Genomic DNA, 258,749 nt, shown 5'->3' on the forward strand with positions numbered 1-258,749 from the left:
GTAAGCTGAGGACAAAGCAGAAGTTGACACCCTGCAACCTCCACCTCCCTCCCCGCCCCGGGATGTATGCAACATTCCTCAGGCACCCCTGGCTGCCCTAAAGCTAAGGAAAGGAAAAAACAGTTAACTAACAGAGATCACAGTCCTGCAAGACCTGAGCCTCCCTCAGTTTACACATGTCCTAGTGATTTACAAGGAAGAAGCTTTCTTATCAATAACCTAACTTCCAGAGACCCATAATTCAGTTTCCTGGAGTCCTAACATTACCATCCCCTCCATAAAATTGAGGGAAGCTGAGGCAGAAGGAAATGTAAATAAAATGGAATTTCTAAACCTGCAGCCCATTGATAAGGACACGTGATAGGAGGAAAGTACTGTAAACAACATTAACTGGACAATGGCAAGGCCTCCAGTATCCTGCGAGTCTTCTTTGGCATACGAAAGTGCTTTCTCAGCCTCCCTTTTTCCTTACCTCCCCCAACCCCATAGTATATAATCAGCCACCCCTCACAACCCGGGGCAGCAGCTCTTTCTGCCCACGGGTCCTGTCCTCGTGCTTTAATAAACCACCATTTTGCACGAAAGACACTTCAAGAATTCTTTCTTGGTCGTCGGCTCCGGACTCCACCCCACTGAACCTCAGGGATATCCCACAACCTCATCACTGAGGATCTAAGGAAATAATGAGCATGAAAGTACTTACCAATGGTAAAGCACTACACCGTGTGAGTGCGATCGGGCATCCTGAAACTTCATTAAATTTTGTTCCTCCTTCCTTTTTCCTTTCTTCGGGGCACAATAAAGACATTGACCCATTAATTTTGGACAAGAATAAAGAATATGACTTACGGTTTCCAGAATGATGGAAAGTTGCAAGTTAAGATGAAATGATCACTCTCTTCATTCAATCACAATGAGAGCTGTGAAACACTTATTAGAACTAATGACCTAAGTTACTTTACATAATTCATCTAGGAAACTCAATTTGTCAAGAAACAGCAGATGGTTTTTTGAAATTCAAATGGAACCTGGATGGAGGGACTGGGGTCAATGTTAAATGGATCGCCATTTTAAGGAGCAAATTAATGTTAATGTCATGAAAGTGGAGTGCAAAGAAAAGATTTTAAGAATTAGATGTTAATCAATCGGATTTTTGAGAAAGAATGCTGTTCCTAAAATTGATTCAAAAATATTTTCCAAATACAAATTCAAGTGCTTAAAAATATTACCCAAGGAGGGCGCCTGGGTAGCGCAGTCGTTAAGCGTCTGCCTTTGGCTCAGGGCGTGATACCGGCCTTATGGGATTGAGCCCCACATCAGGCTCCTCCGCTGGAAGCCTGCTTCTTCCTCTCCCACTCCCCCTTCTTGTGTTCCCTCTCTCACTGGCTGTCTCTCTGTCAAATAAATAAATAAAAATCTTTAAAAAATAAAAAAATAAAAAAAATATTACCCAAGGTATCAACAGAAAAAATCGTGTGTATACATGTGTATATGCATATATTCTTTCCTGTTCTTTGAAATCAGAGCTATGAGACAGAGCTTCTATCGTCAGTTATTCTTGGAATTTAGTGAAAAAAGAAAAGAATTTGGAATCAGTCACTAGGTTACTTCCTTCCCTACTTAGGAGCTATTTTCTTCTCCCTAAAAAGGGAGGCCTTCCTGTCTGCTCCGCCTAACTGGCAAAGTGTTGTCAAGGACCGGGCGCTGTGTGGAAGGACAGGTACAGTGGCCGCTGTTAGGACGACCAGAGTAGCGGCGGGGGGAGCAGCGCAGTTGAAAACCCCCCAGCCCTTCTGCGGTGAAAGACACCTTGGCGAGGAGAAGGGCAGTTCTCTTTACCCCAAGTTTATTTCACTTTTGATACCATTTCAAACGTGGGGAAGAGGGACGAGGGCCAGGGGGGTTTAAGAAAGTTGGATGCAGGGAGCTCAGCCAAGTAGAGCTCGCGACTCTTGACCTCTGGGGTTGTGAGTTCGAGCTGCACCTTCGGTGTAGAGATCACTTAAAAATGGAATCTTAAAAGAAAAGAAACTTGGATGCAGACCCTCTGCCCTCTGCACCCCCCCTTTTCCTTCCTTCATTCAACAAATACTTCTCCGACCCCTGTTGGGTGCCCGACCCTGGGCTAGTGAGAGCCACGAAGAGGAAAGCACCGAATGCGGTCTCAGGGAGGACTCCGTCTAGGGAGCACACACCGGAGGCGGAACTGCGGGGCGGCGAGCACCCGGGAGCCCCTCTCCCACCCCCCAGCAAAGGCCGCTCCCGGGCGGCTGCCTAGCCCATCCCCCCGCACCCCTCCCGGGCGGCGGCGAGTTCCGGCCGCGTCCCCATGGCAACCAGTGGCGGCGCGGCTGGCCGGCAGCTGGCCGGGAGGGAGAGGCCCTAACGGTCTCGGCGGCCGCGCGGCGGGCAGGCCCGGTGGCGGGAGCGCGGCGGCGGGCGGCGGGGCCCCTCGGGGCGGGCCGGGCGGGGGGTGACCCTGGCGTTCCTGCTCCGGGGGCCTCAGACCTCTCGGGAGAGCGCGGCGCAGCGCAGGTAACCCGCCCCGGCCTCCGCGCCCAGGTCTCGACCCCCGGTCCTCCACCTCGCCCCTCCGACGGGCCTGCCCAGGGCGGGGGGCCGGGGACCCCTACAGGCCGGCCGCTGCGCGGGGGGCTGGACGTGAACCGTGCGCGGTCCGGCGGGGGCGCGCGCCGGCGGGGAGAGCCCGGGGTGTCCGCGGGGTAGCGCAGAGCCCAGAGCCGGGTCTCCCCGGGGGAGCAGGTGTGGGTTCTAGCTGTGTGGCCTTGGGCAAGTCACCTAGCTTGGCTGTGCCTCCGTTTCCCTGACGTTAAAGTGAGTGCTTGGAAGAACCTGCAAATCCGTTTATTCATTTGTCCCTTCCAGTCAAGTTTTCGTTCCCCATCCCTGGGCTTCTCACCTCGCTGCTCCACACGCAATCCCAGAGCCTCTCTTTAATTCCTTTAATTTGGAAGTGACGTGAGCCCGGGCGTCTTCCTCTTCGTTCTACCATCTTGAATGCTATTTAATTGACTTTAATTCAGTGATTCAGAGGAGTTAAAGTTCTTTTCAATACTTTGTCCACCCATTTATCCTCATATATATTTTTTTAAATTAAAACTTTGTTGCTGGGGAAAACTTTCTTTTTCTTCTTTTCCTTTTCTTTCTTTCTTTCTTTCTTTCTTTCTTTCTTTCTTCCTTTTTTTTTTTTTTTTTAAATTTAAGCAAGTAGTAACATCCAGGTAAGCAGGTGTCCACAAAGCCATTGAGAAATTTTAAGATTTATATTTTTAGGCAACTCTTAGCCTGTTTGTCCTAAATCTCACAGTGTATTCATTCTGACAAAACCCAGAAAAGGCCAAAGAGAGAATTTACTTAAACAAAAGGCAAACTGTTAAGGAACAAGAAAGGAAAGTTTGAGAACATTTAACTGTAACTCCTCTACAATAGGAATTCTGTTTTACTCATCTCTTGTGATGAGCACTTTGCAAAGGACCTGGCACCAAGCTGTTCTTCAGAAAATAGTAAATGAATGCTCATTTCAGCCAATACAATAGCCAGTATCATAAATACAGGGCGGGGGGGGGGATTAAAAAGCCCAAATTTCTACATTTTGTAGAATCAAGAGCTACTCCACTTGGAGAAGCGCACACTACATGGTTTGCCGATAGAAGAATCTTCTTGTTTTATAGGTTAATAAAGTAAGCGTTTTAGTAATTTAGATCATTTTCTTCCCTAATAGATTAAAAATCAAGAAACAAATCAGATGCAGCAGTTTCTTGACATGGAGAACCAAGCCCAGAATACGATGGGGTAAGTGTTGATTGAAAATTTTCTGTTTAATAAGTGGGTCCTTAACTGTCCCCCAAACTCCCAGACGATACATGAATTTTGAAATTGCGTATTAATAGAAGGATGTACCAATTACTTTTGGCGAGGTGGATGGAGGGAAATTCAAGTGATTCTAATTAAGAACCTATAGTGTGAATCTTTCCAATTTTGAGTACGGGTCCGTACTCGAAAATCGCCATTTTCCAACTTGTAGTGAGTTTTTCTGGTGTTTCGGATGATGGGTGCCCACACAGGCCAGTGTGATCTAGGGTTCCCAGTTTGCCCCTTTCTTGCTGCACTGAGTGTCCCAGGCTTCCCTCCACACTTGCCCTTAAGGCTGAACTCAACACTTAAAACATAGCCTCAGGACGGATTCGACTCTAAACTACAGAGAACAAACTGATGGCCACCCGAGGGCAGAGGGTGGCGGGGTGGGTGAAACAGGTGTTGGGGAGTAAAGAGTGCACTTATCATGCTGAGCGCCCCGAATTGTAAAGAATTGTTAATTCCTTGTATTATACACCTAAAACTGATAAAACACTGTCTGTTACCTTCCTGGAATTAAAATTTAAAAACTTAATAAAATTTAGAAAAAAAGATTTGGCTCCTCAAACAACAGTAAGAACCGGGTATTTCACCAAAAGTCTCATGAAGAGATAAGGAATAGAATTTGTACAGCATCCCCCATTGTAAAAAATTAAATTCCCTTTCACGAATACCTGTCCCCGCCCCTCCTGTACCACCAGCACCACAGAGATTTCTCTTCCTGTTGTTTCATTTGTCTGCTGGCCACTGGCTCACCCCAAAGCTGGCGGGAGGGGGGGTATGCGAGGGGCGGAACATGGGAGGGACGGGGGTAGGAGTGCTTCTCTTGTGCCTAATCTTGACTGTGACTGACTTGCACTCCTCAAACCACTCCAGGTGTCTCCCTTTCAGTCATTCTGCTCAGACCTTGACTTTGACATCAGGCTAAAGGAAAGCTCCCCAGGTCTGGATAAGAATAATGGTAGGGGAAGAAAGGGATAAAGAAAGGGGGGGTAATCAGAAGGGGGAATGAAGCATGAGAGACTATGGACTCTGAGAAACAAACTGAGGGCTTCAGAGGGGAGGGGGGTGGGGGAATGGGATAGGCTGGTGATGGGTAGTAAGGAGGGCACGTATTGCATGGTGCAGTGGGTGTTATACGCAACTAATGAATCATCGAACTTTACATCGGAAACCAGGGATGTACTGTATGGTGACTAACATAATATAATAAAAAAACATTAAAAAAAAAAAAGAAGAATGGTCAGTTTTGTAAATCTTGCTGCGTATTCCTCCTTACAACAGCCCAGTTAGGTCTTGTTCTCATTGGACAACTAAGAGAATCGAGTGTACTAGTTATAGTCTAAGGTCTTGTAATAAGGAGACCCCAAAACACAGAGGTTTAAGCAAGATTGAAGTTTATTTCTGTTTCATGGACAAGTTTTGGGATAAGCAGCCCAGGACTAGGAGGGCAGCTCTGCCATCCTCACTGCATGATTTTTTATGTCTGGACCCAAAGTGACAGCTTCAGCTTCCAGCACTGGGCTGCTGCCAGAGGGAAGGGGGAGGGGCAAGAGGAGAGGAGATTTGGGTTCTTTTTGGAATGTACCCTAGAAATAGCAGGCCTCACTTCTAGCCATTTCCCATGGGCCAGACCTTCGTCCCGGAGCTACAGCTAACTAGCTGCAAGAGAGGTCAGGACATGTGGTCTCTAACGGAGCAGCTAGATAGCCAGCTAAAGCCTAGGAGATAAAGGAAGAAGAGTGGATATTGGCAGACAGCAGCCTCTGCCACATTTCTGAGCTGAGAAAGGTAGGAAAAAAGAGAAATAAAGCAGCAACTTGCCCCAGAATGTATAACTGGTTAGTGGGAAGGTGGGATTTGAATTCAGCTACGTGTGGCTCTAATCCCTGCATGCTTTGTTTCACTGGAAATGGGTGCCAGTGAGACGTGGGAGCAGCCTGCCTCGTGTCTGTAGCAGAGCCAGGTTAGGATTCGGGATTGAACAGGTGGTAGGTCCCTGATGTGATGACACTGAGGGCTAAGAGGCAGATTGAAGGTCTCGAACCTAAGGTATGGTACTAGATACCACTTCACTCCTGCAGATCTGAGGCCACGGAGACTGCTATTTGTCTTCATTCATTCTTTTGGGGGAAAAGTATAGAATATTGAATGCATAGCAAGCATAACACTAAGCCTCTTGGTTTATACAAAGATTAAGAAACAGACCTTAGAACTTGGAATTTAGTAGGGAGTCATAGAGTTTGTTTGGCTACAATGTAACCACAAGCCTGAAGTGAATGAGAATCACTAGACGTTTCCATGAGGAACTACCCTACTCATCCCAGCAGACATGGGACCAAACATTGACTACCATGGTCTACAAAACATGGAGAGCCAGGTTGGCTTTGCTTCTGTCCTGCACGCTATTGAGTGTAAAACTCTAGGTCATGAAGACAATAAAACCTCATCAGGAACGTGTTACAGAGTTTATCAAACCATGTCACCTACAAACACAGTAATATTTTGTGGCACAACTTCATCTAACAGAGATTTATCTAGAGTCTCCTATAAGCCATTGATTAGTTTCAGCACCAGGAAGAGAAGAGCGAACAAAACAGAGGCCACTCCTCCAAGGGTTAGTGGGAGATACTAACATGTTTCATATGGGCATATGAAGAAAAACAAAGCAGGCTGAGGATGGGAGGATGAATGGGGTGATCAAACAAGAGCTCCTGGTAACGCGGCGTTGGAGCAGAGATTATATTGGGCAAAGAGAGTTCCAGACATAGGAACAGAAAGTGTGAAGGGGTAAGGAGGGAGCTTTTGCACAGAACATTCGTTGGGTGAATCATTATTCTCTAACACCTGGGTTATCGCAGGGTTTGATTTTAATTTTAAATCCGTAATTTTCCCCAATTATAGGTGTTTGTGTTTGTGCTATAATAATCAACCTAAATTCCTTCTAATCAAAACAGCCGTATCTTGAGTTTGTCCTTTTCATTTGTTTCTAGAGTGTGTGCCCAGAACATAAATAATTACAGAATGAACAAACGGTCTCTTTGTATTGGCCTGATAAAGAGAACCGTGTCTAGATTTTGCTTTGTTTCTGTTTCCTTCTTAATTTCTACTCTTACTAGCTTGTTACTATTTATTTTACTTATCTTGTTCCCCTGTTTTTTGAGTTGAAAAATCTGGTTCAGTTATTTTTTTTGATTTCTGAGTTTTATGATTTAAGTAATAAAAGCATTTAAAGCTCAGGCTTCTCCTGAGCACAGCTCTGCTGTGGGCCATAGTATTAGTGTTTCCACTCTCATTTCCTAAATAGTCTGGTATTTCAACTTTGATTTCCTCTGCGACTAATTTGAGATATTTAAGGCATGTAACTTCTGGGGGAGGATGTTAATTATATTTTTATTATTATTACTTTCTAATCTCGCTACCACCATGGTCATCGACTATGGCCTATCCGATATTTCAGTTTCATTAGGAGTGTTCTTATAATCTATTGCATGATCAGCCGTTAGAAATGTCCTTTGGGCATTTGAAGATGCATGTATATTCTGTAGTGGTTGAGTAAAAAGGTTAAAAAAGTTAATACGTGGGTCATCAGACTTCTTACTTATTATGTTTAAATTACTTTTTTCAATTGTTTCATTGTTACCTTACTTTTTGTGTATTTGATCTGTCAAATTTTAAGAAAGATCTTTACCGTAATTGTGATTTTGTCCAATTCTTATATTTGAAACAGTTTTGGTCTTAACAGATTTCAGTGTTCTGTTGCTTAATGCATTGAGGTTCACGGACGTTGTATCTTCTTGGTATATTCTATGATTTAGCTTTGTAAAAGATCTCACAAGTATAGGTTAATGTGTTTTTTTGTTGTTGGAATTCGACTTTGTCTGATATTCATATTGCCATTTCTGCTTTCTTTTTAGTTTACTTTAATCTGTAACGTCCTTGGTCAACCCCTTTGTAACGGAAGAAACTCTGTCTTTCCCTTTCTGTGTAGGGAGAAACCCGTTCTTCTCTCCTATGTCTTTCTTCCCTCTGTGCCTTTATCTTCACAGAGAACACTTCACTTCTGATGCTTCTGGCCATCAAATGTGTGGAGGTTTCTCCCCACCAAGCAATTGTCTGGGACACCAGCTGGGTGCCCTAAAATTTAACGCAAGTCTGACACCGCCTGCGTGGAGATGGCATGCGGTCACACGGGTGAAGGGCTCAGCCCCGCAAGACTGCTCCTCCTGCCACTTTTGATTCCGGGAGCAAGCCCGGGTTGCTGCCTGTGCTTCAGACCGCTGTCGATGGGGGGTTCCAGTGCCCCCCCACCTAATTTGCTAGAACGGCACAGAGAACTCAGGGAAACGCGCTTCCCAGGACAAAGGATGAAGGATACAGATGACCCGCCAGGTGAAAGAGAGGCACAGGGCCAGCGGTGTGGCAAGAGCTGCTTGGCTTCCAGGCCTTTGCCGGGTGGGCCAGCCTCCCAGCACTTCCTGTCTCACCAACCCAGAAGCTCTCCAGACCCCGTGCTTTGGGGATTTTTATGGTGGCTCCGTCGTGTAGGCATAATGGACCATTAACTCCATTTGCAGCCCTTCTCCCTTCTCAAGAGCACGGAAGGTGGGGCTGAAAATCCCAAGTTTCCAGTCATGGCTTGTTCTTTGCAGTGACCAGCCCTCATGCAGGAGCCCACCCAGAACTGCCTCATTAGAACAAAAGGCACTCCCATCACCCGGGAAATTACAGAGGTTTCGGGAGCCCTGTGCTAGGAACCAGGCTCAAAGACCAAATGTTGGGGCCAAAGATGCTCCTGGTGCTCTTCTCACTTAGGAAATGGCAAGGATATTAGCAGCTCTGTGCCAGGAATCGGGGGGCAGAGACCAATGTATATTTTCTATTATCTCACACTCTTCTTTTGAAATTTTTTTTTTAAAGATTTTATTTCTTTATTCGACAGAGACAGAGACAGCCAGCGAGAGAGGGAACACAAGCAGGGGGAGTGGGAGAGGAAGAAGCAGGCTCATAGCGGAGGAGCCTGATGTGGGGCTCGATCCCATAACGCCGGGATCACGCCCTGAGCCGAAGGAAGACGCTCAACCGCTGTGCCACCCAGGCGCCCCCTTGAAATTTTTTATATCATATTTGTGTCTCTTGTAAAGAGCATATGGTGAGATTTAAAAATATACTTCAATTGGAGAGTCTTTGCCATTAAAAAGAGGATTTATTTATTTATTTATTTATTTATCTATTTATGCTAACATTTGACCCATTTTGATTTCCCCAAATTTGCTAGTCTGATCTAATTTTCTTTTTCCTCATTTTCCCTTAGAAGTTTTACATCCTATTTTATAAGCTGTCAGTGAACATTTTTTAAAAGATTTTATTTATTTATTTGAGAGAGAGACAGAGAGAGAGAGCACAAGCAGGGGAGGGGCAAAGGGAGGAGGAGAAGCACACCTTGCTGAGCAGGGAGCCTGATGCAGGGCTCAATCCTGGGACTCCGGGTTCATGACCTGAGCCGAAGGCAGCCACTTAACAGGCTAAGCCACCCAGGCATCTCTCAATGAACATTTTTTACAAACATTTTAAATTTGGGTTTCTCTTTTGGCATCCTGAATTTTAACTGTGTCTTTTGACTTCCCTCAACCTTTTCCCTCTATTAAGACTTAACCTTTGGTAGCACTTGTGCTTTCCCATTCCCTTATCTCACCTCCAAGAAATAATCTGGATTTCTAATTCCTGGTCACTATTAATTCATAGTATTAATTATTACATATAAGATAATGTTAATTATTATTGTATTCTTCTATTATTTTACAGTCCTTTCTTAACAGCTGTAAGTTCGCATTGCTCATTACTATTGTTTGTATGCAAAATCTTCCCTGTTCTTAATTTAAAAAAAAATCTTCATTTTAATTTGAGTGAAGTACTTCTTAGACCTTTCCATAAAAATGAACATGGGTGAGGGGTGCCTGGGTGGCTCAGTCACTTAAGCATCCGACTCTTGGCTTCAGTTCAGGTCATGATCTCAGGGTTGTAGGATTGAGCCCCAAGTCAGGTTCCGAGGTCAGCAGGGAGTCTGGTTGAGATTCTCTCTCCCTCTCCGTCTTCCCCTCCCCCTGTGCATGCATACTCTTTCCCTCTCTTTCTCTCTCTCAAATAAATAAATAAATAAATCTTGTTTTTCAAAAAGGACATCCTAACTTGGTACATGTGCAAATGTCTTATTTATATTCTCGCACAGGAACTCTGTGACATTACTCTCATTGTCTTGAAGCATTGGGTGCTGCAGAGGGAAAGTCTAATGCCAGTGTTGTTCTCTCTCTTTCAGGTTTGTTCTTCCCTCCTTTCCTCCTTTTTCTGCGTGTGTGTGTGTGTGTGTGTGTGTGTGAAGGTTTGTAGGATTTCTTTTGGAAATTTACAAATTTGGAATTTACAGATTTACCAGGATAACTTTCTAGGTATGGATTCTTTCGCAGTAATCCCTCACAGAATTTGGTGAGCACTTTTACACTAAAAGATTCAGATCTCTTCAACTCAGTGACATTTTCTTCTAATTTTTTTGGTTAATGATTCTCCGCTCTCTTGTTTCATTCTCATCTCCTAGAAGGATCCTATCTTTTTCCTTTCCCTCGTAATTTCCATTGTTGTTCTTTGCTTTATGTCCTGGAGGAATTTCTGGAGTTCTCTGACTTTTATTTCAGCACTGATTATGATGTTTTTACTGTCTCTCCTGGGCTCTTTAGTACTGGCAACCAAACCAGAACCATGTGATCAGGACCTGAGCCAAGGTCAGACAGTTAACACACTGAGGCACCCCAACGGTCATTTCTAAATAAGAATTTAATAGGAAAAAAATGCTTTGAGCAATCCTAAGGTCAACGAAATACATATATAGAGTCCCAAAAGTGAATGAATTCCGGAGTGTTTCTTTTAAAAAATGTTTTTTTCCTTGTATAAGTGGATTCCCCTATAATGGCTTACTTCTTTAAAATATCTTTTCTAACTGAAAAAGAACATTTATCCGAATCTTTCTTTACTGGGTTACACATGTATATAGTTTAAAAAGTCATTTGGTTCCTTATCGCTGTTGTTAAAAAACAAGAGTCTCCTGTTCCCTCCCCAGTTTTCCATTCCCCAGAGGCAATTCTTTCGGCGGATTCTTTTGATATTTATCTCCATATCTCTATATAACATGCTTATCTTGCTACTTCTTGATTTTTCAGTTTTAGGTACTATCTGTTGATTGCCCTCTGCCACCTCATTCCCACCACACACAGTTCCACACACACATACACACAGTCCTACACATACACGTACACAGTCCTACACATACACGTACACAGTCCCACATATACACAGTCACACAGCCACACACACAGCCACACATACACATATGCACAGTCCTACACATATACATACACAGTCACATACATACACATATACATAGTCCCACACATACACATACACACAGTCACACACATACACATCCAGTCACACACATACACAGTCACACACATACACATATACACAGTCACACACATATACACAGTCACACACATACACATATACATAGTCCCACACATACACATACACACAGTCACACACATACACATCCAGTCACACACATACACAGTCACACACATACACATATACACAGTCACACACATATACACAGTCACACACATACACATATACATAGTTACACACATACGCATACACACAGTCACACACATACACACAGTTCCACACATACACAGTCCCACACATACACAGTCACACACATACACAGTCCCACACATACATAGTCACACAATCACACATTCACACACATATACACAGTCACATACACACAGTCACATACATACACACACATACACATATGCAGTCCCACACATACACAGTCACACAATCACACACACAGCCACACACACTTACACACAGCCACACACATACACATACACATAGTCACACACATACACACAGTTCCACACATATAGTCTCACACACACACACACACACACACATGCACAGTCATACTTCCCATTCTTCCATCCTCCCAATACACCATAATTCTGATTGCATCAACATTCTGTTTGCCTCGTTATGACTTGAGAAATGCTCCTCACCTCCAAGCCATGTAGCATGCTGTGATGACTCTTCCTTTCCTATAAAACATTTTGTTTTCTCCTGGGGTTAAGCACTCTAGTATCTTAACTATAATTTTTTAAAGTTTTCTTCTTCATAATTTCCTTCCAAAAATGTCTTTCTGTTTGTATTTGACCTAGTTGTGGAAACTGCTTTCGTCAAACGCCCGCGATCCCTGGCTGCTCATGCCTGTGTAGGAGGGCAGAGTCAAAGCCAACAGGAAAGAGGTCCTCAATGACAGGGGGCTTCACTGCGTCTCATCAGCCTCGTCTTGCTCAGTCTCTGTCTCAGGCTGGTCAGATTCTAGAGAACACTTTTCTAAATTCTCCTGCTTAGAAGGCATAAATTGGGCCACCAGCGCTTACCCTCTACCTCGTTGGGTTGCTTCTTGGCTTTCTCTACCAGCTACTATTATCCATTTCCTTGTAGATTAAAAATATCCCTTTGCTTTATCTTAGTAGGATTTGGGAAGGAAAAATGTGTATGTTCATCCATCTTCAACCAAAAATCTCATTTTTCTCTACTAAATCATTTACGCTACTTTTGATTCTGTGACTTACATCTTAGTCATTGATCTCGTTCATAGAATCTTACCAAATCCTTCCTAAAAATCTGCTGCATGATCTGCCAATTTTTTTTAATCTGCCATGAAAGTCATATTTTCAAAGAACCAAGGCAGATGGATAATAAAGCATAAGTTCTCACATCTAATTCAGAAAAACCCTTTAAAGCAGTACTCTATGTGTGCGTCTTTCTTAACCTTTTAAGTGTTCTTTCCCCTGAGATGTATTAATTCATAATCACAACTTCACTTCCCAGTTTCTTAGTTTAATAGTTTTAATTTGTAAAACACTCTAATATAAGTCAATATATTGGCAGTTTAATAAATTGTAGTAAAGTATTCTCTTTTTTTAAAGATTTTACTTATTTATTTGAGGGAGAGAGAGAGAGAGAGCACAAGCAGTGGAAGAGGGAGAGAGAGAAGCAGGCTCCCTGCTGAGCAGGGAGCCTGATGTGAGACTCGATCTTAGGACCCTGGGATCATGACCTGAGCCAAAGGCAGCTGCTTAACTGACTGAGCCACCCAGGTGTCCCTAAACTGTAGTGATGTATTCTTTTTGCACATTGAAAATTCTTTTTTTTTTAATTTGGTTGATTATCTTGCTTTCTGAATGGCCCAGTCTACACCCCTATTATTCTCCCTCCATTCTTTATTCCCACCCACACATACTCCTTTCCAGAGTAATCAGATCTGATAAGTTGTAGTTCCTAGTTTCTCTGAAGAAGAAACAAAGTGAAATAGACCTGGGGTAAAATCCTGATATTTTACTTTTAAAATATTTTAAAAATCCTGACATTTTACATTGCAGGTAGATCCTGAAATGTTAGCATGGTGCTCAGGGATTGTAGGAATTCACAGAGTGATTTTGAAAGGGAGGAAGAAACTAAGAAGGGAGGGAGCGGGGGAGAGAGGAAAGGAGGGTGGGAGAGAGTGGGGAAGGAAGAAAAGGAAGGGAAAGATTCCTTTGAGAAACTAATTAAGCTGCTACTGAGTTTAGGCAAAGATTAAAAATGCCACCGTGTAGGATATATTTGCACATACTTTTTACAGGACAACAGTTATGCGAGGTTAATTGCAGTAGTTACAAGTTACAAGTGATATGTGTCAACCCAGGCGTGTACATCATGGGCGAGGCACACTGGCTGTGTAAAATGGGAAGTCACTGGAGGGCTTCGAGCAAAGCAGTGACCTTCTCTGACAGCGTTTTGAAAGGCTTACTCCAGTTTGTTCTGTGGAGAATAGACCACAGCAAGGCAAGGGCAGGAGGGCGAGACAAGCTGAGCCGTTGCAGTAATTCAGGTGGAAGATGACAGTGGTTTGGATCAGGTGGGTAGAAGTAGAAATAGTCACAAATAGGTACATTTTGACAGAGGTGCTGACAATATTTAGAGATCGTGGATTGCATATGTGGTGTGCAAGGAGATGGGCAAAGGATGACCCAAAAGCTCTTCCCCCACCATTTGGGAGGATAAGACTGTCATTTATTAAAATCAGGAAGGCTAGAGAAAATGCAAGCTTGGTTTGAGATGCCTGTCACGCATCCAGCTGAAGACGTCAAATAACTAGGTGTGTGTACAAGTCTCCACGTAGCTTCCTGCTCCCCACCCTCAGGGCGGGGCTTTTTTGTTTGTGGTCACCTTATGGCTGCAAGATGGCTAACCGCCTCAACCATTACATCTGCCTTCCAGAACGGGAGCAGAGGAAGGGCAATGGCTAAACAAAGAGCACATGCCAGCATTTTATTTTGGCTTTGGCTTCTTCGAGAAGCCAAAGCCCTGAAACAAGGATTTGATGCAAAGTGGTTTATTTGGGAGATGAAAACTGTGGTATATTTGTTTCCTCTGACTGCCATATAACAAACTTGGTGGCTTAAACAACCAAAATTGGTTCCCTCACAGTTCTGGAGTCCAGAAGTCCAAAATCACTGCGTCAGCATCAAGGTAGCTGGAGGGCTACATTCCCTCCGGAGGCTCTGGGGAAGAATCTGTTCCTTGCCTCTTCCAGCCTCCGGTGGCTGCCGGCATTTCTTGGCTTCTGGCCACATCTCTCTGACCTTTCAAGCCAGCATCTTCACGTCTCTCTCTGGTTCACCTCCATATCCCTTCTCCTGTGTGTGTCACATCTCCCCCTGCCTCTTTCTTAGGGCACACCCAGATAATCTAGGATAATCTCCCCATCTCAAGATCATTAACTTAACCAAAAACCTTTCTTCTAAATAAAGTAGCATTTATTTATTTATTCTATAGATTCAGATGTGGTATCTTTGGGGGCCGTGTTTCATCCTACCACCTATGGGAATAGGGAAGTGAAATAAGACACGGCAAGTTATGAAACCAGCTATCACTGAGGGTGACATTAGGCTTTCAATGGGGAGACTCTGGAACCCAGTCTAGAGCACAGCCCTCAGAGTTATCCATCCAAGGAGCAGGTATTTACACACCAGTAAATGATAGTCACTGGTTGAAGATTGCTCCTGGGAGGGCTTCAATTTCCTGTTACTCCTGGCCTATCACGCAGGTGGCAAAGAGGACCCCAGTGGCAAAAGGAGGGACTCGGGCAAAGAAATGCAGGTTTTGTCCCCAAGTGGTAAGTGTGAGGGATGTGTAGGCACCAAGGACAACTGCTCTAGCTCTCTTTTAAATAGCTTCATGGCTCTTTGCTACCTCTCACAGGCCAGATTTTGTTGCATGGCCATGCCTAGCTGCAGGGGAGACTGGCCAGCGTAGTCGTGTTTTTAACTAGACACATTTCCACCCTGAGTAACACTGGAGATCTGTTATGGAAGAAAGGAAGGGTGGATGTTGGGTAGACACCTAGCCGAGTGGGAGATAAGAATGGAATCAGACAAGTGATAAGGATGACTCAGACCAAGGTTTTATCACCCGATAGGGTGAGAAGTGATCAGAATTTAGGATATAATGGAGGCAGTGCCAGTAGACCTGGTGTTCTGGGGTTTGAGGAAACACAATCTCAGATCGTGAGAGTTGTTGTTTTGTTTTGTTTTAAGATTTTATTTATTTATTTATTTGACAGAAAGAGAGAACAGCAGGGGGACCAGCAGACAGAGGGAGAGGGAGAAGGAGGCTCACCTGTCAGGGAGCCCAATGTGGGGCTCGATCCCAGGACTCTGAGCCGAAGGCAGATGCCCAATGACTGAGCCACTCAGGCGCCCCAGATCATGAGGGTTTTAATCTTAAGCAACTGTAGCAGTGTTGCCAATTAAAGAGATAGGGTGGACTGGAGTGGGAGCAGGTCCGTGGTGCAGGGAGTCAAGTACTGTTTTGAATATGAAAAGTTTCAGATGCCTGTAGACATCCTGTTGGAATGTTGATGTAGAATCGTTGTTGGATATAGAAGTCTGGAGCTCAGAACTCAGGCTGCAGAGAGAGATTTGGAAGTTACAAGAACAAGTGGGCATTAGAGGGTTCATTTCCAACATCCAGGAAACAGTGTATTTTCTATTTTCTTAATATTGGAAAAACAGATTTTATCAATTTTTTTAAGATTTTATTTATTTATGTGACAGAGAGACAGCCAGCGAGAGAGGGAACACAGTAGGGGAGTGGGAGAGGAAGAAGCAGGCTCCCAGCGGAGGAGCCTGATGTGGGACTCGATCCCGGAACGCCGGGACCAAGGCAGATGCTTAACAACTGCGCTACCCAGGCACCCCAGATTTTATCAATGTTTACCTAATTCTTTGCTTTTAGGATCCAGTGAAATAGCTGGCTCTAGTTTTAAATAGAAAAAGGTTAAATGGCTATCCTCATTTGTACTAACACTGCAGTCTTTCATCAAATACACCTTCTAGCAAGAGGGGATTTTAATTGTCCTAGAGATTGGCTTATAGAATCCAAGCTAGTGCATATGTAGTTTATTATTAATTATACCATGGATCTCTGTATGAATATGAAATAATATTTCAGATATGCAAGTTTATGAGGATACTGAAGTTACTTTTATTTCTAGATAATTATAAAAATCACCTGAAGAAAGAGGGTTGGTGTTCGCTAATATTTCAACTGTCTTACATCATTCAATCCGTGAACCAGGGTGTTACTCAGAAGAGGAATAGTCATTATAGAAAAAATTTTAAGAAAAGGTTTATCTGTAATATAGGTATTTGAAAGATCTTCCATTCTTTTTAGAACAAAAAAATGTGAGATTTTAAATTTGTATGTACCTAGAGTTCTGATAAAACGTTGATAGAGACTTGGAAGCTATCACACGGCATTTTATTTCTATAAATGTCATTCTTTGATGATTTTGATGAAGGCTCTGGAATAAGGCCTTGATAAGTGCATGTAAGCACGCTTTTTGGGAATGGTGGGATTTATACTCTTCCACATCCCAACATTGAGCTTATTACAGATGAGGGAGCAGAATGGACTGAGTGTGAGCCACCATCTCAAATATGCAGTAAAAACAGGCACCGTAATGCTGCTAAGTCAGCACACATTAACTATGACAGAAAATAGCATTTTTTTGGACAATGGGAAAAGTGCTTGAGAAAAGCTATTTTGAGCTATAATTTGGTAACTAATTTTGAACGAGGGCAACTGTGAAATTATGACCGAGGAATCATAAAGTAGTAAGCCTTTCACTTTACTGTCTTGGGGGGACCAGTCAACTACGGAGCAGGCTGACATCACAGACATGTCTATGAAAGTGGGTTCGGGGCACCTGGGGTCTCTCCCATTTAGTTCTGGGGTGTAGTACAGTATTTGATATACAGAATAGGGTCTATGAGCCACCACAGAAAAGTTAAATTATATTGGTATAGCTAAATATATAGTACTATAACTAAGACAAATCATGTGTTGCTACATTTTAGAATGAGTTTCATTAAGATATTTTGGAAGAGTTAAGACCTAATATGATGGCTCATATTGCCCATTGACATTCTGGAAACTCGTTTTCTTAGTCTTCCGTGTTGCATGACATAGTCTCCTCTTTCTCTTCAGCCTGTGCTTTCCTTTCTCAATCCCTCCACTTCCTCCAGGATGACTTCTGTATTTGTTTTTCAAATCCCCTCTTCTCTCGTTTAAGATCAAGATTCATTTCATTCTGACATCTCTTATGTCCCCAAATGAACCCACTTTGTTTTTTACAGACCTGTTTCTCCATTTCTGTTTTCCAGATTGATGATGGGTTGGCTGCCCCTACATCCCACCTGGCCCAGAACAGTCACTGCTTTATACCTTTGTCCTGGCATAATTATCATTAGTGCCCCTTCCACTTCCAAAATTGTCCTGGTTTGGATAATTTATCACATGTTTACCATAGCCATCTGTCTGATGAAGGTCTGCCTTTGTATGAACTAGCACGTAAGCCCATATATGAAAGGACTTTGGAGGGACTACATGCTCATGTACTTTACTCCAGCTCTTTTTACTCTGAATGACTCTCCACTTTCCATTCTCCTGTTCCCCCAACACATCGGCCACCATTACCTCCATTTATATCATCAGCTTTCTATTTTGCTCTCTTCATATATTTTGACTCTAGGTTCCTCAGATTGGTACATCACCCTGCAAGTCTCAGTGTGCCCCCTTCCTTCTGGTTTGAGACCTCTCTCCTGACCCCACGATCCTTCTCTTGGGAATTGTTCCCGGGGATAAACCCAGTAATCAGGGCCAGGGTTTGTATGTCATAAGTAGTGTATCAGACACAATCCACCCAGTCCCTAAATCTGGAAGACTCAGAGGACTTTTTTCTTTTTTAGTGCCTCAATCAACTTTCTAAAATTGGAAAAATAAGACCTACTTCACGGGTCTGACATTTTGGAAACTCGTTTTCTTAGTTTTCCATGTTGCATGACATAGTCCATAAGGATCCGTAAGAGGAAGAGCAGGAAAGTAATTAGCATAGTGTTAGTCAGCGTTTGACTAAAAGGAGAAATGAAAATATGAATAATGTTAGTGCCCAGCTCTGTGAAGAAGGCTAAACTAAGCCTTTTGTATTTCATTTTGAAGTTCAATAGATTTAGGAGCAAATACTGATGCTGTGGAGACCAACTGCTCTTAATTATCTCTGAAAAACTGAAGAAGGGAAGATATACTAGATTAGAAAATTGAATTTCAAAAAGAAATATTAAATTTGACAGAAGGCTGAGTTGGATGTAAATCTGAGTTTGACTAAGTCTTCAGGAAGACTCTGGAAGGGATTATGGGTGGTTTGTGAGCATCCGAGGCGGAAGCAGTGGCCCCAGGACTCAGCATAGGCACATACGGGATCAGCCTGGGCTCACGGGGCTCATATGCGGGTGCATCAGGGAACGTACAGATAGAATCTTACTTGGGCTTTGCCATAATATTTTACAGGGCTTATCATGACATTTTTATGGGCAGAAAAAAAGAGAAAAGATTGTAAATTTAATTAAGTGGATTAGAAATGGATTATAAGACAAGAAATAATCACCAGATCATTGTCACTCTGAAGGGCTTGGTAGTGGAATGCCTTAGAGCTCTGTCCTCCGTCCTGTCTTGCGTGACATTTTACAGTCACTTGTAGTAAAAAAACATATTTCTCTATGAAACAAGTAATGCTTATCAGATCTGCAGCTGACACAAAACTGTGAGGTATAGTGAATGTATTTTCTGACAGAAACAGGATCCCCAAACATAAGCTCCTTGAGGAAGGCTTCTGTGGTAACCCGTCCTGTCCAAGTTTGTACTCAGAACCCTTCCTTTCGAGTCCCCGAAGAGCTGCACTTATTCGTCAGTCTCACATTGTCCCTGTCTTGAGAGCGTCTATGCGCAGCTCATGTGTCTCTGTCTTCACAGTTCCTCACACAGCGGGCAGCAGTCGCTGAGTCAATGTTTGCTTCAGTAAAGAACCAGTGATGACAACACACGTTGAGAGGCTGAAACTATCACTCTGAAATTTAATAAGGATAAATATAAAGCTCTGTCCTCAGAGCACCTCCCCCCGCCCCCGCAAGATGAAACAAGCACAAGATAGTGGTTTTTTTTGTAGCACACGTGAGAAAGGTGTTTGGACAAGAATAAACTCACCTTGAAATGGTATCCTATCACTGCTTTGCCTTTCTCCTTCCCAGATTCGAAGCTAAGGTGATTTTCATCTGCTTGAATAAAAATACATGGCACCTAAAACCAAGGATGTGAGAGTCCCTGTCTAAACTGATTAGACCGTAGCTGAGGTATTCTGTCAAAGTTCTGAGTGGTACATTTCAAGGAGGAAATCAACACAGGAACTTGTTCAGCGGAGAGCCACCAGGATTAGAAAGGGTCTGAAAATCTTACCATAGTCATTCACTTTTTCATTCATTCAACAAATGGTATATTAAGCGTCTAGTATTTTCCAGGCAGTATACTAGATAGTGAGTGGTGGAGAAAAAAGAAATCTCCACGGGCAATTGGAGGAAATAAAGATACTTGTGGAAATAAACAAAGACTATCCAAATGAGAACAAACGAAGCCTATTTCTTCAAAGCTTGCTGTAGCAAGGGAGTCAGCAACCATCACTTATATTCGGCAGAGACAGGCCAGGTGGGAAAGCTTTACAGTAAACAAGAGACGACTTCGGGTATGTTCTCATTGGATGGAGGCTGCTACAGGGAAGCCGAGGCAGGATTAGTGGAAGCGGGGCATCCGATGGGATTAGTTTGGGGAGCGTAATTGCTTTCTCCAGTTGGTCCTGAGTTGGAAGTGGGGGCAGAAATTAAGGAAGCTGTCAATCATTGACCGAATCCTGACCATTCTAGGACTCTTGCTATAGATGTTGTGGGTAAGAGTCTGTTATGTTCTGGCCATTGGCTGTTCAAATATTCAGTATCTACTATTGAACACTGAGAAAACTTGAAAGAATCTGGAGGTATTGACAACTGCATTTGACATATTGGTAACTGTATTCAAGTACTTGAAGGTCTATCATGTTGAAAAGGCATTTGTTCTGCATGGTCCCAGTGGATCAAATTAGAACCAGTGGGTGCAAAATCTCTTCAAAATAAGAAAGAACTTTTTAAAACTCATCGCTATCTGGATACAGTGTCAGACAGCAGTTACCTGGTAAAGGAGAAATTCAGACCTAGGCTGCGTGACCTCTTGGCAGTGATATTGTCAAACAGTTCAAGCCTTGGCACGCACCAGAATCCCTTGATAGCTTTGTTAGCGATGCAGAATGGCCTCTGTTGCAGACCTGCTGAATCTGATCTGTGGGGTATCATGCACGATTGTCTTACGAAACATTGCGAAAGACGTGCAAACACTGGATGGGTAGTTGGGCAAGGTGACTTGTAGAAGTGCTTCCACCCTGAGTCTAATATCCTAATATTTTCACGGCATTGTCACAACCAGGAAAGAAACCATTCGCTCATTTATTTAACGATATTGATTGAGTAGCTTCTGTTTTGTCGCACTCTACTTTCGGCCTATATTTTAGTTCCATTAGCATGGTGTGTTCCTACATGCCGAGGAGATACTGATGAAAAGAGCTCATTTGTTCATTTTTCAAAAATTTATTGAGCATCTGCTATGTGCTGGAGCACTGTGCTGAGCTCCAGTGAGATGGTGATGAAAAGGACCAATATAATCCTTTTTCTTTCAGAACTTATAATAGCAGGGAAAAACAGAGTATATTTATAGTAAAGGTGATACATGTTGTTATGAAAAGAAAATGGTGTGAAAATGATTCTTTTTGTTCTGCTGTTGTTCCCCACATCATAACTCCAATTAAAATTCGATCAACTTATTTATAGAGAAATTAGTACTTCCTTTCCTCAGGTTTGCTTTAGGTTTTACATAAAAATGGAGAACCTTTGGGCCTTAATCCAGGAATGCTGGAAGACTTCAGAGTGGCACTTTGCACTTAAAAGCTCTCTGATGTCGAAACTGGTGAGTCTGCTGGTGAATGAACCGATCAAAGGGGCATCCTTCGTTCAGGTTGACCGGGCATTTTAGAAAGTGATTCTGGAAATTCTGAGTTCTTTGGGTTCTGATACCTCTTCCTAACCCTATTGTGATGGAGCTAATTTAGGCTATATTTTTCAAGCGAGTTCTTATTCAAAACATCATGTCCTTCGCTGTGTGGTACACGGAAGGGAGCTAAAGATGGGAAGCAGCTGCTTACGATCTAGATCCGGCTCTTCCACTAGTTACTGTGTGACCTTGACCTCTCTGGGCCTGAGGGTTTTCAGAATGCTAAATGATCCTTAATCACGTCCAAAATTCTGATTTGGTGAGAGGAAATGGAGAAGATATCATTTCTTGCCTGCTTTTCCCTCCTGCCTTCCTCCCACCCACACAAATATATTAGAAGCCCCGTCACCACCACTGAATGGATACTGAAATAACTCACTTTCTAATTTGGACATGTGTGTGTTCCTTAGGCTGAAATCTGAGGCTTCAACATCTGCCTGCATATCCAGTCTGCATAACTGGACTTATTCCAGGCCCCTGTGGAATGTGTCAGCTTCTTTGAAGGAGAACCCTGCCCCGGGAGCACCCAGCAATCTGTCCTCACAACTCGCACCTCTATAAATCTAGCTATTACCAAGGGTTTTGTTTCACATATAAATAGACCCTTTGAGACCCACGATATTGGCCCTTATCCAAATAATAGTATCCCCATTATTTAAAGACTTACATTACTCTGCCCACCTGCCTGAACAGATTCCTTCCAAAGGGATACGAGCCAGATCACGCCAAGTTCCCCTCCTGAAGGAGGAGTCCTGTCGCCCAATTAGTACCCTTGAATCAGGTCCTCCGTAGCCTGGGGTTGCTCTTCTATCCCTGACAGGCAGAGTTGAAGTCCCAGTCTGCCCGCCATCAAACTTATTCAAGCTATGACAGACATCGTTACAGGTATATTACAGGGAAGAACATTGAACCATTTTTCATATTTTGAATTTTCCATAGAATCAGCCCACTCTGAAATTGTTATTTTATTTAATTTTTTTGAGCTAACTTCCTTCATTGCCACCTTGTTTCTGACATAATCTGCACATGTGTTTCTATTTTAGGACTTCCTTGTTTAAGTCAAAACTTTTGGCTCTGGGGGACCCATGCACTACCACTACACTAAGGAAAGAATAGAAGCAGTGGCTTTATCAATGTGTTACATTATATTATGACAGCAACTATACTTTAGAAAATGTCATTTAAAAAAAATAATGTATATTTACTGTTTACTCTGAAATTAGCTTTTAGTTTTAGTTTAAAATTTAACCTCTGGCTTTCAGACTTCTTCCTATTTAAGTAATTGAACAATTTGAGGAAATGATGATCACCCTATTCAGAGCAATGGAATCATTTTTCTTGTCCTCATATTTCACTGTTTTAAAATGTGTTTCACTTTTCGACCATTGCCAGAGCTTCTCCTTGTGAGGCCGAACTTCAGGAATTAATGGAACAAATTGACATCATGGTAAGCAACAAAAAATTGGATTGGGAAAGGAAAATGCGGGCTTTGGAGACACGATTAGATCTTCGGGATCAAGAGTTGGCAAATGCACAAACTTGTTTGGATCAGAAAGGCCAAGAGGTACTGAATATATGTGTTAATTGTTAATTCCTCAGACAGTTATAAATAATATTTATTCCATCCGAATATGTGTTTCATTACATACACTTTCTATCAGGCATCAGCGGTAGTCTTTATTGCTGGGAATTCTGTCGTAGCGTGCTAAGCGTGTTCTATCGAGTGAGTGACGATCGGAGCATCAGCCCATAAAAATCTGCTGGTGCGGACAAACACAGCGTGCCAATGCCATCTAGCAAAGTAAACGGACATTCAGTGTAGATGTGAATAAATACCGTTTGCAAGCAGAGATGTCAGTGCTTTTGCAGCTGTAGAAACAGAGTCGTTGTCCAAACTGTGTCTTTGAAAATGGCTGAGTTCAAGCACCTCTTCGAATCTACTAGAGAGTATTTCCTGAAAGAAGTGACATGCCAAGACGTGAACACGGGACAAGGGAGGAAAGAGTTTGGGGAAGGGAGTGTGTGTCTATATGTGGGCACCCTCTTTCGAGGAGCGCCCCCAGCCCCTGCAGGTCTGCTTCTAGCACGTAGGTGACTTTCGAATGTATGAGCGCTCTCAGGCCTCCAGAGGAGCTCAGGGAAACCATGTACTTGACCTAATGCGGGCTCTTGTGTCTGTGAATTTTTCTTTTGGGCGAGGCCTAAGAGGAGTATTTGCTTTAATCATATACGGAACCATCAGCAGTCAGCTTGCTCATCAGCCATCTCTCCACATTTGTTGGCCCTCCAATAGAACTTGGCTTTTGACACGGTTAACTGAGTTATTTGGTTATTGGTCTCTGGCTTCCCTTCATAGTGGAGGCAGGTCATGAGACCTGGAACACGCAAGGGGCCATTTTCTTGCTTCCATATCTGTGATGACCCGGCTGTATACAGCCCCGCTTTTTCAGCAGACAAATTCTGCAAGCCGAACCCTTGAGAACTCCTCTCAGACATCATTCTTTTCATTTTAAAATGTTCTTCTAAAAATGTAGCCGTGACTCCGCGGTTCCGTCGCAGCAGAGAGCCCACTGCAGGCAGTGGGGTCCCCGATAAAGCCTGGGCCGGGTCCGCAGAGCCTCTGCTGAGTAATGATGACACAGCCTCCTGAAAAGATAATGCAAAGTAAATTCTAAACCTTAATTTAAAATGTGATGGTGACACGATCTTTTGTCAAACATCCATACTGCCCTGTCCTAATGTGTACCCAGTGGAATAGCACCAGCAATGTGGGGTTTTGTGACTTTAATTATTAATAGCTATTTTAAGAACACCAGTACAAATATTTATTCTCGTTTGGGGACAGCAGTTTTATTTAAATCATGTTCCTCCTTTGCACATTTTCTGCTTTTGTCAGGCAAAATTTAAGGAAAATCAAAATTAAGTTTTATTCTGGCTGCAGGTGGGGTTACTCAGACAGAAGTTGGACAGTCTGGAGAAATGTAACTTAGCGATGACGCAAAATTATGAAGGACAACTGCAAACCCTAAAAGCTCAAGTAAGGAAACTTATTGTAATTTAATCTCGTTTGATGATTAAACACATTTTGATATATGTTTGCACATATAAAATTCTATCAAATTTATATAAGTTGTATTAATTTTATTAAAATGGATTATTTTTAATACAAGTAAAGTTCTTATATTTTAACAACAGATTATATGTTTGGCCCTGTCTTTCATTGTTTTATTAGATTGTTTCTTTTAATAGACTGTCAGTTCTTTATCCCTTTAACTGTTAGCATAGTGCAAGACTATTACCTTTCTATTTATCAAGTGACTTGTTGATTAATTACATGATAATAATTAGCTACGTGAACAACAATTATAACTTTGCTATTATGAAATAGATAATTGAAAGGACAAAACTGGTAATAACTTTGATACTGGTAGAGCTATTTCATAAACGGTAGGTCTTCCTACCGTACCCAGTGGAATAGCGCCCCCAATGTGGGGTTTTGTGACTTTAATTATTAATAGCTGTTTTAAGAACAGCAGTACAAATATTTATTCTCGTTTGGGGACAGCAGTTTTATTTAAATCATGCTCCTCCTTTGCACATTTTCTGCTTTTGTCAGGCAAAATTTAAGGAAAATCAAAATTAAGTTTTATTCTGGCTGCAGGTGGGGTTACTCAGACAGAAGTTGGACAGTCTGGAGAACTGTAACTTAGCGATGACGCAAAATTATGAAGGACAACTGCAGTAGGGATAATGATTTCTTTCTTATTTATTCCTCTACCTCCTCGCTGGGCTGGCACAAATAATACATAGGGCAATCATCATCTGTGCATCTCAGATCTAGCGGATGCTATGTCTTTGCTCAACTTAATAAATGAATTAATGGGAAATACAGTTTGATTATGAACTTTTTGAAGTGCAAAGATTTCATAAGTGATAATACAATTAAATGAGCCTAAAGTAATTAATTCTTTCTTAAGTGCCTTCTTAGGGAGGTCATCAGCCATTAAACTAAGTATAATCTTACAAGACTAGCTAGCTCTTAAATTTAGACATTTTGCCTGCAATTCAAATAGCTGCCACTGGATGGTAGCTCGAATTATGAAACTAAATGGTTTTTCCTAAGACTCGAAGCATTTAACGCTTAAATCAATCAGCCTTGTTTTCTCTGTAATGATAAAGCTCTAAAACGGCAACATATATGTTAAGTCACTATATCCTTCAGTATAAATAGCGACACCACGATCTGGAGTAAGTTTGAAAAAATACAGAAATGGAGATACAAGTGAAGCACCGTCTCAAAATTACATTCAATTAGTTCCGTCCCTGCTCACCAGATCTTTAATCTCTGGGTTTTCTTCACGTCTGTTGTTACAAAGTTGTGAGACTTGTTTACATGTGCTGAGCAGGCACGTAATGTATGAATCCCTGACGTGCGATGCTTTGCAGCTCTATTTCATTACTTGGCTGCTGGCTAACCAACGAATATCCTCACGGCAATTTCACAGAAGTGTGTTCCGTGGAATGCTAATATTGAGAGTTAGGAAATGCTGTTTACTTCTTCTCTGTTCCTGGATGTTCACGGTGCATATTAGCATATTACAGGCTGTGACAAGTCCTGCTTTAAACAAATCCATTTAACCTTTTTAATCCATCATTTTTCAAAATGTATTTGACCATGGAACTCTCTTTATTTTTGAAGCTGAAACCTGCTGAGATGTAGTGCAGTGTCACAGTGTAAACACCGTAAACAGGTGTTGCATAGAATACACTTTGGAAACGCTACATTGTTCTTGAGAGAGCAGCCATCTGCCTCCACTGCCGTTTTCTGCTGCTCTTCTCTTCTCCTGTTAAAAGAAAGGAAGGAAGAGCGTTAGGGAAGGAGAACGGAAGAGAAGGAAAGAGGGAAGGACGGAAAGAGACAGAACTGGTTTGCATAATAGCTTGTAATATGTCATTCTTCTAACCGGAAAATGCTGTCTTGGGGCAAACATGCTTTGGTTGCTGCTAGCTCGCTCTACTGATTCCTTCTTTGAAATTCCTGATTTATTTACAATTTCATTTTCCTAAAATATCTTAAGGATACACTTTACCACACTCTTCCTTGAATAACTCAACTCCGTCGGAACTTTCTCATAGAAATTGCTTCCTTTTTAAAATGAGAGTATTTTCTTTTCCTTCTAACGATTATGAAACTATGATTAAATTGTGTATATATTTGAGATTTTTCACTTCTGGGAAGATGGGGTAGATGCATTTAGATCCTGCTAATTAAAACTAGAAAGGCTGGACATTATTTCTAAAATGATATATGAAGACTCTGAAAAGTGGAGGGAAGAGACAGGAGAACTAAGACCTTGGTACCCAAGGAACGACATAGTGGTGAGTTCCCTGGGATTTCTTTTTGCCTCTTATATCCCAGTCTGGGTAATGAAGAAGCTGACAACCCAGACACTCCAAAGGGCACAAACAAACAAACAAAAAGAATCCCAAGGAATGCCTGCTTTCTGCGGCCAAAAGACCCAGAAAAAGATAGCCTAGCAAGATTACACACTTTTAGGTAACTGCTCTGCTCCAGCCAAACACTACAGAAAGAGACTTCAGCCCCAATCCTCCCCCCTCCCAGCCTCTCTCTCGCCAGCCTGTAATGAGGTAGTCCATAATCTCCAGCCTGGGTGGTGTTGGAGAAGACTTAAGTGGAGAGCCAGGACTTTCGTGACCACTAAGTGTTATTAACAAGACCCTTCCCAGCCCATGGCGTTCGTGGAGGCCACGTGGAGAGCCTGGACTAGTATGCCCATTTGGTGGTGATGAAGCAATTCCCCTCCTCTCTGAATGGTATCAAGGGAAGCCTAATGAGGAGTCAGGACATTTACCACCTCTCAGTGGTAATGAGGCCACTGGCCCTCACTACACTTTCACTAAAGGACATGTGAGAAGCAGTAACAAGGCATCTATACGCCTCCAGTCAAGGTGGTGTCGGTGAAGACTAGTGGGGATCCTGAACTCCCATTCCTACTCAGCAGTGATAAGGATCGCCTCCCTCAGGTTACCAACTGAGGCCAAGAGCTGAACTCCCACTGCCCCTGGCAGTGATGAAACAGTGTCCCACTTTCCTTGCTAGAATGCTGTCAGAAAAGGATGGCTGAAACACAATCCCTAAAGAAAACCTAGTGTCTCATAGCACAATACCCAAAATGTCCAAGTGTCAATAAAAAATCACTCATCACACCAGGAACCAGGAGGATCTCAACTTGAATGAGAAAAGACAACCAAGAGATGCCAACACTGAGTGAATACAGATGCTAGAATTATCTGACAAGGATTTTAAAGCAGCTGTTATAAAAATGCTTCAGTGAGCAATTACAAACATACCTGAAACAAATGAAGGCTTTAGCAAAGAAATAAAACTATAACCAGTTAGAACAACCAGTTAGAAATTTTATCTCTGGAAAATACAATAACCAAACTAAAAAAATTCAGTGGATGGGCTCAAAAGTAAAATGAAATTAGAAATTTGTGTCATCAGAGTCCCAAAAGGGAGAGGAGAGTGGGACTGAAAAAGTATTCAGAGAAGTAATGGCCGAAAAGCGTCAAAACTTGGTAAAAGATATAAACCTACCAATCCAAGAATCTGGGTGAAATTCACACAAGATAAATACAAAGAAACTAACACCAAGACACATCATAGGCAAAGTTCTAGAAACCAAAAGACACAGAAAAAAATCTTGGAAACAGCAAGAGAGAAATAACACCTTACCTACAGGGAAAAATCGATTCAGATAACAGATTCTCATCAGAAACCAGGAAGGCCAGAGGATATGGAACATTTTTCAGTTGCTGAAAGAACATAAATGTCAACCCAATATTCTATGCCTAGAAAAAATATCGTTAGGATTGAAGGGGAAATCAAGTCCTTCTCAAATGAAGGATAACTAAGAGAATTTGTCACCCGTAAACCTACCTTCAAAGAATGGCTAAAGAAAGTTCCTTTAGCAGAAGGGAAATGACAAAGAAAGAATCTTAAGACATCAGGAAGGAAGAAAAAACAACGCAAAGAGTTTTTTAAGAAGGGTAAATGTAATACTTTACTTCTCTTTGAGTTTTCTAAATCGTTTGACAGCTAAAGCAAAAATTATAACAATAGTCAGTGAGGTTCTTAGTGTATGTTGAGGAAATACGACAAAAATATTATAAATGGGTCAGGACAAAGGGACATAAAAAGCATTTCACTTGAACTAGTAAAGTGTTGATACCAGTAGACCGTAATGAGTTATGTATATATAATGTAATGCCTAGAGCACCAAGTGAGAAAGCTATTCAAATAGATACACGCAAAAACACTATAGATAAGCCAAAATAGAATTCTAAATAATGCTCAAAAAACCCTGAAGAAGACAGAAAAGTTAAAATAGAGAAACCAGAAACTGGAGAACAGAAAACAACAAGAGTAAGGCTTAAGCTCTAATATATCAATAATTACATTAAATGGGAATTGTTTAAATACATCAGGTGAAAGATGGAGATTGACAGAGTAAATTAAGAAAATATGACCTAACAATATGTTCTGTTCCAGAAACTCACTTCAGACATAACTATATAAGTAAGTTGAAATAAAAAGGCAGGAAAAAATACCAAGCAAATATTAATTGAAAGAAGGCAAAAGTGGTGCCAAGATAATTCAGTGGAGAAAGAACAGTCTTTTCAACAAACAGTAAAGGGACAACTGAATATCCGCATGTAAAAGAATTAAGTCAGCCCTAAACCGTAGATAAAAATTAACTCAAAATGGATTAAAGACCTAAATGTAAAAACTTAATCTATAAAACTCTTAGAAAAAAACCCCACAGGAGTAGATGTTCATGACTTTGGATTAGGCAATGGTTTCTTAGGTTTGGCACCAAAAGCACAAGAAAAATCAGATGAATTTAACTTCACCAAAATTGAAAAACCTCTGTGCATCAAAGGATACAAGAGAGTGAAGAGACAACTCACAAAGTGGGAGAAAATATTTACAAATCATATATCTGATAAAAGACTAGTATCCAGAATTTTAAAAATTAACTCATACTAGTCAATAATAAGTAAATGCTCTATGAACTTTAATGACCTAAGTGAACTTTAAAATGGGCAAAGATATGAATAGACATTTTTCCAGAGAAGGTATACAAGTGTCTAATAAGCATATGAAAAAGAATGTTCAACATCAGGAGTCATTAAGGAAATGCAAACAAAATCATGAGATACCCATTCACACGGACCAGAATGGACTATAGCAAGTGTCAGTGAGGATATGGAGAAATTAGAACCCTATACATTCTCAGTAATACTGGGAAATGGTACACTTTGGAAAACAGTTCAGCAGTGCCTCAAAGAGTTAAACTCAGAGTTTCCATATGATCCAGCAATTCCACTCCTAGTTATGTACCCAGGAGAAATAAATATATGTATCCACACGGAAACTTGTACACAAGTGTTCATAGCAGCATTATTTGTAATATACAAAAAGTAGAAAGAACCCAAATGTCCATCAATTGGTGAATGGTTAAATAAAATGTGGCATATCCATGCAACAGAATACTATTCAGCCATGAAAAAGAAGGCAGTATTCATCCATGCTACAACGTAGATGAACCTTGAAAGTGTTAAGTAAAAGAAGGCAGACACAAAAGACCACAAATGTCTGATTCCACTAATATGAAATGATCAGAATAGGCAAATCCATAGAGACAGAAGCTAGATTAGTAGTTTCCAGGGACTGGAGGCAGGAGCAAATGTATAATCATTCTAATATTCTGGGGTTTCTTTTGCAGGTAATGAAAATATCCTGAAATTAGGTAATATGATGGTTGCACAACTTTGTGAATATACTAAAACCAAAGACTTTTATATTTTTAAAGGTGATTTTTATGGGAGGTGAATTATATCTCAATTTTAAAAGTGGTATGAGAAAAAGAAAGCAAGTGTGACATATTAATATCAGAAAAAGTAGACATGACGATTCATAGCTCAATTTGTGGTAGCCAAAAATTGGAAATAACCAAAATGTCCCAATATATGAATGGTCAAGCAAACTGTGGTTCCATCCATACCATGGAATAATACTGAGCAATAAAAAAGAATGAACTATTGATACACACATGCATCTTCAGGGCATTACGCTGACTGAAAACAAGCCAATCTCAAAATGTCACATACTATTTTATTCCATTTTATAACATTCTTAAATGACAAAATTATAGGGCTAGAAACAAAATAGTTGATTGCCAGGGGTTAGGGGTGGGAGATGAGAAGTATGAGCGTCACTACAAAGGCAGGGAGGTCTTTGTGCTGTTGGAATGGTTCTGTATCTTGATCGTGGTTGTGGTCACACAAATCTACACATGTGATAAGATGGCATAAAGCTATGCACGTAGATCCTGCCAATGTTGATTTCCTGGGCTTAATATTATACCATATAACTATATTGTGTAATTATTTCAAAATTCAAAATAAAATCAAAAAACTTTTGTCAAGTAGTTATCTAGAAATTTCTTCACAGATGTTGATGGACCATGCTGCTTTTAATCTATTATTTGAAGGTATAACAAGAAACAGAAAAAATAGTACAGAGTCTAAGTTAAAAGAATTATTGGTAAGAAAACGGTTGTATCAATTTGATACTTAAATTTATTAAACTTACATCAACATGAATAGTTCATGTTGTTTGTATCTTCTAAATTCAGTATTCTGTTTTCTTGTATAAAATATAGACTTGTTATTTTATAGAAGGAGTTACTGAAATTAAAATTGTCAACACAAGATGGCACTAAATAAAAGAAAAAAAAACTTGGTTTTTAAAACGTGAGCTTTGCTACATATGGTTAAAACAAAGCTAAACAAAACATTTATCGAGTGAATCATTTAACTGTGCAGTTAATGATGTCCCAAATTTACATGAAAACCGAATGGTGTTCAGCTTCAATAACTTAGTTTTAATAACGGGTCCTGTCATCACTCATCAGAACATTTAAGCATTACCGCATTTTCCAATCATGACTTAAATTCTCAAAGAGGTGCCCAAGGAGAGAACTCTCGTGAATTCAAGTCAGAAGCACCAGGCACAGTGAGCCGTTAGCATTCTCTCTTACTTCCAGTTTTCCAAACTGACGAATAGCTTTGAGAAACTGCGACTACACCAGATGAAACAAAGTAAAGTTCGGCGGAAGGAGTTACCACACCTCAAAGAAGAAATACCCTTTGAACTGAGCAACTTGAACCAGAAATTAGAGGTGAGCCGTATGTACTTTCTTAGTTTCTTTCATGCGTGGTGAGGATTGATTGCTGCTGCTGCTGCTGCGGGCTGGCCGTCTCCGCCGTGCACCGTGGCACGCACGGCTGTGCTAGCAAACACCATTACACATCAGCTTCTCATTCAGTGTATTTTCTTAGTGCACCTTCCCTTTGGGCACTTAGTGAATTAAAACATCACTTTGATTTATGCATCTTTTATACAGATCAGCATTTTTGGAAAGCCAAAAAAAAAAAAAAAAAGAGTTCAAAGAAACTGCAGATGTTGAGTGAAATTGAAGGACATCCCTGGGGTCAGTTAAATTGAATATCTAATAAATCTTTTAATGGCTATTTAACTATTAGGTACTTAAATCCCAATGAAGCCTCATAACAGTTTTTGGAACAGGGCTTGGAGTTTCAGGGTTTTTTTCTTAAAGAGGTAGTGCCTCTCCAAGATAGCCACCATATATTACCCAGAGCTTCTGAGATATCCGTCCCTAAAAAGACTTACTATTCACAGATGCACTTATTTTTATCCCCTAACTTCCCAACCTTAGAAAAAACAAACCGGCTATTTTTCGGTGCTCTTGAGCATTCCTGCTAGAGGTCATGTAACAGCAGGTAGATTCCACTACAAATTCCTGTTCTCTATCCTGAGCCCAGTTTCTAGGGCTTCCATTATTGTTTGTTAATTGACCTCAAGTTAGCCCTCTCCAGTTTCTTAATTCTCAAGCCCTAAACCCCAGCATGCCCCCAACCATCACCAGCCTGTGATTTCCCTTTCTTCTCCTTTGCTGACAGATAATGGTTGGCCTCTCCCAGTCACCCAGGTAGATAGCTGAGAATCTTTGATCTGTTCCTTTCTCTTACTCCCCATATTCCAGTTCAGGTTTGCCCCTTTCCCTGGTCTGCCCCTTATCTCCTTGCTCCTATCTAATTGTCGTTGCCCTGTTTGATTTTCATCATTTTACTCTTCAACTCATAGTCATTCTCAAACTTTCCCTCCAAAATATCTTTAAAAGAAGAAAGAAAAATCTAAGATCACAGCCCTAAAGCCAGCCTGTTGCAAGAACTTTGCTGGAAGGCTTGGGTTTTAGCTTTTGAATTCCTGTGAATTTTACATTCTACTGAATAATATACGGTTTTTTAAAAGATACAAAATGACTACTGCTAAGTAAAATTGAGTCTACAGGAAAATGCCCTACGTGTAACCACCTGGCTTTCATAGTGGTGTGATCAGACCGGCTTCAGAAATATCCTGGTCTCACAGAAGATGCCCAAAGATGTGCACTGTAATACATATGCTTTCACCGAAAATGCAGAGATCAAGTCACTGATTAGCCTTTTGACTGACTTCTCATGGGGTTTTATGGGACAACCACAGTCATATAAATTGTACAGACAAAAAAAGAAGTCCTGAAATTATTAAGTTCTTAGTGTAAACACTTTTACATTTAGGAAACAAAATATTTACATAAAATAGTTTTCATGAATTTATAGATGAAATTAGTAGCAAAATATGAGCTGGGGCACCTGGGTGGTTCAGTCGATTAAGCGTCTGACTCGATTTCGGCTCAGGTCATGATGTCAGGGTCTTGAGATCGAGCCCCATGTCAGGCTTCATGGTGCTTGAGATTCTCTCTCTCTTCTCTCCCCCTGCCCAACCCTCCCCCACTCATGCTCTCTCTCTCTGTCTCTCAAAAAAAAAAAAAAAAAAAAATATATATATATATATATATATAACCTGATAGGTTTGTACTTACATAAAAATCTGTAAGCACACTGTATAGATAGTTTAATCTGTATAATTATGGAAACACTTCATGTACCTGTTTTTACTTAGAGCCATCTGAAAAATTAATGCGTAAGAGATGGGCTGTCCCGCTTTTAGTCTGTATCTAAGCATGTTTTTCCTTCGGGACAAATGTTTATTCACTGGTCTAGTAATAGAGAAATGGGAGATAGCATGTTGATGTGGAAGAACATGACAGTTTATCATTTAAAACACTTCCTGACTGACTCATTTATTTGCCTTGTGACCTATAGGCAAGTTGTTAGCCTCACAGAGATTTCATTTTTTCACCAATAAATTGGATTCAAATAACTTATCAGAGACATTGTGGTTATGGGAGAAAAAAATACACATAAGTATATATTTAGATGCACACTGAAGCATTTAGGGGTGAGAATAAATGAGGTCTGGAAGTTGCCTTAAAATAGTCCAACAGGAAAAGGGCAGAGAGGTGGAATAGAGATGGTTAGGTTGATGGTGGTCAAACTGGGTGAAGGGTACATGGGAGTGGTTTTACGTCTCTACTTTTATGTAACTGTGAAATGTTCACACTAAAAAGTTAAGTCGTCTTACAGGTGGAGGTTTGTAGAGTCCCTGACATAGAACCATCACTGAAGGAATGTTAGTTTAATATTTAATATTTAGTAAAAGGGTTAAAAAACATATGTATAATAATGGACTTCCCCTAGAAACTCTAATCTTAATGATCCTGACCCACTCTCAACCTTGAAAACGCAGAAAAGCTTTTCTAGCCATAGAAAACATACTCTGGAGGTTTAGGCAAGTCTACAGACCCCATGGAACCTGGGGTGGGACACCCCAGTTTCTACAAAAATCCTCATAAAGCTCTCTAGGTTTCTGTATGGTCCCATAATTACTGGATATATTGTGCTGGTTTGAAACCAGTCTTGAAATCAATACATCTCTAAGATCAAGAAAGCCAAGACTGTTATACACACCTGCTGATATCTGTGACCCATATTTCTAACCTGCTTAGCCTCCTGCTTGACCTCATTTCTACCTGTTGTAGAATTTGTGAAGAACTGAGGTTAATGCCCCTGCATCCTCTTAAAGCATGTCGGGAAATATTTATTTTCAAGATTGAGATGTTGGGTGGGTGTTGCTAAATATTAGTATTATCTGAAAGATATGAGCCGTGTAATTCAACCTTGCCCACGTTGTGACTTCTGACTCCAAAGACTCCCTCCAAAATTAAAAGTAAACAGGAATTTTTAAAATCGGCACTGTACTGATTTGAAATATAAGCAATTTTGTACAAGAGCCTAGTTTTGAAAATTTATCACTATTATTGAAGACTCTGTTTTTGTGTACCTAATTTTAAATTGTTGAATGTCAGAATCAAAGTCAATAACTTTAAATGAGCTGTTTCCATTTATCTTAATAAATACGGTCTCTTTATCATAAGGTATTATCATATACTTAAAAGGGGCCTATCCATATTTTTCCAACCTTATGACCACCACTCAATTTCAGGTCATCTTTAATTACTGTAAGAGCCTCCCAATTTATAGCCTTCCTTGACTGATTGATTCCCAAAGCCATATCCTTTCCTTGTGTTAAGTTGTGAACATTCATGTTCTACAAATATACTGCTTTGAACAAAAACTTGTAGGACTGAGTATGTTGTATCAAGTTCATGCCATCACTTCTTCCCCAGGATAGCTCTGGTGGTATGAGTAAAACGGGCCTGAGATGTTGTTCTGTTCCCCAGAATGAGTTGATTTTGGCTTTACCTTGGACAGTAGCTCTGAAAGGTACAAGGGGACAGTCACCAAATCAGTCCAAGCCCCATCCCATGAAAACAAACAAACAAAGCTAAGGATACAGGTTTGATGACAAGAATCAGAAACTGTATCTAGCAATAAATCCAAGATGAGTAATTTAATATTTATTTTGTTTTCCAAATGGGGAAAGAATGGCTGTAGGTGTTTAGAATGAAAAGTACAAATGAAAGAAGGCTTATTCATTGTGCTTTTAAGTGAATAATTTTCTTCAATTTATGTTTGTCCCTCCACTTTTTTAAAAGGAATTTAGAGCGAAGTCAAGAGAGTGGGACAAGCAAGAGATACTATATCAGACTCATCTGGTTTCTTTAGATGCTCAACAAAAATTATTATCTGAGAAGTGTAATCAATTTCAGGTACATTACCTAATACTATCCTTTAACTTAGAAAAAAATACAGGTTAACTATTACTATTTTTGTAATCAATCTTATTACAGATTGCAATGCCAATCAAAGGAAAATAGAGTAGATCTAACACCGGGTAAAGTCGCAAGTGCAGGAAAATTTGTAATGGTCAATTTAGTCTACATGTCTCAAATGATGGTACTTTTAAAAGTGATCATTGTTATTATATCATTAAATAACATATGTTTTTGCATGCCTATGGGCAAGTCGCTTAGAAAGTCTGAGATTGCTTGATTCCTGACCTCCAGAACTTTACAGCTTAGAGGCAGAGATAACACATGTACATATTTACAGATAATTAATGGCAAGTGGATGGGAAATCCTTTTAATGCTCAGAGGAGTAAGGGGAAAAATTGGGGCTGAGATAGTGAGCAAATATCCTGCAGCGGGGGTAGGCCTAGGGCTGGACCTTGAAGAATGGATGTATTTTGAGAATGTATTTTGGGTGGTGGAAGTAACAGGAGCAAAATCGCTGAAGCAAGAAAGCAAAAGGCAAATTCTGGGTATAGAAAAGGGGCCAATTGGCTGCGAGTCCTTGTGGAAGGTGAGGAGGGGTAGGAGATGGTAAGCCTGGTGAACTGAATACGGAGTATAATAAGCCTCAAAGTCTTGACCAAGGAATTTGGAATTTTTCTTAAAGCCAGTGAGAAACTATGGTTTTTATTTGGTTTTGTTTCTTTTTTTTTCATTCTTTACGTTACTTGAATTACATAAATTATATATGTTCTCTGAATTTAACAATACAAAATAATCCAATGTGAAATTAATAACTTCATCTTCTCCATTCTTATCAATTTAATACAAACACTTAATAATAGGTGTTTTTCTTTCCATATTTTTTCTTTTGTTTGTACAAACATGTAAAATATGTATTTGGGGGAAGTTATATATTTTTCCTTTTTAAAATTTTGCTACTCTACTTAATAATTATCCTTCCTCCTGAATACTCTTTCAAGTCATTACTTAGTTCTACATAATATTTAATAGAATTTGGTTTCTAGTACCATATTTATCATAGTATATAGTAGCTATACCGTAATTCTTTCGATCATTTCCTTACCGATGAACTTTCAGGTTGTGTCTAGTTTTTTTGCTATCATAATACTGTAATAAATGTCCTTGTACATACATCTTTAAATGCTAGTATTTTTCTTTTGTTAGATTAAAAATCCCACAAATAATTCTTGAGCCAAAGGGTATTGTCTATTCAAATTTTTAAAATAAATACTAGCATATTACTTCCCAAAAGATTATAGTAATTTCCATTATGAGCATTCTGTGGGGGTACTCGTACTTTCACCAACATGGAATGTTATCAGTCTTTTGATTTTCCCAACGTGGACTGGGAGCAGAATGGCGTGATTTGTTTTGCGTTCCTCTCACTACTTGTAAGCTTGAGCATCTCTTCATGTCCTTCGTAGTCATTTCCGTTTCCTTTTCTGTGAATTGCCTATTTATAAATCTTGCCAATTTTTCTTTTGTGTTGTTTCTCTTTTTCTTATGAATGTGTAGAAGTTTTTGTACACTAAGAATAATTAACCCCTGTTATATGTGTTGACAACTCTTTCCTACAATCCAACTGTCTTTGTTTCATTTTGTTCATTTTGTTTATTTTTCATCATGTAGACCTTTTCAACTATTGTGTAATTGTACCCACAATTTTCCTCTTCTGAACATTTTTTCTGGCTTAGTAAGACTTCCCCACTCCAAGCCCCCTCCCCTACTCTACATCTTTGCTCTGAGGTTCTACAAATATATTTTCTCTTTACCTCGTCGGAAATTTAGGTTTTAGAAAAAAAAACACAAGACTGAATTACCAAGAGCGAAGCTCCATTATAAGCATATTGAAAGATGTTTTTCCCAAGTCTTTTCTCTCATTCTTGAATGTTATTTATGGAAGCGTAAATACGATATTTTGTTTCATCAACACAGTCTTAATTTTTCTCAGAAACAGGCACAAAGTTACCAAACTCAACTCAGCGGTAAAAAACAGTGCATAGAAGACAGCAGCTCGGAAGATCCTCGGTTGACATGTGACCCGGATCACAGTTGCGAAACCAGTGAAAGAGATGAGTTCATTATTGAAAAACTGAAGTCGGCTGTGAGTGAAATAGCGTTAAGCAGGAATAAGTTACAGGATGAAAATCAGAAGCTCCTGCAAGAACTGAAGATGTACCAAAGACAGTGCCAGGTGATTATTTATGTTACAGCTGACACTGCCCACGAGTTGTAGAATTCGTGGCTGAACAGGTATATGGATTAGAAGGCTAATTTTCTATTCCATGTGTAAATTCAGATCCTGTCTCCTCTCAGTAAGTAACTCTCACTTGATGAGTAAATTCGGTAATCCCATAGCTGCTTCACCCAGCAGCGTGGACGTGTGTTCTGCAGCAGTGGAGAATGACGCCTTACGGCACAGAACAGCGTTCACTTACGCACCCCTGTGCCTAACACCATGGCCCTCTGGCCACAGGCCGCCCTGTGTCCCCACAATTCTCTCTGACCCTGTGCCTCCTTGACTTGCAGGAATCCTGGGTTGAGGACAATCTAATTACCTCAATGAGAGGCATGGAGGTCACTCCCTAGGATTTATCACTGTTCACTTTACCATAATCTTTTACCAAGTAGCCTGAGTTTGGAGGTTTTTTGTTTGTTTGTTTTTAGGTCATCTCTACATAGGCAGATGCGATTGTTGGTTTTTCTAAGCATTAATTCTCTTTTTAACCCAACAGTCTTGTCTGTCCCTTCCTCTCTCCCTCCCTTCCTTCCTTCCTCCCTCTCTCCCTCTCTTTTCCTTTTCTTTCTTCCTTTCTTTCCTTGTCTACTTCTGCATCACTTAGAAGGTAATACGGCATCATCAAAATTGGTCATTACCAATTTCTTTACTAAATATATATTTCTTATTCATGGATATTCCAGTTACTTGACACATTCTATAGTTTTATCCCCCATTTTAGTCTTATCTCCCACCTACAAGCATTCAGCCTTTTTCCACCAACTCAAACATGTCAGCTGGCCCATTCTTAGTCCCACTCTATTCCTTCCTCATGCTAAGATATACTTTGGAGGTCACCGTCGAGCAGACTGCCACTTCTCTAAGATATTTCTCCACTTAAACTCCCAGGGTCATTTTTTAGTCTTGGGCCAACTCCTCATTCCCCCATCTGCCACATTATAAGTGGGATTAGTTCTTTTATTTCTTTCTCTGCCAGCATCAACGCCTCCATGTTCCTCTTTCTCCGTGTCTGTAGAGGGACCGAACACAAGGCTCCCATCTTCTCCTGTTCCATGGCATTTCTAAGAGAAGGACAGTTCCTCCATCCCCCAATCCAGCTTTGTGTGGGGAGGGGAGTGTTATTCTAATACAAATCGGAATATAGATGTAAACAAACAAAGCAAGCTAAACCACAAATCCTAAACACTGAACAAGCCACAAATTGTCTAGAAATAGGGAAGGTACTGATGGTATTTTCTCCAGCTTTGCTATAATATAAATAAGACTAGGGGCGCCTGGGTGGCACAGCGGTTAAGCGTCTGCCTTCGCCTCAGGGCGTGATCCCGGCATTCTGGGATCGAGCCCCACATCAGGCTCCTCCGCTATGAGCCTGCTTCTTTCTCTCCCACTCCCCCTGCTTGTGTTCCCTCTCTCGCTGGCTGTCTCTATCTCTGTCAAATAAATAAATAAATAATCTTAAAAAAAAAAAAAAAAAAAGACTAGCCCTTATTCTTCTACTCGGGAGGTTGTCCGGGTGGCCTCCCGTGTTCAGTGTGCCTGTCAGTTCACCCGGTCCCATCTGAACTGGGTCTGCAGGACCTCTGCTTTGGAGGGTGTTTTCTCTCAGGGGCTTCCTTCTCCAACTCCCTGGGCCTGGGACAACTGGTCATGCCTCTGGCTTTTATTTCAAGACACTCTGCAGCTGTCTTTGTACTGCTGGAGTCTGCACCAGGATCACAACCAATAAGTAAGGACAGTATATTTGTGGGTCGTTCCTGAATATTCTTTGCTGGGCTTTAGGTCATCCGGCACAAACTGAGGAGTCAGTCCTCTTTGTCCCTTTTCGAGGTCTTTTTGTGTCTGGTCCCCAGAATCTATTTTCTGTTCTGTTCTCTTTAGTTTGCCCTAAACCTGTTTCATGAGTGAGCCCAGTTATGAAGTCTGCTTGCATGCTTCAGTGGGTTCTGCTTCTTTACTCACGCCAGTTCCTCTTAATCTCCCCGAGAGAATTTTGTTTGGACCTCTTACGGCATCCAAGAACATCCTCTTTTATAGGCTGAGGTTCAGCTTTTGGTTCTTCGGCTCACTTGTAAGATAGAAATGGCTATGCTCTTACCCTGTATTCTAGAAAAAGCCTCTGTTCCCCTATCTTGGCAGCATGACTAACTTTCTCTGTAATGCTTTCCTTGAACAACTTCACCTTTTTCATTCTCAGAACTTTATCTTTTATATTTTTCCAGGAAGGAAGTTGGAGAATCTGGTTAAAAGAAAGATTGTTGCAAATAGAGCAAGAATGTACGCTGAGAAACATTAATACATTAACATTCCCAGTTCAGTTTATAATCTCTTCCCTCGCTCCAAGTGAATGCCGTAAACGAATACTTCTCACACTGACATTCCTATTGACAAGAAGAGAGAAAGTGCAACCAGAGTCTGAACGTGTAGCCGGAAGTTAGAGGCCTCGGACCACCTGATGGCCAAGGCCTCCCTGTCCTTTAGCAATATCATTTAATTGATTTACCCTCTTGACCCAAGTTCAACAGGATATGACTCATCCTCCCGCCCAAGATCTCTACAGACTTCTAAGGGCTTACATGCACGCACTCCTGAGAACTTTCCATAGCTTGTCTGGGCTAAGGAAAGTCCCTGTTATCCACTTTGACTTTTCCTGATATATATGTATATTAACTTACGTAATAATTTACTAATGTTCCTGAGTATATACTAACAAAATAAAAACCCAGCTACTCATAGAAGTCAATTGTGAAATAATCTAATTAATATTTATACCGAAGGTTATAAAATAACAGTATTAGTAGCCCCTAATTGTTACAACTCTCCTTTAAATCGGTGATTCTCTAGTGGAGTGATTTTGCTCCCCAAGTGACACCTAGTGATGCTTGAATACATATGTGGTTGTCACAGCAGGGGAGAGGGATGCTACTGGCATCTAGTGCATAGAGGCCAGATATTCTATTACACATCCTATAACGCACAAGACAAACCCCACAATGAAGAATTATCTGGACCAAAGTATAAATAGTGCTGAGGTTGCAAAGCCTTGCTTTAAATTTTGAAATATGATTTTTCTCATGTTCTTCACCATTCTTTACTCTTATTTTATATTTTCCATAGTTAATGATACATTTTAATACGACCATTATTTATTTATTTATTTTTATTTATATACCAATTTCTATGAGAAAATTTGCCAAAGTTATTTTTATAGATTTTTGTTAACTTAAAAAATTTAAATATCCTTGGATCTAGGAACATTATTAAGTTTAAACTAAGAATCTCCATTTTATATTTTACAAAAGAATCGCATGTATTAAAAACAAACCAAATTATTCTGGAGTATGCTTAACCCATAAAAATATGTTAAAGCTTTAATGAAAAGATCTTTGAGAAGTCATTTGGTTCAAAAACTTCAAGGTAGCTAACAGGTCAGATTTCTATGCCCCAGAAAACACCACTTGTTTTTGATGCATTTAGAAGACAAATGCTGGAAATAATGCTTTTATTTGGCCTTTTCCCTGTTTTATTTCCAAATTTGACCTATGTTTCATTCTCTTGCTTTAAAGCAAATACAAAATAAGAAGATATCAATTATTTACTATTTGGTAGCTGATTTGAAGGTTTAAAAACCAGTGCTCTCAAACCATTAGGCGAATTTCTAACTAAACAGATGGGTCTTAAACTTGTTTTACAAAATTTATATTTTACCAAATGGGAATAATTAGAGGTAAATAATCACGTAACCAGTGCATATATTTAGAAAGAAGTTGCTTTTCTCTTTTTGCAAACCTGTCATGTGACAGTGTCCCACATCTCGCACATGAATTTAAGAAGACAACCATTTCAATTTGAATTACTGTCACTTACCGTATATAAAATTCCCTTTAGTTTACAACACACTTTAATGCCAGATGTATCTGAATTTTCACGTGAATCACATCTTCTCACTTGTCTTTCCACAACTTTGAAATGTGTCAGTATACATATTAATTCCATTGCATATATTTATTTACTATGTTGTACTACACTCACGTTTTAAAAATGTGCAGCATTTCCCACTGGAGATTGGTGACAAAAAGAAATTGTTCTGCATTTTTCTAATATCCGTGCCCCCCAAAACGGACCTTTTTGTTTGCTTGTTAATGTGTCATTAAGGTACTGGAGCCACGCTGTGCAGTAGAAATATAATCCAAGCCACAAATATAATTTAAATTTATTTAATTATTATAAATAATTTATAATTTAAATTTAAATTTTTCTAGTAACCACATTCACAGAAGTCATAAGACAAGAGTGCAATTAATAGATAATAGTAATATATTTTATTCAACCCAACATATATCTAAAGTGTTGTCATTTTGACATATAATCAATGTAAAAAGTTATTAACAAGGTATTTTCCATTTCTTTTCAGACTAAGTCTTCAAAATCTGGTGTGTATTTACGCTTAAAACATATCTCAATTTGGAAGCCAAGTAGTCACTGGAAATACTTGATCTGTGTTTAGATGTCGAAAAATTTACAATTAAAAAAAGTAGATTTACAGGGGCTCCTGGTTGGCTCAGTCGGTAGGGATGCAACTCTTGATCTTTGGGCTGTGAGTTCGTGCCGCACGTTGGGGTCGAGTTTACTTAAAAAAACCAAAAGTGGATTTGCATACCTAAGTCGTTCCAAACAAACATGAGGGTGTTCTAGTCACTGAATCAAGTACCAAAGAGTCATTTTCCTAAATATTTGCATCCACAGTGACAAATAATTAATTTGACTTTTATGCAAAAGCATGCCAATTTTCAAACTACCTCTAAGTTAAATAAGTTCACTAATTCTGTGTCAACTCAGTATTATTACCATTGAATTCAAAAGGATATTGCATAAGTCAAAAAACAACTCTCAATTTACCTGTATCAGCAAAGTTTCTTTTTTCGTACATTTATAGTCAATTTACATAATTCTGTCAATTATCGTTAAAATCTTTTGCATATTCATTCATGTTAGAAAAATGTGTCAAATCATTATTTTTGATTTGTATCATCTACTTGCTAATCTATTGTTTCACATTTCTTTTGTTTATTTTGAAATTTTAGCCTCATCTGAAAAATCCCCACGTTTGAAACAGGAAATTTATCCAAACATCTTTTCCCAAACAAGTTTATTAAATCATCTATTGGAATATATTTTTACTCTTATTTCCAAGTCAGTCAGGAGCTTTTGGGGCGACGAGGTCCTTCCCCAAACCCAGGTCTCTAGGTCTCCCGGAAAATAATATAAATTTAAAGCTTTGGGGGAAAAAAAGAAAAAAAAAGTTTCTCTGAGAACTCATATGGCCTATACTGTCTGCATGATTATATTTCTAGGCTCTGTGGATTCGGGGGTAGAATTAATGAAAAAGAAAACATCGCCCAAAGTTTGTACATGAAATTCTATAGCATAGCAGTATTACTCATAATGGCCAAAAAGAAGAAATATCAAATGTCCATTAACTGATGAACTAATAAACAAAAATGTGGTATATTCATATGATTAAATATTATCCATCACCAAAAAGGAATAAAATATTGATACATGCTGTAGCACGGGTGAACCCTGGAAGCATTATGCTGAGTGAAAGAAGCCAGTTGCAAAGGGCACATATTGTATGACTTCCTTAGTGTGAAATGTCCGGAATAGACAGTTCCACAGAAATAGAACATATGTTCGTGGTTGCCAGGGACTAGGGGGAGGGAAAAGGGAAGTGACTACTAGCGGGCATTGGGTTTATTTTGGTTGAAAATGTTCTGGAATTAGTGGTGATGCCTGCAGAACTTCATGAGCATACTAAAATCCGCTGAATTATGTACTTTAAATGGGCAAATTTTATGGTATGTGGATTGTATGTGAATAAATCTGTTATTGATATATACAAGGAGTTATTGAACAAATGATTTTTAAAGATGTCTGTAGTGTTTTCTACAGCCCTTATTAGCAGAGGAGGCTCCTGCCCTCATAACACCCCACCCTGTCTTTACCAACAAGCTACAGGTCTGTTTCACTAATTTTGCGTGAAACAAATTATTTTTGCATTTTGAATGTTCCAACTGGACTAGTAGACAAAAGACCTGGATTTTTCTTTTCTAAAATCTGTCGCTTGTAAGCTCTGTGACTTTGGACCAAGTCTGGCCCTCAAATTTCCTCATCTACTTAAAGTGGCAATGGATTTGATGACCTGGGTCAGGTACACTTAATAAATATTAGTTTCTCCATATAAGTGAGTAGAAGAAACCTGATGATTTGAAAGGACTCTGCCATAACCTGTCTCCCAGAGAACAGCCAAGTGCTGCTGGAGAAAATCACTCAACAGGTCATGGTCACAAATCTCAAATGAGCACTCAACACTGCCAAGAATCCTCTTCTGTTACTCCGATCGGCTAATTCTCCCATTCCCACTGCAGGCCATTTCAAACCTTCTCCACTCTTAAAAATCACTCCCTTGGGCACACCTGGGTGACTCAGTCAATTAAGTGTCTGCCTTCAGCTCAGGTCATGATCCCAGGGTCCTGCCCGCAATAGGCTCCCACTCAGTGGGGAGGCTGCTTCTCCCTCCGCCCCTCCCCTCCGATCGTGCTCATGCTCTCTTTCTCTCTCTCTCTCTCTTTCAAATAAATAACTAAAATCTTAAAAAAAAAAAAAAATCACTCCCATGCCCGCGCTTCCCCTTCTCCTTCTAGTGACATCTTTTTACTTCACAAGGAAAATAGAAGCCAACAGAGAGCCACTGTCTTATGTCTCCATATCCAGATGCATTTACTTGTCTACATCCCATCTTCCTTCCTTTTTTCCTTTTGCTTTAGGCAGTTCTTCCACTTGGGCTTTGGGATCCACTCCACCCACCTTCCCAGGAACCGACCATTACCCTTCCCAACAGCTTTTAAACTTGCTCAAGCCTCTTATCAACAAAATAAAAGACTGGATTCACAGGATTGCTGGTGTTTCTAGTTCCAGATATAGTAGGGCTATTACTGGGCAGTCGTGGAGCCATAGACCATGGTTTGCAACTCACTGTGCCGGCCAGCTTTGAAATTAGATGCTTCTTGGCTATTGTCTTTAAATTGGGAATTATTGGACTTAATCCAAATTTTACACATTAATATTTCATTCATACTTTTATGATTCTCTCAAATTCATGTACAGTGGGACCGGATCTGTGTGATGAATGATTACTCCTTATCACTAGACTGTAAGCACACTGAGAACAGAGTCTATGTCTGTATCTTCAGTGTTGAGTACCTAATAAGGACTCAGCAAATATTTGTTGAGTAAATGAATGAAGGAATGAAATCCTGTAAGACAGAGCCAACCAAGGGCTTGACACCAGTTCATTTGGAATTAGGCTGATTCACAGATGTTAAATATTTTTAAATATATTATAAGCATGATATCCAAATGTGAGCATTGAACCTATTTGATGTTTTTATGTAGGCCATGGAAGCAGGACTCTCAGAGGTGAAAAGTGAGTTACAGTCACGTGATGATCTCTTGAGAATTATAGAAATGGAACGATTGCAGCTGCACAGAGAATTATTAAAAATAGGAGAGTGCCAAAATACTCAAGAAAGTAAGAAAAGGTATATTCTTTACATTCAGGAGTGAATATCTTAAGAGTTTTATATTTAAAACTAGAATTTAAAGTCTATTTGTTTTGTATTAACATGCTGTTAATTATTGGATAGTATTTGGTATTAAAAATAAAATCCGTGATTATTTCATCCTCAAAATGAATGTATTTACTTACCTAGAAAATTGTATCATATTCTGATTTATGGACACATGTATCGCAGTGAGTCAGATATTTTCTTAGAACTTCTTTTTTTTAGGATATTGTAAAAACAGTAGTATAGAGCTGATATTTAGTTGTATATATTGATAAATAAGACTTATTCCATACTTTCAAATGCTTTTATTTTGATTGCCTGTAAACCTATTATTAACTTTTTCACTTGTAAATATTTTATTTCTCTTGGTCTCCACACTCACTGCCTTGTCAGTTCCATTAAGGGTTTTGTTAGAACAGATTTTTTTCCTCTTTTAAAATCAGACAGATATCTTGTATTCCAGAACCACAAAGGAAATGGGACTGCTAAGGATTATGAAATATTTATACTTGTGAGTAGAAAGTCTGACTGTTCGAACCATTCACTGGAGTTCTAATTCTCACTGGAACTTGAATCTTTCTCAAATCTGAAGGCCAGTGATAGGATTTTAAAAACTGACTAACCAAATGGTAAGGGATGTTTTGTTGAAAGACCATTACCTGGTTTTAAAGGCAATGATTATTTCTTTAAAGTTGCGGGACCTGCTCGAAATTTTTTGAGCTCTACACTTACAACAAATGGCAAATTAAGCTTCCTAAAAATGACCTATTGTATGTCTCACCAAGGACAGTAGAATGCCTATTAGCCAGTCAGCATTATAGAGTGCTCCATATGCAAGCTATAGATCATCGTCACTGATAATAAATCTATCGGGAAAATAACATGCGCAAGGCACTGTTCCAGTGTGGGGAGTTGGTGAGAAATGTCCTTGTACAAAGAATGTATATGCCAAAAAACATCAGAGATTTCCTAGATGCACAAACTTTTCACCCCTTGTGTAGCTGTGGTTTTGTGGCCGAGCACTGTAGGTACTTCTTGTGGAGCTGTCTCACAAGGCCAGTGCTGAATTCCAGACCTTGCTGACTTTCCTTCGGGACGACTTCACCTAAAATCTCGCAGTTATTCACACGTTTGGCCAACACAATTCTTTCGTTATGCCTAATGCCATTCTCCATTTAAGTTGGTATTTATTTTGGTCTCCAAACTGCAGCTTTTTTATTGGGAGGGTATTCCTCAGTTCTAGTATTCTGAGGTCTGATGGCAAGATAGATATTTATCTTTTCACAGCTTCCATTGTATTTCAGACTTTGGGCCTCGTCTTCTTAGCCTTCATCTCTCCCATTGAAAGTTTCTCATCCTTTTGGTTTGTTCTCATATGAAGGTGATTCTAGCCTCTTTATTGCTTTGGTTTCTTTCCTCTGGACTCTGTTTCTTCTTTATGGTTGTATTAAGGTGAAGCAAACCAGGCTTCTAAGTACAGACGCACAGTAGTTTTATACAAGTAGCATAGTAATGTTTTTATTCATTTTCAGAACCTTTCTCAATAATGCCGAGATTTTGTTTGCTTTTCCTTTTTCTTTAGCTACAGAAGCACCTTGGGCTGATATGTTCTGAGAGTTATTAAAAATAATCCCAACACTTTTCCTACATGACAAATGATAATTCCTTTATAGATTATTATTAGCATGTTATATTAGCATGAAAATTGTTTTCTTCTTGGAACTTGTCCACATTTGACGTTTGACATTTGTTCCAGTCGTCGCTAAGTGAAATTTATAAGACCATCATGAGGTTGGTTTTTTTCCCCCCCAATCAGTTCAGCATTCCACTCCTTGAAATTGCTTAGGAAGAATTGAAAAATAGGATATGTCATTTTTCACCCCTTCCAAATAATAGCAAATAAGAAAGATTTAAGATTGATTCTGAAATAATGTTGGAGGAGAATATTGGATAAAATGGTCACAATATATTACTGAGTAGGAAACAAATGACTGAAAAATAATGTGTGTGGTACATTCTAATTGTATGGGAAATACATATATATTTATACACATGTACATAGAAAAAAAGACAAATAATATACACAAAAATGCCAATAATGCTTTTAACCAGATGATAACATCCTAGCAGTATGTACACTGATATACTCTGTTTCCTACAGTTAACACATATATGGATAATCAGAAGAAAGACAATCCAGTCTAGATACAAGTACCTCAGGGATATCACTTATACCTTTTAAAAGAGCCCTTTATTTTCAATATTTACATCAGTTATTTCTCTAACATTGCTCAGATTTTGTTTTGTGTGGTTTAAGTTTGTGATTTACGAAACCTTTTCAAAAGTTCTTTGGAAATCTGAACTTGTACTCATTTACAGGTGGGCACATTCCTCAAAATTAGTCAAGCAGTAGAAGCCAGTCCGTGCCTGGCTATCTTAAGTTTCTGTTTTAATGATTTTTCATTTACCAACTTCCCTGATCTGGAAGTGAATCTGCTGGTGGTACTTCTCCAAACTTCCTGGAGAAATTGTACTTTCTATATTAGTTTCTGCTTTCCCCCTCTGGTATCCATATGTGCTCCATTTTATAAATTAAGCAGCCAAAGAACAGATGTATTTGAGCTTTCTCTGGGTAGACTGTCGGGTTTAGTCATTTTGGGTCCCTTTTATGGGGTAGTTGCTCCCCTCAGACTTCTCCTGACATCGTTCCTTTCCACGGTGTACAAGCAAGTTAGATGTGTTTCCTTTTTTTAAGGGGTTCCCCAGCTATTTTATTATAGGAAACAGTCTTCTTATATAAAAATCTTATCTACGTATGCAAACCCAGTATTCTGCCAATTTTCAAGGTATAATTGAAATTCCATATTAATTGCCACCTTTTCTTTTTTTCACTCAAACCATTTGCACTCAGTTAAATATGTAAATACTTACAGGATCTGAATGTATTAGAATTTGCAATCTGGAGCTAGAAATTTTTCCAATAAACTAATAATCAATCTCTGCAGCCTACAATAGTCTAAATTAACAACATAATCCTGACAATTTACCAAGTGAAGTTTAATTTTTATTCACATTTAATTTGTAGACTTGAGTCACCTTATTCACCTTCTACTAAAGAACCAGAAAGAAAAAGGAAAGAGCTGTTTTCAGTGACCCTAGATCAACCAAATCATGAAAAAGAATTGAACAAGGTATGGAAAAGAATGGGCTTCATTCTTCCAGGCAGATCTGAAGTCTCTGAACACAAAGGGGGGAAAGTCCTTCCTTCTCATTCCCTTCTTATTCCTTCTCTATTTTCCCCTAAGATAATAGCCTAGCAGGCTGCTCATTCCGACATTCTTCTGCATGATGCTATAAAAAACACAAACCCAAGGTCCTCATTGTGCCACGGGGAGACCGTGGCTCCGTGACAGGTAGCTTATAGCGAGCCGACTCGGGCCTCCAACCGTCTGGTAGGTACCCAAGCCCAGGGAAGCTACCTGTGCACGTCGTTCAGGCTTCTCATTTCTAGGATGGGGATGGGATCCTTAGCCCCTGTGTCATACAACTGTGATGGGGCTTAAGGGGATACTAATAACCCTGCTGCCTAGATAGCACTCCCCATGGGCCAGGAGGGGCTCTGAGGGCCTAACAAATCTCAGCTCATTGATTCCTCACAACCTCTTTATAAGGTAGGTACTAATATGTTCTTCTTTTATATTTGAGAACACTGAAGCACAGAGAAGTTAGGTAGGTTCCCCCAATATTACACAGCTACCAGGCTGTAAGGGTCAGATTCAGATCCAGGCAGTCTGAGTCCAGAGCCCATACTCTTCCCTTAAGTTAAAATCCACTTTAAAATTGCATGTAAAGTGCTTAGAACAGGGCCTGCCTAGCTCAGAGGACACACCCAGTGAGGGAAGGCTGCTATTGTTACGGTTACACCCCCTTTTGTCACTGAGCAACTAACCCATGCCAAGCAATCTGCCAGGAGCTAGGGATAACGGGACGAATAAGGCCTGGGCACCGTCCTCGAAGACCTTGTGGTTCTCAGCTCTCTACAGAAAGTGTATTCTCTTCTCCCTCTAACAGAATCCAGTCGGGGCTTCCTTTCCATGAGCTTGTCGTGGCTCCTACCCACATCTCTGGTCTTTAGGCTTGAGGACCACACCTACACATTCCATGCTATATGCTCTAAACAATTGTTCAAAGTAGGGGTAACCTGGGCATGACTTCGAATCATCATCTGTCCCAGCACAGCGCCTGACATACAAAAGTGAAAATAAGTATTTAGAGAAGGAATGAATGAATCTCAGGGCTAAGGTCTCCTCTGATTGTATAGGTTCATAAATTCAGTTACCGTTTGCATAAATTCAACATACATTTATTGAGCATCTAGTAGGACTACAGCTATTCTGCTTGTTTCTCTCGGAATGATGCAAAAGACAAACTGCCTCCCGCAGAGCTGCCTATCAGGTGCTATTCAGTGTAGAAAAGGCGTTATGGATTAATGATCATTTTCCTTTTATGTTTCGCATAATCCCATGAAACTGATTTCACTGCTATTTAAACATACAACTTTAAAAAACAGTTTCTTTGCTGGTATCCCCAGTGAAGGCATTATGATAAAGAGGTTGATTAAAGCCACCTAAAGGATAGTTACACCATCCTTAACTTCATCGACTCAATAACGCTTTGAATAATAAGGAATCTACTGACATGGCACAGTTTCAGTATGGAAGGAGAGAAGACGAGGCACAAATTCTCTGCATAGGCTCTTGGAGACCTCTGGACACTGCACTGCTGTGCAGAGAAGGTAACAAATGAATTGTGTATAAATAGCTATAGCTCCCAGGAAGTGTTTGTGGAGAGCATTTTCATTCTCTTGTAATAAAAGCAACAAGAGCCATGCATTATGAATCTTGCAAGTGTTTTATTTCTTTCTCTTTTTTCAGTGTAGAACTATTTTTGTCATGTACTTCGTGACAAAATTGACATTTTTAATAAAGCCAAAAGTCATTTAGAGCTCGGTAAATTAATCTCATTTAGAGGGAAGCTTCACAGTAGAGCATGTTGTTTTAATATCTAAATGCTCTGAAAATAATAGAAACAGTTTACTCCTTTTTCATCATAGTATATTCATTTTTTTTTTTTTTTTTACATTTTGAAAGTTCCATTTTAAAAGAACATGCTAACAACACAACAGGGATGCAATCAGCAAAATCCAAACCGGGATAAGCCCCCGAAGAACCCCGTTGTTTCATCAAATGTATTGTAAAGAAAAAATAATTGGCGAGAGAAGAGTGGAGATGAAAGGAGACGTGTAACACTGTCCTCAGGGGAAGGGTGTCTGTACTCCTCTCTCCTGTCCCCTCTTTTGCTCTTAGGAGCTAGATAACATAGGCCCAGTCCATTCCCTTCCCTGGGAGGCTTCTTTTTTTTTTTTTCTCTCTCTCTCTCATCTGTCCAATGATGGGGTTAGGGTTGGACCATGAGACTCCTAAGGTCATGTCCAACTCTGAAATTCTTTTTTTTTTTTTTTAAGGGGCAGGGGTAGAGACAGGGAGAGAGGGAGAGAGAATCTTAAGCAGGCTTCACACCCAGTGCAGAGCCCAACACGGGGCTCGATCTCACAACCCTGAGATCATGACCTGAGCCAAAATCGAGAGTCAGTTACTTAAGTAACTGAGCCACCCACGAGCCCCACCAACTCTGAAATTCTAAAAATGTTAATAATAGGAATAGAATCACATGTGGGCTTGGTGGTATAGAGCTGAGGACAGATCAGGTTTTCCTTCTGGACGTGCACCCTTTCCATGTTAGGCCATCCCATGCTAGCTTCTTCCACTGCGTGAACCACCTTCCAGGGTTCCGCTCCTAGGGTTACATAGCACGGTGGGTAAGGTCTTGGAATCAGACTGCCTGTCACCAGGAATGTGACTGTGAAAAGTTATGTGCTTAACTTCTCATTCCACAAAACGGAACTGTTGCAGGGGTTAAATGAGACGATGTGTGTAGACTACTTAGAACACACATGAGAGGCTTTACAAAGATATGAAGCAGTCCCTATATTTAGATCACAATTCAAATAAAAAACGTTCATCACAGTCCTAATACATTCTTAAATTCGAATACTTCCTGGATATTTGATGATAATTGTTAATATTTTTAAGATATTATATTGGTATTCTGGCTATGTTTAAAAAAGAGAAAGAGAGTGCCCTTATTCTTTTACAGATAGATCCTGAAATCTTTAAAGATGAAATGAAAAAAAAATCAATTTTAGAAGTAAGTGCCCTGAGGAAATTCATATAAATCTCTATGTGGATGGGCTCCGTTAAACTCTCCAGCTTATTTCTCACAACAAGCCGAGTCCTGGCCCCCAGACTCGCCTTGCTTCACTGGGCATGCGCTCTCTCACCCCCGAAGCTTCCCTGCACTCTTTGCCCGGAGCCCTTCTCCACCCCTGCCTTCCATCTGGCTTCCATTCGTCCTTCAGTATTTTTCTGATGTCCCCTCTTCTGGGAAGCCCATCCCAACATCCCCAGGCTGGGTTAAGCACCCCTCCACCACATACCACTGACGTGGATTGCTCCTCTGTGTTGTAACTGCTGATTTTTGTTTCCTCCAATGGACTATGATTTTCTTGAGATTGGTGACTATGTACTTTATCTCCAAATCTCAAGAATTAGAGACAGTGAATGATTTCTAGAAAGGTGGTAAGGGGCTGGACCAAGACAGTAGTAGTAGAAATGGAGAGCAGAGGAGAGATTTGGGAGAAGTTGAAGTACAGGGACAGAATTTGCTGCCCGAGCATTTGGTAGAAGGTTGGGGAGGAGCCCAAGGTGATCCAGAGGTTACTGACAGGGAAGGCCTACCAACTATGGTTAAGAACAAGAGACCCCACAGGCTTAAGGGAGGAGGTGATGCATTTTCATAGACACATTAAGTTTGAAATTCATTATAACGTGATTCTGAAAAACATGGTGTTTAGTCACAAACAGTACACACAATTTAGTCAAAAAGGCACTGAATTTAAAGCTAGGAGTCCTAGGTTCTAGTCCCAGGTCTGCCAGTTAACATCTTTATGACCATGAGTAAGTCACTTAACCTTTCTAGGCCAATATTTTCTCCCTAAAAACATGCTTGGTCCTTCTGCCTCTGGGTCGTGGGTCCAAGGCTCTTCCCCCACGCATTCTGCGGTGGTCGGTTGATGGGTATAAAGTTAAGTTCTAGAACAGTGTTTATAGTTGACAGCAAGGAGTTATGCACTTAAAATTTTAAGAGGGTAGATCCCATGTTAAGTGTTCTTACCACACACACACACAATTTAAAGCAAACAAGGAACATAAGGCAACTTTTGGAGGTAATGGGTATGACTATTATTTTGATTGTGATGATAGTAACGAGAGTGTATGTCCAAATTCACCAAATTGCATATGATAATTACGTGCAGTTTTTGTATACTAATTATATCTCAGTTATGCTGGGAGGTAAGTGCTTGATAATATTTTCTTCACCTTCCTGTCAAAGTAGTTATCAAAGTAGCATCAGTAGTAAGTGACAATTTGCATACAACAGAAAATAGAAGTGAGAAATGGAATTTTGAATTTGAAAGGAAAAAGGTAAATGAGTCATTTATTGTGAGTATCTGTTTTTAATTCCGCATTGATGGGAAAAGGAGGGTAAAGTGGGGCCTCCACTTTAAGCCTGCCAAAGGTTTAAGATAGGACGGGAACGAACACGGCTAACAAAAGCTTTAAGCTGCTTGATAAATAAAAAGATTTGTTAATATTTGCCTAAATGTCTCTGCTGCAGATAAGAAGCCAACTCTATCAGGAGGAAGAGTACCATGGCTCTGAGCAGGAAAGAATGAGGAACGAAATCTCTGACCTAACAGAAGAGCTTCATCAGAAGGAGATCACTATAGCAACTATCATGAAGAAAGCTGCCCTTCTGGAAAGACAGTTAAAAATGGAGTTGGAAATAAAAGAAAAAATGTTAGCAAAACAACAGGTACGTAAGCGGGCAGGACAGCCCCTGTGCTGGTCACTGTCTCGCCCAGTGCAGACCGTGGTTTTCCTCGGTGACCACCAAAGCCCTGCATTTCTCGGTATCGTGTCTGAGACCAGCATCACAGAAGTGCTTGGTGGACCCACATAAAACCTTTGCAAAATAACGCAAAGTGTCATCAAGAGAGAATCAGGGCAAAAGTGACGTCACAAGATAATTCCATCGAATCTCATCCTCACGTTTCCTTGTGACCCATATTTTGATCACCTCGCACAGAAGGTTCTAGTCAAAGATTTCTTCCTGAATTTGGTTCCTGTAGTTCCATTAATATTTTTGTCTTTAAAAAAGAAAAAGCCTCTGTTCCAGCTTTTTGTGGAAATGTCTCACCCCCATTTTATGTATTTATTTTGGGGTTTTATTTTTTTTAAAGATTTTATTTATTTATTTGAGAGTGAGAGAGAGTCTGAGAATGGGGTGAGGAGCAGAAGGAGAGACAGGCTCCCTGCTGAGCAGGGAGCCCAACGTGGGGCTTGATCCCAGGACCCTGGAATCATGACCTGAGCTGAAGGCAGACACTTAACCAACTGAGCCACCCGGGCACCCCATATCTTGGGGTTTTAAAAATGGATGTTAAAACATGAAAATGAGTCTATAGTAATGCACAGCCGCAAGTAACTTCAAAGTCCTCCCTCCCTTCCTTTCTTTCTATTTCTTTTGACATTCCTTCAATCCCTTACTCATCATCAAATTGGTGACTGTTATTAAAAGCATAGGGTTTATCTGCCTTTTTTTTTTACCCCAAATTGAGAGGCTTTGAGAGCACCATTCAGTAACTTTCTAGGCATTTGAGGGTCCCTTCACCAATAGGATGGCTATTTCAATCCTGTGTATTATAAAAACGAGAGTCGCCCTTTGTCTGATTATAAACCTTAAACTGGGATTCCTTTGTACAACACGCAGGAACACAGCACAGACGGGGCAATAGCGTTGGGTGTACCTGTATAGGAAAGGATACTGAGAGGTGTTAACAGTGACCTGGGTGGCTGGATTATGGATGATTCTCATTTTCATCTTATACTTTTCTATGTTTTTAGGTTTTGGTTCAGGAGAATATGTTTTGTAACCTATGAAAGTAAATCACTTGAAGGGAAGTGTTTCATATAGAAATGAGGCTTATGTGAATAAAAGAAGTACCATCAAGTAGAAGAAATCAGGGAAAAATAAATACATGAGACAAAATGACATAATCACCAAAAAAAAAAAAAAAAGGGTAGTTTGGCAGAAATATTGGAAAGAACAAAATTAAACAGGAAAGGCATATTTGCACATTGTAAGCATTAATTAGGTAGTGAAGAATTCCATGGGCAGTGTTATTGAAGCATGTTTTTAAATCGTGATTTTTCTGGTGCTAATTTGCATACAGTAGAAAATAGAAGTGAGAAATGGAATTTTGGAATTGGAAAGAAAAAAGTAAATGAGTCATTATTGTTGGTATGTGTTGTTAATTTAGCACTGATCAGGAAAGGAGGGTAAAGTGAGGCTGCCAAGGAGAGACGTGAACGCAGGTACTGATTTAGGATGACCATGCGTGAGCAGTGTTTCTCCTCACTACACGTAGAAAACATTTAGGTTAATAAAATTAGTTGTATTACGATTGTGAGCTTTTGTTATGTATTTTACACTCACTTTTACCTACTGATCCGCTTCAGGTCTCAGATATGAGATACAAAGCTGTCCGAACGGAAAACACACACCTGAAAGGAATGATGGGAGATTTAGACCCCGGTCGGTGCACGGTAAGGACGCTGAAATCGTTCACTAGATCGAACCGAGAGGTTACGTAGCTGGTCAGGATTTACCCAGACCTTATTTACTAAGCATTTCCTATGTGTCGGACACGCGGGGGTTGGGCGGCAAATTATCTTGCACTGGGATTGACTTTACTTTTATCCTCAGGCGAGAACATTTGAATTTTGAGTTTTCTCCTTTGTTCTTTTCTTGGATTGGGCTAAATTCTGATCATTTCCTCAGACATGCTACTCGCTTGCGTTTGCTCCTGCCGTTCTCCCTGAACCCCCGTCCTACGTGGGCTGACTCGCGTGTCAGCCTCACCCTTGATGAGGCCGCCCCTGAGACTCCCGTCAGAGTGCAGCGTTCCAGCCACACTCGGTGTGCACTTCGGGCTTGCTTGTTTGCTGGCCTGTCGCTTCCCCACCGGATGGTGCGCAGGGACCACGCTGTATTCCTGTCTGTAGCGCCAGCACCTCGCAATGTCAGGGGTATAGTAGGTGTTCACTGAATGCTGGTTGACCAAAAGGAAGGACGGATAAATGAATGACTGAGGATTGACCTTGTGGTTTGAACCCGTGGGTCTATAGACTAACACAGGCTTAAACAGGCTCTGCGCCTTTCGTTTCCATTGCTCAACAGAGCCGTCGAAGGTTGGTTTTTTAAATAGGGGAACTTTTATTTATCGAACTAAAATGCCATAGTTACTTGTTTAGCATTTATTTGCTCGGAGAGAAAATTCTGAAATAAAAGAATTTTCCTGCCATTGAGAGAATGGAGAGGGTAAAGGATGAGCTCGGTGGGCCGGCTCGGTTTCCTCGGCTCCGCCGCGAGGACGTTGGAGGAGGGGCTCGCCGTGATACTGATTCCTGCGGGAGCAGGTACTTGTTGCCTTAATGGTAAGTATTCCAGCGTCAGAGACTTAGAAGCGTTCTGCGAGCATTCTGCCTTCTTCGGCCCTGGTGACAGATTCTGCGATCGGAGGACAGATGGATAGAAAGGAAAGTATATGTGGTGTCCCTGTTACATAAAATCTGCGTGACATTTAGGACTTTCATTTCTAAACGCTTGACACACAAAATTAAATTGGGTCCTGCCCCCGTGAGTATCTTTTTTTCTCCCTCTCACAAAATGCTTTTTGTGTTATTTTTCTTTTTATTCAAACTAAATGTTTTTCGGTGTGAATTCTGCGTCATCACAGCCCACACTGAGCCTGCTTCACTCTGGCTTGTATAGGCATTTGGCTTTCTTCATCGATTTGTGTTTTTTCCCCCAAGAAATAAAACACATAAAGATATGTAAAGAAGAAGCTAATTATCCCAGCGCTCTCGCGAATCCGAGTTTGGACTCCAGAGATATCCAGTGCTAAGAAACCAGTGTGGAGCATTCTATAACTTCTTTCTCGCTCGTGCCCACATAGAGCGGGGATGAGCTGAGCGTCCCTTTACAGAAATAAGTGTATAATAAGTACATCATTCTCAACTGCTTTTTAACTATATATCATGGACATCTTTAGAAGACAGGACGAAAGCATCTTGTTTTCCGTAACTTCTTAGGAAAATCAATATATACTCTTGTAGAATATATATAATTTTTAATAAACTGAATCACAACTTACATAGTAGTGATTTTTGTGCAGTCTCTTTTCCGTTGCTTCTCCCCTTCTCCTTTGCTCTGTTTCTCTACCCACCTCATACCCCACCCACCAGATAACAAGGTTAACTCTTCAATATGTATCATTTTGTACTTTTTCATATCTATGAATTCACCTGTATGTCTGTGTGTGTGTGTGTGTGTGTGAGAGAGAGAGAGAGAGAGAGTATATATACGTATAGATATGTAGTCATATACCTACTTTGGGGTTTTAACTTTTTTTAAAAATTAGATTACATTATACACAATTTTCTGTGTCTTGTTTTTGTTCACTCAGCAATATCCTTTGCCAGTCCTTACAAATCAACTGGTTTAGGCCTATTTCATTTTGTATAATGGCTTAATAATATTCCATGATGTGAATGTATCAACTGTTTTTCAGAATCAATTCATTTGTAATTAAATCAACTCTTTCTAGATTTTTGCACAAGTAAACAATATCGTAAAAAACATCCTCATACATATATCTTGGAACAGCTTCCTAAGAATGGACTTGCTGGGGGTGCGTGGGTGGCTCAGTCGGTTAAGCATCCAACCTTTGATTTCAGCTCAGGTCATGATCTCCGGGTCTTGAGATGGAGCCCCGAGATGGTTTCTGTGCCGGGTGTGAAGCCTGCTTGAGACTCTCTTTCTCCCTCTGCCCCTCACACTTTCTCTGGTTTTCTTAAAAAAAAAAAAAAAAAACAAAAAAAAACGGAATTGTTGAATGAAAGCATATGCATTTTTTTAAGATTTATTTATTTGAGAGAGAGCGCACACAGGCAGGAGGCACAGAGCGAGAGAGAATCTGAAGCAGACTCCACACTGAGTGTGAAGCCCATTGTGGGGCTTGATCCCACGACCCTGAGATCACAACTGAGCCAAAACCGAGAATTGGATGCTTAACCGACGGCACCACCCAGGTGCCCCTGTATGTTTTAATTTTAAAACACTTGTTGTCAAATCTTATTTCTCCCGTCTCTGTATGTGCACACCTTTTCTTTTTCTGCTTAGCAGCAAGAGGTTTTATTGCTCTTTTAAGTTTTTGTCAGTCTGATGGGTACAAAGTGATTTCTCAGTAGTACTTTAATTTCTATTTCCCTGGCTACAGTAAGTATAGTTTTGTATATTTATCGGCAGTGTACTATGAATTGTAGTCTTTATTCATTTTTCTGTTGGCATGTCTTTTTCTTGTCAATTTATAACAGCAGTTTCCGAAATTTATTGTCTATAATTTTATTTATTCTTTTTTACCATACAAAAAGTTTTAAACTTCTATTTGTTGGGGCACCTGGCTGGCTCACTTGTTTAAATGTCTGTCTTCGGCTCCGGTCATGATCTCGGGGTCCTGGGATCGAGCCCCGCATCGGGCTACCTGCTCAGTGGGGTTCCTGTTTCTTCCTCTGCCTCTCCCTGCTATTCCCCCTGCTTGTGCTCTCTCTCTCTCTCTGTCAAATAAATAAAACTTTAAAAAAAAACATCTTTTGTCAGATACATGTATCTTTTTGTTTGCAGCTTCTGAATTTTCTTCCTGGAATAACAAGGTTTTTCCAACTTCTAGACAGAATACATGGTTTGTTAGAGTGTCTTCAATGATTTTTATATTTTTTCATCTAAGTCTTAAATCCATTTGAATTATAATTTTACATATGATATAAAACTAGAACCCAATTTAAATTTTTATATGAAGGTTAAGTTAAATTTTTCCAGTTTCTCCAAATAATTTCCTGTTGGGTTTTATTTGGAATCAAAATAAGTTTACATATTACTTTGAAAGAATTGACACTTTTGGGATGCCTGGTGACTCATTTGGTTAAGCGTCTGCCTTTGGCTCAGGTCATGATCCCAGGGTCCTGGGATCAAGTTCTGCATGGCGCTCCTTGCTTAGTGGGGAGCCTGCTTCTCCCTCTGCCTGCTGCTCCCCCTGCTTGCACTTGCTGTGTCTCTCTCTCTCTCTGACAAATAAATAAAATTTTTAAAAAAAGAATTGACACTTTTATGATAATAAATTTTCTCATCCAAGAATATGACATGGCTTTCCATTTCTTCATATCTCAGTTTATGTCTTTAATAAGATCTTACAATTTTCTTTGTATGGGTTCTGTGCCTTCCTTTTAAAATTTATGCTCAGGTGTTTTATAATTCTTGTCACTGTTATTAGTGAAATATTTTCCTTTTTCCATATAAGAACTTATTGCTAATATAGTAAAAAACCAAATTATCTTTTAATTCTAGTAGGCATTTTACTAGGGGTCCTTAGGGGTTTTTGAGATATACAATCATTTTAACAAAAATAGATAGTTTCAACTCTTTTTTTTCTACTGTTCATATCAGTTATTTTTTGTCATATTGCATTTGCTAAAACCAGGAGAATATGAAATAATAATAGTGATTGCTGACAAACTGTCTTATTTCTGATTTTAGATGAAATTGTTTTAGAGTTTTACTGTTTAGAATAATTTGTTCTAGGGTTATGGTCTTATATCTTTTTATTCCTAGTTTACTTAAAGTTTTTAAGATTTGCTGCTGCCTTTATCAAATACCTTTTCAGCATATATGATGTCATGTGGGTTTTGTCTGTTGATCTGTTGATGTATAATAGACTGTGGTTGACAGATTTCCTGATACTGACCCATCTTTGAATTTTGGGAATAAACTTTCTTGGTCATTGTATTCATTTGCTTGGGCTGCCATAGCAAAGTACCACAGACACGGTGACTTAAAACACGAGAAACTTATTATCATACAGTTCTGGAAGTAGAAGTCCAAAATCAGGTGTCAACAGGGCCGTGCTCCCTCTGAAACCTGTAGATGATGGTTCTTCCTCACCTCTTGATAGCTTCTCGTGATTTGCCGGCAATTTTTGGCAATCCTTGGCTTATAGGCGCGTCAGTCCCGTCTTCTGTCTTCGCAAGGCATCATCCTCCTCGTATCTCTGTCTTCACAGGGCCTTTGTCCGTTTCTCCATATCGTCTTCCTTCCACGCGCGTCTGTCTCTGTGTCCAGTTCCCCTCTCTGTAGAATGCCTGTCATATTGGATTAGGGCCCACCTCACTTGATCGCCTGCATAAAGATCCTTTTCCCAAATAAGGCCACATCTTGAGGTACTAGGAGTTAGGACTTCAACCAATCTTTTTTTTTGATGGGGGGACAAAATTCAACCCCAAACAGTCCTACTTTAAAAATTTTGTATTCCTGGATTCTATGTGACAATATTTTCAATACTTTCTAAGTAATTTCTAAATAAAATATTTTCTCCCCTTCCATAGGTTGCCTCTTCACTCTCTTGATGGTTTCCTTTGTCGTGCAGAAGCTTTTAGTTTGACGTAGTCCCACTTGTCCATTTTTGCTTTTGTTGCCTGTGCTTTTGGTGTCATATACAACAAATCATTGCCAGAACCAATATCAAGTATCTCTTTCCCCTCTTGTTTTCTTCTAGTTTCACAGTTTCAGGTCTGATATTTAAGTCTTAATCCATTTCAAGTTAATTTTTTTGTGAGTGGTATAAGATAGAGGTCCAGTGTCATTCTTTCACCTGTGACTAGCCAGTTTTCCCAACATTTATTGAAGAGACTATCCTTTCCCCACTGTGTGTTCTTGGTGCTTTTATTAATGATTAGTTGACCATACTGTGAAGGTTTATTTCCAGGCTCTCTATTCTATTCTCTATCTATTGCATGCCATAATCACCACAGAATGCTTTCATTCATTCATTCATTCATTCATTCATTCATTCTGTAAATATTTATTGAATGTCTCTGGCAGTATGTGAGTATTGTGAATAAGTCAGACAAGATCCTTGAATTCATGAAACTGAATATTAGTAGAAGGAGACCATATATTACCAGATATAGACAGTTACCTGGATAATTACACTAGAGAGTGACAGGAAAGCTCAGAATACGGGGGCTCTGATAGGGGTTACCTAACCCTGTCTTAGGAGCAATAAAAGGCATCTGGGGAGCAGTCAGCCAGGTGGATTGGTGGGAAAGAATCATGGTGAGAGAATAGAATGTACAAAGACCGGGGCGCCTGGGTGGCACAGCGGTTAAGCGTCTGCCTTCGGCTCAGGGCGTGATCCTGGCGTTATAGGATTGAGCCCCACATCAGGCTCTTCCGCTATGAGCCTGCTTCTTCCTCTCCCACTCCCCCTGCTTGTGTTCCCTCTCTCGCTGGCTGTCTCTATCTCTGTCGAATAAATAAATAAAATCTTTAAAAAAAAAAAAAGAATGTACAAAGACCAGAGATGAGAGAGAGTCAGGGAAACTGGGAGAACTGTGTGACAACAAAGAGATGCTACTCATTGGGTGTTTATCACAGACATACCTTACAATCTGCTGAACCCTTTACATACATCAGTGTCTATATCCTAATACAAGTATATGGAGTATATGGTGGTTGGGTATGATGATCTCATTTCACAGAAAAAAGAATGAAATCTTTAAGTTTTTAAGTAACTTGCCCAAGGTCACATAGGTTGTAAGTTGGTTTGAATAACTCCAAATGCATGATACTAACTGTTGTAATATCCTGTGGTTCTCTCTGTTTCTTCTGTTTTATTTACTGGCTCCTCCCTCACCCTACTGTTCCTGCCTCTACTCGTTCCCCAAATGTTGCTGTTGGCTCTGGCGACACTGCTTTCTCTTAAAAGATAGATCCATCAACCACCCGGGTTACCTCCACTGAATTACCCGATGGCTTCGAAGCTCTCCACTTTTCATACCGTGAATGCTTTTCTAACATAACCTTTCCTTGTGTTGTTCTTCCTTTCAAGAGCATGTGCTCAGTTTCCAATAGGAAGTCAGAACTCTTCATATTCCGGGGCTTCCTTAACTGGCTCCCCCACTTTGTTTCCCTTTAGTGACCTACACAAATCCTCTGCTAGAGCTGGGCCTGTCAGCCTCATCTGTGTATGTGATGGTCCTTTCTCATGCTCTTTCTCGCTTCCAGGCCTTCACACATGCTTTCCTTCTAGCTAAAAGTCCCCTTTTCCTACTTCATGTAGCTATGCCCTATTAATGTTTCAGGTAACTCAGCATAAATTTACATGCTATACAAATCTTCTTTGATTTTCCTCTGCTCTGCTAAGTGTCCCTCCTTGAAACCATCATAACATCCTTAACATCTATCATAGCACAATGTTAAAATTGCCTATTTCCTGTCGGCTACCCACCCCCTTACCAGTAGGCTCATTGAGGGCAGTTATGGTCCTAATTTACCATTGTACCCAAGCACTTAGTACAGTGCCCGAATGCAGGAGGCAGCAAAAAATTATTTTGTTAGATAAATGAATAAACAAATGAATGAGTGAGTGAGTGAATGAATCCATTATACGCTTTCCTTTACTTTACCAAAGTAAAGACGTAGTTTTACTTTACTAAGTTCTACCAGTCCCTTCAGACATAGATTAAATTATATCTCCATGAATTCATCTTCAGTTACTCTAGACTCCATTTACTTCCTTCTTGGACTTTCTTTAGCAGTTACAACAATGTAGCATCAAGTTTTTGTCTTCTTTTATTTTTTTAATTGTTTAGTGTATGTATGTCTTGTCTCTTCAGTCATAGACTCCTTGAGGGAAGAAGTGGACTATATTTTATACTTCTTCATACAGGGTTTGGTATAGGGTAGGGCTCGAAGAATACTTGTGGCTCTATGGGTCTCACCTGTAGTGCAAGAGGCATGAATTAGTTTTCATGGAAATTATTGCTCACGACATTAAAGAGATTGCCAGAGCCTTGTTTTATCTCACCTCCTGCATGATCTCAGTCCAGTAGTTTTGCCACTCACTGATTCAGAAAACATTTGAGTTCGTACTTGGTATGACATAATTTAATACATAATTATACTTTATATGATACACTAATTTTTCATACACGTTAATTTTGTCTACTCAGTTTTATTGTATTTTCCACGACGGCAGGGTCACTTTTTCATACTGGATCCCCTCTGTAGCACTTAGTACGCACAAACACACACACACATACACACACACGGTACGTATTTGTTTAAGGATTGGGTAATTGGATATGATACAATGAAATGCCACTGATGAATGGCCCTCAATGTGATGCCTTATTAAAATAATATTTAATCATATACACTTTATGTAGGATTGTAATTCATATAGAAAGTTGACTGTATAATTGCTCTCTTTGTGTGTGTGTGTGTGTGTGTGTGTGTGAAGATTTGGAATTAAGTTTGACAATTGAAATAGTCAAGCCATTCCTCAAAGAGAAAGATCTCAAGTGTCTATTGAATTAAAAAAAGAGCAAATAGAATTTTTTGTTAAGAGTATGCAATCTATTATGTCACTTCTTTAGCACTCATTAGTTTTAAGATTTCACATTAAAGACAACTCTTATCTGTTGTGTTAAAAATCCCTAATGAGATAGTTAATTCTTTCTGAAATAATTGGAATAGATAAATAAACATGGAATTAAAGAACTGGCACTGAAATTTTACCTCAGGCAATAAGAAACAAAATATTTACATCATTATTTTTAGGTTTTCTAAAATATGTAGTATTTGGATACTATTCAAACAATAGTTATTTGTTTTTCCTTTCTAGACAAGTGAAACTACTGATATTAAGGTAGGTCCTTTCAAAATCACTAGAACTTTGTGAATTTTCTGCCTGTCTCACTGTGAAGCACCCTGCTTATTCACACTTAGGGAAAGAAAGTTTAAAAAAGGCCCTCCCCCAGCGCAGGAGTCAGAGTCGGTCCTGCCCTCAGCTCTTAGCCGCTGCGTGCTCGGAGCTATGGCGGCTCCCATTTCCCTCTGCGAATCCACTGATGGGACTAACCACCCGGTATGTAAGTTCTCCTCAGGTCTCCTAAAATCCTTAAAATAGCAACCAAAGTAGCTCTGAAAAAGATGTTTTCCTTGGATTTGTGCAAGAACGATTACACAGAGAAAAGTGTGAGGGGTTGACCTTTATTCTCCTCCTGGGTAGCTAATGAAAAATCAAGTTTATCAAGATCGTTTTTTGTGATTCCATATTTATTTAGACCCATAAGTATATTTAGTAAATTTTCCTTCATTTAAGAAAGGTGTCATAAAATCAGATTTAATCAGAACTCAGAATTTATGATAATTTTTAACTGATTTGCCCTTCACTGTCCATAAAGTTTGCCAAATAAAATAATAGCCTAGAAAATTAGTACCCTCGTGGTTAGAAGTATCTAATCCATCCATTTACATATTATAAATGAATATACTAACCATAAAACATGATTAAAGCCTGTCCTTCTGTAGGAATACTTTGTTAGCCTATTATTGTTGAATATACATGAATTTAAAAGAAAAAGTGAACATATAAAATACTATTATTCAGACACTTCAGTAACTCAACTGGTCTCATGCTAGCATGTCAAAGCACGTAGGCACTAGGAGGTTTTGCCATTTCAAGAATGAAGCAATGGGTTAAAACTACAAACCCCTAAAATTTGAGGGGAAAATTTTGGAATAACAGGCCTATAAAATAAGCCATCAGAAACACAGAGGTAGAATTTAATCAGTGCCTATTTTCACATGATAACCATTTAGTAGAGGATTATTTCCTGAAATTATTAGAAAAGTATTTAAAAGAAACATGAAATGAGAGAACCCCAAAATGCTGTTGTCAAGGAAAATAGGCTATGCTTTTAAATATAAATCATGTAAATACATCACCTGTGTAATTTTTTCAGGTCATACTCACAACACTTATTTAATTATGGTGCATTTAGAAAATTATGGAGTCTTTAAAAAAATTATTACTATCATTCTTAATTACTTTAAACCAACACTGGGCCAAAAAGAATCACATGAAATCTAATTTTATAGAAAAGGCTTAAATAAAGTTATAACTGAGCAGCAGACCATCAAGAATTATTTATTTAATGAATAGATTTTTTTTTAGGAGTAAAATTTTCCATCTCTTCCATGACCTTTCTTGACCAGATCCGCTCAAATGAGTATTTTCCTTATGAAGGGCAAAATTTTATAAGACCCTCTCCTTCATATTTATTGCAAATCTGCTCTCATTTTAGAATAAACAATCCTTTGTCTTGTAAAGCATAGTACAGATCACTCTTTTATCTGCACTGGTGTATCTGGAACGTGAAGACATACTTAAAGGCAAGGGACCACCAAGCAGAGAAATACCGTCAAAGGTCCTTCTTTTCCAAAGGACACCATGGTCAATAGCTGTATAAACACATAACCCTTTCTGTATTGTTTTGGGGGAATTTGCCCTCCTGGAGAATTTTCTTCCATTCTAACGATTCATGAGCTTCTATAGCATGTTAGGCAGTAAACAGGAAATGTAAGCAGACTTGGCTTTTGAAGCAAAAAATAAAAGAAATAGGTAAACGTTTTTAATACCTAGTATGTATACATTTATACCCTTAGCTGTCAATCCTAATACTAATATGATAGTATATGAATAATTTAAAATGTGCAGTTCTGTCAAAAAAATTGTAATGACTTTATGGGGTGCTTAGTCCGTGAAATGTCTTCCATGTCAAAGCCTTACGTGTAGAAACTTCAAAATAAAAGTTTTAAGCCATTTTCATCTATAGTCTTATGGGCTTTTCACCAAAGAAGTTTGTAGCTTCAAAAATTGTATCCATGTTATGCTTCTTGTGCTACAATATTACCCTCTGACAACATTAGAAGCATTGTTGAATCAGCAACCACACCACTCACGGATACCTAAATCACAGGACTAGCCAGGACTACTTAGACTCAGAGCATTTTCACAAGTTTTCTCGTGAGAATATAACCTGTTTTTTAAAACTTTGTGAGAAGAAAAGTTTAGACTCTCCCTAAGAAACTTCTTACAGCATTTAATTCAAAAAGCATCGGAAATCTTGGCGTTGCTCTAAACGGCTCATTTTGTGATTTAAACATGTTTCGCATTCTGTTCTTAAGACACATTAAAAATTGGGCGGCGCGTACCAGCTAGTAACACTTCATCATGAAACCACAGCTCCTCAGAACTGTGGTACCGCCGCCATCTCAGCTGTTAGATCTTTGCTTTAAAATGGTCCAGAAGCAGACTCTAGTCTATATGGATTTTGTATATAATTTGTTGCATCACCCAACTGTGGGGAATCAATATGTGATTTTTCTATAATGGCATGTGTTATTGTCGTCAGAAAAAAAGTCTTTCAAAACTGAAATGTATGTGAATTCTGGTTCCATTATTAACACCAGAAGACATACCCTATAGACGTGAAAACTCTTAAATGCAGCCAATCTGTCCCAGACACAGAGAATGCTAATGCGTACATACGTGAGCATGGACACCAGTGTATGAACTGCTTTTCTCACGATGTGTTCAGTGGCAGCTGTCGCTGAGTATCTGTGTTGTGAGGAGGTGAGAGCAGGAAGGGGCTTTAGGAGGCACACAGGAGGAGAGCCGTATCTTTGGACTCCAATGGAAGTCCCCTTCCAACAGACATGTCTAAATGCACAGAAAATATGCGTCACTTATAAGGAACAGTTTTTTCAGTGATTTTTTTTTTATTCTCTAGAGTATGGACTTCACTAACAGGGAACATTCAAGGCATACATCTATTAACAAGCTGGAATATGAGAATGAAAGGCTCCGAAATGATCTTGCAAAACTTCGTGCCAGCGGCAAATCAGCATGGGCTAACCAAAATACCTATGAGGAAATGGGACGGTACACCTATCAAAACCAAATAAAAATGGAAAAACATGAAGATAGGTAAGTTAACTCCCTTATATAAGGTATCAAATGTATGAACATCTAATAGAAATTTATTTTGAAACAATTCAAAATAGAATTTTATAAACTTGCGCTTCAGTTGTTTAAATTTTATTTTACAGCGATAATGCGTAGTATAGACCTGTTGTTTTATATGAAATTCTGTGCTGTCGATAGCTTTCAAAATCTAACAGGGAAGTGGTAGTGTTATAGTGAATTTCCGTCACTTCAGACCCTTCTTAGACACTGATGTGGCAACAAAATATACAAGCAAATATCTTATTTTTTAATGTCCTAAGAAAAACTAGATTTTCATATGTTACATATGTTCAAACAAAATAGAAATATAGGACAATGTCACTTCCGACTTAAATTCAAAATAGATACTTTATTTTTTTATTTTTGTAAAAGATTTTATTTATTTATTTGACAGAGAGAGACACAGCGAGAGAGGGAACACAAGCAGGGAGAGTGGGAGAGGGAGAAGCAGGCTTCCCGCTGAGCAGGGAGCCCGATGCGGGGCTCGATCCCAGAACACCGGGATCATGACCTGAGCCGAAGGCAGACGCTTAACAACTGAGCCACCCAGGCGCCCCCAAAATATATACTTTATACCAACCTTCCAGCAGTGGGAACAAACCAGTGGTCGCTTCCTAGGGAAAGTATTGGACGGTGGGTAGGAGGTTTCCTCTGAGTAAAGAGAAGCGTGTGGAGAATTAATATCTGCTATCCACATGATCCCCTTTTAAAGTGTCTTAGTTCAAAATTTAAGTAAATATGTCAACCATAAAATTAGACTAATTTATTCAACTTTAATAAAATATTTAAGGCATCAGAACTGTCACTGGAGACTTTTCACTCTTTTCCCAGACTTAAATTCTCAGAAAAATCAACACCTTTCTTTTCTAGCAGGACAGCTCTGAGTCATTAATATGTTAATGCACATTGTGAAGGTCAAGAAGGGGTGTGGTGTGCAACACTCCCCCAACTTACTGAATATCAGATTTATTCACATTTCGTAGTGCCACAAAATGGTGAATTGATAGGACCCAACTTCAATACAATTTTGCCCAAGAACTCATTATGCTTAGTAGGAAAACCATACATACTGTTTTCATATAACATAATATTTACAACCTTGGGAAATTTACGGAACCTTTGTGATCCTCAATTTCTCATCTGATAAATAGGGATAATAATTACAAGTTTTTTTGTGAGAAATGAGAGAACACATAGTTCCATGTAAAACACATATTTCCATAAATGTTAGCCATTCTTATGGATATTATCATTACTAACAAAATCGCTATCACTGATAATAATATGAATACTTCCTCAACACTTCACAGTGCCTAAAATGTCGGTGTTGATGGCCAAATGGCTGAATCTGACATTTCCTCAAAGGTAGTCCTGTGCAGGAGGGCTGATGCCAGGCTCATCTTTGTAACAGAGCATGCCCAGTTCTACAGGTGGATGAATCCGTAAATCCATGGGACATAGCAAAAAATACGTCTGTTCAACATTCTTGTGGATGTCGCGTGTGTCTCTCCTACTGGTGTCACCTCAGCCCCGTCCGTGTTAGAGGATATGTCCTAATCCCACGCAAGAAACAAACATTCAAAGTGCTAAGTTATTAACCTTTCTTCACGTAGTTCAGGAAGGTACTGAGGGCAGACTGGCTGTTACCCTAAAAAATCCACTGATGGTAGGATGCTGGCCCGGAGGGGGGTGGGGTGCCGGTGCGGAGGCGGGGGTGCGGATGGAACCGGTCACTGAAGCATAACCATGGGCCAATTCTCCGGTGAATGTGCCATGTATGCTGGCCAGTAGAACCGAAAGTCTGTCCAAAAGGGATCCCGTTTTGATTGTGGCCTAGAAAATATTTTTTCTAATATAGGATAAACCCTTCCTACAGCGCTTCCCTACTCTACGGATTTATTTCTCCGTGGGTCAAATCACGAGCCCGTGTGTACGGTTTTTTCATTGTCAAGAGAAAACGAGGCCCCTAAAGATATGATCAGGGTCTTTCTGTGTATGTTAGTCAGGACGAGCCCCCATTAGGTGCAGACCGCTGTTCCCTATTCTTGCTGGTTGGGAGTAACTCTGAAAGGCTTAGATGAGGGTACCAGGAGTTGTTATTTAAAAGGCAGTTACTCCGCCTTTTATTATTTTTAAAATGTAATTTTATTGTTTGGATTGCCCCCTTTTTTCTTTGTTGGACGGCACAGAATGTGTTAAAAGCACCTAACAAAAACAAGACAGTAGGGGACACAGAAAGCAACACAAGAGGCAAAACGCTCAGCAGGAGATTATCTTAATAAGCAGTTTGGACGACTATTCCTGCGGCAGAGCCTTGTGTCCTGCCGGTCTCATCTGTTGCAAGTTTCATTAAATTTGTTTTAATGCCTTGTCTGATTTCAGTGTTCTCCAGTGACCTGATTTTTAAAAGAAACCGCATTTCAAATGTTCTGAATAAATTATTACCATGTAGAACCCGCTATGGGGAAAGCGTTGTTGAGTTGCAAGGACAGCGAGCTCCGCAGTGGAGAGCTGTAAAGTACATGTCTATTAATTTTAGCAAGTGAAAAATGAAATGTTCCTTCTCTCCCTCACAGCACAGCTCAGTGAAGCCAAATTGTAAAAGCTGTATGTATTTGTTAGGCATAAAAATCATCGGAAAATACTGAGTCGTATTTACATAGCAGTAGCTAATGCGGTGAGGTCTCATTAAACTATTTTAGAAAGGAGAAAGCTTTTAGGTGAAAGTATATGAAGATAGTGTTCCACAAAATTTTTTTTAAAGGTTTTATTTATTTATTTGTCAGAGAGAGAGAAAGCACACACGCACGGAGAGCTGCAGGCAGAGGGAAGAGCAGACTCTCCACTGAGTAGGGAGCCCGATGTGGGACTCGATCCCAGGACCCTAGAACCAGGACTTGAGCCCAAGGCAGACACTTAACTGACTGAGCCACCCAGGTGTCCCCACAAAATTCTTAAGTCTAATTTTTAGCCGCTTCCTCCTTTTAGATGAGGAAGATTCACATAATACATTTTTATTTTTAAATTTTATTTGATTTCAATTAATTAACATATAGTGTATTACTAGTTTCAGAGGCAGAGTTCAGGGATTCATCAGTTGCCTACAACATCCAGGGCTCATTACCTCCCGTGCCCTCCCCAATGCCCATCACTCAGTTACCCCATCCCACACCCACCTCCCCTCCTGCAACCCTCGGTTTGTTTCCTATGGTTAAGAGTCTCTTACGGTTTGTCTCCCTCTCTGATTTCATCTTATTTTATTTTTTCCCTGCCTTCCCCTGTGATCCTCTATTTTGTTTCTTAAATTTCACATATGAGTGAAATCTTATGATAACTGTCTTTCTCTGATTGACTTATTTCGCATAATACATTTTTAAATAATCTTTTATCTACTCGGAAGTAACCCAGTTGTTGTTTTTCATTCCTATTAGAAGTAGTAAGAAGCTCTTCATGCTCATCCACTTAAAATGCAAAGCATTTCAGGATATTCCAACAGATTTCCTTTCCGATAAGAAAGTTATTCAGCACTTAAAAAAATTATGAATAAGATGTAATTGAACTTGGTGAGGATGTATTGAATATTTTAAAAGTTTTTAAAAGTTAGAGTTTTGAAGTTTAAGGATAATTTACAAGCTGATTTGGAATAGTGCTATCAAGTAATTAATGTATGACTAATTTTAATGACAACTCAATTTTGTAATAAATGGGATTTCATCTCTATATATGGTACATACTTAAAAGTCAATGTATGGTTTTAAAGGTTACATGATGTACTAGACAGACTTTAGTGATCATAAATATTAATCACTTAAATTGCTTCAAATCTAGTTAATAAATAAAAATTCTAATCCTAAGAAAACCACAAAGTTGGTAGGTTTGTCATAACTACTCTCACAGAATCCCTCGTCAAGGAACGAATAGTCGTCGAGAAGCAAAAAAAGTAAGTTGAGAAAATTTTGTACCAAGGTGTTACTGAATAAGGAGCAAAACACAGCAGGCTGAACGGTTGTGGGCCAGGCAATAATGAGTAGTTCACAGAACGGGGCGCATGACGGAGGGATAGAAGGGAGGCTGGAAGCAGGCAAATTAGCACTTGGGAAGGGCTCCTGTTCCATGCTGAGGACTTTATCCTGTAGCCCGGGGAGAATTAAGAGGGCCAAGAGTGGAGGTACCGTGAGACATCTCTGAAAACTGCAGACAATTGACTCCACAGTCTCAAGTGGGCAGAGTTCTGCCCCCAACGACAACTGGGTCCTGCCCGCCTGGCCGAAGTAGCCAGAGGCCCTGACTTAGGGCCTGTGGAAAAGCCAACTGAAAAGACCAGCTTGCGAGAGGGAAATAAAAACCTTCGGAAATTACTTTTAAGAGAGCTTTTAAATTGATAGTCTGAGCATTTTTTTGCAAGGTGGTTTCATGAAGTATTTGAGTAGCTGCATTCTAGGAGAAGAACTTTGCAGATATAAAGCCTATTTAAAGCAAAAGCATTCTACTCCATAATGTAGTCTTTCTTTTCAATCTCTACGTTTTATGGATCTTACAGTAAAAAGCATGTTCAGATATAAGTTTTAGGAATTAACACTGTAAAACTGTATGGATACATCCAAAACAAAATGGATAATTGAGATAATTCTGTAGAAAATTTTGGACAAATAATACTTTCCCTGAAATCTTTGTATAATTGAGATTACAAAGAGATATATATTTCTTGAGTCCCTTCTATAATTATCTTATTTTTTCCCACTGTGCTTTGAAGTATAGATGGTAGCTTCACTCAAATTAAAAGGTGCAGCTGAAGACTCTGCAGATGTATTCTGCAATTGTTATAATTCTATCTGAAACGTGGGACGTTCCAGCTTAACGTGCACATCATAAACCATGTTATTTCAGTTTAATTGGCTGTTCTGTTTCCATGGTAATTATGGTTTGGGAGAATGGATTTAAAAAAAGATATATTTTAAGATAAGTAAGAATGGAAAACATGTTGTGTTTGTTTTTATGTCCTAATTTACAGATGTCTCACTTAACTTCTATTGTTATTTGTATGCATCACTTTGAAAATGTTTACATAATAGGAAACAAGTCTGTATAGATAGTCTTTGGGTAAGAACAGAGAACAATAATGTGAATTTTTTTGGAACTGCGTGAAATTAAAATATGAAGGCTTTGAAAATGGTAAATCAATACCTGTGGAGAATTTGAATAATCAGTAAAAATGAATAAATAATTTCAAGTTGAAGGGATTCTTGTGTTTTCATGGGCTTTGATGATTTTGATTGAATTTCAACCTCAATTTCACGAATTAATGTTCAGAAAGACATTTATTTAGTCCCAAATAGCTCATACTGTTAGGACGTTTTTATGTAAAATTTTGCGGGAAATTGGTTCAGTTTTTTGTTTTGTTATTCATTTGTTTAGTCAGCATACCAAAATTTAAAATCTCACTGCTATTTTATTCAGTCTCATCTTCTACCTTATATTTTAGCACAAATAACCAAGTCTGTACGGTAGCTTTCATCCCAATTGTGGAGTTCAATTCACCCAACAACCCATTTTTTATCAATAAAAAAATTAAAGTCACAGAAAGATATAGTTTCCTGTTCAAGGTCAAGGTCACACAACTCCTAAGTGTGGAAGAGTTTAGGAGATGATATAAATTGCAAAAATGTTACAAATTATTCTCTTTTTTAAAAAAAGATTTTATTTATTTATTTCAGAGAGAGAGAGAGAGTAAATGCATGAGCAGGGGGGAGGGACAGAGCGAGAAGCAGACTCCCTGCTGAGCAGGGAGACCGATGCGGGCCTTGACACCAGGACCCTGGGATCATGACCTGAGCTGAAGGCAGATGCTTAACTGACTGAGCCACCCAGGCGCCCCAAAAAGTTACAAATTATTAAGCCCTATAGGAATTAGAATTCTTGTACAAGGGCTTGTTCTAGCATAAAAAAAAAAAAAAGAAGCATAATTCTGTTAAGAAAACCAACGACGTTAAGTGAAATCGAGAGTACAAAAAGAGAATTATTAGAATTGTCAAGGGCAGCAGTGTGAGCTGTTTCGAGATTCTTCCCAAACTAGTATCATGTTATTTAATTAAATGGCACTGAGACCCGAAAGTAAAACACAGAAAGCGATACAATATAGGCAGTAAGAATAGAAGAATATTTTTAACAATTACCAAGTTTCCTGTTCATTATGAATCGTTAGAAATGACTCATCTGGAAGATGATTTTCAAAGAGATACCAAACCTTTTGTCACGCCTCCCCCCTTGGCCTGTTAGACATCAGAGAAGTTTAAACCCTTAGCTACATGAACGAACAGTATTGTTGGGAGCAGCAAACGAGGACCATGCTTCTCTTCTAGACTCAGCCAAGATCGTGAGCCAAACAGAAGCGTGACGCCACCACTGCCACCTTTGCCGTTTCAAACCAAAGAAATGACAAGTCCCCTGGTTAGTGACGACGAAATGTTCCCACTGGTGAGTTGCTGGTTGTTGGTTAATCTTTCCCTTTAAGGAGTGATTACTCTTACACTGGTACTTATATACTGATGTATACATAGTTGTTAAAAAAAAAAAAAGTTGCTCCTTGGCTAGGACTCCAAGGTGAGTCTGCGAGTCACTTGGCCATGCTTTTCCATAGAAGGAAAAGAGATCCATAATGTTGCATGAAGTGTTTCAATCTATAGTTATTCACCTCCAGTGCAGGCCAGAATTACTGGTGATGCTTTTTAAAAATGCAGGGGCTTAGGACTCATCTCTAGACACTCCATGAACCCTCTATGACCTGCATATTTTAAAGAGCTACAAGTGCTCTTTTATGCCTGTTTAAAAAAAGAATCTTTTTCTTGGCTCTAATATACATACCGAAATATGCACAAATCACAGTTGGACACCTTGATGAATTATCACAAAGGGAACATCAGTGTAACTACCACACAGGTAAGGAACAGAACACTGGTAGCACTCCAGAAGCACCTCTCGCATCCCCTTCCAGTCAGTCCTTCGACTTGCTCCCAAGGTAACCACTATCCTGACTTTGAATGTCATGAATTAGTTGTGGCCATTTGTAAATTTTATGTAAGTGGTTTCATACTCTATGTGTTCTTTGTGTCTGGCTTCTTTTGCTCAACATTTTTTCTGAGATTCATCATCCACATTGTCTTATATGGTTGTAGTTGATCCATTTCTGTTTCTCTATAACATTTGTTATTACAGTGTTTTCCATTGTATATAAATGCTACATAGATTGATACTACAATTTATCCATTTTACTGTTGGCAGGCATTTGAGTTATTCCTGCTTGGGAATAATTACAAACAATACTGTTAAAAACATTCTCGTATGTGTCTTCTGGTGCACGTGTGTACACATTTCCATTGGGTATATTCCCAAGAGTGGAACTGCTAGGTCATGGGATACGCATACGGGCAGGTCTAGGAGGCAATGCCAAACTGTTTTCCTAACTGTTTGAGCCAGTTAATACCACAATATATAGTATATGAGTGTTCTTCTTGTTATGTATTCTCTCCAACACTTGGTATTATCGGTCTTTTTAATTTTAGCTTTCCCGGTCAGTGTGTAGTAACTTTCTGTTGTGGTCTTAGTTATGTGTCTGGTAAATAATGAAGCTGAGCTCATTTTCATGTATTTATTGGCCATTTTGATATTCTCCTTTGTAAAGTGTCTGTTCAGTTTCCTTGCCTAACTTTCTATTGGACTGACTTAATTCTCATCGATTTGTAGGAGTTCTTTATATATTCTGAATATAAGCCCTTTGTTGATCATCTATATTGCAAATATCTTCTCCTAGTCTTACTTGCCTCTTCACTTAATAGTATCTTTTGGTAACCATGAGTTCCTAATTTTAATACATTCCAACTTATGAATCTTTTCCTCTATGGTTAACATTTTTGGTATCCTATCTAAAACGTGGCCTGTCCCAAAGTTATAAAAATATTATCCTATGTTATCTTCTAGAACTTTTGGCTCTTTACCTTTCATGTTTATATCTCCACCGGGAATCAATTTTTGCATATGGTGCAAGGTAGTATTCTCAACACTTTTCCCATGAAAATACTCAGTTGAATTTGCACATGTGTTCCAGTCCTATAGATTCTATTGAATTTTCTATATTCAGAATCAAAATAATGACAGTTTGTTTTCTACTTTCATATCTTTATAATTTTTTTTCTTTTTTTTTTATTGTACTAAGGCCTCCAGTAAATGTTGAGTGGCAGAAATGGTGTAGGCAGTATCCTTCTCTCATTCTCAATTGCAAAGAAAGCTTTCAATATTCCACCATTGTGTGGGATATTTACTATAGATATTTTGTAGATTCCTTTAAAAAGATTAAGGAAATTCTTTTTATTCCTAGACTGCTAACTTTGTTCATGAATTAATATGGAATTTTATCAAATGCTTTTACTGCTTCTTTTGAAATGACCAAAAGAAAAGAAAAGAAATGACCATATAATTTTTCTCTTTTCTTGGTTAATGTGATTTTTTTCTTGTTGACCCAACTTTGAATTCTTGGAATAAATTCCACTTGATAACTGCATTTGGTCTCTTCATATTGGCTTAGGATTTTTACTTTGTGTTCACTAGAGAAATTAGCCTGTAATGTTCCTTTGCTGTCCTTGTCAAGCTTTGGTATCAGATTACGCTGACCTCATAAAACAGGTGGGAAGGGTTTTTAATTTCATAGTCTTCTGTTTCTTCATTTTCTTTGATTCTGCGTTGGTTTCTATGCATAAAAGAGCCACCTCTCCCCGTCTTAAGAAAGTGGTCTCATGTAGGTTAATTTCAGTCTTATATTTCTCAGTTCTTGAATTTTCATTTGACTCTTTTTTACATTTTTCAGTTCTGGGCTGAAATTTTCTGCCTTATGATTTAATTTCTTGAACATAATAATCACAGGGTTTCTTAAGGTAGATATACCTCAGAAAGTAAGTAGTATTACTCTTACAGTTGCTTTCACCTGTATTCAAAGTACGACGTAATTTTTCAGTACCTCTCCATGATATACTAATATTGGATACAAATTGTAAAGAATGACAACAACAGAAAATGTTTTAACTGGATGGGATATCCCATGAGTACTTTTCTGCTTTTCTGGAATCTAACACCTTCTTTTGTTAGAGACTGGAAGTAAGATTTAAGCTCTTGTGGAAGGAGAAGACTTAAAACGATTAACTTTTGAAGCGTTAGAGATCTCTAAAGCCTTGAAATGCTCTTTTGTTTTCATCTCCACGTAAAATGCCAGAATTATTTGAACAGAGTAAAATTTCATACCAATAAAGTAACTGAAATAAACTTCCTTATTTAAGCTCTGGGAACCGCTAAGGGGATTTAGCAAATTCTGTATCAACAAAATTTGGATCTTGAAGGACTCCAAAGTAAGCATATACTCCAATGAAACCAAACATGATGAATTGCTAAATGCCATATGGTTCTAATGTCAGATGATTTTAGCATTTTAGCACCATTAGTCTCTGCTCACATACAGGTGCCCGAGCAACCAACCCACAGTAGCTCCTCCCTCTTTATTCCCTGAGCCCTCATCCTGGGGTCCGTTTTGTTCATAGCACTTCACCATGAGACATTTCACGTCTGCTTGTGTGTTTGCCTCCCTCCTCTAGAATTTAAGCTCCATGAAAGCAGGAACTTTCTCTCTTTGTTTACTGTTGTAACCCCAGCACTGAGTGTGTCGCACTCGTACGCACATGAAAAGCATACGAGAGTAACTGTCGTATTAACTTAATAAACACTGGGCTTCCTTCTATCTTTAAAAGTCTGCGTTACTCCTTTGAGGAAGTTCATAGCTCCAGAGTTGCCAGGAAAGAAAATTCTCTACTGTTTTCGGTCTGGGCATGGGGAAGTTCATCTGTGATGTTCCCTGAAAGACATGGCCCAGTCCACTGTTCTGGGTCCAGTGGCTTCCCTCCATTTCTGCATTTTAACTTCTACATCCGTGCTGTTCCTTCCAAGACCACCAGCAACCTTCTAGTTGTTAACTAAATATGGCTTTAAGAACTCGTCTTCCTTAATCATTTTTTCTTGAAACTCATGTCCTCTGGCTTCTGTAACCCTATTCTCCACTGACTTTCCTGCTGCCTTTGTGGTTATTTTTTCCCAGTCTGCTTCCAAGCAGTCTTTCTCCTATACCTGCCCCTTAAATATTAATGTTCATCATTCAGTCATAAAATAAACATGTATTATAAGGACCCAGTGTATGGCAGGTTCTGTTCTAAACACATCTTTGATGAGACAGACAAGTCTACAGTTTGGTGAAAGAGAAGAACTCCTTCCGCAGATGGATGAACAGATGAACAAATAGTGTTACAGACACACGATGGAATACTATTCAGCCATAAAAAGGAGCGAAGTAGTGATATATGCTACAGTGTGGTGGATGAACCCCCAAAACACTAGGCTAAGTGAAAGCAATTTGCCACAAAAGGTCATATATTTTATGATTCCACCTATATGAAGTGCTGAGAATAGGTAGATCATAGAAACCGGATGTAGACTGGTGGTTACTAAGGGCAGCGCGGGGAGCAGGGAGTGGGGATCAGTGGCTTCATAGGTTCAGTTTCCTTACAGGATGATGAAACTGTTTTGGAACCAGATAGAGGTGGTGGTTGCATAACATCGTGAATGTACTAAATGCCACTGAATGGTTCATTAAAAATATTTCTTTTGATGTGCATTTTACCTCAAAAAAGGGTGGGGACAATTAATAACTGGAAAAAAATGAAAATATAAAAAATATCAAGCTGTATGACGAAAAGAAAAGCCGGTGATGTGATAGGAAGTGATGGGAGTGTGAGGTATTACTTTCAGTTGAGTGGCCTGGAAAATAGGAGGGGACACTAAGTTGAGACCTAAATTACTCAAAAAAAAAAAAAAAAAGAAAGAAAAGAAAAATGATTCAAAGATCTGGAGGAAGGGTGCTTCTGGCAGAGGGAACCCCTGGTGCAAATCTGTAAAGCAGTCATCACTCAAGCCGGAAGTTAGGAAGTCATCCGTCTGCGATCAGGTTTCCTAAAATCCGAGATGGAGAGTCTTACGAAAGTGAGTTATCAAAGGTAGTATTCTCGGCAGAAGGAGGGCCAGGGAAGCAGCCTAGGGGAGGGGAGAAAAGCTAAACAAGGCTGAGATCTCAATAGAGACTAGCTTGGCCTGGTCTCACCAGGAGCTTGGAGCACGAATTGCACAGCAGAGTCGGTTCCCCTGGAGACAAGAAGTCTGGCGACTTGGGCCCCGTGTCAATCAGTCCTTGCCTCTGAGAGGAGAGCGAATGGGCTGAGGGGGATACTGCAACTTCTCAGATGAGGCAGGGGACTGCAGCCCAGCTGAGGGCACGTCTCCAGAGAACCAACACCCACAGCAGCTGGAGGATAGACGCACCAGCCCGGTGAAGGGAACCCCCGTAGGGCACCAACGGCATCTGCTACAGTCCACCTCTTGCACCACTCAGACCCACGTTCTCTTCCTGTTGTTCATTCCATTCAGGGCTATCTTCTCCAAGCTTCTGGCTGGCCACAATTTCTGGGAAAGCTAATAAGAGGAGGGTTAGTGCGACAAACTACAGGCCTTGATGCTGTAACTGGTCTCAAGGACCTGACTGAGAGTCATCGTGTCTTCACCCTTTCTAGGCTCCCACGCCCTTGCCAGCATGTGGTTTGCCATTTACAGTTGAAACTGGCATGAGAATATTAAAAGCAACCTCAGTGGCTCACCTGCATATCGACACATTCCTCACCGCCTCCGTTATGTAGCAGTGGTCTTTGTGATGTCAGGGTGGTACCTCTTTTCTGAGCCTCTGATCTGTTGGCACAAGGAGCGCAAGGTGCCGGCCAATGCTTTAAGCTTAGTGAGACTCTTATAGGTCCCTTGGTGGAGACATTTCCCTCTCTGAGACTCAGGACCTGCACATCAGCAGAGCCTCAAGACACAAAGACAGAAGGTACAAGTTCTCCAAGTGGGTCAACAGAAATGATAGAGTGGAGCCCTTCCTCCATCCTCCCTTTTGTTCCCGGATTCGTGTATTCTGCCTGGTGGGAACACAGTAGCATACAGTAGCCGTTGGTTTAAAGTCTATACCATATCCTGAAGAACAGTACCCGGCCTCGTAGGATAAAATTCCCCAGCCGATGCCCCCCTCTGCCTTCAAGCGGCCTGTCAGCCTAGCATCCTCTAGGTAGTGCTGTAGGCAGGAAGACCCCTGAGGGCCACGGTCACGCCCCCTGCCCTACTCTTCTGCTGTACGCTGGGTTCCTTCACTATGACTCAGGATCCCACATCAGTAAATCAGCCTCTCTGGGGGCTCTCAGGTAGTGGTCAAGGCCAAGCCCCTTCAGGCAGGAAAGACAAACCCATAGAATACATGTCAGTGCTGGTAAGGATAAAACATTGCCCTTTCCAAGGAGTGAGGGACCTGGTGTCAACTCACTGCACCAGGACGCTGGTCAGTCTCCTCGAGGGGTGGCGCCATGTCAGGAACTCCTGTCTCAAGCAGATCAGATACTCAACGGCAACAGTTAGCTAACCGAGCCTTGGTGAAAGGGAGGCCGTGCCGTTGGGCCCAGCCATAATTCCACTGGAGTGGCCAAGGACAGAGCTAGATCCGGTCCTCCTATCCACTTGTTCGGTGCTCGGCCTCAGCCAGGCCTCAGGAGCATTACAGGAACTGTTTCGTGAATAGTATACAGTTTTCTGCTACAGACGGCCTGGCCTTGCTCCAGAAGCTTAAGGACCTTCAATGCAACCTGCCTAGTAAACTTGCCAGAGGCCACACGGGGCAATTTTTTTCTATCAGAGATTCTTCTAGAATGGGCTCTGCTAAGTCACTTGGCATAAATTAGGACTTCACAGGTCACAAGCGGTTCCATGAGCAAGCACTTCCATCTTAGCACGAAGTGTGTAACTGGGCGCTAACCACCGAGGCTTTGTCAGCTCCAACTGGGCAGACGAGCTACATGCCAGCATTAGGGTCTTCCCCATGGGGAAGCCGCTCGTACCCCACATACATCATGCTGCCAGCCCTCCTCACCTGGCCGACTCCAGACAGCAATTAGCTCCCTTTTTCAGGCAATCCTTAATTTTTTTTTTTCCTGTATAAGTTTTCTTTGCCCACGTCACCTATAATCTTCACTTTAGCTTTTTGAAGTTGTCTATTTTCAGATGAATACCCTTGGTTTTACAAATCAGTTGAGTATGTTTTAAGTAAGTTCCATGGTAATTTTTTTGTCTCTACTTTTGCAGTTGGAGATGGTAATATTCATTTCTAGAGCTTTCGAATATAATGGTGCTGTGATGTTTTTGTTCCTTGAGGATTTCACGAGCAGTCACTGTATTACAACCGCAGAGAGAGTTCAGCCTGGATTATTTCATTAAGAGTTGCGCCGTCTGACCATGCCAGGGATGATGCATGCCTGGAAACAGGAAGGTTTAGAAGGCTTTGTGTTCCCCATCTAACACTTCTTTCTCTCTTTAGTCTCCCCCAGATATAGTCTTCCCAGCCTCTCTGGCTGCACAGCATTTCCTTCTGGAGGAAGAGAAGCGAGCGAAAGAATTTGAGAAACTTCTCAATACACATATTGATGAACTGCAAAGACATACAGAATTTACTCTTAATAAATACACCAAGCTAAAACAAAATAGACACATATGAGCTTTTAAACTCTTTTGTTTCCCCCACCCTGAGAAAAAGAGCTCTGGCAAAATATTTACAAAGCTGAATAATGAAACTGAGAAATTTTGTTCTGTTTTCTTAAGTAAATCATTTCTGTGAGGCAGCTAGAAAATAGTAAGTATTTTGTTCGATAAAGCTGTTTGTATTTCCGCATTTACATAATAAATTGTTTGGCTACAGAGTTACGATAAAATAAACATGACTACTCCAAAAGAGATTTGTTTCCCGGTCTAAGGAATATTGTGGAATCACATATGGGGTTTCCCCCACTTGAATCATGTACACTGAAACCCATTTCCTCTGTAACAACACAAAACGAGGGAAAGGGAATGCCGCGTTCCAAATACCAGCGCCTCGAGTGCGGCTCAGTTCTAGGTTTGAAAACTCCAGGATTTTTTAAAAATGAAAGACATTATTTTGAACTATGTCAACATCCTAAAATTTCTTTTAGAAAAAGAAAAGTACAGCTTTACTGGTTCTGCATTCATCCTTGTAATGTCTCTGTTTTAACACAAGAAGACATGGAACGTGCTTTTTACACACTTAACATATGTGCGCCAATCAGAGATTAATGCTGTCCTGTCAGTACTAATGACTTCACGGACACGAACAAGATCAAGAAGATATAAGACATTACTGTTGTGACAATCTTCTCTGTAATACCTCTGTTTTTAATACAATAAAGGAATACGAAATTCTGTGGACTGAAAACATAAATGCCAAACCTGTATACAACAGTAATAGCATGGTAGTGGACAATAAAATTCAAGTTACAAACATATAAGCATGATAATCCCTTCTTCTTTCTCTAAAAATGACATTTATATAAAGCTTACGAAAAATCCCTCTATACTCAAGGTAAGTCCTACAGCTTTTATAGTTTTCTTTTTCCCTTTGAAAAGACTGAATCTCAACATACTGAAAGATGAAGTCAAGATGTCTTTAGATAACAAAGTGTCATTGTCATGTGAAAAATGCAGAACCCTGTTCCATTTAAGTGATGGGACCGTTAGATTTGTACACCTCTTGATATTTGCAGAAAGCCTTCACATAGGAATATCCATTTCAACTCAAAGCAAGCCTGTGAAGCCAGCAAGGCTAGAATCCTTGTTCCTGGGAATCCAGCTGTTAAGAAACTTCTAGAATCTGGGTAATCAAGAGAGTCAGAGATGCCTCCTGGCTTCTAATTACTGGCTCCAGCTCTTAACTACTTCCCAGGATCACCTTTGGAAGCAACAGACGGTGAACAAGGCTTATCCGCAGAAGCCCTGTTTCATGACAAGACATCCGAGGGGTACAAAGCCTTCAGTGTACCCCAAAAAAACTCTATATGAGGAAAATAACAAAAGTTACGATGCTTTAAAATTATTTAGTAATTTCTAGGCTGGACACAAAATATTTTTCAGTGTTATCTTTAGAAGATGGGAGGAACAAGTTATGTGTTAGGGAAAGGGCATTCCACAAACAATTCTGAAAGCTTTGTATCTGTCATGCAAATGCGAACAATGCAAAAACTTAAATACACATATCTTTCTAATCCCCTAAATCCGAATGCCGCTTCATTCTCTTCAGGGTGGAGACACGATTACAAATTGCGTGCTGAAATAAAGATCTAGCTACAGTGTTCTTAGAACTTAGCAGAGTCAAGAGAGCGTGAACTTGGAGCACGTCCAGGACTCACAGAGAACTGGCTCTTCGGGATTATTATTTCAAGTCCCTAAGCAAACTTCTTTTAAATCACTGGTTCAGCATTGCACTTAATAGCGACTTTCTTAAAACAGTAGTTTCCAGTATTTTTTGCTTAACAGCAGGATTCATTGTTCAAAAGGAATCAAATTCTAAAGCCCAACGTAGATAGAACCAAGATAAAAAGCAAGCCAGGGCTCTGTTTGCATGCTGAGAGGAGGGAAGGAGCGAGGCCCCCCTGCTGCTTACGCTCTCTCGCCCTTGGCCTCTCCCACCCTCCAGACACCAGAGGATTCCCTGGAGCAGGAGCTTCAGACGGGGTGGGAGGGTGGGAGGACAGGCAGATGCGGTCTGTATTACCTCAGCTCACAGTACATTTTCCTCCAGAAACCGTGTCATGGATAACGGTTATGGCCTCCTCCATTCTACAGAAGCCATTTTAGCCCATGATTTAGCTACAGCGTGATGGGAGGAGAAGGAAAGAAACAGGAGAAAGACCCCTGAGGCCATCTAACACTGAAAGTTGGCTCAAAAAGAAGTGTGACTTGAGTCTCAAGTTTTGCCTCATAACGGCTTACATATACACTTTTAGTTCTCAGTTACTCAGGAGCATATTAACTGGTCTGGGAATTCAGCAAATTTGGGGGAGGGAGGATGGGCTGCTGGAAAATCAGAGGTAACCCCCAAATTTCAGATAAGGCAATAGACAACTCTTGATTATCTGTCAACAGAGCTGCTCTGGCTAAGTGGAGCTTGGAGTTGCCCTCGAATCAGCATCCCCAGATGCAGCCCCACCCAGGCCCTGACTGTCTCCTTCCACTATGGGAGAGCAACCAGAGCCAACCATCTTCGAGGCTGCCCCATTAGAGAGGCCTGCCCTGGTGGTGAGTTTGTCTAGCTCCCTGCTGTGCCTCAACCACGGTTAACCTGACCCAAGCAATCTAGAATAAATTGTAGTTTCAACAGTGAGGTGGGGTTATCTCCATCCCATTATGTCCACTAATATCAATTTCCTCTTTATGTGCCTCCTGTCCCTCCAAAAGATCCTAAAAGAGAGGAGTTTTCTTAGGCTTTCCTGCTTCCCCTGTGCTTCTAGCTCAGGTCCTAGTCATGGGAGGTGTTTGGTAAGTAGTGACTGATGGGCGGATTGAATCCAGACATGGCGGATACCGTCAGCAAAGGCAATGAATAGAACGAATCCAAGGCAGTTTATGGATCCATGACAAAACACAAGATGTATGAAATCATCAGCTGCAGAAGAGTCCTATGACTATAAGTCTGTGGATGTGAGGGGGACATTCACTCCTACTTGACCTCACATAGGACCATCTGAATACATATTCCTTTTATGCTTTAACTGATATCTAATAGGACTCTGATACAGAACATTAGCTGTACTGCTTAATGGTCAGAGCAAATGAAACCCTGAGAATCCCAGGACTTGAGCAATATGGCAGAAAGTGCAGGAGGGAATTGGGCCCAAGGACTTAAAGCTCAGTTAGCAACTGAAACTCTGCCCAATCCTTCCAACCCTGTAGTCTAGAGTGTCACCAGGAGCTAAACTCTAAAGGACAAAATATTTAAACTGATAGAAGGTTCTTCCCTCCTACAATGAGGCTGCGCTGTGGTCCAGGGAGAACAATGAATGGACCTATGGGCCTACTGAGTCCTGACTGAGGGAAAACCCTGGGGGAAGGTTTTCATGACCTCCAAGGAACTCTCAGGGCAGAAACGAGGCCAAAATATCAGCATGAGCCACAGAAGTCAGCCAGGCAGCCACACACACACACACACACACACACACACACAGAATGTATATATTCTGGACTCTTAGTTCTGTTCCATTGATCTATATGTCTATCCTTAGGCCCATACTATATAGTCTTAATTATTGTGGCTTTGTAGTAAGTGTTGATATTGAAAAGTGCAAATCCCCCAACTTACAAGATTTTTTTTAAAGATTTTATTTATTTGGGAGAGAGAGAGGGAGAGAAAGAGAGAGAGAGAGAGAGCATGAGGAGGGGGAAGGGCAGAGGGAGAGGGAGAAACAGACTCCCCACTGAGCAGGGAGCCCAATGTGGGGCTCGATCCCAGGACCCTGAAACCATGACCTGAGCTGAAGGCAAATGCTTAACCAACTGAGCCACCGAGGCTCCCTTACAAGGTTGTTTTGGGCCCTTTGTATTTCCACATAAGTTTTAGGATTAGTTTGTCAGCTTCCTGGTTTTTCCAAAAATTAGGCTGCTGGGATTTTGATAGGGGTTAAAATGGCAATTCTCTCCAGATTGATCTACACTGAATCTCAGTTTGGTGAGAATTACCATCTTCATAAGAGAGTTGCTGCCTTAGGAGCCCCAGGATGATGTTCGTAGGGAAGCCCTCTTGGGAAGGCACCCAAGGTGATGCTGCACTTAACAGTCTAAACGGAGTGCCTTCCTCCCTCGCCTGACGGGGGGGGGGGGATAAAATGCCCTAGGACCTAAGTGGTTGGAAGAGAACCACACTTGTTTTGACACTGACAGTTGATAACTGATCATCAAGACCTCTGCCGGGTCACAAGAGCCTGACGTGTGACTTCCTCAACACTGTTCACTCACACAGAAATCAATGGAAGAACCCATCAGAGATAAAATTTATTTGGCTCTGTGTGCTTCACACAAAATAAAGAATTAAGTCTTTCATTTATTTCATCAATATGTCCTTTGTGATGGGGGTGCCTGTGTACCTCAGCTGGTTAAGCAGACAACTCTTGATTTTGGCTCAGGTCATGATCTCAAGGTCCTTAGGCTCTGCGCTTGGCAGTGAATCTGCTTGAGGATTCTTTCCCTCCCTTTGCCCCTCCCCCCACTCATGTTTTCTCTCTCTCTCTCTCTCTCTCTCTGTCAAATAAATAAATAAATCTTTTAAAAGATATGGTGAACTCCTTAAAAAATTATTATGTCAGATGAGGGCAAAGGGCCGATGCTAAGACGATGCTATGTTGCACCGAGGTGCACAAGAGACGCGTCTTCATCAGAGAAGTTTACACATTAAATCGATAAAACATAAAAGAACTGAGCTACCATTCTCCCCATCCGGTAGGATCTCTTTTGGGTTTTTGTTTGTTTGTTTCTAAAAACAAGAGCAGTACGGCTTTGAAATTCTTCATTTCCATCAGCTTGGGGGAGAATCTTCCGAAGTCAGTACTGTTAGAGCTCAAACTATTTCCAATCCAAACATATCTCTTGGCCGAGATAAATTATCAGATGAGTCATTCCAAACGATTTTGTTGGATAAAATTATGAGTAATCAAACTAAAACAGCTCTTTGGCTTCAAATACAAAGTTTGCTACATACAAAGTTTAATTTGTAACCAAAGGCTTTTATATTAACAAGAGTTGAGCCCAAAACTTTCGGGAATGTATACATACGTGTGTGTATGTGTGTGTATATATGTATGCAGTGTATACACACACACACACACACACACACACACACACACGAAGCTCTGAAAATAATCATCAAGAATAATAAGATGGGAGAAAACTTTTGGAAGCAAATATGTTTATGACATAGGTTGTGATGATGGGTTCATGGACATGTACTTATCTTCAAATCCATCAAGTTATATACATTAAATATGTACAGCACTTTGCATGTCAATCATATCTCAACACAGTAGTTCGAAAAAACAAACACGAGTCAAGAACATCTCAGAGCTTGGGAAACATCCATACAGTTATGTCACTATTTTTAATATTAAAAATATGAGTACTTAAGAAAATATAGGATTTAATGGCCAAATGTAATTGCTTCATTTTGGAAAATATGCGTTTATTTCATTGAAGATATTATGCTAGATGGATAAGGCACCCAAAATTTTGAGTCTGTCGTCTAAGCCACCCAGTTTATACATAGTACTTTGCTGTATGACCTCTAGCAAACTAATACACTCATATATCCCAAACTTGGAGTCGAGAAAGCAGACAATCTTGAAATGGCAAGGGACACTAAAAAGCTCCAGCAACGCCTGCTCTCTCTAAATAAAAGGGGCAGCCTAGCAAGGCAGAAAACTTTTACACAATAATCACCCTAATTCAGCCAAACACCTCAGAAAAGACTGTGGCCACACTCTCACCTCCCCCCCAAGCAAATGTAGACAGAGAGCCTAAATTTCCACCCTGGCCCCAAACCCCCTATCAGAGTGTCCAAGAAGGCTGAGGAGGGTGGCAGAACTTTCACTCCTGCCAGCAGGTGTGAGGCACCCCCCGCAGCTGTATCAGTGGACTCTACGTGGGGACCCCCAGGAAGCACTACAAGGCAAGCCCACTCCTCTCCAGTAGGGTGATGGCAGTGGAGGACATGGAGACAGGATACTCACCATGGCTCAGTGGTAATGAGGCCACCCACCCCCAACAGTGTCACTGGAGCCCATGTAAGAGGCAGTAATGAGGCTCCCTTGCCCCTCCCAACCAGGGTAGTACCAGCAAAAGACTATCGGGGAACAGGACTCCCACCCTACTCAGGAGCGATGAGGAAGCCCTCTCCCTGGGTATTAACAGAGGCTGAGTCAACACCTGGACTTCCACTACCATTTGGCAATAATGATGCTATACCCTATTGCCCTGCTCAAAAGTTGTTTGAACAGACCTATGAAAACATAGCATTTAAATAACATCCAGAGTCTCACAATATAGTGCCCCAATATACAAGTTTCCATCAAAACTCACATATATCAAGAAACAGAAAGACCTCAACTTGAATGAGAAAATACAATCAATAGAGGACAACAGCAAGATGACACAGATGTTAGAGTTATCTGGAAAGATTTAAAGTAGCTGTTATAAAATGACTCAGTAAACAATTAGAAACATGCTTGGAAAAGTGAAAATATAGGAAATTTCAGCAAAGAAATGGAAGATATAAAGTGAAACCAAATGGAGGTCTTAGAATTGAGAAATACATTATCAAATAAAAACTCGGTGGATGGGCTCTAAAGTAGAATGGAGGAGACAGAGAAAACAATCAATGAACAATAGAAATCACCCAATCTGAACAACAGAAAGAGAACAGAATGGGAAAAATAGCAACAGAAAAAAATCTCAGAAATGTGTAAAACTATAAAAAAAGGACCTAACAACTGTATCACTAGAGTCTTGAAAGAAGAAGAAAGGGCAGGGCTAAACAAGTACTCATAGAAATAACGCCTGAAAACTCCCCCCAAAGCTAAGCAAACACCAAACAGGATAACCCAAGGAAATCCACATTATGACATAGTACAGTCGAACTTCCAAAAACTAAAAACAGAAAAATCTTGGAAGCAGCAAGAAAGAAACAACACCATATCTCTAAAGAGAAAACAATTTTAATTAAACCAAATTTCTAATCAGAAAACATTAAGACCAGAAGTAAATGACCTAATATTTTCAAGTGCTGAAAGAAAGAACCATTAACCGAGAATATGATACCAAGTGAAAATATCCTTCAGGAATGAGGAGGAAGTTAAGACATTCTCAGGTGAAGGAAAACTAAGAGAATTGGTCACCATTAGATCTACCCTAAAAGAATTAAGGAAGTCCTATAAACTAACTAACTAACTGGATGGATGGATGGATGGATGGATGGATGGACGGATGGACAGATGGATGGATGGATGAATGACACCACCAAGCAGAATACACATTCCCCTGCAGTGCCCTCAGAACATAAGCCAAGGTATTCCACAACACGAGGCATCAAACAAACCTCAACAAATTTAAAAGAAACAAAATAATAGCATATTCTACCACCACAATAGCATCAAACTAGATATTAATAACAGAAAGAAACTAGAAAATAAAAAATAGGAAAAGAAAGAACTAAAAATCAATAACGTGAAAATCCAAACAGTTGAAAACTAAACAACATTCTAAATAATCAATGGGTCAATAGGGAAGTCTCAAGGGAAATTTAAAAAGACACTGAACTGAATGGAAATGAAGTGTAACATAAAATTTGTGAGAAACAGCTAAAGCAATGGCAAGAGGGAACTTTATGGACTAAAAGAACACATTAGAAAAGAGAAAAAGTCTCAAATCAATCATCTAAGCTCCTCTCTCAAGCATCGAGAACAAAAAGAACAAAATAAATCCAAAGGAGGCAGAAGGAAGGAAATAAAAATGATAAGAACATAAATCAATAAAACTGAAAGCAGAAAAATAATAGAGAAAATCAGGGAAACAAAGAGCTGATTCTTTTCCAAAAACATCAATAAAACTGACAAATCTCTAGCAAGACTGACAAAGGAAAAAAGGGAAGAAGACACAAATTACTAATATCAGGAATGAAACAGGGGACATTACTGAGACTCTGCAGAAATCAAAAGGATAATAAGAGAATGCTGTGAACAACACTATTATGAATGCTGTGAATACAAATAGTTACGTGACAACTTAGCTGAAATTAGTTGAAAAACACAATGACCACAACCTACCCAATATTAAATAGATCACTTGAATAACCTTAAAACTATTGAGGAAACCGAACTCATAATTTTAAAACTATCAAAAAAGAAATCTCCAGGCCCATATGTTTTCGCCAGAAAATTCTAATAGATGTTTGAATAAGAATCAACACAAATTCTACACAATCTTTACCAGAAAATAGAAGACTTCCCAATTTATTTCATAAGCTAACATTACCATGATCCCAAAACTAGACAAAGACAGTACCAAAAAAGTGCAGACCAGTTTCCCTCACGAATACAGATGTAAAAATCCTTAACAAAAGATTAGCAAATAGAATTCAGTAATATATAAAAGGAACTATACACCATGATTAAATGAGATTTATTTCAGGGATTCAAGACTGTTTCAATATTCAAAAATCAATCAATGTAATCTGCCTAAAGACATACAAAGACTAAAGAAGAAAAATCGTATCTTCATATCAACTAATGAAGAAAAAATATTGACAAAATTAAATACCATTTCATGATTTAAAAAACTCAGAAAAATAGTAATAGCAAGAAACTTTCTCAACTTGATAAATAACATTTACCAAAAAACCGAAGGATAATATTTTGCTTAAAGGTGAAAGAATGCTCAGGACTGCAGCAAGTATGTCCATTCTCACCACTTCCACGAACACAGTGCTGGAAGTTCTAGCCAGTGTGATAAGTGAAGAAAAGAAGAAAAGGTACTCAGATCAGAAATGAAGAAATAAAACGTTCCCTATTGTCCGATGACATGATTGTCTGTAGAAAGTCCCAAGAAATCTACAAAAGAAGTCGTAGAAGTAAGAGGTGAGGTCAGCAAGCTTGCAGGACACAACAGAAACACAGAAATCAATTGTATTTCTACATACCAGCAATGAATACATGGACATTGAAATTAAAAATATAATATCATTTACGATCATTCAAATAAATGAAAGTAGGTGTAAATCTAACAAAATAAGTGCAGGACTTGTATACTGGAACAATGAGAAAGAAGTGAAAGAAGATTTAAATAAATGAGAGTTATAATGACGGACTGGAAGAGTCATAGGAAAGATCTCAGTTTTCTCAAAATCAACATATAGGTTTACACAATTCCTATCAAAACTTCTGCAAGATGTTTTTGGTAGACATAGACAAGATTATTCTAAAATTTATATGGAAAGGCAAAGGAACTAAAATAATTAAAGCAAATTGAAAAAGAATAAAGAAGATTCAGTCTACCCAGTTTGAAGCCTAAATATATAGGGAAAGTAAGCCAGACATGTTAAGTCTCATACTTTATACAAAAATCAACTTTTTTTTAGTAACGAACAAATTATAAAATTATACAAAAATGGATGATGGACTTAAATGTAAAACTATAAAATTTTTAGGACAAATATATAGGAGAAAAGCTATGGGACCTATGAGAGTTCTTACACATGAAGGAAAAGCACAATCCATAAAAGGAAAAATTGATAAATCAGAAGGTATCAAAATTAAAAACATTCACTCTGCTAAAGGCCCTATTAAGGGGAAAAAAAAAAAAAAAAAGCTGGAGCGCCTAGGTGGCTCAGTGGGTAAAGCGACGGACTCTTGATTTGGGCTCATGTAATGATATCAGGGTCATGAGATCGAGCCCCACTTCGGGTTCAGCCCTTAGCGGGAGTCTGCTTCTCTCTCTCTCTTTCCTTCTGCCCCTCCCCCTGCTCACACTCTCACCCTCTAAATAAAATAAATAAATATTTAAAGAAAAAGGGGAAAAAGCTACTGGGACAAAATATTTGCAAACCACATATCTGAACAAAAACTAGCATCTAGAATGTAGGAAAAGTTCTCCAAACTCAACAGCAAAAAATCCAATTAGAATATGCGTAAAAGACATGAAGACACATTTCACTGAAGAGAATATACAGACTGCAAATAGGCACATAAAAAGATGTTCAACATTATTGGCCATTAGGGAAATGCAAATTAAAACCACAGTAAGATATCACTCCACATCTATCAGAATAGCTAAAAATTAAAAAATAGTGACAACACGCCATGCTGGCAGGAACACAGAGAAACTGGATCACACTGCTGGTCGGAATGTAAAGTGGTACCGCTACTTTGGAAAACAGTTTGGCAGCCACCATATGATGTAGCAATTGCGCTCCTTGGCATTTCTCCCAGAGCAGTGAAGACTTATGTTCACACACACGCAAACCTAGCCATGAATGTTCATAGCAGCTTTATTCATAATAGCCCCAAACTGGCAACAACACAGATGTCCTTCCACCGGTGAGTGATTACAAAAATAAGAACGCAACAAAGTTCAGGGAGAGACGTGGCCGCAGCAGCAGGATCAGGGAGATGCGGCGTCACTGGCCGCGAAGATAGAGAAAGGGGACCACAGAGCCCAGGAACTCAGGCAGCTTCTAGAAGCTGTGAAAGATTTTCAAAGCAAAAATAGAGTTGGAATCTTGGCAGCACTGGACAGAGAGAAAAGGAAATTATCAACGGGTCTTGGCAGGACTGGGCAGAGAGAAAAGACAATTGCTGATGCAGAGCCCGTCTTCAACAAACCATCCTGGAGCTGGAGTGGGCACTGCACTCCCGAGACCCTCTCTTGACAAGGACTTCGGGACGGCGCTCAGCAGCCGCCTACTACTGCCCCGCAAAGGGCGCCTTTGTAGCACGCACACCCACATTTGTCTGGGTACCTCTTGTCTCGAGAGTGCGGTTGGGGGAAGCTTCTTCTTCCCGTTCTCCCTCACCTTGACCCGGAAGGGACAAAATATTTTACTGAAAGTGACTTTGTCATGTCAAATGCTAAAGCTCCTATCATTCAGTGCGGTACACACTGTGATGTTCAGAATTTTGGTGAACTTTGTATTTTGTGCTTCTTTAAAAGAAGGGTACGTGTATGTGAAAGAGAGAGAGAGAGAGCACACGCAGGGGGAGGGACACAGGGAGAGGAAGAAGCAGACTGAGCAGGGAGCCCACCGTGGGGCTTGATCCCAGGACCCCAGGATGATGACCTGAGCCAAAGGCAGACACTTAACCGACTGAGCCACCCAGGTGCCCCTATAACTTTTTTCGTTAACACAGTTTGATTTTTAACTCTAAATGAGACTGAATTGGATGGTCACATAAATTCACCCTAAAGCCTCCCACTAGTTGGACTCAGTATATCACGTCCACAATAGACTTTCAAGAACCATTGATAGTACTCAGCTTTAAAAAATGAGTGTGCTTTTTCAAAATGTGAATTAATAGGCTTAAATAAGTTACATTCATATTTGCTGTTTATAGAATTGATATCAGTGTAGCTTTTGAGTTTATAGCCAACATATCATCCTGAAATATTCTTTTTTTTTTTTAAGATTTTATTCATTTATTTGACAGAGAGAGAGCACAAGCAGGGGGGAGCAGCAGGCAGAGGGAGAGGGAGAAGCAGGCTCCACACTGAGCAGGGAGCCCACTGTGGGGCTTGATTCCAGGATCCCGGGATCATGACCTGAGCCAAAGGCAGATGCTTAACCGACTGAGCCACCCAGGTGCCCCCTGAAATATTCTTTAACTTATAACTAGTTCTCCTAGCCTCAATTCTAGAAGAAAATCTGAGATAAGACTAAGTTATCAACCAATCTTAAACATCTTCTACAAACCTATGCCACTATAAATAATGTGACTAAATGCTATTAAAAATAATTCTTTTTTTTATTATTATAAAAAAATAAAAACAATTCTAAAAAAACGAGATACATCCAAACCATGGGATAACAGTCAGCAATAAAAAAAAAAAAAAAAAAAAAAAAAAAAAAAACAACTGATTCATACAAAACCTAGAGGACTGTCCAGGGAATTAAGCTGAGCAAAAAAAGCCAATCCCCAATAGTTACATTTTGTTATATAGCAAAACCTTCTTGAAATGACAAAATGACAAAACCAGACTAGCGGTTGCTGTGGGACAATGAGGCAGCCGGGGTAGAAGGGAAGTGGGTGTGGCTATAAGCGGGGCCCCTGAGCACCCTGGTGAGGACCTGTACCTTGACTGTGCCAACGTCAATATGCCGGTTGTCCCAGGATACCGCACTATAGGTTTGAAAAAGTTAATGTTGGGGGAACTAGGTAAAGTGTACACAGGATCTCTCTGTATTCCTTCTTACAACTGCATTCGAATCTACAATTATCTCACAATAGAAAGTCTAATTTAAAAAAAAAGTAGCTATTCTTAGCTCTCCATCTGTTCAAAAACAGATGGCAGGCTGGATTTGACCCACAGGCTGTAGTGGTTTATTGAGTTTAATGCAAACACCAAGAAACACTATATGTTCATTTAATGGTGTTTTAGATGCTAAAACTTTAGAGATCTAAGCACAATCAGAGGTCTTAAAATGTGTTTTCAGTCGTTAGTTCTTATAACTACTGTAGTGGTTTTCTAGAGGGAGGTGTCCATTCCCACTCCTAACTTGAAAGGGATACAAACAGTGGGTGTATAACCTCCTCTGGATTTGCTCTTCAAAAGCCTCTGTTCTTGCTTTCCTCTCAGCATCATGAGCTCAGGTCTGCTAAACCAGTTACCACGCGTCCATTTGCTTTCCATCTTCCCAGATGTCGTTCCTCTTACTCCACTCCCTTTCTCTTCCTCCTAGGAATTCCACTTCCTTCATCGTTTAACCATCGGGAGGGAGCATGTGCTCAGCTCACCATCATTAACCAGAGGTCTTTATTCAGGAATCATAGTGTCAGCCAACGCATCAGGGACTCATGCGGTTGTAAGGGTTTAGCATGACATCTGGGCTTGGCATCGTTCTTACCCAGCGAAGAACTGGGATGGGGGCGTATGTCCCAACCTGCGGTTACTCCATGCACACAGACTCAAATCATCACACTGGATGTAGCTGATTCTTACCATCACTGCAGGTGGTTAGACTAGGAGGCAGAGGGTCATATCTCAAGCCGAACTTGGAGGAAGTACAGTAAGATATCCTTATTTGGATGTGGGATTTTCCTCAAAATCCTTTTTCTCCTGCTTTTTGTTTTGTTAACACCAACATTTGGGGCCCATCTTCTCCAGCTGCAGCCTGGAGTCCGAATCTTAGATACTTACTCAAAATCTATGAGGGTGCTGTCGGAAGAGATAGGAGATTGAACCAGTAACCTCCATAGAGCTTTCTAGAAATATGTACATTTATAGCTTGATGGAAATGTCCTCTGAGTTCCAGGTAGCAAATTTATATGTCAGCAATAAGCTAAATGCCAGCCTGGGGAGATGCTCCTCTGGGGGAGAGCTTCAGAGGGGGGCAAACTGACCGTGAGGGGCAAGAACGGCTAAGAACAGAGATCCTGGGGGCTGTTTGGGGGTGGCTTGGCCTCTGTTGTGGGCCTATCAGGATGATATGCATCCTGCCTCGGGCCATGCCACCCACTGAAATAAGGGACAAATTAGGATATGCTAACACTAGTAGTACATTTCCTCAAGGTCACAGCTCACCTTGGATGTTTGCGTGAGGGGATCAGGAACTGCGAAGGACTACTTGTGTTATCTATTCTGCCTGACATTCTGCAGAGGGGACGCATTATCGAGGTATGCATTTATATATAAAGCAAAGATTTAGAGCACGGTTTTTAAGTCGTGGACAACCGAGAGGTGAGATGGCACTCTAGTATTATTTAAACAGAAATACCTTCGTTTATAAAGTTGCACTCCCCACCCCCCCACCCCCGACTTGCTGGCCATTTGTATTTTTCTTTTGTGAACAAAGTATTCTTTCACTTCTTTGAAAATATTTACGGGTCACCTCTGTTGGTTCCTGAGAAAATAGGGTTAGCAAGACAAGTTCCTTTCCCATTTCGTTGAGCTCATGATTTAGAGGAAGGAGTCAAGCATTAAATAAGCAATAAGTAACACAATTTTTGTAAATGTTTCTGAAACTTATAAAAAGCCAAGAATTTGATATATGAGAGTCAGGGTTATTTTATTATGTGCGGGTCTTCTAAACCTTTATGTTTTATTCACTTGCTCTGTCGTGGGCTGAAAATGGTGAACAAAAGTCTCCACTTACTAGGATGTTTCTGTCTGTCACCCCTTGTACTTCCTGTAATTTCTGTTAAGAAAAACTTGATCATTTTACCTGGTGCAGCCACTGTGGAAGACGGTATGGAGGCTCCTCAAAAAGTTAAAAATACAACTACCCTACGACCCAGCAATTGCTCTAGGTATTTATCCAAAGGATACAAAAATACTGATTCAAAGGGGTACATGCACCCCAATATTTATAGCAGCATTATCAACAATAGCCAAACTATGGAAAGAGCCCAAATGTCCATCAGCTGATGAATGGATAAAGAAGAGGTGGTATGCATACACACACACACACACACACACACACACACTGGAATATTACTCGGCCATCATAAAGAATTTGTAAGGACATGATGGAACTAGAGGGTATTATGCTAAGCGAAATAAGTCAGTCAGGAAAGAACAAATACCATATGATTTCACTCATATATGGAGTTTAAGAAACAAAACAGATACACATAGAAGAAGGGAAAAGAGAGAGGGAGGCAAACCATGAGACTGTTAATGATGGAGAACAAATTGAGGGTTCAGGAGGGAGGTGGGTGGGGGATGGGCTAGATGGGGGATGGGTATTAAGGAGAGTACTTATTGTGATGAGCACTGGAGATGTATGTAAGTGATGAATCAATGAATTCTAGACCTGAAACTAATATTACACTGTATGCTAACTGTAATTTAAAAACTTAAAATATATACACATATATATTGAAATTGTTATAAAAAAGAAAAACTCAATTATTTTGTACATATTCATAATTTTTAGGTCTCCATCTTGAATTATATACTCTATCATTCTTAACTCTTCTATGCTGTTTGCTCCCATTCAACTGTAACAGTGAGGTTGTGAATACTGATTTCTTCTAGTTTCCCAGACAATTTCATGTTCTCATGTTTCTCAATACAAATATTTAAGGCTATAAATTCTCCTCCCAGCTCTGTGAGCCGTACTGTCATTTTCGGCATGTATCACTGATCTACTTTTTGCCCATCCTTTTACTTTCAGTGGTCTCAAATCACTTTAAAGTGTATCTTTTTTAGATGACGTATACTCGGGTTTCCTTTATAATCCTATTTGAGACATTTTCTTTAAATAAGTATATCCAGCCACTTATATTTACAGAGACAGCTCTTTGGTTTTGTTTCTGTCAGCATATTTTACACTTTTTTATTTCCATAGATGCTTTAAAATAATTTCCAATAGGTGACTTATTTCCTTTACTCATGTACGTGTTCTGATCATTTTAAAGGTTTTCGTCTTAAGTGGTTACCTTTATTTATTAATCTCCTATTCATTACTGTCTAATGACACTGATACCACATAAAAACAATGACAGGTCGCCTGGGTGGCTCAGTTGGTTAAGCGCCCACTCTTGATTTGAGCTCAGGTCATGATCTCAGGGTCATGCGATCGAGCCCCGCATCAGGCTCCATGAGGTGTGTGGAGCCTGCTTAAGATTCTCTCTCTCTCCCTCCCCTCTTGCCTGCTCACACTTCTTTCTCAAAATAAATAAATAAATAAATAAAAACTATGACAAAATAACAGTATGCTTTTACTTCTTCATGCTCCCTCTTCCACTAAATTTTTGAGCTGATTATATTTTTTCTACTTATTCTTTCAGTACTTACCCTTATACTTTAAATTATAAACTTTAAATAATTTTTACTCCTAATAATGAGAGCAGGAAATCAGAATACGTTTGCCACTTCTTATCTTCTCCTCCTACCTCCAACTTCTGTTACGGTGCTTTTGTACCCGTAACTCTCAAACTCCATTCTTCTTTGTCTCATACCAAATTCTTTAGTTCCTCCATTTATCTCCTGATTGTTTGGACTTTATCCTCTTGTGGCTTCTTCACAAAATGCTTATGAGAGATGTATTCCTTAATTGTCCCACGTTTGCGTGCATTACATTCACAGAGAAGTGGTAGTTTGATTGATATATCCCCTTACTGGAATGGACACTCGTCAGGAAGATGTGTCTGTTTCATTCGTTGGTGTATTTCAATGCCCAGAACAGTGCCTGGCGCCTAGTTGCACTATAAATATTTGTTAAATGAATACACAAAGGAAAAACACAAAAATGGTCCTGGGTAGGCTTTTTCCTCCTGAGAATTTTGTCAACATCAATCTTCTAGTGCTAAATGCAAAAGAGGAGACACCTGAGGCCTGACTTCTACCTCTGTAACAATTTATTTTTGGTTCTCAGCAATTTGACCTTGAGGTGCCTAGGTATGGTTTTGTGTGTGTGTGTTTATCTTGCTTGGAATTGTTGAACTTCTTGAATCTGTGGGTTTATATTTTTCATCAAATTTAAAATATTTTAAGCCAATTTTTATTAATGTTCCATGTGTGCTCTTAAAAAATATTCATTCTCTGTTGAGTGGAAAGAACTGTATTTATCTACTAGGTCAAGTTAATTTTATCATTCAAATCTTCTATCTTTGCTCTTTGCAGCTGATTTATCCATTTCTGAAAGGTATCTCTTAAAATCTCCAACTAAAACTGTTGAACTATTCCTAGTGTGTCCATGGTCACTTGCTTTATCTATTTTGAAGCTATATTGTTAGCAACATACATATCTATGATTATAACGTCATCATTTATTATTATGTTACTAGTGTATGTCATTCCTTTGCCCCTTATGGCAGGCTTATTTTATAATTGTTTTGCTAATGTTAAAATTATTGCCATGGCCAGTCTGAGAGGGTGTGAGACAGGTAATTTCAATGTTTATAGAAAATCTGGGTGGATGAATGGATGGGAAGAACTTCAGCTGAGCCAGTAATGCAGTTAGAGGAAGAGGTAATTGAAGGTGGAAGGGCTTGCAAAAGGAGTCCACAATGGGCCTTATGCATTTACTCCAGTCCACGTGAGTTGATGACTTGTGAGTCAGGCCTAATCCCAAAAGGCTTAATATGCATTCTCAAAGAATGGAGGCGATCAGCGTGTGGGTAGCTGTGCTTTGTTTCAACTGGAAAAGGAATATTCACAGGTGGGGACAGGTGTCCTTCCTAGGAAGGTTCAAAGACCTATAGCCTTCATACAACAATGGGGAAGTCAACAACAAGGGAAGGAGAGAGATCCTTACCCATGGCAATAGGGAGCATCCCAGTGCTCACTCTGGTCTACTTTCCTTAAATTATTATTCAACAGCTTAAGGGATTAAAAGCTTTTTGAAAAGACTGGCTCCTTTCCAAAGAACTGGCAAGCAGGGAGATAATACAGATGACCCAATCGAAATACACTGAAGTTGGAGACACGGTCCTTGTAGAATGAGAAAATACTCAGAATAGAAGAGGACAGACTGGCTACTAAACTGCACAAAGCCCCATAAGAAAAATTAGGCCTCATAGAGCAGGGGAGGCGAATCCTACGTGCTCAAGTGCTCTTCCTTGATCTTGGAAGCCTGGGGGAAAGTGGGACAAGAATCCAGAAGTTGTGCAAACCCTCACCCAATTTGAGTACAGATACCCTGAAAGGGTCAAAAGGAAACTACTCATGTATTTCCTTGATCTTCAGATTCTGCACCTCACTTTTCATGCTTACCCAAGTCTGTGGTAAGTACTGTAGAGAACACAGAATTAGAGACGGCTTCTGGCCGGGGGGGGGGGAGGGGGGGATTGCATTCAAAGTAAGACAGAAATCTTCAGGTGGACTGACCATGTGGGGCATTCTCAATAGAGCTATAAAGGACCACACACACACACACACACACACACACACACACACACAAATACATACACGCACAGGTAATATGAGGGTAGACTTCCAAAAAGAAATCTAAGAGCCACAGTTTCAAGAGATCTCCTTCTTTTTCTACCTCCAACAGGTAAACAATGATGTGAGATCCTCTGGGGGGAAGAGGGAAGGATGATCGTCCCTTCAATCTTCCTAACAACCCTGAGGCAGGCGTCCCCATCTCCAACGACTACACACTTCCTACTTCCTCATGAAGGGTGCACGGAGGAAAGGTGGGCGTAGGCTGCTCTGTTTTGAACTGTCAGGCAAGGAATGAAAGCTGGTAGCTTCAGAACCAGGAGAAACACAAATACAACTCGGCATCGTGATTTTTTAAAACACATCAAGTGACACCTTTTAAACCAATGACAATGGTTTCTATTCCTGTTTCTAACCCAATTCCTCTTTGGGAATTTGTTCTTCAAGAAACGTTAGGCTGGGTAATGAGGGCTCTGAGAACCAAGAGCCCAGATTCTGTTGCACAACCCCAGCATGACTGTCTGTGAAACTCCTAATAAATCATTCAGTTTTGCCTTGAAGCTGCTGAATAACTTGGAATAACGCGAAAGCTGGTGTCTCAAATCATTACCAGGGCACCCACGTGGGAGTACTATTTACCCTGGGAATCGTTAAATTCCGCCCGCCGTAAATTGGCATCTCCTCACGGCCAGGGGGTGGTTCACATCAAAGTTGTGTTAACTTTTAAAAGTCCATTTTCAGCCTGCTTTCACCAAGGCTGTCTGGTAATTGCCTTCTCTGGAAAACCCAGATCAAATCCACGAGGCCCCCCGACGCACAACAAAGAGGAAAACAGTGAGTGAAATAAGAGCCAGGAACACCTAAAGGATCTGTTACACAGCGGATGGTGTTGTGTGGGCCCGGCAAGGAGAGCCTTGGGAGGCAGGCCTTGATGTATGGTTCTGTGAGGTCTGATGAGGAGGAAGGGAATGGCCACTTCCTGAGCACCTAGAACGTTCCAGGCGCGATGGCATGCCCTTTTCCTGTTTATCCTCCCAACATCCTCCACGTAGTAAGACGAACCTAACTTGACCGATGTGGGTCAACTGCAGCTTAGGTTATGGGACCTGACTGAGGTCATCTGGCTAGAAAGTGGCTGAGTTATGAGTTCCCAGAGCTCATGCTCTTCTCACACCATACCCCAAATGTCCTCGGCAAGAATGCTAAAATGTCTTAATAAGGAACCCATGAAAGAGATGTTTCTCCTGGATTGCTACAGGGTTGAGGGTCCTAGCCCAGCAAGCAGCAGATGAGAGATTGAGCGGCTGTTAGACACCCAGTGGACAAGGCTGAACTCGTGGTCTGTTTGTCTAAAGATGGCGTCTGAGGCTGTTCAAGACAACTGTTACCAGTAAGGGCTGTTCACACGTACCTGGGCAGGATAGGTTTCTTTCGACGGGGAGAATGGAGAGAAGGAAATTCGTATTTATTAAGAGGTAATGGATCTTGATGACAAACAGCTTGGATGCTGGAGCCAGCCTGTCTGGGCCTAAATCTCAGGCACTGGCTTGCGGCAAAACGACCCAACGTGTGTGTGCACGTGACGTGAGGGTGGCCGGGGGCGGGGGCGGCAGAGACGGAGGGCAGGAGTGGCCACGTGCTGGCTCGCTGAAACTGCCCTATCGCTCCATGAGGTATACTGTAGTATTCTATTTCTGCATATTTTGAAATTGCCCGTAACAAAAGCATAAAAATAAAAATAAACACACCTGGGCTTCTCCACTTACTTGTTGTCAGACACTGACAAGTTTCTAGGCCTGCCTCAGTTTACTCATCTGTAAGACTGAGTACTAACAGTACCTACCTCCTAGGGCTGTGTGAGAAATACATGAGGTAATACGTGTAAAATGCTGAGCTACCGTTACTATTTACAGAGTAACCACTCTGTCCCAGGAGCCGGACCTGGCTTTACAAATTTACTGTTTCAACTGATTCCTCCCATCAACCCTATGAAGCAAGATAACCTCCACTTGCACATGAGGAAGTGGACAGAGGGGTTCTGGCAGCAAAACCTGCGTAAAGACCCAGGTTTGCTCCATAAGCCTTGTTTTCTACTAGATGGCCCACTTCCAAGAAGTGACTTGACCAGTTATTTACAGACAGGGAAACTGAGATTTGGTGGGCCTCCACTATTCTGAGCGTAGGCTGGGAACTAAACACAGACCAGGCGATCGCACGACACATGGCCCAGGCTCTTTCTAGTGGAGGGGATGGGCTGTCCTTGCACCAGCCTCAACACGCACTCTCAGGGCAGGAGCGGGCACAACTCTGCATTTCAGTGGCTCTGCGGCCAGTGTGAAGAACAGGGATGTCTCCTCTTTGCTCTGCACCTGAGCGAGCAGGTCCCTGAGGCCGTGGCCTTCAGTCTTTCCCAGACCACAAGCACCGGGGCTTGAAAGAGAAACAAACAGGGGAGAGAAAAATAGAAACCTAAGAAACACTATAGGCTAGCAGACTCTGCATTTGATAAATATTTTAGTAAATCTCTCCCCAGGGCCACAGGCACCTGAGTGGGCCCAAGGCTGCACAGCGTCTCCCTCTGAGACCAGCCCTCACAGAGGGGCCTGCAGAGCTCTGTCGGCCCCCCTGAGGCCCAGGAACGCGGGGCATCTGCTGGGGTCCTTCCTTTCAACAGCTGCTTCGTCTTCCTGAGGAACTCGCTCCAAGAGGCCCCAAATCCCTAGTAAGCGCCTGAGCCATCAGTGAGCGAGTCATGCAGCCACCGTGATTAGAAAAGCACTTCTCTCCCCACAAACCTCTCTGTAATCAGCAATGGCGGGCGGCGGACCGACACCCTCACCACAGTCATCAGGAATCTGACTTCCAAAAAGGGGTCACTCCATCGGGGAACCAGGGCCAGGCTAACAATGCCCTCAGAATACAATGCAGAACTTTTCTAGCAGGGCCAATTTGCATCAAAAACTCAGCTGGACTGCAAACAATTTGCATCCTTTCAGCGGGAACAGAACCGAGTCTGACCTTTCCCTCCAGGACCACTTTCCTATTGCTGTTTCTAACTGGTGTAAAAAGCACTTGCAGTCATACTCCAATTAGAACTCTTCCTTCGCTCAAACAGACCAATTAATGCACCCTGTCTGCCCCCTCTCAAGAGTCTCTCAATCTTCAGCTGATCCAGACAAAAAGCACAAGCCATCCTGGAAGTGATTCAAGCAGGGAACGGAGGGGAGGTGGAGAAGGTGGGGGAGGGGGGACAGAAGAGGGACACCGCCTCCTGGAGAGGGTGCCCCGCAGACACACAGCACCTCCCTGCGCTTCCCTCAGGGCAAGGCCACCTCCTGGCAAAGCAAGATAAACATCCAGTTTAAGGCTATTATCTCCTTTATTCAAAAAATAAATATTTCACTTTTGAGTCGACATATTTCAAAACACATTAAGCACAGAGAAGAAATACAGTCCCTTTGGAAATCGTGAACACATGTAGGCAAAGAGTCATGTTCTAAACAATGGGGATGGGGCGAGCACTGATTCCAAGCGATTCATGACCCATTCCTCCGCTCACCAGGTGGGGCGACATATCGATTTCAGGAGCGAGAAAGAAACACACACACACACGCTGCTTTGAAGTCTGGAAGGCACATGAAGTGGACCATAAGGTGTATGGCACATTCACTGATAAAACGTTCCCTATTCCCTCCCAGGGAAATTGGAGAAACTTTAATCAAGTCAAAGACCAGAGAAGACAGGGTGCTCCAGCTTAGAGCTCAGCATCAGGAAAATCTCTGAATACGAAAGCCATTTCTCTTTTGCTTTCCCCCTCCCGGGCCTCGGCTCCCCACGCTCACTCGGTGATGGTGGGGCGCGTGGCCACGTACACGAACACCACGATCAGGAGCACGACCACGGCCAGCGTGGGCAGCACCACTGTGGTGATCTGCTGCCGGGCCTCCTGCATGGCCTGCTTCCGCTCCTTCTTGTCCTTGGACGTCTCCTTCTTGGGCTTGCCTTTGAGCTGCCGCATCTTCCCCGGGAGATGCTGGAGGGCGCGTCCGGAGAGGGTTTGGAAGGAAGGGCCACACTCCTCTGGTCAAGGCGCCGAACCTCCTGGGGAGAGAACGATGATTAAAAATGAACAGAAGGAAAGGGAAAAGAAACTACAAAGTGAAAGGCAACTGCTATCCTGCAGCTCAGAAGACAAGGGGGCAACAATAGGGCTCATGGGACAGACGTCAGCCCCTCTACGTAGGGGTGTGGGGGTGAGCTGGATGTACCCTGGGGACCCGGGCCCGTCAGTGAATGGGGAGTGGGTTTCTGGCCTGTTCACTTAGGGCCTCTATGCACGTGTGACATGGAAAGCCTGGAAAGCACGTGATCGCCACTGAGGAGAGGGGGCACATCGCTCCTAGCTGAGGCTCCCCCTCCCCAGCCAAGTTTTAGGGGCGAGCTTCAGGCCACCTGCGGACTCCACGCACATGACGCCATCCTGTCCAAGCCCCGGGCCTCATCGCAGGCCAGCGCAGCCTCCCTGCAGCTGGAGAGGGCCCAGACGCACGGGCTTCTCCATCTGGGCACTGGTCCACCCGTCCATCACACCTTCCTGAGCACCTACTGTGTGCCGGGCACTGCTCGAGGGGCTGAGGACTCCATCCCACCCTCACGGCACCCACAGTCCGGGGGTGCCCCAGGGGTTGCAGCCAGAGTGGATATCCGGGTCAGACAGACAACAGAGACCAGCTGAGCCTGCGGTCCTGCTGCTCACTCGTAGTAGGATTCTCATATATTCTGTGCCCCGAGGAGGTGCTCAGGTGGCAAAGCCGTGCTGTCAAGGGCCTGGGAACAAACTGCAAACCCACCGACAACTTTAGAGCAACAACTCCTGACAAGTCGGATTCTTTGCTTTAAGCAACAGCAATCCTTTGGCTGATTATGAGATTGCGAAGGTGTCTGGCACCTCTCAGAGTCCCCAGAAAAGCCGTAGGGGAGGACCAGGCTCAGGAAATGAGCAGGACAAGGGAGCCGGTGCGGCCCTAACCAGAGGCCAACTCAGACCACGTCACCACTCGGACACTGCCACTGGAGCAGGAGGTGCTGAGGTCACCGCCACTGTCCTGGAGACTAGGTGTCACTGCTGTCACCGTCCAGGATGGACTGTCGGCGCCCGGCTTCTCTGCGCCGCCAGCTCCCGTGTGCGTCAGACTTGCCAAGCCAAGGCCTAGTGTGCCCCCAGCCCAGCCTGGGGTCTCTAGAGTAGGTGGAGTGGTTTCTAAACACGGCCGTGAGGTGGAGGCTGGGTACTGGACAGAAAGACATCTGTCCATCGTGGTATCCTGGGACAAGTGTGGAGTTAAATGCTCTCGGGGGGTAGCACCTGCTAATACTCCTCCGACAAAGAGACTTTTGTAACACGATCTTGTGTGTGCAGTTCGGTCCCAGGGCAGTGGGTGGCCTGTCACCACGCTGACGAGGAAGACGGCATTTACACCTAAGTGACCATGTTTAATGGCAGAATCTGGAACGTGGATTCTGAGACAGAAGAGACCTAACTGTTGGCAGAGGAATCCTCATCGACCACTCCTCTCATCGCATATGGACCCTGGGATTTTTGTCTGATTACCCACGTCAGGCAGAGTTTCTTAGGGTGCAAGATGACTCATTTTCGTGCATTGGGATGGCATAAGGCCTACCAAAAGCAAATATTAAAGTTCAGGGCAGCCCTATTTTGGCAAGTGTACAATTTCCATTAGGCTTTTAAAAATACTCACTAGTACTCTCTTAACACCTGACAGGTGTAGGAATCCCTGGCTTTACCAGTTCTCCTTTTCCAGTCTTCCCCAGAACATTCAGATGGACCTGGCATCACACCAGGACGTACCACTGACTGGCTGAACAGGTATAGGCGAGTCCCTCAGCCTCACTGGGCCTCACTGTCATAGCTCAACAACCAGAGCAGCTTCTGTCACAGAGGCTGACCGTGAGGGTCGGAAAAGGCACACGTCCACCGTGCTCCGGCCACCCACAGGGGCGCAGGCAGGCCGCGGAGCCAGGCAGAGCCGGCTCCTCTCCCCACAGCTCACCTGCCTGCCGCCCTGGGCGGCCTCACTGAACTTCTCTAGGTCCCGGCTACCCCCGGGAGGGGCTAAGGATGGCGGTGTAGCCCTCACAGGACCGTGGTGAGGACAAGACGAGAGCCTGTAACACGGCGTGTGGCGTGGAGAAGGCACGCTATGCCTGTGAGCTGATGCTACTGGGACTCACCCCGACAGCCTGTAAGTCGGATGTGACAGGCCTAACATCCCCATCTGAGACGTGCGGAGACCAAGGAGCAAGAGAAAAAATGTCCTGCCACTGGTCACCCAGTTTGTAAACAGCTTCCTCAGGGGCTTCTAAGACAGCAGTGGGCAGCATCCCCTGTCAGCTACGAAACCGCAGTCCCTCCCTGCCTGACACGGCCTCACAAAATTGTTTAAAAAGGGACAAGCCATTAGCAGCCCTCTGGTTTGCAGCTATTCCCCTGTGGAGTTAATGGCCTGTCTGGTCTGTGAGAACTGGAGGACCCGCTGGTGCGGCTCACAGGACCCCTCTCGGGACCGGCCGTGGGCAGGCAGCTCCGGGAGCCCAGAGTTAACAAGGGCCCCGGCTGCTCTGCTTAGCAGCGCAGACCCTGCCTTGGTCCCGCTCCTTTAGCGGCTGTCTGCACCCTCCCACGTTAGCATTCAAAGGCAGCGGCCTCAGCTGACCAGCTCTTGACAGCTGTGAGATGCATTCAGAAGTTCCTGGAGACTTAGAAAAAAAGCCTCAAATTGCTGGGGACAGTACAGGTCTGGTCAGGATTTTAAGGACAAACACGTGGGTCTGAATTCTGGGCTCTCCGTTAGGCTACAGCGGGCAGCCTTCCTGCTTTCACTCACCTATGCTGTGGGCCTCAAACCACAGCCCACGCTCTCCCTGGGGCCCAAGAATCGGGGAAAACATCTCTGTGATGACACCGGAGGAGAGGGAAGGGGGCCAGCAGGGATAAAAGTGGGGTAGAACAGCAGAAGTGGGAGGAACTGGGAGGAGAGTGGCCGATGGACCTGGAGGGGGCAGCAGAGGCCAGGTCATCAGGGCGGGGGGTGGAGGGGGTGCTCATGGGCCATGGTAGGAGCCATGTTCTTATCCCAAGAGCAGCAGGAGGCCCTGAAGGGTTTCACGCAGGGAGGTGTGGGCTTTAAAAAGCTCCGTCTGGCTGACTGTGAACAGCAGGGCCTGGGGGAATGAAAAGGGGGGCTCTTGGAGCCGGCCAGGGTGGGAGGGCGATGGTTCCGCCTGGGAGAGGGAGTGGTGACAGGGAGGAGGGTGGAGTCGGGGCATACTTTGGGGGCGCGAGTGACAGGCCCTACCTACAGATTGGACGTGGCCTGAGAGGGAAAGGGGGGGAAATCACAGGTGAACCTACAGTTTGGAGACTGAGCAACTGGCTGGCTGGTGATCCTGCCTCACGAGCTGAGGGAGAAGGGGCAGGGGAAGGGGTGGATTCGAGAAAGCAGTAAGTGCTCTGTTCACACCTATCCATGCGCGAGGGTGCCTGTTGGACATCACCATGGAAATAGCAAGGAGGCGGCTGGAGAACTGAGTCAGCAGCTCGGTCTGGGCTGCAGACCTGTACTGGGAAGTCACCAGCTGTTGGGACAAGGTGAGCTCACTAAAGGCAAGGTAGACGGAGAAAAGGCCCAGCCTGGGCCCCCGGAGCACTGGACAGCCAGAGGGCAGGTAGGGGACGAGCAAGCCAAGAAGCCTGGGAACAGGAGGCAAGTGAAGGGGGGAAACAGAATAGAAAGTTCTGGGGGCCACGAGAGCCAAGAGGGGCCCTGCTTCAAAACACTCCCGAGAGCTGAAGTGAAGACAGAGAAGCCTCTGCTGCCTGTGGCAACATGAAGATGGGACACGAGTGCCTTCACAGGAGCGGGAGGGGAGGGTTCAGTCTGGAGCAAGCATCGTCCACAAACAGTTGCTCATCTGAGGAGAGAGAAGCCTGCGCCGGAATATGCAAATGAACACTCTGCTTCCTTCACTGACAAAGTTTTGCCAGGAAAAAGTCGGCGGGACCAAATCAGGCGTGGTGCACAGCTGCTGATCTCTGGCGTAAGCTCCCGAATCCTGGCCGCCTCGGGATAACTGGGTCCCCCGCCGCACCCTGACCAGCACGAGCCCGGACGAGGGGCCCGGGGCGCAGGAACTGGAGGGCTCCGGCCGGACGGGAGGAAGGCAGGTGCTGAACACGCGGGCAGCACCTGTGCGGGCGAGCTGAGGGCACAGAAGGACCGCTCTGCCCTTGACGGACGCGAAGGCGCAACTTCGAATCCAACGGGAGGCGGGCAGGGAAGACGGGGACGGGAGGAGGCAGGTCGGCGCTGTGTGGGAGGAATAGGAGGCCTGGACTTCCGCCGTGAAACAGGAGAGGGCTCGGCGTGGAGTCTGAGGAGCAGCGAGGTAGGCTTGAGGAAAGAGCGGGCATGAAGTACCCGTCCTGTCGGGTGGGAAAGCAAGCTTCGCAGGGAAGCCATCAGCCCTTCTGGCTAAAGTTCGTAGAGGCTTCACATCCAGGCCCTGCCTCCGTCTGGGCCATCTGAGGCCCAGCTCGCCACACGCTCCGGCCTCCGCTCCCTGGACCAGCGAGGCGGCCTGCGGGGCGAGGGCTGGCTCAGCCAGGCTCAGCCAGGACCTCTGAAATGGTGGCTTGCCTCAGAAAACTGAGCCGGATCAATGAGCCTCTGTTTCAGAAATCTGTGCTAAGGAACATTAAGGGACACTGACGTTGGACAATCACACAGAGGTAGCCACCTGGGGAGCCATCGGAGTCCCTGTGCAGAGACACCAGGGAAAGCCGGGTGGGGGAGAGCAGACGGGGGATGAGGGCACTGCTCTCCTGTCCTTCTGGTGGAGTCCCTGCGCAGCCCGGCGTACAGGGCCCTGGGCCTGCCAGCACACGGACATGTTTCTAGCTTCTGGTGGTCGATACCTCTTTTACCCTGAGCTGGCTCCCCGGGATCTCTAGCTTCCGGTGAAAAGACCCCTGGCTACGGAACTGCTCCAGTTTCAGCCAGGATGCACCCAAAGCCCTGCCTCTGTCACAGAATCAGAGGGGGCAGAGTTCAAAGTCAATCCCGTGTCTGTGTGACTCCGAAGCCGGAACGGTCGCCGCCCACCCGTGCCTCACCGCCCCCATCTCCCTGACCCGTTCCCCACTTCGGGGCCACATCACTGCTTACCAGCCCCTCACAGAGAGGAAATGGAAGACGAAGCTCACGCCGTGCGGTCTGGCTTCTTCCCAGCAAGCTGCGCAGGCAGGAAGGAGAAGCCACCAGCACCGTTCCAGCCTTACAACTGTGACTGCCACCTGGTCCCCCCGCCGCCTCCAGCTCCCCTAACCCGGGAAACGGAAGACTTCACAAACACTTGAGTCCCACCCGATTCTAATGAAACTCCACCTGCTCTGCCCCCTCCCCCACCAGTGCCCGTCCATGGCAACTGGTCAGCACTGCAACATTCCAACTGGTGCCCAGCGTGTGTGGGCAGGAGGCAGGGAGGCAGACAGCAAGGCGTGGAGACACAGCCTTTTGTACAGAATCGTTTCGAGTTTATGATTTTTCTCTGATCTAGCCTTCCAGTGTTTTATGTATGTACACATATGTACACATACATATACTTGTGTAGATACGTGCTTATGAAGTTCTTAATTGGTATTTTTCCAGGTTAGAGCTCATAATGTACATCCAGTGTTGAACCCTAATAGAGAAACCGCCAGGAGCAGAGGTAAGAACCAGGGGAAACCAGGTCTGAGCCTCAGCTCGGCCACGTCCAGTCACACAGCCGTGGGCAAGGTACTGAACCTCTCGTGCCCTGACTTTCCTCCTCTGTAAAACGGGGTAAGGAAACCTGCTTTGTAGAAGTGTGGAAAAAATTAGGAAGGATGTATTATCTGAAGTACCCGTACATTAACGGGTGGTGCTGGATGCTCAGTAAAGGGCGGAGATAACCTGCTCTCCAGGGAGGTCCGTCCCGGGGGAAACGCACACAAAGGGAGGAACCACCAGGGAATTCTGTGGGCTGTTTTTGTTTCTGTACCGTATAACCTGTGCATGATGGAATAGCCCAGTTTTTTCTCTCTTGCCTGCTGAAACTACCAGTCACCAATCTGGGGGTGGGCAGGTGGGTTCAAGGGTCTGATGGGAGAAGGCTGGCTCGGGTCGAGGGAAGATTCAAGATTACACAGAACACCGCCAAGTCTCATATTCCAGAACTGCTAACCCTTCATTGCTCAAGGTAGCAGGCGGTCACCACGAGCCCTGCATGGCTCCAGTATTAGAAATGCAGTTGTGGTCCAAATGGGGCTGTACACGGGTGTAAAATACACACCAGACTTTGACGACTTAGTACCAAAAGAAATAATGTAGAATGTGTCATTTAAATTTTTATGCTGATCCATGTTGAAATGAGACTTTAATAATATATCAAAATATAGTATTTCAATAATGAATTCTCATTCATGTTGAAATGACAATACTATTAATTTCACCTGTTTTCCATTTACTGTTTTAGTGTGGCTACTAGGAAAACCGTATCTCCATGAGTGGCTCACATCACACTGTTCCTGGATTGTGCTGTGCCCGCCCCATACAATCAGGAGCACCACGGTCTGCGCTCTGAGGAGCTCCCACCCTTTGCCCGCATACCTCCGTGCCCCTGCCAACACAGCCCCTCTGCAGGAGGCCCTCTCCCCCTGCACTGTCGCCTGCCTGGTGCGCTCGCTGTCATCCTTGGTCAGCCCCTGTGTGCAACCAGCAGCAGCCTCCCTGGACTGAAGGCTCCCTCCTCGGCGCTGTCTAAGCACTTGGTTTACGCCCCTCCTGCAGCAGTGACCAGGGGCCAGGAACCAGCGGGGGCTCTGATGTCCCCACTGCGCTGTATCTTGCTAGTAAAAATATTCCCCTTGGTTGGCATGGTGCCTCTCACATAACAGGTGCTCAGCAAACACCTGCTGGATTAAATATCACAGCTCCAACAGTCTAACAAGTGGTTCATCTTCCATACTAACCACAGAGTTAGAGCAGAAAATTCTACAGTGCGGTAGAAAACGTTATAGTAGAAAAGAATAAAGTAGCTAGCTGCCACTTCTAAATGCTCAGTTCATTCTTAACACAGTCTTCAAGATTGGTATTCTTTACCCCCATCTTACACGAGACACTGAGCTTCAGGAGAGCATGGTGACTTGCCCAAGACCAAATACTATCAGGGAACCAGCGCAGTCTCAACCCCAGTGTAAAATCCATAAATAAGCACTCGTTAAGTATTTAAGGAATGAATAGAATGAGGATTTGAACTCAGACCTCATTCCAAAGCCCACGCATCCTCTTGGTGTGACCCCACGACATCTCCCAGGGACCCCACAACGAAGACCAGCAGCTATGACTTCCTGAAGACTCTGTCCGGCTACCACACTAGAGCTGTCTACAAACACACAGAGCTCACGTGGGCTGTAATCCCATCCTGCAGACGAGGGAGGTGGGGCTTCAAGAAGGCCCTGGTAGCAAGTCAGCCGTGCAGCTGGATTCACCTAGCTCTAGCTGGCTCAAGAACTGGGCTCCTCCTACTCCACCCAGCCGCCCCCGGTTGGCCGACAGGCCCCAGAAGCACAGGGGCAGATGGGAGGCAGACTCAAAAGTCCACACCTGTTCCTGCCCATCTGCTCTGGAGGCCGAGGACTCAGGGAGGGTGTGCGAGAGGGAGCGCAGGCCCTCTGGGCTTGTCTCACTTGGCAGCAGATAAAGCCTGTTTCCTACAGCCAGAATTGTCCTAATTCCCGAAAAGCCTCACCGCATGCCCGCCCTAGGCTGGGACGCGGACCTGGGTTCAAGGATGCACCATATCCTGCCAGAATTTTCCCCGTGGGCCAGGCTGCTTGATGTCCCCGTCTTCACTGCTGTTTTCACCTGATGTCACAGGCTGCTGGAGGGATGCCCGCCGACGACAGTGCGACCTGGCTCAGTGACAGTGTTAAGCAGCTGCAAACTCTGTCTACAGCGCCCCTACATCCCCGCACAATCAAGGCGAGTACGGAAGCCAGGCCCCGGCGGTGGCTCCCCACGGGAGACCGCTCCCCTGGAAGACCGCCCGCCTAGTTTCCCTGCTGGGCATCTTTTCTCAGGTGCCACGGCTCTCCTGTCTTTGGAAAAGGCAGTTTTAGGTGCTCATGAAGAAAATGGTTGCATTTTTCTCCTCCTTGAAAACCAAGCATCCCAACGAATGAACAACACGTCTGAAGGGTGTATGGGGGGGGGGGATGTCTACCACCCCTTCTCACAGCTGCGTCATTACCCTAACAGGAAGCACTAGAAGGGCTGAACTGCTTCGTGCCCCGCGCTAGGAGACTGGGGAAGCTGCCCTGGGTTCAGGGAAACATAAATTGCGTGCTTGAGAGCAGCGGCTCTGTGGTTCATCGAGTGTGCCTGCCTCATTTTATGTCCCTGGTATTTAGCCATAATGGGCCTGTGATCACTTCACTCCAGTCTGCCGCAGAGAGTGGGGGCAGGGGGTGGGCAGGCTGCCAGGAGAATTGTGCAAGATAGGACTCCTGACACCCGCTAAGCACCTGCTGATAACATAAGCGCCTTCCCCGGGAGCACAGACATGAACCCACAGTGACAGCCACAGGCACATGGGCTCCAGCTGCCCCCCACTGGCCCCCCAGCTGCTGACGGGCCACAGAGGCTGGGGGAGCTTTCCACCTGATGGCCAGCAGGGGGCGGGGGTCAGAGCTACTGACAGACAGAAGTCAGCGGACACACACACACACACACGCACACGCACGGAGTTCTCTCACCAAGGGCAGAAGGAAGAAGAAAGTAGGTAATTTGGTGGAGGCAGTACCGGCTGCTCCTGAATAAAAACCCAAGAAGGCGAAAGAGCCTTCGGGAGGTTGCTGAATAACAGACATGAAAAGCTATGGTTCTCGCTAAATTAGCTAAGCACCATTCCTCTGGCACACTGGGGTTTACATGTGCCTGCCTGCGCGTTACCCTTTTCATCCCCGCGGTAACTGTGCACGTTACATGTTTTGGTCCTTATTGAACAAGAAGGCGGAGCACACGGAGCAGTTAAACTCATGTCAAGGTTTCCATCCTTGTCCTGGCACTTTTAGGGTCTGTGGCCCTGGGCAAATAACTCTCAGCTTCCAATTCTTCTATCTAGAAACTAGAGATAAAAGTACCTGTCATTCAAATATGTTTTAAGGACCTACTGTGTGTCAGGGGATAGAATGAGGATACAGCTATGAACGAGACAGGCAGAATGCTGCCTCTGGGTAGTTTTTGAGGACACGGAGAGACAGGCAACCAAGAGATGAACAGAATTGTGTCAGATGATGCGATGTGTTGTAGAGAACAGAAAGGGGAGGGGTGGTACAGAGGCGGCACATCGAGAGTAACCATCAAGGAAGGCTTCCTGAGAAAGTGACTTTGGACCAGAGACTCTAGGAAGTGAGGAAGTGACCTGTGCACATTCTTCGGAAGACCTTCCAGACAGGGCAGAGCATGTGCAAAGGCCCGAGGGCAGCCCCCACCCCAGAGGCAGCGCAGCGGCCGGCACAGCTAGGGAGGACAGAAGGGAGCACACAGAGGTGAGGCCAGAGAGGGCAAGGGTGAGATGGGGGCCACTGGAGGGCTCGGCCTGTATTTAAAAAGAGCACCAAGGGGCGCCTGGGTGGCACAGCGGTTAAAAAGAGCACCGTTGGACAACTGGCTGCAGGGGGTCAGGGCTGAGGCAAGGACGCTGGTGAAGATGCGTGGAAGATGGACATCATTCAGGTGAGACGCGGTGGCATGGTCCAGGGAAGGGGCAGATGTGGTGAAAAGTGGTCAGATCCTGAGTGCACTTTGAAGGCAGAGCCAGCACGATTTACCAGCAGACCAGAACTGGAGTGTGAAAAGAGAAAACGGACTAAGGCCTGAGTATGGGGAAGAACAGAGGGGCCGTTTAGGCGTGTGGGGAAGAGGCCAGGCAGGCTGAGTGGGGGTGTGGGAAGCTGGGACGCATCGAGGCGGAGACTCTAGCAGAGCCAAAGAGCAGGCAGCAGGAGGCAGGAGCCTGGTCGGGGGTGCGAGCGGGCTGGAGGCTGGAACGTGGGGCTGTTGGTGCTGAAAGCCACGAGGCTGGTGAGTGAGGGCAGACAGGGATGGAGCCCTGGGGCGATGTAATCCTTAGATCCGGGAGGACAGAAGAGGAACCAGCAAGACAGACTGAAAACGAGTGAAAGGAGGAAGACCAGGAAGAGTAAGGTGTCCCGGGAGGCAAGCGCAGAAAGGGCTTTAAGATTTGGTCACAAGCAGGTTTTGGGGGAGAGGTGAGGAGGGGGCAGTGTTATGAGTAGGTCCCAGAGAGGAAGGGGGTAGGGGGGATGGAGACCACCAGTAGGCAACTCTTCTCAGGGAAGGGCTCGGAGGCCGAGTGTCTGCACTGCAATCCCAGCCCTGGGACCTCGGGCAAGGTGCTCAATTTTCCCAGGCCTCCAATTTCTCATCTGAGAAATGGGGATAAAAATCATACCTAATGAACTGATGAGAATAAGGTCTGGTACGTACTTACATACTACAGACGGGTAGCAGCAGCATCCTTAGATTATAAAAAGAGGGTCAGAATGAGGGGCTATGAGGACAAGAGTTTTGCTCTGTGTGTTAGGTAGTTAAGGCAGTTTCAGAATGTTTATATCATAGGGGGAAGTGCACCAGGACAAGGAAAGAAAAAGAACTGATGAAGCACCCCTGGGGGAACACAGAAGGTTCTGGGCCACCAGCAGGTTGGCCCTGCACCAGGGCCACCAGTGCGGTGCTGGGAGCAGGCCTAAGTTCTCATGCGACCGCCACTGGCTGTGCATGAACAGGGAAGAAGGCCATCAGCTTAGGACGCAGGAAGGAGGAGGAGCTGTCAGACATCTGAAGAGCCAGAAACCACGAAATAGTTGTCCCAAGGGGCACAGATGCAGCTGAGGACTATCGTGTGACCGCAGCAGCATGCGGCGCACCTGCAGCCACAGGTCACAGATCTTGAAGTGAGGAGAGTCAGAGGGCGCCAACGGAGCAGGTGCAGGTGTGGGGGACCAGGGGTGGAGGACGTTAGACTAAACCAGGCTGGGGGTCTTGTCAGGCCAGTGTGACCAAGTGAGAGAAGGACGTGAAGACTGCATGGGATTACCAAAGCAAGGCACTTGGCATAGGCCCTGGCACCCCAAACACCACAATTGCTCAAGGGGCTTACATGCCCTGCCCGGGGCGTCCTCCTCCTACCACGACCGCCTCCCCTCTGCCCCGAACACACACAGAGCTCAGGTCCTGAAAGCCCTGCTGATGCTCCACTCTGCTCCATCTTCGGAGCCGTGTCCCTCTTCTCGGTTCAAGTTACAGTCACGTTTCCAAGGACAACATGTGACAAGAGGAGACCTCGCCTGCTGGACTCTGGGAGAGCGGAGACGCCCATGTGCATGCAGGTCGGTCCCCGCATGCTCCTCCCAAGAACCAGTGACAGAGGAGGCTCTTCCAGCCTAGAGGAAATAGTGCCCTTCCAGGACCTGCCCTGCGACCAGGCGAAGCTCTCGAGGTGCTCAACCAGCAGCTCTTCCCGCCGCACACGAGGAGGACAGAGAGGAAGCAGGGCCTTTGATGGATCTTGTTATTTAACTGTGGACAGCCTACTGTCCTCCTTTAATGAGGAGTCAGAGAGAAATTCACAGCGACCAGCAACTTGGTTTCAAACCAGTTGACCTGAAACAAATCCAACCACAGAAAGGACAAAAAAAAACAACTCAAGAGAAAAGAAGTAATTTGAAATTCCTGCAGGAGGGTTGAGACAATGGCTTTTGAGATGCACAGAAAGCCACGGAGTGCACACCACACAGCCCGAGACCAAAGTTCTATAAGGGAATACGGCAGCTTACGACTGACGAGCAACGATCTGGTTCCACGTCTTTAGAAAAATGCCCACTGCGATCCACTCACTTCCCAATCAGTTCATCGGCTGTGACCCACAGCCGATGAACACTGGACTGAGAAGACCTCCCCGCAGTGAGGGCCGCTAAAAGGTTAAATCACGTTTCCCAAGGGAGTTGTGCCAGCATGGGGTCCAGAGGTCCCTCTGTCACAGAGAACCGAAGCTGCCGGCGGAACATTCCTGGTCAGCTGTGCTCTGGCCGGCAGAACCTGAACGGCTGGCAGAAGACTCCTACTTTTGGAGGAGGGAGCTCTCTATCTCTGGGGGAAACCAAGAGACGAATGGCTGGGACTCAGAAATCAGATGGAAGAGATGGACCCGGGTTCCGCTAGGACGAGTCTTCTCCACCTCGATGAGTCACAGGCTGCTGGGGAATGAAAGGGAAGCAGCGAGCCCTGTCTGTGCAAGCGCCCGGAAAGGCTGCTGCTCCTCCGAGGCTGTCACTCCCTCAGTGGCAGCTCCAAACCCGTAGGTTCCCCCACTTCATCTGCTACTCGATTAGGTGCCGGAAGACAGCAGGTATTAAAGGAAGCATCGCTAATTCAGCACTTTGTTAATGACAGCTCCACTCTGTGACAGCTCAAGACTAAAGCAAGGTTGGGGGGAAATTCAGGAACACATGCAGGCCAGCCAGTTGTATGCACTGGTGTTTTGCTGTTGTCTTTTTTTTTTTTTTTTTTTTAAGACAGTGCTTTGCTAACTTGTCCATCTCAAATATGGCAGATGTGAGTGAACATTCGTCCCTGGAGGCCAGGTCTGGGGCAGAGCCACTGCAATAATAAGATTTCATTTGTCTCCTCTTTTATCTAAAATGTCAGCAATCGTCTATCACGTTGGCCCCACAATGTGCATGGCACCGTGATAAAAGCCTGCTGTGGCTGTCACTGAATGCTGACTGTGTCCCCATGCGGGAGGCTCTACTGTGTCACAGGCTTCCAGCTGAGAGGCAAGAACTGAGGTCTGGGGCAGTTATGTCCCTTGCCCTGGACCCCAAAGCAAGTAAGTGGTGGGACAGATTCAAACCCAGATGGTCTGGTTCCAGAGCCCTGCTCTTACCCACTAAGCGATGTTGAATTCTACTCCAACACATATCCATATTGGTTTCAATATCCTTTTTCTTTCTTTCAAGATCTATATACTTATTTTGGGCGGGGGGAAGGGGCAGAGGGAGAGAATATCCAAGCAGACTGCCACTGAGCACAGAGCCTGACGCGTGGCTTGATCTCATGACCCATGAAATCAGAACCTGAGCAAAAACCAAGAGTCGGACACTTAACCGACTGAGCCACTCAGGCACCCGTCAATATTCTTTAAGTGTTATTTTCCCCACATCTTTGGGTAAAATGTGACCCCAAGGAAGATGCCCCACAGGCCCCCCAGGGCTCTGCCCGCATGCTGGCATGCTCTGGAGCACCCCAGGAATACAGCACCACAACCTGCTAAAACCCATCCGCTGTCCTCTCGCTCCTACGGCCAGGCGTGAGCTAACCGACGGACCTCGGCGCGCTGCGGTCTTCATGTTCCGGTAGACAGGAGCCTCATCAACAACCAAGATATCAGGAGCACTGGTTGTTGATGGCATCTATAAAATGAAAAACTCATCTCTAAGCTAAATTACAGCAAGTTAATTACAGAGCCTGGCTGATGGCAGACACACGGAGAGAGAGTGAGGTACTGACTGAATTTTCAAGTGCAAACAGCAACCACAACCACATGCGCCCAAGACTGCCCGTCTGCGCCTTCCTCAAGGAAAGAAAACCGGGGGCCCGCCCCATCAAGAGTCGGCACCCCTGCAGAGCGGTGGGGTGCTGGGGACGGGCTAATCACACGCAGAGTCACCCCCCCACCAATTCTCATTCGCACACTTACTAAGCACCCACCACAGGCCGGGCACCGGCTACACATGGTGAGTGTGCAGCCCGGCCACCGATCCCCCAATACAAGGCCACCTGCACGTGCCGGGCACGGTCTTGGCAGTGTGGGTGGAGCGAGGAGCAAAACGAAGCCCCTGCTCTGACAGAAGCACGTTCTAGTGGCGGGAGACGGACAGGAGCCAAAGACACGGTGTGTCAGGGAGTGAAGTGCTGTGCAGAAGACAAAGCGGCACAAGGTGACAGAGTCGGGACATGCTATAACTCGGGGAGCACTACAAGGGACCGCGTCTGAGCAGACAGCAGGGGCCTGGAGGGAAAGTGCAGCCCGCACAACAAGGGAGGAGGGGGCTGGGCAGGGAACCGGGAGGGCGGAGGCCTGGCGGCAGGAGCCTACCTGGAAGGTGTGCGGACCGGCCCCACGGGAGCACGCCCCTGATGTCCTGATGTCCGCAAGTGAAAGCAAGGGCGGAGGGGTGAGAAGATCAATCCAGGAAGGACTCTACACACCCACCGGGAATGTCTCAAAGCCTATTATTTGTGCACCACTGCAGGCCTTGATTGCTGCTGCCCAAATTCAAATACTCTGCAAAAGGCAGCCCATACACTAAGCAGCTATCAAATATTTACACAGCGGCTGTCAGGTTCTCTGGAGTCTCTAGGAGAGTCAATCTGGGGGAAGGGGAGGGAGAATGACCCCATCGGACAGCAGCCTTGGGCTGCCGAAGTTGTTTGTCACTAACAAAGTGCTAAATATTTGATCTTTAGTTTAAATGCCACCTTTTCCTGCTGAACCTGAAGCTGTTTTGCCAGACTGAGCCGTCTGAGGATGGTCTGGGCCAAGGCCACAGGACTAGAAGGCTTCCGAGTGCTAAGATGTGGCTGACTGATTTTGCCAGTGGCCTGTCTGCGGGCCCCTCGAGGTTCCCCTGGCCGGCAAAGTGCCTGCCTCCACCTCCTGCTTCCTCAGTCTCTAGACAGAAGGATCTCACTTAATCCAAGCTCTGATCTTAGTCTGGCTACAGAGCCTTCAAGGGGTCCCCAGGGCCAACCAAACACAGTGCAGATTCGGCCTGGCCTTCTAGGCCCTGAGCGCTGAGCCCAACCCCATCCCCAAGGTCACATGGAGGGGTCACCCTCCTGTGCCTCTGAACGTAGAGGCAGAACAGGCCAACACATGCCGGCCCCAGGGCTCTTCATCTTGGCCTGCTTTACACACTCTTGCCACTGAGAAAACATCCCCAATCCCAAGTCAAAATCAGTTACCCTTTTGCCTACTCTTATGCCTTTAAAATGGCCCTTCTTTTGACCACTATCTCACACCATACACAAAAATAAACTCCAAATGGATGAAAGACCTCGATGTGAGACAGGAATCCATCAAAATTCTAGAGGAGAACATAGGCAACAACCTCTACGACATCAGCCAAAGCAACCTTTTTCATGACACATCCCCAAAGGCAAGAGAAACAAAAGATAAAATGAATTTATGGGACTTCATCAAGATTAAAAGTTTCTGCACATCCAAGGAAACAGTCAGAAAAACTAAGAGGCAGCCCACGGAATGGGAGAATATATTTGCAAATGACACTACAGATAAAGGACTGGTATCCAAGGTCTACAAAGAACTTCTCAAACTCAATACACGAGAAACAAATCAACAAATCAAAAAATGGGCAGAAGATATGAACACTTTTCCAATGAAGACATACAAATGGCTAACAGACACATGAAAAAATGTTCAAAATCATTAGCCATCAAGGAAATTCAAATCAAAACCACACTGAGATACCACCTTACGCCAGTTAGAATGGCAAAAATAGACAAGGCAAGAAACAACAATTGTTGGAGAGGATGTGGAGAAAGGGGATCCCTCCTACATTGTTGGTGGGAATGCAAGTTGGTACAGCCACTCTGGAAAACAGTGTGGAGGTCCCTTAAAAAGTTAAAAATTGAGCTACCCTATGATCCAGCCATTGCACTACTGGGTATTTACCCCAAAGATACAGACGTAGTGAAGAGAAGGGCCATATGCACCCCAATGTTCATAGCAGCAATGTCCACAATAGCTAAATTGTGGAAGGAGCCGAGATGCCCTTCAACAGATGACTGGATTAAGAAGTTGTGGTCCATATATACAATGGAATATTACTCAGCTATCAGAAAGAACGAGTTCTCAACATTTGCTACAACATGGACAGCACTGGAGGAGATAATGCTAAGTGAAATAAGTCAAGCAGAGAAAGACAACTATCATATGATTTCTCTCATCTATGGAACATAAGAACTAGGAAGATCAGTAGGGGAAGAAAGGGATAAAGAAAGGGGGGGTAATCAGAAGGGGGAATGAAACATGAGAGACTATGGACTATGAGAAACAAACTGAGGACTTCAGAGGGGAGGGGGGTGGGGGAATGGGATAGACCGGTGATGGGTAGTAAGGAGGGCACGTATTGCATGGTGCACTGGGTGTTATACACAACTAATGAATCATCGAGCCTTACATCGGAAACTGGGGATGTACTGTATGGTGACTAACATAATATAATAAAAAATCATTTAAAAAAAAAATAATAAATAAATAAATAAAATGGCCCTTCTTGGGGCGCCTGGGTGGCGCAGTCGGCTGAGCATCCGACTCTGGGTTTCGGCTCAGGTCTGATTGCAGGGTCATGAGATCAAGCCCCGTGTGGGGCTCCATGCTCAGTGCAGAGTTTGCTTGAGACTCTCTCTCCCTCTGCCCCTCCTTGCATGCATATGCCCGCCCTCTCTCTCTCACTGAAATAAATAAATCTTCAATCAATCAATCAATTAATTAATTTAAAAAATGGCCCTTCTTTCGCTCTGCCTCTTCAAAGGGTTAATCGTTCTCTGCCTACTTCCCCTTCTCCCAGCAGGGATTCAATAAGTATTTGCTAAATGATGGAAGCCTATTCCTCTTACTCATGGTGCCCCGGCCAGAGGTTTGAGGTTTCCCTGGACACGTCACCTCTCCCCTATTCCTATATCACATTCTTCCTTGAGTATTACCAGTTCCTCATGCTAGACATCTGTCAAACATCTGTCCCCTTCTCTGTCCGCACTACCACCAGGTCAGGCCCTCATCTTTGCCTCCTACCCTGTGTTTCCCTGCCTGACATTTCTAAATCCTTCCAATCACTGCCTGAGGCAGCCGGCAAAGGACGCGACAACTTGCCCATCGCCACATGCGGGAGATGTGTGCATCTTCTTTAGCAAAGGCATATGGAGGACTCATTTATGTATTTTTAAGATTTAATTTATTTATTTGAGAGAGAGAGAGAAAGAGCATGTGTAGGGGGAGGGAGGAGGGGCAGAGGGAGAAGGAGACACCCCGCTGAGCAGGGAGCCCGATGCGGGGCTTGATCCCAGGACCCCGAGATCATGACCTGAGCCAAAGGCAGAAGCTTAACGGACTGAGCCACCCAGGTGCCCCTGGAGGAATCATTTAAACCTCATATAGGTTTTAAAGTCTAGTTGTTGGAAACTCTTGAGCCAAAACACATTCCTGGTATAAATATGCATTATTTTATATGTTAAGGTTAACCACCAAACAAATCATGCTAAACTAACAGTGAGAAAGCCCAGCTAACAGTAATTGATAATTCAACATCTAGATTCTGAGCAATTACAAATGATCACTAATTCAGGATGGTTCTGATACAGCACGGTTATAGTGCCATTTCCAACATCTACAGGAAATCCAATGGCCTGTAGGTCTGTGCTTCATAGGAGCCTGAAACATACCACTTCCAAGCATGGTAAGGCAGCCAGACCCCAAAGGAACAGGAAATGGAGTTATTCATAAACTCCTGCAGGGCAGTAATTTAACACCAGCCACATTTCAGTAACTTCTAAAAATGTCTTTGTGATTCCTGGTAGAGAGCCTATGGATATACCTTAAACTTGGAAGTCTGTGGCATTTTGAGTCTCATGCCCACGAAACCTGATAAAAGGCCTTGTGTGTCTGAGTTGGGTCAATGCCACTGAGAAGAAACCTTGAAAGTAGAGGCCAAGCCTACAGAATCCCTACTGCAAAAGACAAATCTGACCCAGGAACCCCCAGCGTAGAATCCCACGAGAGTATTCTGCATGATCGGGCCCCCAGCCCACTGGTCAGTGCTCAGGTCACGGCTCCCCCTGCAGCAGCCACAACCACCCCCATACAGTTCTCGGGGTGTGCCACGCCCTTGCTGGCCTCTGGGGCCTCCGTCCATGAGGCTGTCTGAAATGCTCTTTTCCGCCAGTCACTCCTCCTGCTTGGCAAACTCCTCCTTCACGGCCCATCTCATGGGTCACACACCCTTGAAAGCATTTCAAGACTTTCTAGGCACCAAGGTGGGTAAGGGGCTCATCTCTGTGCTCCTTCGGCACTTCATAACGCCACAGTGCGTATCAGGATCACCTCGCCTGCTACCCTTACAATCTTTGTAACTCATCAGACTGAACCACCAAACTGGTATCATAAAAAGTTACAAATTCAAGATCACAGAAACCAAAACCACAGGTGGAATTTCAGGACTCCCATTAATTACCTTGAATGGAAGGCCCGAGGACAACGGAGAGTGTCACTCGGCCGAGACACATTTCCCTGTTGAAGTGTTTGTGTGTGCACGGGGCCACAAACACACAAAAGTAAAGGTTACGGTTAAGGTAAGGAATACGAGTGGGCTTCAGGGTAGGAGAAACGGGTTTAAAAAGGAAAGCTGCGTGCTAATATTTAGTGTGTTTCTTTTTTTCCCCTGTAGAATGTCAGTCTTGTCTTGTACTGACCTGGAACTAAGTTTCAGTCATGATTTCTGGAGCTAAAGGCTGCTCACCTTCTTACACTGAAATATGTGGAAGGGAGGCTACTTGGAGAACAGCAGGGGTATTAACGTTTTAGCAGATTACATGTTGGTTAAATGCTTATTAAAGTTCCAAACCAAATAGTGGTCCACCTCTGTGTTCTAAGAGTTGATTTCTGGGGTTTGGAGGAACAAATCCCCTCCTATTCCATTTTCCAGAATACGACATCCATTCTAAGTACACATTTCCCAGGCTGACGGTTATTTTATTGCCCTTGGAAAATCAAAAGGATTGCAGCCTGCCAAGGAAGTCAAGAGTGAAAGGTTAAAGTGTCTCCCCAGCCACTTGAACATGACGTCAACAGTGCTGTGAGACCTCTAGCCGGGCCTGGCGCCCAGGCCATGTGGTCCTCTCCATGGGCCATGTTGGGCATATGGGATTCATCCAAGTGCAGGAAGAGGTCATGGACAGGTGTGAGTAAAGAGTGAAATGATACGACGAGCGTTTTAAAGGTCACCCTGAGTCCAAGGTGATGAGCAGAATGGAGGGGAAGTGGAACCAGGGCAAGCAGTTCAAAAGCCTCTGCAGGAACCCAGGCAGCTACTGGTGTCATTGGACCTGAGGGGTGGACATGGGAGGGCTGCAGATGAATTCAAGATCTACTTCAAGAGCATCGCAAGGACTTGGGGATCTGGAGGGAGAGAAAGGTGAGTGTTATCAGCCAACTCCCCAGTTTCTGGCTTGAAAAAGTGCATTAACGGCTGTGCACCCTAAAGAGATGGAGGGAAGGAAGGTGTGCAAAGGGACTGTGGTAGAAAGAGACCAAGAGATAAAAATTGGACCCAGTGAGTCTGAAGTACCTGCGAGACATTCAAGTTTGCTAGCTGCTATAACAGGTGTAAAATGCCTTACAAAGCACAGAGAAGTCACGTGGAATGACAAACGCCTGGGTCTTTTCACTGATGACCTTTCCCACCTTCCTTCCGGGGTACCTGGCTGTCCTGCCACTGTGCCAGCTCAAGGTGGGGGGCATCACATAAGGAGCTTATGGGGCCAAACTCTCGGCCGGCCACGTGCAGGCTGCTTCTATGATGACCCTCAGTAGTGATGCAGATACCAGCTTTGGGGCCAAGAAAGCAGTCACATTAGCAGTAAAATGATATTTGCATCATGCCACAATGGGAAGTATGTAGCCCCATATTTTCTTCAGTTACAGGCATCATAATAGGTTTGCTGATTTCTCGATATTGGTGTTTTCAAGGAGTCCCAGCAGAAGGGCCTTCGTGCCTAGTCCTGTGCCCTGACGATTTGACAACTGGGAGCACCAGCCTGCATGGGGGAGTCTGAGCTGGACTCTCTCCTAGGGAAATGCTCATCTAAGGTGGCATCAAATGCAGAGGAAGGTCTCTCTCCCTCAACAGAAGACCAGAGAAGACAGCCTATTTTAGGAAAACAATGACTCACCAAAATCACATCCTGCTCTTAAGTTAATACGCCTCCTTCTGGACTAGAACCTGCTTTCCTACCGTGGTGGGTCTATTTCCAATTTCCCATCTAAGGACAAATCAAAATGTCATTTAAAAATCTGCTTTCTAATTAAAATTTGAGCCATTTTTTAAAAATCACATTTAACCACACAATTCCACATGGCAATAAAGCACTGTGCTCTGCCACCTTGATTAATAGAAGATTTGCAATTATTTAAAGGAGAAGGGAGAGAAAAACTATCATTAGAAACAGCTAGATTAAACCCTTGTTAGTGTCTTTCAGTTTACTCATAGAGTAAGACAGTGCGGTATTAATGTAAACTAATTAAATTTCCCGAATTTAAATAAGCCCTAACAAAAAGAAAACTTATAAGATTGACTGGAAGGTCCTGGAAGGAAGATAACTACTTTTTCAAGAAAGCTGGGGTGGGGGGATAACACCAGGGTCAGGCTGCATGCCCCCCTTTTTTAAAAGGTTTTATTTATTCATTTGACAGAGAGAGAGAGCACAAGCAGGGGGAGCGGCAGGCAGAGGGAGAAGGAGGCTCCCCGCTGAGCAGGGAGCCCAATTCAGGGCTCGAACCCAGGACACTGAGATCGCGACCTGAGCAAAAGGCAGACACTTAACCGACAGAGCCACCCAAGCCCCCCAGGCTGCATCTCTTAACAGAAGGTCAAGGGTCTTCTCTTTGGAGGGAACACAGAGTCCCAGGTTTTGTGATGGCAGCAGTGGCTTCCAAGGGGAATGACCAAGACGGTGCAGGGGAGGGAAAGCTGAACTCCATTCTTGCTGGTGACATGACCTCATGTAAGACATCTGACTGCTCTGAGTCTGACTGCTAGGATTGGCAGAAGAACACAAGCTGGTAATGTGGGCAGAAGCATCCTGTAAATGTGGACGAAATGCAAAGGTAAGAGACACCTACTGGTTACTGGGAGGTAGGAAAGGTTAGGGCAAGGATTCTCAGTGGATGGTGACCAACGAAACTGGGAGGATCAATAAGAAACTTCTGTGGGGTATTTAGCAGTACAGTACACAGTCTGAGAAAAGGAAGCTGAGCACTCATACATTTAAAGCAAAAAGATTTGGAGCAGGGAAGTGGGTGAAGACGCAGCTGTCTGTTGAATGGAGCAGCTCAGAAGATCATGCAGACAATGGAGGAGGGGGTCTGCCGTCCAGCAGACAGGAGGGGCCACACCACAGAGTGACCAAAACCCCACCTCCTGCAACCCCATTCAACACCAGCCATGGGGAGGCCATGCTCCCAGTCACTGCTGCTCTGACTTGCCTGTCACCTCCCTTCCCTTTCAGTTACTGGATTATTGCTCTTAACATGGGGCCATACTGCCCATAAAAAATAAGTCAGATAGAAAAGCCTTCCTATTAGCTTCATTTCACCAACAGCCCAAATACAAAGGACATCTAGAGATCAACAATTTCTGATGAATGCTCGAAGAACAGAATCAATTTAAGAATGATAGTACAGGGTGGAGTGGTAGAGGGACAAAGTGAATCCATACAGGAGCCAACTGTCTAGTGGGGAAGGCTGATGCTCTGTTCATCCAATACATGTTTATGGAGCAGCCAGGCACATTCAGATACGCCCTTGAGGAGCATATTACAGAAAGCATGCAAACAGGCAACTACAATCAAGTGTGGAAATACCAGGCTGGTGGTGGGGGAAGGTTCACGGAGAAGGAGCCTTGGCAGAAGAGCGGCCAGGGGAGGGGCACAAACAATCATGTCAAGCTCATTACGACACATGTCAGTGAGAAGGAGATAGTATTATGGGGGTTCCAAAGCAGGAAAAGTCACTATTGGCCAGGAGGGAATAAAAAGGCTGGATTCCCAGGACGCCTGGGTGGCTCAGTCGGTGAAGCATCTGACTCCTGATTTTGGTTGAGGTCATGGTCTTGAGTGAGAGATGGGTGAGGCTAGGTAAGGAGAGATAGGTAGGGGGCTACGTGACCAGGCTCATAGAAATCCCAGATGTGGAGAAATGTTATAGACAAGATATTAACCAGAGAGAAGGGAACATTAACAAATCTGCCTTGTTTATTCTAAATATAGACGAGATATCTTCCTAATATTTACAAATCCACCTTGTTTCTCTTAAACGTTCCAGACAAAATAATTACCAAGTTCCCCGGTCAGTTTTCTATAAAAGACCCACCATAAAAGCCTCAGTGGCAACCCATTTGGGACCCCTCTCACTCTAAAGAGCTCCTTTCCTTTCCTTTCTGTTCTCACCTTCACTTAATCAACTTTCACTTCACTTCACCGTTTTGCCCTCGAGATTCATTTTTCGATTCTGTGAGACAAGAACCCTGCAACAGTCTGAGGGTCATAAGATGGAGCTGAGCTCTGGGTCTAGCTCCGCACTCAGCGGGGAGTCTACCTAGGTTCTCCCTCATCCTACCTCTGCCCCCCACCCTCGTGCTCTCACCCCTTGCGCTCTCTCTCTCTAAATAAACAAATTAAATCTTAAAATAAATAAATAAATAAAAGGCTTGATTTCCAGGGAAGTAACAACTGATAAAGACCTTCAGGGATCAACAGGAACCTGGCTAGGCAGAAAGGAGGGGGAAAGAGTACACACAGGGCTGGGCATGTCTGAGGAATGCTGGGAACGGTAACCTCACCCCAAACTGGCTTCTCTTATCAGAGAATTTTATTTTTTTTATTTTTATTTTTTTATTTTTTTTAAGGATTTTATTTATTTATTCGACAGAGATAGAGACAGCCAGCGAGAGAGGGAACACAAGCAGGGGGAGTGGGAGAGGAAGAAGCAGGCTCATAGCAGAGGAGCCTGATGTGGGGCTCGATCCCATAATGCTGGGATCACGCCCTGAGCCGAAGGCAGACGCTTAACCGCTGTGCCACCCAGGCGCCCCTATCAGAGAATTTTAGTAGGTACAAATGTACTTCCATTTACCTCTTCTTCAACTTCAAGAACTGCAGTTTTAGTACTTCCAGCAAACTGATTTCCAGTAAAGGAGACTTGAGTTATTCCTGTTGAGAAATCAGAAAAAGAGGTGTAATAGGTTATGGGGAAACGCCCCTCCACAGACCCCATTTTGGGGGACACTCCCGCAGTCCATGCTGAGAGGGCAGTTCCATGGCTTCCCTCCCCAAACTGATTAGCTTGGAGATGGATAATGCCTCCCTCCCAACCTCCCTCATTTGAGGATGAAGACGTGCAAACTTAGGCAAGCAGCGGTGGGCCCTCATTCAGAGAAAGACACACACACATCCAGGAGGTGAGCAGGACCGGGCACTGTGCATGCAGCCCCTGAATTAAGGGGCCTTCCCGCTCCAGTTCCCAGTAGGCTGGTCAAGCTTTGCTCCCTGCGTTCCTGAGATTCCTACCACAAACCCTCTGCTAAGTAGGCTGGCCCGAGAGCATTGCGGTTTCTTGTAACCCAGAATCACTGACTTAAGAATACGAGATCCAGGGCTGGGACTAGAAAAAGAGCAGAAGTAGAGGGTGAAGAAAGAGAGGCTTCTGGACCAAAGCTTTGGGAAAAATAAAAGAAGATGGGAGAAGGTGACCTGGGGCCTCTTAACGACTGTCCCACAATAGCTGAGAGGGAAGGATGGGAGGCATGTATGAGACCCAGAGAGTAGATCCAACAGGTAATTCCTAAAATCCCAGCAGTATGAAACATTAAGATGGAGGCCCAGATATTGGGAAAAAGGGGCTCTTCATATGGGCATTATCCATAACAAAATGAAGCAAATAGAATTTCATGAAAATACAAAGATAGGAGACTCTGAAAAGTACCCATAGCAAACAAGGAGTAATTAACTATATAATGCCCATCTCTAGTAAAATAAGAAGTATAATAATTTGAAGACTGATTTACTGTGGGTTTTTTTTTTTTTTTTTTTTTTGTCTAAAACAATAAACGTTTCGTTCATTCATGGTTTGGTGGGTCAACAATTAGTGCTGGTCTCAGCCAGGTTGTTTTTCTCATTTCTTGCCTGGTTGATATATGTAGCTACAGTCATCTGGTGGCTCAACTGGGCTGGGTGGTAGACCAGATGACTTAGCTCACATACTAGTGACTGGTATAGGCTGTTTGTGTTGCTTTTATGGTCTATTTTAGTAAATGCATGCTTTTTTCCCCCCCTGAGAGCTTCAAAGATATATGCCTACAATCCTCTTGCTGTATTTTTCCATTGGTTCTTGAGTTGGTCAACCATGAACTCGCCCACTGTAGGGGTTCACAAAACTAACCTCTTCTAGCCCCCCTACCAGGGAGTGATGATCTTGGTGAAGTTCAGAGATAAAGGTGTGTAAAAGGGAGGAGTGAGAGGCAGGGATGGAAAGGGGAAGGTTCTTCAGGGGCCCCCAATGCTGAGTTAAGTTAGATGGACTTTATTCCAGCAGTGTAAGAGTCAAGATGATTGTTATTTAATCCCATATTCTCTGAGAGATAATTACCGCTCAGAAAATATAGAAAGTTAAAATTGGGCTGCAGAGGGAAAATATGACCCAAACACAGAGACTGAAGCAGTCAGCTGGAGATGAAGTCAAGAGCAAGCCAGGACCTTCACCCCTGACAGGATTCCTTGCTGCTGCTGTTGGCTATCAGCACCAAAGGCTTTCCAAGATTCCCCTGGCTTCTGGGTCTTCTAAGCAGCCCAGGTGCACCAGGGGCTTTCACTCAGCAGGTCATGGAATAGCTCCAGGGACACCAGCTGACCTGCAGGACAGGCTGAAGGGCAGCGCTCCAGTCTGCTCACCCCAGGCCTGGCCCCCAGGAGGCTGGTACCTCCCGTCTCTCCACTCTGAGCAGCAAAGGCACCTATGTTCTCATCTCAGTCCTCCGCTTCCTCCCTGGGCCTCGGTCCCCTCATCCATTAAACAAGGGAGGGAGACTAGACCATGGTACTCAAAGGTGGTCATCCATCCAACTCTTCGCTGCTGGTTCACGACAAGATAAGCGCAGAAATTCAGAGAAGCTGAGAAGCTGTTATAGCATATAACACTGCCACATAGCCCAGCACGTGATCGGCGGAACTGTCTTGTTAAACGAAGCACATGTGAGTTTCTTGTAGCTGCCATAACAAATTATCACAAGCTAGGTGGCACAAAACAACACAAATCTATTCTCTCACAGTTCTTGGGTCCAGAAGCCTGAAATCAAAGTACAGGCAAGGGCCACGATCCCTGCAGAGGCTCTGGAGAATGTGCGCCCTGCCTTCTCCAGCTACCCGCACTCCCTGGCTTGTGGCCACATCTCTCCTCCACTTCACTGCCTTCTCTGTGTGTGTGACATCTCCCTCTTCCTCTCTCTTACAAGGACACTTGTGATGGCACTGAAGGCCCACCTGGATAATCCAAGATGATCTCATCTCAAAATCCTTAATCACATCTAAAAGACCTTTCTCTAAGTAAGGTAACATTATTGGGACACATCTTTGGGGCGACCACTTAGCCCACGATAACTAAGATGGATAGTGCCCAATTTGTGTGTGACCAGTTGTACCTGGTATGCACTGTACATCCATGTCACAGCACCACTGGGGGAGAAAGGACCACCACCCTGTCTTTCACTCAGCTAGGACCCCTGCTCTTCCTCTGCAGCCCTGGAGCCTGGGTTGGACAAGATCAGATTGCATTGGGCACCCCCCAGGAAAGAAAAGGTAACAGGTGGTAGGGAGGTGAGACTGAGCCCCGCATAGGGCTCTGGGCTCAGTGCGGAGTCTGCTTAAGACCCCCTGCTCTTCCCCCCCGCACGTGCGCATGCTCTTCCCCCCCGCACGTGCGCGTCCTCTCTCAAATAAATAAATCTTAAACAAAACAAAACTTAAAAAAAAAGATAAGAATCTTAAGATGAAGAGATATCCTTGATTATCTGGGTGGACCCTAGAGGCCTCACCTGTGTCCTCATAAGAGAGGCAGAGATTACACACACACACACACACACACACACACACACACACACACACACACAGTGTGCACGTGCTAGTGAAAACAGAGGCAGATATGGGAGAGATGAGGCCATAGGCCAAGGAATGCCAGCAGCCACCGGAAACTGGGTGGGACAAGGAATGGCTTCTCCCTAGAGCCTCCAGAGGAAGCATAGCCCTGCCTATACCTTGGTTGGAACTTCCGGCTCCAGAACGTGAGAGAATCAGTTTCTGTTGTTTGAAGACTCCCATGTGTGGAAATTTGTTACAGTGGCCACGGAAACTAACATAAGCTCCTATGCTGCACTGTTCTCCGTGCAAGAGAGAATATTCTTATGTGAAATAGGAAACATAGAAATCGAAATTTATACACAATGATCTTAATTATGCGTACAAAAATGCATGCAAATACAACAAAATGGTTTGTAGTGATTATCTCTGAGTACTAGAATTATGGGTAATTTTCAGCATTATGCCTTTTGATATTTTTCCAAGTTTCTACAATTAGTGTGAATTACTTTTACAAAGGGAAGAAAATTATTTTTTTAAAAATTAGCAACTCATGATATTCCCGCAACTCTAACTCAATCACAAAAATTAGAAATCAAGAGGGCCCAAACTCCCTGAGAATAAGATTTCTTAATTCAGTCTCAGAGCAACACCTGAAAAATCAGGACTCCAGATGCATGCCGTTCTCAAAGTGACTCCACTCAACCCTCGGCCTCTCTAAAGCCTATTAGTTTCCAGACTCTGGCAGGAACATGATGTGGCTGAAAAAGTTTCAGGCTTTGAAACAAAAGGATAATTGGAGCTGGTAAATGTTTTCCTGTCTGTCTCTCCTTAGGAGGGGGTGCGGGGAGAGGGGCAAAGGGAGATTTCTGCGCATTCCCAGAGCTCATCCAGCCCGAAGTGGTGTGGGCCACATGCCAAGAACCAAAAGCACTGGTTAATAAACATGTAAATGTTTGATTTCTCTGTAGGTGACTTCACAGAATGAAACATCAAATTAAACACTAGGTTAATCTTCTTACCCAAGTCCTGACTCCAAGGCTATTCTGATACAAAACCCTCCCACTGTCATCTGTGCAGGCAGCCAGAAGCCCAAAGACCAACTTTACCATATCGACAGCACGTCCTTTGATGAAATATACTCATGTAAAGAGCGTATTAACATTTCCTCCCCATGTATGGGCGCTACCGGATCAAAATAGAAGGTAGGGTGAGTTGTGTGTGTTGTTTTGAGTGGAACAGAAGGGAAGATCACCGGTGCCCTCTAGAATGCTCCAGGTCAGAGCAGTGCGGTGTGAAAAGCACGTTATTAGGTTTTATTCAGCTGACCCCGGACAGTGCAGCGAGTTCAGGTACTGGGCTGATGAAACCACAGTGTGGAGTTAGTCCGTCAGCCTCAGATTTTTCAGAGCACACTTTTATTCATTCTTTGCTCAATCAATATAGACACACACCTACTACGTGTGAGGCACTGAGTGGGGGTTGGCTCACATCTGAAAGATCTCATCTCTGACACACCACCCTCTCAGATGAAACGACTGGGCAAAGAGCCCACATCTTAATGATCTTCATCAGTTGTTTGGATCACAGGGATACAGGCAGTGGCAGTGTTTCGAGGAATACCTAAACAGACAGGCAGAGCCTTGAAAATGGGAAAAACAGAAAGCGAATGATTTAGCACTGTGGACCTTCCTACATACCACTGACATAATACTTGTAACTTCGGGTGATCGGTTGATGCATACTTGAATCTCCCACCTGACCATCTACTCTATACAAATGGTTTATTAGCATTTTCTCCAAATCTTTTTTTTTTTTTTTTTTTTTTTGCTTGCATTATATCCCTAAATCTACTAGTGTCCAAGCTTAGGAGGGACGCATAAAATATCTGAGCTATAAATCCATGCAAGAATGAATGGAGGTAATGTTTCCATATCTGTAAAAGTGGAAAAGCCAGGCTACACAATTATTTCCCAGTGGAAATCCCAAGAAACCTAATTCTATGAGGTATGCCAAGAAAAGGAGGTTCCCATGCCATTCAACTTGGGAAATACCACATTCTATAGCCTCCCATCCCCCTTCAAGATTCACAATGCACATTATACAGCGAAGGATCTGAGAAATCCTTCCATTCGAAACCTGCTGACCATCCTCAAATCCAGTTAAGCACCGATGCCCCTCCTGCTTCCCACTTACTGATATCACAGAGAATCAATGTTCTAAGGCAATTCTGGAAAAATGCTAACCCAAACTCCTCATTGGTTCAAAAAACATTTATTAAGCCCTTGCAATAATGAGATGATGACAATGAAAAGAGCCAATGCTGAACGAGTTAGCATTTAATAGGTACAGTACTTCGGCACTATGCACCACCAAGGTCAATATGAAACCTGGCTCACAGTCCACTGGAAGAGACCTGAGAACACATGATCAGTAAAATCAGTATGTATAAAAACCCCTGAGTGTGTGTGTGTGTGTGTGTGTGTGTCTACACACTTGCACACAGGGATGGAGAGCTGGTGAGGACAAGTGTTCCTGGCAGATGCGAAGCACGGGAGTCCGGTGTGTGAAGCTGCATGAAGACAATGTGGTTTTCAAAGTGTGGTCCCAGACCCTCTCCGTGGCTGCTGCAGGGGCAAAACCATCTTCACTCGTGCTGACATTTGCACTGATGGTGCAGAAGTAATGCTGGGTAATATCGCTGGCGCCTTTGCGAGAATCGAGCAGTGACATCTGACTATATTAGTCGTCACTGTATTGCCCGCAGCCACGCACTCACCATTTAAAAAAAAAAAAAAAGTCAATTTCACCTAAGAACGTCCTTGATGAAGCAGTAAAAAAGTAAAAAAAGTATTAATTGTATTACATATCGACCCTTAAGCGCACATCTTTTAAACATCCCATCTGACAAAACAGGAAGCTTTCCTAAAGCACTTTCACTGCCAAAGTGTGACGGTTGTCGGGAAGAAACTGCACTTGTGTGACGCAGCTGCGAGGGGTGAGCCGCTCTTCCTCATGCAACACCACTTCTACTTGAGGGAATAACAGGAAAAACTGTGTTTATTCAGACTCGGGTATTTGTGGAAATTTTCTCAAAAATGAATAAAGTAAGCTGGTGATGTCAAGAAAAACTGATGATATTTGTTGCTAAAAAAAATTTGAGCTTTTAAGCAAAAACTAAATTTTTGAAAAACTTGCATCAGCCACTGTGAGCTGGGGAGCATCCCAATACTTGGACTTTTCAGACGAGAGTGGTAGTTACAGTAGCAAAAGTGCTATTTTCCAAATGGCTCACATATGATGTTTCAAAATGCATAAAAGATCCTTCCAAAGTGCAAGATGATTTTAACGGAACAAAGTATGAAAAGTCCATTGATGGGGTTTCAGATTTTTGGCTACAACAAACCTTTAAAAACTACCACTTGGGGGCGCCTGGGTGGCTCAGTAGGTTAAGGGTCTGCCTTCAGCTCAGGTCGTGATCTCAGCCCCTTCACCGGCTCCACCCCACTGCTGAGCGGGGAGCCTGCCTCTCCCTCTCCCTCTGCTGCGCCCCCTGCTTGTGCGCGTGCTCTCTCTCTCTCTGTGTCAAATAAATAAATAAATAAATAAATAAATAAATAATCTTAAAAAAAAAAAAACCTACCACTTGTCAAGCTCTGTTGCAGTTTCAAAGACTACCCACAATTAACTGAAAAGGTTATTAAAATACTCCTCCCTTCTCCAACTACATATCTGTGTAAGGCTGTATTGTCTTCATACAGTTCAACCAACGCAACATATTGCAACAGAATGAATGCAGAAGCATTTATGAGAATCCATCTGTCTTCCGTGAAAGCAGACATCAAAGAGATCTGGACAAATAGAAACAATATCACTCTTCCCATTAAATGTTTTTATCTTAGAAACTGTTATTTTTCATTAAAAATATTATTTATGTTATGTAATGGGTTTACTACTGCTATATGTAAACTAATTTAATAAGTATTTTTAAATCTTTTCCATTTCAATTTTGAATGTAGTAAAGATTGTTGGATATGCCCACATAATTGAAAGTTCTTTGGGGAACTCATTAATTTTTAAGAATTTTTAAATGCAGGGCACCTGGGTGGCTCTGTTGGTTAAGCATCTGCCTTCGGCTCTGGTCATGATCTCAGAGTCCTGGGATCGAGCCCAGCGTCAGGCTCTCTGCTCAGTGGAGAGTGCTTCTCCCTCTCCTTCTGTGCTCTCTCTTGCCCTCTCTCTAAAGTAAATAAATAAAATATTTTAAAAAAAGAATTTATAAAAGCATTCTGAAACAAAAAGTTTGAGAACTGCTGCTCTCATGTAAGGGGAGCAGGGAGGTGAGGCAGGTGGGGTGAGGGTGAAAAGATAGCAGGGAAGGACACATAGGGTGTCCCACACAGTGATGAGGTGTTCCAAACACATCTTACAAGAGCCAGTGAATAATGCAGAACAGCAACATGATCTGGACAGATTTGCCTTCTAGAAAGAGCAGGGACACCGTAAAGGGGCCCTCTCTATTCCACGAACACAGAATTCCAAAAACAAGTCAGTCTGATGGGAAGTCAAACTGTAGCACACTGAAGGTCCATGATGACAATCTAAAAAACGAAAAACAAGTTTCTGTAAGCAAGCAGGAACAGAAAAATATCAAAATTTAATGATGGAAAAGAAAGAAGCAGAGTCTTGCAAAACAGACTTGCAACCAAATGGAACTCTGCAAAATGAGGGAAATCACCGGTAACAAAGTGCAAGGCTCAAAACATCTGAAGATGCCAAAATCAAGATGCATTTCAGGCAAGTTTAGAAAATAAAAATAAAGGAGCCAGTGAAGAGCAATAAACTGCAGCAGTAAAGAGAGGGAAATGAATGCAGCCCAGAGAAGTCAAACAGAAGCATTCAGACGTAAAAAGAAGGAGGGGAGAGGGGAAACCAGCTCCTATTTCCGGAGCGTGCACTCCACCACGGCCGGGGGGGGGGGGGGGGGGGGGCGGCAGGAAGCACCTCCAGAGCCAAGCAGAGCCCTGCAGCGCCCCACCACAGGGATGGGGAGGCTGGCCGAGAACCAGGCCTCTTGAGCAAGTGGCTCCCCCAGGAAAACCTGGGCTACAGCAATCCAGAACACAGACCATAGAAAACAGACAAAACACAGCTAGTCAAAGTTGCTCTCAAGGAGCTCATAGTCATTACTAAGTTTAAAAAAAAGAAGAAGAAGGAGGAGGAGGAGGAGGAGGAGGAGGAGGAGGAGGAGGAGGAGGAGGAGGAGAAGAAGAAGAAGAAGAAGAAGAAGAAGAAGAAGAAGAAGAAGAAGAAGAAGAAGAAGAAGAAGGAGAAGAAGAAGAAGAAGTAGTAGTAGTAGTAGTAGTAGTAGTAGTATTAGGGTAGTTGTAACTAAAACGAGAATGGTGTCCTATACAGAACTCCAATTAGAAGATCTTGGCCAGTTTCTTGAACTCAGTGGACCTCAGTTTCCTCTTCAGCAAAATGAGGAGCCTACCACCTACTTCCCAAAGTGGGTAAGAGGAGAAGTAATGCATCACAGACGTTCTGAGCACACATCTGATGTACGGCAGATACTCAACAAAAGCTGTAATTATTATCGCTGTAGTTATGATATCAGGGCCAAAGCGGGAGGCAGAGTTGCCATTGCACTCGTCTTGGCCACAGAGTCCCCAAGGTCAAACACCAAGGTTTAAAAAATCACCAGTACACAAACACGGAGAAAGAATTTGAATGGCTTTGGCCCAGGCAACACTCGCTCAACAGATGAGAGAACTGCCTTTGACCTTGGTTGGGCCTGATACCACCGGGCCTGCAGGGTCTCTCCAGTAACAGAGGAACATTGTCAAGCACAGGGAGATCCAAGTAAGAAGGAAGAGGAAAAACCAACAGCCAACACTGCTATGTCCTGTACCTTTCACACAATTTCTCTCCCCTGACCGCCACGATCAGCCCAGTTGGAGGTGGGTATGCTGTCATCACCCCCATTTTATGAACCAGGAAGCAGTCCTATGGCTGAATTGCAGAGAAATGGTGTAGCCAAGGCCTCTACCTATTGACCTGGGGGTCTAGAACTCTTTCACAAGATCACACTGCCCATTTGTACAGGGACTGGAGGGCCCGCCCCACAGATAGGGGCCAGCAACTCTTCATCCAGTTAGAACAGAACATTGGGAATCCGCTGGATTAAAACACAATTTCAAACAAACAAAAAAATAAAAAACCCACTCAAAAGATTCTGAACCATCTACAGAAATAACATGGCCAATTAAAGAAATGCTTTCTAGAAAGCTTAGATAGGAAAAAGAGAGTAAGGAATATTTTGATAGATATAGTCAATGCAGCCAAAAATGAGAGCCCGGTCTTTCTTTACCATCCATAGCTAATAGACCACCCAGTAAGCATCCACCGGCTGACAAGCCAGACCCTGCCCTCCGGACTAGGGATGAGCTGGTCCTATGTGACCCTGCGCCAGAGAGACACCTAGCGAACAAGGAACTGTTTCTTTATAGACGTAGTAAGTGCTGTGAACTTGCAGTCCAGGGTGTCAGGGGGCAGGTCATGAAGGGCCTGACTGAATCCAAGAGGTCAGGGGAGCACATGCTGAGGTCCCAAGGGGTCTCAAATCCCATGAGACAGAAAGAGCTATAAGGCTCAAGAGGCCAGCTGGGACCAGGCTGCACAGGCCTTGCGAGGACACAGACCGTATCTCTCCCGAGAGCATGTGACCCTGCTAGAGAGAAGCATCATTCAATCTGCACCATAAGAGTTATTTATTGTGGCCACAGCTCAGAGTGAAAGTACAGATGTCTGTCGAACAGAAACTTTCCAACTTCTTTTTATCGTAACTTACAGAATAAGAAAGACACTTTATTCTGCAACCCAGTGCATATGTACGTACACATACACACACACACACACACACACACACACACACACACACAAGTGCACGTGCACACAAAGGCTATGCGTGGCAGGTCAGCCTGGCTGGTACCCTGACATTCTCTGTGACCCTCAGCCAGTTTCTCAACTTCTCTGAGCCTGTTTCCTCACCTGAAAAACAGCAATAATAATAATGATGCTTCCTGCACAGGTTGCTGTGGGGATAAATTAGTCAATATATGTAAAACCCTTAGCAACTTTAGTCCTCCTTTTCTGTAGCCTATTATTATAGTATTTCACAAAGTAAAACTCAGCCTTATTACATGCACTCCACTCTAATGGCCTCCATTCTCCCTCCTTCCTCCCTCGCTCCCTCCCTTCCTGGGCTGGTAAAGACCTCTAAATCACTTTCAGAAACCAGTAACCAGTAACTGGAGTCAGGAGCCACAGGTGGAGTTGGTGGCTCGGGCTGGGGTGGTGGCAGTGGAGAAGGAGGAGGAGACAGAACTGAGGGGACTTGGTGACTAAACAGATAGGGGGGAGGGGGAGGGAGGTGGCACAGCGGCTCTCAGGCCCCAGGCTTGATGACGGTGTCATTTCTGAGGCAGGGAAGCCTGGGGGGTGGGGGGGAGTGCGGGTGTAAGTCTGTGGTTGGACAGGAAGAGATCAGACTCATGGGTCTAGACGTTCTCTTTCCATCTAGACTTTCTGTGCCTGGAGGAGGATTTGGGTGTGTGACCAAAGAACCTTCACTGAAACACTTTGCCGAGCAGGGACCCATGCAGAGAAATTTCGCATCAGGACTGCAGACCCTAATAAAGAAGGCATTTCTGCAGACTGCGCTTGGGGAGGTGGACAGGCTTCGTGAACCAAGCAGAGCAGCCAGCGGTTGACGGAGGACTTGGGGACTTGGGGCTCCTGCCAAATGTCTTTCCTTATCTGACCAACATAAAGCACTAATCACATTTAATTAGAGTCCATCTGCCCATCTGTTTTCTCTACTAAGTGAGCCACCTCGCAGCAGGGACCACCCGGTCTCATCCATCTTTCTACTCCCCAGGCCTTCCTAGCACACTGCCCTGCCTGCTGCTTATAGTAGGTGCTCAACAAACATCTGCTGAACGAACGCCCGTGATTCCACATGATAAAACTCCCGAAAAGGCCACCTACATTGCAAGAAACTAAGATAAGGCAGAGCAAGCGGGAGGTGGGGGAGGCAGACTCTGCTAGGAGAATTCTGATCACTGACAGCCAATTGTTCACGGAGAAAATGACTCTTCAAGAAAATGTTAAACTAGAACATGCCATGGGTGTGGATCTTCGCCATCATGACCAGAAACATGAAGTGGGTCTGGGATGGAATCAGGAAGACAAAGGAAAAAATGAAACAGGGCAAAGGAGGCATAATGTGTATGTATCATCTGGCCTCTTCCAAAGATCACCCTCAATGTTTAGTTCTTTACACCACTTCTCTTGCCTCTTCTTTCCATCAGCTCTAGGCCTTCTGGCGATGCCTCCCTGCTTCCAAGCCTCTGCCATCCTCCACAGCCCAACGCCTTGCGTGTTACCTGTTTTTTCTATATGTTTGTGACTTGTTCTCCCAGGAGACAGGAACGGTGTGACACACGTACCAATCCACCGCACCCCCACCCCTGGCACAGAGGAGACCCAAGAGTGGTTGATAAATTGATTTTCATACTGATTATTTGATTTTGTCATTAAATGACAAATTCAGATTCATATTTTCTAGTCCCACCCCCTTCGGTTGCAACTGTTACTAAACTATCATTTTTAATAGTAACAGCTGCATTTATTCAGCACTTACCACATACAAGGCACAGTTAAGGACTTTAAATACATCATTTCCTATAATTCTCAATCTGCAGGGTTGGGATTATTATTCCCATTTTACAGATGACAAGATAGAGGCTCAAAGACAGGCTAGTAAGTGCCAACATGAGGATTCAAACCCAAGGCTACTTAACTTCAAAGTCAAATAAATGTGCCATCACTCTAGAATTTCAGCACGAGTTTCTCTAGCACAGAAGCGTGGGGAACAAGCCATCTGATACAGAGTCCATACTCGGTGCTCACCAAGACATAATTAGAGCTCACCTCCGAGAAAGCTTTTTTTTAGGCTTGAAAAGGCCCTACCTTATCAAGACCCACTTGCTTCCTGCCTACGAATAGCTAAGTCAGGTCAAGGTTGTTTTAATTCCGTGATTTAAAAAAAGGAACATGTGGACACCTGGGTGGCTCAGTCAGTTAAGCCTCTGACTCTTGGTTTCAGGTCGGGTCATGATCTCAGGGTCGTGAGGTCGAGCCCCTTGCTGGGCATGGAGTTGGCTTGAGATTCTCTTTCCTTTTCCCTCTGCCCCTCCCGCTCATGCTTGCACTCTCTCAAATAAATAAATAAGTCTTAAAAAAAAAAAAAAGAACAGGCTAATGGCATCATTTGTTTCTAAAAGAATGTTTAAGTTAAACGAAGAAACAAACAGCATTCAGATCAATCAACTCATTAGTGTCAAGTAGTTAATAAAATAATCACAAAGCTTTTCACGGCCTCCCTGCCTCCTATGTTACGATTCCCCCAAAGTTTTCACAGATGTGTTATTTCATCTGAACATTCCAGTAAGTGTGAGCCGATTATTGCTACCATTTTACACATGAGAAAAAAGATGAGCTGAGAGCAGCTCAGTGGTGGCTGAAGACCGCAATTTCACTATTTGGGACTCTTGGTTATAAGCAACTAAACAAAGCACCTCCAATGAGCCGAGGCAAAAGAGAAACTTTACCACAGGAAGGGCGGTTGGGCATCTGTGGGCTCCCAGATGAACAGTCCCTCTCTCTGCTTCTCTCTGCCTGTGGCTTCCTCCTGCCCGCTGGCCAGCCAGCTTTCTCCTCCGGACAGGAAACCAGAGCGACCAGGGTTCCAGACCCCTGTTCCAGGCTCACCACCTCACAGGGAAAGGCTCTTGGGCCTCCATTCAAAACTTCTGAGAGATGGGCTTGACATGACATCCACTAGGCCTCTCTGCTGTCCTTAGCCCCATGCTGGGTGGCGGGTACAAAGGGACAGATGGCAGCTTCCCCAAAGACATCTCTCTGTTACATCCTCTCCATTCTCCACAGTCTGACCCCCACCCCCCAATATCTTTGATCTGGCTGAGGGGTCCAAAAGTAGTAAACCCAGTTCTATGCTTTTCCTTTGTATTTTCCACAGAGGAGGCTGCCTAGCATTCACTTTGGTATAGGATATCCCTGTACTGGGGGCTCTGTGGAAAAGCCCCATTTTAACATCCTATTACATGGCTGCAATTACTGTCTTGGGAGTCTCTGAGACCCCCGGGCCTCACAATATATTCTGCCCTTTTACCAAAAAAAAAAAAAAAAAATTCAGAGAGAGCCTGACTGGCCTAGTCAAGTCAATCAACGGTCCAACAACGGCACAGGGGACCAATCAGGAAGGACACTCGGCAGGCCCCAAGAGTGGAGAGAGGAGAAGCAGCTCTCCAGGAGTGGCGTGGGGGGGGGGGGGGGTGCCATTTCCAAAAGAAGAGAGTTAAACAGATTAAATGTCAAAACTAAGTAGAAATCCTATACACACACTGCTAAGCCACTGCTCTTCAGACCCCAAGTCCAAGGATCTTTCTTTTTTTTACACCAGGGCTGACAGTATTTGGCCACTAAATTGTGAAGTGACAACAGAAAAGAACACTACATTACAAGGTGCTAATTGTGCAATAGAGATGTTTAGTGCAAACAGAATCAGAGAGAGATCAATGTACCCGTTTCCATCGAGTAATATCCTAAAATTAGAGACCTCCATGCCACAGTTTCATGCTAGGAGAGCTGAAAACTGTATTTCTTCATTGGTGAAAGTCAGACTAGCCCCCCCCCCCCACCACCACCAACTCCCCTCAGCTCCTTACAGCTGAGTGATGACAGCCTCTCCTCAGGTCCGGGTATTCTTGCTCCTCTGTGCTGCTGGAAGGTTCATCTGGGCCCAGGTGATGACTCAAGTCCCTTCTTCTGAGAAGAGAGCAGGACTCAGAAACACAAACCCCGGCCTACGGAGATGCACCCCGCGGCCCAGGGCCCCGCGGAGACTGGAGGCGGGCACAGCCCAGCGAGTGCTCACGTCTGAGGAAGCAGGGGTGAGGAAGGGAAGTGGGCAGGGGGTACTTCCCCGGCACTGCCTCCTTAAGACGGCCACAATTCACTTAGGGTTCTTCTTTTCCTTCTTCTTAAGTTAATCAAACGCTTCTGTAGCCCTAATAGCCGGACGCTGTTCGAAGTGCTTCCCGTTCCTTGTTTTAGGGGGTGGAGGTGAGCCTTCACCAGCTTCGCCGGCTGCAAGGGGTTGTGGGACTCCTAAAAGGAATCCAGGAAATGGGATTTCTCCCCTCCTTTTCTCTGAAGTCAAACCGAAACAAGATGGCTTGAGTCAACTCTCATTTCTCTGTTTCCAGCATTTTGCGTCTCTTCCTGAGTGCACTTCATTCCCTCCATCCACAGAAACAAAATCCGTCCAGAAACTGCTCTTCAGACCCCAAGTCCGAAGTTAATTAAATTAATGAAGAGTTAATATCTACTAAGTGCTGACTGTGTGCCAAGCACTTTCTACCCCTTATCTTACCTACTCTCATAGCGATCCTGTGAGCTGAGGCCTGCTTTTCAGCCTGCTTTACAGAAGAGGGAAGAGGCTGAGAGAGAGGGGAGGCAACCCTCCGGGCCTCCGCCCCGGCAGGTCACCGGACTGGCAGCTGGGGGGTGGGGGGCGGTGACCATGGGACTGCGCCTCCCTGCTCGGGCGGCACTGAAGGCCTCACCGGAGCGCCACTCTTGTGTGGAGTCGCTAGAAAACCCCCCCTTGGCAAGAACACATGTGGGCTGCCCCTCCTTTTTTTTTTTTTTTTTTACTTGAGGCAAAATTTATGTAACATGAATTAACTATTTATGGTAAAGCATTGAATTCAGGGGCATTTAGGACATTCATAATGCCGTACAACTACTGCCTCTACCTAGTTCCGAAATATTTTCATCACCCCAAAAGAAAACTCGTACCGTTAGGTGGTCGATCCCCATGTTCCCTTCCCCCCCGCCCCTGGCAACCACCCATGTGCTATCTCTATGGATCTGCCTACTCCGGATATTTCACATAAATGGAATCGTACTGTATTTGGCCCTTTGTGTTTGGCTTTTTCTACCTATAGCGTAATGTTTTTGAGGTGTCTTCACGTTGCAGTTCATTCCCTTCTTTGGCAGAATAACATTCCATCACACTCTGTTTATCCGTTCGTCTGTTGATGAACATTTGGGTATTTGAATGTGGGTGCTATGAACAGTGCTGCTAGGAACATCTGTAAAGATTTGAGTCCCGGCTTTCATTTCTTCCACGTATCTACCTAGAGTGGAACTGCTGGGTCCTATGGTAATTCTACATGTAACTTTCTGAAGTACCCTCTAAAATATTTTTAAAATATGAAATTCTACAAAGGAACACCAAAAGGAAACTGAAAGCAATGCAAAACCATGGGGAGATAAAAGAATTATAAAAATAAATGTTTTTCTAGTCTCACTCCATTTTTTAATAAGTTCAAATCTGGGCAGAAGGAACCCCAATAGCACACTTCCTTTTGAAACACCAAGAACACCAGGAAGAGATAATTAAGATACACAATTCTACCAAGTAATTAACAAGGGTTCCCGTGTCTCCACAATATTTTTAAGAACAAAAGCACACCCAAAAAAGGGCTCCACTGGAATCCATGTTTCCGGCTATGAGACTTTTGACCAAAGAAAACAGCTGAGAAGACCCAACATAGACCATGAACCAGGAAGGCTTTCTGTTATCGGGGAAGACTGGATTCTCTGCTCTGGCTCTCATTTTTAGTAAAACTATTTTCCTCTCTGGAAAGACATAGTCCCTAGTGACAAAAAGGCAGCACTCTTTAAAAAACAGTCTTGCCACATCATACGTCTTTGGGACAATGTGAATTAAAACAACGAGACATTACTACACACCCATTAAAACTGCCAAAATCTAGAACACTGACGATACCAAATGCTAGTGAGAATGTACAGCAACGGGAACTGGCACTCACTGCTGGTGGGAACGCAAAATAGTCTGGCCCCGGAAGACGGAAGACAGTTCGACAGTTTTCCACAAAACCAAACATACTTTCATCCTGTGATACAGCAATCACACTCTTTGGTATTTACCTAAAAGATACGAAAACTTACGTTTTTCTGCACATGGATAGTTACAGCAGCTTTATTGCCAAAACGTGGAAGCAACCAAGATGCTCTTCAGCAGGTAAATGGATAAAGAAACAGTGGTATATCCGAACCATGGAATATTGTTCAGCACTGAAAAGAAATGGTCTATCCAGCTATGGAAAGACATGGAGGAACTTAAAATGCATATTACTGCACGAAAGAAGCCAATCTGAGAAGGCCTCGTACTGTAATTACAACTCTGTGACACTGTGGAAAAGGCAAAACTATAGAGACAATAAAAAGATCAGTGGTGCCAGGGGGTGGGGGAGGGGGGAGATGAACAGGCAGGGCACAGAAGATTTTTAGGGCACTGAACATACTAGATACAGGTCACTGGTTGAATATGTCATTATGCGTTCTGTCCAAATCCTGAGAATGTACAACACCAAGAGTGAATATTAGGATAAACTACGGTCCTGATGACGTGTCAGTGTAGGTTCATCAGTTGTAACAAGTGTACCACTCTGGTGGGGGGTGTTGATAATGAGGGAGGCCATGCATGGGGGAGGGGGGCAGGGGGGCAGTGGGGAATCTCTGCACCTCCGCTCACTACTGCTGTGATCCTCACACTGCTCTAAAAAAGCAAAGTCTTAATTTAAAAAGAAACCAGGTCCCTTCCCTTAAAAGAATATTTCTCATCAGCTCTAAACCATGAGCACTACATTAAGAATGACTTGCTAGAAACTTCGTCTGGGGACCGAGGGAGAGCGAGATGAGCATGAGAATCAATGCAGGACGCACACAAACCCTCTCTCCGCATCTGGTCTTCGAGCAGCTTTCACGAGGCTGACAGTCAGCAATGATGTTAACTGGGAGGACAGTGGCAAGATGGGAATGCAGAGGGACTGTACCAAAAGAGGACACATTGGCACCTTTAAATTAAGTGAAGAAGAAAGCAGTTCTCTGAAGGATATAGTCAGCTCACTGCAAATGACAAAACCGAATCTTCTGATACAAGCAAGACACCGACACGACAGGGACGGCTGGCAAATCAGGTAACAGGCAGGCGCGTTGGCAGCATTTGCTGGGCAGGTGTTCAATTAGGCAGGAAGTGGGCTGAAAACAACTCAATTAATTCATCGTGCATGCCTGTCCCAGAGAACAAGGAGATAAACCTCAAATACCAGTGGCGGGCCAGAGATGAACTCCACAGCTCCACTTTTTGCACGGGCGGGGGCTAGCAAAGATTCACGTGCAAAATATAAAATAACACTGAGATCAGCTCTGGTAAGCCCTTTAAAATTCCGACTAAAGCCGAAGGCCTAAAGGAAACAAAGGGAGAAAGTAGTTTATGACAAATCGAAAACGTCATCCCCTTGTCACAAGCGGCTTTCCCTGAGCAACCTCAGGGGCGGGCACCCAAGTGCTTGGGGTGGGGAATGTGGAAAGGACAAACGCAGACGGAATTTAAAAACCAATGGTGAAGGGAAGCGATCACCCTTATTCGTAGCCTCCCCTGGGTGTGAGGCTCCGCCAAGCTGAGACTTAACTCCAGCCCACCAGGCATACTTCTGGTCTGATTCCACTAGAGAAAGCACAGAAAAGCCTGCAGTCGTTTGGCAGAGGCTAGAGAAAGGGAGATCCCCAGAGAGTATAAAACCAAGGAAAGCAAAACAAGAAAAACAAAGGTTATGAGGACCAACACCAATCGGGTAGAGGGCTACGGGTCCTTAACAGAAAGTGGGATCTCACCCCCATGCCCCCCACAGCCAGCAGCACCTCCTGAGGCCTCAGAAGAAAGAGAACACGCAGCACACAACGCAGAGCGGTTGAGCCAAAAGGAGTTTGTAGCATCGGGGCCTCTCCCTTGTTTTAGGGAAAGTAATACTGAGGTCTGGCAACACACACAATCCCAGCTGTTAACACCGGCAGAGCCAGGCCTCCTGGAAGACCTTCCGCTGAGAATGTTAGTGACAACGACGACAGTGCCCACGTGCTGAAGCGTTCACAGCAAACATTCCACAAACTCGCAGGTGGTGATGGTATTATTAGCCCATTTCACAGATGGGATGCAGAGAGGTAAAGCTACTTGCCCAAAGTCACACAGCACAGGCAGATTTGTGACAACACGGATGAAGCTGGAGGATATTGTACCAAGTGAAACAAGCCAGGTGCAGAAAAATAACATACTGTCTGATCTCACTTATACATGGGATCTAAAAAAGTCAAACTCGGGGCGCCTGGGTAGCTCAGTCGTTAAGCATCTGCCTTCGGCTCAGGGCGTGATCCCGGCATTATGGGATCGAGCCCCACATCAGGCTCCTCTGCTATGAGCCTGCTTCTTCCTCTCCCACTCCCCCTGCTTGTGTTCCCTCTCTCACTGGCTGTCTCTATCTCTGTCGAATAAATAAATAAAATCTTTAAAAAAATAAATAAATAAAAATAAAAAAGTCAAACTCATAGAAAGTGGAGGATAGAATGGCGGTTGCCAGGGGCTGAGGGGTGGGGTGAATGGGGAGACGGTGGTTAAAGAGTACAGGCTTTAAGTTAGAAGATGAATAAGATCTCAGGGTCTGAAGTACAGCCCAGTGATTACAGCTGATAATACTGTACTGCATACTTGAAACCTGCCAAGACTGGCTCCTAAGTGTTCTCACCACACAAACAAAAAAGTAGTAACTCCATGAGATTGTGGTAATCATTTCACAGTGTAGTTCTATACGAAATCATCACAGTGTGCTCCTTAGATACATACTATTTTTATTTGTTAATTCTACCTCAATAAAGCTGGGGGGAAAAAAGGAGGGGGAAGCAGCAAAGGGTGGCTGGAGACGTAGGTCTAGCTGAATGAAGTCTGTGCTCGTAACTATTGTACTTGACTGTCTCCAAACTAGGGAGAAAGTCACATTTCCAACTAAAATATACCCCTGAAACTTTCTATGTTGAAGAATTTTAGTGTCTACCTCCCTTCCCTCCCAAGATACAAAATCAGCACTAAGAGAGATAAAGGACAGAAATGTTTTAACTTTGGGGCGGAAAGACGGTTCACGACTCCCCGGGCGACACAACAGAAGTGGACAGACTTGAACTTGAAAAGCGGGGCTCATGCCAAAACCAAGTCCCCCTAAGGTTCTGCCCGGCGTCTTGCACCTTCACAACATCACGTGTTTACTTTCCTACAGCTCATTCTGACCGGGCAGGGGCGCTGCCGGCCCCTTGGCAATTTCAGAACTCTGGATTTACCAGATCTTGGAGCTTTCCCTGAAAACGGCATGACTACTACACACAAAAGCACCAATTTAATCCCATACATGGCTATGCTCCATTTCAGTAAATAGTTAGTTGCCTGTGTGTGTGTGTGTGTGTGTAAAAACAAACAACAAAAAAACCCATAACATTAAATTGAAACTGTTGCTTTCTGAGTAAATAAAAAGCACCTAGCTTTTTGTATGAAATGCCATTTATATTCTCAGATTCCACAGTGATAGTCCTAGCTCATTGCACATGGGAGATGCTCTGTTTTCTCTCAACGACAAAACCAGACCATCTCCCTGCACACACAGACACCCGCTCTCTTGCAACACTCACTTCCTTTCCCTGCATGACGAGCCACAGGCGTGGACTTCTAGTTTGTTCGAGATCTACAGCCATCACAGAAGCTCCAGCAGCAGCTTCCTGCAGTGGACCCGACGTGAGTCACTCTGTCTCTCTTAATCTTCACTGTAAAAACGAAAGCAGCTGACAATGCATCAGGGGCCAAGCCCTGTGCTAGTGCCCTGACCTCGAGTTCTCTCGCCCCACCCTCACGATCCCTCTCAGGCAGGTACCCTGCTCACGTCAAGCTTGAAGACGGAGACGGTGACGCCAAGTAGGGTTAAGGAAGTTGCCCAAAGTCACGCGCCGGGACACCTCACACCCAGAATGCAAACCCAGCTTCCTCAGACTTCAGAGCCAAACTCTGAACTATCACATGCTTGGTGTGTCTCTGATTTCTTCCTCACTCGCAAAGCACGAGAATACCCCCACCCTCACCTCCTTGTGAAGACATGCAGGATGGGTTCTGACTTCTTCTAGTCTGAAGGAAGAAGGGAGAAAGTTCTCCCATACGGACTGACTGATGGACCAGCACTGGGTTAAGGACGGGAGAACATAAAAAGAAAGAGAAAACAGACCCCTGCCCCCTCCAAGCACCTTACGATCTAACCTACAGTGCTCTAAACTATAATCCCAATCTGTCCAGGACATTTCTGAGCACGATCCACAGGCAGAAATGTATTTCCATCAGGATCCAGGGCACACACACGTCAGCCTCACCATCTGTGATGTACTGATGGTTTTTACTCTGTCCCTTTCCTTTTCTTTTCTTGATGTGTCAACCCACTAAATTGATTCTGTGACTAAGGATCATGGATGACAGCTTGAAAAGCCCTGTTCTAGAATGCCCCATTTTAGCTCTAATTAAAAAAAAAAGAAAGAAAAAGAAAAAGCTAGAAAGTTCTTCCTTAGATCTAATTTAAGTTTCTAGGGCTGTCAGTTTAATTAAATTTGTATGGCTGGATATGTCCTCGGGGCAGAGGTGGCCGTGTATCAGATTAGTGAAGGGCCAGGAATCTGGGCCTACTTGCAAGCCCATTAGCTGGGTGACTTCTCCAGATCTTGGCCTTAGGCGATAACACCACTCACATCGGGCTTATTACAAAGCACCTATCTGGTGCTGGTTTCATGTCTCTCAACAGAGGCACTGTGGGCACAGGGTGGGGAAGGGAGACAAGGCCGGTTTGTGGGACTGGACCGGGCCTGGCTGGGGCGCGACTTTCAGCCTCCCTGGCCCCTCGCAGCTCTCAGAGCCCCCTGGTGGTTCAGAGCCAACTCTGCAAAATCAATGGCTGCCACTGACAGGACAAAATGCCCCACAGCCTTCCTTCCACCATGTTCAGTGATCCCAACACCTTCAAATCTTCTATGTAGGTATCAATCGTGTTCCATATAAAGTGCAACAAGTAAGATGCCCAGGCTGTAACAGAGCAGGGGCCAAGTCCCTACCCCTGCGGAGCTTCCCATCAGGCTGTGCAAACAGGTAACTGTAACCCACTATAGCAGATGGTGTAACTGAAGTCCGGGAGCCTAAGTGGAGAGCAGTTCACACTGGAAAGTCCTGTCCTTAACCCTCTTTGCAATTCTTTTAGTAAGAAAAGCCACAGCTTGCAAATTTCTCATTTGTAATGCATTCAGATCGAGAAACTACCACCATGGCCACAACCATGCCAAGACTCACGCCCCGAAGACATCCTTGAGGGCACCCACTGCAATACTAGGACTGCCACGATTCCGGGTCTGTCTCCCCAACAGGCCTCCAGCTCCTGGAGGCCAGAAGTAAAGTGAATTGCTCCACATCACACGGCAAATATGCAGAATTAGAATCCCCAGAGATCGAAAATCACTAGTCACCTGCTTGGTTCTTCTGGAACTTGCCTATACTTGTCTAGACTCAAACTTAACAAGGAGTTGGTGGGGAGGATGGAAGGCCTCCCATGAAGTGGTCAGAAATGTAAGACTGAATCTGCTAGGTGCTTACACCGGCCTTCTAAGAGGCAAGGCCAGAAGGCGTCAAATTTAGACTTTAAGTCATCTCGGGATAATTATATAGTCACTATATGCGTGTATGCTAAAAGTACTGATGTGTCCAACATGCACAGTTAAAATACTTCTTTCTAAAATCCTGTTTTGGCATTTCTTCATTTTTTTTTAAATGGGCCTGGGCACTCGAGAGTGGCTCCATAGTTAACATGGACCTCCCAGAGCTCTGGTTCCCAGAAAATGAACCAAACACCAGCTACCACTGCCCAAAACCAAAATGAATGGGAAAATCTTGGAACGACTCTAGATAAAATAAGGGTTCTTTATGGTTCCTTATGCTTCATCCTCTCCTCACTTTGAGGGGGGGGGGTGCTTGCAGGACAGGTCAGTTACTAAGGCTCTGAGGTGAGGGACCGGGTGTGGGGGGGAGTTTCTCAGGCCCCTGCTTCTGGAGCTGAGACCTGTGGCAGCTCCCCATCACAGTGGGTTAAAGATAGAAAGTAATAATGCATTCATTGAGTCCCAAGTGATTTTACGTACATCATCTCATTTACATTTTTAGATATTAGTATACCCCAATACCTAGGATACAGACTCAGACAGATTAAGTAAAAAGCCAGGAAAAGGCTGGGAGGGACACCAGGATGGGCCCCGGTACTCCTGACAGGGAACCCCACCAGGAACCAGCCAGCGGGACAGCACTGGAAGAGGGGGTTCTCTCACTTCCAAAATACACCTGATTTTAAATAAACGTTTCCTCTGATGTTTTCCACAAAACTTTCAGAGAAAGCTATGGGGTGTGCTACCTAAAAGTCTCGGTCTGTGGCATCCCTTGAGAATCCCTGTCTATAAAATGGGGTGACGATGGCCTGCTGGGGATACTCAGTCAGGCAATGCCTCTGCAAAGCACCTAAACATATATATTTACATGCCGGAAAACAGAAACGACCATGGGCAGCAGCATTACTGCCAGGACTCTGTGAGTAGCTTAGAGGGAAGACACTGGAGAGAAAGACACAGAAAACACACACCCAAAGCTTGTGTTTACTCCTCAAAAACGTAGAGAAAGCGTGGAACACTGAAGACGGAGGAATATTCTAGTCAACAGCTGGTACACACCAATGAGGTGGTTACCACCTGCGGAGCTCACCATCCCGCTGCACTCACCCGAGGCCTCGGGCAAGAACACCTAGAGAAAAAGAGGGAAACAGGAAACGCCGACCAAGAGTCAAACCCAAGAATTCAAACCCAGTGACATCTGAGTGACAGCCTCACACAGAACTCCAGCTCCGCATGGAAGCTGCTTTGAGTTTTGGGGGCCTGCGTCCCCAACCCCCACAGCTGGGAGGGTGCATCCCGCCTCCGAACAGGCCCTGGAGCTGCCCCCACGCTCCCAGCCGGGGATGTCTTCCGTCCGCAGGGCTCCTGAGACCGGGGTGGTGCGGTGCTACCAGAGGCCAGACTCCGCTCAGGAGACGTTAGTGCGAGTCTCTGGCCTTGCTACTTACGCACCAGTCTGAGTGCATTCCGGCGCCACTTTGATTCTCCCTTCACCGGTGAAACAGACACAATAATGTCCATTTCTCAAGGCTGTTGTGAGGATTAAACGAGGTAAATGTACACACAAGGCTCAGCACACAGTAAATTGGCAACTGGCTGCCATTACTAATGTAAGCAGAAGCCAACTAACACTGGGTAAAAATTATTTTGGGTTTTTTAAATAAGACTATTTATTTATTTGTGAAAGAGAGCGAGCATGAGTCGGGGGCAGAGGCAGAGGCAGGAGGAGACTCCCCACTGAGCAGGGAGCCTGACCCAGGACTCCATCCCAGCACCCTGGGATCATGACCTGAGCCGAAGACAGACGCTTCACCCACCCAGGCGCCCCCAATTAAACTGGATTTCTTAAAAGAAAAAAGGTCTCATGAAGTTAGTGAGGATCAACAATTTTCGGAAAATTCAAAGAAGCAGGGTGGGAAACAGCTATATGCCCGCGGCTTCCCGAAGGTTTTTGAAACCTCTCCACCGACGGCTCTCCTGCAGGAATAGAGAAGTGGAGTATCTCGTTACCTCCAGACTCTTCACATTTTATAAATACACCGCACAGCCGACCAGAGAGTGCGTGCTGCCAACCTCCTGGACAAACAAGTCCAACAGGATTTGATCCGGAAATTAAATGGCCATGCAGCCCAACCACGCGCGGTTCAAAATAGATACCCATGACCTACTTAGTCTTCAAGTACCGTGCTCAAAGCCAGAAACAAGTGGATGGAGAGACAGGGCCACCGACTTAGCAGACCCTGCACAGCCCCCTGGCTTTCTTGTCACATGAAACGTGCACGGAAACGGCAATGACTCACACGACTACCTTGGGGGTGGCGAGACAGAAACGCTAGTCACAGACGCCCAACTAACAGCTTCTCACCTCTGCCCAGCCCCAACAACGCACTTTCATTCATTTAGACCAAAGGCTACACCTTGCACGGCAGTTGCTTGTCAAGCTACCTATCCTCGCCCTCATACCTGTGCCCTGAGTATGGCATCTTCCCCAGAAGCAGTGGCTTTTTTGGGGAGTAAGGCCCCACCTGGTTTATCTTGAGATTGCCCCCAGGGTCCCACACAGCATCTTAGCGTGGGGAGAACAAGCACTCCTGCCGCCGTGAGAGGCTGAGCGCCTTCCCCGCCCCCCCACCAGCGTGACCTCGGGATCCCAGCCTACTCATACACTTGGCCGCTCAAGATCAGAGAATGGACAGACAGACTGGTGTCTGCTGTAGAGACAAGGAAGACAGACAAGCCCAGAGAAAGCTGCTGTGTACTTTCGACCATCACACAGGGCTACAAAATGATCTCCGACGCGACTGTTCATTTCACCGGGGAGATGTGAGTCTCGGGGAGGGCGAATCCAAGGACCTTGAGAGAGACATTCTAGAACATCTGAGAGCATCCCAACCTACAGTCCTAGGCAGACAATGCAACACGGTTCTTCCCCAGCTAAGCCACAGTGGAGGAGACAAGGTGATAGCCAAAGCGAAACCTGCTACTCTTCACCTTCAAATCCATCCTCCTCAGGCCTCCAGGGTTAGCCCCAGCCACTCCCCTCCGCCAGGGCACAGCCGAAATTCCCATCCTCGAAACTTGCCTGGCAGCACCCTAGTTCACTTAGCACTTTCCCCCACAGCATGACGTGTCATCACTTACAATCGTGGAAGGCAAGCAGAGCAAGCATTTTTACTACCCATTTAGAAAGGAGGAAACTAAGGCCAGAGCATGTCAACCACACGGTGACATAAGCAGTAAAGCACAGACCCTCCAACTCCAAGTGCAGACTGGCTGAAGCCAGGTATCTGAGCTCCAAGCCACTGCTCTTTCCAGGGCGCTCCACTCTGAGCACCTTCTGGAAGAAGTCTCACACCGAATCCTCCCCGACACGGTGGGCCACACGCTTCAACCTTCATCAACCCTGGTGTCCCTCAAAAGGTGGCACCTGGGTCAGCCACATGTACACTGAGCCAGGCTGACAGCCACGTGCATGACAGACACGCAGAGCCCAACCCTCGGACTTCCAGAGGAGAGATGCACATGAGCGAGCTGGCTTTCTGTAATCAAGTGCTGAGCCCGGGCAGGGTAAGTAACCATCGATCCCAACAACCACTAGCCAGAAATCCCAGAGCTCTGAGTCTCGGGGTCCTGGGTTCAAATCCTGTCTCTGGAACTACTTAATCTCTGTGACCTGAGGCAAGCAACTTTGTTTTTCTAGTTTTAGTTTCCTCGTTTATACAATTAAGAAGCTAAAAGAAAGGCATCCCACAGTGGATGTACTTAATGCCACAGAACTCTATATTTAAAAGTGGTTCCGTGAAAGGCAAATTTCAAGTTATGTGTATTCTACCACAATTTTTAAAAAAATAGGTTAACATATGTATTTTTTAAAAAAGGATCTTAGAGATTCCTAGTGAGGATTAAATAAGATAGAGTGGCAAGTTCTCACACTGTCTATCACATATTAAATCCTAATTTATTTATGATTTACAGTAATTTTAATAGTTTTTATCATAAAGACAATACATTTAAAATTTTTCCTGTTACTCCAAACTCCAGGGATAATCTCTGAAATAAACTTATTTATAGCATTTCTCCTATGCACGGACATTTCTTAAATTTGGAATGTAAAATTTATAAAATTCTACAGTTGTGACCCATTCTTTTCTGCCTTACCAGTAACTGCAGAAAGAATTCTCACAACATCCAGAAATAAAGGGGCTTTGTTCAAGGTGGGGATGAAAAGTTGCATGAAACTTGAGACAGGAACAAGGAGCTTACATCAAACAAGTGGAGACACCTGCTTCCAGAGCCAGGCTAGACACTGATGCCAAATCCCCTGCCCCCTGTTCTTCCTTTCCGCATCAAAGTTCACCCAGAAAGTAAGCACTCCGGGGGGCTGGCCAGGCAGGCCAAAGGCCATGCGGTAGCTCCGGGGAAGCTCCACATGTGTCAGGCTCTAGGGGACAAAGAGCTCATGTTCTTGCTGCCTCGAAGGAGCTCCCTCTGTGACCAGGGGACATGGTACAGGCAAATCATCCCAGGACCCCTGCATCCGAGGGGACGGATGAGGCAGGAAGGCATCCGGGGAGGAGAGCCAAGAAGGGAGACACTCATTCCAACCATTTCATCCAACCCCCAGGTGAAAGATGAGACAAGTGAGGCCCAAGGAGGCCAAGGAGGCCAGGGATGTCCCCAAGGCCATAGCAAGGAGACCAGTCCCTCAGCAGACTGAGCTCTCAGGGCCACGGGCTGACTCGCAGCATGTTGCTGCCTGCTCGGGGCCCAGCAAAAGAGGTCAGGGCCTGCATCCAGGAGATCCTGCCCGTCAACAAGTATTTACTTACTGCGTGCTTGGGGCATGTCAGCGCAGAGATAAAGCCCCCCCACCCCCGGCCTCCCCTTTCCTGTGTCATGGAAACAGCCTGTCTGGCTCTCACTCTTAGGCAAGGCTTCTGCCTCTCGCACGGCCAGACTCCAGACTTTCTGGGGGCGCTACCTGAGTCAAAACTTCCCGTAGTGTCTGGCAGAGAAGGCTGCACCATGTAAAAGGCAGCTCCTCTCAGGAAGTGCTTTTGATGTGCTGGGAGCAGCACCCCCAGAAATAACTCTGGAGGAAGAATTACAATCTCACCAAACACCTTGTGTGTGCTTATTTTCTAGCCAAAAATAGACCTCACAACTTTGACTGTGTCTGGGCGTACGTTTTGTGTGGGGGGTGGAGGGGCGACGGGGGAAATGCGTGAGTGGTGCCCAAAGGCACCTCCTGGAATCCTACAGAAGAGCAGCTGCTCCTGGCCCTGGGGAATTCTGTTTCCATCTCTGCTCACACAGAATTCTCTTCTCAAGGGGTGCTTTCCCAGAGGGGTGACGGTGCCGGCGGCCTCCCAGCTAACCTCCCTGAGTGGGCCACTCCTGGCCCTGACCCTAGCAGGTAGAGGCAGGGAAGGGGGCCTGAGATCAGGCCCACCCACGGCCCACTTCTCTGGGGCCCTAATTACAAGCATGCCAGGCCCTTTCCTCCCAAGGCCCAAAGAGGAAATTAAATGTCAGCCAGATAAAGAGATTTCCCTTCAGCTTGGACGCCAAGAATCCGAAGTATGACTCCCCCAGCCACCCTGCAAACCGAACTGGCACAAGCCTCAGACCCTCAGGCCGTGTGTGTTGGAGACACGCCACTGCCTGGAGTTCCTCTTCAATGATATTCGGGTGGCAGGCCTCGGTGTTTGTCGGGCAGACAAGAACAACGTGGGAAACTTTGCAGGCCAGTTACAGCGTGGGGAGCAGAGACGGCTGGCCCCAGGCCCCTGGGCAAGGACATAGCTCACACGGGTTCTCCACAGGTCCTTCTGGGCAAGCCTCCCCGCCCTGTATTTTCAAGGCCAAATGCGGCCTGCTGCCCGAGGGAGCTGACTCGACTCTTTTCACAGCATAGTGACTTTATCCACAGAAGGATCTGGGGAGCTAAACACACTGAGCTCACACACTGACCTCAGCATTTTCTAAATCTGCCAGGGTGATAAACACCTTCACGGAGGCCTCGCGTGCACCAGGCAGGCCTCGGGCTAGAGGGGAATAAGCAGCTCACAGCAGGCCTGACACACACACACAAGTTTCCTGGCACCCCCGGCCTGGTCTGTCTACCTTCTCTTCTACATGCTTGTGGTTTCAGTGTGGGGAAGCGGGTGGGTCAAAGACTTCTAGAAGGACAGAGGACAGGTAAGGGCAATGGATCATGGGTCAGGAGAGCACTCACACTTAAAAAAGAAAGCACAGAGAAAGAGCTGCTCCGCTCTACATGGGTGCACGCACGCCGACCTGCAATGGCCATCTGACCCTGGAAAAGTCCCGAGATGCGCCGGTCAGTGCCAGACCTGCTTCAGTTCGTGATCACAGCCACTACGGTGGCTCCCATCCCAAGAGAGCAAAAGGCCAAAGTCCTCACAAAGACTGGCAAAGAGCTACAAGGCAGTGCTGGATGCCCTCACCTACCTCCCAGCCCGCACGCTCGCCTGACCTCACGCGCACGCGCACACAGGGCTTTGGCCATGCCGGCCCCGCGCCACCCCAGCAGGCACACACACTCACCTCAAGGCCTCTGCTGGCCCTCTACCCCACAGCCCCTTTCCCCTACTTCTCCACGAGGAGGCTCAACCACTGCCTTAGCAAGGCCTGCCTGATCAACACCGCACCACCCTACCCTCTGTCCTCCGCACGCCCCCGCTCTGCGGCAGCGATCACCACCTCACGTACAGTTCTGGGCTAAATAAACAGTGTCCCCACAAAAATCCACGTCTACCTGGAACCCCAGAACATGACCTCATTTGGAAATAGGTCTCTGTAGAAGTCCTGAGTTCAGATGAGGACACGCTGGAGTATAGTGGGCCCTAGGGCAATGACTTTGGTGTTCTTACAAGAACCCAGGAGACACAGACACAGGGAGAAGGCCACGTGCGGACCGAGGCAGAGAGCAGAGCTTAGCTGCTGTCAACGAAGAACACCGAGGGCTGCCCACAGCTGCCAGAGGCTCAGACCCCCCCTCGGCGCCCCCAGAACTGTCAGCCATCCAGTTTGTGGTGCTTTGGACAGCAGCCCCAGGAAACTCATACACAGACCACGAACTGTAACTACTGATTGTCTGTCCCCCCTCACCAGAGAATAAACCCCAGGACAATAGGATTTTAGCTTCTTTTGTTCGGTGCAAAGTGCCTGGCACACAGAAGAGGGTCTGGCGCTCAGCAGGCGCTCACTCATTATTAAATACTTCCTGAATGAATTTTGAGTGAATGAAGATAAGCTTAGAAGGGAAGCCGGGGTGCTGTACCCATCCTGCAGAGGGCAAAACTGAGGGCCAATGCTCTAACTTTGCTCAGCGACAGAGAAGCCAGGATGCGAACTGAACTGGGACCTTGTTTGTTCATTTGACAAACGACATTGAGCTCCTCTGGGTGCCAAGGGTCACGCTAGCCCTCGGGATAGCTGTCGCACGCAGTGATCACTACCTGCACGTGTGGGTGGAGGGGCAGAAAGGGTAGGCCCCAGGCTCGGCTGTCCCTCAACGAGGACTATGACCCTGGGTTCTCAGTGTCCCCATCGGCCAGCTGAAGGCTGGATTAGAAGCCAGGCTCACCTGCTCTCTAAGGGGCAGGCAAGCCTTGTTTTCATCTGTGCCACTTCTCAGACCTGTGGAGCCAAGAGGAAGTCTCTGTTCTGCTGCCCTACATTTTGGGCAGGACGTTTGGCACACTGCTTTGAAATCTCTCACACCGCAGGCCACATCTCGTTTGCAGAGTTAACTTTCACACACGCTACTCAGCCCCTTGTCACAGGCCTCTGTATCCTGCGCTCGCAAGCCACGCCTTCTGCCCAGGTCCCATCCACGTGCCTGCTGGGTGGCTCTGTGCCTCCCAGGCCCACAGACAACAAGCTCACGCACGAAGCATGGCTCCCAAGAGCGAATTTCAGCAGCAAACAAATGAGGGACTTCAAACGAACTTGCCATCATACACAAACACGCATGCACGCACACGTGTGTGGCCATCCCTCCCTGAGCGGTGCAATTACAGGTGAGCAGGGGCACGAACCAGCGCAGACATCAACGGGGGGCCAGCAACGTTAGCAATGTAACCCGGCCGAAGGTAAAAGCCCGAGCGCTGGAGCCAGGCAGGCCCGAGTTGGAGTCCCAGCCCTGCCTCACCTTGGGCTGTACTTGACTTTACCTCTCTGTACTTCAGTGAACTCGCCTCACAAGGGCCTCGGGAAGGGCCAATGGCAGACCTATGCTAAGCACCTAACACCCTGAGGTTCTCTTTTCCTGCACTTGGAAACAGGCAGTACATGGCATGTGGAGAAGGGGGGGGAGGAGTCTCAACCCCAAAGAGGAGGAGACCTGGACCCCATCTCCGCTCTGAAACAGGCAGCCATGTGACGAGGGGAAGGTACTTCACCTCTCAGGCCCTCATTCAGCCTCCTCAGAAACAAAGGGGATAAGTTGTATTAAGGAACCCCCAATCCTCAGTCTATCTAAAAAAAAAGGAAAAGGCCTTGGAGCTTTGGGGTTTCATAGCAGGAGGTCTGGTGTAAGCACAGAACATCACACCTGCTCCCTGCCCCCCGCAAAGGTTCCCTGCCAAAAACTCCTGCCCTTCTTTATTCCCATAACCCCAGCTGATCCCAAGCTGGCTCTAGTCACCTACTGATCTCCTGATGCCCTTCGTTACAATCACTACACTATTCGCATTTTGATATTTGGCAAATGTAATAAGCACTCATGGATTTATAAACACTTATTAAGGAAAAGGAACACACAGCGGTTACTTACCAAGTACTTATTGCTGAGAAGTAATATGCTGAGAGCTTTACAAACATTACTCTCTATATCTTCACAACAACCCTGTGAGGTGGGTACTAATATGATTCCTGGTTTACAGATGAGGAAACTGAGGCCCAGGGAGAAAATCTAACTTTGCTTACATCACACAGCCATAAATGGCTAAGCGGAGGCTGGAACCCAGCTTGGCCTGACCCTAGAGCCTCTGCACCACCCCAGGCTGACTCCTCCATCACTCCTTCTGTCTGGCCCCCTCTGAACAGCAGGTAAAGAACAGTGTCAGCCAGTAATCCAGAGCTTCCCAAAGCCCACTGGACACTTCAGCCTGCAGGAAGGGCCCAGGTAAGCCCAATCATGGGGGCCTCTAGATGCCTCCTCTACCAGGTCAGGCCCCTGGAACACCTTCTAAAAAACCACGGCTTCTTCCCAAGGCACCATGCTAAGAGACGAACCATCATTCCCACAACAAGACAGGACAGAGGGAGCCCATCACACAGCTGGAGGAAAAGAATCTTGCTTCACCATATTCCTATAGGCTCTTCCAGACATGAGAACGCCTGATTTTCCAGCATGCAATCTTCAAATGTTCTCCCAGTTCAGCTGTCCAGCCTCAAACCCCTGCCTCAGCAAAGCAGGACTGACTGGTCTCAAGGTGCTGCTTACACATGCTTGCCTCCACGGGGAGAGGTTCACAGAAATACTCTGGCAGGTGACACCAAAATTCAAGCGTTCTATTACAGTGCCTGGCCTCTGGGGAAAGCAGGGGGGACGTGAAACCACAAGCCTTCGCTTCCAGTGCCACGGTGACACTGCTGGTGGCAGGATGCTCATGCCACCCTGCACAGAGTGCTGGTCCTTGACAGCTTGGCCCCTTCACCCTCCAAGGTTACTACATACTTGGCCACCGAGACCCAGACACCAAATGATGAGTCTCACGGTCTCGCCAAATAATCACTGAAATGCCTACTAACCCTATTCACTTCTTTCACCCGGAAGAATGCTAATCCATAAAGCGATGGGCAGCCTCCTACACTGCTGGTAATTTAAACCGGTACAGTCCTTGAGAGCACACGGTGGGGACACCCCTGTAACAGCTTCAATGTGTAGCCCCCCGGGGCGCCCAGGCGGCTCCGTCAGTGAAGTATCCGACTCTTGATTTCGGCTCAGGTCGTGGTCTCAGGGTTGTGAGATCGAGCGTCGCGTGAGGCTCTGCATTCAGCATGGCGTCTGCTTAAGAGTCTCTCTCTCTCCCTGCTCACCCTCTCTCTCTCAAATAAATAAACAAATATGTGGGTAGGACCTCTGACACACCAATCCCACTCCTAGGTATCCACATGCAAGTGTGCATAACAACGTGTACGTATGAAGACATAATAGCAAAACCAATGAGTTGGTTTACGTGTCTATGAAAAGTGAAAAGTGGGCCAACTCATAAATTACGATATATCTATACCACAAAGTATTTTGTAGACAAATACGAGACAAATTAAGAGAGAAGAGCTACATGCGTGAAAAGATCTATAAAATACATTAGGTGAAAAGACATAATAGTGACACGGTATACAGGGTGGAATCCATTTCTGCTTACAAAAGAGACAAAACTGCATGTATTTGTGTCCAGCCGGGCGATGGACAGGTGCAGGACAGGCAACGGGCTGCTACAACTGGTTACTTCGCAGGCCCAGCAGTGGCGGGTGGGGGAGCGGTGCTGGGGGAAGGAGGAGTTGACATTTTCCGTCCTGTAGTTCCACGCTGCATGGGGGGGGGGGGGCGTGCAAGGGCATCGTATACTCATGTATCACCTACACTATTCCGGAGAAAAGCAACTGAACTGACAGAACAGCAACAACCACAACACAGGGTTTTGCTCTGGTGTGAAACTGCCCCGCCCGTCTGTGCAAGTTTTGGTACCACACTCCCAGGTCCTCCCAAGTTCAATTTCTAAGCCACGGAGGGCAGACTGGATTGGGAGCAACAGGGAAGAAGGGACATGTTGGGGGAGAGGGGGCCAAGAAAAACCTCTGTGAAAGTTCTATGGAAGCTGCCGATCAGCTGAACCCACCCGAGCGTGCGGGGCTCCAAACCTCACCATGCTGACACTTGCCCCCCTCACCCCCACAGGATGAAACAAGAAGAGAAAACCCAAATCTGAGAGAAGTCCCTTCTTCCAACAGCAGAGGAGAGGCGGGGAGAGCTGCTCCCAGGGAATCAAGGAAGCGTCCTGGCCAGCCTCCAGCCTCCCCACAAAGGCCCCAGGCGCCAGGCAGGGAGGACCAAGACCCACCGCCCGCCCCCCCCAGGCCCACTCCCCCAGTCCCTCCACTTAGGCAACCGGCCTGAGCATCTTTTCACACTCGCTACTGAAATCCAAACTGAACCAGTACAGAAATCAGATGGTTCTGCCAACAAAGCAGCAACAATGTGGGAAAAGGAGGCAGAAATCAATGGCAGCCTGGCAAAATATATATTTATTCTCTCCGCTTGCCAGCAGTGGGACTTCTGTACATTCAAGTATTGGACAAATATCTTTTTTGCTTCCTGGTAATAATTAAAACAAACATACACCCCAAACACACAGGCACAGCTAAACATGAAGCCGAAAGAAAACCAACAAGCGGGCTCTGCTCAGGGCACAGTGTGCAAGAAGCAGGCACGACAGCCAGCACCCCGGGCGGAACCGTGTTCCCATGAAACAGGTGCCGTTAGCGCCGCAGCCAAACACTGCCCAGAGCCAGGGTGCTACCCCAAGGCGCCCTCAGGGCCGTGAAAAGTGGTTGCATCCGGGAGGGAATGGGGTGACCATCAAGCAGAAAGTGGGGGAGCTGAGTCTTCTGCCGTGACTCGCAGCAGAGACAGCTGTGACTGCAGATGCCGGGAAGCGGACGTCCCAATAAAGGTAACCCCGGCCTCCTTGCGATGAGGATAAAGCCCAAATAAAGCCGGAACCTGCTCAACGAGCTCAGCCAGGAGAGAAGAAACCACCTAAAGGGCACGGGTATGACGCAGGCTGGCAGACAGAAGACGGAAGCCCAAGCAAGTGTATTCCGGAGGCTGGCACTGAAGGACGGAGAGGGCCTGAGAGCAGCAGAGTCCTGTGGTGGCAACAGAGCACCCTATGATGGGAACACGGGGACCCCACCCACCAGGACCCACCGTCTCCCCTTGCCCTGAGTTTGGTATGACCCCCCGCCGAGTCTGCACCCTTCAGGGGAGGGTGGTCTCATCTGCTCCCCGGGCTGGCCGCCTCTGTGAACTCACCCAGCACCACCCCCATTTCCCGGCCAGCCCCCCACAGGGTGACCACAAGTCACCCCGACCTTGAGGCAGATCACCTCTCAAGGAGGAGCCAGAAGTGAGGACTATACCCCCTGGTGGGTCCACGGAGTCCACCGGGGAACAGAGGGGTGCAGACTCCGCCCCGGGGAGGTTTCCTTTTTCTGGGGGCCTTCTCCCTTTGATGCTTTTCACTTGGTCTGAATGCTCGAACCAGCATTTCTGAGAACAGTGTCAGAGGAACATAAATTCCATCCTGTGAGATGCTCCTGGAAAAGTAGAAATGATAAGGCTAGGAGACGGGCAAAGGGAGGGGAAGGCACTTTCAGGCCGTACTTGGGCACCTTTCTCTAGCCTTCAAAAGAGGCCAAAGCGGCAATTTCGGGTTCTCCAGAGGCTGCTTCCAGTCTACCAAGAGTCAGCGTGGCCATCAGGACTGCAGTGGGAGGGCTGAGGAGAGACAAGCATGGCTTGGACTTGGTTCCTCCTTCTCTCAGCTCCCATATCCAAAGGGACAAAGCGCGATCCATCCTGACATGTCCCCGCTTGCTGTCACCACTGCCACGGTCCCAGCGTCTCCAGTTCAAGCCCTCATCACCCTTCCATGGTGTCAGGAACTCCAACGGACTCACTTCTCCAGTCCCAACTTCCTATCCCCACGGCCCACTCTAAGACACGGAGCTGACCCCCTCTCCCTTAATGAAAACCCCCGGCCTACAGGACAGAGTCCCACCCCGACAGAGCACGCAAGGCCCCTACCTGCGTGGGTACCGGAGTCGCACAGGTCACGGCGGACACTCACACTAACCCTTTGCTGGCTACATGGACGCACGTGTGTTCAGGGGCCCACGTCCCCAGGTGTGCATCGAGGACAGCATGATCAACCAGAGCTGCTGGGAGGATGACCTCCAATTTGTAGACAGCCTCGCTCCCCAAGAACCATGCCAGCGATGACGCTCCCTGGCCCCCGCCTGGCTCCGCAGTCTGTGCTTTGCCACCTCTTCATAATAAACGAGTAGCCATGAACTCAGGGGCGAAGAAGGCACATTAGCGATCTACACATGAAGGGTCATTGACAGAAAAATTAGGCTACCAAAATGTGAAAAAAAACAAAATTAACTCATTATCAAAATAATGCGAGAAGAGGGAAGGAATGGGAAAAGAAGGAAAACATTACTTTGGGGAGGAAATGTTTCTAAAATATACAGCTCTATGATTTTTTGGACTTCATTTGTTTCAAAGATCATGAAGATTACATTTCAAAAGCTCACAAAGGAGACACTTCCATTTTTTTGAAAACTCTTTCTTAATTAATATCTTCAGAGAACTAAGAAGTACTTTTATAGGCTGACTGAATCTTAATAAAATTCTCTGAGAAATTCTGGCATTAGTCACAACAAACACCCTCTTGGAATTTAATTTCCTTTCCAGCATACAACTTACTATGGAAACTCATTTATGATGCCACCACAACCAGTCAAAATCTGCCTGGAGCACGAAAATGTCAAAGCCCCACAAGAGAGCCCCACAGGACGGGATGGAAACTGACCCCATGCTCAGCCAATCCTACACCTAACCGATGTTTCCCCGCACCCAACATTCTGGCTTGTACTGTCGGGTTCTGTTCTTCTATCACCTGCCCAGCCCTTAGCCCTCCTGCCCTCCCACCTTACACTGTAGCTCTTCCAATGCCTCCTTCCAGCTAGAAATGCCCCCAAACTCGGTATCTTTCTCCCTGCCCAAAAAAAACAAATAAAAAGAAGACAGGGCACAAAATGGGCAAAGGGAAACTAGCCTCACCCATCTTCAACTTTCTATCAAAGACTGTCCTTTCCAGCTTCTGGTTTTGCTGTCCCTCCTTCTAGATGATGGCAGGGCCTGGAATATTCACTGTGTGCACTGGGCATTGGGGCAGGAAGGCAAGAGCTGGAAGAATTATCCATAAGTACAAGAATGTACCATAAGAGCCTTTTTTCCCTCAAGGATAATTCCTACAGGAAGACTTAATCAATCCCATTATCCCCAGTGCATGTGGGCAAGGGGAGAGCAAGGGGTGAACGCCAATCTTCACTGAGCACCCACCATGTATCTCATTTAATAGAAGGCAGTGATCCTGATTTTACATATGAGGAAACCAGGCTCAGAGGGGCCAGGGGATGGGCTCAGGAGATACACTGAGGCCTACCAGATACCAAGACTCACGGACTCAAGCTTCCAGTATCCCCAAGTGCTTACATTAAAATACTGCCTGGGCTAGAGGACACTTCACAGTTTTACACATTGCTTTTCACATACATTATCTCATTTACTACCACAACCCTGCAGGAGAGCTAAGAATTCCTTTTCCACTATTAAAAAAAGGCTATCTGGTTTCAAAGATCATCAGTAACTTGTGCAAGCCAGTTATAACACTTAGAGTGTGTTTCCTCAGTGTCTGATAATTGGTAGGGACTCAAATAGTAACTATTATTAGCATCATAATTTTCACTAATTTCATAGCCCTAAGTGAAAGTAAAATTTACACACACAGTCAAGCATACACACACACACACACACACACACACTATAGATAGTTTAAAGTTTCAATCAAATTAGTTACGCCTTTATGTGTTGGGAGAGGATATAATTTTACCACTTCAAACTCAGAGATAACCACTAACTGTAGCTTCCAAGAAACTGACAAAAAAAGGATTACTGAAAATGATGTGGTCAAACCCAATACAGATTTTGAAAGCTAATGGAAGAGAACAAAAGGATAGGAGCATTCAAATTGTGATAAAATATGAAAAAAAAAAAATTCCTCCTCCCCTTCCAGCATCATGGCTTAATCATTAACGTGCCATTTGGCCCGGCCATGTCATTTCAACTCTGCGCTGCCCCTCGGCATCCAAACAAGAGAGCCAGCATCTGACCTGGAAGGGCCAGGCAGAGGCTGCCCAGGGGGTCTGGGGTCTCGAGAATAAGGGTGGAGTGGCCACATTATTACTTCAAGTCATTTTTTATGTGCTGCATCTAATGAACTGTTTGCCTATGAATTACACTCACTCGAAAGGAGACCAGGGAAGTTCAGAAATGCCAGATGCAACAGGAATTGGCTCACGACTTCTCAAGCCACAGGGAAAAATACAACGGAAGTGAGGTGGTACGAGGATCCCGTATCAATCAGACAGAAGGAAATCTTCAGTAAAATGGCAGTGAGAGATCCTGGGGGTGTTCTTTGAGTAAGGCTGCACCGAGACCAACCCAACCGAGCATCCACTCCAGGCTTGAAGGTTAAAATGAAAGAAAAAATTCAGGTCCGCAGGTAAGAGATACATGATTCTTTCAAAGCACAGGTAACAACTTTAGAGTCAAGATAGCTAGACAGCCCCGTCTGCTCATGGCCTGCACCACAACGGTATTCATACTCTAAATCTAGTACCAATTACTATTAGTTTTTTATTTCATTTTGCTTTTTGCAATCTTTCTTGCATCTTATCTGTTTTAAGTTCGTCCTCATTTCCTCATAATCGGCTGATGTTGATGTCGTGTGACTTAGTCTCACAAGGCAAAAGATTTCAGTCTCCCTCGGAAGCTGATTCCTGCCTCCACCAGACTGTCCAGCTGTTTTTATACCCCATTTCAGAGAAAAGAAAACTGAGATCTGGAGAGGGCCCATCCAAGGTCATCCTCCTCGCCAATGTATCTAAGACTAGAACTAGGGTTCAAAAGGCCCATGGTGTGGGTCTCCAGCTCCATCGATGTTGCAAATGACCTGGCATACTTGTGTCCTGAATACAAAGTTTATTTGACAAAAGAAAAAAAGCCAACGTGAGTCATCCCTGTTGTCATGGGGCACCACACAGGCTGTTCTAATAAAGCATCCAGCATCTCCAGAACCACTTGTTTCTGAAATAACGAGCCTCAGCCAGAGAATAAAGGGCCATGTCTTACTTCCCTTCAGGATACCCAGGACTCTGTGAACAGCTGTGCTGCTGGGCTTTGCGGACCTGCTCGCCCAGCCCAGGGAATCCCTGACATTTCCGATGCAGAGGGAATGGGGCGGGTGGGTGTGGGAGGAGGTCAGAGTTGTTTCAGACAGCTTCCTGCCGCAGTCCGGATTTCATACAGTCCAATCCTGCTCACCTTGGAACGCCTAAATATCTCACCCAGGGATCGCTCCTCAACTTCCCCAGGACAAAAGCACTGCAGTGTGGGAGCTGAATCTGACAAATGGGGAGGGGCGGTACCTGACCCTCGGTGGAGGAAGCAACGCTCAGCTCCCTCTCGCACCCCTTACAGGAACTCCCCATCCGGTCTTCAGACGCCAGAGGTGTCCCCAACTCTCCGAGCCTGACCCCTCTCTCGGGGTCTACCCCAACGGAGGCGGAGAGTAGGCGAAGCCCACTCCCCATTGCTCTACTCCGCCACCAGCTCGCCTCCGCCCCCAGTGCTCGCCCCCCAGAGGGCCTCCCTCTCTCCCTCCCTCCTCACCCTCAGGGCCCCCCCGGCCGGACACTTGCCCACGGCAGCCGGGAGAGCCAGAGCGCACCCCCTTTCTCCCGGCCCGCGGAGGAGCCGCGACTCCCGCCTTCCCAAACAGGGCCCTCCCGGCCGCCCCGCCTCCGGCCTGGGACCCCCCTCTCACCGCGTCCCTTCGCCCCCCCGGGGTCAGCCCCGCACCCGCACTTCCCGCCCGGCCCACGCGGGCTAGCCGTCCGCCCCAACTTTTCCGGCCGCGGCCCCGCTCCCGCAGCGGCGGGGATTCCCGTCCCGAGCCGTGACTGGCGGCCGGGCTCGCGTCCCCTCGGCTCCCGCCCGCCCCGCCGGCACGAGTTGCGCTCGGGACCGGCTCGGCGCCCGGGCCTCGGCCGGCAACCCAGCGCGGAGGCGGAGCCGGCGTGGCGGGAACCGCGCTGTCCCGGCGCGGGCACCCCCGCCCGGTGCCCGGCGCCGGATCCCCGCTCCCGCCCGCTGCGCCGCCGCGCCGCTCCCTGCCCACCTGCCGGCGGGCGCCGGCGCCGCTCACCTCCTCCGGTGCCGCCGCCGCCGCCGCCACTGCCGGGAATACGTGGCAGTGGCCGCCGCCGCTCGCGCTCCCCGCCTCGCCTCGCCTCTCCTCTCGGCGCCCGCGCGGGCGGCTCCGGCGCGCCGGACCGCAGCGCCAGGCGCCCTCTGCCGCCGGGAAGCCGAATCCTCTCGCCCTAACCCTAACTCGCCGGCCGCAGCCGCCGCCCGGACCTCTGCCCCAGCCCACGGCCTTCGCCCCCGCCCCCTGCCCCGCCCCGCCCCGTCCCCGGCCCGGCCAGGCCCGGCCCCAACGCTCGCCTCCGAGCCGGTTCCGCAGGGCCGCCGGACCAGTCCCGCGTGCCGGGCCCGGGCCGCCGCCGCCTCCAGGGAGCCTGCCCTGACCACCCAGCCTTTCGGCGCCGTGGGTACAGGTCATCCCCGGGCTGACACATTTCCTGCTTCTCTGACTGCATCGCCCACGAGGTAGTACAATCGGAGAGGGGGCTGCGAGGGTGGGTCGGGGAGCCAAACACACTCTCTCGCGTTTACCGGTCTCTCCGCTAGGGCTAGGTTAGCGCCCTGCCTGGAATACCGAAGTGCGCAATAAATACTTGTTGAGGGAGCGAAAGAGTGAATGAATGAGTAGAGATTTGTGCAGCTCTCCACAGTAGGCTTTTAAACCTCAAGCGGACGGATATCTTGACCTGGATTTGTTTTTGTAAATTACACAGACACGTGCGCAGCTTAGCTTGAATAAATGGGATTCACAATTTCCCACCTCAGACCAGCACCAAAGCCTCGCAAAGCCCACAGCTAAATGTTATTCGGGGCATTTAGTCAAATAGACTTAGGTTTTGGTCTACCGCGTACAAGCCAGGAAATTTCCGGAAAGCTAATCTCCCTGGGCACAGTTACCTCGTCTATAAATTAAGAATAATAAAATCTATGTCAAACGCGTTGTGAGAATTAGATGAGATCATGTGTTGTATGTAAAGCGTTTGCCCAGCTGCCCCGCCACACAGACCATGTATACCGTAGTATCTAAAATGGTCGTTATTTTTAGTATTATTACTGAACTAGTAGGTAATAAAAACTGTAGGAAAAACGTAAAAAAAAAAAAAAAGGCCACCTTTCACCTTAATACCCTGTACCTGTGGGACTGTCACCTGCCCAAGAAGCCTCTCCAAGTCCCTCCTCTCCTCCCCGCCAAGAATTAACTGGTGTTGATTTTTTCAAGAGCTGTAGAGCTGGCTTTCCTACAGGGTTTTCAACCAGCCTTTGGCTGGCCCATCTCTTAATTAACAAGTGTTTATTTTATTGCAAAGGCAGTGAACAGTTTCACCGCTGGGGCAATCTACTAGGTCCTCCTCTTCCCCTGGCCCCTGTCTCCACACCCGGAGGCGTCTTCTCACTTTTACTGTCAGCCTCCTGCTCCTCATTTAATGCAGCAGTGAGGAAAGTGTCCTGGCATCAGATGGCACTGGGCCAGAATTCCAGCCCATCCCTGTTGGGCTTTGGGCACCTCAGTCCCTGCAGGGGTAAACTGTAGAGAATAAATTACTGATCGGTGGCATTGAGAGAGAATTGGTGACCCAGTCTCTGAGTGAAGTTCCTGGAACATGTAAGTGTTTAATAAAAGGCAACTATTGGTTGATTAGTTTAACAAGCATTTAGGGAGCATCTACTGAATGGTACAGGTGCTGGAAGAGTGAGGAAAATAAGCATGTGGGAGGTGAGATGCCTGTCTTCAAAGGAGGTTGAGTTCTAGGAGATGAGACAGGGGTGCACATACCACCACGTATACTAGGGCGGAGGGATGAGGGGACATGTATGCCATTAAATACGAAATTAGCAAGCCTCGAGTTCCAAACTAGGGCAACAGTATTACCGTGTGGCTTGCTTGAATTCATTATAATTGTAAATGCCATTTTCCTCTAAATATTATGTACATAACTTCCCAAGGCCACTGCTAAAAATTAATGAATAATTTTATGAGGCAAGCAGAGCCATTTGATGTAGGATTCAGTCCCTTAATAAGGTGACTCCAAATGCTTCCTTATACTAGTAATAACAACTATATCGCGTCTTAGTGAAAGCACCATAATTTATAAGTTAAAGCTCCGTATCTTGCAATGCATGTCTAAGAAGGGAAGTTCACACATTGTTGCACTAATGACCTTCAATGAATCATACCTCCGTGTCCACGGGGCCTTGCTGCAGCCCCTCTCACGCTGACCCTGGGCTAGGTTATGTGACATGCTTGGGCCACTGGGACATAAGCAAACATGGAAAAAGCAGAGACGACCAATGAGTCCTTGTGCCTTGTGCTCGCTGTCTTGGAATGCCGTGAAGGAAGGGAAGACAGAGATTATGATGAGGGTAGGTCTATGAAAGACACACCATGCTGGTCCCTGTGTGACACTGAAAAGGGGACAAGGACTCACACTCAGGGTAAATCAGGAAACACTGCCTGGTGCATCGGCCATGTGCCCTGTTCTGTGCTGCGGATACATTGTATCCACAGTGAAGCAGGACGGGGAGGTCTCAGAGCATTTGCAGAAGGGAATTGGGTTCGTGGCCTCGCTGCAGCTGGCAGGGGCAGAGGTCGGCAGCGTATGTTCATAAACCTGCTCCTTGCGCCCCGTACGTGCCTGCTGAATGGTCTCTACAGCGGCGGTCCCAGGCTCACCCTTGGACAGCAGCAGGTCTGTGGCAAGGTTTTGGCCATTCAGCGGCAACCCGAGAGTCATAAGAGCAATGCAAAGCTAAATGTTTTCCTTTCTTGTATCAGTGAATATTATATTTGTGATAGTTGGGGAGTTTTAATTTTGGTCATTTTTTGGCAAAATGAAAAGTTGGCAACCTCAGTTTCACCCCCAACCGTTTTTGTAATGGTACTAGTCCGTGCAATCTGGAAGCCTCAGAAATGACCAGTTTTCGATCTCAGGCACCTGGCCAAGCCCTGCAAGGTCTCCGCAGACTCAGTATCCCAGTCTGTTGTTGTTGTTGTTGTGATTATTGGTTTAGTCACGTGCGCCCAGCAGCCTCGGTTTCCCTTTCTGCCTCACCTCTACTTGGCAGTCGTCTAGCTGCGCTGGTTAGAACATGGGGCTAACGAGGCTCCACTCCCAGGACTACATCTGTGCCCATGGTTCTGGAGATGTTCTGCTGGGAATGAAGCCCTGGGTTTGAGGTCTGGTCAGTGACTGTGTGTGTGTGTGTGTGTGTGTGTGTGTGCGCGTGTGTGTGTCCCTACAGTCACATGCACGTGAATATGTGCTTGTGGCAGGGCGAGTCTTTCATAGGTCACCAAACACTGTTCTACCAAAGGAAAGCCACTTAACCCTAAGAAGAGATACTGTTTTTAGTCTCTGTTAACAAAGGGGAAAACTGAGACCTCAAACATTTAAGTAAGGCCTGGCTGAATACAGAGGTCAAACAATTAACCCCTTTAGGTGTGAGTTGAACTTCAATCTGATATGAATTCCTGGAAGCCTGACCTCATGGAAAGACTTTTTTAGAACTAGGCAAGGAGTGAAATTTATCTTCCCTAATCCTCAAGGGGAAAATACCCAACTTTGCATACTTCAGGACTAGTAAGGCATTGAGTCCCAGCCATTTGCATTTCCACCAGAAGCGAGCCTACCCATTCCATCCACTTAGCTAGAATTTGAATTCCTCTGAGAAAACTACTGTCTAAGTATTATAATAAAAATGTCTTTTTCTTACTGGTAGTAATGTCGAGTGTATTTTTTTAAGCAAAGACTTTGAATAAAATTATACTTACTCAATTCTACAGTAAAGGTAGCCTTGCCCACTTCCAGAAAGCTGTAAAATCCCATATAAGGAAAAGTTTAAAGATCTCTGCTTTCATTTGTATGGAAGCAACGGAGCCCTCATGACAAGTTCAACCAAGATCTTCATGCTCACTGCCTCGGGTTTTGTGAAATTTAAGTCTTAAGCTAAAGGAGGGGAAGGAATCCCTACCCCTTCCCCGCTGCCAGCAACCAGAGCAAACTCTCAAGCCAAGAACACCAGTGGCTTCTTTCAATTCAATTTCTTCACAACTTTCTCCCTGCTGGCAAATGTTAAGTTTCTATTTTGGGAGAAATGAGAGCTTCATTAACTTGCCTGTCTTCATGCTTCTCTAACTCCTTTAGAGTTTCTTTTTTTTTTTTTTTTTTTTTTTTTTTTTAGTTTGGTTTGGTTTGGTTTGGTGTTTGCTTGGGGAAATAAGACCACACTAACAACACCCCCCCACCCCAGAGTCCCGTTAAAGGCAGAATAGTCCACATGGGTAGGATGGAAGTTCCACAGGTTGTAAATAGTCCACTTCAGGTTTTAAATTCCAAACCGAAAAGCAGCACTTCTTAATTATCTTAACTCTCAGATCCATAATGTCAAGATCGTCATCAATGACTCCTATACCGGCTGTCCCTTTTGGTCTGGCACACTTCTAATATCAAAAGGTGTTTCCAAAAAACTGTGTCCTTGTCCCCAGTTGAGCTTCCTCATTATCAGAAAGCACTGATCTGATTTCTACCTATGCTTAACTTTTCAATCAGTCCACATGTATTTACTGAGCACCTTGGACGTGGAGGCAGTGTATTGAACTTTGTGGGTACAGAGGCAAGCAAAAAGACATAGCCCTTTCCCTCCCTAGAGAAGCTCACAGACCAGTGGAGAGAAAAATAAACATATAATTACAAATTCTGCTAAGTGTTTTGAAGGAGAAGAACAAGAACTTAGAGAGTTTAGTAGAGAGACCTACTTTTAAATTGAGAGGTCTGGGAAGACCTTTCTGGAAGTGACCATTAGGCAGAGGCTTGAGAGATGAATGGGTATTGGCCCAGTGAGAAGCCCATTGGGTCCATGGCTCTTCTCACTCATGGCTTCTGTATCTCTTAGATAATGACCAAGATGAGGTATGCCCCTTCTCAGAGCCTCCTTCCTCTCAGAGAGGGGTCCTGGAAGCCCCGTCTCCACACAGGCACGGGGCAGGGACACCCCAGGTTCTGCCTCCTCCACTCAGCCCGCACTCTGCTCTCTGAACTCCTGGCTCCCCTTCGCAGCACTAAGGTTAGCCTTCCAAGTGAATATGGCTTAGGTTAACAGTGCAGGCGAGTCTCTTACCCGCTTCCTGCGTGTGTGTGCGGTCCCTACATCCAAGCTGTAAGCTCTTGGAGAGCAGGTGGCTCTGCGTTGGTCTCCTATTGTGGTGCTCACAGTGCCTGGAAGAGAGCTTGGCTAGCAGCTACTGTTCAGTGAACACCCATTCAATGGGATTGAATTGTACCTCAGCATTCAGTAGTGCGACAAACATCTGATATGAAATCACAGCCGAATTAGGTAAGGTGTGCGTTAGAAAAGAAGAAAAGAAGCCGGCATGAAGTGCATGGGTGTGGATGTGCTCCCTGACGTTCGAGGCGTCACCTTGAATGGCTTTGACTCTGTCAGGCCACACTTCCTCAGTTCTAAGACTCCGCCACGGTAGGACCAACACAGATTTAACTACAGTTACCTTCCTGAGAGTGGGGAGGAAGGCAGGGCTGCTTTCCACGTATACACATATTGAGAGCCGTCTTATGATTTCAGAAGCATCGGAATGTTCCCAGAAGGTATGTCTTAGAGTTAAGGAAAAAAAAAAAATCAGGAGCGCCTGGGTGGCTCAGTCGGTGAAGCGTCTGCCTTCCTTTCAGGTCATGATCTCAGGGTCCTGGGATCAAGCCCCGCATGAGGCTCCCTGCTTGGCGGGAAGCCTGCTTCTCCCTCTCCCTCTGCCCCTCCTCCCACTCGTGCTCGCCTGCTTGCTCGCTCACTCTCAAATATATAAATAAAACCTTTCAAACAGTATCAGTACTCCTCACTTCTTTTCATGGGATGTAAAGTAAACTTTCTCTTTTGCCTGCCTCCTGTGCACACCATTATCCTTTCTTTTTCCTTTCTTTTTCTTTAAAAACAATTTTTTTCAATAATAGTGCCTCAGATTCCTTCTGACAAACTATTCTTCCTTATTAGATAGTCTGCTGAAGTATTTCATCAAGACGACTAGCTTTCCCTTAGTGAAAGGAAGGGCAACTGAATGTTCAGGCCACCCAGACATGAACAGAATGTGGAACAATGATCAGAGAGTCAAACACCTGGCCATGGATGGGAGCTTACTCATCCCGGAGGTGGGATGCAGATAAGACAGTCCAGAAGCTTCTCCCCCAAAGACCCCTTAAAGCTGCCTGTTTCCAGAGTTAGTTTCTGTTATTTATAGCCAAAGAATGCTAAACGGTTCAGTGCCCTTGACCATCTAGAAGAGGAGTTTTTAACCTGGGGTCCACTGGCTTGGAAACGGTCCATGGATGGGCATGAGGTCCACAAACATGATATAAATTTGGGGTCTGTAGACAAATCCATTTTTTTGGTGAGAAGGTCTGCAGACAGCTTTTTGTTAGATTCTCAGAGGGATCCCTGGCTGAAACAGATTAGAAACCATCGATCCCAGAGGAAGGGTTCTTAACTAAGGTCTGTGAGTGAGCTGGGATAGGGGAAGATTATGTCTTCGTTTTCACAAACGTACATTCATGTTCCATTTAATTATGAACACAAGCAACAAGCTACAGTATTATTAGCAATACCTGTGACTTTGCCACCAGTAGAAATCAGATATTTTCATATCACATTATAGTGTTGCAGACATCTCAAAATATAATTTACACCTCTCACTACTTTAAAATTACAGTGTTATTAGACCCACAGCTAGATCTTGCTATTGAATGTGTTAATAAAGAAGCATCTGTATTATTTGACCACCAAATACTTCAGTATTTTATAACTGCATCTCAATATAATTGGTTTCCTTTGGAATCCTGTATGCTTTGTTTTATTCAGATCATTGTTCTGAGAAGAGGTCCAAGAACTTCCTCGGACTACCAAGGGGTCAGTGATATAAAAAGTTTAATAGCCCCCTTAGGAGAAACTTCGTAGGCCGGTCTCCTAGTCTACCTATATTGATTCGAGAAAACTAGGCTCTATCCTGCAGTCTCCCTCCTTCACAACTCGACATATTGGCTCCCAGCATCGCGACCTCTGAATTCTTCCAACACAGCAGGCATTGCTGGTGGCCCGGAGCAACACACAAACTCCCATGTGTCATAGGAAAGAAACAAAAGCAAAATATATAAATACATAAATTTTCTAAAGGAAGAGAAAGAGAGAGAGATCCAGAATAGGTAAATCCCTAGAGACAGAAAGCTGGTTAGTCGTGGCCAGGGGCTGCAGGGAGGGGACATGAGGACTGCTTAATGGGGAGCACGGCTGCCTAATGCATGCAGGGTTTCCGTTGGGGGTGATAGGACCATTACGGAAGTCCATGGAGGTGACGTTACACAGCACAGCACTGCGAGTGTACTAAATGCCATTGAATTATACGCGGTAAAAGGCGCTAATTTTATGTTACGTGAATTCCATCTCAATAAAACATAACAAAGTAATAAATAAGTAAGAGGAAACTCCATTATAAATTCACCTGGGAATTCAAGGTCCTACTTAGGGGAATAAAGAAAATAGAAAATAGATCCCAGGGTTTTATGATCTTTTGTTTCCCTCTTGCCCCCGCACCCTGCCCTCCCCCCAAGTTGCTCATGTACACTGCAATTTTCGATCACTTATGAAATTGCTAATGTGTACTTTAGCCTACACATTAAATTCCGGTTTGCACTTCTGCATATTAAAACACACCACTAAATACACATCTGACAAGCTATATTTTAAACTTCAAACAAGGTTTTATTGTGCCTGGATGCATTTTAATATACCTACTAAATTTTAGCTGGAGTGAAAAATGGCTGGCAACGATGATTGATAAGGGAGGGTAGAGTCCCTCCCTTTCTATCCCACACATTCTGCTTCTGCTTGGGGCACCAGGGATTGGCAGCCCCCACTGCTTGAGAGCTCTAGAGAGCTTTCCGGAAAAGATTTCAGACATGCTCTTATTGCCTCAAGCAGGGCATGAGGGGGATCACCGCAAGCCTTCCCTTTCCAGTAACTTACCCGGCCCCGGGACCTCAGTGCATCCCATTAAAGACTTTTGGTCTTTGCAAGAACTCGGTCAGAGCAGGCTTGGATTTACCTTCCACAAGCCCCTCTCAGAGCCTTCCTAATTCCCTCTCTGCCAGGATTCTGAAATTCCTTTCCTGCTCACCAACCACTGTGGCTGCCCACAGCCTGCAGGAGAATGCCCAGACAGCTCAGCCCAGAAAGGGAAAACCAGAACTGACATTTTTTGAGGCACAGACAGTGCCCAGTGCTGGGCTAGGGCTTCACATCAGGTATCTCATTTCATTTCAGGAAGAGCACCACTGTTTCTTCCTGGCCATTCAGGGGCTGAGGAAACCAGGCACGGCATCGCAAAAAGTCACACTGGTCTAGCCTGCGCCATGTTTCCCTGCCACTCTTCTTCGCAACCTTTTTTCCTCTGCTGTTTTGGACTGTTCCACCAGGGTCCTCTACTCCTCCTCCCTCCCCCCCCCCCCCACTGAGGGTAGAGACTGTGTCTTCTTCCTCTTTGCATTTACTGCAGTACCCAGTAGGAAAGAAACAGCTTGATTCTCTCAATCAGCAAGAGATCTGCTTTTTCAGGCCCGAGCCCTGCGCCTCTATCCCAGCTCCTGTGCATCTCTTCCCTCTGCACCCCGGAAGTCGAATGGGGCTCCAAGTCTTTCTCTCCTGCCTGCCCTGCATAGGTGAGCCAGGCCTCACTGAGAGCTCTTTTCCTGCTACACCATCTCTCCTAGATACAGCCTGCTTCCCCTTATAGCTGGAAGATGAAAAGGGCTCTTTTTACCCTTTACATGTCTAATGACATCATCCCTTTCAGGCAGGGACTTGGGGAAATTCATAGCAAATGAAGTATGGCCGCTTATTCAGAGAATGAGTAGCCTGTCTCCAGGTGTCTGAAGGCTGGGGTGAGGGGGTGGTATGTGGTTAGTATTGGCAGGAAGCTGAGGTGCAATGGAATTAAGCACCTACAGGACAGGACAGAGGCCTTGGGAGGGGGACATGGTGGGGAGACACAGCTGCCTGCAACATGAGATTTCAGCAATGTTGGAAGAACCCCAAAGATCCCCAACCATGTTCCTTTGAGCTTGTAATGGTTCCTTCTTTCCTTTCATGTTCAAAATTCCTAGCACCCAGTTCTTCTCTGTTTTGGGTTATGTGGCTCTTTCCCTGATGACCCATCTTTGCTAGAAGTGCAGGTTGGGAAGATTAATTTGGGGGGCAGTAATACCCACATATTTTCTGGGAACGTGGGGCCAGCTGGGGAAGGGCAAAGAAGGCCAGAACGAGTAGGCTTCACTCAGTTTCTGCAGAGGACTAATTGTCACTCTGGGGACACTTTGACAGGTACAGGGAGTCAAGAATGCAGGACAAGGAGTCAAGAATAGGGTAGGAGAGTAAGGAAGAGTTTACAGGGGGAAGGACTGATGGGGAGTGGGGAGGACACTGAAAGTCCTTGACGCAGGTCAGCCTGACCGGTTCCCTGAGATGGACAAGCCCAGGCTGGCCCGGCAGCAGCCCAGGGAACTCCAGCCGCTATAATGACAGGCTGAAGATGAGAGTTCAGGGAAGCAGCTGGGACCAGGTGGAGCCACGGAGACTTGAAGGAGCAGTCAGCCAAGAGCTACAAGCAGGCAGGAAGTTGGAATGAGTGACGTCATAGCTTCCTGCTGTAGGACAAAGCCCCAGCCCGGCGTTTGTGGGAAGGGAAGGGAAGTGGAGGGGTGGCCTTGAAAAGCCAGCAGCCCCTGCAGCAGAGGGACTGATGGACTGAGCCATTTCTTCACGGGAGATCCAGGTGCAATGTAGGGTCTGAGAATCAGGAACAAGGCAGAAGCACATCGAGCCCTGTGAAAACAAGGTCTTCAAAGACAGAGGCACCAGGGTTTTAAAAATTATTATTTTTTGTGGCCAAAAACACAACATAAGATGAACCATTTTAACCAATTTAAAGTGTGTAATTCAGCAGCATTAAGTACGTTCACAGGGCTGTGCGACCATCACGGCTATCTGGTTCCAGAATATTTTCATCACCCCAAATGGAAACCCCATGCCCATTAAGCAGTCGCTCTCCATTCCCTTCTCCCCACCAGCCCCTGGCAACCATAATTGCTCTCTGTTTCCATGGATTTGTCTGTTCTGGGTGTTTCATGTGAATGGAATCATACAACCTGTAGCCTTTTGGGTCTGCCTGCTTTCATTTAGCATGTTTTTGGGGAGTATCCATGTTATATAGCATGTGATGATTAATTTTCTCTGTCCACTTGACTGAGCCATAGGGTGCCCAGATATTTGGTCAAACATTCTGGGTGTGACTGGAAGGCTGTTCCTGGTTGAGACTAACATTTGCGTGGATAGACTGAGAAAAGGAGATTGCTCTCCCCCGTGTGGGTGGGCCTCACCCAATCCGTTGAAGGGCTGACTAGAACAGAAAGGCTGAGTAAGGGAGAATTGGTTCCGTCTCTATTTTCAAGCCTGACTGTTTTCAAGCTGGAACATCAGTCCTTTCCTGCCTTTGGACTCAGATCTAGACTGGAACCTACATCATCTGCTCTCCTGAGTTTCCAGCCTGCAGACCGCAATCTTGGGACTTGTCGGCCTCCATAATCACGTGACATAATTCCTTATATATATGACATAATATTAATGTATGACATATATTAATATATAGTATTTATATTTATTAATAGATAATATTAATATATGAGAAAGAGATGTATATATCTTCTATTGGTTCTGTTTTTCTGGAGAATCCTGGCTAATACGTAACATGCATCGGTCCTTCGTTCCTTTTAATGGCTGAGTAATATTCCCCCATATGGACATACTGCATTTCTGTTTATTCACTTGCTAGTTGAAGGGCATTTGGGTTTCCACCATGTACCATGTTTTGAATCCTGATGAAGTCAAGTCATTGATCCTCTCTGGGCATCTCTTTCATCACATGTGAACTTCTCACAAGGATTAAATGCTATAAAGCACATAAAAGCCGGACACAGAAAGGGAAATCAACAAATGGGTGTGTCCTTAACTGAAATGGGGACCCAGATCAAAGTGGGCCCAACAGCAGAACCATCTTGCAGTAGATTCGGGATCCTCAGATCCCCCCCCCAAATCAGAAACAGGCCCAGAGCCAGGGCAGGTGGAGCACAAGACATCTTAGTTCTGAGGGCAGGAAATTGGACCCTTCCTTGCCCCCCATCCCTAGCACACGCACTTAGGGAACTGAGGCTCTAAATCAGGGCCCCAAAGCATGAGTGTACCTCTGTTTCACAGTGTCTTGGGCCAATAAATATGATGAGGAAATACCTCACATTTAACGTGTTAGAAATACCACACGTTTGCAAAGGTCTGAAAGAGAATGCACACTGCTGTCCTGCCCGATCTTAAAAACAAGTGTTCTTCAAGTGTGTTTACAACTTTTGTTCAGATTATTCTATAGCACGCACTCACATTATATAAAACTTGTGAAAAAATAACACCTATCATTCCCTAAATCACAGTAATTTCCTAAGTTTACACTCACATTCGTTTCTTTTTTTTTTTTATGTTCTGTAACTGTAAATGTCTCTCTCAAAGATGTCATAAAAGGCAACCTGAAAAGTGAGTTTAAATGCACTGAGTCTTCTTTGCTAAAGTCACACAGACAGAATAGCTTATTTCATGTTCAGAGGTGGCCAATTCAATGGCCAACCTAAGAGCACTGGCCTGGGGTTCACAAGGTTCAGGGTGGATGGCCTAGTGAGGCTACGGACATGTCCCTTAACTGCTCCGAGCCTCAGTTTCCTGATCTGTGCAATCCATTCATTCAGCAGCACTCCCCGAGGCCCACTGGGCACCAGGCACTGTGCCAGGCTCCGAGGTTGCAGAGATGAGTAAGACCCACACTCCTTACCCCCAGAAACCCATAGTCAAGCAGGAAAATAGCTAACACACTTACTCCCTTACTGTGAGCCAGGGACTGTTGTGCATTTCACATGTGTTAGCCCATCAGATCCTTCTAAAAGCCCTATTCTTATCTTCATTTCACAGATAAGAAAACTTAAAGCTCAGAGCAGTGTAGTCATTCTCAGGGCGGGGCAAAAGCAAAGGCAGGCAGTCTGGCTTTAGAGGCTGCCCTGTTAATCCCCGCAGGAGGATGCCCCCATGTGTAATTTACATGATAGGACTCCATGCAAATGACACGGGAGCATAGAGCTGAGCAATTGATTTTACCTGCACAAAGTTACGGAAGGTATCAGACGTGGCTGCATACCTTGGCCGAGAAGACAGAGTAGGATCTCACCTGGCAGGGGTGGAAGAGAGAAACAGAGAGCTGAGAGCAAGAGCAAAACTTGAGGTGGCCGAGTGTGTGGCGTGGTCGGGAGTGTGAAGAAGCCCCTGGTGAAAAGATCAAGGCCATACAGTGAGAATGAAGACTAAGGACACAGGGTCTACCCTGCAGGCGCTTCCAGTCCTTAATCCTGTGATTTGCTGCATATTAAATCTACAGTCCTTCATTTAAGGACATGGGCTGTTTACGTCTACATTAGCAATCAGACTGGGGTTTAAGAAAGCATAGACCTCTCTCTCCTAACACCTGAATTTTCGTTAATCAGTTTAATATAGTGTGTGGTGTATTTCGATATGCATATTGGAATATCTGATATTTACTGAGCAAACATGTTGAGCGTGAAATCAGTGCACAGCCTCCTCTCCATTCTGACTGTACCGCCATGGTGAAGGACGAGCCTCAGGTTCTGCCTGCAGCCCCTGCTTCCCTCAGTCTGCGCCCTGCCTTCTGTGGAGCATTAATCTAATCACTCCCTGATTTCCCGGGTTCTCCCTCATTTCCATGGCCGGCCACTGCATAAGCCCGTCTTCTTTGGCACAGCATTCAGCGCCTTTCTCCATCCTTTGTGGTCTAGCCCTCAACACCGTCTCCCACCACTTGTCACCCTCCACCCTCACTCCATCTCCTCCAAGTTCCAGCCCACACTAACCACTCCCCATCCAAAGCGCGTGCACCTGCAGCTTCTCTGACAGCTCCAGACAGCTGGTCACTCCCTCCTCCCACAGCTCTCTGCTCTTAACTGAATACCAGTTCTTCCCCGACCATTCGGCTCTGTCTGAAACACTTAGGTATGTTTCCCCAAGGCTCACATGGCCTGCTTATAATGTGGTCACTCAGCCAACAAATGCAAACACATCTAGTGACCATATGAACACCTGGCCTGTTAATCTATAAATATTGACACGGTCAAGTGGTCACTACTTAACAAAGAAATGTATAGGGACTTTTTTTTAGCCTTTTACTTAATATTCTTAAGATAAATTCATTTGTTCATCCACTAAATAGATATTGAGCACTCCTCTGTTCCGTGCACACACTAGACATTGGTGATAGAGCAGTGAGCAAGGCAGGGGTTAGCAAACTGCTACCATGGAGCTTACAGAACATTCTAGATGGGAAAAACAGACGGGCATGAGAAAAGGGTAAACATGACCCTGACAGGCTCCAGTAAGTGCTCCTTAGCAGGAAAGGGTATCATAATTGCAGGGAGCTGCTTAGAGGCAGTGGTCAGGGATAGCTTCTCCAAAGAGGCCACGTTTGCTCTGACATCTGATGAAGGGACACAGGCCAGCCATGAGTAGAGCTGAGGCAACAGCATCCTGAGCCAAGGGGATAGCAAGTGCAAAGGTCCAGAGGTGGAGAAGGGCTCTGCAAGTATTTGGAAGGGAAAGGAACAGAGTGTGGCCACTGGGAAAGTTCAAAAGGAGAACTAGGGCTGTCACAAGATGAAGTGACAGAAAGCATGTGGAGTGAGAGTGGGAGCTCAGTAAATGCCAGGGGCTTATCAGTCATCATCATCATCCTCAGAGCCTGGAAAGATAGAAGAGAGATCACGCAGGTCACTGCAGCCCATGGTAGGAAATGCGCGTTTTAACCTAAGAACAATTGCGAGTCATTGATGGGGTTTTAGCATTGTTCCCCTGGCTGCTGAGGGGCGGGGGGATGGTCAGAACAGGACAAGAACAGAAGCAGGGAGAAGAACTAGGAGGCCTTTATAATAATTGGGACAGGAACCCAAAATGGCTAAAATTAACAACACAAGAAACAACAGGTGTTGGTGAGGATGCGGAGAAAGGGGAGTGCTCTTACACTGTTGGTGGGAATGCAAGCTGGTGTGGCCACTCTGGAACACAGTATGGAGGTATCTCAAGAAGTTAAAAATAGAACTACCCTATGACCCAGCAATTGCCCCTACTCGGTATTTACCCAAAGGATATAAAAATACAGGCTCGAAGGGGTATATGCATCCCAATATTTATAGCAGCATTATCAACAATAGCCAAACTATGGAGAGAGCCCAAATGTCCACCAGCTGATGGATGAAGATGATGTGGTGTGTCTGTGTAAACACACCCCCCCCACACACACACTCGAATATTACCCAGCCATCAAAAATAATGAAATCTTGCCATTTGCAGCAACGTGGACGGAGCTAAATTGTATTATGCTAAGCGAAATAAGTCAGTCAGAAAAACATACGATGTCACTCTTATGTGGAATTTAAGAAAAAAATCCGGTTGAACATATGGGGAGGGGGAAAAGAAAAAAAAGAGAAAGGGAAACAAGTCATAAGTGACTCTTAACGATGGAGAACAAACTGAGGGTTGATGGAGAGAGGTGGATGGGGGATGTCTAGATGGGGGATGGGGATTAAAGAGGGCCCTTGTGATGAGCCCTGGGTGTTGTATGTAAGGGGTGAATCACTGAATTCTACTCCAGCAACCAATATTGCACTGTATGTTAGCTAACAAAATTTGAATTAAAAAAAGATAATAATTAGGGCAGGCACTTCATAGGAAATGTTTAAACACTTACCTTTTATCTTCATACAATTCATAAAAAATGAAATTGTGCTTTTGAGTCAGTGATACACTTTTGACAGAAGATGTGTGTATCTTCTGATGTCTGTGTTGAGTGATGGACGAATTGATGTTGCTCTCTCAAGAATGCCGCGGGCTGTTTTCCAACGCCAACCACCAGTTCTCTGAGTCTCTGGGTACCACCTGTGTGCCCCGCGGTTCAGTTCAACTCTGACCCTAACGACCTGGGGTTAGCGCCACATCCCACAACTTAAACAGCTCGGCTCCACAAGACCTGCCTCACTCCAGACGTCAGTCCCAAGTCCCGAGGCACCTGTACTTCTGGCCAGTCGGCTATAAATCGTCAGTTCCCGCTCCCCTCCTCAGGTTTAGTAATTTGCTAGAAGGGCTCACAGAACTCAGGAAGACACCTTACTTACTATTATCAGTTTATTATAAAGGGTACAGTTCAGGAACATCCAAATGGAAGAGTTGTATGGGGCAAGGAAGTGGGGGGCAGTTCGTGGAGCTCCCGTGCTTTCCTTGGACATCTCCCAGCCCCTCAGTGTGTTCACCAACCTGGAAGCTCTCCAAACCCTGTCATTTAGGGGTTTTATGGAGGTGTCATCATGTTGGCATGATCCACGCAATCTCCAGTCCCTCCTACCTCCCCAGAGGTTGAGGGGGGAGGGACTGAAAGTTCCAGGCTTCTAATCAAGAGTTGGTCTTTTTGGCCACATGCTCCCATTCTGAAGCTATCTGGGGGCCCACCCAGAGTCACGTCTTTACAAAAAAAGATATTGCTAACATCCCTCACACTCAAGAAATTCCAAGGGATTTAGGATCTCTGTGTCAGGAACCAAGGACAAAGACCAAATATATATTTTCTATGTTGCCACACCCACCATTGGATTGATTTAAGTACTTTATCTGACAAGAACACTCTTGTTTATTACATCTAAAATAAAATATGTGGATAAATAAATAAAATAGGTTAATTTCCAGTGGCATTCTTGAGAGGGCAGCATAAATATAACTAACTGCTAAGATCTGCCTGAATGGCATATGTCATGCCAGGTAGACCTTGTCATTTTGTAATAACCCGTTGACTTCCTGGTGCATTACCCCCATCGCCCTATTAGTTCCCAAGGAACAGGCTTGGTGACTTTTGTGTGCATTTGTATAGGCAAATATTTAGCACAGTCCTTGGCACTTAATAGGTGTTCAATAAATATTTCCCAAATGTGTGAATGAATACTCGGTGTTATGGACTGAACGTTTGTGCCCCCTTCCCAATTCACCTATTGAAATCCTAGCCCTTGAGGTGACAGTTTTAGGATGTGAAGATTTGGGGAGGTGAGTGGGTCATAAAGATGGAGTCCTCATGGATAGGAATAGTGCCGTTATAAGAAGAAAAGATCTCTTTCTCTCTCTCTCTCTCTCTCTCTCTCCAAGCAGACACCAAGGAAGCCCATGTGAGTACATAACCAGGAAGTAAGGACCTCGCCAAGAGCCCAGCCCTGCTGGCACCCTGTCCAACGTCCAGCACTGTGAGACACAAATGTCCGTCGTTTAAACCGCCCACTCTGCGGCATTTCTTACAGCAGTCGAGCGGACTGACACATTATGGGAGCACCTTCGCATAAAACAGACTCTTCCCTTCAGACCTGCTGAATCCATCTGGGAAGAAAACAGAGACACAAACACTTAAATAATCATTATTTTCACAGTCCTCATGGGATAAAGGTGCTGATGTGTGGCTGGAGTGAACCCGGGCTCCAAACACACTTCGCTGTGTGTGCTTCGGTGCGTTACTGCTCTCCTCCTCTTCCCCATCGTTTTCTGCGAAGGGTGGTCGGTCGTGAGAAGGAGGTGATCCACGTAAAGTGCTTAGAGCAGAGCCTGGAATGCAGCAAATGCCGTCAATCTGAACCCCGGAGAGGGTATCATTTCTGTGCCGAGCAGCACCGGGGTAAGGCTACAGTGTCTGTTTGGGTTAATAAGAAACAAGATGAATAATGAGATGATGGAAAGCCGGTGTCCGTTGTCATCCTGTGAACCTCAGATGCTTCGCCTCAACCCAGCGGAAAGGTCTCTGGTCTTCAAAACAGCAACTCTCGTTGGCAGCCCCTTCCACTGCACCAAGACGTTGGCTGGGTCCTCCGCGGGTCCCCGCCGTGGAGTGTCAGCTTGGGAATGATCCAGGGCGTGCTGCCGCTGAACCATGTCCTAGAAGCCCGGGAGTCCGGTTTCGGCCAGAGGAAGGTTTGGGAGCCCGCTACTGCCAATTTCAGCGCGGTGTTGGCCACGTGCTGGCAGCGAGGCTCTGGGAAAATGTGACCTCTTATTTTACTATATTCCGCACAGGCCCGCTTGCAGAGCTGGCTTTTGGCCCCCGCCATGGAGCTGGTGCAGAGCAATGAAGCAGGGGCTGCTTGGCGGGGAAAGGAGGTTGATTCATGAGCCTGGGTGCTAGGCAGGTGACTGAGTGGCAAGCAAGCTACCGCTTGCCCACCTGGCTGCTCAGCCCTCTCCAGCTGGAACGCCGTGCCCTCCCAGCACTTTCCCCTGCCTCCTTGGCAATGGCGTGGATTTAAAATGCTGGGAACAAGACTCAGAGCCAAACTGCTCTTCTCCCCCCTCGCTCACGCCTCACCCCTCCCAACCATCACTATCAAAGGCATGTCACACTTCAGAAAACCCAACTGGAGAAGCCCGGCCGAAAATAAAGGTGATGTGCCAAGCCCTTGACATATCAAATTCTTCAGCTGCGCTTAAAACGGTATCTGATACATTTCCAGAGCATGACATTTTTACATAAGCCTGGATGTGATTATGGGGCTATCTGCCCATCTTCTAATGCTTCTCTTTGCTGCCCGAATCTCGTTCAATGACGCAGTCTGCTGCTCTTCCTCTCCATTACCTTTCACTTCTTCTCTTTATGCGTCATATTCACTTACACTGAAATTTATCATATATTTTATCTTTATTGTAGGGAGGCAGGAGATCACAGCGATGGAGTCTGACTGGCTGAGTTGGAATGTCAGCCTCCCCACCTACTAGTGGGTGACCATAACCTCTCCGTGCCTCAGTTGCCTGATGTGGAAAAATGGGGTTTCTGTGAAGCACAAATGAGATCATGCATACAAACTACTTGAAGGAGCACCTGCAACATAAGAAGCCCTCCCTCAGTGAATGTTTGCTGGTAATCTCGCTATTCCCCAAACCTCTGGTCAGTTACTCGTGTCATTACCTTCTTTCCTTTGTTAGCTCCACTCATTACAAACGTAACAGGCATTTAGTTCATTCTTCAGACTTTTTAATGGAATTGTTATGTATTTTAATTTATGATAATGGTGGAAATAATATGAAATAGCAGCAGTTAATATTTACTTAGTGTTTCCTGTGTGCTGGACTCTCTGCTCAGCTATTTACACGTGTCACCTCATTTAATCTGTCTAATTACTAGTTTCCAAAGGCTGGACATGGGCTCATGCTGGCACAAGACTAAATTTGTCATCAGTCTGAAGTCAAGACAGTGGAAAGCATTTTTCCTTAAAGATCTGTTCATTTGAAGAAATTAATCCTTCCTGCATTTTTTGGTCTTAAAATACTTTCTTTTATGGTGAGGGTAGATGATAGTTTCTTTTCTGGAACATTCCTACTTGGAAAAATAAGTGACTGTCAACCCTGTGTCAGTCACTAGACTTTGTTTGGTTTGGGTCCATTAAATCCAACAGTCTGAAATCTGTTCTTCATCACAAATCTGATGGGTAGCTATTATCATTCCCATTTTACAGATGAGAAGCCAAGACTGAGAGCGGTTATGGGACTTGCCCAAGGTCACACAGCTAGCAAAAGGTGACCCGAGCATCCTAGCTCTTAAGTTCTTGCTGATAACATTGATTCGTTCACTGAATGAATACCTACTACATTCAGGACTCATTCTCATAGCCACCCTGTGAGGAGCTGTGATTCCCTGTTTTACAGGATAATGGAACTTGAGGAGGTTAGGTATTTGCCAAGGCCCCTAGTCGGATTCCAATTCATTTTCCTTTTGCACCTACCATGTGCTGGATACCTTGATGGAAGCTAAGTCTATCACAAACAGCTAAAAAATGTGCTCTGGCCTCAAGGGGCTCACAGTCTGGGTGAGGAGACAATCAGGTTAGGATGCTCTCTGATAAGCCCCATACTGAGGTGTGTCTAAGGTACTTTGAGAACACCAGGGAGGGAGAAGTTTATTTTGACAGACATTTCTGACAATATTGTAATATCTTGCCATACTATATTTTAAAGAAGACTGTATGAAACTTAGGGTTTTGTGTCTCTACTTTTTATGAACACCTGGCAGGACATCTTTTCCATTAAGAGCATGTTTCTTGTGTTATATATAACATGATGCCCTGAGTAGTCATCTGGTGAGGATTTTCTGAAATCCTAGAGGCTAACACATTTGAAAGATTGAAAACCATTTTTAATAATACAAAAGGCATAACACACTTTAAATTCTGAAGCCTCTATTGGATCCCAAAGTGCCAGAACGTTTCTCCTTGGGCCGTTGACTGTGCCAGGTTGGCGCTTCGGCAAAGGACTGAGAACTTGATTGTACGCCCCTCCCCCCACACCACTGCCCCATTCAGATTTTTATCTAATGGTTTATAAAGAGTAAAATGGGAGGAAATACCAACAGCAGCTGAAGGTTAAATTGCATTAGGGCCAAAAAAAAAAAAAAAGGAAAAAAGTGTGAAGGCTGAACTCCACTTTAGTCCCCAAAGAGGTAGCAGGTGAAATGTCCTTAGGCCAAATTCTTCTCTTGGAACCGCGCTGTGGAGGCTGATGCAGACACACTGAGCAAAGAAACTCCCACTGACGTCAGTGCACATTTGGAGAACAGGCTATTCAAGCTGCAGTCAGGCAGACAGCCCTACAGCAAAGTCGTGCCCTTGGACTTCGCCTTCGAGGTTAATGTATCACAGTGTTTTCAAAGGTGTGGGCAGCCAGCTGGCTTCTGACACAGGGTATTGGGAATTGCCAAGTCTCAACCTTCAGGGAGGGATACGTTTCCTGGCCTAAGAGAGCACACGTCTCCACAATTTACAGTGTCCTTGAATCTTGTTCATTCGAAGCAAATGATTGTCTAACCCAACACATTAACAGGCTAGGCTTGCATCATCCTGTAAGTCTATTTTTTTAAATCAATTTCCCAGGGGTTCAGTCACTCTTTAACAAATATTTATTGAAGGACTTGCGGGAAGAAAGGTCCAGATGCATGGCAGAGCAAACATAGACCTACACGGTTCAATCCTGCATGAAGCTTAGAGTCTAGTTGAAAGCCAGACAATCAATCAAATCAATCCCACTAGTGAATGTGTAATACCAAATAGGAATTAATAGACTCGGGAGGAAAAGAAGGCTCTTTAAGAGTGAATCATAACGGAAGCTGACCTAGACTGAGGAGTGAGGTGTGAGGAAGCCGAGGAGGAGATTCCAGGAAAAGGCCAGGACATAGGAGGGCCAGGCAAACTAGAGAGCAGGGCAGCTTGTTGAAGGGCCGAGAGCTGGGCAGAGTTAAGGATTTGATCCTTATCCTAAGACTAATAGGTGCTCCCAGAGGGGCTAAGGTCAGGGTCATGTCTGATGTGGTCATACATGCCTCTGGGGAGGCTGCGCCTATAGCTGTGTAAAGAAGAGAGGGGTAGGTGGTTGTCAGTAAGTAGGAAGGCCAATTGGGAGACTATCATGTGGGTCCTGCCAAGACCTGATGGGACCGTGGCCTGGGATAGCAGCAATGGAGGGAGAGGAGAAAAGATACATCGGGTAAATGTGACTGGATGTAAGCGTGACGGGGAAGGAGTTTTAAGGCTGGTGCCTGACTCAGCTTCCACAGTAAAGTTTGGAGAGAAAAATGTGATATATAAGATACATATATATTTTTGGAATGTGTTCTCTGCTTACACAGAGTTGGGCCACACCTAGTTGAACATTTATGCAGGGTATCCCTTAAATCACCCATTTAAATTAGAGTTACATGTATCAGCACGGATCAATGTAAAAACACAATGTTGAGCAAAACAAAAAACACCTTGCAGGAGGGGTGTAGTATTATATTATTTGTATAAAGTTTTAAAATATGTAAAACAATACTATGAATTATTTATGAATTCATACATACATGGTTTAAGAATATGCAAATAAATGATAAACACCAAATTTAAGAGAATGATTGCCTTTGAAAGGGAGAAAAGGGAATGGCTTTGGGAAGGGGTACTCGGGAGCCTTCAACTGTAGCTGTAAATGTCATATTTATTTTTTAAAACATCTGAAGCAAACAGAACAAGCATGCTAAGATTTGACAAGGTTGCTTAAAATTAAGGCAAAGATTTCTAGGTGTTTAAAATATTTCAGGGGCGCCTGGGTGGCTCAGTCGTTAAGCGTCTGCCTTTGGCTCAGGGCGTGATCCCGGGGTCCTGGGATCAAGCCCCACATCAGGCTCCTCCGCTGGTAGCCTGCTTCTTCCTCTCCCACTCCTCCTGCCTGTGTTCCTTCTCTTGCTGGCTGTCTCTCTCTGTGTCAAATAAATAAATAAAATCTTTAAAAAAAATAAAATAAAATATTTCAAATTTGTTTAATGTTCACAGTCCAGTGGGGAAATAATAAGTGTTACAAGAAAGGCATTGATAAAAGATTATGAGAGGACTGGAAAGGGAAAAAAAATTGATTCTAGCAGGAGAATTTATGTTGCTAACTTTCTCATCAATAGAAATGTGGGCAATGTATGTGCCTGGTACTTTGAATTCAATAAACATTTAAGCGCCATCACATTGGCGCTTAGAGGCACAGGTGGGACTGCACACCCTGTAACATCAAAGCGTACACAGCCTAGAAAGGGAACAGACTTCACAGACACAGCCCAGCGATAACCAGCCGATGCTGTGTTAGGGTTGAGTAAAAGGTTCTGAGGTACCTACATCGGCTGGATATGTGGGGAAAAGCTTCACGGAGAAGGAAATCTCTAAGAAATAGAAAGACATAGGAAGGGAGAAAAGGAAGGGCGAGAGAGGTGGCAGGTGCAGAATATACAAAGGTGTAAAGTCATGCTCAACATGACTACAAATGAGCCTTGAGAGGGACCGGTATATGAATGGCTTTGCAAGGAGTGCTGAAGGCCTGCCTCTTCCAATAAATATTTGCGGGAGGAAGGCAGGAATAAATCTGTATCTCAACCTATAGACTAAAGGCAGCCCATGGCAGCATGCCATCAAGGGAGTGGCAGGATATGACGAGGAATGGTATGAAAGGAAATGTTGGCTGGAGTTGAGAGGAGCCAGGGTGGGGAAAGACAGGAAGTTCTCACACTGACGGGGAGGGTGGGGGGAGCACTCCTGTGACCGGAAGTAAGACTGAGCAATAGAGATCGAGAGAGAAGAGTCTCGTTTGAGAGAAATGTTTAAAGTCTGAGCCAGGAGAATGGAATAAATTATTCGTTGTACGAGGTGACAGAAAGGAAGAGGTGGAACCCCCCCCCCTTTTTTTAATTCCCATAGTCTGGTTAAATTGACTTCCTAAAGGTACACTTTTCATAAAATAAAATGTGTCTATTTGAGGTATAAAGTTTGAAAAGTTTTGACAAATGTATACACCCACAACCAAATGTAACCACAAATAAGACAGCGTATTTCCATCATCCAAAAAGTTGTCTGATGGCTTCCTCAGTCCGGAAACAACTACCCCACCCTACCTCACCCCGGTAACCACTTACATGCTTTCTGTCCCAATAAATTAGCTTTTCTTTTTCTAGCATGTCATATAAATAAATCCTACAATATGCACTCTTTTTTGTCTGATGGCTTTCAGTCAGCATAATATTTTTGAAGTTCATACAGGATGTTGTCTCCGTCGGTAGTCCGTGCCCTCGTCCGGCTGAGTGCTACACATTGTGTGGGTGTACCACAGTTGATTTATTTCACCGCCTACTGATGGACGTGTGAGTTGGCAGTTACAGAGAAAACTGTTCTGAACATTTATGTGCATGTCTTCGTGTGGATTATGTTTTTACTTCTCATGGGGAAAGCAGCTAGGGGTTGAATTGCTAGACAATGTGGAAAATGTAAACTTTAGAAGACACTGCCAAACTCTCCTCTGAAGTGATTATGTCATTTCATATCCACATAGCAAGGGATGGTGCTCAGATCCTTGCCAACACTTGTATTGTCAAACTTTTCTATTTTTGACATTTTTGTTGGTATATAATGGGATCTGGTGGTGGTAGTTTTCCTTTATCTGATGCCTGGTGATGCTAAGCATCTTTTCATGTGCTTGTCCATTTGTATATATCCTTCTCTGTATCTGTTCAACCTTTTGGTTCTGAGTTCTTTACCTATCTTAACAAAGATGGAGCAAGCATTAACTGAGGTCGGGGGCGGGGGGGGGGGAGCAATAGTTCTGAAAAGGAGGAGAGGGAGGCAGGAACAAGGAGCTCAGCTTTGAGCCCCTATGGTGAAAGCACAGATAAGACACTAAGGTTGAGATGTAGGAAGAAAGCCAGAAATAGCATTCTGGAGCCAAAATGAGAGTGATTCAAAAACGTGCTGAGTTTCGAGAAGTAGAGGCCCATCTGACAGTATCAAATATCACAAAAAGGTTGAGTAAAGACTGAAAAAAAAAAAAAGGATGTTCAGATTTCAGCCATGTTTTTTTTTTGTTTTTTTTTTTTTAACAGTGGGTGACAATCTGTTAGAAATCAATTTAGTGGAGCTTTACCAGTTTTTGTTTGTTTTTGTTTTTTTTTTTAAGAAAACGTTATAGAACGAAAAAGTGCATTGCGGGTACTAAGGTTAAGTGTGGTTTCATGAAACTGTTTCGTTATACGCGTGCATTACGTACTGGAGTAGAGTATAAAATAGAGCTTTCACTTTGGATGATGGCAAAAGAAAATCTTGGAACAAGACAGGAAGCCACAGAGGTCCTTGCCAATGTTACCCTAATATATGGTAGTGGACAAGGATACGGACCTAGTCAGATCTGGGTTCATCTGGTTTCTTCCTCCTTATTAGATGTGTGATCTCAAATAAATGATTCTTTAATTCTCATTTTCCTTAAATTAGATTAGGAATAATGAGAATATTTACCCCAAACTGCTGTTGATAGAGCTGCTTTTGTGCACACCAGAGCCCTACACCTCTCCCTCAAGATGGGAACAGGTGGTAGAGCCTGGCTGGATTTCGGCCCCCAGCCTCTCTGCTGGGCTGCCTGGCGTAAGACCAACGTGCACATGCTTTTGCCCCATGAGGATTAAATGGTATTATGCTTGTAAACCACTGTGCACAATGCCTGGAACAGGCGAGCTCTTTCTAACCATAGGTTGCTGTCATTAGTGGTTGTTATCCTTGTTAGGGGAGAAGCCAGATCCCCTATTAGATTAAGGAAATGGAGATAATGCATGGAGGATATCCTTAAAAAGCTTCGTGGAGGGATGCCTGGGTGGCTCAGTCAGTTAGGTGTCCGACTCTTAATTTTGGCTCAGGTCATGATCCCAGGGTCCTGTGATCAAGCCCTGTTGTGAGGCTCTGTGCTCAGTGGGGAGTCTGCTTGTCCCTCTCCCTCCCCCCACTTGTGCTCTCTCTCTCTCAAATAAATAAAATCTTTAAAAAAAAAAAAAAAAGCTTGGTTGAAAAAGAACAACCCAACTGTTTACTAACTAATGAACCAAATGTTGTATACCCACCCAATGGAATATTATTCAGTCATAAAAAAAAGAATGGGAGTGCTTAGCAAAATGAAAGAAGCTAGTCACACAAGGCCTGAGACTGAATAGGAAATATTCAGAATGGACAAATCCATACAGGCCAAGGGTAGATTCGTGGTGGCCAGGAGCTGGGGGAAAGAGGGAATAGGGAGCAACTGCTTCATGAATGTGGGGTTTCCTTTTGGGGTGATGAAAATGTTCTGGAACTAGACGGTGGTGGTGGTTTCACAACGTTGAATATACAAAAGGTCATTAAACCGTACACTTTAGAATGGTTAAAATGGTCAGTTTTATATATATTTTACCACAATTTTTTAAAAGGAGGGGCAGTTGGGTGGCTCAGTTGGTTAAGGGTCAGACTCTTGGTTTCAGCTCAGGTCATGATCTCATGGGTCATGAGATCCAGCCCCGCCTCAGGCTCCAAGCTCATGGGGAGTCTGCTTGTGGATTCTCTCCCTCTGCCCCTCCTTCCTGTAAAATGAATAAATAAATCTTAAAAAAAAAAAAAAAAGCCTTGTTCGACTTAAGGATGCTTCACAGCCCTTTCTCCATCTCCCCAAGCTGTCCCCCCAAGCACCAGTTTGTTTGGGAGCATGATAGAAAGATTAGTTCAGGAAGATGGTAGTAATGAAGGAAGGTTTTTGAGGGGCTGGGGTGAGGAGGTAGAGGGGAGCCAGGGAAAGGGATTGAAGAAAAGGGGAACTTCTCCAGTACAGAAAACCTCTGTCCGTCCCCCCAGTGGCACAGATTTCTGGGCACCTTCAAAGGACGCGTGTTCCTCGCCGAGCAGCCTGTGGTGCCAGGCAGGACGATCTCTCTGTCAGAAGGACCCGGAGGTAGTAAGGTGAGCACGAGGGAGTCCTTCCTGCCCTTGTTAGATGCGGAGCGTATATTGTTGCTCTTCCTAAGGGAGGGAGGGATAATTGGACAGATAATTAATAATAATCCCCCACGACTGCCTCTCTGGCAGGTGCTCGACTATGGCCCCAGGAGCTTGGAAGCGAAATAACGCTTTATTATACACTGATTTGTCAGTGAATGGGACTATTGGTACTAATTACTAGAGTCAATTTACTATTATGTACACTATTGAGTGGAGCAAGAACGTGCGTACTCTGGAGCACAAGAGGGTTTTTTTACAGGGACTTGACTCCCCTTCAGTATATTTACTTTCCTGATGATGTCTGACCTGAGATCATTTGAAAATCATTTTGTATTCCTAGAAGTGGGCCATGGAGGCATCCCTCTCCTGGCTACTTTCCTCCCCCAAACATGCTTGGCATTCCCCATTCTAAGATATTTTGACCTTAGACTACAAACCAGTTTTTTAAAAATTCTGTACACAAAATCACTGAGAGCTGGACACATCAGAATGATCATGACAGAATTAATGAGTCTCGGTCTAATGTGCCACCAAACACTTTGGCAATACGTACTAGTCAATAATATCTAGATCTCCTTGTTAGTCATTCATTCAGGAAACAATTTTCGAGGGCCACGTAGCAGGTGAAGAGATGCAGGAATAAATAAGATGTGATCACTGGTCTCGATGAACCACGTTATAGTAGAGGGAACAGACATAGAAACAAATATTTGCTCTCAAATTTAATAAATGTATGGAAAAAGCAGTCAATTCAGCCTGAGACTGAGGCCTTCAATAAACAGGTACATGAGAGCTATCCAAAAATATTGCCTGCTGTAGCCTTAAGATTTCACCTACGGAGATTCAACCCCATCAGAGATTATAATCCGCCTGTGCACCTCAGACTCTTTCTGTTTAAATTATTATTGACATTTTAATTTTTTCATTTATTATTATTAGTTTTATTGCATTATTACTGTTCCTTTTATTGAGCACATTCCAGCATCTTTCCATCAACCTAAAAGAAGAAGTTAAAAGGCTTAACTGCAACATGGACGGCATTGGAGGAGATAATGCTAAGTGAAATAAGTCCAGCAGAGAAAGACAATTATCATATGGTTTCTCTCATCTATGGAACATAAGAACTACGAAGATCGGTAGGAGAAAAAAAGGGATAAAGAAAGAGTGGGTAATCAGAAAGGGGAATGAAGCATGAGAGACTATGGACTCTGAGAAACAAACTGAGGGCTTCAGAGGGGAGGGGGGGGTGGGGGAATGGGATAGACTGGTGATGGGTAGTAAGGAGGGCACGTATTGCATGGTGCACTGGATGTTATACGCAAATAATGAATCATGGAATTTTACATCAAAAAAATTAAAATAAAAAAATTTTTAAAAAATCATTAGCCATCAGGGAAATTCAGATCAAAACCACATTGAGATACCACCTTACGCCAGTTAGAATGGCAAAAATGGACAAGGCAGGAAACAATAAATGTTAGAGAGGATGTGGAGAAAGGGGATCCCTCTTACACTGCTGGTGGGAACACAAGTTGGTACAGCCACTGTGGAAAACAGTGTGGAGGTCCCTTAAAAAGTTAAAAATTGAGCTACCCTATGATCCAGCAATTGCACTACTGGGTGTTTACCCCAAAGATACAGACGTAGTGAAGAGAAGGGCCATATGCACCCCAATGTTCATAGCAGCATTGTCCACAATAGCCAAATTGTGGAAGGAGCCGAGATGCCCTTCAACAGATGACTGGATTAAGAAGATGTGGTCCATATATACAATGGAATATTACTCAGCCATCAGAAAAAATGATTTCTCAACATTTGCTGCAACATGGACGGCACTGGAGGAGATAATGCTAAGTGAAATAAGTGAAGCAGAGAAAGACAATTATCGTATGGTTTCACTCATTTATGGAACATAAGAAGCAGGAAGATCGGTAGGAGAAGAAAGGGAAGAATGAAGGGAGGGGGTAAACAGAAAGGGGAATGAACCATGGGAGACTATGGACTCTGGGAAACAAACTGAGCGCTTTAGAGGGGAGGGGGTGGGGGATAGGGATAGGCTGGTGTTGGGTATTAAGGAGGGCACGTATTGCATGGTGCACTGGGTGTTATACACAAGTAATGAATCATGGAGCTTTACATCAGAAACCAGGGATGTACTGTATGGTGAATAAAGAATTTTTATAATAAAAAAAAAAAAGGCTTAACTGCATATGTTGTCCCAGCAAATGTCTCAGGCCCAATGTTGATAAATAAGCATTTTTGACCACCTGCAAGGAGACTGATGATCACACTATGATCAGACTCCAGTTGCGGGCACATGCAGACTCGTGTGCAAGGCTTCCGACATCGTGGGTGGTGTGTGACATTCATTTTTGGTTAACTGCTGCCCTCTGTCCATGACCTACCTCTGAGCAGTACGGTCCAGACAGTCGACATCCAGGGCACTAATAAGTATTATTGGTGGGATGACAAGTGAGTCTACTTCTCACTTCTTCCAGGATTCTAGGTAAATATCACCGGGGTTCAGTATTGCGTACATTTTATTCATTCCCTCTGGCTGGGAAGAAGCCTGTTACACACCATCCCAATGGATGAATAAAGAGGGAGAAGCTGATTGAATCTGAGCGTTGGGATGGACCTTAAAAGTCATCTCAACTCATCTCTATTCATGCATCGATAGTTAATGAGCACCCACTGTATGCCAGGCACTGTGTATGGTGCTGGGAACCAAATGTACTATGCAGTTCAGCTGATCTATGGAATTTACAGTCTAGCAGGGGAGAAGGACAGAAAATAAGGGGATAGATAAGTAGAGACAATAATGTAGCTAAAACCAGTGTAAGAGGTAGGGGGTGGGAGGTGGCAGGGACCTTAGAGAGGGTGGTAAAAACAGGGCCTGGAGATTAGGGTCTGATGTCACCAGATTATGGCTGGAAACTTTGGCTAGAGAAGTGGAAAGACTATAAAGAGTTCAGCTACCCCACGGTACTTCTTTTTTTTTTCTTTTTTAAGATTTTATTTATTTATTTGAGAGAGCGAGAGCAAGAGAACACAAGCAAGGAGCAGAGGGAGGAAGAAGTAGGCTCCCCAGTGAGCAGGGAGCCCGATGTGGGGCTCGATCCCAGGACCCTGGGATTATGACCTGAGCTGAAGGCAGATGCTTAACTGACTGAGCCCTCCAGGTGCGCCCCTGCCTCCCACAGTACTTCTATAAGAAGAGTCAAAGAAAAGTCTGGGCCTGGAAAGAGGTACGATTCAGCTTCCATGGATCCAGCACAGAATTTTAGAGATCACCTAAATTTAGAGATTATTAGCTGTTAGGAGCTAAATCGTATCCCCCTCCCAGAATCTATATGTTGAAGCCTAACCCCTGGGAGCTCAGAATGCGACAGTATTCGGAGACCTGGCGTTTAGAGGAGCGATTAAGTTAAAATGAGGTCCTCGGGGTGGATGCCAATCCCATCTGCCTGGTGTCCTTCTGAGAACTAGGACACACAGAGACTGCGTACCTCAGGCTCTCTCTGTTTAAATGATTCTTGCTATCGAGGATAGCACACAGGGATGCCCACCCACAAGAAAGGCCTGGTGAGAACAGTGAGAGGGTGGCCCTTTGCAAGCCAAGGACAGAGGTCTCAGGAGAGACCAACTCTGGCAGCTCTGTGATCTTGGACTTCTATGCTGCAGAACTTCAAGAAGGTGGATCCCTCTGTAAGCCACCCAGCCTGTGCTATCTGGTTCCAGCAGCCCAAGCTGGCCGATACACTAGCCTAGGGTCACTCCTATCAACAGTTCACTAAGAAACAGAATCTTGGGTCCTGTGCCCCACTCCAGACTAACTAAATACACATTTATATAGAGAAGGGAATAGGGAACTGGATTTTAAACAAGGACCTCTCTAAATAATAATAACAATTTAATAATAACAACGATAATAAATAGTACAGGTTCTCATCCACACTGAAGTTGGAGAACTACTTGCACGCAGACCAACTTGCTCATGTTATGGATGAGAAAACTGGAGTTCAAAGAAGGAAAGCAGCTTGTGGAGCAGGACCTGTCAGCCAGGTCTCCTCATACTGAGCTTGCTGTCCTGTCCACAGCCCCAGCGGGGGCCTGGGAAATGTGCTGTTGCAAGTCCAATCCAGACTGGAAGCAGAGATTTCCCAGCAATGCTGATTAGGCTCCAATAATCTGACTCACTGGAACCGAGAGTGAGGGGGTGTGCTCCTGGTGTGAAAGAGGGCCACCAGCCCCCTTATCTCTGAGCCCGGCCCAGGCCATGCCCTTTGCTAAGACAGCCCGCTCAAGTGGACTCTTAATTATTCTGTAATGAGGTTCCGTTCTAGCCTCTAAACACTTCCTGCTACGGGTGAAAACTAGTTCTTATTTTTTTCTGCTTGGCAAAGAAAAACTATTGTTTATAATAACCCCCATACAATTAAAGGTATGACTGATACGTTTCCAATTTTTTCTTTGGGCAAACAACCAACTTTTTTTGACCTTTAAGCAACCCCATTTCTTACTCTTTTATCAATTTGTTTGTTTTTATAGTTTTCCAAATACTTCCTATAGTGTGGGACCCCAAACTAGCCATAATAAAAATTTAATATAGGGTTATTAAATAAGTATATGAATAAATAAAGGAACGATTCTCCTTTAGTCCCTCCTTCCATCTAGTTTATGAGTTTCTGTGGTCAAAAAAAAATAATCTGGGGGCGCCTGGGTGGCACAGCGGTTGGACATCTGCCTTCGGCTCAGGGCGTGATCCCGGCGTTGTGGGATCGAGCCCCACATTGGGCTCCTCCACTGTGAGCCTGCTTCTTCCTCTCCCACTCCCCCTGCTTGTGTTCCCTCGCTCACTGGCTGTCTCTCTCTCTGTTAAATAAATAAAATCTTTAAAAAAATAATAATCTGTAAGAACAAAAAAGGACTCAAGCATTTACTCGCAGAAAAATCTGTCATGCAAAATGTTAGCTTTTGAAAAATGCAGCTACGTGGTGTCAGTCTTAACATGTAATTACCAGCTTGTGCTGACCTGGTGTTTCATGACCTTCTTCGGTTCTTTAGATCGCACGTTCATTTTCTATCTTCTGATTACCTTGTCTTTTACCTCAATCTTGTTTTCATCACCTTTCATTATAAAGCACTTTCTTTTTTCTTTTAAATAATGGGAAATTGTTGTCATGGAAAACCTCAGTTCTGCTATTTACTTAGCTGTAGCGGGGCCTCGCAGACAGGGAGGAAGGGAATCTTCAGGGACAGGGATAGGTCCCAGGCACATTAAAGTAACCTATGTAAATAAGCAAGGGCTTGAATGGGATCAGGCTGGCTCTATTTTTAATGATTTACCAAAACATAACTGGATCCTGTCACTCTCCTGCACACACACACACACACACACACACACACACACACAGTTTAACATGGATCCTGGCATGGATAAGTTTTAAATACATGGTAGCAATTAAATATGAAAAGAAAGAGAGGGAGGTTGGGGGGGACAGAGAGAATTTTCCAGGCAGCCAGATCATGCTTTCAAAGATAATGGAAGACTTTGTTAATGGACATGTCTGTATGGGAGAAAATGCTTGATTAGGGTTCCTTTATTTATTCATATTCAAGAGTGCACCGCCTAAATCCTAAATCAGGATTTCCTACATCAGGAAAACGAGTAGCTAGTACGATCAGACAGTCCATCAAGCATCAGTTCTGTTCACCAAGAGCTGCCTGGCTAGATCTGTTACTAGCAGTGCCCTCACAAGAGCCTGGTCATTGAATCGCAGAGTTGGGAGGGGCTCTAGAAATCACTGCATCCAATATTCCACCCAGATAACAGCACTACCTCATAAGATTGTGGTGAGAATTAATGGGTTCATATTTGCGAAGCACTTGGAATAGTGTCTGACACAAAAGAAGGCCCTTATGAGTGTCAGTTAAATAAATAACCACCATTTGTTCAGTATGGGCACCAATCCAGGTGCTGCACAGACTTGTCCACATTTAACCCTCTCCCGGACCCTTACGTCACTTCATAGCCGAGGATACTCGGCAGGATGACATGACTTGTCCAGTGCAGACTGTTAGCGTGCGGTGTTGCTGGATCCAAACTCAGTGTGATTGCAAAATCCACGTTGCTCTTACTGTTAACCGTGACATTCCAGTACCCTTGACAAGGAGCCCCCTGGGGCCGGCACACTTTCACAGACAGAAGGTTCATCCTTCTGAGAGTGGCCCATTCTACAGATGGAAACAAGTTTTATTTTTTAAAAGCCAGGAGGTTGCCTGGGTGGCTCAGCCGGTTAAGCGTCTGCCTTTGGCTCAGGTCATGACACATCTGGCTCCCTGCTCTGCGGGGAGCCTGCTTCTCCCTCTCCCTCTGTTGCTCCCCCTGCTTGTGCTCTTTCTCAAATAAATAAATAAAATCTTTAAAAAAAAGTCTTTATATCGAGCTGAAGTTTGTGTCGGGCGGTTTATTCTCTTTGGGCTACACAGAGTAAGCGCCATCAGAGGGCTGCAAACCTTCTCAGGGCAGGAAACAAACCGGAAGCCTGGAAATCACTCCCCCCCCCCCCCCCCCCCCCCCCCGCCCTCGGTGGGTCAAACTGGAAGAGAAGGGTTCGAATGCCAGGCCACTGTGCACTTTCGTTTTTGCTTTGCAGAGACTCAGGGGCCTTTCTCCAGATGGCCAGACCTGCAGCAGGGACTGGCAACTGTTGCTGTGGTGCGATGGGGCGACCGAGGGGGACCCCCGAGGACAAGGATCCTGCCGGCTTTCCTGCGCCAGAGCCACAAGCTTTCATCGCCTCGAGGAGGGCGGCTGGTGCTCTCACGGTGGCGTCCAGCAGGGGTCGACAGAGAAACGGCTGGCCGCAGGCAGCGCCGGGAGGGGGCGTTAGAGAACATTCCAAGGAAAGAAGAGAAAATGGACCTGTGCTGGCTGCCCGTAGGACAGTGGTTTACAAACCAGAGACTGACAGGTTGCATTCCCCACCCAGCTCTGGCACCTAAGTAACCACTGACCTCGGCCATCTCTGCCTCCCCTCCTTCCCCTTCCCTGCTCCCTATAAGGAGGCAGGTAATAATGGCTCCTACCCTATATAGCTGTTTTTACCGATTTACTGAGATAACCGCGTCAGGTGTTTAGAAGAGCACCTGGCCTTCCCCAAGTGCTCCATAAACATTAGTTGTTATTACGTGGAAGTTTCACATACATGTAATTTTCCGAGAGGCTTGGAGCGAATGGTACAAGCCCCAACTGACAGCTGAAGAAACTGAGGTTTAGAAAATGAAGTCGCTTGGTCAAGGACACCGAGGTATCAACCCAGGAGTGCAGTCATGGAGAGAGCTCGCAGACCCAGGAAATCAGCCCCACAAGTCCAGGGGTGTGAGGGACACAGAGGAGATGGAAGGGGGTATAGGGGTGTTAAGGGAGGAGCCTAACCCTGGCACAGAACCACGGAGTTCTATTGATAAGAGGCCACAGGAAAGCCTAAAAGAAGGCACTTTCACTGGCCCACAGGAAACCATCACAAAAGGGTCACCTGGAGGGTACGCTGTGCAGATGACCAGTGACTTGTTCCAGGAAGAAAGCCCTCCAATGCCTCGGCTTCCTAACTCACTCATCCTGCTGGGAAAGTAGTCCACATCAATCCCGCCCCCCAAGTAACCCCCACCCCCAGCTATAGTAACTGCTGTCCCAGACTCCCTCAATAAAGTACTGAAGGGGATCTGAATGTGCCACCCTACGATAATGCCACTTCAGCGTAAGGAGTATTTTGAACTGAAGACAATTAAGAGGCAGCAAACACAGAGAGAGCTCTTTGCTCTTCCCCTGCCTACCTAAAAAAGGATAAACATTTCCCTTTGTGAAGGCGTTCTCCCTCCTGTCTCCCATACCAGGAGGAGAACAACCCTTATGCCTGGAGACAGACAGTCGGCACAAAGATGAGTCTGCAAAAACCTTACTAAAATAATCCTTATCTTCCGTTATATTTAACCTTACATTTACCCCCCCTCAATGTACTGCTCCCAGTAGTCCTTTTCCTTTGCCTTGTGAACTTCTCTTCAAATGTATTATGCTTGTTAAGCTGGCATATAAGCCCCAGGTCTTTAATGCCTCTCTGGGTCTTTATTTCTTTTCTATGACAGTCTCTGCACACATAAAAATTAAAATATTAACAGCAAATAAAATGTGTATGCCTTTCCTCCTGTTAATTTCTCTTTTGTCAGTTTAATTTACAGGCCCCCACTACAGAACTTAAGAAAGTAGAGGAATAGATTTTTTCCTCCCCTCCAATTCGAAGTCTTTTATTCAGCAAACTGAGAAAATTTAAAAGCAGGTACCATGTGGAAAGCAACACATCGACTTACAGACTATACTTTTGGACTGTAAATATATATATATATTCGTAAATTTGTAAATTAATGTAATTAATCATTTTAAATTAATGAATAAATAACCAATGCCAAAATATTGTCTGAAAGCAGGTTTTCTGGTGTCTGAAAGAGAGTAAGTGCCCAATAAATGTAGAAATGAAACGATGTTGCTGTAGGAGGGGCCCCTCATGAAGGCAAAGAAGATCAGGTTAGCCAATTTCACAGTTTTGTTGAACCAGTTTTGTTATAATTCCTCTTGGCTGTTTGTGTCAGACTTGACTTCCCTGGTTTAATTGTGCGGGAAAAGAAAAGAAAGTGATCAGAAGGAAATGGTACACTTGATTGATGTTATCTAAAAGTAATGAAAACATGTGCATGTGTGGGTCCAGAGATTTTTAGAACTAATTAGTAAGGGATAGTTCTAATAGATCGCATAGATTCAGTAGCCTTGCCCTCTTGTAGGGCTTGATAAATGTCTGGTAAATTAGCTGAACAGAACTGAGCGTGTTTGGGGAAGTGAACTTTAACAGGGAGTTCAGGCTGGTCTTCCACATGTCTTGGGCTGGTGCATGATTTTGGTGCAGCTGAAGAGTTTACTTTATTGTGAGCTGAGGCGTAGTTGATAAGTACTTGCATTGCTCCAGTAGGAGCCTCATCCTCCTGTTCTAATCTATTTCCTTTCTTTTCATTCTTCTGTGTTTCCTCCCTGTTCCTTTTCCTTCTTATTATTTTGAATCGATAATATTGCCTCCTGTTTATATGCACAAGAGCTGTATTAAGGACAAGAAGCATTCATTCACTCACTCACAATTCAACGTTTCTTAAAAGAACTGCCTCGGGTTTAGGTTCAGTTCTCAGGGACACTCTGAAGTCCTTCATTTCCCTCTCATCAGAGAAACGTTTCCCCAGATCTCAGTTGGGTCTTCAGAGTTGCTAGACCTGAGGAGCCCAAGATGGCGGAAGAGTGGGAGGCCTACATCTCGTCTGGTCCCAGGAATTCAGCTAGACAGCTATCTGACCATTCTGAACACCTATGAACTCAACTGGAGAATGAAGAAAAGAATAGCAGCAACTCTATGAACAGAAACGCGACCATTTTCTGGAAGGTAGGACATGCGGAGACATGAAATCTGAGGTGACATAGGGAGAGATAGAATGTGGGGGGAGGGAGCCTTCGTCAGCCGGCTGCCGGCAAGTGCTAGAGCCTCGGAGCACAAAATCGGAACTTGTAGAAGTTCGCTCTGGTGAGGGACGTCGCTCAGGAGGCTAAGCGGGGGGTGGGACCCTTGCAGGGACAGTGTGACCTTGGGGTCACAGGAAGACCGGGGGTGCCTGAGTGTGGCAGAGCTCCCAGGTATCAGAGCGGGGAGCTCGCTGCAAAGAGTGAGCAGGCTCTCAGCTCGGGGCGGCCATAAACCGTGACCCGCAGCACAGTTGGACCACCGTTCTTGGAGCCGGGACCCAACAAGCGGCAGATCCGGGGGGACTCCCCTTCCTCCCCCAGGAGGGAGCATGCAGCAGGAATCTGTGGGGTTTGGCGACTCTAAACAGGGTCATGTACCAGAGTGAGAAATGCTCGGTCACAGGCCAGGTGAGCGTGGAGTGCAGCCGGAAACCAAGGAGACAGGAGTGACTGCCTGCTTTTCCCTGAGGGCACACAGGAGGGGCCCCTGAGCTCTTGGCTCCTCCGGAGATTGGGAGGCCCCCATTTTCATCCTCATCCTCCAAACCTGCAAGGAAAGCCTTCGGGGAACAGAAGCTACCGAGGGCAAACCCGAGCAGGTGACTTAGCCTGGCTCCCTCAAGGGCCATGCAGTTCTGCCTGCAGCAAAGACATTTGAATCAGCACAACAGGCCCCTCCCCCAGAAGATCACCAAGAACATCAGCCAAGACCAAGTTTACTGATCAATGAGAACGCAAAACTCCAGCATTAGGGGAATAACAAAACAGAATTCATGCTTTTTTCCCCATGATTCTTTAATCTTTCAACTTTAATTTTTTTAATTTTCTTTATTTTTTCTTCTTCTTTTTTTCTTGAATTATTCTTCTTTCCTTTTTCAGCAACTTCTTACCAAATCCTTTTTAAAGAATCTTTTAAAATTTTCATCGTTACAGTCATATTCTATCCCTTCATTGTATTTAACCTTATTTTTTGAGTATATATATAAGTGTTTCTTTCTTTAAAATTTTGGGATGCAATTTCTTCTAACAGACCAAAATATACCTACAATCTAGTGTATGGCTCTGTTCTATTCACTCGCCTGATCAGATTCTGTTTTTTTTTCTTTTAATTTTTCTTTCTTTTTTCACCAACTTCTTATCAATTCCTTTTTTAAAATCTTCTTTTAATTTTCATTTTTACAGTCATATTCCATCCCTTCCTTGTATTTAACCTTATTTTTGTATTTATATAAGTTTTTCTTTCTTTAAAATTTTGGGATGCAGTTTCTTCTAACAGACCAAAATACACCCAAAATCTAGTGTATGGCTCTGTTCTATTCACCAGCCTGATCATATTCTTTTTTCTTCTTCTTCTTTTTCCTTTGTTCTTTTTGCCCCAGTTTCGAGTCTCCTCTGATTTGTTTAGTGTCTATTTCTCTGAGGTCATTGTTACCCTTTCAGCCTTTTTTTCTCTTGTTCATCTACTCTTCTCTCAACAAAATGACAAAATGGAAAAACTCACCTCAAAAAATAGAACAAGAGACAGTACCGACCGCCAGGGACCTAATCAATACGGACATTGGTAAGATGTTGGAACTAGAGTTCAGAATAATTATTATAAAGATACTAGCTTGCCTTGAAAAAAAGCATAGAAGACACTAGAGAATCCCTTTATTTCTGGAGAAATGAAATCTAACCAAGTCAAAATTTTAAAAAGCTATTAATGAGGTACAATAAAATATGGAGGCTCTAACTGCTAGGATAAATGAGGCAGAAGAGAGAATTAGTGACATAGAAGACCAAATGATGGAGAATAAAGAAGCTGAGAAAAAGAGAGATAAACAACTACTGGATCACAAGGGGAGGATTCGAGAGATAAGTGATACCATAAAGCAAAACAGTATTAGAATAATTGGGATCCCAGAAGAAGAAGAAAGAGAGAGGGGGCAGATGGTATATTGGAGCAAATTATAGTGGAGAACTTCCCTAATTTGGGGAAGGAAACAGGCATCAATGTCCAGGAGGCACAAAGAACCCCCCTCAAAATCAATAGGTCAACACCCTGACATCTAATAATAAAATTTAACAAATCTCAGAGACAAAGAAAAAATCCTGAAAGCAGCTTGGGACAAGAGGTCTGTAACCTACAATGGTAGAAACATTAGATTGGCAGCAGACCTATCTACAGACACCTGGCAGGCCAGAAAGGACTGGCATGATATATTCAAGGTACTAAACGAGAAAAATATGAAGCCAAGAATACTTTATCCAGCTAGGCTGTCATTGGAAATAAAAGAGAGATAAAAAGCTTCCAGGACAAACAGAAACTAAAAGAATTTGCAATCACCAAACTAACCCTACAAAAAATATTGAAAGGGATTCTCTAAGCAAAGAGAGAGCCCAAAAGTAACATGGACCAGAAAGGAACAGAGACAATATACGGTAACAGTCTCCTTACAGGCAATATAATGGCACTAAATTCATATCTTTCAATAGTTACCCTGAATGTAAATGGACTAATTGCCCCAATCAAAAGACACAGGGTGTCAGATTGGATAAAAAGCAAGACCCATCGATATGCTGTCTGCAAGAGACTCATTTTAGACCCAAAGACACCGCCAGATTTAAAGTAAGGGGGTGGAAAACCATTTATCATGCTAATGGACATCAAAAGAAAGCTGGGGTGGCAATCCTTATATTGGACAAATTGGATTTTAAACTAAAGACTATAATAAGAGATGAGGAAGGACACTATATTATACTTAAAGGATCTATCCAACAAGAAGATCTAACAATTGTAAATATTTATGCCCCTAACATGGGAGCAACCAAATATATAAGCCAATTAATAACAAATCAAAGAAACACACCGACAATAATACAGTAATAGTAGGGGACTTTAACACTCCCCCTCACTGAAATGGACAGATCATCTGAGCAAAAGATCAACAAGGAAATAAGGGTTTTAAATGACACACCTGGACCAGATGGACTTCACTGATATATTGAGAACATTCCATCACAAAGCTACAGAATACATATTTCTCTAGTGCACATGGAACATTCTCCAGAATAGATCACATCCTGGGTCACAAATCAGGTCTTAACCAGTACCAAAAGATTGGGATCATTGCCTGCATATTTTCAGACCATGATGCTTTGAAACTGGAACTCAATCACAAGAGGAAAGTTGGAAAGAACTCAAATACATGGAGACTAAAGAGCATCCTACTAAAGAATGAATGGGTCAACCAGGAAATTAAAGAATTTTTAAAATTTATGGAAACAAATGAAAACGAAAACACAACGGATCAAAATCTTGGGATGCAGCAAAGGTGGTCCTAAGAGGGAAGTATATAGCAATACAAGCCTTTCTCAAGAAACAAGAAAGATCTCAAATACACAACCTAACCCTATGCCTAAATGAGCTGGAGAAAGAACAGCAAATAAAGCCTAAACCCAGTGGAAGAAGAGAAATAATAAAGATCAGAGCAAAAATCAATGAAATAGAAACCAAAAGAACAGTAGTACAGATCAATGAAACTAGGAGCTGGTTCTTTGAAAGAATTAATAAGATTGATAAACCGCTGGCCAGACTTATCGAAAAGACAAGAGAAAGGACCCAAATAAACAAAATCATAAATGAAAGGGAGAAATCACAACCAACACCAAAGAAATATAAACAATTATAAGAACATATTATGAGCAACAATAATATAAGAACATATTATGCCAACAAATTAGGCAATCTGGAAGAAATGGATTCATTCCTAGAGATGTATAAACTATCAAAACTGAAACAGGAAGAAATAGAAAACCTGAAGAGACCCATAACCAGCAAGGAAATTGAAGCAGTAATCAAAAATCTCCCAACAAACAAGAGCCCAGGGCCAGATGGCTTTCAAGGGGAATTCTACCAAACGTTTAAAGAAGAATTAATACCTATTCTTCTGAAACTGTTCCAAAAAATAGAAATGGAAGGAAAACTTCCAAACTCATTCTATGAGGCCAGCATTAACTTGATCCCAAAACGAGACAAAGACCCCACTATAAAGGAGAATTATAGACCAATATCCCTGATGAACATGGATGCCAAAATTCTCACCAAAATACTAACCAATAGGATCCAACAGTACATTAAAAGGATTATTCACCACAACCAAGTGGGGTTTATTCCTTGGCTGCAAGGTTGGTTCAACATCAAATCAATCAATGTGACACACCACATTAGTAAAAGAAAGGACAAGAACCATATGATACTCTCAGTAGATGCAGAAAACACATTTGACAAAGTACAGCATCCTTTTTTGATTAAAACTTCACAGTGTAGGGATAGAGGGTACATACCTCAATATCATAAAAGCCATCTATGAAAAACCCACAGCGAATATCATTCTCAATGAGGAAATACTGAGAGCTTTTCCCCTAAGGTCAGGAACACAGCAGGGATGCCCTCTGTCACCACTGCTATTCAACATAGTACTAGAAGTCCTAGCCTCAGCAATTAGACAACAAAAAGAAATAAAAGGCATCCAAATCAGCAAAGAAGAAGTTAAACTCTTACTCTTTGCAGATGATATGATACTTTATGTGGGAAACCCAAAAGACTCCATCCCAAAACTGCTAGAACTCATTCAGGAATGTGGCAGGATACGAAATCAATGCACAGAAATCAGTTGCATTTCTATACACCAACAACGAGACAGAAGAAAAAGAAATTAAGGAATTGATCCCATTTACAACTGCACCAAAACCCATAAGATACCTAGGAATAAATCTAACCAAAGAGGCAAAGGATCTGTACTCAGAAAACTATAGAATACTCATGAAAGAAATTGAGGAAGACACAAAGAAATGGAAAAATGTTCCATGCTCATGGATTGGAAGAACAAATGTTATGAAAATGTCTATGCTACCTAGTGCAATCTACACATTCAGTGCAATCCCTATCAAAATACCATCAACTTTTTTCACAGAAATGGAACAAGTAGTTCTAAAATTTGTATGGAACCAGAAAAGACCCTGAATAGCCAGAGGAATTTTGAAAAAGAAAACCAAAGCTGGTGGCATCATAATTCTGAACTTCAAGCTCTATTACAAAGCTGTAATCATCAAGATAGTATGATCCTGGCACAAAAACAGACACATAGATCAATGGAACAGAATAGAGAACTCAGAAATGGACTCTCAACTCAATGGTTAACTAATCTTCGACAAAGCAGGAAAGAATATCCAATGGAAAAAAGACAGTCTCTTCAACAAATGGTGTTGGGAAAATTGGACAGCCACATGCAGAAGAATGAAACTGGACCATTTCCTTATACCATTACAAAAAGTAGACTCAAAATGGATGAAAGTCCTAACTGTGAGACAGGAATCCATCAAAATCCTTAAGGAGAACACAGGCAGCAACCTCTTCAACCTCAGCCGCAGCAACTTCTTCTTAGACACATCACCAAAGGCAAGGGAAGTAAGGGCAAAAATGAACTATTGGGACTTCATCAAGATAAAAAGCTTTTGCACAGCAAAGGAAACAATCGACAAAACCAAAAGACAACCAACAAAATGGAAGAAGATATTTGCAAATGACATATCAGATAAAGGGCTAGTATCCAAAATCTATAAAGAACTTCTCAAACTCAATACCCAAGGAACAAATAATCCAATCAAGAAATGGGCAAAAGACATGAACAGACATTTCTGCAAAGAAGACATCCCAAATGGCCAACAGACGCATGAAAAAGTGCTCAACATCACTCGGCATCAGGGAAATACAAATCAAAACCATAAAGAAAGGGGGGGTAAACAGAAGGGGAATGAACCATGAGAGACTATGGACTCTGGGAAACAAACTGAGTGCTTCAGAGGGGAGGGGGGTGGGGGAATGGGATAGTCTGGTGATGGGTATTAAGGAGGGCACGTATTGCATGGTGCACTGGGTGTTATACACAAGTAATGAATCATGGAACTTTACATCGAAAACTAGGGATGTACTGTATGGTGATTAACACAATATAAAAAAAAAAACAAAAACCATAATGAGATACCACCTCACTCAAGTCAGAATGGCTAAAATTAACCAGTCAGGAAACAGCAGATATTGGTGAGGATGCAGAGAAAGGGGAACCCTCCTACACTGTTGGTGGGAATGCAAGCCGGTACAGCCACTCTAGAAAACAGTATGGAGGTTCCTCAAACAGTTGAAAATAGAGCTACCCTATGACCCAGCAATTGCACTACTGGGTATTTACCCCAAAGATAAAATGTAGTGATCCAAAGGGGCACCTGCACCCCAATGTTTATAGCAGCAGTGTCCACAATAGCCAAAATATGGCAAGAGCCCAGATGTCCATTGACAGATGAATGGATAAAGAAGAGGTGAGATATATATATATATATATATATATATATATAGATATATATATATATATATATGAATATTATGCAGCCATCAAAAATGAAATCTTGCCATTTGCAATGACGTGGATAGAACTAGAGGGTATTATGCTAAGTGAAATAAGTCAATCAGAGAAAGACAATTATCATTATGATCTCACTGGTATGTGGAATTTGAGAAACAAGGCAGAGGATCATAGGGGAAGAGAGGAAAAAAATGAAACAAGAACAACCCAGAGAGGGAGACAAACCATAAGAGACTCTTAATCTCAGGAAACAAACTGAGGGTTGCTGGAGGGGAGGAGGGTGGGAGGGATGGGGTGACTGTGTGATGGACACTGGGGAGGGGATGTGTTGTGGTGAATGCTATGTATCATGTAAGACTGATGAATCACAGACCTGTACCCCTGAAACAAATAAAACATTATATGTTAATAAAAAACTACAAAAAAGAGTTGCTAGAGCTGTATAAATAATTTAAAATCAATGAGAAGTCAGCCCATCTAAAACGGCAGCATTTCCTCGATGTCTCCCTGTGTAACACCTCAGCCACATCAAATTTTGTTGGGTGGATACAAATACCGAACGAGTAGATGATTGAGGAAAAGAATGAAATAAAAGAAGAGGAACACAGCATTTTTTTCTGTCTCTGCCTCAAATAAAATGGTCCTTATTAATAAAACCTAAATGTAGTGGAAATTCTACTCCCGAACATTTTGATGTTTTAGATATTTTCCTCACCTTAACATGAGTCCATTGGACAGAAATTAATCTTTGCTTGGCCAGTCAGAGGCATATTTCTCTGCGCTACGATGTGGAAATACACTTGGGGATTATTGGAGCACTTTATCGTCCGCCTGCAGGCATTGAGTTTGGACGTCTGCTAGACGTGGTAGACTCTATCTCCTCCTTCTATGAGCAATTACAGCTGCCACTCCCAGCACCCTAATGGAACAGGTTGCTTCTAATCTCCAGCTGGCTAAGAAACCAGTCATCAAGCAAGTTAGAATTGTGTCCAATATAAGAGTAAATCGATTCTGAGTGAAAAGTCATGAAGCTCTATCATAAGAAAAGTACACGAGCTTGCGTTGGCTAATTCGAGGCCGTCTGTTTTCCTTGCTCAGTATTTGATTCTGCTTTGGAGTTTTTTGCGGTCTTTGTGGTGAATTTTTTGCCTGGATTTTCTGGATCATCTACTTTGCTTCACCTAGTCGAGGCTGCCACCTAAGTGACCCTGATTCCTCTTCCATCCCAAGGGCTAGTCCCAGCCTGTCTGTGTCTTTCAAGGAAGCATGTTTTCTTAGTATCAGAATTAGATGATTTTAGGGCACTGGGGTGGCTCAGTCGGTTAAGCGTGGGCCTTTGGCTCAGGTCATGATCCCAGGGTCTGGGGATGGAGTCCTGTGGTGGGCTCCCTGCGCCCTGGGGAGTCTGCTTCTCTCTCTGCCCCTCCCCCCTGCTCGTGCATGCTCTCACTCTCACTCTCAAATAAATAAATAAAATCTTTTTTTTTTTTTAAAGAATTAGAGGATTTTAGAAGATCAGGCTACAAGGATTCCTGGACTGGGATTTAGAAATCCTGGCTTCTAATATGAAATCATCTAATCCAGTGTCTGGAACATGGCACATATTCAAAAAACGATAAAATTCACTTCTCTTGAAACCACCCTCAGAACTTCTAGGACACTGTGGCCTATAACTTAACGTTTCTTTTTCTCCCTCCTGGGTTAAAAATAAAAATGACTTAAAACACACATACAAATACACACGCATACAAATAAATCCTGCATAATGAAGGTTCCACTAATTTGAGTTCATGAAACAGGGACATGACTGAACTTTATTTCTGGAAGTTTACTTACTAGGGTAAACAAAGTCACAAGAAGAATATTGAAGATTGAAAAGTAAACACTGGGCTGAAAGACCACACTTTAAAGATATTTCTTTATTTAAGAGATAGAGTGCACACCTGCACATGCATGTGAGGGGAGGGGCAGAGCGGGAGAGGGAGGGTGGAGAATCTCAAGCGGACTTCTCACAGAAGTGGAGCCTCACCATTGTGAGGCTCCATCCCACCACCCTGAGATCATGACCTGAGCCGAAACCAAGACTCGGACTCTTAACCAACTGAGCCACCCAGGAGCCTCCGAAAGACCACAGTTTAGAAGCATCAGCTTACTGCACACATAGTCACTAAGCTAGTAACAAATTGCGGTCAGCTCAGTCACAAAGCTGGCCCTCCCAAAACGCCCACCTGGCAATAGGTGCCCCTGGTCTGAGCTACTCTTTGCATTTAGAAGGACCAAAAGGGCATTTCTTTGGAAACATTCCCTAAATTGGATATTCTTCTCCCTAGTTAGTCTCAATAAGCAAGGATTGGCAGAGCAGCCCAGAGAAAGGAATTGAATCAGAGCAATGCCGAGTAATGCCGAGTATGCATTTATTCATTTTTCCCTTTCATCTTACAAAAGGAGAGGGATTCTAATCTTTTGATTTGCCTGATGTATTTTGACAGCATGTACTCCTAGCTGCTCTTACAAAGATGCTGAGTCCCAGGATGGTCCTCCATTCAAGCCATTAGTCCTTTCCCCCTGCTCCTTCTAAGCATGGCATCCTCCACAGATAATTATCCTACTATAGATAAGGCAGGCTGTATTTTAAGAATTTTTTATGTAGTTCAATCAACATAATGGGTATACTGCAGGGGAGATGCATTTTAACGTATTATTACCAGGAGAGAATTTCCCAAATCCCTAAGTTATAGGATAGAGACAGCAATTTAGAAAGAGTAGAGCAGAAAGTCTTTATATGTGCATTTCATAAAATGGATTGTACTTCATGAATTTCAATGTGGCAGGATATTCACTCTGCTGTCCTGCCATTACCAAACAAGATGCTTGTTGTAAAAAAGAAATATGCATGACTGTTGAGGATGTTGTGTTATTAATGACTGTGTTCTGCACTCTGTGAAATACTTCATTGGAATGTTGTCACCTGCACTGAAAGATATGCACAAACTTTCTTACCTAAATTATCTTGCTGAAGACACTCAGAATATGCTAACTCCACAAATCCCCAAATAAAAAGCCAGTTTAACAAGCCCCTATGCCTTAAATTTAATGTAGGGATAAAATACCAGAATCCTGACATCTGTGGATGAATCTTCTCCGGTGAGTTGCAAGATATTTCTCTTTATTAATTGCTCTATGCAGTTAGTTTGATAAGCAAAACTGTGTAAAAAGCTTTTTGTAGTTTGCAAATACATGATTGGCTTATGAGGTATTGTTAGTAGTAAAAAATGCATGGTGCTAATCAGTCTAAGGATAATGTGTAGGACCTCCATAGAAGGTCCAGGATTTCCTCTGCTGGGTGCAGGAGAGGGGGATGGGTGTTTGTGAAAAGAATATATGGGTCTTTTTTCTAACACAAACGGCTCCTTCTCTTGAGTTCTTGATTCCACCTCTTTCGACATCTTTCTGGATTTTGTTCTTTTTAATAATGTCAATCTCTCCTCTTTCCACTGGCCCCTCCTTGTGGGCATATAATTCTACTCAAGTCCACCTCTGCTTGAAAACCTTTCACTTGTCCTCGATGCTGGGCAAACTGCTCCACTAGCCTACACGTGCACCCATCACTTTTAACCTTACCACTCATTTCAGGTTCCCAGAGACCTGCCTTTACCTCTGCCTCCCATTGGACATTACACTATGCAAAAACACAAATGACCTTGTGATCCCAATCTAATGACAGTGTCTTAGCCTCTCTGGAGCATTGATACTGCTGGTGTTTCCCTCGTTGAGACTCTCCTTTCTCCCCCCACAGTGTTGGTGGGACTCTGATCATGGTCCTCCGCACTCGGGTGATCTTTCTGTCCCTTTCCTCTTTAAGTCCCCCAAGTGTGGGCATAATCCTAGATTAAAACCCCTTCTCCGTCCTCAGTCTCTCAGAAACCACCTACTCTCAAGGTTCCCACAAATCCTTCCACCTGCATAGACATCCAGTGTTTCTCCCTGAGATTTCTCCTAAGCACCCAGCTGCTTGGCAGAAAGCTCCACTTGGATGTCCCTCCAGGACCTCGGATTCAACATGTCTAATGAGACCGGATTTGTCAGCTGTCCTCCAGAGCAGCCCTCGCTTCTAACTTCCTTCTCTGTTTCTCTTGATTGACCTCGGAGACTCATTGACCTTATTCTTCTCTTTTGCCCCTTCATCCTTCGAGTCACCAACCCCTGCCACTTTGTGCCTTCGAGAGGCACTTCTCAAGTCTTCTACTCATCCCAGCTGCTGCTGACATCAGCAGTCTGCACTGTGATGATTTGATTAAGCTGGAACTTAATCCATTTCCCCATATGGTTCCAGGTAAGAGTTGGTGGAGAGATGGCCATGAGAATGATTTCCAAATATCTGATATATTCCACTTCCAAACGTAGGGAGTGAGTTGACTGGACCCAATTGCTCCTCCCTGATATCTATCACCACGTAGGCAACTCGCCACAATTTCTGTGAACCGTCCAGCCAATGACTAAGTGTGGCAGGAATACGGAGATAGGCTCATATCCAGGAAATGGGACATTCCTTAGATGGGCAACTTTGGCATGGGGACTCCCTAGTGGCCTTGGAAAACTCTCTTAGAGCTGCACTGATCCACCCAATCTTCCTTTCTTCCCTTTCCCCTTCACCCAGGATCAGACCTGCACTGTGGTCTGATGGCTCTTTCAGCCTCCCTGCTGTCCCAGTTATCTCTCCATTTTCCTTCACAGATGTTTCCCTCAAAAAGTCTCTTGCATAGCTAGTCCCATTTTGGCTTCTGCTTCCCAGAGGACCTAGAGCCACACAAAGAATGTATGCAAGTTTTGGAAGATAGAGTGAATGAGCAGCCATTACTCTCTGAAGGTCATCATGGTTAGAAGTGGTGACAGATGCAGAGGTGCAGCTAGGTTCCAGACTGTCCCTGCTCTCCCCTACTTGACATTTAGCTCTCCTTCCCAACTGCTGGCCGTAACAGTAGCCCAGGCCCAGTCCCAGATGCTTGGCTGCAGACCTACAAAACAGAAGTTACACAGAGGTGACGACTTTCCATAAATGTTTCTACCTCCTCACCCTGGTAGCAGACAGACCTATCCTTCAGATTACCCAAGAAACTCCAACTTTTCCACTCATGCCATGCTTTAGGAGGACTAGTTAGTGGCTTTTCTCTGACCTTCCAATTCCCCCTTCCATGCCCTTACTTCCATAGTTTCTCTCACAATAGTGTAAGGTCTATTCCTACAATGAATACTCATAGTGGGTCTGCCTCCCTAGCTGGACCTAACTGATCCACCAGCTTCACCAGTGCCTTTATCATCAACACTCAGTCCGCTGAAATAATGGCCTAACTGCTCTCTATCCCAGCAATGCATCTCGGTCAGTGCTGCTAGACTAATCTTTATGACTACAAAGGATGAAGAGTAGCTCTCCATTGCCCGCACAATAAAGTCTGAAGCATGGACAGGATCCTCCACAAGCTAACTTTCTAGGTTTATGTTCCTCATTCTCCCTACATGAATCTTTCTCTGCCCAATCTACACACTTCCCTTTGATATTCCTTGTTCTTACCCACCCTACCTATTCCTTGACTCCATGTCCCATCCTTCTCTTTCCCTGATCCACTTCTGATCCATTTATTCAAATCTAATACATTCTAGAGAAGTCAGTTCAAACCCTACCTCCTCTGCAAAGACTTTTCTATCTCAGCTGGAAATGATTGCTATTTTTTATAGAGCAACTTCCTAAAGCAATTAGGGCCTTCTCTTGACATTTCTCTTCTGTCATATGCACCAGAATATGGATTCTGAAAACTCTTTCTCTATTTGACATAAGATGAAACTATAATATGAATCTCATAGACCTTAGTAAAAAGGAAACAAGCATCACAGGCTGTTGAAATTTATATTCAAACCAAATAAAATACATTACTTATAGGAAGTTTTAAAACCAACCCCCTATCTCATAAAATTAATTGGACTCCCCTTCCTCTATTCAATGCTGAGGATTCAGCTAAGGCAGCCACTGAAGTCAGTGGGGCTAAGGCCAAGGATTAGGCTACGATGGTCAGGGTGATGGCGCTGGGAGTGGGAGGACAGCCTACATGGTCAGGAAACTGATCACACATGGAGGGATGGAGCAAATAAGGAAATATATTAATGATGATGGGGGCGGAGAAGATGGAATCAAGGTGTGGGGATTAGACGGTATTGGAAGTAACTGTGTGAATTCACATATTTGTAAGTATAGGTGTGGATGTCTGTGTGTGTGTGCACATGGGCACTGCAGATGGTGTTCTCTGGAGGCAAACCCTGAGGTGACGTTCTGAGTGTAGGATATTTATTAGGGATCAAAACATGTGGAAAGAAACAGATTGGGCAGAAGGAGACATTGAACTGCAGTGCGGGCCCAGGTCACTCTGTCAAGAGTTCCTGTCAGAGTTCCTCCCTGCACCAAAATGACCAGACTTTCTACCCTTCCCTTGAGCAGTCACTACATGTGGGCTGGCTGCCCCCAGAAAGGTGGGACATTAGGGGAGACAGTTCTCGGCAACAAGTCTTTCCTTGAAGGGGGACATGAGTGGTACATTTTCATGTCTGTCACAATGCATGTGTGCACATGTGTGTGTGTGCATGTGTGTGTGTGTGTGTGTGTGTGTGATATGTCTTCTACATGTGTCTGAGAAGGCCTAGAATCAATAAAACCCTAGTAGAATGATCACATCTAATACCCAGATCTTGGCTACTAAATACCATTCTCTGTTCCAAGGAACCAAGGCTCCTTGGGAAATGGCTGGTTCCAGAGCTGATGCAGGAAAGGTACAAGATGCCCCTGGGACAGTTTGTACCATAAAGTAAAGACTGATCCAAGAATGATGAGAACCTGTCAACAAAACATAGGCACCATCTTGAGGAGGCTCAACCTGACCAAATATGCAATATTTCAACACCAAAATAAATTATAACCCACTGAATAAAATAGAGATCCATGAGTCCATACTAATACAAAGAAACTGAGAGAAAGGGAAGGCTCTGCTTAAAGTAGAATGACAACAAATAATAATTAAAAAGGATTGATGGGATGAGAGAATCACCATTTGGCAATCATAACAGGAATAATCAAGGCAAGACTCATCAATGGATGCTAAAATTAGCAAGTAAAACTTTGAGGGGGAACGAGGTATTTAAGCCATCTCAAAATATCTCCCTATAGTCAACTATACTTCAATTTAAAAAAGTATCTCTCCATGAAATGCTAATTAATTACTTATTAAATCGGTATAAAATACCGTTTATTTTTATAGCGGAGAAACCTGTTCAGACTCTATCTCACCACGTGATAGAAGAATGGGGGTAATGGGGCTAATCGACATTGACATGACGCACTGAGAAGAACACAGCATCATTTAGTAGCATTCCCACCACAAAGTTCATAAACTGAATGGAGACACAAGGAAGTATCAGATGAACCCCAATTGGAGGACAGAATAACTGATCTGTGCTCTTGAAAAACGTCCCATCATAGTCACGAAATACAGAGAAAGGCCAAGGGAAGTCAGTGGTGTTTGAGAGCCAGCCGATCTTGGCTCAGACCCACTCTAGAAAATCAGTTGTGTGCACGTCTTCCTAACTCAGCACTTCAGTGATAGTGACATCAAGTTGGTAACTTGAAATTGACCAGAATGGGAATATTGACACCATAAAAAGTGGCAGCCACTACAAATCAGGGCATCTTTTTTCTCCCAGTGAGCCAGCGTAACGGCGCATCGGTGCAAATGTGCCACATTAAAGGAGAATAAGGAGACGTGACAATGAAATGCATCATGTGACCCCGGGCTTGATCCCGACTCTACAGGACATGATGGGACTGTTGGAGAAACTGGAACGTGCCTTGGGAATTAGATGGCAGTCTTGTATCAGAGTTTATTTCCTGATTTTGATGATTATCCTGTGGTTAAGTAGGAGAATGTCCTTGTTTTTAGGCCATCGACATTGAAGTATGTGGGCATAAGGAAGCATCCTATCTGCAACTTATTCTCAAACGTTCAAAAAACCTCTACATACAAATATAAATGGAAAGAGAGAACGCCAGGGCAAATATGGTGAAATGTCAATACCCTGTCAAGGAGTTAGGGCTTGGGGACTGGGGTAAAGGCTCTATGGGAGTTCTTTGTACTATTCTTGCCACTTTTCTCTAAATTTGAAATTATTTCCAGAAAATTTCTTAAGGAATTGTATTTTCATCAAATGCTGTTAAGTCAGTCTGTGGCTCCCCTGCTTCTCTTCTGGGTCCACTGAGGGCTCAGCCCCTTTCACATTCAGCAAAGTCAGGGAAACACTAGAGGGGAAAACAGGTTAGTGAAGCTTCACTCACGATGCTGTGGGATTAAAGGCAATCGCTACTGGGCTCTGCCCTGTCTTCCTGAGTCTGCAGAGAAGTGGGAATGCTTTTTCATTTCTCTCCTCAGAAGCTCGAGGATTTGTGGATACCGGGAAGACTGTTACTTCACAGCCATGACAAACAATAAGGATGAGAACGTGATTATAAAAAGGGCTTTTTAAGGGAAATGCTTTTGTTTTGTTATGAGCAAAATAGGTATTCAGATATTGGTAGTATAATGTTCTGAATCCTCACTACTAGGTATTAAATGTTGTTTCTTAAAATGCTAGGAATTCAGGGGCACCTGGGTGGCTCAGTCAGTTAAGCATCTGCCTTTGGCTCAGGTCATGATCCCGGAGTCCCCGATGGAGCCCCGGGATTGAGTCCCACCATCGAGCCCCATGTCCCTTCTTTGGCCCCCATCACACCTACCGATGGTACTAGCCTTTTCCCTGGGCAAGTGGGCTGCTTGATGAAACAACAGAATGTACTGCTAATGCTGAAAAACACAGCGAGCCCCTCTCAGACGATAATCTGAATTGTCACCATAGTTGATCTGAGATTCAGGATGGAACCAAGTCCTGACAAAGAGTCGCCATTGCTCCAACGGGAACAAAGATCTTCACCTCTCCCCATTGTCACAAAGCAATTTACAATAGAAGGTGGGGTGTGAGGGACTGGCTGTGAACTCATTTAGCAACATTTCTCTCTTGGGCTGTTCAGATTTGCCAAATGCTCTCAGCCTGACATTTTAAAGGATCCGTTGTGTTTCTCTTTAGGGAAGATTAACAATGCCAATCAGGAGTTTCTATGCCTGTTTACCTGATGTCAGTTCAGTCCCCTCTCTATGGTAAGTTCTAAAAGCAGCAAAGAAGAAATCTCATGGTTACATGAATAACTAACAGGATGTGCAGCACTGTGAGTGCACTTGTAAGAACACCACCAGTGCCTACGGAGACGGGAAGGCTCTCTGATGCCAGCCAGGCTTTTTCCCAGCCTGTGGGCCTGGATATGGACACCCAGGGGGCCTTGGACTTGACCATCAAGGCTAGTATTTCCAGCAAAAAACAAACTCCCGTTAACATAGTGTGTGAACTCTTCCAAACTCATAAATGCATATATTTAATCAACTTACTTGTTTTCAATCTTTAAAATGCTTCCCTCTGCATTTTGGCAACTCCCTAGTGACATTTCAACTGAGATGCTTTTGTAAATAAATGGACCTTCGTGTAACTGTCACCCGGGAAGCCCAAGAAGTATCTTTACCCTCTCTTGGCTGCTTCCTCCTCCCCATCAAAATATCATCCTCAAATTGACCAACAATTAAAATTTTCACTCCAGGTATAATTTATATACAGTAAAACCAAAAATGAACATTTTAAAATTATTTTAGTTATATTAAATAAATACAACAACAAAAGGGAGAAATCCAGGCATCTTGGATTTTATCTTCTAAAATACCGTTACATAGTGACCTCCAGGCTTCCCCTATTCCCTCAAAACTTATGCATATTCACCAGTAACTTTTGGTAAATACAGCGTACAGTAAACTATTGCTTTATGTAAACAAAAAAAGCAAACACAGCGGAGTATAACCCTCTCAGTGCACCCTGGGGATTTAACTTTAAATGTTTAATCAGATGTTTTACACATATTCCAAATGTGTCTAGCTTTTAAAAACTTCCTATATTAACATTGTTCCTCTCTGCCATCCTTCCGCGGCTGGTTATGTTTAGTAACCATTTAAAGCAACTTCTAATTACATGGTGCCAATCAAAGTCTTGGCACCGTGGGCTGTGTTTTAGTCTCAGGGAAGACACCAGTCTTTAATTACTGGTGCATTGTTTCTAATTCCACTTCCAAAGTATGTCCTCATCTAGAGTGACAAGATGTAAGGGGGAAAAAGCCTCTTACATTTCACATCTTGCACTTACAGTCTAAGCCGCACAGGACACAATGGTAATCAGACTATATTGTTTCAATCCTATACATACCAGTAGTGGGAGCCGGGGCTCCTAATGGAAAGCATTAATCACGGGCCTTTTTGATATTCATGGAAGGGGGAGATATTCCCCCTTCAGAGTGACATCCTTTTGAGGGAGCCCAGCTTCTGGCTGTGAAACCTGTTCCCATGTGATTTCTTTCTAACAAGCCAGAAAGCTGCTTTAATCTTTAAACATGAAGCATCGTGCTTACAGTATCAAAGGTAGACAAGTTCTCCTACTGAGGTTCAAAAGCAGATAATAAGAAGAACCTGGTTGCTAATGTCAGGCTGATGTCAGCTCTGAAATCACTTTTCACTTGATTGAGCCATTTTGTCCTCAGAATCACTTTGTTCTGTTCGGCTGAGTTGCCTCCAGCCCGTAATAGTGAGCAGCACATCCAGCGCTTCCCCGGGGGCTTCTTGTCAGAAGCGAGAGCCCCTGCGCCATAGACGTGTTATTTCATATCAAAACTCTCGTAGCCCTGGGATAGCCAAGCGGTGCTTCTCCACGCGGCCCCAGACTCACCCTTCTAGCTGCCTCACAGGCGCTGTCGTGTCCCAGTCGACGGGGAGACAGTCCACTCCCAGCAGGCAGAGCCCCCAGGATGCCAGACTTCCCTTTTTACCTGAAAGGACCACCAAGAGGCTGGGTCTCAACAAAGGCTTTCCTGATTCACCTGTACGATGTGAGCAGCCATCCTGGAACAAGTCTCCTACCAAAAACAGAGTTAAGTGAAACAGAGAAAACAGTGCTCAGGATGAAGTCCCACTAGTTAAAGGAAAAGCTCAGATAAAAGAAAGTCGAATGAATACATGCCTCCCCAGACCGTTAGCAGCCGACATTTCTGTGCACGCACAACAGCAGATCTGAGAGATTATACAGTCTGCTGTGTGGGCATAACCCAAGTTTTGGGGAGTCCCAAAACTTCCACCATCCGTCTTGAACTTATTTCTTTAGCATTTCGTCTGGGACTGTCTTTTGGAGCCCAGTTTAGGACCACAGTCGTGTTCCTCAGGTGAGTCAGATCCCGGCCCAGCTGTGGATCCTCTCCTCTGTCCCCTCACGTCACTTCCCTGCCCTGTTTGTATCAGTTTCCTAGGGCTGCTACCCCAAATTACCACAAAAGAGTGGCTTGAAACAGCAGAAATTCATTCACTCGCTGTTCTGGAGGCTGGATGTCCAAAATCAAGGTGCTGGCGGGACCATGCTCCTTCCAGAGGCTCAGGAAAGATCTGGTCCTTGCCTCTCCAGCTTCTCGTGGCTGCTGGCATTCCTCGGCTTGTGTCTGCATCACTGTAAGCTCTGGCTCTGTGGCACCTTGCCTTCTCTTCTTATCTGTGTCAAATCTCCCTCTGCCTCCCTCTTATAAGGATGCAAATGGTTGCATTTAGTGCCCACCCAGATAATCCAGGATCTCCCCATCTCAGGATTCGTCACCTAATCTCATCTGCAATTTTTAATTTTTTTTAAAAAAAATGTGCCTTATAAGTAACATTCATAAGGTCTACTATTGAGGCAATAGTATCTTTTGGCGGGCTATTACTGGTTGCTAAAACATGTCTTTTCTGTCACTTAAAGGCAGGGATTGGCCAAGAGAAGAAAGCTGAGTTGAATAGCCCAGCACAGGACACTTCATAGGGCATCCCAGGCTCCCAGGGCCCTTTCTGATTTAAACTGTCCAAGAAGACAAGATACTCAATTTCTAGTCAGGTTGAGAGCTTCCAAATGATAGAAGTAAATTATAGGCAGTTTTTCAAGCTACCTTAAAACTCCCCTTAAGTGGATCCATAAAGAGCTATTTAAATTTGGCCTGTATGAGAGACTATGGACTCTGGGAAACAAACTGAGGGCCTCAGAGGGGAGGGGGGTGGGGAATGGGATAGACTGGTGATGGGTAGTAAGGAGGGCACGTATTGCATGGTGCACTGGGTGTTATACGCAACTAATGAATCATCGAACTTTACATCAGAAGCCAGGGATGTACTGTATGGTGACTAACACAATATAATTAAAAAAACATAAAAATAAATAAATAAATAAATAAATAAATAAATAAGTAAATTTGGCCTGTGTTTGATTCAAACAGACAAACCATGACAGCTCCAAAAGTCCCAGGCAATGTCCACATCTGAAGATTCTAGGGAAAGTGGACCACATCCTTCCATCATCTTTCAGGCAACCGTTGGTATGAGCAAATTGTTAATTGTATAGGGATTCAACAGGCTTTCGAGGGGCTGGCTCAGAGGCTGGTGGCATTTTAAGGTTTAGATTGTGCCCCCAAGTCTTGAACGGTGTCTAGCATGCTCTTAACCTAAAGTCCACTCTGACCTAAGTCACCCTGCTTGCTGGCCGGCCCGTGCCAACCAGTTCTCCTGGGTAATGATGCAATATTGGCCTTTGCTTCGGTTAGGTACACACATGGAGCAGCAATGCAGCAAGACAACTTGGAAAAGAAGAAACGCCAGAGCTCAGCCCCCGCACTGGATTTAATGGACAGGGCATAACTAATGAGAAAGGCAATACATGAAAAATAAAAGCAAAGAACCAAAACACCTGGCCAGGAAGCTGGTGAGACTTTGAAAACTTTCCTTACAAACTTCAAAGCCTTCTTGCTCTACTCGCCACCTGCTCCGCCATGAGCTGCTGAGCAGTAAAATCCCCTGTATTAACTCTGAATACAGCCATATTGCAAAATGGCCAATAGTAATGACGTCCCTGAGCTGCTAATTGAGTGTGAAATGCTTTAAGGGCTTTATGACAGCGGGAAGGTACAGTTAGTTATTATTAGATCATGCAATTCATTAACTTTAAAGGGCAAACAAAACTTCAATGGCAAGTGTTTCTGCATAGCTCCTGTGAGAAAAGAGACTTGTCAGGCCACTGTTCTCTGCTATTAGCGATGTCACTCCTCCCCCGAATGAAATTTGCATGTTTTGTCACAATATGAAGTTTTCTTATAAATATTTTTGGAAGCAGAGATCTAAGTGTGCTAATGTAGTTGGGATGCTTCCTCTAAAATATAGTTTGGCCATCATCTCTAATAACCAGCACTCAAATATAAATGCTTTTTTAATTGTATTAAACATCGTATAGTTGGAAGCAAAAAAAAAGGAAGCTATGAGCTGGACACCATGAGAAGCCCATTAAAGAAATTCCACATCTGTAAAGAAAAAAGGTTCCAAGCTATAAGGTTACTTTGAAGAGAAATATTTAAATGGCACATACATAATTTTCCCTTGTGAATTAATACTGATACAACCCCATTTTCTGTTCCCTAAAACATCTTTCCAATGAAAGGGACAATATTTTCCTCTGAGAACCACCAGCCCACAGCTACAGGCTAGCTACTGCTGGACACGGGCTCACTAAAAATTAGGAAACCACAAATTTATTAACAGGCTTCCCAAGAAACAAACCTAGAAATTTAAGCTTTTGGTCTGTGGCTCATGATCCCACTAATTAGATAGAAAGTCTGCTGAAAGTGTTTATTGTACATCTACTAGGGAATTATCTGGATTCTCTGATTGCCAGTGACGGGTGCCCAACTCCACCACCCGAAGCTAGGGGTGTATCGGTTATATAGTCGTGAAAGGGGCAAGGATGGAGCTGGTCTTGGGGATACCCATATTCAGGGCTCAAACGCTGTGGGGACTCTATCTCTACTCTCTGTCTCTGGTCCTTTCTGTATTTGGGCTTCATTTTATTGCACGTGGAATTTCTCCACATGGCAAAGGACAAGGCAGGCTGCTCTGGGTTTACAGCCTTCTAGGTTATGATCCTAAAGGAAGGAGAACTTCTCTCTCCCAGATGCTGTTGAAAACTTCCAGGAGAGGGCCTAGCTTGAGCTCCCTGACTATGCACGGGTCAATCTGCGCGGACAGAGGAATGGGAGATTATAACTGCTCCAGCCTGAGTCATGTGTACAATGTAATATTCCCGCGACGAGGAGGGGAAGGTCTGTTCATCTAAACACAAGCCAATAAATAAGTAAAAATGAGGGTGGGTAGCATAGCTACAGCCACAGCCTCAGCCATTAAGAAAATTGTCGTGAGGTGAGTATCATCCCCCCTCCCACCCCAGTTTGTACCCACTGAATTCCCTGCACACACACGCACACGCACACATGGAATGGCCACCCCAAGCAGACATCCCTATTTTGCAGTGGTCTAGACATCACACAGAACAGGGTTCAGCCAGAGGAGAAAAACCATGTTCTTGGACCACAGCCCCCCTCAGAGTTCCTATGTTGACGTCCTAACCCCCAGTACCTCAGAATGTGCCTATCTTAGGAGGTAGGGCCTTTGAAGAGGTCATTCAGGTAAAATCAGTTCATTAGGATAGGCCCGAATGTAATCTGACTGGTGTCCTTATTAGAAGAGGAGGATTTGGACACAGGCCAAGGAGAAAAGCCTGGAACAGATCCTTTCCTCACGGCCCTCTGTAGGAGCCAGCCTTGCTGACACCTTGATCTCAGACTTCGAGCCTCCAGAACCATACGAAAATACATGTCTCCTCTGACGCCTCCCGCGTGTGGTACCTCATGACGGCAGACCCAGCAAATACACATCTCCACATAGTCACCCCTGTCACCAGCGAGCGAGCGTCTCCCACTCTTTGCGAGGGAAGAGGAACCCTACATATCATTACACCCTGACTCTCATGACCATGACCAAGATCCCTAATCAACCATTGCTCTCCACCCACGGAGCCCAGATTGCGGCCTCAGGATCGTTTTTAACACAGGGCTCTAGGAAACCACTCCAAAGAAGTCAAAATTGCCACTTGAGATGAAGCTTATTTGCCCTGTGAGAAAGAAGCTGTTTATTGTCTACCCAAAATCTACCGGTCTTCTTACTTACTGGGACAGACGTGTTTTTATTTAATAAAGCAACATTTTTCACCTTCTCCGCCAATACTAGTCAATGAAATAAAACGAGAGATAGTGATTGGAAGACTCCTCAGAAGGACAATTGGCTGGGGTGTGCTCTCTTGCCTTCTGCCTTCATCCTTCCTGCTTCCTGGAATGAAATTGTGATGTCTGGGACTTCAGCAGCCACTTTGGCTTATGGAGTGGAAGTGAATGAGAATGGAAGCTAACACTAAGGATGAAGGAAGAGAAAGAAGGAATCTGCTTCCTTGATGATTGTGGATCGTGCATATCAACCTTAGATTGTCTACATTCAGAATCTTCTGTGTTTAAACTACTATTATTTTGGTTTTCTTGTTACATGCTGCCAGACCTAAAACTTGATCTAAAAGTTGACCTAAAACTTGATCAATACCGTTTAGAGGTATTGTAGAACGGCTTACTCAACACCAGCGATCAACTCATTTGTGTCCTTCTATTATAAAAGGCTTGAAACCTAAAGATATAAATACCTACCTCCCTTCCTTGCAGCTAGGAAAGCCATATGAAATGTAAGCTAGTTCTGGCCATTGAAATCAAAGAAGTCTGCTGGTGATTTTTGAAAAAGACTCTCCCTTTATCTTCCTTGCTCTTTCTGCCTGGAATGCAGTTGTGTGGCTGAGTGGCTCAGTAGCCATCTGGTGATCTAAGGCAACAAGCATGAGAACAAAAGATGCCAACAAGCTAGAGACAGCAGAGTAGAAATATGGGAAGGGCTTGGGTCCCTTATGTCATTGAGCAACTACACAAGCACTGGACTGCTGATCTCTGAATCTTTTATTAGGTGAAAATAAGTGACCCCTATTTGTTTAAGCCACTTTGGATGGGTTTTCTGTTATTTGTGGCTGAACACATGATCAGTACTGTCTCTACACCAGCCCTTCGGTCCTCAGCTAAGGCAACATCTCCATTGGTATCACCCCCAAGCCTGGTGAATATTTTTGTTTCCTAGGGCAGCCAAAACAAATTGCCACAAACTGGCTTAAACCAACATAAATTTATTCTCTCTCAGTTCAAGAGGCATGAAGTCCACAATCAAAGTGTCGGTAGAGTTCATTGATTCTCCATTGATTTTTCAAGAGGCTCTGAAGGAGAAACTATCCCTCGTGTTCTTCTCGTAACTTCTGGCTACTCCCAGCAACCCTCCGTGTTCCTTAGCTGTGGCTGGATGACTCCAGGCTCTGCCTGTGCTCACATGCCCTTCTTTCCTGTGTATGCATCACTGTCTCTTCTCGTCTTCTTACAAGGACACCAGTCATTGGCTATAGGGCCCACCTTTACATCTGCAAAGACCCTATTTCCAGATAGGGTTACATTCATAGGTACTGGAGGTTAGGAGTTGAGCCCCTTTTGGGGGACACAATTCAACCCACTACAGTAATGGACTCTCTCCTATTACTCCCTCTGGGACTTTTAGTATTACACTACCACATATGGCACTCAGCTTATTATTTTAGAAAGAGCCTTAAACTGGGACTTTGGACCAGGTTCTAAATTCAGGCATCTCACTAATCATTTGGAAGCCCTCGCCAAGTGACTTAGCTCTTCAGTAACTCGGTTTTTTATCATAAAACACCTGCTCTGTAAAAACACCTGCTCTGTCTACAAGCTTGATAAGAAAAGCCACTGAGATAATGTAGATGACACAGCCTTGAAAAACAAAGACTGTCAAGTAGTAAAGCCTCCCGGACTCCCTCTCCTTCTTCAACAGCAACATCATCGTTCATTTCTGGCCTTACAGTGTGTAAGGATGAAAGGGAAAATAGGAATGAGCTTGGGTAGCTGGAATCAGTAAGTTGAGACAAGCAGGGGCTTACCACATTTTCTGCTTGGAGTTGTCTCCAAAAGCAGAGCAGGTCAGGGGAAGAGCAGGTCAGGAGAAAGGGAGAGAGCGGCTGGACCAGGGCTGAGTCTGAGGGAAATGGTCCTGGCTTGGAGGCTGACAGGCACTGCACAAACTGTGACTACAAAGGCAATCTGCATCCTCTGAACTGTATCTTTCAAACTGACCCAGACCTCACAGCCTTGTCATCATTCTGTACAGGTTCTGAGAGCAGTACTTTTTTAAAATATAAGAAACATATTGGGATGCCTAGGTGGCTTAGTCGGTTAAGCGTCAGACTCTTGCTTTCAGCTCAAGTAATGATCTCAAGGTCATGAGATCAACCCTGGGTTGGGCTCTGTGCTGGGTGTGGAGCCTGCTTGAGATTCTCTCTCTCCCTCCCCATCTAAAAAAAAAAAAAGAAAGAAAGAAGGAAACATTTTGTAAGTAATTTAATAAAAACACATGTTACCCCTAACCAGATCTAGCACACGTTAATATCTTGCCATCTTTAATCCAGATTCTTTTTAAGAAACAATGCATAAAAAAAACAACTGAAGGCCCCTATATGTAAAATCCCATCTCCCTTCCTCCTTGCCATTATTTTGAAGACTATGTGTATCCTCCTTGCATGTCTTGAAACTTTTGTCCAAATGTAAATAGCTATATTTTAAAAATGTTCAATGTCAGGGCACCTGGCTGGCTTAGTCGGTAGAGCATGCAACTCTTTTGTTTGTTTGACAGAGAGAGAGAGCACATGTGCATGTGGGCACAGGAGCAGGCAGGGCGGAGGGCCAGAGGGAGAGGGACAGAGAGAATCTCAAACAGGGTCCACACCCGGTGCTGAGCTCCATCTGAGGGCTCTGAGATCATGACCTGAGCCAAAATCAAGAGTTGGACACTTAACCCACTGAGCCAGCCAGCCACCCCAAGCATGTGACTGTTGATCTCAGGCTTGTGTGTTCCAGCCCCACATGGGGTAGAGAGATTACTTAAAAATGAAATCTTAAAAAAAAATGTTCAGTGCTGTTTCCTACATTTGAAACTTCATAAAGAACATCACGCTGTACGTATTCCCCTGCACTTGTTTTTTTTACTCGCCACGATTTTGTGGTTTATCCACGTTGCTACACAGAAATCTACTTTACTCATTTCAACTTCTAAATATTATTGCATTATATGAATAAACCACAGTTTATTTTTCCTACTCCCCTGCTGAGGAACGATTAAGCTGTTTCTAATCTTTTATATCATAACCAATGCATCAGCGAACAACCGTTTGCATTCCTCCTTATGCCTACGTATGAGAGTTTCCCTAGATCTACCCACAACCCAAATGGCTGGGTTATAGGCATGCACATCTTCACCTCACAGACGCGAACTTGAATGTCACTTGAATTAATCATTTTCCTCAAGAAGGTTTGAACTTTAGTGTCTTATTTAAGAAATCCTCCTCAGTACGTACAGTCCTAGAAATAGTCACTTTTTTTTTTTTGCCTATTTACATTTAGGCCTTTAATCCACCTGGAATTTATTTTTGTGTTTGATGCGAAGTGAGCATCTAATTGTGTACTTTTCCATATGAACGACTGGTTGTCCAGAGCCATTCTTAGAAGTGTCCATTCTTCCTCCAGCGATTCCTGCTTTATCCTGTGCATAACCATTCTTCTGTATGGGCGGTGCTAACCTTGAGTTCCTTATTCTTTTCCACTTGTCTTCCGTGGCATTAATACAACATTTTTAAATTAATGTAGCTTTATAATAAGTCTTAATAGCTACATAACCAGTTCCCTTCTAAATTCTTCAAAATTCTCTTGACTTTTCTGGGCCAAGTGAATTCTTTTTTTTTTTTTTTTTTTTTGGAGGTTTTTTGAGAGAGAGAGCGTGTATGCACAAGGACGGGGGGTGGTGGGGAGGAAGAAGGGCAGAGAGAGAGAATCTTAAGCAGGCTTCACACTCAGCAAAGAGCCCAACATGGGGCTCGATCTCATGACCTGAACTGAAATCAGGAGTCGATGCTTAACCCACCAAGCCACCCAGGCACCCCGCCAAATGCCTTCTTAAGAAAAAATTTTAACTGGTTGAGCCAAAACTGACAACTTAAAGGAATAACATATTTGATGGAATAAGTTTAACTAAAAACCTATTAGTACTTTTTGTCACTGAGCAAAAAGCAGGCTTAAAAAGAGTCTTAACAGGGGCGCCTGGTGGCTCAGTCGTTAAGCGTCTGCCTTCGGCTCAGGGCGTGATCCCGGCATTCTGGGATCAAGCCCCACGTCAGGTTCATCCGCTGGGAGCCTGCTTCTTCCTCTCCCACTCCCCCTGCTTGTGTTCCCTCTCTCACTAGCTGTCTGTCAAATAAATAAATAAAATATTTAAAAAAAAAACAAGAGTCTTAACATAGGAGGCCTTCAGATAGGGAACAGTGACGGGGGTCTGGCTGGTGCGGCCCAGGCAGGTGCAGAACTGAGGTGGGGTACTGTGGAGAGCTGGGACACTGGGGAGAGAGAGGTGCAAGGAGAGGCAGCAAGCCCCCCTTCAGCATCCTTCACAGCTGGCTGCAAAGAACCCCTGCATTACAGGGTCTCCAAGCCTCAGTTTCCCAATATGTAAAGTGGGTATGAGAACACCGTCCTTTCAGAGCTGTTTTCTCTAAGATGAAGGCAGAGCACCTCACACCCTGCTTAACGCACATTAAGGAGTTGTGGAAGGCATAATAACTATGCTTGTCATCTTTCTTAATAGTCATCAGCTTATCCAGGGTCCACTCAGTAATACTGAATTCCCTGGAATCAGTTTTTAAGCATTAGATGAGGCTGCATTTTGCCATTGCAGCAGATGTCTCCAAAGATGGCTACCAACACCTTCTTCACACCCTTACTGTGCAAACTGCTTCTCTCACCAAGAAGTGGAGTCAGTCTCCCTTTCCCTTCAATTTCCCCACATCCTTGGATGGCTTTGTCTCTTGCTTTGACCAACAGCATGTGGTGGAAAGGATACTTCTGGGCCAATCCCTGAGAGCGTGAGAGGTCTGGCCCTGAGTTCACACTCTAGGACCCCCGCAGCCATGCTAGAAGGACATGCTGGAGGTGCAGAGGGCCTGGGACTTGAGCCCCCTGCGGAGAGACAGACTACACGGAGAACAGAGGCACCCTGGCTGACAGTCAGCACCCAAACCCCAGACATGTGAGTGAGGCCTTCGTGGACCCTCCAGCCCCGTCCATCTGCCAGCTGGACCTGGCAGCACCATGCGTGCCGGAAGAACTGCCCAGGCAGCCCCCAGAACCAAGGAAAACAGAAATCATTGTTGTCTTAAAACACTAAGTTTTGGGGTGTTTTGTTACGCAGCAGTAGATAACAATCATAGACACAACCACTTAAATACGTCTTTGTATTCCCCTAAACCTAGCTGGAAAGCCTGGTTTAATCCCTAAACAGGACACACTTCACAATAAGAAAGAACAGAAAATTCTACATACAGATCCAGAAAGGCTAGAAAATTCAAGAGGGCCCTCGGTATTGACATGCTAATGAAGACAAGAGCTCCCCATCAAAATCAGGCCAACTAAGAAAGCATTCACCATCTACCTGAATTCCTATTCATTCCTCTAGGGCAATCTGCTTTTTAAAAAGAAAAGAAGAGCGAATCTTCAAAAAAAAAAAGTCCCTTCAGTTCCAATCACTTTTCAAACTAAGGCAGAATGACTTTCACAGCTTCAGTCAAGTTTGTCAAAAAGTAATTTTCTACCTAATTTACTTTCACAGGACGAAGACCTTCTCAGAGGCCGGAGGAAAAAATCCCTTTCTGACAAGGGTGAGAACGGAGCTAGATTTCTTCCAGGTTCCCTTCGGGCTCCTCTGCACGAGGCAGGGACCCCAAGGCCAGGCCCTGTTTACCCCCAGCAGGTGGCCCGGCGTGCCTGAAGCATGTAGAAACCCCCCACCGAGGGGCCAGAAATCAACTTTTGATTCTCTGCCATCACTGATCTGTGAGCCCTGGAGTCATGGTCAATTGGAAACAGAAATCCTGGTTTCTTGGGAGCTGTTACACAGCTAGAAGTGTGGGAAAATCCGGTGCGGTTTCTTGTTTACACAGGGGTCAAATGGAGGTGGGACACACTGAAAACCAATTTTGACTCCAGCTTTACTAAGTAATTTACGACAGTGCCGACGGAGATAAAAATCTTCCCGGGGAAGGAAAGCAGGCAGGTAAATTACTGTGGCTTTCTAAGTGATCTGTAGGCTTGTTGCTTATCTTCTTTCTCTGCCGCCTTTTTTTTTTTTAAGCTGCTCCTTTGCCTCATTATTTCCGTATATAAATGAGAACACTTTTTATTAGTGAATGGCCCTAAAGGGTGACACCATTGCCCAGCCCAGACTATCTCTGTGTGCGGTGTTCCCACCCATACCAGCACACCCCAACCTTCTCCTTTGTGCCCCAAATCCAATTGCAGGCTGTCATGAAACATTAGTGATTTTTAATTACAGAGTCTAATTACAGTGATAGAAATTATCATGCAGAGAATAATCTGGTGCATGCACCAGCAGCCTCAAACCTTTCCATTGTGATTCTATTTGCATTTCTGGACTTACTGATAATTTATGTGCTGTGGGGAGAAGTGGAGAAGGTGGACAAATCCCCCTGCAACCTCTGAATTAAGATGCACAGAATACAAGCAGTTTTGACGTAGTAGAGAAAGTAGGATCTTTGCCAGACCCTAAACTCACACGGACCACTGGGGACGCTCGCTACAGTCCCAAGCTCAGAGTTGCCACAAAGAGGAAAGTAGGAAAGAATAGCAGGGACTAGAGGGGGGGACGGGCCTCCTCGGCTGCACTTGGCAGCACCTATTATTGACTGTCCTAGACACTTCATACACATCCCCTTCACCATTAATTTCCTCCACAGCCCTGGGAGTTAGGTGTTCCTCGCCCCAAGCGATGAGGGGTGACCTCCCTTTGACCAGAAACCCCTCCTCCTTAACCATCCAAGTTCCTTCCATCTGGTTGCATTCATCCTTTCAGACTGGCCCAGCCATTACTGTCTCCGCTACCACCTCCCCACCCCCGGGCCTCTGAACTCTGCATACAGCAGTCTGCATTTAACCTATGAAAGCCCTTGTTATGCACTCTGTGGTAATTACTTGTTTACTTTTCTGCCAGCCTCTCCTAGACTCCTGGAGAGAGGAATTTGATCGTACTCATCTTTGTGTCTCAAATTTAGCACAGTGCCTGGCGTATGGTCCATGCTTGCTGAATGTCTATGAAATGAATTGAGCCGATTGCCCACGGGTACACAGTTAGTAAGGGGTGGGGTCTTCACACCAGTTCGGGTCCCTTTGATTCCAAAGCCTTAGGACAATACGTTCTATTCAAGGCTTTCCATTAAGGAGTCATAGTATGCAGAACATTGTTTCAGCAAAAAAGACAGGGGGAGGAAAACTCATTATCCAAGTTTAAACTGATGGTAGAGGTCATGGGGAATCTTCTGGCATTCTTGGAGAATGGGCATTCAGTGATATGTTGCTGGTGAGCGGCACTGGTAGGATGAATTGGCTGTTTGTGAAGATGTCAGAGCAATTCTGCGCCCTTTCTCAGCCTTCCGTGCCCCTGGGGCTCACCAGGACCAAGTGATGACAGCACCTCCTGCTGCTGATTTCTGAGGCACCCAGAACAATATCCAGCCTGAGAATTTAATCTTGTTCCCTGTTATGAGCAAAATTGTGTCTCCCCCCACACCCCAGAATGGATATGTTGAAGTCCTAACTCTCAGAACCTCAGAATGTGACTGTATCTGGAGATTGGGTCTTCAAAGAGGTAATTAATTTAAAATGAAGTCATTAGGGCAGGCCCTGATCCAATATGGCCGGTGTCCTTGTAACGAGAAATTAGGACACAGATACAGAGGGAAGATGATGTGAAGACACAGGGAGAAGACAGCCATCTACAAGGCAAGGAGAGAGGTCTCAGAAAAAACCCAACCTTGCTGACGCCTTGATCCCAGAATTCCAGAACTATGAGAAAATAAACTTCTGCTATTTAAACCACCCTGTCTGTGGTATTTTGCTATAGGAGTCTAGCAAACTGATGCATTCTCAAAAGTAAAAACCAAACAACTTCAATTTTCAAACTCTGGCAAGGTATTCTGAGTAGGCAAGGGGTGGCTGTTAAGTGGTAGATGGCCATCGTGAGCCTGGTTTCTCTGTACCGGGAAAGCACAGGGAAAGGAATTTAGAGAGACTACCAGAACTTTGCATGACGTTCTATCTTCATTGCTGGCAAGAGCATTTCAGTGGGCCATGTTGCAATTAGAAATGGTTTGTTTCCTCAATATGGAGTTAGATTAGGGTGTGTGTATGTGTGTGTGTGTGTTGTTAGTGTGCAAGTCCTAATAGTTTTACCTAGGATCCCTCAGAAGACTGAAAAGGCCCCTGTGCACCTCACCTCAGTAAGAGAACTTGAGGTGGGCAGTGTGGGCAGCCAAAGCCCATCTTGAACTATTCTGTTGAATTTGAGACCAGACCATGCAACTCCTCAGATTTGGTGAAATGTACTGAGGGGATTGCTGAGTTCCAGCTTTTTCAGGGGTCCAGGGACTGATCTTAGAGCCAGAGAACCCTTAAGGGGAGAGAGCAGGATTTCCCGAAGGGTGATGGTTTTGTGACTTGGGAGCTTGAAGAAGAATGTGCTCCCCAGGAGGAAGGTGCTCCACCTAGGGATGGAGATCACAGCTGGGAATTGGGGTACGCCCCTGAGCGTTCCCTTGTGAAGGAGTGGACTTTGTTCATGCTTTTCCATTGCCTTTCCGGATAGTCACTTAGCAGTTTTTCTTTAAGATCTTTTCCCCTTCATGCCCTATTTATTATAATTCCCTTTAGTTATACCAGGTCTTTGGTAGTCTGACATACCCCCTCGTTGACCTTTGGGTGATGGCACTGTGGGTAGAAAACGGTTGGACAGTAGAGGGGGTGTGTATGTTGCCCACTCGTACCCTTCTGTGGATGTCCACACAAAGGGGCAGCACCCTACCGGGAGGACTGTACCCCAGGGGGACAGGCCGACATCCCAGTGACAGGAGACCCCCACCACGGCTCGGAGGGAGTGAGGAAGGCTGGGCGACACGGAAATGATGATCTGGGTGACTCGGGGTCATGACTGGAAGGAAGCAGCCTTCAGGGGTTGAGCCTGGCTTTGGGGTCACAAGTGTGAGTTGTAGATGTGGGGGAAAAAAGGAGTTGTTCTAACAAGCCTTTTCAAAAGTGGGCTAAAAATTCCTAGAAAGTGATAATTAACCTGAATTGCTTTGTATGAATGTCACTTTTCATCTTGAATGGAAGGATCTAGATTTATTGTGGATCATTGCTCCTGCAAGCCTGGCAGTCTACGGCCTGGAGGTTCTCAGGAGACAGCTCGGTTTAGGATGGGACAGAGACCCCCGAGGCGTGTTTGCTCCCCAGTACCTGTGTGGGTACCTGCGGGCTGTCATGGATGGTCAATGGGGTCCACTTGAAGCCCTCCACCGAAGTCCATCTAGACTCGCTAACACGAGACCCAAGGAAAGCATCTACTTAACACGCACCTGGGCAATCTACACAGCCCTCGCCCCGACTGCTAGGGAATTCACAAAGATTTCTTCTGGCTCCCACTGTCCCCCAATTCTTTCTTTCCTCTTTCTACTGCAGTAAAATCTGAGTAATCCCATGTAATTCTGCCCCTCCATAAACCACATCTTTTGGTCTTCCATTTTCAGGAAAAAGAGGCAAATCCCTGATAAACAAACTAAGATTAAGAATTTATTCTTTTAATCACTTTTTTCAGGGCACAAAGGAGGGCAGAATGAAGAGCTCACTTACAAAACCTTAACTTGACAGAGTGCGTTTGCATCTGTTGTCTCCTGGGCTTCACCACAATCCTCTGAGGTAGGAAGGTCAGATATTACCTCCAATTATAGGTAAGGGAATGGGGTTTGGAGAAATTGACTGATTTGCCCAGGCCACCTGGTTACAAAGTGGTAAACGGGGCCTCAAACCAGCCCTGTGACTCCACGTTCCACACTCTTTACTATATTGGCATTTCTTGAGGGCCTACTATATGCCAGGCTTCACACTGAGGAACGTGATTTACTGTCTCATTTCATTCTCCACAGTTCCTGTTGTTAAAAACATCTGCAATTCACCTCCAAATGTCTACCCGCAAGGTGAGCAACCTTCGAAGAGTGTGCCAGGTTAAGTCCCTATTCAGTGGCTTCTCTCCTAATGGTTCAGGGAAAGGAAGCAATGCCGATTATAGTGGTTCCTGGGTTTTGGAAATCCCATATTGAAGTTGACACGGGGTCAATCCCTCACTTGAAGAGTCTAGACCAGTGCTGACCAGTAGACTTCCTGTGATGTTGGAAAGCTCCCAAGTCTGCACTGTCCAATACCTTAGCCACTAGCCACATGTGGGTGTCGGACACTTGAAATGGGGCTAGTGTGACAAAGCAACTAAATTTTAAAGTTTTATTTAGTATGTATTGCTTTACGTGTAAACAGCCGCACATGACTGGTGGCTGCCATGTTGGATGGCACAGGATTCTAGATTATGAAATCAGGCAGACTTGAATTCAAATCCCACATCTGCGTGACCTAACTTCTCTGAGCACCAGTATCCTAAAATGGCCATAATAACATCTACTTGGGGCTGACTCAGTTGGAGGAGCATGCGACTCTTGATCTCAGGGTGATGAGTTCAAGCCCCATGTTGGGTGTAGAGATGACTTAAACAAATAAACTTTTAAAAAAAGATCTACTTGACAGAGATAGTGGATGTGAAGTGTCTGTGAGAAGGCCTAGCACCTAGCAGGTGCTTTTTATTTGTCCCAGTTGTGTTCTCTTGGTTAATGTCTCTAAGCCCTGCCAGCCTGTAAACTTTAGAAAGGCAGGACTCTACCTTATTTACATATCCATCCCTAGCAATTAGCACAGTATACATAGTAGGTGCTCAATAAATATTCCTTGAAATGAACAGAATAAAGGATGGGCAAGCCATACTGAAGAAAGGCCAATAAAAGGAGATTGATGCCCACTGCCCCCTTGTTCCCTTTACATTTTTCCTGAATTACCCTTGGAGATAACCGCATCTGCCTGTATTGGAAGATACTACCAGATAGAAGTAAATTTGTGTTAGTGCTACTGTAAGGATGTAGTTGAAGATGTCGTTCACTGTGTTAAACTGAGATTTTATGAAGATGTTCAGGATAAATTTCCTTCTTAGAGGAGGCTATAACTACGTGAGTGGTAATATTCTGCTTTAATCCATGACATTCTCATTAACATATAACAAGGCAGTTTTCATGTTTGCATTGGCTACTGAAGGGGGTCTGAAACATCTAAAAATATAGGATAAACTTATTTTTAAACAGTACCTGAGTTACGTTTTTAGATAATAAGTTGACTAATACGGCTTTGTGTCCAAATTAAATGCACCGTAGAATATCAGACAGTTAATCTGAAAAAAATTATAACGAATACACTGTTTTCCTGGTGTTTTGAATTTTTTTGCCACTGTTATATATTTATTGTATTTTTTTCTGGTTAACAATTGGACCCACTGCTTGAAATTTAGAAATACTTCATGCACAAAGGAATCCAGATATCGAACATGTTATTTGAAAATGTAACTGAGGTACTGTAAAAAATCAGCTCGCTGTGCGTTTCCAGTCTGTGACCATCCTATAGAGAGCTTAGTGCAGAATCCGATGTCTAGATTTGGCCAGGGATTATTTTGTTGTAAAGAACAGGACCCACCCAAGCTAACTGAACTGAGGGAAGTTTCTGCAAGGAAATACCATACTGACGTTGAGAACCATCTGTCTCCCAGGAGAGGGGATCTGATTAGCTCTATCTGGCCAACACTTTGCCCACCCTGCTGCCCCATTTCATCAGCAGAACTGGGCCCACCACAGTTGACCACACAGCAGAGAGAAAGGGAAGAGGTGCCTCAGACTGGTTTATCCTTGAGTAATGTCTCCTACTACAGAGTCATGTCTTTTCATGTTTTAGGAGTCCTTAAAAGCTATCTTAAACACTTCTAGGAAAAGATGGGAGAGAGAGGTGGTAAGCAAGGCTGAGTATGTTGGGGGAAAAATATACAATCATCGTTTATTTAACAAATATCTATTAAGTGTCTACACTACACAATGGAGTGAGAAATAGTTCTAGTAAACCCAGGGAAAATTTAGCCTTGGTGCCAGCTTTGGCACAAGTTAAAGGTTGCCGATACCTGCTCTTCAGCTCCTAAGTTTTCAGGCCCGTATGATAAAAGCCAGCATTCAGTATGATGACCCAGGCACCCAAAGAACTCTGCCACCCAGAAAGATGAACTTCTATGTCCATGGAACTGTTTGAAAGTGGGAAAATGAACTCATCCAGGTGGAAGCAATTTTCAATAAGATCTGGACAAAAGAGGCTTCATAGCTAATTGTAAGTTAACCTCTTAATAGACGGAACACTCCATTCCCCCATCTAAGCCCCTAATGTAAAAGATTCACACCCATGAAAGTGGATAAGCAAAAACGAACAGCAGCAAAAAAACAAAAACCAAAAAAACCCATGGAGGAAGATCATTTGGTGGTACACGTGATCTGATTAATTGCTGGCTGCATGATCTACGGTACCTGTTAAACTGTGTGAAGACATCTCAAAATAGGGGCGCCTGGGTGGCTCAACCATTAAGCGTCTGCCTTCAGCTCAGGGCATGATCCCAGGGGTTCTGGGATCGAGCCCCACGTCGGGCTCCCTGCTCGGCGGGAAGCCTGCTTCTCCCTCTCACACTCCCCTTGCTTGTGTTCCCTCTCGCTGTCTCTCTCTGTCAAATAAATAAATAAAATCTTAAAAAAAAAAATCTCAAAATAGGGAAACACCAAACTGAGCCTACTGTGTTCGTGCAACTGACTGAGGAACTTCGAGAAAATCTTACAGGGACCCCTGCACTGGATTAGAATGAGGGTTAACACACCAGGCACTATGATGCTAGGCACTTAGTAGATAATATCTTATGTAATATGAGATATATATGTGTGTTCATATATAGAGACATACTATACACACACACATACACATACACGTATACACACATATACATAAACACATACATAAATATCTTATATATAACTCTGAGCAGTAGGGGTTATTATCACCCATTTTATAAATGAGAAAACTGAGTTTCAAAGAGTGAATAAAACCTTTGGTTACCCAACCCTGTCTGTTTTTAAAAACTTTCTGTGACCTACTAAGTTAATAGCTAAAAAGCAGAAAATAAAATTGGAAGTTAATTAGGTAATTTATTCCATAGTTGTCCAGAGGCCCCACCCAAATAATTCTGGCCCAGAAATGGATTTTTGGAGGGCCCGAATTAATCATTCCTCTAAATGGGTTTTAATTTAAATCAGCAACAACCTCCACCCCAAATCATGCAGAGAAGGGACAACCACTTATAAAAATCTGTAAGGAGTCTGACTCTTGTGTTCAGTTGTGGAAATAAGCCAAAAGGCTTTTTAATTCAAGTACACATGTGGTGGGGTAGCATAATCGTACTGAGTCAAGATCAAATCTGACAACAGGGAAGTCATCTACTAAAGGAAATCATTCGAAGATCACAGCAGAATTGCTTGTTAAAAATGATCATAAACCGCGGTGCAAATATTGATGTTTATTAACATTTTTATTATTGTCATTTTAAATGTGTGGCTTAGCAGACTATTCATTTGTCTGTTCTGGGGCCCCCCAACTTGCCTCTAATGAGTCGACCTTATAAAATCAGTGAAATCAGACCATGCTGTAAAAATGCGCCGAACAACCCTGTGAGGGTTTCTCCCTGAAGTCAACAATGGAGAAATGCTGTATCATTGGACGGGGACAGTGTCCTGTGGAATGGCAGGAGTGAAGTCGCCTTCGGCAAGAATCTAAGATTAGGTAGTTCTGGAGCAACAGAAGAGAAAGCATTTATGTTTCCAGCTTGGCTCTCACCAGCGTGAGTGACACTGCTGTCCCCTGCATTCCCTTCTACTTTCCAGTTGAGGTTTTTTTGTTTGTTTGGTTTTTTTTTTTAGATTTTATTTATTTGACAGAGAAAGAGAGGGAGCAAGCACAAGCAGGGGGAGGGGCAGAGGCAGAGGGAGAAGCAGGTTCTCCACTGAGCAGGAGCCGGATGTGGGGCTTGATCCCAGGACCCTGGCATCATGACCCGAGCCAAAGGCAGCCGCTTAACCCACTGAGCCACTCAGGCGCCCCTCCAGTTGAGCTTTGCCTTCTCTTGACCCTACAGACCTTTTTTCTGGGCTCTTAAACAGAAGGAAACACCCTTCCATTCCTCTGCCCACCCACTCCTGAGCACGTATGCTCTTCCCCCTCTCTTCTCCTCACCACACCATATTGGCAGAACTTAGCATTATCTTGTTCACGGACATCTGGGCCATAGGGAAGGAGGGGATCAGAGAGCAGGAAGCAAATGTCTCTGGGGGGGAGAGCAGAGGGTCAGGCCATTCTGGGCCCCAAGCCACACCTGCAGCTCCGGTACATTCCGACCTTCTCTGGGTCCTCATGTTGGACTCTCCCCAAAGCACGGTGCACTGTATTAGTGAGCGGCTGCCTGGGTCATAATGGGACCCGCTAGGACAGTGTGGAAGTTCTTCCCTCCCCCAAAAAAAGTGTAAAAGGGAATATGTGAAGTTAGTTTTTCACACCGGCTTAAAGAAGATGGGGATATTCTGCAAAGGGGTTTCACAGACTAGAGCATTAAGAACGCATGTGAATATAGAAGAAAGTGGCTGTGGTTGTTGCCCCTGGGGACCTTCTCACTGCCCTTAAATCCTCCTATGGAGTTTAGATTTTACAGCATGTGAAGTTTTGGGGGTTTTTTCTAATTAGATTTTAAAGGACCCTGAGGGTCACCTAGTTGAAGCTAAGATGTTAGGCACGATTTTTAAAAAAGATTTTATTTATTTATTTGAGAGACAGACAGATGTGGAGGGGGGGAGAAGCAGGCTCCCCCCAAGCAGAGAGCCCGATGTGGGGCTCCATCCCAGGCCCCTGAGATCATAACCGGACCTAAAGGCAGACGCTTAACTGACTGAGTCACCCAGACACCCCCAGGCATGATTTTTTTAAAAAGGGAATTTGTGCCCGCTGTTCACCGGCCTCTCCCCTAGACCTCCCTGAAGTCCTCTCGAATGGAGGCCGCCCATTCGCCCATGCCCCACATTTGCCCACAGACCTGGCGTAAGAGCGGGGGGCATCTGGGACTGGGGTTCCTCCTGCTGTGGCCGAGTCATTGGCTTGTGCATCTTCAAATAAAAACGACTCCTTCCAAGCTCTTGCACTCCAGGTATTCCGTGCTAATACTTTCGACATTTATTGAGATTTTACTAAATGTATAGCACTCTGAATGCACTAAAGAATCGAATTTAGTCTCGTTTATAGACCTGAAAGCCGAAACGAGCAAAGCCAAGTGACTCTCCCGCTCCCATGCGCTAATACTGGGGTTCAAACCCAGGTGTGTCTAAGGCCTACGCTCCTAATTCCATCAGAGCGCTCCCTTCTCCTCCTCTCCGGGTTGCTTCCCTCACCACCTCCTGTCACCTCCACATTCACTGAAGAGTTTTCCAGGTGACATGGCATTTGTCTCCTTTCCTGAGCTGGAGTGAGGGAAGGGAGCATGGGAAGGCAGGTGGAGAAGGTCAGAGGGCCACTGTGCATGGAGGAAGCAGAATTAAAATAATTTTTTTTAAAAGATTTTATTTATTTATTTGACAGAGATAGAGGCAGCCAGAGAGAGAGGGAACACAAGCAGGGGGAGTGGGAGAGGAAGAAGCAGGCTCATAGTGGAGGAGCCTGACGTGGGGCTCGATCCCGTAACGCCGGGATCACGCCCTGAGCCGAAGGCAGACGCTTAACCGCTGTGCCACCCAGGCGCCCCAGAATTAAAATAATTCTTAAAAAATTAAAATAATTCTGGGAATATCCAAGCCCTGCCTCCTCCTCATTGTCCATCATCACATCTTCCCACAACACACACACACACACACACACACACACACACACACACTCATAAACACAAACACACATGCTAAAGCCCTGACTACTGTCAATTCCACTGTTGAGAATTTTCTTTTCTTCTTCCTCGGACCTGCTGCTCTGGCTTTTTACTTCATCTCTCATCAGGAGCATCGCTGAAGGACTCACTGGGAAGAAGAACAGACACACCTGGTGGATGTCTGCCGAGTGGACCAGAAAGAAGGCCTCCTCGCACGGGACGACTGCACCGTGTCGGCAGTAGGCACGGTCCGGAGCAGAGGAGGGCACGAAACTGGAGACAAAGGCTGGCAGGCAATCAGCTGAGACAGGAGAGAGGAGAAGAACCAGCATCCAGAAGCTCAGCAGGACAGAAGGAGGAAAGGACATTTTTTTTCTGTCTTCAAAATGTACAAAGCAATCAAGACATAAGAAAGTTAATCATCTTCCTCCCCTTGCCCCCTGGCGACTCAAGGAACGAGAATGAATAACTGAATCACTGTCCTCTCAGCCATCCGACTAAGCCATCCCGGTGAAACAAAATCTCTAGCAGATACTTGTGTCCTGGAAAAAAAAAATACAGAGTTTGTCTTTGGTTTTCAAACTCCGAAGTGGTCCCCACAGCCCTACTAAGGAACATACACACCGCAGAGAACTTAAATAGAAGTATCTAGATAGGCATCTTTATATCATTTAAGTTTCCTATAACGTGTATCTAGGCAGAAGAGGTGTTTCAAGTTCTGACAGCAGCCTGGCTTGAAAGAGAAACTCTGAAGGATTTAAACACCTTTCAGAACAAGGCAAAACTCAAACTGTCCAGAAGATTCACATTATTTTTCTTTCTTACTTTCCCTCATATTTCTTTTCTTTTTTCCTTTCTTTTCTCCCTCCATGCACTCCCTTCTCTTTCCTTTTTTCCGCTCTGCCTCTCTTTTTTCCTTTCTTTACAAAAACTGGAAGACATTGCAGCCAATGGCATTGCTTTCGCTCTATCCCAGTGTGTGGGAATCAGAAAAAGAGAAACGCCATACCTCATTAGAAGACTGTGTCGGCCCGGAAAAAAAAGATCCAAATAAGAGAACTAGAAGCAGAATAGCAAGAGCTATCAGAGAGCCATTTATAATCACTGAGATGAGAAGGGCTGCATCCTTGGGGACGGTTTTGCCTCATCAGCCGGGGTGATGATAACAGACATTCGAGTACATTAACTGAGGTTAGCACCATAAGCACATGGCCAGGCTTGTACCAGTTCTCAGTAAATATCATTTCATTAGGCTATCTGGCCAGAACGTATATGCAATGTCTCTAACATTATGCCACTGATTTGCAAGCCAGTGTGACTCTTGTGTCAAACCCAACGGTGACCAAAAGAACCCAGAAAGTTTTTAGCAATGTCAGTTCTATGGGTTTGAGCATCCATGTGGAAACCTCCAGGGGGACAGTCAAGAATACTGGAGGAGGAGTCAGGTAAAGTGAACAACATCTCCCATGTGCCAAATCTGTGTGAGCAGGCTCGTGGTGCCTTGCCCTGGAAGCTTCAAAGTCTGCTGGGGAGGTAGCATGTTAAAATATGTATACGTTTAAAAGACTACACACACACACACACACACACACACACACACACACACTAATATAAATGCACCAATAAGGTTAAGAATATAGATGGAAGAATTCACTCTGCTTCAACGAATAGAAACATCTTCCTAACCATCTCTAGCCTCCGCTTTCTTCTGCCCTAAGCAGCTGCATTCCCTGCTCACCTCTCAGATCCCATCTCTGGGCATTCACCCGCCTAAATGCTGACATCACTTCTGCCAACACAGCTGTAGAGATTCCTCACCTCTGAGAACTCGAGCCTGTCCCTGACCCAGGCAGCTGAGAGCCCCTTGGTCTCTTGTGGTTCCCCAGCCTTTTCACTTTTAGCCTATTTCTAACCAGAATTACCCATTCATTCCTGAGCCCCTGCCCAGACTATGGGGACATCTGACTTCTGACTGTTCCTGCCGCCGATCTCCCACCCTCGCATGTTTTTGGCTCACCCCCCACCTAGCGATCTGGCTAATGCCCTGACTTCAGACACTTCCCACTTTACCCTCCCTTTGATCTGATGGGGTCCTAGTTTATGGCCTGTTAGGTGGAATGCCAAGATCCCACATTCTTGCCCCAGTTAAGTGAGTTATGTAATAATAATGGTGAAATGGGGCAATGTGTTATGATGTGTTATCCCTGTCTAGGTGAAATTCCCCAACCAATCCTTGTAAGATTTGGTATCCAGAAAAAGGCTGTGGCTTTAAGACATCAACCAAGGAGTCACCACATCCCAGTGAGCCTCTGGCTCTCTCCAGTTATAAAATGAACTAATGGCACAGAGGAAGTCAACAAGTGTTGTCCACCTTGAACAACCTTGAAAAGATCCAAAAAGTACTGCAGTTAAAGCCTCTCAATGTTTAGGAACCACAGCAAGCTGGGTTTATTAAGGTCTGATTGTGTGGCTTGGGTCTGCATGAAGAAGGAACAGTGGAGAGCTAAGAAGGGAGACGGTCCTTCTCTTTCTCCTGATGCGTACGCCAGATATAGAAATTCCACTCCCACTGCGCAGGGGGATGCTGAGGAAATATTGTCAGTCTCCCCACCGCATGGGAAGGCTCTAGGCTGGAGGCAGCAGCTACTTACCTTTACAGCCCGATGCTTAGGCCAATACCTGGTACATAGTAATAGCTTGATTAATGTTTGATGAACAAATGATTGGGACTCTGTTCTGCTCCATTTTGAGTCTTCCAATTAAGTATTCTTTCAATTAATACTTACCAAACTGACTTCAGATGTCATTCACAGAGGTTAGGGGGCCTTTCTAAAGTGTTGGCTTAGGAGACCCAAAATGTTTAACTAAAACGACAATTCTTCTTCTGCTTAGGCAGCATATCATCTTTGACCAAAAATAAATTAATTTGGACCCAATTTAGTCTGGCTTTTGAGGTTTCTTTTTCTAAGGTTGGGGTCACTGAGCTGTGACCCTCAGATAATAGTCTGGTATTTAGAAGTTGGACTCTCGGGTTCAGCTAAGGTCAAGAGCAAACAACTGAATGGAATTGACCGAGAATTTTTCATTTGGACAAATTTCAAACAATGATGTAAAAATTATATTGTGTTTCTACTAACATGGTAGGAATACTAATGGGGAGATACCAGACTCTCTCTCTTCTTTCGCTCTCTAAGGAGTAATTCTGAGGCACTTAATTGGAATCCTGAATGACAACGATGATGTGGATACGGCTTTGGGAGCAGGGGCAGTGCCTGTGAGTCACTTTACCTGGGACCGAAACACACCCACCTCTTCCATGATACCCTGACAGTGTTACATGTGTACATGGGACCCGCTGAAGATTAGTGGAGCCGGGACCCAATCCAAGGGGAAAAAATATGTTCTATTTTCCTCAAAATGTGAATCCATCCTCTCAGATCATGCCCGGATCCAGGGAGTTAATAAGGTGTTTTTCTAAACCTCAAGGGATCTTTCAGTCACACTACAGTCTAGTCTAAATGATCGCTTCTGCTTGCCAAGACTTGGCTGCTTCCTGGGGTGGATTGACTTCAGGCAAAACTGTAAAGATGTCCAAGTTTGTGCCTCCCCCCACCGCCTCAACTCTCTAACCCCCTCGCGCCCCCTCCGTCTGCCGAGCCACACTTAAATACTTGGGCCCTTGGGCACGAGTTCTCAGAAAAGCCTTGACGGGGGAGCTTAAGTAACTGGATTTCCTATTCCAAAAAGTGTTCACTGTAGAATGAAAGTCTTTGTCCCTTCTAATTTAGGTGGAGGGGTGGGAAGAGACGTGTGTATGTCGACGTATGCACATGTATGCGTCTACATGCCTGAGGAAGTCCTTCCCCTGGAACGTTCAAGTTCAATGAACATATTGTAAGCACCTTGGAAAGGCAGAGTGGACTGGGGCAGCGGCTCTCAGCCTTTGCTACAGGCTAGGATCATCTGGGATGCTTCTGAAACATGCCAGTGTCTGGCCCTTGCTCCAGTCCAGCCAATCAGACTCGTGGCCGGGGATGAGAACCACTGGCATGATGGAACACACCTGGGCTTTGGCACTGGCAGGTATAGGTTCAAATCCCAGCCATGATACCTACAAGTGGCATGATTTTGAATGAGTCATTTCACTTTGGTATGTTTTAGTGTCTTCATCTGGAAAATGAGGTAGTGATCCCAATCTCACTGAGGTGTAGGGCGCTTAAATGACCAGCAGGGCACCTAATTCACAGTAGGGGTTCAGCAACTTTGGTTCTTTTCCCCCCTCTGTCAGGTGTTAAGCCAGATGGTAGAAATCACACAAAGAATCAAGTACTATGACAATATCTAGCCCTGCATAAATAGAACCTCCCTTTTGATGAAAAAATTTTTTTTGTCCTCTAGCAGTCCCCAAAACTACTGGAGCAGTGATTTCTCATTTCCGGAGGCACAGTAGAATCACTCTCAGAATTTTTTTTTAAATGCAGATGGATATTGGCTCCATTTCAAAGATTCTGATTTAATTGATCTGGGATAGGACCGAGGCATCAGGATTTTTAAAAAGCTTCTAATGTGAGTCCAGGATTGAAAAGATACCGTTCTAGAGCAAGGACAGATATATTATTGTGCAAAGAGCAATAAATAAGTGGTGAGAAGATGGTTTTTGCCTTCCAGCTCTGCCACTTTCAACATGACCTTGGACACATCATATAAATTCTCCAAAATTGAAATTGGAGATGATATTATTTGGCTTAAAGGGGAGTCAGAGAGATCAAAAAAGGTAACGTAGGTGAAAGTGCTTCCGAAACCATAAAGCACTGTGCAATTTTAACTCATCATCCTGAAGACAACAAAGTCTTGGGTCAGCAGTGTGGTTGGTCTATAACCCTTCCCAAGATTGTCCAGTCCCTGAGGCGGGATGGAGAATTTAGACATGGGAATACAGAGGGACACGGGATTGACTGTAACAAGACTTTGCCCACTTTCTGCAAAAAAAGAGAAAAGAGGTTTTTCTCTGGGTCAAAAATCCATCATACCTCAAGGTGAATTGAAGCAGCAAATTCCTCACCATCCCAAACAACAATTTATCTGATATGTAAACAGGTGGTGGGAATTTCTTTCTTGCAATACGGTTTCTGCTTCCCAAATGTGGCTTCCCCCAGCTTCTACAATACTCTCCCACCAACAGGTCTTCGAAGTCGATCTGAATAGTTCACTATTCTAATCACGCAAGCCCTGGGTATTGAGTTTAATTTAGCTGCCTGTGCGGCAGGATGCTGGGATATTTTCAAATCTTTAGCCCCTGGCACTGCAAATCAGTCTGAATGTCAGCCAAGAAAAGTGTTGAGATGTGAGTCAGCCTTGTGTCCACAAATACCCCTCATTACTTCCCTAATAAGAAAAAACAATAAATGCCCCATTTCAACACCACTTTGTGCATCTTCAATATGGAGGAGGAGGAATTGAGGGGTTGTCACCACACGCCGTTCCAACATTTCTTGAGACCGTGGTACTCAATCTTGGTCCCATCACTTGGGAATTTGGTAGAAATCAGCATCTCAGGCCCCACACCTCAGGCTTTGAGACTGTGAATCTATGTTTTAACCTGCATTTCCCACACGCGATTCCTGTGACATGAAGTCTGAGAAGCCCTGCCTGACAGAATTGTCTCATCAAATCCTCACAAACCAATGTGGCCATTACTTCCCCAACTCACAGATGAAGCAACTGAGACTCAGAAGGGAGCAATTACAGGCCTCGGTCAGGACCACACAGTTGCTGATTGACACGCCAAGACTGTCCCAGATCTGCTGGTTCCAACAGCAGAGCTCTTTCCGCCTCATGACGTTGGTCTAGTTTGGGGTTGGTTTGTTTGTTTAACTCGCACTGAGGACATGGTGTCTGTAATTTATGTTGCATCCTCTTCTGCATCAAGCAGCTTCTTCTCAGGGATTGCTCTTCACAGACTACAAGTAGAAGTAAAAAGAGAAGTTGTGGGAGACACAGCATCCAGAAAACAAAGATGACAAAAAGTAAGATTTTCACTGCTAAAGACCTTTACAAGAAAGCTGGAGAAAGGCTTCAATCTATGGATTTCTGGTAACCCTGGAAACCTGCACCTCTATAGAACAAGGATAAAAATCCTCAAAGGACTGGGATGAAGATTAGTAACATAATTAGATAGAAGGCAGATGGAACCCTTTGAGAGAGAAATCAATACGCACACAGACGCGGAATACCAATATGGAAAACAGCCCTGCCCCCCTCACCCCTGCTGCTGAGGTGGTGCCCTACGGCAAAACGTTGGCCAGGTCCTAGCTGGGGCCAGACGTGGCGCGGGGGCTTTGATGGGTGATATCACCACCACCATCCTGCATTTTCTGCCCTGCCCGATCCAAACTCCCAGTGCCCACAGTCCAGGCCGTGCTAGCCGCCGAAGGAGCAGCGCTGCTCGGAGGAAGAGCCCCGGACCAGGTGTGCGAAGATGAACCAGCTGCGTGACCTTAGATAAGTCACTGGGTGTCTCCAGATCTCGGTTACCACATCTTTAAAATGGGGGATAACAGACCTGCCCGGTCCATCATAGACTTCTTGGGTATTCCCTCTGTCAATCCATGGGAGAATGCTTGGGAGTTCATGGTTTTTTCGTCATGGAGTCTGATAATATGTATGGCATTATAATTACTAATTTTTTAAGAGTTTTTCTATCTGTTTGACAGAGAGAGAGAGCACAAGCAGGCAGAGGGGCAGGCAGAGGGAGAGGGAGAAGCAAGTGACTTACCGAGCAGGGAGCCCAATGTGGGGCTCGATCCCAGGACCCTGGGACCATGTCCTGAGCGGAAGGCAGATGCCCAACAGACTGAGCCACCCAGGCTCCCCTAATTACTAGCTTTGTCTTGACCATGCAGGCACAGACACTTGGAACTCACACAATCTTGCTGAAAGTGGCCCTGTGTTATGCAGAAGCCATTGGCTTCTGGGCTGCTGGAATTGTGTGGCAAGCTAGGTGCTAACAAATCCTAGAGGGTAGAATAAATGCAGGTTGTTTAGGAGGGACTGGGAATAATCCAGAAAAGTCCCCCTATCAAAAAGTCACCCCCACTGGCAAGCCACCAAGGCAGTGTTTATTTGCAGAGTCGAAGCATTGTCTTTGTGAAGCTTTGAAATGTAAATATTCTTAGAAAAGGTTAACATAGGGGCGCCTGGGTGGCACAGTCCTTAAGCGTCTGCCTTCGGCTCAGGGCATGATCCCGGCATTCTGGGATCGAGCCCCACATCAGGCTCCTCCGCTAGGAGGCTGCTTCTTCCTCTCCCACTCCCCCTACTTGTGTTCCCTCTCTCGCTGGCTGTCTCTGTCAACTAAATAAATAAAATCTTTAAAAAAAAAAAAAAGGTTACCATATTCACTAGTCTCTTGCACTGTAGTCTGAATTAGTCTATCCACACATTCCTCAGGTGATGCTCTTAAATTTCTCAACCAAGTCAATTGAATGGTAATTTCAATAGTGGAGAGGAGAGAGAATTTTGGAGGCTGACACCCTGCCTGAGAGGCAGACCTGAGTAGTGGGATGCAAGAGGGCACTGGGTGCCTCACAGGAGGGAAAAGTCCCAAACTAGTGAGGTGAACACTCAGTAGAATTATGTAGAGAATGTTGAACTGAATCCACTCTACACTTTTTCTCAAGGTCTAAAAGGAGAAGAATTGGATCCCGTGTTCCTTTACCTGATCTGACTCCCTTCTTGGGCCAATTATTTGCCTTTTCCTCTTTGTAGCAGAATCTAGCTTGCTATTGCTCCAGATAATGGGAAAACAAACAAAGCTAATTTAACAATCCTGACTGTTGCTCATTGTAAATCATTATTTATCACAGAGCAGAAATTATCTGCAAGGTTTGCCTAACTGTACCATCTTTTTATCAAAAGTCCTTTAAATTGAGTTAGAAGGCTTTTGTCCAATGTAAGTTACCTTTAAAAAAAAAAAAAAGCATTCGGGGTTCTAGAAAAAGATCTTCTAAGGCTGTAGGCATGGGAAGTGTTCTTGAACCCTTTACTGGTGTAGCATGCTGCCTCAGTTTCCCCCAGGGTAGTCGGTGTCTGGAGAGCTAAGTAGAAGACAGCACTGACCCAAGTGAACACAAAGTGAATCGCTCACACCTCCCTCATGGACCCTAATGGCTTCCATCCCCCAAGCCTGCACATTTGTGAGCCTTTAAATCAGCTAGCTTCCCCATGTCCCAGCCAGTCACTGCTCAGTGGACACAAACGACCCGGGGTATCCATGGCAATCACCCCTGACCCCACCCTTGCTCCAAATCGCCATACTCCTCCAGTTCTGGTGGGTTCTAGCCTCGCTGGTCTTCCCTCCCAATTCTGGCCTTACTCTCATCAACTGCACTTGACCTCTGAATTTAGATCCCAAATTTGATTTTCAGAACTCTTTACTCATTGCAGTAGATTAGATTTACTCATCACCTAATATTCTGATCCTTCTCCCTGAGAGAGGATTATAAAAGCCTGTCCTGTGGAGCTACGGGCTCACTTAGCCTAAGAAAAGTGGGCAGAAGTGACCCTAGGAACACTTCCCTCTGTCTCAATGACAGGAAACGTTTCAGGGAGAGGCAACTCCATCAGCCTGGTCCCAGGATGGAGATATGGGATGGAGTGGCAGCTGACCCACATAGGATACAGAAGTGAGAAATAAACATTTGTCATCATAAACATTGAGATTTGGGAGTCTTGTTTGTTACTGTAGTGTAACTGATTCACACCTCCTTGGATTCCTACCACTTACAGAAACTTTAGACAGCCTACCAGACACACTGCCAGACTTGGCTCCAGCCCCAGCACACCGTGATGTTCGGAAGGGGCGGTTAGACCCATCGGCCTGGGAAAAGCAACATACTCATGTATTCTCTGATGATTCAGTTCCCTGGGCAGCAGTATGCAACATTCTGAGTCCCTAGATGTCATCTGTTTCTCTGGATTTAAGTCGCAACAAAATCTCTTCCCAGAATCTAGCACCCTACCAGGGCCCCCCTCTGGGTAAACTCAGGTGGAATCTCATGGCATGGTTCTCTTTCAGGCTTTATAAGAGGAAATCACCCATCTGGCCTTTCCCAGACCATCCACTTGTCTAGAACATTACCAAACTCTACCCAATGCTACAGAGATGAATTTCTAAAAACCCAGCAGTAATCATTAGAGGTGTTTCTTTCTATGTCAAGTTTTCTTTGTGTATAGATTTTTCTTTTCTTCTCTTTATCACCTTCTCAACCATGAAAATGAGGTGGCAAGGTCGGAAGACCTCTGCTCTAGGATCTGAAAAACATACGTCTTGATGATGCCACATTCCCCTAGCATAACCTTGGGAACACCCCAACCCTCCTGGGGCTCCCACACCTTGTAAGTCTGGGTAACTAGGTGGAGATTTGCTGGTGGTGTGTCTGACACTGAGTAAGGAGGCATTCCCAAAGTAGGGGCTGCTCACTGTTACCACATCTTCCAAGCCCTGCATTTCCTCCTTATTGGTAACAGATCAGTTCCAAGAAGACGTCTTTTAAGGAGGCATTTCCTTCACTAAGTGAATGTGTTAAAATTGTGTATTTCAGTATCTTCCCTCCTACCCTCACCCCGCACCTCAGGAGGATCGGGGCCATGACAGACTCAGTAGCTACCCAGTGGCTCAGAGTGTAATAAATGTTCAGTACAGGCTGTTAAGTAAAATAACGAATGAATGGACTCACAATGGTGGGTCCTAACAAATCATTTGCTACTACTTCTTCCCACTTCTTACGCATTAGTTCTCCATTCATACGGCAATCCTGTGTTCACTCTTGAGGCAATCATCAAATGAAGGGAGTGTGTGTGTGTGTGTGTGTGTGTGTGTGTGTGTGTGTGTTATACCCTGAGCTCTTTAGAACAAGAGTCTTATGTCAAAAAAAAAATGTATGTTCAAAAACATATTCTGGAGGTGCCTGGGTGGCTCAGTCAGTTAAGTGTCTGCCTTCAGCTCAGGTCCAGATCCTGGGGTCCTGGGATCAAGCCCCACTTCTGGCTCCCTGCTCAGTAGGGAGCCTGTTTCTCCATCTCTTACCCACCCCTGCCCCAGCACGTGCTCTCTCTCATTCTCAAATAAACAAAAAAAATTTTTTAAAAAGGATAAAATGAAGTCATCAAAAATATTTATTAAAAAAAAAGAAGTGGAGAGTGGAATATAAACTACTCTTAAAAAAAAAACATACTCTGTTAAAATTGGAGGGGAGAGCTTCTGCAACTTTGAGGCTAATTCTTGTCCATCGTTCTTTGACTCGGCCATGTCCCAAGGGTTCAACAGTTGAATGGACTGATTCCGCTGCGCTGGCTGATTTTTATTGTGTTCAGCGTGTACACAATTTATTAGCAGGAGTTACAGCCATCCAGTGATCTAAATTATACATGAAATCATAATAAAAATTTAAAAAGGTAACCAACATCCCTGCCTGCATTCAATCTTGTAGATTGTGGAAAATAACAAGCTTTTGGTTTGGTTCTTAAATAGATCACAGATCTCACCTGGCCTCAGTGTCTGTCTGGCATCCGAGTAAATCCCTGCTTTGGTACACCTGTTTGGCTGTAGTGGGACTCCTCCTCGCTCTCTCCCAAAGCTTGAGATGGGTTCCAGAGGCTTCCAGGGGATCTGGGTCCATCTAGGTGGGGAATATCTTTATTACCACTAGCCAAGTCCTCATTTTGAAGTGCTTTGGAAATACAAGGTAGTTCTCTCCCCAAAAGCACATTCAGAAAGTGCAGTGCAGCGCTTTGTAAATTGTGTTCTGTGTGACCACATGCCTCAAAATCCCAATGATGGGTGGATTTACATGCTGATCTCTGGGGCCTACCCTAGTGGGCTGGATCAGAATTTTCAGAGAAGGAAGTATCCTAGGAATATCTTCGGCACATAAAATTATGAAAATCACTAATGTATCTGTTAAGAGCCTGGGTTCTAGAGTCAGATGGGACCTAGTTTGAATTCTTCCTAGCTATGTGACCTTAGGCGAGTTACTTAACCTCCTCAGACCCCAATGCCCATACATTTGAGAAACGACCCTGCACTGTGTTGGAAAGATAAAAGGAAAGGAGATTATGCACATAAAGCAGGACTTCTCCAGCTCCATGTGCCTAGGAATCACCCAGAGATTTTTTAAAATGCAAACTCTGATTCAGTGAATGTGGGTTGGAGCCTGAGATTCTGACATCTTCTAGCAAGCTCCCCGACAGAGCCAATGCGGCTTGTCCCCCGTCCACACTTTGAGTGATTGCCAGACAGAGTAAATCCTGAGTATCTGTTAACTATTCCATGACTGTCATCCCCCCTGATTCATTGTTTCACTTTCCAGGGTTTCAGCTACCTGTGGTCACCTGCGGTCTGAACGGAGGTGACCCTCCTTCTGCACTATCCTCAGAAAGTCAGTAGTCACCTAACGCTACGTCACCGTGCCTACGTCATTCACCTCGCTTCACCTCCCCACGTAGGCTCGTTATCACTGCACATCATCACGAGAAGCGTGAGTACTGTACAGTAAGATATTTAGAGAGAGAGAGACCACATCGCATAACTTGTATCCCAGTATAGTATTATAATTTTGTTTTGATTACTTACTGTTGTTAATCTCCTACTGTGCCTGATTTATAAATTAAACTTTCTCCTAGGTATGTACGTACAGGAAAAAACAGTATAGACAAGTTTCAGTAGCACTATCTGTGGCTGTAGGCATCTGCTGGGGGGCTTGAAACAGATCCCCTGTGGATAAGGGGGGGACAACTTTACAAAAATTCACTGGGGAAGGATGAAAAGATAACGCAGTGTTTTGTTTTGTTTTTTAATCCTAATCATCCATTATAGTCACCTGTGGTGATTTTGAAAACATGCAGATGCCTGGGCTCCCATCTCCAAAGACTTGGATTCAGTATCTTTATTGGGAAGCCTAGGAATCTATGTTTTTAGAGTGTGGCAAATGAGCCAGGATGGAGAAACACTGGGTCTAAAGTTATAAGTATCTTTGGGGAGCCTGGGTGGCTCATGGGTTGAGCGTCCAGCTCTTGATTTTTGATTTCGGCTCGGGTTGTGATCTGGAGCTTGACATTGGGCTCCGTGCTGAGCGTGGAGCCTACTTGGGATTCCCTCTCTCTCTCTCCGCCTCCCCCTCCCCCAGCTTGCAAGTGCATTCTATCCCTCTCTTAAAAAAATTTTTTTAAGTTATAAGTATCTTTGATGAAATTATTTTGTGTTCGCTGAGAGAATGTCTAAATGTCCCCCTAGTACAAAACTCCTACTCACGATTGCTATAGATTGAATGTTTGTGTCTTCCCCAAAATTCATACATTAAAATTCTAATTCCCAAGGGGATTGTATTTGGAATTCGGCCTTTGGGAGGTGATCAGGTCATAAGGGTAGAGCCCTCACCAGTGGGATTAGTGCCCCTTACCAAAAGAAATGCCAGAGAGCTCCTTGGCCCTATGTACCATGTGAGGATACAGCGAGAAGACAACCATCTAAGAACCAGGAACAGGGCCCTTACCAGACACCAGATCTGCTGGTGCCTTTCCCTGGACTTCCCAGCCTCCAGAACTGTGAGAAATAAGTTTCTGCTGTTTACAAGCCACCGTCTCTATGGTATTTTGTTACAGTGGCCCAAATGGACTAAGGCACTATGATGCCAATCTGAGGTGTAGTGCCTGAGTCATGGCCATTAATAAAGAAAAGAGGAAACATTGGTCACAGCCCTGAGGCTGCTCTAGCAATTCATTATAGGGCCAGTCTCAGCTCCTTTTTTTTTTTTTTTAAGATTTTATTTATTCATTTGAGAGAGAGATAGAGAGGGCACAAGCAGAGGAGAGAGGCAGAGGGAGAGGGAGAAGCAGACTCCCCGCTGAGCTGGGAGCCCAGCGTGGGGTTCGATCCCAGGACCTGGAGATCATGACCCAAGCTGAAGGCAGACGCTTAACCCTCTGAGCCACCCAGGCGCCCCTCAGTTCTTTTCTGTCCCTTAATGTACAAAGGAAGAAAGAGTCAACAAGAGGCAAACACCACAGGGGATCCAACTCCACCTCTTAATAGTTACGGGACCTTAGACACAGTCCTTGAGCTCCACGCTCCTCAAATACCTTAGTAAACGGTGGGGGTAACATCTAGTCCACCCGCCTCATAAGCTTGTTATGAGAGTCAAACGAATACTCTACAACCTTGCTACTCAAAGTGCGGTCCCTGCACCGGCGGCATCAGCATCACCTGAAAGCTTGCTTGAAATGCAGACTCTCTGAGCTACTGAATAAGAATCTGCATTTTAACAAGACACCTCCACCCACCCAGTGATTCCAATGCAAAGTTTGCCAAACCCTGCGTTATGGTACTAAAATCTTGGAGGGAGATGTCATGAGATGAACTAGTCCTACCGTCTCATTGGAAAGGAGAAATGAGAGATGAGGAGAAAGCCAAGAAAAGGAAGTGCTAACTAGTGTCCATACTTTTCCAGAAAACCACAGCAGCAACAGCTCCAGTAGCTGACCGTCTTTCCAGCTCGGATTATTATAGTCGGTGCTCTCCAAATGTGTTCACGATCCAGGAGCAGATAACGATAGTAGTTATGCATGGCATGGGGTTGTTCAAGCGCAGATCAGTTGTCTTGGGCATGGCTTCTGCAAGTTAATGGGCACCTTGCAAAAATGCGGATTCTGAGGGGAGGCTCGAAATGCTGCCTTTGGAACGAGCTCCCAGATGATGCCCACACTGCCAGCACATGGACAGTACTTCAGGGAGTAGGGTTTGGAGCTTCAGTCCACCCGGGCCCCGTACTGCGGCCCTGAAGGCCAGGGAGGAGGAAATTTTTCTGCACACCTTCGCACATCTGTGGCTCCAAGGGTAGGAAGTCGATCCTCACTCATGTTACGTTGAGTTAACTCATCATTTATATGGGGACCAGAAAGTGTTGTTCCTGTTCCTGGGGACATCTTTAGCGTCTAATGCACACGGGGTGAGGGTGGGTGGGAAGACACCTGTCCAGTGCATAAGTTTAGCACCACGTTGGGGTGGGATATACATCAGCCAACCCTGCTGACAGGAAGGGAATTAGCTGGTGATTACACGGCTCTGCAATCTGGGAAACCTGTCAAGGTAAACCTTTCCGATTCTCCAGAACTGTGTACTTATGTTCATTTGCATGTCTCTCCTTGGAGCGAAACAATGAGTGCACAGCTTCCAGGAGCTGCACAAAGTTCTCTTTCTGGCACCTGCTTTATGCATAGATGTCTAACAGCTGTGTCAGCTCACCCTTCCGTGAACTCCCCCGGGAATTGGTTTCATGGCACTTTGCCTTGGTACAGCATTCTGACTCCTTAGATTCCTGGAACTATGTGTTTGAGGGGCCACGTAGTGCTATACCACCTCCTACTACCTGGATGCATAATACTTTGGCAGAAATTTATCTACAAGCAAAGAATATCCTTAGTAAACATTACCAAGAAAGCCCGAGCAAGCTCGATATTCAAATATTCATCACATAACTTTATTTTTATTGGAGAAATCAAAAATCACCAGGGAAAATGAATAAATTTGACTGCATAATATACTGTTAACTTCTTTTTGTCAAAAACATCTAAAATAAGGATGAAAGACAAATAAAAAACTGGAGAAAATATTGGCAATTCCAAAATGATTTAATAAAAAAAAATAATCAGTAAGGGAAATACCTATAATAGAAATGAAGACAAAGAACATAATCTAGGAGTTCACAAACAATGCATGTATAAATGGTCAATAAATCTATACCTAAAATATGCAAATAATCCCAAAATGCAAGTGAAAAGGAAATATTTTCCCTATGAGATTACTAAAGATGAAAAGTATCGACAAGTCCCTTATTAATGGGCCTTGAGTCAATGACACTGTCAGGTCCTCTGCTGATGGGAATATAAATTGGTTAAATGCATCAAATAATGACAAAATGTGTCCAATGTGTCTTTAATATTCATACCCTTTGAGGCGGTAATCTCCCTCCCAGAAATCTACCCTAAGGAGATCATTGCACTAGAAGATGAGTATTTATTCATTCATTCAACAGATATGTATTGAGCCCTTACATTTGTCAGGCATTAGATTAGTATTAGAGGCATAACCAAAAAGAAAACAGACAAAATGCCTGCCTTCAAGGAGCATACGTTATAGTCCTGGGAGACAGATGGCAAATAAATAAATTGTGTGTGTTTCGTGCGTGCATGCATGTGTGTGTGTGTGTGTGTGTGTGCGCGCGCGTGTGTGGTGGTAGTGGTGATGGTAGTGATAATAGTAAGAAAAATAAAGCAGGGGGGGAAAAGGTTAAGGGCAATAGAGAATGGAATGTACTGCTCCTAACAGGGTGATTAGGAAGACCTCTCCGACAAGACATTGAGCAGAGACTTGAAGGAAATAGAGAAGCAGGGTGTAAGGGATACCTGCAGAAAGAGCAAAGGGTAGGAGCAGAGGCAGGACAGTGAGGAGGCCAGTGACTTTGGAGTAGAGTGGGGGAGGGGTAAAGACATGGAACCCTAGAGGACCGAGCTCTGAGACCACTCAGGGCCTTGTCAGCCATGGTAAGGCCATTGGGGTTTTACTACTGATGAAACAGGCAGAATCAGAATTAGAATTTGAGTGGAGAAGTGATGGGTCAACGACATGAATTTGTGAAGAGTCTCTCCAGCTGTTGGGTGGAAGCAGGCTCAAAGACTTAGGTTGTAATTACAATAAGCTAGGTGAAATATGATGGGGGAGGGGACAGTGGAGGTGGATGAAGGTGGTTGAATTCTGGATGTTTTGAAGGTAGAGTCACCAGGATTTCCTGACAGATGTGAGTTGTAAGAGAAATAAAGGGGTCGAGGATGTCTCGGGTTTAGGGCTGAAAAGTATATTTATTGAGATGGGAAAGCCTGTAGAAGGAGAAATTGAGTGAAATGAAGTCAGAGAAATGAAGGGCTTTCAACTCATCAAGTTTGAGATGTCTATCAGACATCACAGTAAAGATGTCAGGTAGGCAGATTCCCTTGGGTAGGCAGGAATAGGAATCCAGAGTTCTGGGAGTGAGGTCTGGGCACATAGATAGTATTTGGTCCTGAGACCAGAGGAGATCACCTGAGGAATGACTGTAGGCAGAGAAGACATCTGAGATGCAAACCCTGGGCTGCTCCAAAATTTAAAGGTCAGGAGGGCAAGGGGAAACAAGCAAAGGTGCCCATGGCCAGTGAAGGGCAGTGGCCAGGAAAATAGAAGAAAACCCAAGAAAGTGGTTTACTGGAAGGCCAGGGAAGAATTCCAAGAAAGAAAGGAATGTTTAGTATGTCAAATATTTTGAGAAAGATAAAGATGGAGGACCGACCATTGGGTCACCAACTGGTGACCTTGATAAGAACTCTTTGTGGAAGAAAACCTGATTGGAGTGGATTCAAGAGAAAGAAGGGGGAAGAAAAAGTGAGGCTGGCAAGTTATAAATAGCTCTCTTGAGAATTCCAGGTGTCCAGGTAAAGAAAGAAAACAGGCTGTAGCGGGCGAAAGAGTGGCGTCAGGAAAGATAGTTTTTAGAAGACAGCTGTTTATCTGGTATCTGGTTGTTAAAGAAGTGATGTGGCCGAAAGGAAGAAATGACAAAGGAATTTAGGGAGATAAGATGGGATCCAATTAACAAAAGTGAGTATCCCTTGGATAGAAGTTAGCAGAATTGTTTATAACGGTAACAAAAAAATTGGAAATTAATGGAAAGCTTATTACTAGGAACTGGATAAGCGACGTAAGGAATCTAAGTACAAGAGAATAAAACGCAATTATTAATATTGATAGTGAAGATCCTGTGCTTCTCTACATGATAACGGAGCCACAATTTTTAAAAAACCGGCTAGTAGGATCCTGATTAAAAGTGCTTTACATAGATGATAAGATTTGAAGGTTGTTTTCATTCTATTCTTTAGATGTTCCGTGTTGATCGCTTTTTTCCCTTTTACAAAGAACACGTATAATTTGCTTAATGGTATTTTCTCTGCTTAGAGCTTCTACCATAAGACAGAAAATGCCCTGCGCTGAGCTCTCTTAGAGGCTTCGAATGGTGATGTACTGTTTAATTTCAGGCCCTTTCTAGACTTTCCCTTTACTCATTTAACGCCTCCCCACAGACATCAATTCAAATCCCAAGCCTGCCATTTATTAGCCACTTAGTTTTGAGCAATATTTTTAACTTAATAAGACTGTTTCTTAACTTAAAAAATAATGAGTTAAAAAAAAATTTGCCTTAAGAGGCTGTTGTGAGGACCAAAGAAGATAACGTAGGTAAAATGTCTAGTACACAGTGCTGCGTGATATGGATAGTATAGGAGGCTCTTACTACCTGGTGTGCTGTTTGCTTCCCTAGGGCAGGCCCACTACGCTATTCACACTTAGAGAAGAAGACGACAAGTGGGACCCACTCTTATCAAGAACACTGGCACTACCTTTGTTTCCTTCTCTTTCTGGTGACCCTGGTCTCTTCTCTTGCCTAATGCAGGGGCATTTGTGAAAGCAAGAAAAAAATTCCCACAGCTTCTCCAGGGCCTGCAAACATTTCAAAATTTGACAAGTCCGCCCTCTAGTGGCAGACATAATAATGTCTGCCACTTTCCCTCAGTTGGAGTTTAACTAGAAAAATTCCAGGTGTTTGCCTCACCTCTCACTCCTGGTCCTGCCACCACCGTGTAAATGTGTGTGGAAGTGCCCAAAACTGGCCCATTGATCACCACCTCCTTGTGTTAAGGGTTTTTAAAAAATATTTTGTTTATTTGAGAGAGAGCACGTGTGCGTGTGCACGAGCAGGGGGGAGGGGTAGAGGGAGAAGCAGACTCCCCACCAAGCAGGGAGCCTGATGCAGGACTCAATCCCAGGATCCTGGGATCATGACCTGAGCCAAAAGCAGATGCTTAACCGACTGAGCCACCCAGGCACCCTGTGTTAAAGCTTTGAAAGGCCCTCTTAAAATACAAATCTGTGCCTATGCCTTCAAGCAGTGGTCTGCCTGTGAACACTTTAGCTTGGATTGAGAGAGCCAGAGGAAGGACACTTCTCAAGACGAGGGCCAGGAAAGGGTGCAGGAAGCATCCATACAGGGGAACCATAAATGGGGCTGCTGGCTATTCATAGGGTGAAAAGCAAAAGGCACAATTCTCCAAATACTTCCTCTGTTCCCTCAAAAATTACAATTGTCTGTCTAGGAGTAATACCTCAAAACAGAAGTTGATGTCATAACACTGGAAATTAGGTCTTGAAGGAAAGGAATGCAAAACTTCCCAGCCCGAAGGGGGAGTCTCTCTCACCATGTTGGTCGGCATTCGTGCTGGCATAAAGAAACCATGCCCCTCTTGCCACTGACAAGATGTGTAATACCAGGCAAGCTATTCAGTCTTCCTGAGGATGAGCTTGCTCATCTGTAGAATGGGCACAGTGGTGATAGTTACGGTCTCAAGGAAATAATTGGTAAACCATAGATCATGTAATGGTTTTGTTTGTTACCTTAAGTCTCCATAAACGTGGTATGTTGTGACTCGTATTGAAGATGAGGGCGTGAACCAGAAAGGGAGCATGTATCCCTCTTTTGACCTAGGCCTGGTGGCTTGATGACATCAGGGGATAGATTATGAAGTCCTTAGGCTCTTGTAAGAGTTGAAGAGAGAGAGTGTAGGATGAGTAGACCTCTATTAGAAGATTTGGGGGAAAATTCCAGTAGTAGAATCCTAACAGTGAAGTCTTAGGAGCAAAGATGAGAGGGAAATGAAAGAAAGGGAGAAAAAAAGAACACAGAAGCTTGAAATCTAGGAAAGGCTATTGGAAATAAGAGACTTGACTCACAGAAATAGGAGACGGGTTTTGTCTAAAGAAGAGTCAACAGAAGCCCAAATGTGGAACCCACAGACATGGTCTGAGAGAGATGGAAACTGCCTGAAGGGGTCCTGGGAACTCCAGAAAAGGTGGTTCTATAGTAGGTGGTGTGTGGTTGAAATGGTGATAAAGTCGTTCTCAACTCACCTGATGGAAAATTGGGTCATCAAGTGTCATTCTCTTAGGAATAAGCCAAGTAAAAAGTGGAACCTCAGGGAGAAGTTCTCATGGCCAAAGTTTTATCACATCAGACGTATTGGGAAACAAGACCCCTTGCTAGCCAATGAAATTAAAGTCCAGTTATTTTTACAACTAGATCATATTCTAATAATCAGAACACAGAGCTGAAAAAAGTCTAATGCCTAATGTTTGTGGGTGCACACATTCTTTCCCTTGCTCATCAGATACATATTTAGGACCACCAGTGGTTTGAACACTGTGCTCCACGCAGCCCTGCAGTGGGGCAACATAAAGTAGACATGGCGGTTTCCTTCCAGGTGTTTGCAGTCTACCAGAGGACCTGGCCCAGTTATAAAATAATTATAACACTGGGTAGAAGGGTTGTTAATGTTGAGCAGGGAACGTTTGGGGAACAGTCTGATCACAGCTGGCTAGAAGAGAAACACAGTATTTGTTCACACAAGTACTCAATATAGAGGTATTGAGTGACTAGGATGGAATGGAAAACAGTGGCATGAACAGAGAGGAATGGGGATATGGACCCTAATATTAGAAATATCTGGGTAAAAATATTCAGCCTTGTGACTTGAGCCATGTAACTCCAGGCAACGTAAGGGCTCAATAAAATGGTAGATATTAGAATGTTTGGGATAATCATAGCCTTGAAAGATGGGTAGATTGTAGATGAGTGGAAATGAAGGGAAGGGCATTTGTATCCCACTATTTATCAAGCACATCCTTGTCTTGACACCCTGAGGAATCTTCCTTCACGTCAAGACGCTCATACTATAAGCAAGCAACACAGAAGCATGCTAGGAAGAGGAGAACAACCCTGGGGGTCATACAACATTGGTTCCACACTGGTAAGGAGCCAGAAATCCCACACACTTTGCACATCTATAATATTACGATTTTATGCTGTGAAATCTTGAGTTGTGAGCCTATGAACAGAGTGGTTTCATGTATTTCGCATCCTTGAAGTAGCTTCAAGAGGAAGTGCTCTGGGTTGAACTATGTCCTTCAAGAATCCATGTGTTGGGGCACCTGGGTGGCGCGGTTGGTTGGTAAAAATGTAGGGAGGTGGCTGGAGAGAGCCACATCCAGGAATGAGCAATGGAGCAGGTGCATGGAGGATGTCAGCTGAGAGGGAGGAAGTCCAGAGACAAAATTTCCTAGTAGGAATGACTTTGGACAGCAACACATAACTTTAGTCCTGAGGTAAAATCTGGAAATACAAGACTGGCACTGAGGAGTCTGCCATAATCCCATGTCCGTTAGGAAATACCATCAATGGATCCAATGATGGTATTTAAATAAAGGATATCATCAAACTTAGGTGTTTGGCTTTGGAATAAAAGTCCTCATTTGGAAGTCCATTGTACTCACTTCCTAGGATGTGACCTTTCTGAGTCTCAGTTTCCTCTTCATAAAATGAGGATCTCAGAATGACTGATTTCCTAAATTAGTATCAGAGCTAGGATAAGAACTCCAAAGCAGTATACTCCTTCTACCATGCACATAACTATACTAGCAAGTGGCCAAGATCTACGTTAGTAAAAAAGAACACTGTTCACGTTTTAGAAGGTGTCATGATCTGTCTCTTTTATTTATTCATACTGTGACCCATTTGCTTCCCCTTTTCTATTCCCACTTAGACATACATTTCTCTGTCCTAACATTACCTCACACGGGGCTTTGTGTAGAGCAGTGCTTCTCAAACTTCAATGTGAGCATGAATTGCCTGCAGATCTAGTGAAAATGCAGATTCTGATGCCACGGATCTGGGGCGAATCCCGAGAGTCTGCATTTCTAACAAGCTCCCAGGTGATGCCTATGCTTCTGATCTTTGGACCACAATTTCGGAAGCAGGGGTGTAGATAACTGTTATGTTCACAGATAAATGGAAGTAATTTTGGATGAAAGGAACCCACCTAGGAGTGCCGATTCCTTACTATAAGAGCTAGCTCAGTTAAAGCAGGCTAAATGGCAGTGACAAAGAAACCTTAGGGGGAAAGTTCCCTGCCCCCAGCCTGTGCTGGTGACCGAACTGCAGTATGATTTTTTAATTTTTTACATTTTTAAAATTCCTTCAAAAAGATCTTTATTTATTTATTTGACAGAGAGAGAAAGATAGCACAAGCAGGGGGAGTGGCAGGCAGAGGGAGAGGGAGAAGAAGACCCTCCGCTGAGCAGGGAGCTCAATCCGGGGCTCAATCCCAGGACCCCGGGATCATGACCTGAGCCGAAGGCAGACGCTTAATCAACTGAGCCACCCAAGAGCCCCAGTATGATTTTTTTTAAAGATTTTATTTATTTATTTGAGAGAGAGAGAGAGAACAGGCATGAGGGGGCGGTGGGAGGAGCAGAGGGATAGGGAGAAGCAGACTGACATGGGGACTCCACTCCAACGCCAGGCTCGATCCCAGGTCCCGGAGATCATGACCTGAGCCAAAGGCAGATGCTTAACTGACTGAGCCACCCAGGCGCCCCTGTAGTATCATTTTTTATAGATACTGATATGCTTCTATGTAGGATACTGACAACTTAACTTTTTAAAATGTGATCTTTGGAACTGCTCTGTAAGATAGGATGGGTACTAACATTCCTGGCCCAAAGAGTGCCCAATAAATGCTGGGTATTTCTATCCCCATTTTATAGACGGAGACTGAGCCTCAGAGAGATGAACT

General features: G+C 44.3%; 1 protein-coding gene, 2 long non-coding RNA genes and 1 pseudogene across 3 annotated transcripts; 3 read left to right on the top strand and 1 right to left on the bottom strand.

Annotated features, from left to right (window-relative positions):
• The first annotated feature begins 3,747 nt into the window (after nt 1-3,747).
• DEUP1 (deuterosome assembly protein 1) lies at nt 3,748-80,905 on the top strand. The gene is made up of 13 exons (XM_048217266.2): nt 3,748-3,813; nt 22,900-23,071; nt 24,449-24,544; nt 31,641-31,775; nt 35,616-35,729; nt 37,727-37,969; nt 45,467-45,612; nt 48,725-48,830; nt 53,437-53,634; nt 55,341-55,427; nt 66,576-66,772; nt 73,171-73,285; nt 80,307-80,905. The coding sequence occupies exons 1-13, from the start codon at nt 3,767-3,769 to the stop codon at nt 80,481-80,483; spliced, it is 1,833 nt and encodes a 610-aa protein (XP_048073223.2). The 5' UTR covers nt 3,748-3,766; the 3' UTR covers nt 80,484-80,905.
• A 10,265-nt stretch (nt 80,906-91,170) lies between these two features.
• LOC123001385 (SOSS complex subunit C-like) lies at nt 91,171-93,171 on the top strand (annotated as a pseudogene).
• Nucleotides 93,172-101,776: 8,605 nt separating this feature from the next.
• LOC113259834 (uncharacterized) lies at nt 101,777-164,509 on the bottom strand. Its single transcript, XR_006410208.3, has 3 exons — nt 164,358-164,509; nt 125,531-125,607; nt 101,777-102,517 (listed from the first exon to the last, which is right to left on the bottom strand). It is a non-coding gene; the product is annotated as an uncharacterized LOC113259834 (long non-coding RNA).
• A 127-nt stretch (nt 164,510-164,636) lies between these two features.
• On the top strand, nt 164,637-183,727 carry LOC123001382 (uncharacterized). Its single transcript, XR_006410206.3, has 3 exons — nt 164,637-164,821; nt 180,695-181,967; nt 182,232-183,727. It is a non-coding gene; the product is annotated as an uncharacterized LOC123001382 (long non-coding RNA).
• The last annotated feature ends 75,022 nt before the right edge of the window (nt 183,728-258,749 follow it).

Source organism: Ursus arctos, unplaced genomic scaffold (assembly GCF_023065955.2).
Source record: "Ursus arctos isolate Adak ecotype North America unplaced genomic scaffold, UrsArc2.0 scaffold_22, whole genome shotgun sequence".
Lineage (NCBI taxonomy): Eukaryota > Metazoa > Chordata > Mammalia > Carnivora > Ursidae > Ursus > Ursus arctos.

Excerpts from the sequence above, each read along its gene's own strand:
- DEUP1 (XM_048217266.2), top strand. The coding sequence starts at position 3,767 with ATGCAGCAGTTTCTTGACATGGAGAACCAAGCCCAGAATACGATGGG. Across the intron at positions 24,545-31,640 it reads TGCAAACCCTAAAAGCTCAA|TTTTCCAAACTGACGAATAG; the intron begins GTAAGGAAACTT and ends TCTTACTTCCAG. Across the intron at positions 37,970-45,466 it reads TGTACCAAAGACAGTGCCAG|GCCATGGAAGCAGGACTCTC; the intron begins GTGATTATTTAT and ends GTTTTTATGTAG.